This window comes from Cervus elaphus, chromosome 12 (genome assembly GCF_910594005.1).
Source record: "Cervus elaphus chromosome 12, mCerEla1.1, whole genome shotgun sequence".
Classification (NCBI taxonomy): domain Eukaryota; kingdom Metazoa; phylum Chordata; class Mammalia; order Artiodactyla; family Cervidae; genus Cervus; species Cervus elaphus.
In genome coordinates, this window is record NC_057826.1 from 52,630,520 (window position 1) to 52,918,877 (window position 288,358).

Sequence of the window (288,358 nt, forward strand, 5' to 3'; positions counted from 1 at the left end):
GTCTCTGAGCTTTAAACAAAGGAATCTTTACACAGGCAAGCAGTTATTTCCTGCACAGTCAATAATTCCAGATATATTAAAATGTCATACAGACCTTACAACTAAGTATGACTCCCTTATCTTGGCTTAAAGAAAAAAACCTACTACTTACATTCCAGATGCTGATACTTGAATGACTGGGGAGTCCAGGAAATCTTTAATGAAAAATTTAACTCTGCTAATACTCTTAATTCATGCCCCTCCCTTTTCTTCCCCACTACTTTTGAAAGTGTGAATCACCCTGAATTGAATGAAGTAAGATTTGATCAGAAGTGTCAAAGTGGGTTAAGAATCTCTAAAAGAGCTCCAGAGAGAAGGGAGATATGTCCTGTTCAAGTGTGGCTTCTTAATTTAAACCCTCAGTAAGTGCATGCTTAACTGATGTGCAGCAGCAATCGCTGGCGAAGCATAAAGTGTGTGTTCACTACTATCTCAGTGTATGCTATCACCCTTGTTATTCAGTTGCTCAGTCGTGTCTTACTCTTGGCGACACTATGGACCACAGCACACCAGGCTTCCCTGTCCTTCACTATCTCCCAGAGTTTGCTCAGACTCATGCCCACTGAGTCAGTGATGCCATCCAACCTTCTCATCTTCTTTTGCCCCCTTCTCCTCTTGCCCTATCTCCTTTATCACCCTAAAAGATCATGTCGGCTTGTTTCGTTGCCATTCTAATTATTTTTGCACTAGGGTTCAATCCTGAAAACATTTTGTTCACCAGATATTTACTTAATTAACAGAGAAAGGGACAGAAACCATAGTAATGTTTCTATCTCCTATATGATGACACCAATTACTTTGAATTCTTCACCAAAACAATTTGCCAGCAAAACTGAAATGAAACATTGACATGGTCTGAAGAGGGAAGAAAATTCTGTGGTTCTTCATGGCCTCTCCTATTGTTTTATGATGTTTCCAAAACTCAGGATGGAGCTTTAATAAACAGATAATTTTGAGGTTATACAGACCTATAATTTATCTGAAACCCTTGGGGCCAGATGTATCTCACAATACAGAATTTTTCAAATTTTGGAAAGGCAATATGTTTCATATATCACAAGAGCTGGTACACCTCCAAGGGAGTCGGGAGTGGCACCCCATAATCAAATACATTAATTTTACTCCAGGCAAACTCATTGACATAAACAGAATTAAGACCACAATAGCGTCCTATCAGTTCAGTTCAGATTTTGCTGTCAAATGTCTCTGCTATAAACTTATAAAAAAACTTTTTGGCTTTCAGAGCTTTGTGAATCTAGGTAAGGGACTGAAGGTCTGCAATATGTAAGAAACAAACAAAATGTGTTTCCAAAGGCTTTCTTAGTTCAAAAAGAAACTCAATATTGAGTATTAAATTCAAAAACAGTAAGCATAAGTTCTACTACATGCACAATTACTAAGAGAAATGGGCTGCCTCTGGCCCAGGGAGTCTCAAATTTCTTTTCAGAGCCAACACACACACACAACACAGAACCCACTTTCATCAGTATTAACTGTCATCCTTGCAGTGATTCTCAACCAAAAGGGCTTGCCCCTCAAGGATGTATCATTTTAATATGAATAATCTCCTCAGTTCAGTCGCTCAGTCATGTCTGACTCTTTGTGGCCCTATGGACTGCAGCACGGCAGGCTTCCCTGTCTATGACCAACTCCCGGAGCTTGCTCAAACTCATGTCCACTGAGTCGGTGATGCTACTCAGCCATCTCATCCTCTGTCGCCTCCCTCTCCTCCCTCCTTCAATCTTTCCCAGCATCAAGGTCTTTTACAGTGAGCCAGTGCTTCACATCTGGTGGCTAAAGTATTGGAGTTCAGCTTCAGTATCAGTCCTTTCAATGAAAATTCAGGGCTGATTTCCTTTAGTATCGACTGGTTGGATCTCCCTGCAGTCCAAGGGACTCTCAAGTGTCTTCTCCAACACCATAGTCCAAAAACATCAATTCTTCGGTGCTTAGCTTTCCAGAATAATCTCCAAATCCTTAAAAATTTCTAGAATAATCTCCTACCCCTTAAAAGCCTTTGGTTTTGGGCCTCCTTGGTGGCCCACTAGTAAAGAATTCACCTGCCAGTGCAGGAGACATGGGTACAACCCCTGATCCGGGTATATTCCACATGCCACCAAGCAACTAAGCCTGTGGGTCTCAACTACTGGGCCTGTGCTCCGGAGCCTGGGAATCGCAGCTATTGAGCCCATGTGTCACAACTATGGAAGCCCATGCTCCCTGGAGCCTGTGCTCTGTAAGAAGAGAAGCCACCGCAATGAGAAGCCTGCATGCTGCAACTAAAGAAAAGCCCAAGCAGCAACAAAGACCCAGCATAACCAAAAATAAAAATAAATAAAATTTTATATGTTAAAACCAACTTTGGTTTTCTCCCCAGTAATGAGATGATTCTTCCTGCTCTGGCAGTACCTGCAACTCTGTAATTTAACTGGCATTGATACCTGCAGAGTTCTTCAAGAGTTTGATTACTTTAAATCCACAGTATTAATTTTTTTAGTCCCATTTGTATCTTAGAAATACATATGGAGCCCTGTTAAAAATACAGATGTCCAGGCAGCACCACATCAATGCACTTAAGAGACCCATAGCACCAAAAGGGTGACAGTCCCCTCCCTTATACATAATTCAAAAAAAAAAACAATACTAAATCATGAGAAACATTGGGCTGGAGGAAGCACAAGCTGGAATCAAGACTGCCAGGAGAAATATCAATAACCTTAGATATGCAGATGACACCACCCTTATGGCAGAAAGTGAAGAAGAACTAAGGAGCCTCTTGATGAAAGTGAAAGAGAGTGAAAGAGTTGGCTTAAAGCTCAACATTCAGAAAGCTAAGATCATGGCATCCGGTCCCATCACTTCATGGCAGATAGATGGGTAAACAGTGAAAATAGTGGCTGACTTTATTTTTCTGGGCTCCAAAATCACTGCAGATGGTGACTGCAGCCATGAAATTAAAAGCCGCTTACTCCTTGGAAGGAAAGTTATGACCAACTTATAGACAGCATATTAAAAAGCAGAGACTACTTCGCCAACAAAGGTCCATCTAATCAAGGCTATGGTTTTTCCAGTGGTCATGTATGGATGTGAGTTGGACTATAAAGAAAGCTGGGCACCAAAGAATTGATGCTTTTGAACTGTGGTGTTGAAGACTCTTGAGAGTCCCTTGGACTGCAAGGAGATCCAACCAGTCCATCCTAAAGGAGATCAGTCCTGGGTGTTCATTGGAAGGACTGATGTTGAAGCTGAAACCCCAATACTTTGGCTACCTGATGCAAAGAGCTGACTCACTGGAAAAAACCCTGATGCGGGGAAAGACTGTGGGTAGGAGGAGATGGGGGCGACAGAGGATGAGACGGTTGGATGGCATCATCGACTTGATGGACATGGGTTTGGGTGGACGCTGGGAGTTGGTGATGGACAGGGAGGCCTGGCATGCTGCAGTTCATGGGGTTGCAGAGAATTGGACGCGACCGAGTGACTGAATTGAATTGAAGTGAACTAAATCATGAAACACATGTAAAGAAGTCCACCCTAGGATCATCAGTACCATGTTTCTAGATTTCATATATATGCGTTAATATCCTAGATCACATTTTTCTTATGAATCTTTGAATCTTTTGTCCTTTTTTTCATTTTGATGGCCCCAGTTTTGCTACATTCCTCAGCCGGCACCTGTTCTTCATAACCCAGTACTGCAGATTACCTGTAGTCTGAGCTCCAAGTGGGATGGGTGGAGGGTGGGAGATAAAAAAGAAAAAAACAGAGAGACAGGGACAGACTGTGTGGAAGCCTCCCAGACTGCCAAGCAGTCTAAAAAAGGTTCTGTAAAGCCACTGAGGAGTCTTCAAGCCACAATCAGCTATCAGAGGAGCTCCCTGTCTCCCAGGAGTGGGTGAGCCACAATATCCTTGCCATCCCCAGTTGGTGACTGATAGAAAGCACAGACAGAGCAAATGCAGCTATAAATTCAAAATGTGGCAGCCAGGTCCATGGTCACATCAGTTCTCCGTATTCTCTCAGCACTGAAGATCTATACCCCCAGGAAAAACCTTCTCCTGCTTAGCATCTTTGAAAGCTCTTGAGAACTATATTCAATATCCTGTGACAAACCATAATGGAAAAGAAGATGAAAAAGAAGCTGAGTCACTTTACCATACAGCAGAAATTAACGTGACATTATAATTCAACTATAATTCAATAAAAATTTTTAAAAAGCTTTCCATAACTATTACTCTAACGTGTCACAAAAAGTAAAAGCAAATATTATTGAATGTGAACACAAATCCACAAGGTTTTCACACCTGCAAACAATGCACCAAATGTTTAATTTCTCTCAATAGTTCATATCCAAGCAGTTGACTCCCAAAGCATTTAAAAAAACACAAAAGACATTATTACACTTTACTAATGAATTACTTCTCACCCAGGGGATTAAATCAAATAAAAATGGTACAAATATTTGGAAGTTTACTTCTAAGCCAACTAAGATGGTGAATTTCTGGGTTTCCGTAAATTATTTTTCTTAGTTCAATGTTTTGTACATGCCATCAATACAATATAATTATTTTAATATTCAGGATATTGTCAATAGCTGTGATTTATGAAAAATATAACTAGATATCTCAAATTCCTGATTAAGTCAGTTTTAAAGTCACAAAATATAAGTACACTTGAATAAACTGCAATTAATCACTGATACAGAAATTCTGCTTAAAGTTAAAAGTTTCTTGACAGAAAAAAACAGTGATGTTGAAAAGGCAAAGACCACAATACTGAATCAAATATTTAGGGCATTAGTTATTATACCCTTTGTTTTGGAACCTACAGTAAGTTTATAACTAGGAAAATTTTTTAAAGTTTTAAGGCCAGTCTTAAAAAATGAATAAGGATAGTAGAAATATTACCACACATATCAACAAAACAGAGCAAACCAAGTTTGTGCACAAATTCACTTCATTTCAGTGACTTTAAGTAAACATCATGTTCAAAAACATGAGTAAATGTTAGGATTCATCCACAGAAATGAAGAACTTTTGAACATTTTTAAAAAAGCTTTAATAGGCAGTGCATCTCTAACCAGCATAAACAAGATGCAGAAAGAACAAAAATGAACTGACTGCTCGCTCAAAGGACACATCAACCAATGATTTTCCCACAGTGTTGCTAGATGCCTTATTTTATTCATATATAAAGCAACTAGAGATTTTTCATTCTTCCTACAAAGTATTTAAAATACATTTCTAGGTATGCATTAAAATTAAGTGTTAAGTTATGATGCCCTTAAAAATCTTTCAACTTATAAAAAAACAAGTTCTAGGTATATAAAAAATTAAATTTTTCATGCCTGACTTGAAAAACTTAAAGTGCAATATTTTCATGCATCAGCACATTACAATTGTGCCACATAAGTTCATGTAAATAATACCCAAAACTTCCAGAGAACAGAGTACAGATATTTGAAGGTTTGATTTTCGTTTGTCTTTATATTATAGTGCAAGAAGAAAAATAAGCACCACAGCAAGACATGTTTTTATTAGGAGAAAATAATGTTTTCTGGAAAAAAAAAGAAATACGTCATTTCTCCCTTCAATGGTTTTTCTTAAGTCAACCACTCAGTTTACCAAAAATGTTAACATCAGTTCAATTACTGAACAAAATATACAACATTTTGTCCAAAGACACAATTGTCTAAAACGCTCTCAGAGAACACTAGTCATTCTAGCCTTCTTTCTTATTTTTTAGTAGGGATTTTAATTAAAAACAAGTTTATTACCCTTGTTCCACAATTTTAACATTCATGGAAAGTTCACTCTGAATTTAAAGTGGTATTTCTTTAACGGGACCATCAGGCGGCAGTGTAGACATGGACTGCTATCAAACACACAGCCTAACTGGAGCCAAAAACTAGGGGGGAAATGGAAAACGAATTACTCTAGAAAAAAATTCCAAAATTAAAGGATTCCTTGAAAAATTCTCTTTAGCAAGATAATGAAGAGTGGTTGACAGACAAGACGGTGACTGGTTTTTCTCCCAGCAGCAGCCCCTAGGATCTGTGATTAAGACAGTACTTGGGGCCTGAGAATTCTCAGTGATGATTGCTTCATCAATTTTTGCTGGTGTCTCATTGACTGTCCTTCCTCAATGGCACGACATGCTCTCTGGAAAACAAAATATTTATCACAAATGGTAAAGACAAGTACCAGCTCACATGGTGGAGAGCTCAAGGGTACGAGCTGCCCACACAGGTCCAAAGGGAAGAATACACAGTCAGTACGTGTCATGCTAAGACCAGTCTGCCCACAACATGTTATTCCAAGCTTATACATCTATCCAAAGCTTTAACTTGAAGATCTTTTGGGGAAAGTAATGACTGTTGCTAACTATAACAGATTTTTTTTTTTTTGGTCTTTCAGCTAAAAAAAGGAGGGGGCATTCTTTAAATCATTTACCTCTGCTGTGGTGGTATCCTGCAGGTAAATTTTCTGAATGTAGCCTTGATTGGCACTATCTTTCTTTTGGAACAGACCTTGTTTCTGTTTCAAAACAAATAATGACAGAAAAGAAATTATTATGTGGAAGGGAAAAAACCTATAACCTTTAATTGAGTGCTTAAATGTCAACTCTATTTTATAATCAGCAGACTAACCAAATACACATATTCAGGTCTGATAAGAAATAAATCGTTTTTGGTACAAGGATAGTGACTCCATATGTGAGTTGTTAGAATTTATGAAATTGGATGAGTGTACATCTATCTGCATAAAATGATGGCTTTCTGCAGGTGATGATAAACAGCGTACAGAAATACCACTTGATAACTCATCACATCTGACAAATCAAAAACCCTCCCTTTATTTCCTTGGCTGATAAGATAAAATTTGTACATAGTGTAAAATACACTGAGTCAATTCTCACCACTGATGTGAAAGGAAAGTGATAACTGAGAGAACTGTAATATACATGCACACTGACAGGAAAGACACAGTCTCTCAGTGCTCTGAAAACTATGCTTCATACACCAAGGCACTCTTTCAGTTTTGAAACTCTACAATGAGGTAAGGCTGAAATACAAAATGGCATGGCTTCATTAGTGGTTTCTCTTACTTGTAAACTTCTATGAAAAGAAAGGAAACACAAATTAAAGGATAATAGTACTTACATCTCTAACTCTTGACTTTTATAACTCAGTAAGCATTTTTCAGATAGTTTCAGTAATAGAGATAACATAATTATTGCTTAGGAAAATATACAGAAATTACCATCTTTGGAATAACAATTTCTACTTTTTTTTAAAAGGGTGAAAATAGAATTATATCACATATAAGAAAAACTATACATTACAAAGTAAAATGAGTTTGAGAATTAAGCAAAAGATAGGGTATCATTTTTGCTAATTACTTGCTATACAATTAAAAAGTTTTTCCACAGAAAATGGAGAGGAAAAGAAATGAAAGCATTATTACATACTTAAAATGCATTAGTCTTCTATAAATGCCAACATTACTAATTGTGAGTGTTCTAGACCTAATGTTTATAATAATCTCCTTAAATCCTAAAATGGGGAATCTTTCCAGGAGTATTTTATATTATAGCAAAATCATATCCATATGAAGTAAAACAAACAAACAAACACTTCTATTCACTTCCATTCTTCTACCAAAAAGGAACCTAACTCTTTCAGTGAACAGATTTAATATTTCACTCAGTGCAATCAAGGACTGCCAGAAAACGAAGTACAGAGCACAAATTACATTTTCCTTTACTTTTCAGCATATGATAATAATAATAATCCTTCAAATACTTTATGCAGTTAACTGTAAAACAAGAGTCAGAAAGCACTCCTGGTTTCTATTCATTTAACAAATTTGTGACTCTAAAGGTGTGTGATTCATGTTTTCTTACCTCAACTGATATTTTGAGCAGATTTCCATTGACAGTGGGAGACTGTACAAAATCTTCAAATAGATATTGCCAGTCTATGGACATATGGCCTAGGATTTCAACTTCCTTTACACACAAAACTCGCCTATTTTGCAAAAGGAAACAAAAATATACAGGTATTGATAAAGACAGTTAATTATTCTATATTTCACTCTACTAGATGCCATAGATTTTACTTGCTCAGTAAGCAATATAACCTTGCACACTAAAAAAAATGTATGATTCACATTAAAAAAAAAAAAAAGATAACTGTCAAATAAAGAGCAAACATAGCACAACTAACATAGCAGAACTTCAAAAATCCCCCTTCTGCCAATCTTGCAAAATTCAGCAAAGTGTCATTTTTAAAAAACTGAGCAGAAAACCGAAATCATTCTCTTTAAGACACATAAGGAACAGGCTGTACTTTCATCCGGGAAGTAATAAAGGCAGAAGCCCCTGAAAATGTTTTACTTGGAAAATTATTAATTGCTTTTTACTGTCAATCATGTATGCCTTCTAATCAGGAAAGAAATGTCACAAACTTCAAACGTCAGCAAAGATTCACGTTAGGCCTACTAATAAATATCAGGTTTGAACATTTTAATACTGATGTACTATATCACAGAGGGAGCAGCTCATTTTACTCAACAGCAATTAAAAAAAAAAATCACAAAATCCTTAAAGGGCATCCACATTGATTTATTTCCCAGTGTGAGATTCAGATTAGGTACTGATATAACTATACTTGATTCCAAAGCAAAACTAGGAAAGGAGAGCTGTTGAATCTACGAATGCGCATGGTGCTGGACAAAGACCCAGCTTTCTACTTGAGAGGTATTTATAGGCTAAAAGGGGAAGTGAAATTCACTCAGTCGTGTCCGACTCTTTGTGACCCCATGGATTACACAGTCCATGGAATTCTCCAGGCCAGAATACTAGAGTGGGTAGCCCTTCTCTTCTCCAGGGGATCTTCCCAACCCAGGGATCAAACCCAGGTCTCCTGCACTGCAGGCAGATTCTTTACCAGCTGAGCCACAAAGAAAGCCCAAGAATACTAATGGAGTGTGTGGAAAACTCTCTTGGCACACAGAAGGGAGGACTATTGATAAACTAGGTAGGGTAAGAGCTGATTCTTGAAAGGAGGAAGTTTTCTAGGTAGGAAAGGGAAATTATACACCAGACAAAGAGAAGAGTGTCGTAACATATATGGCAGTACAAAAAAGGAAAGATTTATCTGAGGAATGTGGAGGTCTGCAGCTGGAGTACTGGACATATACAGAGGCGAGAAAATTAGCTTGGCGCCAGCCCTTGAAGGTTTTTTTTTTCTTTTTTGGAGGGTGGGGTTGAGCGGGTAGCAGAGGTTGTTAAGAAACTTCTACTTTCATCTACAGATGACAGAAATGATAGGATAAATTTTCTTATTGAAGAGTCATGGCCAGTGGAGGAGAGATGGGGTAGACAATGAAGGTGGCAAGTGACTGTAACAGTCAACCAGGAAACAGTGAGAGCCTCATTTAAGGTGGTGGCTGTGAGAAGAAGAAAGGGATAGATTCCAGATGTTTAGAAGGAAGGGGTGAGTGAACTCGGGACTGAGGGGGTAAGGACTGACACAGACCCCGGGCACTGTAACTTTCCGCACAGGTGCTCCTGAAATGCTGGGCGTATCCGGGACTGTGTCAAGCACTGTAGGAAGTACAGCGTCCAGGGCCCCAGCCCACCAAGAGCCTGCAGTGCCTTCAGTCACTGCAACAACCTCCAACACTCCTACCCATTCCAAACAGTCTTTAGGAAGTGGACTCCAGCTCCCCTACCCCCAGCCTCCTGCCTAGGAGAGAATCAGAAGGTAGAGATAAGAGTTAAAGATAACTAATGCAAATCGCTGCATCAAACGCAATTCACCATTTTGATTGTCTTAAGACTCTACTCCTGACCATTTCGACAACACTGTTGTCCTCCTGCTGCCCTCAACCTCCTTCACTGTTTCCCTCCTGCAACATGTTTCCCGGAGTTCACATCTTGGTCTTCCGAATAACACATTCTCTCAGTTGGATCTCAACTCCAGATCTTTATACAAACTCTGAGTATCTACTCCCATACCTATTTCTACACATCTCCTTGACCTTTACTTTGGTATCTCAAAGCTATGTCAAACTCATTCAGTTCAAAATGGAAACAAGTCATCATCTTTTCCTCCAAACTACTGTAAATAGTACTCAAGCCAAAAATCCGCAAAGTCATCTGGTATTCCCTTTTCTTTCATATTCAGTCATCCAACCCAGGTCTCTAAAGGCTGCCCCTTCATACCTAAGGGAGAGTAACTCACTGCGCTAGTCAGGAATATTATTTTACTAATTGTCTCCTGAAAATCTCTACAAGTGATCCAATTTGAAATTACTATGATTTTTCTACTTATGATTTGAAATTACTATGATTTTTCAACTTACTTGAAGAAAAATAGATGTATAATGTACATGTTAATATTCCTACTAAATGCCTAAATCAAACAACTACTAAAATATTACATTCAATCCCCAAAAGACGGGTTTCCATTGCTTAGTATGGAATTACATAAAAAGTATAAAAACTACCCTTTAGATTGTTTAGTGAATATTTTGACTTAATTAATGGGCAAATCAGAGGACTAGCTAACTCTCTCTTAGAAACAGTTTGTAGATTTAAGCCTGAATTCTAAAGTTTTCCTTTCTCTCCTTCCCACCTAAATACATTTAAATGGAGCAGTAAGAAATCTAATATATAAATGTTACCTACTCTAAGTGCTTTGCTTTAGTCCTAAAAAATACATAACTTAGAATGTTTTGAAAATTATTTATCTGTAATTAGAATAAGTGATATAGGGTAGATCTCAGGAAAATAAACTTAGTAGTTTAGTCCAAGTTCTTTTATTGGGAAAAATTATCTACCACTCCCAAAATATTTAGAAAGAAAATGGAACACAAAGATATAATAACATACTTTTAAAAAGGTATGCTCAACATCCAAAATAAAACCTAGTGAGAAAACGTAAATTCATCCTCCATAACTGGATGTCCAGTTCACATATGAAAGTATCACTACTGCACTTATAAACTCTAATCGATTCTGTCTCTCAGAAGGTGTGTAACCTGGTTAAGCCTCTAAACCATCCTTAGTCTCAGTTTCAGCATCTCCAAAATGAGAAGGTCAGAACAGATGATCTCAAAGGAACCATCCAGACCTAAATTTCTGTGATTATATGACAATGAACGGGACTTCCCAGGCGGCTCAGGGGTAAAGAATCCACCCACCAACGCAGAAGATGTGGATTCAATCCCTGAATCAAGAAGATCTCCTGGAGAAGGAAATGGTAACCCATTCCAGTATTCTTGCCTAGGAAATCGCATGGACAGAGGAGCCTTGCAGGACACAGTCCATGGGGGTCACAAAGAATCAGACACAACTTAGTGACTAAACAACAACAATGACAATGAACATTTTGCAGCTGAAGCATAGTTATCTAAATCCACTGTCATTTTCATCTCCAAAATTCTTATAATATATACAGTTAGCATTTGAAAAGATGTCACTTGAAGTCAATACCTATTTGTAACCATAAGGCTTGCCTTCTTGTTCCCAGGAATAGCACAGTGGTATCGGTAAGTCTCTCCTTCTAACTTTTTGACATGATTCTGAAAAGAAAAGAAGACTCAAGATTTGTGTTGTAACATGCATCTGAACAGTATTTCCAATACTCTACATTAGTGCCAGTTAGGAAAAAATTATTAAAACCAAAAGCACAATTCTACAGATTGGCACATGAAGCTAGAAAAATGTTCACAGCGTTTTTATAAATAAACTTTCACTGAGCCTCAAAAGTCAAGTAACTATTAAATGCTTACTAAGTGATCTAATAAAATATACTTTGTTGCGTGATAATTCTGAAACTCTTAAATAGTTTTACCAGAAATAATCACAAATTTCATTTATATGAACCAACACTAGTATAAAACTGGACATTAACATTCCAGAGGTCCTTAACCTGGGGTCCTTGGAAGAACTTTGGAAGGCCTATGAAATACCATAAAAAAATTACAAAATTTTGAAAATGTGTTTCTGAACTTGTTTCCAGAGGACAGTTCATATTTTTCATCAGATTTTTAAAGGGGTCTGTTATCCTTCTCAAAGGTTAAGAACGACTGATCTACAATAATAAAAATAATAAAATTTCAAGATAACTAATATTGCTGAATATTTGGTCTTATATATTAAACACGCATGAGGAGTACATGTATGTACTAGAATTATATTCCTGGTAGAAAAGAAAACTTAATGGCAATCTTAATACAAACATGAAGAATTTCTAAGATTTCAAACAGCTGGCACAATTTATTACTGAATACAATTACAAGCATAAAATAATTCAAGTATAAATAGCACATTAAAATACATTTTTTAACTATCTCAAAACTATTGTGACCTCAATCAACAAACATTAAATATCAATAAAGTTACATTTATAATTAATGCTAATGAAATATTTACATTATAGAAATGCATAATTAAAAATTAGAAGAGAAAATATATGAAAATATAAAACATAAACATACCTAACAAATAAGATAATAACAATTTAGAACCAAGAATACAACATCAATATTATCAAAAGGATAATATAATCAATAATAATCACAAGCAGAGAACACACACTTGTTTATTATTTCAATAGTAAAACACACAATTTTTTTTAAAGATCCTTGGTTCCCAGTCATTCTTTGACCAATTACGAAAAGCCATGAACAACAAAGATGAATCCCTAAAGAATGGGGTTCTCAACCTCAAAATGGACGTCTCAACTTCAGAATGAATCTCAGAGAGAAGTGATGTTTAACAGTTACTTGTTTCACATCTTCCTCGTGTGAATTAACTAATATCTTTTAATATTTATACCTTAACTCCTTTAAAATGAATATAAATGAATATAATAACAGTATATTTATTTTCAGCCTTGAAATTTAAATATGTTAAAGTATTTAGATTTGAGATGAAATGTACAATACTATCACTTTCTATCTTCTACCATCTTGTATGCATTTTCATTAGTTATAAGCTTTGCACTTTAAAAAACTAAAGCTTTTGAAGTATATTTTACCACCATAACACACTATAGAAACCTAGTTTTCAGCACTTCTGAAACCCCTACACTCTGAGATTCAGTCTCTGTGGCAGATGAGTTTATAAAATATTCACTCTTCCTTCCCAAAAGTGCAACTGGAAGAATTAATAATATTTAACAAAAGCATTCATTGTTTTCAAGTAAATTAGAAGGAAATAATACAAGATATGAAAAAGCAATGTATATAATGATGTTTATTACATCATTATAGTATCATTAATGTAAACTATATTATACATATATATAGTATCATAGTGTCATTAATGTGAAATAATGGCAACAGCTCTAATGTCAAGAATTGGGAATAGTCAAATACACGAGGTAAAGTTAGCTCAATAGATGATAATGCAAGAATTAAAAATGAAGCATTTCTAAGAACCAGGAAAAATATGATTAAGACAAAAAAGCAAGGTATGCCATTTTAAATATTATATAATCATTAACTATGGGAAGCAAGATGAATAGTAAACAAAAACTGGCTATACATATATATATAAATTTCATATATGTCTCTGTGTAAGTATATATATGTGTGTGTGTGTAGATGGTAATTATCCTGGGAGAAGAGAGGATAAGTAGAAGAGTATAGCCTATGAAAACACAGTACATAATTCAGTAACTTTCAAAGCTCACTCTTAAAGAATGCAGAGCAATAGTCAGGAGAAAAGGGGGTATATCCAAAGATTCCAAAATTATTCCAAATTATTTAGAATGTACCCATATTATAGTAAGCACTAAGGAGGATATAATTTTACCCTCTAATGCTCTTTAATAGTTACATGTTTTGTTATATTTGGTCCCTTAAGGACAGAAGTCTCATTTCATTTGGATATCCAGCACAGTCTAGATAATCAAATACTTTGCTCCTAACTAACTGATCACAGCAAGATAGCAAGGGATGAAACACCCTAAATTTCTTAACTATCCATGCCTACCCTTGCTACCCATGGAAAAAAGTTACCAAGCTCTTTTGTTAATGTACAATCATTCTATTTCTTCCAGTTCTCGCATCTTAATGAAACCTACTGAATCACACACAATGACTATATTTAGCTAAAATAATAAAGTTTCTTGAAGTTTTGCGCTTACTGACATGCGGCTGGAAAAAAGGGAAATCATGAGAAAAAGAATAAGGTACAGAGCTACACAATCAAAAAGTAAACAATGAAGAAAAAAATTTTCCCAGAAGTCTCATTAAAATTGTATTAATAATATTTCCAGGAAAATTGAAAAATATTGCTTTTACCTAAGAAGAAAGAATAATTATTAGTGATTATTTAAGACAGAATCTTGAATTAGTTACTGTGCTTGATTCTCAAAGAAACTGTATATGAGGCACCATTTCTGCCAACCCTCAATTATCTAGGCACGAGAAGTTTGTCAGCTACAATTTTAGGCTAGTCTTTGGATGTCATTCTTCTATTTTAAAGTGCTTGTTTCAAATAGGAAGCTTCCCTGGTGGTTCAGACGGTAAAGAATCCACCTGCAATGCAGAAGACCTGGGTTCAATCCCTGGGTCAGGAAGATCCCCTGGAGAAGGAAATGGCAACCTACTCCAGTATTCTTGCCTGGGAAATCCCATGGACAGAGGAGCCTGGTGGGCTACAGTTCATGGAGCCTCAAATTTTTCTTTAAAGTGCTTGCTTCAAATATGAAGCAGTCAAAATATTTATTATTTTGATAACTATAGTTTTAAAATATATAATGCAACTGAACTGTTGTGTGTTAACAGCTTCATTCTCTTTAAATGTAAAACTCAATAAATCTTAAGTTCATAATTTGTTTTCAATTTTGGGAGGAAACATGAAAGTTGCTAGATAAGATACTACTAAATGTAACATTTTTATCAATTATAGAAAAAAGAGAAATCAAAATATAACATGTTAAAAATTTACTCTGGGGTCACTAATTTCAAAATCATAGTTTATATTTTTTAAATTTCCATTAGGATTATGCATCCTCTTGAAGGATTTAAAAGCAAAAGAGATTGCTTTTTAAATATAAAGACATCTATCAATTCAAAAGCCACATAAGTAATCTGCTTAATTACGTGTTCAACTTCTATTTTTACAACTAATAATTGTGAAATAAGCATAACCAATAAGGACACTTAATTTTTAAAAAGTATAAATACAAAGGGCTAAGACTGTACATAACATAATTAGAAAATGATTGCGATTTATCTAGCAAGAGTATAGAGAAGTTAAAACAGAAAAACAGGCAAGGGAATAAATTCTCAAAATTGATGTACCAACACTTATTTGAGGTTGAGGGACTGATCCAGAGCAACTGTTGTTTAGTCGTTCAGTTGTGTCTGACTCTTTGTGACCCCACAAACTGTGGCCTGCCAAGCTCCTCTGTCCACAGGATTTCCAAGACAAGAATACTGGAGTGGGTTGCCATTTCCTTCTCCAGGGGATCTTCCCAACCCAGGGACTGAACCTGAGCCTCCTGCACTGGCAGGCAAATTCTTTACCACGGAGCCACCAAGGAAGCCGAGAGAAAGTGATACTTCATTTCTTAAAATATATGCCCCAATCAATAGTTTCATAACTTGAGTAAATTTAATTTATGAAACACAGTTATGTAATTCTAACAGCAGGACTCATATACACAAAGAACACACAGATTGGACATAAGAATTATTCTTTTCTTTTGCAACTTTACCAGAAATGCATATGAATACCATAAGAAAAGGTGAACTTCTCAGGATGATAGTAAAAGTTCAATAAAGTATTCCTCCATTAAGTGTAAAACAAAGTTGATTTCCTGCATCTTTTCATCTTTTATATTGACCTCTTATTTCTGTACAATATTACCAGGAATATCACAGTTTTTATCTGTAGCCAAGCCACTACAATAAAAAGTTCAGAGAGAGGTAAGAAATGTAAAGATAATTTCATCAAAATGGACTCTCACTCTAAATAAATCAGGACAGTCAATTAATATCACAGTTTGTTTTGATTTTTAAGGATGAAATCAAGTAGTAGTATACAAAACATTTACTCCTGTATTTCCAGTTCTTGCTGTGTAGGCAGAAAAAGAAAGAAAATAAAGTTAGAAGCATGCAGAAAGGTAAAATGTAATAACATTCTATAAAAACCAAAGGCTAAGAACAATGAAGAGTCATTTTATTTTAAAGTCAAAGTAGAAAAATATTAAAAATTTTGGAGGAAAGCTAGTCATGAGAGAATAGCACTTTACATAAGCATATATTGTTTACTTTACAAAATTAAAACTAAAATGTAAGCCAAAAAAATTCCAAAACAGTTCCAAGGTTTTAAAAAAAGATTATAATTGTACATAATCTTTTTTTTCTCTCCTCCAGCTTCTGTTTACCTGAATAAATCTAGATTTACAATACAGGCCAAATAAATTAATTTGGTTGAGAGAAAAGGAAGCAGCAAAATTCCAATAATTAGCTATAAGCAGAAGACTGAAGTTTAACATAAATGAAAGGTGCTCAATACAAACAGTAATAAAGCCTATCACTACTTTCAACATTATCCTTTCTGCACTTTGATCCTGTGCAGAAAAGAAGAAAATGATGAGTTACTCCTATTTAATACACTATGCTAATAAAATAAAACAAATAAATAATCAAATTCTACCCTGCATACCATTGTTTCCTGTGTAATCTTTAAAGAAGTTCATGAATCAGGAACTTTAGGAACCAGCCATGAAGCTCTGACCATAGAAATCTTTAAAATTCAATTTCACTTATGATTGTAAAGAACAGAATTTATACCTCAAATATGTCATAGCCCTCAGACTCCTGTCGGTCATAAGGGCGAATGATGCCATCTTCATGGATCAGGCGAGGGGAACGGAGCCTGGACACATCCTCTGTTGATTCTGCCACCCTGTGTAAGTACATGTAAGAAAACACACGAGAATCTCTCAAAATAACATAAATGTATTAGTGCATTAATTCAACTATCATACTATGTAACACATGAACCATGAATACTGTGCTGAGTCTTGTCAGACTCTTGTGACCCAGGGACTATAGCCGGCCAGGCTCCTCTGTCCATGGGATTTCCCAGGCAAGAATACTGGAGTTGGGTTGCCATTTCCTTATCCAGGGGATCTTCCAAACCCAGGGATTGAACCTGGGTCTCCTGCGTCGCAGGCAGATTCTTTACCAACTGAGCTACCAGGGAAGCCCCACTATGTAACACTATGTATCAATATTTGATAAACAGTAATTTTAAATAACTTGCCAAAATAATGTGCCAAGTATTAAAACCAGGTCAGTTTGACTTCATGTTCCCCCACCTTTTCTTAATAATAAAGGCAGGGAGTAGGCCATCTACTGTTTGTATCCATTGTGTCTAGCACAGTGCTTGGCATATAGTAAGGACCAATAACCATTTGTCAAATAAAAGAGAAACTGAGCCATAAAAAAAAGTCTCTTCTTACACCTCTCTGGGGGAGCTCTACCTTGTGGGCCAGTAAGAGCTCTCAATCAGACTTTAAGGTCCTTAAGGGCAGGCAGGGTATTTAGCATACTTATGTACTCCTAGCAACAGTCAGCACGTAGGCACGTGGCCTGTACACGGTGTACATTTAATTACCTCTGAATCCCCTGGAAGGTGCTGCTGGCCATATCTATGATTCCACCAGTTGGACGAGCTACAGCACCCACAAGCCCTTTCCCAATCCCTTTGAAGAATCCAGCAGCTCCTTCCTTTTTGGCACCTTCATAAAACCAGACAATGAAAGTATAAAGATTTTAAAATCAGCAACTTTGAATTCAACAAAAGTCTAAGTCAAACACTGAATGGTTTTACCCAGGAAGCTCCTAGAATCTGACATTCTAAAGAGGTTAAATTTAATCCTAACCTGTGATAAAACAGTAGTTTTCAATGTATATTAAAAATGCAAAATTATTAGGCCCCACTCCCAGCCAGTAATCTGCAACTTTACAAACCCCCAAGGTAATCCTGCAGCATACTCAAGTTTTACAACTAGTTATCCAGGAGTTGAGTTAGTAACTATGACTGGAGGATCTAAGAATTGAGCAGAAAATATTATTATTATTGCTGCCAACCATCAGATTTTTCAAGAAGTGTACTTTTTAAAAAATATAAGAACTTTATAAAAATGTAATTCACATTCCATATAATTCACCCATTAAAGAATACAAATAAAATGTTTTTATAGTATATTCAGAGCTGTGCAACTATCATCATAATCAATTTTAGAATATTTGCATTATTTCAAAAAGAAAGCCCATTAGCAATCATTTCCTATTTTTCCCCAAACCCTCTTCCCAATTCTATGCAATTTACCTCCTTCCTCCCTATTCTGCAGATCTAGGCAATCACTAACCTACTTTCCCTCTGTATGGATTTGCCTACTCTAGTCAAAAAGAATCATACAATATGTGGCCTTTTGTAACTGGCTTTTTTTCACTTAGAATCATGCTTTCAAGGTTCATTCATCTTGTACTTGTATCAATACCTGACTTTTTATAAATGGATGTTAACCCATTTGTATGGCCTATACCACATTTTGTTTTTCCATGCATTAGTTGATGGACACTTGGATTGCTATTACATTCTGGTTATTATGAGTAATATTTTTTTTTGAGTAATATTTTTATAAACATTTCTGTACAAGTTTTTGAGCAAACAGAGGCTTTCAATTCCCTTGGGTATATACCTAAGAGCGGAATTGCTGGGTCACATATATAAGCTCTATCTTTATATCCAGTTGTCCCAGTACCGTTTGTTGAAAAGACTATTCTTTTTCTATGGAATTATCTTGGCACCCCTGTCAAAACTCAATCGACCATAACAATAAAGATATATTTCTGAAATCTGAATTCTACTCCATTGATCTATATGTGTATCTGTATGCCAGCAACACCTGTCATAGCTACTTTAACTTTACAGTAAGTTTTAAAATTGCATAGTGTAAGTCCTCCAACTTCATTCTTTTTTTCCCCAGATGTTTTTGGCTATTCAGGATTCCCCTGAATCCCCATACATATTTTAGAATCAGTTCATCAATCTCTGAAAAAAGAAGCTACTGGGATTTTGATAGGGATTATACTGAATAAAGAATATGCTTTTTTAACTAGGATTAAAAAAAAGTCTATTGCTATTGAGAGTCCAAGAGGATCTAGTCTAACAATAACATCGATTACTTTTACCATGTATCAACTCTTCAGACTTTGTACAGAAAGAAAACATTCTCAACCTACCTTCCACAGGCTTTGTTATTATTCCAGTCACTCCACCAACCACTCCCTAAGAGAGAAATCATAGATCAAGTCAAGCCTGAATGGAAGGTGCTTAATTTTAAACCAACCACTAGAGGTCTCTACAAACATATTATCACAGGAATAACTTTTTTTTTTTTCTTTTTAAACAAGGACTTGACAGAGAATATGTGCATATAAGTGAGTTCTCTGATTTTTAAAATATTACCTCATAGCACATATTAAATGAAGCACTTTATAGAAGCAGAACTTTATAACAGACAGAAGAGTAAAGCAGGTGAAAATTTTTTACATCTGACTGACACCAATCACCAGTTGATATGAGTGTGTGCGTGCTAAGCCGCTTCAGTCATATCCGACTCATTGTTACCCAGTGGACATTAGCCCACTAGGCTCCTCTGTCCATGGGATTCTCTAGTTGATGCAATCTCTTTAAGTCTCAGTTTCCATATCAGTAAAATGAATGAGTTGAGAAAACTAGAGATCTAATTATAAGTTCCAATGAAGTTACTCCATAATTTAGTACAAGTGTGGAAAACTGAAAATGAAGGGACCTGTCAAGGACAGCAAATAACCTGACAAATAATGTGCTTTAAAGGAGACAATACACATTACAAATCACAGGCACAAACACAGCAGTTAACAGTCTACTGAATTAATTTCTAAATTTAAAAAGTAACGTTTGTGCATTCTTTAAATAACTTTCAAGTAGTGTTAGTAACTAAAAATAGCTGCATATTACACAGAAAAAGAACTGAAGGATATATACTATAGTGAAAAGATTAGATACCTCTCAGAAGAGGAGAGGGATAATCAAAGAGTACTTTATAGCCTTACCTAGGTTCCCATGACTCACTTGAAAAAAAAAAAAAAAAACTCAGAAGTTCTTATAATTACTCATAAGGAAGACAGTCATATATCACCTGTATAATTGAATGGTATAGTCCTGAAAAGTAATAAAAGGTAGCTCCTAGTTTATAACACATAACCCGTGCACCTGCCTTCTACAGAAACAGTTGACTGGTGATGACCTGAAGACAGTGACTCTCTCCCTCCAGTTACCTCCACATGCCTCTGCTCCACTTCCCCACCTTCCACACTAGGGCTAACCTGCCATCATTACAGTTTTCACTCCAGCCCAAGTACCAAAGTCTAGGAATGGAGGGGGACAGAGGTAGACTGATGGTGATAAAGGGAAAGAAGAACAAAGGACGACACAGAAAGTGTGCAATTTATCACTACTGCTGCTCTGATACTTTTACTCACAAGCAGTGTTCCAAGTGCCACACAACCAGTACATATGCTAAAGTGTATCTGTAAGGTAGTATCTCTTGAAGATTCAGCAGGAGACTTACAAGCAGCAAGCCCTTTCCCCCTCTGGCCAGGCTGTCACCAAAATCTTTAGGCTGCCGACCCATCTCTTCTCTTCTTTTTTGCTGATATTCTTTGTCCATTGTAATTGCTGCCAAACCTTTCCCAACAGAGCCGGTGATTCGAGATACAACTCCTGCTGCACCACCTACCAAAGGGCCCAGAGAAGTAAATCACACTGGTTCTTTGAAGAGCATTATCCCAGTACATAGCACATGGCTGCTTGAAACCAACAGGTGCTTAAAATTCTGTCTCCTATACGAAAAGGTAGATATTGACTGCATTCCGTTCCCACTTAGCAAGAAGAGGAATAAAACTATTGCAAGTACACTGATTAACAAATCTATGACATATTAAAAAAAAAACCTCAGCAGGTCAGTGTCAAATTATTTTCCATTTAAGAACAAGTGAACATGTCTTTTAGAAGGATTATTATACAACGAAACCCTCTTTTCTTAAACATAGTCATTTATTTTTTATAAACAATGAATTTAATAATAACTCATAATAACATAAATAATTATATTTCTACACATACACACACACAAATATGTGATACGTACCTACTGTGTGTCCAAAGAGACTTTTTACCCCAATTACTAACCCCTCAGCAAATTCTTCAGGGCCTTGAACAGCACCCTGTTCAAAAATAAAAAAAAAAGTTTGCTACTTAAAATTTAAATATGTTTAAGATTTTGAATCTAGTATTTCAGAGTTTCCGTGAAGGTACAGAATCTGCAAAGATACATAAACACTGTGGTGACAGTTTTCACCTTCTAATCCAAAAACTGACGGAACGCCTGCTGTGTCTTGAAGATACTTTTAACCCACATGATCTTAGCAAACCCTTTAAGAGGACAAAACCTGGAGAGGAGTAAATCACTGGCTTCAATCAAAACTGGAAGTTGGCCTTCCAGGACCACGTGCTGTCAGACTGTTAAAGCAAGCCACATTGACAGCAAGACTAAGGGCCCACACAGTTTGGGCTCTCTTGTTTTTCCACTTATTCTTTTTGCTTTGTCCTTCTGAAACGCTCACCACACTGGGATCCTGGATCCTTTAAATGGAGGAGAACAGGTTAGACGAAAGCTTGACTTTGAAACAAAGTCAGCTTTCAATGCCAGTTAGTTCTTTACACAGTGGTGAGACAGTTTTGAAATGTTCTTAGTCTACTTAGCACTCTTCCTAACAACTACGTTAAATCCTAGAAAACGTAGGCATGCTTTATTACCCAGATACTAGAAGGGCTCAGTTAGTTCTAATACAATCTTTTACTGTTATCTCTAGTAATTTTAAAAATATATAAAATTGATATACTTGGTATTTGAACATTATTTAGTTCCAAGATACAATTAAAATATTAATTGTCATTAAAAGTAGAACATCCATTTTTCTATACTACGCTTAAAATAAATAAAAGACCAATACCTGGAAGGGTTCATAGAAAAGAGCTTCAAAGCCTTCAGATAGACCTCTAATTAATCCAAATGGGTTTCCAAGTACATCTAAGCCCAATACAAGGACGTACATCTGTTTCAAGAACTACAGGAAAATAAATAAATAAATGAAGTTATTTGCAACCGTTGTAAGAAAATATATCATGAACCAATGTGGAAAAAATGGGATACTGACTAAATTAGGTTGTTAAAGGAAAACTCTGCAGTGACGTTTTACTATGTTCCAGGCATTATGCTTGTACTTTACATGGGACTTTCAAATGGGATAGAATTCAGGTTTGAGGCAAAGTCAGCCGTTTGTCAGTTACATAACCTTGGATAACCAGTTACATAACCTTACATAACAAGTCATGTAGTCTCTATAGGCCCTGCTCTTTTCATCTGTAAACTGGTAGGTCTATTATACTGACCTTGCATGGCTGAGTATGCATATTAAATGAATATATATTTCAATAATTGGTACTCATTTTTGCTACATTATTATCAGTATTACTATGAACTAAATGGGTTGATAACCAAAACAAAAAGACAAATGAAAAAATATCCTTATTTGAACATGTAAAAATCAAGTTTAAACAGTATAAGAGAAAAGACCTTTCAGCAGAGGAAGGCAAGAGGAATGTCACCCAGAGCAATGGTACTTGTGCGTGCGTGCTCAGTCGCTTAACTCACGTCTGCCTCTCTGCAACCCCATGGACAGTGGCCCGCCAGGTTCCTCTGACCATGGAATTTTCCAGGCAAGGATACTGGAGTGAGCTGCCATGCCCTCCTCCAGGGAATCTTCCCGACCCAGGGATAGAACCTGTGTCTCTTATATCTACGGCATTGGCAGGTGGGTTCTTTACCACTCGCATCACCTGGGAAGCCCAATGGTACTCTAGTGTCCCCAAACAGCTACTGTGTCTCTGTGCACAGACTTCAAACCATGGAGTAACAGGCATCAGTAAGAGGAACTTGCTTTCCTCGCAATTCTACTACACTATGCTTACTATAGTCACTGAAGGAATAAAATGTAACGACCCTTAAATCACTAGTCTTTCCCAAAGTGGTAAATGTATAACTGCAAAAGGAAAACACACTAAAGGAAACTTTTAAAAAGGTTTATATAGTTGGGGGGGGGGAGGAATTAAAGAAATAGAAGTTAATTATTCCAGAAAAATACTAAGTAATGAGATTGTGAATTGCAGTAAGTCAGGTAAATGTCACACACTACAATCACACATAAATGCTTTGCTTTGATATTTTATGAAGTATCTTCCGTATGAGCTACGGTTAACATATAGGAAGTTACCTGTTCACTGTAGTGTCTAACAACACTCCACATGAGCTGATCTCTGTTGTAAAACTGATACCGAATTTCATAATAAGCAAGTCTGGGAGGAGAAAGAGTCAAAAGTACTAAGATTATTTCTTGAAAAAAAAAAGAAAGACGTAAAATTTCAGTGATAAATGAATCATTTCTAAGTCACAATTAGGTTTGTACATATAATTTGAGACCTTAAATATTAGGATGCCAAAACTATGATAAAAATAGTACATTGTCACGCAAATCTTTCATAAACACATAGAGTAAAAAGTTGACCATAATCCCACTACACAGTGAATTTTTTCTTTTAAACTTTTTTTTCCCCTCATTTTCCACTTCAAATTCTTTCTTTTCTTTTCTATGCAACTGAAAAATATTAAAACACTCTGTATGCATTTTTATATTCAACATTTTAGATAAATAGTCTTTTAGGTTTTCAAGTTTTGATGTAACCATTTTTAGTAACATAGCATTCCATCATGTCGATGGGTCAAACAATTCTTTCATGATCAGACAATTCTAAATTTTGACGTAATAATCAGAGTTGCCATGTGTATTCTGAATATAACTTTGGTTGCATTTCAAGATTATTTTCTGACCGAATTCCTACCCAAAATAATTACTGAGTGAAAGACTACAAAAACATTTATGACTCTTGATATATATCCCTTTCCACTCGTACATATGATTAAAAAAAAAAATGTTATTTCTTAGATGCACCTCTCTCTAGTACTAGGATTTCTCATATTTTGAAATCTTTGATAATTTGCTTTAATTTGCATATATTCTTTGATAAGTAATAAAGCTAAACATTTCTAATATCTATTAGCCACCATATCTTCCCTTTTATGAATTAGTTCACATTGTTCTCTGGTACCTATGGCATTTGAATTTTTAGGTTAAAAATTAAATTATTAATCTTTTGCTATACTTGTCATATCACCCCAGTTCTTTGTTTTTTAATTATTTTCATTGATTTTGTTTTAAGAGTCTAATTTTTATGTAGTCAAATTAATTTTTATTTTTCCATCAGGATTTTTTCCATTGCTTCTAAACATAGGAAGGTTTCCTTTTATTTAGAGATCTGATAGCAATTAACTTCTATTTTTCCTTAGTCTTTCTCTTTCCATTTGAATTGAATGTTTAAACCTTTGATTCCTATAAAATTTGATAGTGTACAGGGTAAAAGTAGTATTAATGAATTTTTTTCTCTAATACCACTGTTGAATATTCAATTCAATAAATATTCACTGAATTTATATGTATCTGGCACATACAAATATTCTTTAATATATTAAAGGTAGCGAGGAGCTATTTATACTTTGCCATAAAATTATACTGAAATTTAATCCTACTGCTATATATTTCTAAATATAATTTCACTTAAAACATGGCCCATTTATAACATACTACTAAAATAATTCCATGTTTATACTATATTCATGTATTATCTAGATGCTGATAACTGAAGAAAAGATTAGACTCTTTACCTTGTCTTTATGAGTAAAATAAGTATACCTAAAGAGCATAAATTAGAATGGGTCCAAACTATTAAAAGTGTAAGTAGTAAGAATTACTACTTTTCTAAGGTAACTTCTACCACAAATGAAGAGAATGACTATCCAGAAACAGCATTCTGGTATAAAAATCTCCTAACACACTTCAAGAGAACTCTTACTTGAATATAAGGTCATCCACATCAGTCAGAGTAGCACCGATGCTTTTCAACAGCAGGTTGACAGAATGAATTGGAATCATTTCCTGTTTCTCTTGGTTTGATTCCTCACCACCAGAACCCAAAGACAAACTCAAGTGCAACTAAAAGGAAAATAATGTTCAATAAATGAAAACTAAAAACAAAAATATGTACATATATGGACGCCAAATTGTCCAGACACAAACAAATCCATCTTTCAATTAGAATCCTAAAGAAAACTATTTTTTGTTACTCTATATTACACAGAACAGCTCTGATCCTCATATTTACTTTCTAATAAAATACAAATCAATCCCAAAAGCTGAACTATAATTTTATTCAAACTTTATAAATAACATTGTGTTTATATATAGAGGAAACAAAAAAAAAAAAACACTTTGCAAAAACAGCATAATCATTTTAAGAGGAAAAACATGTCAACTGGCCTACCAGCAGTCTAACTCAAAATAATGGATAATCATTTCTACAAGTTAAATAACTTTTAGTAACAATTAACAAGAACAACTGCAGTATAATTACATGATAACAAGTAACAACAGCATTACAATTATGGCAACACTTTAGCAAGTTCCAAATAAATGGTTAAAAGAATAATAAGGTTTTCAGCTTCCACAACACATTCAACTCAGGACTTAACCATGAGATTTTCACATTCCCATTTAGCTTCTTCTACTTTGTGCTGCATCAACATTAGTGCGACAGTGCCAGAAGACACAGGCAGAAGGTAATTCAATGTGTGTTAAGTAAAGCAGATAACTCTGCCTTCTCATTCTGCCAACTCTCTAGGCATTCGCCCTCATCAACAGAGAGCTCAACAGAGGGGACTTGGGGAAAAGCCAGGAAAGCCTGGTGGTTGAACTTTTTCTCCCATGCGGACTTTTGTCCATCTGCAGACTTAGAGAGGGCTGGGATCCAGGAAAGGCAATCTTCGGTGAAAAGAGATCCAGCCTTTTCCTAGGGCAAAGTCACCACAGAGTAAGAAAATGACCATGATATTCATGATTTTAATTATTCAACTTTATGGGACAATTCCCAGTGTGCCTAAAAACGTTGCTATTTAGTCGCTCAGTCTAGTCCGACTCCTTGTGACTGAAAGGACTGTATCCTGCCTCAGTCCATGGGATTCCCCAGGCAAGAACACTGGAGTGCGTTGCCATTTGCTTCTCCAGGGGACCTTCCCGACACAGGAATTGAACCCGAGTCTCCTGCTTGGCAGGAGGATTTTTACCACTGAGTCACAGTATGTATAGGTAAATTATAAATCTTTAATACCCCATGGAGATTATAAACCCCATGAAGTCATTTTATATCTTCAACAGCAACGTCAATAGCAGGTTTTCAGTTAATAATTTGTTGAAGGTACTGTCCAATCTCATAAAGAACTGATTTTCATTTAATAATGAAAAAGAAATTGTGTATAACTCACCACATAAAACAATATCAATTTTGAACCTAACACTATGGATGTTTGATATCACGAAACTAATGTATCAATTTAAAATAATAATTTCATTTTATAAATCTATTCACTTAGCTGAAAGGATTGGTGAATGTAACTGACAATAATGTGCTGCTAACAGTTTTTGAGAATGTAAAGGATCATCAATATTTGTAGAGTTACTTAATTGTAAATTTGGCCCATTACACAAGTTTAGAGCTCTATGGATGATAGCATTTGTGGATTCTCTAAGCAGTCACCTTTCCCTAGAAAAGCTAAAAAGAATAACAAAAGGAGACAAGGAAATGGGTTCATAAAGGACAAAATCAGGCAAGTGAAAGGTATCCAATTTTCCACTCCCCTAGTTACAATCAAATTTTGGAAGGGTGAAAAACACCACATCAACAGTGTAACAGCAACTTCAGCGTTTTCACATTCTGGTTAGGACACCCATTATAGCTTTCTATTCAGACAGTAAGGAGTTACAAAGTGCAACCGCAACATTAAATGTTGGTGAGCACTTCTCTGCTTAATTAAGAAATGCTTTTGTCAGCTTCTTCCTTGAAGAAAGGGGTTATTAATTCAAGACTAGAGATCATGCTCTGGTGGTTTCTCTGTGGGAATTGTGGCTGTACATATGTTACAGAGAACTGTCTTAATTATTTCAATTAATCAAACAAAATTCCCCCCAAATATTTGATACAACAAATTAAAACCCACATTTGTATACAGATCCTTTAAAAGTTCTACAATACTTCTGTCAAATTTTCAAAGTAATAATTACAACAAACCTTTATAGGAGAAATATGGAAATGTTCAAAGAAACTAAGAATGGACGTATCAGTCACTGAAGTCCCCACTAATTCTGTATTTATAGCATCAGAGTCTTCCCGGATTAACTCTGTCTGAAAAAAATTAATCAAGATTTTCTATTTTAATTTTTTTCTCCAACAATTATCGAAAAGAATGGCTGATCTTTCATAATATTCCCAAGAAGTAAAAATTATTACCCATTTTCTTTCAGCTTCAGGGTCAGCTGTTGGGGTAAACAGCGCAGTAATAGCTCCTAGAAATCCCTGATCAACTTTTAAAGCCATTTCCTGAATGAGAACCATAAAATACCTAAGGAAAAAAACAATTTTTTTTTAATAGGAAAAGCTTTTTTAAAGATGAAAAGGGCATTTTATCAAACATTGTAATTTTCCATGTTAAAACTTTGATTTTGGCCAAAAACCACTGCAAGATCTTGTTCTATGATCTCTAAAACAAGGGTTATGTTAACAAGATCAAAGTTTATTTAGACTGAGATTTTTTTTTTTTAATTAAAGTGAAAGTTTCACTAGGGGTAACACTGCTATATTAACACTTAGCATTTAAAGTTCCAAATTCTCTATTTACCATGTTATGGAAGATGTAAGAATGATGATGATGTAGCATGTATTATCTAATTTTTAAAGTCCACAGGAATTAAAGAACACACCTCACAAATATATCATTTATATTTCACTATTTTATATTCTAATGGAAGTTACAAATGGGAGAAGTGGTTGAAGGAATTTTACACTTTAAAATATACAGAGGCTATTATTAAAGTAAGTTTCAACATATAAAATCACTTGACCATAAGTAGATTGATATGTTCAGGTGGAAATAATTTTTATACAAAAGTCACTTCCAAAACATAACGTATTTTCAAAGTAGATTCTCATTTTAAATTCCTTTAGATGAACAAGGGTTTCTTTACTTACTTGAACTGTAAGACTTTACTGTACTCATTAAATCTTGTGATGACACTCACATCAATGAAAGGTTTGGGCTCTAAAAGGAAGAAAGAAAAGGGGAAAAAGGCAATCAAGCTTTCTAGTAGGTCAAAATGATATGTATTCAACTTTTATATACAGGGTATGTCTTAATTTAATTTTTTCTTACCTGAATCCAAAGCAATAGATTTTGGAGGAGCCACAGGATGAAATACAACAGGGAACACCGTGCCTGGTAACTGACTGTCAACCTAAAGAAAGGGAAGCTGACTCAGCAGTACTTAATGTAAACTTTTGATTCAGAGACGTATTATAGAATATGCCACTAATTACATCATAAATAATATCTGTATTTGTATGTGCTGCTATTAAAAGTTTCACTTTAAATCTAAATTTCTTATATATCTTCACCAAGGGCAATTTTCCACATACAGGAATATATAAACATCCTCATAATTGCACTAGAATTGCGGAGCATGAACACCATTAATGGAAATATTTGTATCAATGGATCATGTGAGAATTCAACTATCTATAATTTAAATAAACAAGTAAGTGAAGACTGCATATGAAATTACAGATTAGGTATTAAGAAAAAGAGAACAAAAATGTCCTAAAAAGTAGTAATCCATTGTTAAAAACAAGAGATGGAGGGAGGCAGAAAGGGAGAAAGCAAACGAACAGTTTGATAAAAACAGCCTCCAATAAAGCCCTAATCATTCCCATAAAGAAGAATAAAAGAAAATCTTAATTTGGGGTTCCATGAAAAATTCAAAGAAATATTAAAAATAACAATTTTTTTAAGAAAACATATGGCCAAATTAAAGTCTCAGTGGTCATTTAGCCGTGGATAAATAGTATGGTGAATCTACAGGATACGTGGAAGAAGGAGAATAAGCTTATAAACAAAAAGATATCAATTCTGATGTATGATTTTTGTTGTTGTTCAGTTGCTAAGTTGTGTCCAACTCTTTTCAATCCCATAGACAGACTTCCCTGTCCTTCACCATCTCCCAGAGCTTGCTCAAACTCATGTCCATCAACGCGGTGATGCCATCCAACCATCTTGTCCTCTGTTATCCCCTTCTCCTCCTGTCTTCAATCCTTCCCAGGATCAGGGTCTTTTCCAATGAGTCAGCTCTTCATATCAGGTAGCCAAAGTACTGGAGCTTCAGCTTCAGCATCAGTCCTTCCAATGAATATTCAGGGTTGATTTCTTTTAGGATTGACTGGTTTGATCTTGCAGTCTCTCAAGAGTCTTCTCCAATACCACAGTTCAGTACCAATAGTTCTTCAGCGCTCAGCTTCCTTTATAGTCCAACTGTCACATCCATACACAACTACTGGAAAAACCATAGCTTTGACTATATGGACCTTTGTCAGTAAAGTAATGTCTCTGCTTTTTAATATGCTGTCTCAGTTTGTCATAGTTTTTCTTCCAAGGAGCAAGCATCTTTTAATTTCATGGCTGTTGTCACCATCTATAGTGATTTTGGAGCCCAAGAAAACAAAGGCTGTTACTGTTTCCATTGTTTCCCCATCTATTTGCCATGAAGAGATGGGACCAGATGCCATGATGTGAGTTTCCTGAATGTTGACTTTTAAGCCAGCTGTTATACTCTCCTCTTTCACCTTTGTCAAGAGGCTCCTTAGTCTCTCTTTGCTTTCTGCCATAAGGGTTGTGCCATCTGCATATCTGAGGTTACTGATATTTCTCCTGGCAATCTTGATTCTGGCTTGTGCTTCATCCAGTCCAGCATTTCTCATGATATACTCTGCATATAAGTTAAATAAGCAGGGTGACAATATACAGCCTTGACATACTCCTTTTCCTATTTGGAACCAGTCTGTTGTTCCATGTCCAGTTCTAACTGTTGCTTCTTGACCTGCATACAGATTTCTCAGGAGGCAGGTAAGGTGGTCTGGTATTCCCATCTCTTTAAGATAATTTTCCACATTTTGTTGTTATCCACACAAAGGCTTTGGCATAGTCAATAAAGCAGAAGTAGATGTTTTTCTAGAATTCTCTTGCTTTTTCCATGATCCAACGGATGCTGGCAATTTAATCTCTGGTTCTCTGTCTTTTCTAAAACCAGCTTGAACATCTGGGAGTTTTGGGTTCATGTACTATTGAAGCCTGGCTTGGAGAATTTTGAGCATTATTCTGCTAGCATGTGAAATGCATGCAATTGTGTGGTAGTTTGAGCATTCTTTGGCATTTCCCTTCTTTGGGATTGGAATGAAAACTGACCTTTTCCAGTCCTGTGGCCATTGCTGAGTTTTCCAAATTTGCTGGCATACTGAGTGCAGCACTTTCACAGCATCATCTTTTAGTACTTGAAATAGCTCAACTGGAATTTCATCACCTCCACTAGCTTTGTTCATAGTGATGCTCCCTAAGATCCACTTGACTTTGGACTCCAGGATGTCTGGTTCTAGGTGAGTGATCATACCATCATGGTTATCTGGGTCATGGAGATCTTGTTTGTATAGTTTTGTGTACTCATGCCACCTCTTCTTAATATCTCCCACTTCTAATAGGTCCCTATGATTTCTGTCCTTTACTGTGCCCAACTTTGCATGAAATGTTCCCTTCAGTTCAGTTCAGTTCAGCCGCTCAGTTGTGTCCAACTCTTTGTGACCCCATGGATTGCAGCAAGCCAAGCCTCCCTGTCCATCACCAACTCCCAGAGCTTACTCAAACTCATGTCCATTGAGTTAGTGAAGCCATCCAACCATCTCATCCTCTGCCGCTCCTTTCTCCTTCTGCCTTCAATCTTTCCCAGCATCAGGGTCTTTTCAAATGAGTCAGTTCTTTGCATCAGGTAGCCAAAGTATTGGAGTTTCAGCTTCAGCATCAGACCTCCCAATGAATATTCAGGATTGATTTTCTTTAGGATGGACGGGTTTAATCTCCTTGCAGTCCAAGGGACTCTCAAGAGTCTTCTCCAACACCATGGTTCAAAAGCATCAATTCTTTGGCGCTCAGCATTCTTTACAGTCCAACTCTCACATCCATACATGACCACTAGAAAAACCATAGCCTTGACTAGATAGATCTTTGTTGGCAAAGCAATGTCTCTACTTTTTAATATGCTGTCTAGGTTGGTCATAACTTTCCTTCCAAGGAGGAAGCAGCTTTTAATTTCATGGTTGCGATCACCATCTGCAGTGATTTTGGAGCCCCCAAAAATAAAGTCAGCCACTATTTCCACTGTTTCCCCATCTATTTGCCATGAAGTGACAGCACCAGATGCCATGATCTTAGTTTTCTGAATGTTGAGCTTTAAGCCAACGTTTTCACTCTCCTCTTTCACATTCATCAAGAGGCTCTTTAGTTCTTCTTCACTTTCTGCCATAAGGGTGGTGTCATCTGCATATCTGGGGTTATTGATATTTCTCCCGGCAATCTTGATTCCAGCTTGTGTTTCTTCCAGCCCAGCGTTTCTCATGATGTACTCTGCATATAAGTTAAATAAGCAAGGTGACAATATACAGCCTTGACATACTCCTTTTCCTACTTGGAACCAGTCTGTTGTTCCATGTCCAGTGCTAACTGTTGCTTCCTGACCTCCATACAGGTTTCTTAAGAGGCAGGTCAGGTGGTCTGGTATTCCCATCTCTTTCAGAATTTTCCACAGTTTACTGTGATCCACACAGTCAAAGGCTTTGGCATAGTCAATAAAGCAGAAATAGATGTTTTTCTGGAACCCTCTTGCTTTTTCGATGATCCAGCTGATGTTGGCAATTTGATCTCTGGTTCCTCTGCCTTTTCTAAAACCAGCTTGAACATCTGGAAATTCACCATTCACGTATTGCTGAAGCCTGGCTTAGAGAATTTTAAGCATTACTTTACTAGCGTTTGAGATGAGTGCAACTGTGCGGTAGTTTGAGCATTGTTTGGCACTGTCTTTCTTTGGGATTGGAATGAAAACTGACCTTTTTCCAGTCCTGTGGCCCCTGCTGAGTTTTCCAAATTTGCTGGCATATTGAGTGCAGCACTTTCACAGTGTCATCTTTCAGGATTTGAAATAGCTCAACTGGAATTCCATCACCTCCACTAGCTTTGTTCGTAGTGATGCTTCCTAAGGCCCATGACTTCACATTCCAGGATGTCTGGCTCTAGGTAAGTGATCACACCATTGTGATTATCTGGTCATGAAGATCTTTTTTGTACAGTTCTTCTGTGTATTCTTGCCACCTCTTCTTAGTATCTTCTGCTTCTGTTAGGTCCCTACCATTTCTGTCCTTTATTGAGCCGATCTTTGCATGAAATGTTCCCTTGGTATCTCTAATTTTCTTGAAGAGATCTCTAGTCTTTCCCAATCTATTGTTTTCCTCTATTTCTTTGCATTGATTGCTGAGGAAGGCTTTCTTATATCTCCTTGCTATTCTTTGGAACTCTGCATTCAAATGGGTATATCTTCCCTTTTTTCCTTTGCCTTTCGCTTTTCTTCTCAGCTGTTTGTAAGGGCTGCTCAGACAACCATTTTGCCTTTTTGCATTTCTTTTTCTCGGGTACGGTTTTCCTGTAGCTCAGTCGGTAAAGAATCTGCCTGCAGTGCAGGAGACCCAGGTTCGATTCCTGGGTTGGGAAGATCCCCTGGAGAAGGAACTGGCAACCCACTCCAGTATCCTTGCCTGGAAAATCTCTGGACAGAGGAGCCTGATGCGCTGCAGTCCATGGGATCGGAAAGGGTGGACACAACTGAGTGACTAACACTTATTAACACTTACTTAACACTTACCTGTACAATGTTATGAACCTCCATCCATCATTCTTCAGGCACTCTGTCTATCAGATCTAATCCCTTGACAGAGCCTTGTGAAAAAAAATTCAGACCCAAGATTCCCAAACTGATTAGATATACCCATTGAACAGGATGACAGTGTTACCTGAAGCCAATACAATCTCGCCCTTAAACTTCTTTGGTGAGGAGATTGCTTATATTCAACCTGAATTCCTGATAAAAAATGTCGCCTTATAGAGCACCGAGAAGGGAGACGCATTTCCATTGGGTCCTTGCCAAAATTCACCTGGGAAAAAAGCAGATTGCTTGTGATGAAATGGTATTAGCAGTGTAGACCATTTTAAATATCCACCTAGTCACAAATTGAAAAAGAAAAATACTCATTTCTACGTCTAATCAAAAGATCTACCTTAAGATGATCTACAGCTGAGATGTTTGAAGCAGAATCATCACATAACTAAAGTTATGCAAAAAATTTTCAGTGATATAAACTGTACTTAGAGAAAATAAGTCATGCTTTTCATTTTTCTAAAAACCTCAATGAGTGAGTTTGTGATAGTCGCTCAGTTGTGTCCAACTCTTTGCAACCCCATGGACTGTAGCCTGCCAGGCTCCTGTCCATGGAATTCTCTAGGCAGGAATACTGGAGTGGGTTACCATTTCCTTCTCCAAAAAACCTCAACGGTAATGAATAATTCCAGATAACACTTATGCTTTGTTTTAACAAAGTTAAACAGTGAATAGTCAATAGCTTACATATGTCTGACACTAACTGAACAGTGTTCTTTCATTTCAGCATGACCAACATTTATAGGGATGAGGGTGGGGGTGGGGAGCAGGTATGGTGATAATGCAAATGCAACCATCAGAGACAAAGAGTAACCCACACTGCATGACTGAAACTTCAGTCAAGCTTCTGGGCTCTTGAAGCAAAAGGGACTTTCAGTTTTAATAATGTAGGGCCCTGTGTAGAGCACATGTTTATTTGTGGACATCTACTTGTGTCCTACAATCATTTACATTTAATGAATTTAATTGGGCAAATTTTACTATAGGGTTTTCATCACTGAGATATACAATTCTGCACAGCCTTTAGCAATATACTGATATCATTCAGAATAGAAGTTTCAATAAGTAATGTTGATTTCTCCATCATCTTCCTAAAAATAAGTTACATGAAACTATCTGCTTTGCAAATAGACGAAATTATAAAAATGCAGATAAGAAACATTTAAATAATGTTTTACAGTATATGATCAACAATATTTTAATTTAAAATGTGCTAATAAATTTTTTTAGTCATACTAATGCTACTAACAAATTAGTTTTTGCATACATATATTTACTTGGATAGTGATAGTTTATTTACTACCACCAATGGCAACATAATACATGAATAAGAAAAAAAACAAATTTGGTATACCTCAAAATTATCATCTAGTTTAATCCAGCCAAGGTCTCTTGATTCTAGATATTTCTTATAGGACTTTTCCAATAAAATTATTTGCTTTTGACTAAATGGCTTCCACTTCTGTTTTGGTTTCATCTCCCAAACAACACCAGAACTAAAATAATTCACAAAAAAAATAAATGCATAATTTAGGTTGTGGAATTTTCATTCAACTCCAAATTTTCCCAACTGTCAACTCCTATGAAAATCACATTTACGCAAGAGATTTTAAACACCAAAATATATCTATGTTTTATATAAAAGTGCATAAGGAAAAGAGGCAGGGGATATGTTTTTGTATCACACACTGACATCAATGAACTAAGGAATTGGCAAAATTTTTTCATATGGGGATATTTTAGGCAAAAACCCATCAAGATGGAAGACCTAAATATCAAACATAAAACTACAACATTCCTAGATAGAACATAGGAGAAAATCTAAGTGACCTTGGGTTTGGCAGTGACTTTTACAAATACATCACTAAAAAGCACAATCCATGAGAAAAAAAACAGATGTGGGACTTTCCTGAAATTGAAATTTCTGCTCTGTGAAAGACACCGTTAAAAGAATGAAAAGGCTGGGAGAAAATATTTGTAAAACATATATCTGATAAAAGACTGATATGGTAAGTCCCCTACATACAAATCTTTAAGTTTCAAACTTGCAAAGATATGAACAGGTGTTCACATGTCCAATCACATGTTAGTTTACGTGTCTGGTGTACACTGCCGCATGTACATGTCCAATCACATAAGTTAGTTTACGTGTCTGGTGTACACTGCTGCATGTACATGTCCAATCACATAAGTTAGTTTACGTGTCTGGTGTACACTGCCGCATGTACATGTCCAATCACATAAGTTGGTTTACGTGTCTGGTGTACCCTGCCGCATGTACATGTCCAATCACAAGTTAGTTGACGTGTCTGGTGTACCCTGCCGCATGTACATGTCCAATCACATGTTAGTTGACGTGTCTGGTGTACACTGCCGCATGTACACGTCCAATCACATGTTAGTTTACGTGTCTGGTGTACACTGCCGCAGGTACATGTCCAATCACATAAGTTGGTTTACGTGTCTGGTGTACACTGTCGCGTGTACATGTCCAATCACATAAGTTGGTTTACGTGTCTGGTGTACACTGTCGCGTGTACATGTCCAATCACATAAGTTGGTTTACGTGTCTGGTGTACCCTGCCGCGTGTACATGTCCAATCACATGTTAGTTTACGTGTCTGGTGTACCCTGCCGCGTGTACATGTCCAATCACATGTTAGTTTACGTGTCTGGTGTACCCTGCCGCGTGTACATGTCCAATCACATGTTAGTTTACGTGTCTGGTGTACCCTGCCGCGTGTACATGTCCAATCACATGTTAGTTTACGTGTCTGGTGTACCCTGCCGCGTGTACATGTCCAATCACATGTTAGTTTACGTGTCTGGTGTACCCTGCCGCGTGTACATGTCCAATCACATGTTAGTTTACGTGTCTGGTGTACCCTGCCGCAGGTACATGTCCAATCACATGTTAGTTTACGTGTCTGGTGTACCCTGCCGCAGGTACATGTCCAATCACATGTTAGTTTACGTGTCTGGTGTACCCTGCCGCAGGTACATGTCCAATCACATGTTAGTTTACGTGTCTGGTGTACCCTGCCGCAGGTACATGTCCAATCACATGTTAGTTTACGTGTCTGGTGTACCCTGCCGCAGGTACATGTCCAATCCACATGTTAGTTTACGTGTCTGGTGTACCCTGCCGCAGGTACATGTCCAATCACATGTTAGTTTACGTGTCTGGTGTACACTGCCGCATGTACATGTCCAATCACATGTTAGTTTACGTGTCTGGTGTACACTGCCGCATGTGTGCACCTCCTACCAGCGGCTGTGCTTTTGAGTACTTCCCTGCACAGTACTGTACAGAGGACAGTATCTCTGCTTCAAGGCCAGGATGTCCAGAAGCAAACACAAAAGCAGTGGTGATGCAGCTGGTACACAAGAAATGCCAGACGTTATACTGTACTCTGTACTTTTCAAGGTACTCTACTGTAAGATTAAAAATATTTTATTTTTTGTTTGTTTATGTATTATTTGTGTGAAAAGTATTATAAACCTATTACAGTACAGTACTATATAGTGTTAGTTGGGTACCTAAGCTAACTTTGTTGGACTTAAGAACAAATTGGATTTATGAACATGCTCTTGGAACAGAACTTGTTTGTATGCAGGGGACTTATTGTACCCAAAGTATACAGAGAACTCTTAAAACTCAACAATAGCAAAAAATATTAAATTGGGCAAAAGATCTGAACCTCATCAAATGAGGTTCAAATGACAAAAAAGCATATGAAAAGATGTTCAACATCATATGTAATTAGGTAGCTGCAAATTAAAACAGAGACCACTGCAAATCTATTAGAACGGCCAAAACCTGCAACACTGACAATACTAAATGCTGGCAAGGATGTGGAACAACAGGAATCTCTCATTCATTCATGGCAGGGTTACCAAACGGTGAGCCGCTTCTCACAAAATTCAACTGGCAGGAGCTGCACAAAGAGCTTTACATACATGACCTCTGTGTTTTGCTTAATTTTGTACTTCACCAAACACATTATTATCGATAGACCCTATACTGGTTATACCTGATAATTATTTCCCTCAACAGCCTCCAAAGAAGAATGAGTCTTTTACCACAGTCAGTGTGATTGAAAAACCAAAACAGATAAATTCAAATATTTTTCTTATATAAGTATAAACAGAATCAGAGAAAAGAACTGGTTCCACCATTATTAAAATATTCTAAACAACCACCCAATAAGATCATGTACCCAGGTTAAAATACTGCCTCCATGAAACAGTTTTCCAATTTATGTGATTCATTGTTGTTGGCTTCCCCAAACCACACCAGTTTCTCCAGCCCCTACAGCACCCACAGAACGTGTTCATACTTCTTTGTAGCTGGTTTTTTTTTTTTTTAGTGTTTTTGTAATTCATTTAAAAAATACATACAAACAACAAGGAAAGAAACAAACCTCTTCTCCCACCAGCTAATGAGTGCTGTCATGAGGGCAAAGACATTATTTCATCCTAGGGGCTTTTCAACTAGCAGTGAAAGCAGCTGTTCGGTAAGCTTCGCTGAAAGGTATGTACAGTACATCAAATTCAAAACAGGTATTTGTCTACCCTCATCAAGCTTGATATTATGAACTTGATGCCTTTTAAAGATTTCTGATACCTTATCTCTCTTCTCCCATACCTGGTTATCCCAATATATGAAACTTCCTGCTTGGTTTCATTGTTGACCAGTGAAAGCCCAAGACTATGGAGAGAAAAAGTTATCTCGTGATTGGCCTGCTCCATTTCTTCTGCCTGCCGAGCTTTGGAAACCAAGGCAACATCATCAGTGAAAAGCAAGACTCTCTGGCGCCCATCGAGAAATGATACCCAGTGTATCTGGATGTTTGCATCATAGGGAAACTGTCCACATTCATCCTGTGGGAAAGAGAGACTTCATATTAAAACCACAAACAGTAAGCTTTTATTACATAAAGTTGAACTGCTGTAGCTAAGAAAGCATGACTATAAATCAGAAAACCATCAAAATAACAAATTAATTAAAGTTATAATGTGTTTTGAAACATCCTCACCAATTCTTTCAAACAGTAACAGATCAATAGTGCTTATTTTTTTTAAAACCTTAGTTTAAGTTACCTAGTTAGGCTCAAAGGGTACTCAGCAGGAATAAGAATCTCCTTCAAAGGCACCAACGGCATAAGATGCTTACTTGTCTCTTGGAGAACAGAATGGAAATGTAATCTCAGGTAAAATTAGATTTTAATACTTTATAATGCTGCAAGTATTTATATAAATCACATTGTTAAATAGTCAACCCATGGTGATCAGTTTGTATTAACTTTCACTAAGAAGAGCCTTCTTGAATGACAGTCTTTTAAAGCATTTAAAAATGTTAGGCTTGATTTGGTGTGTGTCTTCAGAGATTTAAATAACAATTTTTTTTTCATTCTGGACTTAACATAAATAAAACAACAGTTCATTTCAACAGGCAGCATAAGTACCTAATATGTGCTTTTCATTTCATGCTTTCTTGGAAAACAAAAACCAAAAACAAAGGATGTCACCAAAAGCACAGAAATGGTTTGTATTTGCTGTTCTCTGAAACTGATCTACAGCTTTTAACATATATCAAAGTAGACTGCTCAATTTTTTTACTCAAACATGATTAAATATTATAAATGTTTCAGAGCTATCTACTAAGGAAGGTGAATTTTCTCCTTGTAAACTACAAAATTTGATATGTAGCTTTGTTCAATCTTAGTTATTATTCAAATGCTCTCTAGTCCTATTTGTTTTCAATCTATTGGATCTGTTAAAAATTAAATAAGGTATATTAAAATATCCTTAGGCAACAATGTTTCAGCTGACTTCCAACATTTTCGGTTACACATTTTGATACAATATTATTCACTGCATGAAGGTTTATGGCTATCATGCCTTCTTTGTCACATTATCATATTCTATCTAATGATTTTTGCTTTGAATCGTAGTTAAATTGTTTTTTACTTTTGTTTACTTGTTAAATCTTTATCATCTCTTTATGCTTTTAACTTTCTGTGGTAGTTCAGTTAAAGCAGATCTCATGTACACGCATCTGGTTAGAAACTACTTTTTAACTTAATCTGAATGCGATCTTTTAATAGGAGAATTTAAACCATTTTCATTTACTGACATGCTTGATGGGAAGCATGGTTTAGTGGGAAAAGTCCAGGGACTATGAAGTCAAGAAGATCTGGTTTTGAATTCTAACCAGCAGTTCTAAGTTATAAACGTCAGAATTTATAATACTATATAATAAGCATTAAGATATGATATATTCAACAAAATGTACTGACATTTGTCACTTACTATATACTTCCTTAGGCTTCCTTCTTTTACTGTAAGAGCAAATTTTGCTTTATTTTCATTTTCTCAATTGTTTTAGAATTTTTATTACTCACTTTGCTTCTATTAAATTGGTATCCTTTAAAAAAATCATCTTTGATCTATATTTCTGTAATTACAATTTAGGATTAAATGGTGTTAATATATTATGTTCAGAACATACTATTTCCCTGCTCCCCCTTTCATTTTATTTTGTTGTCTTTGTCTTTTACTTCACCAACTTTCTCTTATCATAGCTGTGGTATGTTTATAACTTTGGGAATCTCAAGCACACATTCCGAAAATTTTCTCTGGTCCTTCTTTAGTAAAAAAATTTTCAGAAGTGTGATCAGCTTCTGAATCTTTGGGAGCATGCTACAGTTTTCTCCTCAACTATTTTTTCGTAAACTCCACGTTTGTTTGTTTTTTTCCTGTTTATTCACACTTAATGAAGAAAGTGCTTTACAGTACTGTGTGGATTTTCTTTGAATTCCCTTTTCATGTACACCTGAGCCTCAGCAGAATTCCCTTCTCAGATCAGCCAGGAGACAAGGAAATGGCTAACTGTCTTGTTTCTAGCTTAATTTTCATAACCTGGCAGATTACCAGCTGACTAAGGCACAATAATCTATTTCTTACTGTCTGGTTCTCTAACACCAAATAGAATAGAAACATTTTAAAACCATAAGCCTGCGGATACACTACTGCCAGGATTCTTTATGATTTTGCCTTAATTTATAGACCGTGACATAGTCCTTCAGGATGGCGAAACCATTCTCTCTCCAGTATCTGTCTACTACCTTATGGGAGTTGTGGTTGCTGAGGAGCATGAAATGGGAGGACAAAGAAAATAACACCAGCGTAGTACAGGGCCCCCTGGTCAAGCTAGCACGTCTCTGAGCCAGAGACCTCACTGTAACAGGGAACTTAAGCTCCTCTCTACCACTTACAACCCTTGAGGGTTTCTCTGTTGTAAAAAGTAAAGCATAAGCAGGCAACGGAGCTCCATCAAATTGTCATGGCGAAAATCACTCCAAGAATCTCATAACCATCAGTCTTGATTTTTCAAAAGTCTATCTCTTTTATGGGTATTTCAGAGAGAATATAGGAAGAGGATAATTCAGTCACTCTTGGCCAATTACTATTTTAAATAACCAAGAAAGCTTTTATGACAACTGGCATTATCAGACAGTGGAATATGACACTCTATGAACTTTTCAGCACAGAATATAATCCTACAGAAACTAGGTACCACTTGTGGAGGAGCACTGTCTATACTGGAGGGAGGCTGGCAGATGAATTCTTTTACTTTTTTAAGTATTTATTTATTTGGTTGCACTGATTCTTAGTCGTGGCATGTGAGAAATCAATCTTTGTTGTGGCACATGAGATCTTTAGTTAAGGCATGTGAACTCTTACTGTAGAATGCGGGATCTAGTTCTCTGACCAGGGATGGAACCCAAGCACCCTGCATTGAAAGCATGGAGTCTTAACCACTGGACCACCAGGGAAGTTTCTGGCAGATGAATTCTTAAGCCCTTCCCAAAGTCTAAGTGTCTAGGAAATAACATGTTTAATTAATTTAGCTACCTAAATAGTATTTCAATAAGTAATTCATTATTTTTCTTATATGGATAATTTGCTACTGTCATACTCCTTTAATTAAAAAACCATATGGCTTTGATAGGGAAAATATGCTTTAAAAAATCTTACAGCTAACAATGGTATGCAAAATAAAGCTGTTATTCACTTAGCCTCAACATTCCTTCTTTATAAAAAAAAGTAAATAAAAAAGTACTGGTCTTAGGCAAGCTGAAACAGGCCTATTTTTTAAAATGCAAATATTTTGACTAATCTAAGACAAAATATTGATGTGAACTATTTACCAACTAAAGCCCCAAAGCAACTTCTTTTGAAAATACTTGCAAAACAACAGCATTGAAACATGTATATTATCTAGGGTGAAACAGATCACCAGCCCAGGCTAGATGCATGAGACAAGTGCTCGGGCCTGGTGCACTGGGAAGACACCAGAAATCGGGTGGAGAGGGAGGTGGGAGGGGGGATAGGGATGGGGAATACATGTAAATCCATGGCTGATTCATGTCAATGTATGACAAAAACCACTACAATATTGTAAAGTAATTAGCCTCCAACTAATAAAAATAAATGAAAAAAAAAAAAAGAAAATACTTGCAATTCATTTTTAGTTCAAAAAAGAAAAAGATGACAATGTGAAGCTAACTTGTCTACTTCCTGTGCTATTTAGGCACTTCCCTAGTGGCTCAAACGGTAAAGAATCTGCCGCACTGCAGGAGGCCTGGGTTCGATCCCTGGGTTGGGAAGATACCCTGGAGGAGAGCATGGCAACCCACTCCAGTTTTCTTCCCTGGAGAGTCCCCATGGACAGAGGAGCCTGGCAGGTTACAGTCAACAGGGTCGCAGAGTCGGACTCGACTGAGCGACTAAGCACAGCACACTTGATGTGATACCCATTCACATTAAATGATACCTTCAACAGATCATGTTCCCCAACATTTGCTGCATAACTCCATTTAAGCTTTCTGGTACCAGTGGGATCTTCCCAGGCAAAGAGTCGCACTTGTCTTGGCAGCAATACCATTTCTTCCTTTGACCCACTGAAACACAAGCAGCAGAGGGAAGATTAAAATACCCTGGCCTTGAGAAATGTAGACCTGTGGTTTATTGAGGAGGGGACTGGCACAAACATGTTATAAAGATGCCTTTGTTAATAAAACACAACTGCCTAAAAATAAGTACCCTAAAATGTCCAAATAACTAATGATTTTGAAGCCTGAGGGAAAAGAATATTACTCTTTCTGAAGCTGCAGCATACTCTGAACTGATCCAGGTAAGATGGCACTAACAAAAACCACGAAGGTAAACAGACTGGTACCTCAGAATTCATCTACAGCAAAGGCTGTGAACAGTAAACTTTTTAGTAGCAGAGAACTTTACTTGGTACTCAAATTTGAGATTTTAATCAAACACAATGCATAAGAAGGAAGAGTCTCAGAAGAAAAAGACAACGGGTCTGTACACTGCTACTCTAAGTACAGTCTCTGGACCAGAAGCATTAAGCATCACCTTGAGGTTTGCTGGAAAGTGCAATATTCTGGGACCCACCTAAAACCGACTAAATCAGCACCCGCATTTTTACAGGATTTCTAGGAGATCTTAATATTGATATATAAGTTTAAGGAGTACTGGTCTAGATAATACAAGAGACTTTACAGAGAACTAAAATAAAACAAAAAGTAACCCATTTGGGGTTTAATCTGTATTTTCAAATCTCTCAGCAGATTCAAGCCATGAGAGTTAAGAATACGTTAAATCTGAAAAGCATTAATTTTTAAAAATTTATTCATCTATCTTTGTGCGGGGTCTTCACTGCTGTCTGAGGGCTTTCTCCAGCTGCAGTGAGTAGTGGATACTCACTGTAGTGTGTGGACTTCTCATTGTGGTGGCTTCTCTTGCAGTGGAGTTCAGGCTCTAGAGCGCCTGGGCTTCAGCAGTGGTGGCCCTTGGTCTCACCGGTTATGGAACATGGGCTCTGTTGCTCTGAGGCATGAGGGATCTTTCCAGGCCAGGGATGGAACCCATGTTTCCTGCATTGGCAGGTGGACTCAACCTCTGGATGACCAGGGAAGTCCCAGCAAGGCATTATTTTTTATATATTTATATGCATGTGTGTGTATACATATATATAATGGGTATTATTTTATATTATATATACATACATAAAAATAATGCCCTGAAGATTTATAATAATAATTCCTTGTAAATATATTATTACATATTTTAAGAATCTAAAGCTGCCTTGTCTAATGGCATCACCCAAGCTAAACAACAGCACAGACAAGGACAACAAAATTCTTGTCAGTCTGCACTACAATACATTCAATATCACTGTTTAATCTTCCACTTAAATCTGTCTTCAGCCCTCTGCCCTCCTGTTTAATATTCTACTATCCTACAAAAAAAATACAATTTATAGAGAGAGGTTCACTGAGCATCACGAGACCACAAAAGAATGGTACTGCTTAAACAAGTTCACAGTTCCTTGTATGCAATTCTGAAATGTAAAAAGCTTCAAAATTCCAAATATTTTTCTCTTAAGTTTGGTGTCCAAACTCATGTGGCAGCAAAACTTGATCTGAACTGATGGGAAACTATTAATACTTTCATTTATCTCACTTATTATGAATGTTTACACGTTTTGCTGCAGGAACACTAATGTGTTGCTTACAGAGTACTGCCTCAGAACTTGCTAGGGCTATTAGCAATACGCATCCCTATTACCTTTCTAAAATCTGAAAACACATGGAAGGTGAAACACATCTAGATCCAAGTATTTCCTAGAAGGAACTGTGGACCAGTGGGCTTCCCTCGTGGCTCCGTTGGTAAAGAATCTGCCTGCCAATGCAGGAGACACACAAGACCCAGGTTCGATCGCTGGGTCAGGAAGATCCCCTATAGAAAGAAATGGCTATCCACTCCAGTATTCTTGCCTCAGAAATCCCAAGGTCAGAGGAGCTGGCAGGCTACAGTCCATGGGGTCGCAAGAGTTGAACACAACTTAGCAACTAAACCACTGAAAACAAATCAGGTTTTCTAAGAACCCTTTTTATTGCATACCTCTGTTTATATGTGAGGACGTCCCACGGTGTGTGGTTTATTATTAGGGTGGGTGCACACCCCTCATGGTAGTCAGAAAAGCTGATGACAGTTGAATGCGGAGCAGTATCTACATCCACCAAGATACCCCCATTCTATTGCAGGAAAAAGGAGTATGTTTGAAGTATGGTTTAAACTGACATGTTACATTTAGAATTTCAATCACTTATGCAGATATTAAAAAGTCTGTTTTCTTGAATTCCCACAGAAAATCACATTGGCTCTGATCTCTTACAGACATATGTACAGCATTATATATTGTTAGAGTTAGTATACCTTCAATTAATTATCAGGATACTTTATAGCAGGTCTTAATAAAATATTTTAAAGCAAACTTTAAAAATCAAAGATATTTTATTTTAAAAACAGGAAAACTTACCAGATCTTCTAAGCTCAATAAAGTGCCATTATCCTGTTGGTTATAAAAGAATGGCCTGGAGGATCCCTCACAGTTCACTACTCTCACACAAAGTTTGCCTGAAAATTTTTCAGGCCAAAATGGAAGGTTCTGAAAATATAAAAGTCAAATATCAGTCTTAAAACAATACTATGGTAAATAAAACAGTGGCTAATAAAGTTTTAAATTCTAATTCAAATCATAACTCAATTATCACTGTTTCTTAAAATAGCTCCTTTACATTTCATATTAAGATTATTGACAATATGATTATTTATGAAGCCAAAGAAACTCCATCAGAAGAATAGATGTATTAGTCTTTTCATACTTAAAGAATAATTACAATATGAGGAACTGAAGTGCTATTAAGAACATCTCAAATATCTTAAATATTTAAAAATTATAATCTTAGTATGTGCTTTAATGAATTGCACTATGAATTCTTTCAGAGTATCTTGTCCCAGATAAACCACAAGGCAAATGAAGGCAGAGGACCTTGCTGGAACTATCCCCCCAATAGCTGATTGATCTTAATCTTGACCTTTTTGAGCCTCAGTTTCCTTATCTGTAAAACTGAGATCTTAGTTCATAAAACAAAAGTTCCTCACCTGTGACAGAATACTGGGTAAATTCTATTTCTGAAAAGAATACTATTACTATCAAACTCACATCAAAGATAAAAAGATAAGGAACACGTATTTGCTGCCAAGTCTATGAAGATCATTCTAAGTGCCTTGGAAAGCCCATGCCTCTTAGAGGTCTAACATTGAAGTAGAGTCCCTCTGCTTAAACTTTTTGCTATGCAATTTTAAAGATAATTTTAGAATTTTTTAGATGTACAGAAAAACAGTCCTATCCTTAAGTCAGCTGGTTTGGTTGAAAACAGGCAAATTCAAGCACTAATGCTTGTCTTTGCACCTGCCCCCTCCCCCACTTTCCTTATTCTTTTCACTTCACCTCTTGTTGAGTCTGCGAAGTTTTGTTCAAATACCAGCTCTTCTATGAAACTACTTCTTTTGATCTAGACCACAATGATCTCAACCTCCAAATAACCTTACTGACCTAAAAAATACTGAGATTCAATTTCCTTCTCTGTAAAGTAAGGTGGTTGAATTTGGGGGATTTTTTTCAAGGAAACTTCCAGTTCATCTATTTAGAGATCCTATAACCACCTATCAGTCAGTTCAGTTCAGTCGCTCAGTCGTGTCAGACTCTTTGTGACCCCATGGATTGCAGCACGTCAGGCTTCCCTGTCCATCACCAACTCCCAGAGCTTGCTCAACTCATGTCCATCGAGTTGGTGATGCTATCCAACCATCTCATCCTCTGTCGTCCCCTTCACCTCCTGCCTTCAATATTTCCCAGCATCAGGGTCTTTTGAAATGAGTCAGTTCATTGCAAAAGGTAGCCAAAATATTGGAGTTTCAGCTTCAGCATCAGACCTTCCAATCAATATATAGGACTGATTCCTTTAAGATTGACTGGTTGGATCTCCCTGCAGTCCAAAGGACTCTCAAGAGTCTTCTCCAACACCACAGTTCAAAGGCATCAGTTCTTCAGTGTTCAGCTTCCTTTACAGTCCAACTCACACCCATACATGACTAGTGGAAAAACCACAGCTTTGACTAGATGAACCTTTGTTGACAAAGTAATGTCTCTGCTTTTTATTATGCTGTCTAGGCTGGTCATAGCTTTTCTTCCAATGAGCAAGAGTCTTTTAATTTCATGGCTGCAGTCATCATCTGCAGTGACTTTGTACCCCCCAAAAGTAAAGTCTGTCACTGTTTGCATTGTTTCCCCATCTATTTGCCATGAAGTGATGGGACCGGATACCATGATCTTAGTTTTTGGAATGTTGAGTTTTAAGCCAACTTTTTCACTCCTCTTTCACTTTCATCAAGAGGCTCTTTAGTTCTTCTTTGCTTTCTGACATAAGGGTGGTGTCATCTGCATATCTGAGGATATTGATATTGCTCCTGGCAATCTTGATTCCAGCTTGTGCTTCATCCAGCCTGGAATTTCACATGATGTACTCTGCATATATGTTAAATAGGCAGGGTGACAATATACAGCCTTCATATACTCCTTTCCCAATCTGAAAACAGTCTGTTGTTCCATGTCTGGTTCTAACTGCTGCTTCGTCAAGTGGGCCTTAGGAAGCATCACTAGGAACAAAGCTAGTGGAGGTGATGGAATTCTAGTTGAACTATTTCAAATCTTAAAAGACGATACTGTGAAAGTGCTGCACTCAATATGCCAGCAAATTTGGAAAACTCAGCAGTGGGCGCAGGACTGGAATAGGTCAATTTTCATTCCAACCCTAAAGAAAGGCCATGCCAAAGAATGTTCAAACTACCGTACAATTGCACTCATCTCACACGTTAGCAAAGTAATGCTAAAAATTCTCCAAGCCAAGCTTCAATAGTACATGAACCATGAACTTCCAGATGTTCGAGGTGGATTTAGAAAAGGCATAGGAACCAGAGATCAAATTGCCAACATCTGTTGGGTCATCGAAAAAGCAAGAGAGTTCCAGAAAAACATTTACTTCTGCTTTATTGACTATGCCAAAGCCTTTGACTGTGTGGATCACAACAAACTGTGGAAAATTCTTCAAGAGGTGGGAGAACCAGACCACCTAACCTGCCTCCAGTAGCTTGTCACCAGTAGCTTGCAACATATTATCTTCTTCTCTATGTATTAATTGAAGAGAGTTAAGCCTTCCAAGATTGGATGCTTCTTGACTATAAAGATGTTATCTTGACTACTGACAGAATAGTACATTATTTTTATGTACATTTTACAGTACATATCCACATTTATACACATAGGAAGAACCATAAAATGAGTGTTAACAGTTTAGACTAGGCTAGTGATAAATATTATCAACAATTTTTTCTTCTTTTTAACATATCCTTAGAGTATGAGAGGAAAGTCTTTCAAAGCTGGCTGTCATAGTTTAACACACAAATATGGTAGCAAAGTGATTATGACAGAGAGATATATAATTCTTATTTATATATCAATATTTACTTGTACATTTTAGGAGCCAGGTATATTAAATGAAAATTATTACCTCTGAAGAAGCAATATAGTTCCATTTATTAGTTGGCAGTGCACCATCAGATGCAATTTCACCAACTTCTAGTTCTAATGATGACTTGTTCTCAATGGTATAAAAGGGAGTCAAAGTAACTATTCGTGTAAGATTAAAACTGCTCATTTTGATGCTGACACCAACCTGTGGAAAGAAAACAAACAAGTTTATCATCTCCTAGTACTTTACATAGCTTGAAACACACACAGACATTTACTCACAGTCTTCTTAAAGTATTTTAAAATAGGATTTCTTAAATAAAGTAACTAAAAAGAACCATATTCCATGACTGATTATCTTCTCACTAAGAAGAAAAATTTCAGTTCCTTAGTCTGGGTCCAGCAGAAACCAATTCAAGAAATATCAATCAGTAATTTAACTAATGATGACTTGTAATAACAAACTCAATTTTTAAAAATCCTTTACTTTTTAACATTTCAAAATAGACTGTTTTAAAATCTAAGTGTACAGATTCTTTTGCTGCTATCAATAAAATGAAATAAAAATTTCAAAGAGGTAATAAAACAAGTTAACTAGTATCAGATTATTCAAATTGTTGCAGTGAAATTTAAAATTTAAGGCGTGTTGGCAGGGAGTGGTATGGTATGTGGATTCTAGTATATTCTGAATATTTACCAAATTCCTTCATTAAATGGATTCAACTCACTGTCTTAAACTTTTGACAAATTTAGGCTTTGCTTTGATACTAACTGTACTAGAAATCAGTAGACAGACATAACCTAATAGTAGACATCCTCCATGTAATACTCTGAATTCACATTTCTATACCCCTGAGGATTTCCAGCTTATTTAGTGAAGAAAATGTAAATGAAATCTGAGGTAAATAAGCAAGCAAAACCTTACCAGGTATTCCATGTTGTTGGCAGGACACTTCACACATCCATAACTTCCCACTGTATCCAATGAAAAACCACTGGACCATGAACTAGTTGAAATTTTTAATTGTACCTACACCAGAGAACACAGACAATCATATAAGAAATCTAAGGCACTGTATTCATTTTATTTGATGGACAGGTGCTAGACCACCAGAAATTTATTTAGTAACATGAGACAAAGAAAAGTATTATCAAAGGCATGCTGCAAATGCGTAAGAGAACCACAGGAACTCTAGGGGACAATACAATAAAAGCAGAGCTCTAAACTTCCCTTTGCATTCACCTCTGCGATGAGTATAATGAATTTAAAGATGTATATCAATGAGACCTTCTGTTACTTAGGAAGGAATTAAAATGTAAAGTGATATTTTCCAGTGTTAGGTTTTTTATATGGAGCTAATGAATTCTTAAACTTTTAGCACACAGGGAATTTATGCTTTTATTATTCAGCAAACAATGAAAAGTGTTGTGATAAGCAGAATGGAGACACAATACCTGTCCTCAATAGGCTTCCAACTAAACAGAGACAGGAAATACACATTAATAATTATAATGCAAGACTTAATGTGATAAGAAGGATAAAATCCTATCAAACTGACAGGATAAAAAGCTTACTTATGGCTATGGGAAAAGGTAAAGTTTTACAGAAGAGATCTAATTCTGCTCCTGTATTAACCTCCATCTGCCCAGCAGATGATAAAAACCTGAGAACAACCAAAGGTCAGACACATAAATAGGTACAATATCAAGCATTAATCAACACTTTATGACAAAGGTTCTCAAAGCACGGTCTCAGGCCCTATTCAGACCTGAACTGCACCATGGGGGCATGGCCCAGCAGTCTGTTTTCAAAGCCCTCTAGGTGACTCTGTTGCACAGAGATTGCGATTGGGAAGCACTGCTCTAAGAGAACATGCATGGGATATCTAGCTCTGCATTAGATGATCAGAAAATCTTTCACACATGTCAGGCTGGAGCAGAATGTCAAAGCATGATCAGTGATAACCAGAAAACAAGAGGCAGACAGGGAAAGTGTAGGGCAAAAGACATTCTAAGCAGGTGCAGCTACACAAAAAGCCCAGAGGTGAGCAATACCAAGATGTGAGTTTGCAAAGGAAAGAAGCGACCAAAGCAAAAAGGATCAGATCAGGCCTTAGGCTTTGTTTTTCTCTCGAAGGTCTGCCTTAATCCTTCATACATATGAGGCTCAAAACCAAATTCAACTGCTCTCTCTTTTGAAATGCCATTGCATCACTGGTAACCTACATAAAGTCAAGCTTTCCAATTGACGCTATGTCAAGAACAGAAGTAATTCTAGGGGCACTGGAGAAAAAGATACCTCAGCCTTGGGGTACTATTGTTGTTAGTTCCTAATACCCCACTTAATCATGTATTCCTTAAAAGTAGTCTTGGATCTAATGCATACCAGAGACACTGAACAATTTGTTTTATCGACAAAAACACACCTTATTTTTACTAAAAATGTTCTTCTTCTTGAAAGAGAATAAAACAATATCCCTAAAATCAGCTGGATGCTTCACATGCGTATCTTCTGCACGATACTGGAGCACCCGAGAAGTCTTGTTAATTAGCCAGTAGGGACTGAAAATGGAGAGCTCCATCTGGCTGTCAATCCGCCTGACATGTATTGACAGGTCAACTGTCAGCGTTTCTGCGGAGTCAGGAGAGAAACACACAAGGAAGAATTCGGGAAGTGTGTTGCATATACGGAAATGTCCATTCCAGTTTTTGCCCTGATATTTCACCAGAACTAATTCCATTATTTCTCCACTGATTCGCGAATGTAGAACATCAGCTGTACTGCCTTCGGTCAGCTCGTGAGTTTCTGCTGTTCCCTAAAAACAAACAAAAACGAAATTTGCTTACCAATTTTAAAAAAATCTCTGCAATAACTTCCCTATCTTATACAAATACTAAGTTACCTACCAGATTCACATTAACCGAGAAGTCTTCAAGGTACCATCTTTACATATTATGAATATCTGGCAATTACTAAGGACTAAAAAGAAAATACTGTATCATAGCCAAAGGCAGAAATTGTCATTCAGCCATCAGCAGGCCAATGGCTGTTAGTTCTGAGAAAAAGTCAGACTCATGTCAGGAATCTAAGACTGGATTCAACAACACTGGCTATTTCCATTAAGAGATATGTCATTACACAAGCCACATAACAGCTTGGGCTTCAGCTTCATCCTTTATTCACATTCTACACTTAATGGTTCTCATACAAATAAAACAAGGAAAGTGATGTCAAACTATTCTGACAAGCTATGTAAGGTGGAACTACTTTAGAAACAAGTAATGGCAATATAATAAACTAGGCTTCCTTACCGACAGCTTCTCTTGTAAAAATACTACTTGAAAATGAAAGTGAAGTAGCTCACTTGTGTCCAACTCTTTGCAACCCCATAGAGTGTAGCCTGCCAGGCTCCTCCGCCCATGGGATTTTTTTCAGGCAAGAATACTGGAGTGGGTTGCCATTTCCTTCTCCAAGGGATCTTTCTGACCCAGGGATCAAACCTGGGTCCCCTGTGCTGCAGGCAGACTCTTTTACTATTTGAGCAAGAGCTTATTAAATAAAGACTACTTAGTTCATTTAATTAATTTTAGTCTCCACAAGTCAAGGGTGGCTTCTTGTCACATAAAGAAAATTAATTTAGGTTCCAAACACTTTTCAGATTTTTGTATTTTGAAATGTTGTGGCATGAACAAATTTAAAAGCATTTACTATACTTCATTACTAGAATATATTCCCTAATACTTCTTAGGACAGACAGTAATTATTTTTTGGTTCATCATCACTTTAAAAAACTTTAAAATTAACTTCATAATAAATTAAGATGAAGTATTTTCTCACTGGTGCTTTCCTGTACTTTAGCTAAGAGAACTGTACTTAGATAATAAAGAGATTATTATAATTATTAATTTATAGCAGATGCAGCAGAATTCAGTGGTGAAGAACAAGGAATCACATTGCTTTGGTTCAAATCTCAGTTCTACCATTTATTAGATGTGGGATTATGAGTCTGTCACTTAATCCCCCTGTGCCTCAGTTTCCCCATCTGTAAAATGAGTCAAATAATAGCAACTTCTTCAGGAAGTTATTGTATGGACTAAATAATGCACGTAAAATACATGAACTAGTGGCTGGCACAAAGTAGATGCTATGCTAATTTTTGCTATTATTATTACTATTAAAACATTACAAGTATGGGATGTAAAACACTGACCTCAACAAAAATACCATTTAAAAAAAGAATTCACTCCATGCGATAATAAAAGTCAAACAAAATGCAAAACAGGGGGCATATATGCATATTTATGGATGATGCATGTAGATGTATGGCAGAAACCAATACAATATTGTAAAGCAACTATGCTTCAATTAAAAATAAATAAATTTTTTAAAAAATGCAAAACACATACCTCAAGTAAATATCTTAGAGAATATGGGAGAAAATTTCGCAAGGTGACAGTAGGGTAAAGGTGAATGATGTAAGCTGGATCCCAGTCTTCCCCCTGTGCACTTATATAGCTCAATTCATCAGGCACAGCAACTGTGTTGACTATGAGAGGTAAGAAGTTCATTTCTGTTGACGGACACTGCAGCATGCATCTGACTTCTTTGCTCCGATGAAGCTCTTCCTTCCAGGAAATATAAGTGGTGGATTCTTTGTACTGATTCTCTAAGATACCAGCTGGCTGAATGAACAACTGACATCTAAAGAAGAAAACAGAGTGGGAAAAAAATTTTTATTAAGGACTTAAGAAAAAGAATTCAATTGACTCTTCTTGATGACTCTACAAGACAAGTACTCTTATTCCTATTTCTATAGATAAGAAAAACAAAGCTAAGAAAAGTTAAGAAACTTGCCCAAAGTCACACAGCTGACTCATGGAGGCACTTTCTGAGAAAAACTACTCTGTAAAAAAAATGACAACTAAAAAAAAAGTTAATTTCAAATACAGTCTAATAAGTCTCATAAAATGCTGAAACATCAAATACACAATAAAAAAGTTTCATTTGGCAAATTCAATAATATAAATATATTTCTCTGTATGTCTTAAAATTGGATTTTACAGATCTTTAGATAGTAAGAATTATTGTTATTGTAGAATACAGATGTTTTACTTTTTTTCTAGAATATAGATGCTAATTCACAGAATTAAAAATATATATAATGAATCTTTCATAGTTTAATATATTCAAGGAAGTATCTACCTATATGAATCTAAAGGAACATGGAACTCCTCTTCAGGTCTGGCTATTCCAATGCGCTCCAACAGCTTCACATTTTTAACATATTTATAGATGATGAAAGCAATAGAAAAATGGTTTTTAATCTGTTGGACAAAAAACATACAAGTTGTTTAAAAAGATGTAGACATTCAAAAAGAAAACTGTGAGCTGCACACAATTACATTTAGATCTAAAAAATTTCAAGCCCAAAATTGGAAGATATTTTTATGGTAATTGAAAACTTTTATTTATTTAAGTGCTATCTATCTGAAACTTGCTGTTAAATGGAAGCTAAGAATTATTAGGATATTCACATGTTCACATATTACATGCTGAATTTTAGTATATATTATAATCTTTCAAATATGCATTAATCTTTGAAGACTTCAGCCATAATATTTTCTTCATTTTAACCTTTTCTCAAAGTACTATGTGACTAAACACAAAAGGATAGCAAAGGAAAAATGAGGTAAATAAATATGGTATCGTTCTTCCTTAACTTTAATGTAATATAGGCAGGACCTAATAGCAAACTTAGAGACAACAATGACCAGAAGTTGAAATCCTTTCATTTTCATATAATTTTATAGGTAAGAAATGTTCTTTTGCTGACCATATGCTGAAATCTGTTATAATGCACAGAAAAAGACAAATCAAGAGTCTTAAAAGTGAAAAAAATATTTACATAGATTAACATGCTAAATTATTTTTTCTGGGGAGGTCATTCCAATATTCCTTCACACATACTTCAAAAATGCAATACAAAGAGAATGGAATGTAATCTTATTTAACCACCAGCTATTATATTACTACAATACTCCACAGTTTTGAATCTTCCAAGGAATAGACAAAAAGTTTCATTAATTTTAAACCCAAGAGACAACAATAATCGACTTTAAACTAACAAGAGCATTTTATGAGATATTTAAAATGAAGAATGTTACAAAGTAAGCTGGACAGGAAACAGCAGCCAATATAAACTATTATTTATTTCTGAAAATCAGTAATGACCTAATGAAGTTTTATTATATTCCCATGGTCAGCCAAATAATTTAATATTTCTTGATATACTAAAAGGAACACAATTCACTTAATGCATTACCTGGAGAGGAGAACGAAGGGTGATTACTTTATTCCCTTCAGTTGCATCAATCTGTACCACGAGTGAGTCAAAATGACCGGTATTAGGATTCCATACATTATACAGCCGCCGTCCAGGTCTGGCAATTGGGACTTTGGTCACTTCTGTATATCCATGAGGTGCTAAGGCAGAGCATTCCAAATATTAATTTACGTAAACTTTAATAAGACAGAATCAACAGCAGCACCTCAAAACAACAACAAGAAGTGTATTCTTCCTCATGACTAGAAACGATGACATCACAAAATTCTTGTCTAAGACACAGGAACTAACAAAGAAAGGAAACTATTTATTGTTATAACATTTTCTGATCCAAAACAATTTCTCCTGAGGTGGAGGTTTGTATGTATTAAAACAAACAAGACCCAGTTCATTCCTTATTTTCCCAATTCTATATAACAAAATAAATCGTCTTCTTTTCTGAAATGATGACATTTACTGTCAACACTCTGGGACATCTGAATATAGTTACTTTCACTCCTCACTGAACTCCCATCCTTTCTGAAGCATACAACATACTGCACTATTTAAGCACATAGAGATAATTTAGTTCTTTAAGGTAATTTTTAAATTAATCAAGTTTAATTTTCTCAAGTTTAGAGAAAGAAAACACGTTTGTCAACTATTTGTTTCAAGCCTTTAGAAATCTGCAGCAAAATATTTTTCCATATTTTACCAAAAATAAGCTGATATCAGTACTTCTACAGATGCCCTTAAAAATAAACAGCATACCAAAGGTCAAGGAGAAGAGGGAGCTCTCTTGACGGCTGAGTATAGACAGTTTCCCTTGACGTGAAGGTTCCATAGTGGCATATTCCAATTCCAGAATCTGACCAGCATCAACATCACACACATCACTTTTCTCAGGGCAGCCCATCACTCTGAGATTATGATTGGGCTGCACCTTAATGGGAACACCTACAGAATTTGTTACTGTGAAAGGAGCCCTGTCTTTTAAAGAGTAGTCAAAAGTAGAAGCAGTGCCCTCTGAGAAACCCTGAAAAGGAACACAACATCACGATTAAATGTTTGCAAACTACAAGTTTTTTTCAAAAACTAAACTATGACTATGTGTTTTTTTAGAAACTAATGCTGATGACACACAAAAATAACACACACGTTTCAATTTAAATTCCATTTGACATATTGCAACCAAGAACTAAACATACTTTTGCTAAATTGTTGAAAACATTAAGACAGCTTTTGGATATTGTTATATTCATTGTATCTCCTGAAGAAATATCAACTTCTGTTTGTGGCTCGGGAAGTGCACTAAAATCATCTCCTGGCATCAGAGTTTTATCTTGGACTGGGTTCTTCTTTACCTACGAGGGTAGAAACATAACAAATTTATCAGCCAATGAATAATAAAATTAAAGTACTCCTGATAGAGTTAAATTCTTCTAACTTTGTCACTTAATATCAAGGCCCCTCAAAATTCTCAAACATATTCAGTGCTTCATCTTGACTCAGCACAGATCAACATTCTTTCTTTCTCTGTAATCCACACGTAGGGAAATGTTAGAAATGTGCCACAGAAGCACTCCAAGTAAGTTATGATAGTAGTCTCTTTTCTATCCTCTAAAGAAAGCTATTTACCTAGTGTTACCACACTAACTGGTCATTTTATGCTGATGAACACTCTAAAAGGACACTGAAATCTAAACTGATCTGCTCTGGAAGTAACACCTGGAATTTTTTCTACTTTTTACCAGTAATACCTATAAAAAAGTAATACAATAAGCTTCCAGTCAGTCATCAGACTCCATCATAGCTTTTATTCTAAAGGCATTGCAAAAATCTTACAAAACTTTCTTTGTTAGCCCACCTACATCAAAGAAGGCTAGGTCAGAAATATTATTTCTACTTTACTGAGAGGAAATTGGGACATAGGTTAAGTGACTGCCCATCTTTAACATAAGAAATTGCTGAACCAATTTCAATGCCTCACACTTGAGTCAGGCTGCCCCAGAGAGATGGGATGGGATCATTTGTGAAGGGTATAAAAGTATGTTCCTGTTAATCTAGAAAGACGGGCTTCAGAATCTAGGACTCTGAAGGGTTTTCAAGAAGTACCATAAAGAGGTAACATAAAGAATTCATGAACCAGAAGAGCAGTTCTTGAGTCTTTCGGTGTCTTAAAATGATTGAGGATCCTAAAGAGATTCATTTATGTGGGTTATTATCTATCAACGTGCACTCTATGAGAAACCTAAACTGTTGCTGCTACTCAGTCACTCAGTCGTGTCCGACTCTTTGGGACCCCACGGACGGCAGTACACCAGTCTTCCCTGCCCTTCACTATCTCCTGGAGTTTGCTCATACTCATGTCAACTGATTCTAAAAAACTAATAACTGAGAAATCTTTAAATATTCACTTAAAACTAACAATTACATGTTAGCAAATAATATTTGAATGAAAAATAACTGTTGAAGATACATAGTGAGAAGAGCATTTATGAATCTCTTTAGTGGAAACCTTAGGAGAAGACAGGTGGATATTCAAAATGGATAATCAACAAGGCCCTACTATATAGCACATGGAACTCTACTCAATGTTATGTGGCAGCCTGGATGGGAGGGGAGTTTGAGGGAGAATGGATACATGTATGCGTATGGCTGAGTCCCTTTGCCGCTCACCTGAGATTATCACAACACTGTTAACTGGCTATACCCCAATGCAAAATAAAAAGTTAAAAAAAAAATAGAAGACAGGTGGTCTCTCATCTCTAATTCTGTATACAATCTGTTGCAGAATTACATGTTCTTTGGAAAATTCCCCTGTTTGCTTATGAGAGAATGAGAACGAAAATGAAATACAATGACTGGATGTTATTATGAAAAGAATTTTGATCCCAGTATCCTCTAAAAGGGTCTCAAGGATCCTGGACTACATCTTAAGAATCTCTGAACCTTGTAAAAGAATATATATAAATGAATGTACACAATGACATTTTATGATCTCCTTACAGCAAGGCTTAAATTCCACGGTCTTTTCTCCTCCACTCTCTCAATCAGCGGCTCCCAAACAGCATGGGTCTCGTTGTAATAATGAACCTGGAAAGGCACAGAATTAATAGAATTATAATGAGAGTCTTCAAACTTTAACTACATATTTCTATAACCAGTATAAAAATACTAAGTAGTGTCATATGTCAATAACCATTTTAAATACATACCTAAAGACACAAAGAATATACATAAAGAGGGTGCTTTTTATTCTACTCTCTTACTTTGCTTCATAAACAAATTATTTAGCAAAAGAACCCTTTAAAAATGATGGCCAAATAAAGAGTATTATACATCAACAAACTAAATATTAGACTGTATTATCTATTCATAGGTATACTTGCTATAATCATGCACACAAAAAAAGCTCACTTCTTAATTCATCAGTTGTACTTTTAAGAAGTTGCCTCTGCAGGAAGGTAATAATTAATCTGGTCATACCTCTAATGTCATGTCAGCAGAAGCACCCATTAGGGAAGTCCAATTTTTAATATTTCCTGAAAACTTAGACTCTGCCAATAATAAAGGTACAGTTCGATGCCCAAGGCCACATTCTAAGGTAACTTGAACTGACTGGACAACAACAGCACAATTTTCCTCTATCGATTGATTTTCAACGTCTCTGAAACTTTCTGTTAATTCTGTGCCCATGTCAACACCAAGAAACCAAGAGTTGCAGTCGCTAATAGATTTGAGGTCCCAAAGATTTTCCGTTTCCTTAGATGTATCTTTGGATTCATCTTCTTTTGTCTTTGGGGACATCGCAGCCATTATTGTCATCACAGTATTAAGAATTATGGGTGAAATCTTTAAAAAAAAGAAAGCAGAAAACAATTCAGAGTAAATTCTTTCCCAGATGAGAAGAAAGAAGACATAATACAAAAACGTTAAGTAACTAATTAAAAATTTAAATGTATCAACTTTATAATTAAGGAAACACAAAAGAGAGCACACACAAAATCACACGTCCAGTCAACTGACCTCAAACCAGTGATTTCTGCTCAAGTTATTCTAGAATTAAGTAACAAACATGCATGTCAACTGTTGAAACCTAACGCTAAATCAATTAATTCAGAGGCAAAAAGTGTTATGTGAAGAGAAAAATGCAGAAGGGTAACTGAATTTTTCAACCAGCTGCATTAACTAAACCAAACTGTGTGATCCTCACCAAGATATATGCACATGGTTTTCACTGGTCTCATTGAAACAGGAAACCTGAGAATCACCATGGAACCCCTTTCACACTAAGACATGAGAATTCCACCTCCTACTATCTTTGGATAGTTTCTTTGCTCACCTCTTCATGCGAATCACTGTGCCTTAGTTCTTACGTCTTCCACGATGATGTCTTTCATGTCTGGTGAACACCATCTCAGCCCACCCTCCACATGATTTTTCTAAAACCCAAATCTGAACATGTCATTCCTATGCTTAATAAAATCTTCAACAACTCCCTCTCGCTTTCAGGATAAGATTCAAACTCTCTTTAAGTTAAGGACATAAACCTCTTTGTGACCTGATGCCTCATCAATTAGTTACCCATGACTTTCCAAAGTTTAAGCAATAAGTTAAGTGGCTTGTTTCAATGTTCACTTCTTACAATCCTTACTTATTTAATATGCTAAAGAAATATGACTACATCACCAAAAGAAGGATCCAGTATGTAGTGCTTCCCAAACTTATCTGTCAACCGAATCCTTTTTTTCCTTGCCCTATTAATGTAACCTCTAACTATTGCTCTCAGTTCCGACTCCACTATACCATTCTCCCCAGACATAATGGGATCACCCCTTCAAGACCTTAAAGGATTTTTCAAACCTGCACCTTTATATATATATGTAAAGTGATATACAAAGACATGGAAAAACAATCCCTCAGCATCTTAACCCAGTGTCTCAGACAAAGTGCATACAAATCCAAGTTTTCTCCCCATTCAGCAGTGTAAGTCTCAACAAAATACCACCTAACACAAACTACACTGAGAGAAAACTAAATTGTTATTTATGTGGTAATTCAAATGACAATTTGAACCTTGGTTTATTCACTATTCGCTATTTACCTAAATAATAAAGCTACTATCAGAACTGCTATTAATCACCTCAATTTTGTGTCCCTTGGACAGAGAGAGAAACAGATTTTAGAAAGTGTTCTGTACTGTTCATTTGTAATTGACCAAGAGGTCATACTTAGAGAATGTGAAAGGCATTGGAGAACATATTGCTTTTTCAATACTTGAAATGTAAGAGATAAAAAAATTCTAATACTTTATTTCTAGCATCCAAGTCATTAAAATATTTTATAAGACATATTAAACATTTAATCACATAAATATTAAAGTCAACCAAATAGCACCCCAAATAAAAGCCTAAAAATAACACTGCAAATAAAATAACAGCAAGTTCATTTTTCCATCCTTCCCTTCTCTTTCCACTTCATCTCTGTTCTGCCCATCTAAACCCAATCTCCAACACACAAATATACTAGATAAAAATTATCCTGACCATCTGTATACATTTAAAAGTATAGTTCACACTGAACAACATGGATCTGAACCATGAGAGTCCACTTAAATATGCCGATTTTCAATAGTAAATACTATGGGACTACACTATCTGCATCGGGTTGCATCTGCAGATTTAGAACCTCAGACATGGAAAATCTGAGGAACTGCATATACTGAGGCCTGACTGTAAGTTCAGTTCAGTTCAGTTCAGTCGCTCAGTCGTATCCGACTCTTTGCGACCCCGTGGACTGAAGCACGCCAGGCCTCCCTGTCCACCACCAACTCCCAGAGTTTGCTCAAACTCATGTCCATTGAGTCAGTGATGCCATCTAACCATCTCATCCTCTGTCATCCCCTTCTCCTCCCACCTTCAATCTTTCCAAAAATCAGGGTCTTTGTGACTATAAAGTTAAGCACTCCTAATCCCCCCATTGCTCAAGAGTCAACTGCAGTCTTTCAAAGAAAACAGAAACAAACATTTGCATTAAAGAAAAATGGATTGGGGTATTTATTGATTACTAAATATGTGACTAGCATAGTGCTCTAAACATGAGACAAATCAAAAGATAAGAAAAATAAAAATTGATTTTCACCCAAATAATATGATTGGCACTAACCTTAATTATAAATTCTTCAACTTTAATATCTATATTTTCTTTTCCTGATGTCTGTGTACATTTTTTCATAAATAGAGAACAGGGCTGTAAGACCTACAAACAGATAAATGAAATTTACTTAAGGACATGTCTTACTTAATTTGAGATCTTTAACTATAGCCTATTACTAAAAGCAAAAAGGCAAATTAAATTATCTGAAAACCTCTCATGAGGGCTCCTCCAAACTATGTCAAGTCTATGATCACAGTAAAGGACTTTCAGCAGTTGTGATGAATTCCTTTATGCCAAATTCTTAAGTAGTAATGCACATTTACTAGCAGAAGTCTAAAATATCTTTTAAATGAAAGTTGTTCAGTCATGTCCGACTCTTTGCAACCCCATGGACTATAACCACCAGACTCCTCTGTCTATGGCATTCTCCAGGCTAGAATACTGGAGTGGGCAGCTGTTCCCTTCTCCAGGGCATCTTCCCAAACCAGGAATCAAACCCAGGTATCCTGCATTGCAGGCAGATTCTTTACCATATGAGCCACCAGGGAAGCCCAAAATATCTTTAAAATGATGCCCTGCATAAAATATACTTTAAAGATATCTATAAAAATGAGCTACGCAAGATCTTACATTTGCAAAGAGGTAAATGAAAAAATGAAAAAGGTATTTCATTATAACTTTTATGACCACAAAATCACTTGAAATTGTTATTCTAAACAAATAGTTCTGTTAACATTTTTATTTAAAAAAGACTATATGGTAAGGTAGGTAAATGAACAGCTTCCCAATGATTAACAACAGGTCAGTCTTGAATTTCCTGTAATGTCCTTATTAGAATAGATTGCAAATCTTCAAATTCAATGATTTATTAAAACTATGAAGCCTATATTATTAAATATCATTAAAGAAACAAATAAAATGCATCTGAACTGAATGAGGGAATTAGTACTAAACAGCTTTCATTTTTAAAAAATTAGGATGAGCTTTAAATAGAAATGATTAATATAAACTTTCTGTGACATGTCAAGACGATCCCGCTTAAGAATGTTTCATGATAAAGTACAGATTAAGCTCAGCACTGTATTTCTTTACCCAAGTCACTTTATCCATCAATTCTTTTTTTAATTTGAAATAACACTGCAAATAAGTCACATTATATAATGATGCTCTTTAACATAAAATAATCAATTTAATATTAAAAACCAAATGGTGTGGTAGTTAATTCATTTAACCAAAATAACATTTTTCAACAATAATGTGAAAGCACCATTGAAGTTAATTTGTAATAAAGAAAAACAATCTCTTTTGGGCATGTGACTCCAGTTAATGTTTGGTTCATTCATCCATTCAGTCATTCATTGGATATATAGTGGCGAATAAAAGCAAAGTTGAAGAGGAATATTGATTTGTACTAAAATTCAAATACTGTTCAGCAAAAGATGGTATAAGGAAAATTAGTCTGGAGGTAGTCTATAGTTTTGTCACTGCAAACACGGGTAAATCATTTAACATCTTTGGAATTCAACATCTTTATCTGTATAATCTCAAGCTGGAGTAAATACAGATCTCCCATATTCTAGGATTCTATGAACCAACCATTTCTGCCATCCTTCAATTCAAGCTTAGGATATAAAGTCATTCTTACTGTGGTAATATTTTTTCCTCTCTTTTCTCTGAGAAAAGGGCAAGCAAGCACTTTAAGATCTCCCACAGAAGCTGTCATTATCTGTTCAAGTTCGGATGTTGATAGAAAGAAGTCACACTGGAACGAGGCTGTCAGAGCAGGAGCGTCAGCCTTTGTCAGGTTGGCAACAAAAACCACTTCTGGATCCGTGATCTTGGCGTTTAAAGTCATATTCGGTCTTAGAGAGTCATCTGAAGAAACATAAATGGGAACCATGAAAGTTCTAGTAAAGTAAATCTTGTCACTTGTGTATATGTATCTGTAACTTTCTATATTGCTTCTCATATCCTGCTGTTAGGGATATGGTGAAAGTAACAATATAAATAACTGATTGGTTAGGACTAACAATAAATAATTATTAACTAATGCTGATTATGTGGGATTAATGCAATCTTGATCCCTGTTATAAGACTTTGACCTAACAGAAATAATCTTGTTTTGAAGTTCTTTTTGTCAGAATTAATGTGTATATGCAATGCATATACATACATCTGAGAGTGTATTATGCTGCAAGAACAGGGAAGGGAAAACAGGTGAGGGGAACACAGGAAGAGGACAGTGTGCTAAAAGCACACAGGCCATTTTACTTGTTTCCTTTGATTTTACCCTAACTATACAGTCAGTGTCATACAATGTATAGTATAAATACATTACATGTATATATGAATACAGAGATTTCACATGACTACTGTTTAAGAAAGGTAAATGGAAAAATTAAATTCTGACCTTGCCAGTTAACAGCAGTTTTCCAATACTGCTCAACTGCACATTAGAGAGAAAAATGCATGACCTTAGACAATTACAATTTATTTTTATTTTTTTTTTAGACAATTACAATTTAACAGAGAAAAGAAATGTTAATGGCAGAGCTGGAACAAGAGCAGAGGCTTCTTGGCCCCTGATCCAATACATATTTCTATTCCTGTTGTTGTTTAGTCGCTAAGTTGTGTCTGACTCTCTTTGACACCACAGACTGTAGCCCACCAGGCTTCTCTGTCCATACAATTTCCCAGGCAGAATACTGGAGTGGGTTACCATTTTCTTCTCTAGGAGTCTACTCTCTCTTAAAAATTGATGCTTACTAAGGTTTTTCTTCTGAACATATTTAAATTTGAAAGAGTAATTTTACATTCTTAAACTCTCCATTTCTCTTTTTTCCTGTTTGCAATTCTGGTAAAATATAAGACAAGTTATCATCTGTGACAAATAAACTCTGCTAACCTTTCTCCATCTTGATTTTTGCTAAGGCAGTCTGTCTCAGTGGAATCTGTGATTCTTTAGTCATATTTTCTGGACTCTGAGGTATAGCCTTGATAAAGAAATCTGCCACAGTCATCAGAAATTCCACACTGGCACATACATACAGCTTGTCAAGAACAGCATCAATATGACTTTCATTTCTGCCTTGTTGGTAACTTATGTCAATCATAGAACTGTTGTTCTCTTGACCATTCTTCTTATCAATCATTCTGAAAAAAATTTATGTACATTCATTATTTTATTCCTGCTAAAACACTTAAAAAGATGAAAAATTTTCTAAGTATCTTATAATAGTTTCTCTTTCACCTTTCAGTTTCCAACCTGTATAGAAAACAGATAATTGTTAACTGGAGTCTAATTAGCTAATCAACAACCAAGACAGGGTCTCCTAGTCTCCACAGCCAAGGTTCATGGTAATAAGTAATCATAAGAGCATTTTATAATTATAATGCAATACTAGAAAAAAAATCAATGACCACTGAAAGAAAGTTTGGCAATTAACAAAACACATTATTGTAGCCCCATAAAATTTAAAAGACAACCTCTTTATTTTATAAAATAAAACATCCTTGAAGGAATTTATCTCCAAAGATCATCCTATACAACTGACTCCCAAGTTAGTCCATGTAACTCAAATCTCGCAGTGTTCATCAAGGGTCTGCAATGAGTTTCCACACAGCCTCAAGCACGCTGCAAAAAGCCGGCTATGAAACAGAAGCATGGTCTTTATCACCCTTGCCTAGACTGCTATGCCAAGACACAAAGTTTGCAAACTAGAAAAGTTGGATGCATGAAAGCACTCTTCCCTCATTTATTCATCTCTTAGAAAGACAAAGGGCTCAAGCAGCAGAACAATATTCTCCAAAAATAATCAAGGACAAAAACATTACGTATCTCATTATTTGTGAAAGGAATAAAAATATAATTAGGCTACTAAAGTTGCATATTTCTCACTCTGTAGTAAGGTGACATGAAGCTGTCTTTCAAAATGAGCTGATAAATGTGAAAATTAGGGATTCCATTTCTGCTAAAACTTTCTTTAATCCTGCAGGGTTTTTTCTTTCAACTTAAGTATAGTTGATCTACTAAAACTTTTAAAGAAATTTTACAGAACTGTTTTAAAACATATATACAAAAGAAAGATCCATAAATTGAAGGCTTTTTTGAAAAAAGATTCTGCCTACTGAAAACAATTTACAAAAATATACCACTAATGAACCACACCACGTGGAATTCACTATTAAAATTCTTACATTTTCTTAGTTCCCACTTTTAAGACAATATTATTAAACTTCCCTTTAATTCAAACATAAAAGCAACTGAATCTGAAATTAGCACAGTTTCTTGATGCACTTCAAAATGAAATATGACCAAAGACCTATGTTGATAATCCCAAGGAACAGAATCCCTAAAAGGATGATCAAAAGACCCCTTCTGACCATCTGAAGCCAAGCAATCAAGTTAACAATGCCAAGCACAATGTCAACCTTTTACATGTACAGCAAATTGAGAAATGACAAACCTTGATGTTGCTCTCTCAATTCCTTCTCTGAGATCATCAAGAGTGCAGGTCTTAAGTTTAATACTGACATTCAATGAGCCATCCTTAAACATCTTCCCTGAAGAGGCCATAAGATGGAGCCTGAGTTCACCGAGCCGGAAACTGTCATTATGAAATGCAAGTTTGGATTCCTGTGGTATATTTTTCAAGCAAAAGAATCAATTATCTTCAGGTGTTATGTAATTACTTTTAAACATATCTCTTAACTCAGAGATTAAAAGCAAATTTTTAAAGTATGAGTATTAAAACTGGAACAAAGAATAATATGCATGTTTGTGATTGTATATGCACATGCAAATAAATACCCAAGTGTGTATGCTGACATTCAACAAGGGTTAATACATAAAATTTTCTGATTTACAGTTCAATGCAAAAAGTAAATCAGGAAACTGTCAATTAATCACTCTAACTTATAAATATTTAATGAGCTCTTCTGTAAAACACTCTGTGATAGGAACTAAAGGCTTTATGAGAAAGGATAAAGCATGGTACGTGATCTTAGTAAGCTTATACTCTAATTGAAAAAAAAAAAACGGAAATTTATTACAAGGAACATCACAAGGAGATGCTATAATTTGTAAGCAATTAAAAAATGATATATTGTCACTTATTTATTCATACTTGCATCTCCCCATATTCCACAAAGAATATTAAGAGATTAGGTAAAGAATAAAAACAGCAAAAGCTCATAGGGTCAAAGAGATAACTGTGGGCTAGGAAAAATTCATGAAGAACATGAGAACTAACCGAACTTCAGAGATTGACTGGAATCAGGCGAAGAGGGGTAGAAGGCATTCTAGACAGACAAAGAACATGAGTAAACCGTTCAAGATGCTCTGGGGGCATAATGTACACGCAGGCATCTCAGGCTTGAATATTTCAATAAAAGAAAAGTAGGGAAAGAAGTCTGGGAAGGAATGTAGAGGCCTACCCATGGTCTCAAACCCTCAAGATTTAAACTTTAAGGAAAAACGAACTCAATATGTATTCCACCATAACACATAGAAGACTCTTGAGAGTCCCTTGGACTGCAAGGAGATCCAACCAGTCCATCCTAAAGGAGATCAGTCCTGGGTGTTCATTGGAAGGACTGATGCTGAAGCTGAAACTCCAATATTTTGACCACCTGATGGGAAGAGCTGACTCATTGGAAAAGACCCTGATGCTGGGAAAGATTGGGGGCAGGAGGAGAAGGGGACGACAGAGGATGAGACGGTTGGATGGCATCACCGACTCGATGGACATGGGTTTGGGTGGACTCTGGGAGTTGGTGATGGACAGGGAGGCCTGGCATGCTGCGGTTCATGGGGTCGCAAAGAGTCCGACGTGACTGAACTGAACTGACAACACATAGCTCAAATTTCTGTAGGTGTGCTGAGACACTAAAAGAACAAAACCCAACCAACCAAGCAAAACAACAACAACAACAAAAAAAAAAACACAGAGAGAGAAAATCTCTGGGGAAGTAGGATTTTCGGTTTAGCGGTGATTGCTCACTACAGACCAGTGTATAGATATAAGGGTGCTGCTGGTGGGCAATTCTTGGCACCATGGTTCTAAATGCCTATCTTCTCTTACTCAAAACAGTACAAGGCATGTAAATGGGTCAGAATGAAATTATTATTGGAAAGTTGCAATGCCTTTAATTTATAAAAATATAGTTCACAAACTTGTGATTTGTAACTATTAATAGAAATGACCAATGACACATCTACTAATCACAATATAACAGAGTTTCTGGTATGGTTACTGACGTAGACAATTTGGAGGCACTGCATGGTCTTTTTTAATAAGTTAAAATTCACATAATGTAAAACTGAGTGTTTTCTAAGTAGAATGGGAATCTGTAAACGGCTACATGACACTGAGGAACCTGAACTTGTGCCAATGTCTAAGCTGAATGAAAGGACAAAGAGCAACAAACAAGGAAGCCACTGCAATACTGTGTGAGCTGCTGCTGCTGCTAAGTCGCTTCAGTTTTGTCCGACTCTGTGCGACCGCGTAGAGGGCAGCCCACCAGGCTCCCCCGTCCCTGGGATTCTCCAAGCAAGAACACTGGAGTGGGTTGCCATTTCCTTCTCCAATGCATGAAAGTGGAAACGGAAAGTGAAGTTCCTCAGTCGTGTCCGACTCTTAGCGATCCCATAGACTGCAGCCTACCAGGCTCCTCCGTCCATGGGATTTTCCAGGCAAGAGTACTGGAGCGGGTTGCCATTTCCTTCTCCGATGTGTGAGCTAAGAAGCCTCAAATAATGCAGCAGTGAGAACTTCTAGGAAAGAACAGAAGTTCACTCAAAGAAAAAACTGACAGTACTTGGTGTCCAAATGAATAAAGAACATCAACAAAGAAGGAAGTAAAAGAAAACAACAAGAGTCTAAGGTTGGGCAGCCAGTAGAATAATAGTATCTTAATTGAAATGAAGAATATATTTAACTGTTCATTTTGCATTATGTCATTTTCTGATCTTTTATTAACATTAATGTTAAACATTAGAAATTAAGGCAGCCACCTCACACCAGTCAGAATGGCCATCATTAAAATGTCTGCAAATAACAAACTGCTGGAGAGGGTATGGAGAAAAGGAAACCCTTCTGCACTGTTGGTGGGAATATAAACTGGTACACCCACTATGGAAAATAGTATGGAAGTTCCTTAGAAATTTAAAAATATAGTTGCCATAGGATCTAGCAATCACACACCTAGGCATATATCCAGACAGAAATACATTTGAAAAGATACAAGCACCCCTATGTTCATACAGAACTATTCACAGTAGCCAAGATAAGGAAACAACCATTGAATGGATAAAGAAGATATGGTACATATATACAATGGAAGGTGATTCAGCCATAAAAAGGATGAAATAATGTCATTTGCAGGAACATGGATGGAACTAGAGATTATCATACTAAGTGAAGTCAGAAAGACAAATACCATATAATATCACTTATATGTGGAATCTTAAAATGTTGACACAAATGAACATATTTACAAAACAAAAACAGACTCACAGAGGTAGAGAACAGACTTGTGGCTGCCAAGGATTGGAAGTTTGGGATGAGTAGATGCAAACTATTATACATAGGATGGATAAACAGCAAGGTCCTACTGTATATCACAGGGAACTATATTCAATATCTTATGATATACCATAATGGAAAAGAATATAAAAAATGAATATATATATAACTGAATCACTTTGCTATACAGCAGAAATTAATGCAACACTGTGAATCAACTATACTTCAATAAAATTTGAAAAAAAAAATTAATGCTGTCTATTGCACAAATGACAGATACTTGCCCAAGGTCCAACAGTAATAATATATGAATACTGTATAACTCTCAGAAAACAATATGAAACATAACAAAACATATACATGGACATAAACAATAGATATAATACTTACAATAAGTGCTTATTATGGGTATTATTATATCATATGCATGAGTATTATGATGATATTAATTAACTGATATGATAAAAAACATCTATTAGAAGACACTATATAAAAAAGGTTTCTAAAAAAATATCAATGACACATTATGTGGTTCAAATCATAATGGCACTTGACTTTGGTTCCTCAATTCACTAATCAGTATCCTTACTAAATAAAAAGTTTATTCAAGAGAAACATAATCAGGGAGAGGGGATCGGGATGGGGAACACATGTAAATCCATGGCTGAGTCATGTCAATGTATGGCAAAAACCACTACAATATTGTAAAGTAATTAGCCTCCAACTAATAAAAATAAATGGAAAAAAAAAAAGAGAGAAACATAATTAACATTTATATATCATGGATAATCATAAATTTTAAAATAACCCTCTAAGGTCCCAAAGCCACTAAATTATTTTCCTTAAATAGTTAAATATGCATGTATATATAACTATGTAATAAAACTGTACATATAGCTAATTATCCACATATAAAATATTTCTCCTAAAGCTAGATCTAAATATTTTAGCGCTGATAATGCTTGGAAAAAAGTAAAAAGCTCTCCTTAGCCTAGAAAGATTAAAAACACTAACAAAGTGCAAACAGAGAGCAAGACCAGTGCATACTCCATAGGCCAAATAGAATTTAACAGACATCAATCTTGAGAGGAAAAACCACATCAAAAAAATGACAACATTCTAAAATTGAATATCAAGAGCCAAGGACCTTCTCCCAGATATAGATATTAACTACATACCTGGCTGGTATCATTGTTATAAAGTACAATAGAAAGAGATTCAAAGTGAAAGTCAAACTGGAGAGTGACACTCTGGTCCAAAGCAAGCTTTGAGTCTGTCACATCTTCTTGTTCTGATGGTTCAAACAAAAATATGAAAATTAGTAAGATTTTAAGTATGTATATGACTTTACATATATTTTGAAAGCTAGGATAATAATTTATTATTCTAAATTCATATCATACTTTCAAGAATTATTTAAATCATGATAAAACAATGAACAAAAATGGCAGTATATCCATAAATATTTAGTACAGGGCAAAATGACAGACACAGACTATCTACATTAAAAATAAAAAGACGGCCTGGCAAAGACTATTAAGACAACTTTTTTTAAAAAGTCCTACAAACGCAAGACTACTTCATTGTAGTTTATAATTATCAAAACATTTCACTTAACTGGTTACAGGCCATTCTCAAAGAGATTATGAAATTGGAGGCAGAGAAGAGTAAAATACCTTGTCCAAGAACAGACAGCTAGTCAGTAAAAGATCCTCTGCCAGTGTAGTTCATGTCTCACTATCTTTAATTACCTATGTCATCCGTTCCATTACCTTTGATAGAATAGAATATAACTTAAAAGCAGAGTTGAAGAGACCTCAAATATAATGTGGGACAGAGAGTGGGACAGGGAGTCTCTGGAATTTTGAGGTGAAAGAGACTTCAAGAAGTAATGCAGTCTTATCCCTCATCTTTAGACAGAAACTTTTTAGACAAAGAAGAATACATAATGCTTTCAATCCCGCTTACAAACTGATTCTGCGGTCTCTTTTGGAGATGGATTCTATTCCTTTGATCATTTATAGGAAACCCTATTCTTACAAGTTATTGCAAGAGCAAACACAGCGTAACTTTAACTACATAAAGGCTTCTCAGAGTTTTCCAAGTTGGAAAACTCTAGGGTTTTTCCCTTTACCTTTCCTGAAAATAAGTTACATTCCCATCTTCATTATCTCTGTAGTTTTTCCATCAGAACTTTTTTGTTTTCCCAAGTGCCACATTAACTATACAGCTTGAACCAGGGACACAAACTGACCACAGCTGAACATAGTGAGATTGTTAACCACATGAAGCTTGCCTGCTACAGTTTCTTCATCCGTACAGTACACAGTTCCTGTCTAACTACGGCAACGGCATACTTATCAACATTTGTCTGCACGGCGGCATGAACTCAGCCTGGGGAGAGATGTAGGGAGGCCTCACGAAACTCATATAGTGCTCATAACTATCCTGAACCAAAAACCTTATTTTGCACACTGCTCTAGGCATTTGTTTTATGACTTCAAAATACACCAGCCCTAACTATAGGAGAAGCACTGCTGGCTTAGTATTATTTACTGGCAGCTTAATCGCTGCCGTAACTAACAGTCTATGACTTAAGCAGGATAAAAGCACAGCAGTCTGGGGTCATTTTTAAATGGACAAGGAACACTCCATCTCACTTTAGCCATGAAGATACTAACTTATTCACAGTCTAAAATAAAACATGATATTCACGTAACAATTTTAAATGATGAAGAACAGGGAAATTATAAAATTATTCAATAAACTTGGCCAAGAAAGCAAAAAGGAACCTTATATGTTAGAAAAATTGTCTTTTAAAAATGGCTGAATTTAAAAGGTTCAGTGCCTTTGAAAGATAACAGTTTTAATAATCTGGAAAATTCCAATATGTATCTGACTATATCACTCCCCAGTGAAGACAGATAAGCAAAGCTGTTACTGAACAAGAATACCTTCCTATTTCACGGACCAGTCATCTGAGTATGACAGCAGTTCCTTTTTTCTCTTTTTTATTTTGGGATCTTATTATGCTGCATCCCCACTTTGCTTTTTCTCTCAAAGTGTACTACCTCAGTTCAGTGCAGTTCACTGCAGTTGCTGAGTCGTGTCCGACTCTTTGCGACCTCATGAACCATAGCACACAAGACCTCCCTGTCCATCACCAACTCCCGGAGTTTACCCAAACTCATCTCCACTGAGTCGGTGATGCCATCCAGCCATCTCATCCTCTGTTGTCCGCTTCTCCTCCTGCCCTCAATCTTTCCCAGCATCAGGGTCTTTTCCAATGAGTCAGCTCTTCGCATCAGGTGGCCAAAATATTGGAGTTTCAGCGTCAACATCAGTCCTTCCAATGAACATCCAGGACTCATCTCCTTTAGGATGGACTGGTTGGATCTCCTTGCAGTCCAAGGGACTCTCAAGAGTCTTCTCCAACACCATGGTTCAAAAGCATCAATTCTCCGACACTCATCTTTCTCTACAATCCAACTCCCACATCCATACATGACCACCGGAAAAACCACAGCCTTGACTAGACGGATCTTTGTTGACAAAGTAATGTCTCTGCTTTTTAATATGCTGTCTAGGTTGGTCATAACCTTCCTCCCAAGGAGTAAGTGTCTTTTAATTCCATGGCTGCAATCACCATCTGCAGTGGTTTTGGAGTCCAAAAAATAAAGTCAGCCACTATTTCCACTGTTCCCCCATCAATTTGCTATGAAGTGATGGGACCAGATGCCATGATCTTAGTTTTCTGAATGTTGAGCTTTAAGCCAACTTTTTCACTCTCCTCTTTCACTTTCATCAAGAGGCTCTTTAGTTCCTCTTCACTTTCTGCCATAAGGGTGGTGTCATCTGCATAGCTGAGGTTATTGATATATCTCCCAGCAATCTTGATTTCAGCTTGTGCTTCCTCCAGCCCAGCGTTTCTCATCATGTACTCTGCATATAAGTTAAATAAGCAGGGTGACAATATACAGCCTTGATGTACTCCTTTGCCTATCTGGAACCAGTCTGTTGTTCCATGTCCAGTGCTAACTGTTGCCTTCTGACCTGCATACAGGTTTCTCAAGAGGCAGATCAGGTGGTCTGGTATTCCCAACTCTTTCAGAATTTTCCAGTTTACTGTGATCCACACAGTCAAAGGCTTTGGCATAGTCAATAAAGCAGAAATAGATGTTTTTCTGGAACTCTCTTGCTTTTTTGATGATTCAGCTAATGTTGGCAATTTGATCTCTGGTTCCTCTGCCTTTTCTAAAACCAGCTTGAACATCTGGGAGTTCACAGTTCATGTACTGTTGAAGCCTGGCTTGGAGAATTTTGAGCATTACTTTACTAGTGTGTGAGATGAGTGCAATTGTGCGGTCCTTTGCACATTCTTTGGCATTGCCTTTTTTAGGACTGAAATGAAAACTGACCTGTTTCAGTCCTGTGGCCCCTGCTGAGTTTTCCAAATTTGCTGACATATTGAGTGCAGCACTTTCACAGCATCATCTTTTAGGATTTGAAATAGCTCAAATGGAAGTCCATCACCTCCACTAGCTTTGTTCATAGTGATACTACCTCAATGTCTCTTGCATTGGGCAAATTCAACTTTCACAAATAAAAGGGTAAGCATGCATCATGCAGGTAACAAGAGGTGGGCCCTCCCTTTAGAGCAATGAGCCCACTTCCTTCCCCTGGGAGCTTCAAGGCAGTCTCAGCCCCTTCAGACCTTCCACAGTAAATAATACAGCATTGGGTCAGTTCACACCATATCACACTGGACAATTAAAAAAAAAACAGTAAATATAAATGTGGCATTAACATCTAATTCTTCTGAACAATCAAAGCAAAAATCTCCATCAATTTATACCTATGAAGTGGTCAGGTCTGCTGGAAACGTCTTGTCTGACTCTCACAGCCTCCTGGGTAGACTGCGTAGGGCTTGGCTGTGAAGAAGCTTCTCCAAGATTCTCTAGCAAAATTTTCATTAAAACTGTTAAGTCGTCTCTACTGAGAGCAACCTAGAAACCAACAATAGGTTACTGTTAATATGAAGTAATAAATGATGCAAAATATCTATGTCTTAGCTTATGGTCTGTCAAATTAACTGTGCATCTAACAAAAAAAAAACAAGTAAGTTGGGACCATAAATAGCAGGATGAAAGTATTTTATCTTGTACAGTATTAGACATTACTCCTGTGTGTAAACGTGCTTTTCCTCCACTCATATCCAAGTCCCTGCATCCGGTACTCCCCTCCTCCTGCCGTTACTGTTACTGTGTAACTCATTCTGTTCTGGACCTGTGCTCCTCTCCCCTCTCCCTAGCTCCTCATCTCCATTCTGCTTCTCTCTCTTCTCGTCCAGTACCAGCATCCTCCTCTACCTTGTTTAGTCTCCCCCAAACTCAAACTGAATAGAATGCTGTTCAGTTTCCAGTCTCCATCAAGAAGGAAAAAGACGTGCTCCTGCAAAGTAGTCTCATTCTCCGTACATGCATGTCTGCATATACTTAAATCATTTAACCTATCAAGTAATGCCTCCTAGAACAGTAACAAATGCATCTACATAGAACTGTTAAAAGCCACAACACAGGCCAAGATGAGCATCTTACTAATCTTCAACCTTTATAAAAAGGGGATATGTGACAAAAAAGAAAAAAAAAAAAGCAAGAGATTTTGAGTCAGGTAGATATGTGTCAACTATACCACTCTCAAGGTGTGCTGTTGGCTAAGTTTCTTAGCCTCGTTAACTTATTTCTTAATCTTTAAAATGGGAATATCATCATCTTCCTCATCGGTGGCTGCAGAGCAACATGAAGCTGCTAGGATAAACTAAGATGCTACTGGCTGCTAAGACCCATGAAACCTTTCCATCCTCCCTCCTTTTGTGCATCCCCTGCACATATGGGGGCTTCCCTAGTGGCTCAGAGGCAAAGAATTTGCCTGCCAATGCAGGCAATTCAGGTTCGATCCCTGGGTCAGGAAGATCCCAGGAGAAGGAAACGGCAACCCACTCCAGTATTCTGGCCCGGGAAATCCCATGGACAGAGGAGCCAGGGGGGCTACAGTCCATGGGGTTGTAAGAGTCAGACACGACTTAGCGACTAAATAACAGTAATAACCTACACATATAGAGGTCCCAAAGGCCTTCTTGAAGGACCTGAACCCAAAACCGAACGGGTGCATTCACATCTTTTCTTCTGAACACTGCAGTACCCTGTGCCCCTCAAATTGTGCCCTATCACCAAGGGCAACACCTGATTCCCAGCCTAAATCAAAGTGCGGCAATATTTTAGCATGAGATGATGACCAGGGATTTCTTATTTGCTCCAAGTCCCAGTCCTTAGAAAACAGACATCACTTTAACTCCCCAGAACTTCTTTTTATATTCATTCCCACTTGTGCTACCAACTGAGATATCACAGCCTCCTGAAAAACAGCTAACTTCACCACCTCCTAGTATTTGAAAAGGATCCAATATTAGTTCTGGGATCTAATATGAGCAAGGGAGAATTTAAGAGAACAGTACTATATCCTGGAATAGAACAGTCAATACTCTCAATAAACACATGCTCTTCTTTATATATTTACTCATACTACGGACAGGGATCTCTCATTCCTACAACAAGCCTCAATTTTAACATCTTCACTAGTAGAACTCGGCTCCTTTGACCCTTCTTGTTTTATCTTAGAACTAACTCTGAAATAGTCACAGATATCAAAACCCACTACACTACTGAATTTTCACTCCTCTTTCACACATTCTGTTTAGTCACTCCCTCTTTCCCTATCCCTTACTGCTTGGCTTCAGCAATTTCAAACACAGGCACACAAGAATCCTAAGGTTCCTACACTTTGGTGACCTTCTTTGACCAGTATCATCTCTTCCTGTGAGGCTACCTATGACCTGCTAACTACAATATTAAAAAATACTGCTGTTTATATGCTTATCAACTAAACATATTCACCTACTGAAAATGTCTGCTTTTCTAATTAAAAGTGTTTCTATACATTAAAAATACTATTTAAGGTGCTTTAGATGTGCTATCTAAATATCACTTTACAGGGACTTGCCTGGATGTTCTGTACTTAAGATTCTATACTTCCAATGCAGGGGGCACAGATTCAGTCCTTGGTTGGGGAACTAGGATCCCGCATGCCATGTAGCACGGTCAAAAAACATTTTTAAATAAAACTTAAATATCACTTTTCTTTTATCATTTGTCTTAAAACTTGAACAGAATCTTCTAAAATTACTAATAATAATCTCAGTAGACTTCCTAGCTTTCAACCTCAGAGTTCTTGCTGGCATCACCAAATATCCCAACTAATAAGAAATAAAGGAAAGTGTGAAAAACTGCAACACCTTCATTTTCAGTTAACAAAGCATTCCCTTTCAAACATTTTATCACTTTCTGATGTACATTAGAACTACGCTGTGATCAATGATAAAAGTCTAGCTAGTGAGCAATTATTTTATACATATACTTACTTGCATAGGTTTTAGTCTTCCTTTTACCTCCATTCCTGGAATTTCCACATACCATGATGCTGCTAAATTCCGCTGTATGTATAAAAGCATGTTGACTGGTTTTAAAATTTCAATGTCATGCTGTGGTAAGTCAGCCTGCAAAATTGTCCTGAAAGATAATTAAGAATTTATTTTATATTTCTAAAATCTACATTTTAAAATGAAGACTATCATCATGTATACCAGTTTCCACACAGCAATTTTCCAAACACTAAAGGTTGCTATCAGAATTCTTTTAGAACATGCTTCTTTCCACAAATCAATCAGAGTAAGTTTATAAAGCAGAGCTACATAACACAAAGCCCATGCAATGCTGATTTCAAAGAAACAAACTGCATGAGTATGACTACTGCTCTATTCACTATCTTTCCCAAAGACTAATAATAGCTACTAACCAATGTCATACAAACAAATGTTACATCCTCCTAACACTTCTCCGAAGGACAAAGAAAGTGATGCTGTACTAAGCCCTGAGGTTTATGCTATTAGTATGTCTCCAAACTCAAAGGGAAAAGCTCACCAAACCTAGAAGTTAAACAAGCATATTGTAATAGTCATTTCTAGCCTGCCAGCCAACAAATATTTGAACCACCAAATAATTCACTCTTGTCATCCAACAGAGCCAACACATTCCCATTTTGATTTGATAATCCATTAGATATCTTACTGAGAAGTCCTAAATGTGACATGCTTTGGAAATGAGAAATAAATCTTAAATTTTATTATATTTTTAAGAAGACTTTGTCTATATACAGCTATGTGCAAAGCAAATAAATAAATATCTAAATTAAGTATTAACCATAATCTTATAATAGGAAATTTTTATAGAGTAAAAAAACACATCACAAATTTAGTAAGACAAAGTATAGATTTTATGAGGTCCATCACTATCAACCACTAACCAAAAACCAATGGTCAAAGTTTAATGATTAGAAGAAATAAGGACTATGAACCATGAACCACTAGAGTGTTTTACCCTGACAATGATTCTATGAAAATTCTATTTCTAGTAAGTAATACGCAGTTGGGGCTTCACTGGTGGCTCAGTGGTAAAGAATCCACCTAAAATGCAGGAGATGCAGGTATCTCCTGGGTAGGGAAGATTCCCTGGAGAAAGAAATGGCAACCCACTCCAGTATTCTTGCCTGGGAAATCCCATGGAGACAGGAGCCTGGTGGGCTATAGCCATGAGATGGAAAAAGAGTCAGACAAAACTTAGCGACTAAACAACAAAATGCAATTGGATTATATATTTATACCTGGACAGCTTTAGCTGAGTGAGTTGGATGTCCATTTTATCAATGACAGGGGGTAGAGAATGATGTCCCCTAGAAACTACATTAAATCGGTTTTCAACTGTTATTAAACCCAGATCTGCTATAATAGCATTAGGTGATACTGAAGACTGAGGAATGATAATAACTGGTGCTTTCAAGTTGATATCCATTAAAAGGCGGAAACTCTTTTCGGCCAAGTCTTTCATGCTGGAAGCAGCTCTTTCTGCAGCCTGGGCCGTAGCTGAGCTCAAAGCTTCTTTGGCAGTTTGAAAATTGTTGAGGAAGTTCTGTGGGAAAATACTGGTATTTAGAGTTCCCCTCAAAACAGGGATTTATTTTTTAAAGGAAAAACTTTAAAAAAGAGAAGCTAAATAAAAGAGGTGATGTAAAAGAGATGTTATTTATGACCGTGTACATGAAATAAAGTTTAGAAAGATACACTCTGAGATAATTAACATGAACAAGAGTCCCTTCACTTTATGTATTTCAGAGTTATTTGTTTATTGACAAATTTTGGTAGCAATTCTTTTGTGTGTGTGTGAAAATAACAATGTTTATTGAGGACTTGCTAAATGCTTTACATGTTTTTGTTTGTTTCATATTTTTAAAAGTTATTTATTTAAATTGGAGGCTAATTACTTTACAATATTGTGGTGGGTTTTGCCATACATCGACATGAAACCTCCCTTTCACTCATTTAAAACCTCCCTTTTACTCATGAATGTTGGCCTTTTTAACCTAAATTTACATAAAAAGATGGGAGGAGAAAGCTTTACAGCTCCCAAAGTAGCTTTGAATCTGTACCCTCTAGGTCATATGAATAAAGTCTAGTTTTAGAAACTAAGGTTTTGCCTGCTTATTTCTGAAGATTTTTTTCTTAAGTGTACTTCAACATGAGCAAAGGTGCTTAAGTGTTTATAATCTTGTTACCACTAATAATAGTCAAAAATTATTTATTTAGAGTAAGATACCATTCATCTCAATTTCAACTAAAAACAGAAAGACTTTTCCCAATAGAGAAAAGAACTGGAAGCAATATTCTTGATGCACATCCATTAATAACACAGATGGCTTATTTAGTTGTTATTTTAACTAAGCCCCCTCCAAATAAATTACTTTTCTGAAAAATAAAACATAGAAATGTGTGATTTGAAAGCTTTGATTAACAGTCCTACTAAAAGAAAGGCATAGGCAAATTAAACTCTTCACTCCATGAAACTTACATGGAAATAAATAATTTAAAGAATTTTATGGCCTTGTTGATGGTAATTATAATCAAAGCTGTAAGTTCCAGTATTAGCCCTTCCAATGCCTGATCATCTCCTTAAAGGATTCTTATAGCTAAACATCTTTTAAGGGTATCTCTCAAAACAACTAACACTGAAAAGCCTTAACTGAAACATCAGAAAGTATTTTCGAACTATGTAACTATGTTAAAGTTAAAGAATGATCCTTCATAGTTGGTTCAAACCAATGATAACAAAAACTCATTTAGTTATCCATCATGTAAAGGATTTCCTTAACTGTAATAATCTGTTCAGCATTTGGGAGTTTATCACACAACCTTATTTAGTAAAGATTTTGACTATCTAGATTCAGATACACAGGCAAAGATATTTAGGCTTCAGTGAGAAATAAATATATTTTTAAAATAAACTTACCAAAAGAGACATGAAGAATTTATGAACATATACAATCTGAATACAACCCACTTTGAGACTAAGTTTGCCATCTACTTTAGACATATCAGCATAGGCCTTTCCTTCTGTGGCATCTGGATAAAGAGTCATTTCAAACCTAAAGACTTCATCTCCCAAAATAGAGACAGCCTAAAAGTATTAAATTAACTCGTTATTACATCAAAAGAGTTGTATCACTGTATTACAAGGTTTCTTATTACAGAGTCCTTGACATATATAGAAGCATCATTTATATCTAAGCTTCAACAAAATACTAGTTAAAAGCATTTAACTTGACAATAACATTTTCCTATTAAAAAACATTTTCTATTAAACATTTAATAGAAATTTTAATAGAAATTATAACATTTTCTATTAAAAAAAGGTTTATCAATGGAGATATCAATCACTTAATTGGTCAAAAATAACTTTAACACATCATCTAGTCTATACACAATGTGAAAGCAGACAATGACCATATTCATGGACAATTCCCAACAAACTGCCTGACACATGACAGATACTACATATGCACTGAACAAATGATTAAAGACATCTCCAGACACAAAAAAACAAAAATGAATTTCAATATTGAAACATATTTTTTTAATTACCTTTTTGTGAATGGATGTTAAATCAACATTCGTAACTATGATATCCTTAAGTCTGGCAAACATGTCGGTCTGCTTTGGCCTCACAGAGACAGAGGCATCCATTCCTGTGGGAAACACAACACTTTTAATCTAAGCCAAATGAACTAATTCAGAGTTATTTAAATTCAATAATATACTACCAAGATAGAGAACAGATAAAATTACCATTAGACATATGTAAAGTAACAACTTAGTTTTTAATAGTTTTTAAAAAATTTTTGGCTGCTGCCATGTGGCATGTCAGACCTCAGTTCTCCAGCCAGGGATCAAACCAGCTCCCCCTGCGCTGGAAGCACAGAATCTTAACCACTGGACCACCAGGGACGTTCCAAAGGTGACAACTACTTTGTATGAGATACCTAATAAATATTATAATATCTTTAAGTGCTAGAAGCATCTCACCCATAAAATTTGTGAAAATTTTAAAACAGAAGTAATCGAATTTCAAAGACAATTAATCACAGGTCTTCAAACACAAGTATCCTGGGCGTTGGCATGATCAGAATCGGTCATTTAGGACAACAGCTAACATATGTTGAACATTTTATAAACATTATATAATGAAAACTATTAATCTGAAAACTAAGAATAGATATCATTTGATGAATAAATACTATTCGTTCTACAATAAACTGTAGCCAAAACACAACTTCTCTCCAAAAATGTTTGTCATTTTCATGATTTCTAAAGGCATGATTTTTAAATACTTCTCAAAGTGAATCCGAGAATGGCTACAGCTCAGCCCCAATAATGAACCTAGATCTTTACCACGCTACCCATAAACAGATCCTTAGTAGTATTTGCTGAATGGAACTGATTTTCTAACCCCTGTTAACTGCTTATTACATACATGACAGGCATTTTTCTTAATATATGCAAATATGCAAACTTAATCCTCACAACAATCCCACGAGCAATTATTATAACAGTGTCCATTTTATAGAAGAGGAAACTCAGGCATGGAAACATAAATTAACTTGCTCAAGGTCAACCAGTCAGTTTTAGGGCAAAATTTGAACGCTGACAGCCTGTTCCAGAATCCATGGTAAAATCTGAACTCCTCTTTCTATCAGGCTGATGATGAGTAAAGCTTATAAAATCTCTTTTAGAAACCTCTTTTAATGATGTTATATATGCACAAAAGGCAAGGGCAACAGGACAATGACATTTTCTTTACTTGGTGAGATGTTACGCTATTCATTTCTCAATTTAAAATCATATTATTCTGCAAATGCAAACAGAACATGAGACTAAATCTTAGACTTATTCTGAAAAAAATTTTTAAATATAAGAAATGTCTTGTATCAGTCATGAATCATAACAAATTTACTTCTAACATTTCAAAGCATATCTCTGAAAAGTTTGCAGGCGTCTTCAATATAAATAAACCCAAAGATGACTCATGATGACCTAGAGGGGTGGGAAGGTGGGGGGGGAGGTTCAAGAGGGAGGGGATATATGTATACATATGGCTCAGATGGTAAAGAATCTGCCTGCCAATGCAAGAGACCCAGATTCAATCCCTGAGCTGGGAAGATCCTCTGGAGAAGGAAATGGCAACCCACTCCAGTACTGTTGCCTGGGAAATCCCATGGACACAGGAGACTGCCAGGCTACAGTCCAGGGGGTCACAAAGAGTCCAATGTAACTAAGCAACTAACACACTCACTTTTTATAGCTCATTCACTTTTTTTTTTTTTAAATGACTGTGCTGGGTCTTCACTGCTGCACGCAGGCTTTTTTCTAGTTGCGTTGACTAGGGGCTACTCTTCTTTGTGATGCTAGGGCTTCTCGTTGTAGTGGCTTCTCTTGTTGCGACGCATGGGCTCGACAGTGCACGGGTTTCAGTAGTTCTGGTGCAAGGGCTCAGTAGCTGTGGTTCCCGTGCTCCAGAGTACAGGCTCAACAGTTGTGGTACATGATTAGTTGCTCCACAGCATGTGCTATCTTCCTGGAACAGGGGTAGAACCCATGTCTCTTGCACTGGCAGGCTAATTCTTTACCACTGAGTCACCAGGGAAGCCTACTGATTCACTTTTTTGTACAGCAGAAATTAACACAACATTGTAAAGCAACTATACTCCAATAAAATATTTTAAAAATAAATAAATAGGGCTTCCCTGGTGGTTCAGCAGTAAAGAATCTGCCTGCAATGCAGGAGATGCGCACGGGAAACGGGTTTGATCCCTGGTTCGGGAAGATCCCCTAGAGAAAGAAATGGCAACCCACTCTAGTATTCTTGCCTGGGTAATCCCATGGACAGAGGAGCCTGGCAGGCTACAGTCCATGAGGTCCCAAAAGAGTCAGATGCAACTAAGCAACTAAACAACAAATACATAATAAAGTTTACCATTTAAAAAATAAATAAATGGAAAGTCATACCATGCTAATGAATGAGAAAACTCAATATCGTTAAGATATCAATTCGCCCTAAATTGGTCTATAGATGCAATGCAATCCCAAGTAAAATACTACAAGGCTAAGAAGAAAAAAAAAAATACTACAAAGCTTTTTGTTGAAATTGGCTGCTGTCCTTGAAGTCGCTAAGTCATGTTCAAATCTTTGTGACCCCATCAACTGCTGCAAACCAGACTCCTCTGTCCTACACTATCTCCTGGAATTTGCTCAAATTCATGTCCATTGAGTCTATCTAACCATCTCATCCTCTGCCGTCTCCTATTCTTTTTGCCTTCAATCTTTCCCAGCATCAGGGTCTTTTCCATGAGTCAGCTCTTCACATCAGGTGGTCAAAATATTGGAGCTTCAGCTTCAGCATCAGTCCTTCCAATGAATATTCAGAGTTGATTTCCTTTAGAATGAACTGGTTTGATCTCCTTGCAATCCAAGGAACTCTCAAGAGTCTTCTTCAACATCACAGTTCAAAAGCATCAATTCTTCAGCACTCAGCTTTCTTCATGGTCCAACTCTCACAACTGTGAAGTTGGAAAGCTAATGGTAAAATTTACATGGAAATACAAAGAATGTGGAATAGCCAATCAGATGAGAGGAAAAATATAATTTTACTGTTACTGAAATCTTAGGGGAAAAAAAAAAAAGACAAGCCATGAGAAATGTACCATGCAACAAGCTCATTCTTCCTGAAGGTCTACGTAAAGAAACAAAAATACCTACACCAAGGAAGAACTACTTACCATGTATTCTAATATCAGCAATGTTACACTTCTGATCACAGATAAAAACATTAAATGCATTTAATTTAGCGGTGACCTTTAAATCAAACACATCGTCTTGAGAAGAGGTGCTGGATACTGAAAAGTAACAAAATCCTTGTGATCAGGATCAAAATGTAAAGATGATATAGCACATAAACTAATCTCAAATTCACTAGAAGTACAATATGAACTGTGAAGAACCAAAAAGGTGTCCATTAAGACTATACATAATTAATATTATTTTTAAATCAATTTTCAAATGCCAATCAGACAAAAACTGGCATTTTTCCATCCAAATTAAAAATAAAGGCAACCTTTATTAGCACCTGGTAAGTTCAATTTTGTTAGATGGAAAACTTTACTATAACTTTTCTTCTAGGAAAAAAAGAAAAATCCCTATAATAGAATCTAGGATCCCATTAGAAATAAATTTTGATTTGGAACTTCTTTTCACATCATATATTAGATCAAAGAAAAATATTTCATGAAAAACTGAAATGGTAAATTAGTAAAAATATGTATTATTAACTGTGACACATACATGTTATTAACTATACAGCCAATTTCTCTAGATTGCATTCTGTTTCTCCATGAAGAATCCTAAGATAAAATGTGTTAAGAAATGAACATAAAGAGCTAAAGTTAAGGAACAAAAAGTTACTTTATAACATGTATTGGTGTCTGTGTACATGTGTCTAAGAATAACAATCAAATGGATTCCCTTAATCTATTTTAGTTCAAGTCCTGATTGATAAATATAAGATATAATTTCCTAGAGATGTGTCTTGACTGAAGGAAACAACGTTTCTTATAAAACTGTAAAAGTATGGGGACATCAATCCTTAATCACCAAGATGATAAAAGAGTTTGTTTTTTTTTTTTCCCTTAAAATTTAAAGTAGCATAATCAAAGCATAAAAAACAGCTACACAGCATAACTAGAATATTGTTTCTTTGGATTAGGATTTTTTTTATAGTTTATTGTGAGCTTAAATATTCCCTGTATCAGATCTAATATTACTAACAGCTTTATACTTTAAAGATGCCAGTAATATAGATATAATGCAAACAGATAATGGTTTGAAAATTAAATGACCAGATGTTAGATACTCACATCATATGATATGAAAGAAAAATAATTAAAATAATATTTGACTTAAAAATAAGCACATGTTCACTCAGGCTACACTACATCTAACATTTTCAGGGCACAAGTCACGGCATGTGCCCATACCTCTATGTGACTTAAATACAGTTTTGGTTAGAAACCAAAGTGAGCATGTCTCTTCCACGAGATTATTCCTTTTGTGTCTTGCGAAGCCTAAACCTGTTGAGTACCAGGTAGTTTTACCTGACTGAAATGGGCCTTTGTTACTAAGCATGACAGTGATCATACTTTAATTTCTTCCTTTCTCACTTTCACTAGAATGAAGGCTATGGGTACATCAATACAAAGTATATACGACTTTATTTTATGAAAAAGCAAGGCAGTGAAATCAAATATAAATACATGATTAATATTAAACACTTATTTAAAATCTCTCACTAAATTTATATCAATACCATAAGAGTAAAATCCACTTTCTTTTGAAACCAACATAATCTGTTAAAGCACTGGAAACATTAAGGTGCTAAATGGTCATCTTATCTTAAAAATACAAGTTATTCAGTTCAGTTCAGTTATTACATATGATTATTAAAGTTCAGGTAGAAAGTATGAGACCATGACTCAAAAGTTAATACCAGTTTTGGCAATGATACTTCTGGACTCCCCCATAAGTGGTTTCAGCTCCGAGTCCTTCTTAGAAGGTTCAGAGGATGGAACGGCAGAGGACAAAAAATCCATGAAGGACAGTAAAGCTTCCAAATGAAGAACTAAGTCTAAAGATGAAAATGAAACCTAAGATAATGAACAATTAGAGAGGCAAATTTCAGATATAGAAACATTTTTATGTCAAACTTCAACATATACAAGTAGCCCAAGAATAGTTCAACCAAGGACCTTTTTTATTTGAGAAAAAATTCACTATTACTTTGTTAATCCTTTACCAGACAATAAACTAACACTGCTAACTTCCACACATGACCATACTTCTAACCTCAACAGAACTTAAAAGGTTTTAAGTAAAGATTTAGGAAGTATTATCAGCCTTAGCTCAGTCCCCTTACAGATGGTTCCAAGAGCAATGTCTGTACTGAGCCATACTTTCTGCCTGACCCTTAATTTTTTTCTAATCCTAAAGTCGTTAACAATTTAAGTGCTTAATGCTTCCATTAATAGGACGTCAAATAAGAGTTGTGAATAAAATTCCCTTAAAAATGTATTATTTTGTCCTCAACAAGGAATCATTAATTTTTACCTGGGAAACAAATAGTCTTTTAGGAAATCAAATAAACTTTTGTAATAATTTTATCTCAGCTCTATATTCATTTCTCCCATCTACAAGATTAGATCTATTATTATTACCACTCTTACTCTAATTTTAGAACTCACAATCTTATAGCTAAAGATGGCTTTGAAGCTATATTCAATCATTAACATATACCCCAACCTTACAGTGAGTTAGAAAAGACATACCTCAAGTGTTTGTTTGGTATTGTCATGAATAGTTTTAAATTCTGGTCCATCAATGTCTGCCTACAAATAATGGAGGATGAAATCACCAGGTTGGAAACAATAAAAATTCACACATTGCAATATATACATTGCAATACACATAGTCTTTACTTTTCAAAGCATGCTATGAAAACACTATAAAAATATTTTTAAAAGCAAAGAAGAATATGCCAAAAACACAAACACATAAGTAATTCTCACATTCTGGAAAAGCAAAAACCCAAACTAGGAGGAAATGCTAAAGGTAGGGAAAATGCTAGTGCATCTGGATTATATTTTGCTTCAAATTACAATGGAAGTTTGTGTACTTCCACTTATTCAAAAACATACAATTAACTCTGAAGGTTATTGAAATGATCCAAGACCGTCAGATGCTTGCATAATGCACTATAATCAACCAGTTTTAGAATAAAAAAATTTAGGGGAAAAAACTGAGATATTAAATATGAGGGATAACTTCATACATTCAAATAGTAAAGAATTTTAGAAATGAAACTAGGTACCTTTGTCAATAACATTTTCAGAAGGGGTTCATCTGTTACATTGGAAGAGTTAATAATGTGAAGAGGTCCTCCTTTAGAGTCTAAAAGAGAAAGAGAGATCATTAAGTCTTTCGGATGTTTCAAATATATTAAAAACAGATCAGCCAGATACACAACATACACATTTCTCAAACCTCAAGAGTTGGGTGGTGTGGTGGGTAAGAATCCACCTGCCAGTGTAGAGGACACAGGTTCCATCTCTGGTCCGGGAAGATTTCACAACGCTACGGAGCAACTAAAGCCTGTGTGCCCTAGGGCACTTGAGTTACAACTACTGAGCCTATGTGAGGCAACTACTGAAGCCTGTGTGCGCGAGAGCCCGCACCCCACAACTACTGAGCCTGCGGGCTGCGATTACTGAAGCCCTTGAACCTAGAGGCTGTGCTCTGCAACAAGAGAAGCCACCACAAGAAGTCCCACGCACCAGAAGAAAGAGGAGGCCCAGCCCACCCCAACCAGAGAAAGCACATGCAAAGCAATGCAGACCCAGCACAGACAAAAATAAATACTGAAAATTAATTTTTAAAGAACTCAAGAGTTGTATGCTAAAAATGGTGACTTTTACTATATGTAATCATATCTCAGTAAAACTGACTTTGAAATAAAATCCAAGATACTCCACAAAGACAAAAAACCCAGCACTGGCCAATTACAAATGATATATTTGGTACTACTGGTATTACTTATTTCAACAAATAAGAATACATTAAAGAACAAAACTATAAAATACTTAAACTAGGGATTATTCTCAATACAAGTCTGCTTTACTTAAAGTGACCCCATAGAATTCCAATGAACTTTAAACACCCGTATTCACTTTAAAAGTTACTTTGGTGCAATTTAGAAAGTGAATTTGAAAGGCTGAAAAGACTACAGAAGAATGCTAAATTTTTTCCTCTATATATTTCTGTATTGCTTGTTATTTTTTACAAGTATATATTAATATTATTAAACACAAAATATACTGCTGTAATTTAAAAATACATTTAAAAATCAAACAAAAAATTTACTTTCTAGTAAACTAACTCACCTTTCAAAAAGGGTCCCTGGGCTCTATACCTGAGTATTGTACTTGGGTTGTGATTTCCTAATATGTCAGTTCACAGAGAACAGTTATAATGTTGCCTTTTACAAGTTCTGAAGTGTTTTGTATAGACACTGGAGACATAGGCCTCATTCTCTTTTAGATATACTCTACTTTGTGCTAAATATTTAGATATAGATTTACTTTATAATCAATTACTACACAGATAATGAATTTTTAATTTTTAAATATAAAATTACTTTCTATTAAATGTAATAAATTTAAACTAATTAAATAATTACAGTGACACTAATAGATATGCTTAAAGTTTATAAAAAGGTAGGGACCTCTGCCTATTACATGTACAATTTACAGAGACTATACTTCATACTTACCAGTGAACTCAAAGCATCGCATACTAATCTTTTTTAGATAAGCTTCAGCAGTCAGGTCATAGGCTTTAATTCTAGCTTCCAGTCCAAGCTGCAGGACATTTAGTTCATGTAAAGGTCTTCCTTTCTTTTCTGCTTTTTCCATCAAAGTAATCACAACCTAGAAAAAGATATCAGTATTACCACAAACTATTTCACTAATATACAATGAAGATAAGTTAACAATTTAATAACCATCCAGAGTGACATAATAAAAAATTCACACAATGTGCACTTCTATTTGTGTCTGGAAATTGCCTAGGATTATTTACTTTGGAAGGCACACTTACCTGTTCAGACTTTTAAAGCACAGCCAATATATTCTAGTGGATTTCAAGACAGCTATGAAAAAAAAAAAGTGGTTCTGCCTAATTCCCAGTAGTCCTAGTCTGATGGATGGTGTCAGACTAAATCTCAAAGTCTGGGATATACAGTCAATTTCTAAACTACTCCTAAGGCAAGGTTTCTCAGCCTTGGCACCAATGACATGTGGGGCTGATCATCCTTTCCAGGGAGGAGCAGTCCCAAGCACTAGAGACTGTTCAGTGGCCTCACCAGCCTCTGCCCACTGGCTGCCAGTAGGCTCCTCTCTCTGGATGGCAACAACCCAAAATCTCTCCAGATGATGCCTATTATCGGCAAACTGCTTCCTCCCACCCTAATCACTGTCCTCTCAAAGACAACTGTAATTACAAGTATCACAAGTGATATTAAAAAGGATTTATGGGTTTTTCTATGTACATATGTTAATGAAGCCCATTTGCAAACAGAATGATTCATCTATCAATGTTTCAACTATCAAAGCTTAAAAATCTTCAATAACTCTTAACATCACCAGAAAAACAGCAGAGGTTTAACATTAAGGAAGTTTGTTTCAAAGCATATATTTCAGATTTTAAAAGTAGCATTCATTTGTTTAAAATTTTATTATGCTTAACTCAGAGACAGAATATAACCTCTACACAAGTCTTTAACGATGAAAGGATTTTCAGAGGAAATGTTTTTCTTCCAAGTCCCTCTATGTGTGACGCTTTCGCACATATAAACATGTTTACATCTGGTTCCTCTCTCTACCCTGTCCCAGTCCCCTTCCTGAATCCTGTTTCTCAGACTCCATTTTATTATTCTTTAAAAACGCAACCCAAATCTCACTTCCTCCAGGATATCTTCCCTGATGTTCTCAGACTGCTTAGATGCCCTCTTCCCACTATGGGGGCACCAAGGATGGAAACCACCTGCCTTGGCTGGGCATGACGGTAACCGCGTGCCTGGACTGTCTCACAACAGAAGGTCTAATAAGGAAAACAGAGCTTCCCCCGGAAACGAATGGAGAGAATTTGGGATAAAAGGAGGGAGGAGATGCCAGTGAACAAACCCGCAAGAATTCAGGCAGGGCCAAAAGGCAGAGAGGGGAGACAAAACATCCAGCCAACTTCCCAGAAGCCCTCACATTGCTATCGACATCGGCCGAGTCACGTGTGCACCATCAGGAAGGACCCTGAGTCACCAAACATCTTTGGTGAGCAAGATGACTGGCCAGAGATAACCCGGAAACTAACCCCATTACCATAAATCCGAGACTGGGAACCATGTGACGAACAGTTCTTCTAGGTTCCCTTATCCTACTGCTCTTGGTCCAGGCATCCTTTCCCAATAGTCTCTTGTGTTGTCAGGATATGTATCTCCTCAGACAATATATTACTGTTAGACAAGAGCCCACTCTGGAACCCTGGAAAGGGTCCCCCATCCTGTAACACTACCATCATTGTCATAAGCTCCCTAGGTACATTTTTAGTGGGAATTTAAAAAATGTAATTAGTGGGAATGTAATTTAATGGGGATATTACAAAAATGTTAACGGTTTTCTTGTTTGAGTTGAGTCTATGCCTTTTACCTTTGTTTCCTTAGCACTTAGCACATGCAATGAGTATTTGTTACATGTGTGAATACAGAAGAGGAAAATTCATTTACTCTTTCCTTAAGAATCTGCAGATGGACAGCAGATTAAAAATAAGATAACATATTTTAAATTTATACACATTTTATTGTATGTATTAATGGTTTCTAAAATTTGCAAAGAATTTTCTCAGTCCTCTTCCTGTCTTTCCTATACAAAACCCAAAGCAAGCCACATTCCATCGGTCCTAAAATCACTTGAAAAGCGTGTTAGAGGGCATACTACCATGTTCTCTGTGAAATATTATATCCTCCAAATATAACTCATCTTTAACAAACTCTCAAATTTATAAACATTACATCTATATACAAATTACAAATAGCCTATATAACATTTTTTTAGTAGAGTAATTCCAAATATCCATTATTTATTCACCTCATTTTATAAAAACAGATGAAAATTACATACCTCTTTAACTTCAAAATTCAACAGCATATTAATGATGTCTACAGATTTTATTTCTTCCACTCCAGCTGTTGAAGTATCTTGAGAAACATGCACATCTTGTTTTAACGTAGAGATTTCAAGTGGCTCTTTACTTTCACCTAAAGATGTTTAAAAGAAATTCATTTACCTCTATTCACACATTTCCTACATGAATACTCAGTGAGAACTTAGACAAGTACTCCAGACTTGGTGCAAGCATTCAAAATCTACAAATCAGAATTATACAGCCCCAGCCCTTAGGGAGCTCAGTTTAGTAGAAGATACATATAAACACACACATATATAGTACAAACAAAATAAGCAGGCTTCAACTGCTTATTAAATAGACACATTAAACAGACAAATGTTGATAGACTCTATGTAAATGGATAGAAACCACATAACTAGGCAAGACACTGCCATGAGGAGGTCAAGAAAGTCTTAACTGGAGAGTTATCATTCAAGCGGAACTGGAGGATCTCCTCAAACAGAGGAAACATTCTAAGAATAAAATAAGAGGTAGCAGAAAATCACAGAGAAAGAACACATCGGGACAGGTTTTGCAAACAGAATGGAGTTTGATATGGTTAAATCATGAGGTGAATAACAAGAATGCAGCTTTGATAAGAAAAAAAGAAGGGGAAAGTTGAAGCTTCTTGTGCCATACCAAAACCAAAAGTAAAACCAAATGACTATGGGCTTGTTGTCCTGAAATTCATACCCTGAAACACAACAAAATTTGCTTTCCAAATTATAACACACAACACTAATAACAGCTATCACTTGCTAAGTACTCACCTCTGTGTAGGATGCTGTGCTAACAGATGTACATGGACTAGCGCAGTTAACTCTCGTAACAATACTTTGAAGTAAAAACTTTATTGTTCTCACTTCCCAGATGAGCAAACTGAGGTCCCAACAGACTCAGTACCTTGCTTAGTGTTTTCCATGTGGAAAGCCACTGCTGTTAATTATTACCTTTGAGAAAGCAATACACAGGCCAAGGTTTCTTAACTATCACCTTATTTTAGCACTGTTTCAGGCATAATGAGATCCAGGGGAAATAATTCTAGCAAATATTTTGCTTTTAGAAAACAATTCCTAGAATAGGCAAAGATTTCTTAAATAGAAAACAAAAGCCCTGATCATTTAAAAAATATGTATTAAAGTTCATTCTATTAAACAGAAGGCCCATTAAGAGTGAAAAGGTAAACCACAGATAGAGAGAAATTTCTACACATATACTAACATGTATACATATAGCAAACGTAACCAGCAAAGGGCTGCTATCCAGAATGAATAAATAATTCCCATACACCAATTAGAAAAAAAGACCACACCTTAATAAAAACGGTCAACAGACTTGAATGTGTGCTTAGTCGCTCAGTCGTATTTGACTCTTTGCAACCCTATGGACTGTAGCCTGCCAGGCTCGCCTGTCCATAGAATTTTCCAGGCAACAATTCTGGAGTGGGTTTGCCATTTCCTTCTCCAGGGGATCTTCCCGACCCAGGGATTCAACCTGCATCTCTTTCGTCTCCTGCATTAGCAGGTGGATTCTTTACCACTGAGCCACCTAGGAAGCCCCCATACTACACTTGATCTTAGTCAAAAGGCTGAGAAGACTTGAATGATCATGTCGAAAAAGAGAATATCCAAATAACCAATAAGCATATGAAAAGATCCTCAATTTCATTAGTTACCAAGGAATAAATAAAAACCACAGAGATACCACTATATAACCAACAGAACAGCTAAAATTTACAAGACTGACAATGGCCTTCCTGGTGAGAATGTGAAAAAACTGGAACTCTCATACATAGCTGGTAGCAAAGTAAATTGATTCAACCACTTGGAAAACTGGTCAGTATAACCTGGCATAAGTTACTGAAGCTAAATGTAAGCTAACATGTAACCCGGTAATTCTACTCTTAGTTGTATATTCAAAACAAAAAAAGTAATGTAACTGTACCAAAAGATTGAGCAATAACTTTCATAGCAGCTTTACTCATGATAGTCAAAAACTGGAAACAGGAATAAAAGGAACAAACTAGTACTAGATATTCCAACAGATGAATCCCACAAACAAAATGTTGAACGAAAGAAGCCAAAAAAGAATAAGTAATGTTTGTATGATTCCATTTATATGAAATTCAAAAAGAGAGAAAACTGCTCTATCTATGGTATTACAAACTAGAATGGCAGTAAATTCTGGGTAGATCTTAGGGCAGGGTGGGAGTTTGGTACTGACCAGAAAAGAGTGGAGGGCTCTAGGGTGCAGTACTGGAAATGTTTTATATCTTAATCATGGTGATTACACCGGTGTAGCCATATATAAATAAGTTCACTGAATTGTACACTTTACTGTATGTATTAACACACTTGTTAAAAAAAAAGACGCCCCCCTAGTTTTTTCGTTGTGTGTCTGTGTTTGTTGTTATCATTACTGCTGTTTTTGAGATACAACTGACTTAAATTATTGAACCCAAACCCAAAGCTGGTGCCCTGTGACAACCTGGAGGGACACGGTGGGAGGGGGTGCAGGAGGGAGGGACACATGTATGCCTACGGCCAATTCATGTTGATGTATGGCAATAAGCATCACAATATTGTAAAGTAACTATCCTCCAATTAAAATTTTAAAATACTGTATTAGTTTTAGGTAAAAAAAAAAAAAACCAAAAACTTTAAAATCGAAAAAAAAATACAGTGATATACCATTTTTCACTCAGCGAATTGGCAAAAATTTTAAAATCTGATAATATGCTGTGTTAGAAAAGGCACAGAAAAACAACCTGACGGGAGTACAAAACACTCACACTCATTTTGCATATAAGCTCTACGAGGTTCAACTGTCAAAACAATAAGTGAAATTAAATGTTATTACATGTACTAATTAAATTATTATTTTAACAAAACTAAACACTCTCTTATCCAGTAGTCCTGGTATTTTACCAACAGATAAACATGTACGTGTAAAAGTGTATGCACTAGAATAATGCAACATAATAAATGTGAAAGACTGAAATAAATCTGACATGTCCATTAATAGGGACTTCATAAATTATGATACTTCAACAGAATTTAATACCAAGCCTCCATTAAAAAGAATGAGTTAGGTCTATACATAGAATATATACAGATATGAACACCAAGATACACTATGTATGTGTTTATGCTGCTAAGTCATGTCAGTTGTGTCCTACTCTTTGCACCCCCATGAACTGCCTGCCAGGCTCCTCCATCATGGGATTCTCCAGGCATGAATACTGGAGTGGGTTACCATGCCCTCTTTTAGGCTATGTGTATACACATACATATAAAACAGCTTAGAAAATAAGTCTGGTCATTACTTTGCCTCAAGTGAAAGGACCACTATATCTAATCATTTAAATTCTCTTGCATTTATATTGCAGTACAATATTTTCAGTATCTTTGTCTAGTGGTAATTTATCAACCACCTCAGTTTTTACACCTATATTACTAGTGTGTGCATGCTCAGTTATGTCCAACTCTTTGAGACCCCATGGAGTACAGCCTACAAGGTTCCTCTGTCCATGGGATTTTCCAAGCAAGAATACTGGATTGGGATGCTATTTCCTTCTCCAGGGAATCTCCCCAATCCAGGGATCGAACCTACATCTCCTGCATTGTCACGTGGATTCTTTACCACTGAGCCTCAAGGGAAGCCCCAGGTATATTACTACTAAATCTTATTTAAAAGTCAGATCGAGTATGCTACACAGCATACTGTCAACTTAAATTTTTTTCTTTCCTATATGTGCAAATTCAAAACTTATTCCAGCAATTCACCACTGATCTGAAACCCTTCTTTCTGGCCTCCTCCTAACTCATGCAACTTAGAAATAACTGACAGTTTGTTTAACTTAAAAGCAAATTGTTGTTTTATTCAATAGCATCTTATTTATTTTCTTGGTAATACAAATCACAGTTGTAAATATGTGTTCATTTACTTCATTTTTATTGTCCATCTCCCCTACTAAATTGTAAATAACATATATTATGCCACCTATCGTCAGCCTCTTACCTGTCTCCTGTATTCTTGGTTTTACTTTATTCAAATCTTCAGGAGCCTCACCAAGATTTTCTGCTAGTATTCCAAATAAAAGATTAAGATCTTCTTGATTTAGATTAACCTGTGAAATACAATGTTCCAAGAAAAGATAATTTCATTTTTAATGAAACAATTCTAATACAGAAAATAAATCCTTAGTAACAAAACACTAAGAACCAAATAATCTTAATGCTGACTAAAAAATTATATACTCACTATACACTCAAGTATTTCACTACTTATTTCATGTTAAAAATCTCATTTTCAAAGATAAGACAGTGTCTGAGAAAAACAGTATGATTTATGAGTCAGTATTAGTTTCATCTACTTAATCAATATGATTCTCAGTGAAAGTTAATAATGATTAAAGAAATCAGATCACCTTTTTTTAAGAAGTTAATTTTGGAACATAAGTGCTACTAAGCACACATAAGTGCTATTTTTTAAACAATAACAATTTCAATGTAATAGAAAGGCCATCTTCAATATAAAAATATGGTTCATTCAATGCTATAATTATCTTATGGGTACTTAGATATCCCTAAAATAAAAAGTTGTGTATATAATATATAGAAGAAATAGAATTATAATATACTGATACTAATAATTTACAAGTAGATCTCTGCTAATGTGTATATATAACAAATTTAAAAGCTAAAGAACACTTAACTAAAGATTAAATTCTACTAAAAACAATGAAGATACTGTTGGACAATATCACACTGAAATTATTCTTACAATAATCAGTAAAAAAAAAAAAAGTTCACATTTCATTTGGATTTATAATGAGAAAATCTTCAGAGTCTCAACTTTCAATAACAAGGTTTTTTCCACTCATATACTCACATTCATTGACTCAAGATGTCCTTTAATTTCCACAACAGGCACCTTGTGGTACCAAGATGCAGCTAGATTCCGATTTACAAAAAACTCCAAGTTAATTGGGTGCAACAGCTGAATATCAGGATGGGAGATTCCTGGCTGGATCACTGTCCTAATGAGAAATATAATTGATATATATGCATAAACATAGGGGCAAATGCAACATATCATTTAAAAAAACATAAAGTCCAAAGTTGTTGCTCTAAATGCAGATTTGAAACACAATGCTGTTTTAGTGTTTTCTAAACTTGATTTATAGTTAATTTAATCTACAATGCACCAGCACGAACAGATTAAAATACAGCTGACCTTTGGACAACACGGTCCATGGGGTCTAAAGAGTCGGACATGACTGAGCGACTTCACTTTCATTTTCACTTTTGAACAACACAGGGCAGCGGCCGGGGGGCTAGTGGTGACAACCCTCCATGCAATCATGTAACTTATACTTTGCCCTCCATATTTTGGTTCCTCTGTATATGCATTTCCTCCACAACTGTGGCTCCAAACAACCATGGACTGTTATTTACCATTATTTACCACTGGGAAAAAAAAATCTGCTTATAAGCAGAATCATGCAGTTCAAACCCATGTTGTTCAAGGGTCAACTGTATATGATATACAATTAGCCTTTAAGAAAACATTTTCTTTAAACAGAAGATAGATGACAGTAATTTTTAAAAAGAAACTGATATCACTGACAATATGGGGGAATTATCAGTATAGTTGTTCAAGGACTCATACATACTCTGGTACAGAGACTAGAGAAAAAAATGGCAAGATGAAAAGCAAGCTGTTTCTAAGTTTATAAAGCTCTTCACCAGGATTCTTTTCTTGCCTTATAATCATTGCTTTTTTACTCAAGACAATTAAATATCCTTGGATGGGGTAGAAAGTGATTTTAAAATGAATGGACACACTCAAACAAAAAAAAATGTATGGACACACTTTCAAATGTCCTCTGGTGTGAGCCCAAGAGCTACATCATAACTTACATAGCATTCCTGCCAAAAATGTATAAGCTCAATTAAATCATGAGAAATCACTCAGACAAAATTGAGACTCATTCCATGAAACAACTAGACTATACTCTTCAAAACTGTCATCATCACGAAAAACAAAGAAAAGCTAAAGAACTATTACAGAATAAATATCTACCAGTACAGAAATCCCCCTCACTAGTACAAAATACAATTTGATGCCACATGTTACCAGGGACTGAAGGGCAAATTCTTGGCCCAACTGGTAAAATCTGAATATTGAATGCATGTGCTCTGTGCTCTGCCCATGGGATTTCCCAGGCAAGAATACTGGAGTGGGCTGTCATGCCCTCCCTCCAGGGCATCTTCCTGACCCAACCTGCAACTCCTGCCTGCACTGCAGGTGCATTCCTTACTGCTGAGACAGTGGGGAAGCCCTATTGTACCCATATTGGATAATATATTACACCAATGTTAAACTTCCAGAATTTGCTAACTGTGTGATTATGTAAGAAGATTAAAGTCCTTGCTCTCAGGAGACACATGCTAAAGCGGGGCAAAGGGTAAGATATCTATTCTCAAATAGTTTAGCAAAAAATGTTTTAACTTCCAGTTATGAAACAAACCTTGGGGATGTAATGTATAGGATGGTGACTATAGTTAATATTACTATATTATGTATTTGAAAGTTGCTAAGAGAGCAGATCTTGAAAGTTCTCATAACAACAAAAAATTTCTGGTATATGTGTGTTGACAAATGTTAACCAGACTTACTGTGGTGACCATTTTGCAATACATACAAATATCAAATTGCTATGCTGCATATCTGAAACTAATATAATATTACTGCCAATTGTATCTCAATAAAAATAAAATTTTTAACTTTAAAATATTTTAAATAATAATAAGTATATACACAGAATTAAAGCAAAGGTAAACAATTGGTGAATCCAGGCAAAGGATTACATGTGAACTCACAGTACTACTTTTGCAATCTGTCTGAAGGCTTGAGATTTTTCAAAATAAAAAGCTGATTTAAAAGATTTCCCCTGTGGTCCAGTGGTTAAGAATGCAGATTCACTGCATGAACCCATGCAATGGGACATGGGTTCAATCCCTGGTCAGGGATCGAGGATCCCACATGCCTTGGAGCAACTAAGCCTGTGCACCACAATCAGAGAGCCTACGCACTTCAAAGAAAATCCCGTGTGACGCAACAAAGAACCTGCGTGACACAACTAAGACACAACACAGCCAAAAGATAAATAAATATTTTAAAATAACTGATTTAAGATACTGCTCTGTGCAACACAAGTATGTTGAGTGTGAATTTCAACAGTCATAAAACTTCACAGACAATATTAAATAACACTTGAATACATAATTATTGAAAGAGCATTACCTAGAAAGTTTCAGTTCTGTTAGTTGCACATCCATTCTATCAATCACTGGAGGGTCTGCGTAGTTTTCACCAGATATCAGACTGAACTGATTCTGAACTCTGATTAACCCAAGATCAACCACTACTGCATTGGTGGAAATGGAAGACTGTGGGATGACTATAACTGGTGCTTTCAAATCAATATTAATGGAAACACGAAAGCTCCTCTGGGCAAAATCTTTCACACTTGTGGCGGCCTTTTCTGCAGCCTGAGCAGTAGCTGCGCTCAGAGCCTCTTTCGCTGTCTGGAAATTGTTCAGGAAGTTCTGGAGACACAAAGTAAAAGGAGAAATTCAAACAGGAGGACAAGCACATCATTTCTAACACCATCTTCTTTTTATTTTTGTGCTAATGTTTTCCCAATAAGTAACTTTCAGTTGAGTTCTATTTTCTTAACATTAGGAAAGAATTACTGACTACCCATCCATATGCATGAGCTACCTGAAAACGGCTAATTATAAATAGAGTTATATGGCTGAGAAACCGAGAAAAAAAATTTGAATAGTTTTTACACTAGAGAATTTAGATTCATTATGTTCCAGCAAAAACAATTTCAGTTGTAGACAATGCTAGACAAAAATCATTAAATGATTTCAACTGTTAAAGAGAGGTTTTGACCTCTACATTAATCCATAAATAACATCAATAATCAAATCAATGCACATCCTAAAATTCAAAGTTTTAAGATTTCAATCATAATTATCAGACTTGTTTAAGTACTTCTAAGTAAAAAAATCTATACATAAATGGTGATTTTACCAGAAGTGACATGAGGAATTTATGGAGATAGACAATCTGAATACAGCCAACATTCAGTGATACCACACCATCCACCTTGGACATGTCAGTATAGGAATCCCCCTCAGTAGCATCTGGATACAAATCCAGGTTAAAATGAAAGACTTCATTTCCCATTATTGACACAGCCTGAAAAGCAGAAATGTGGATGAATAATGACAATGACAAAATAAAATCCCTATTGAAAAGGGTTTATAATCATTATAGAAACATTTTTCTATCAAAATATATTTCATTAGCATTTTAAAAATATATATATTTTTTAAAATAAAATCTCTCATTCACCAAAAAACATTAATGATTTACTGTCACCTACTTTTTTATGAACTGTCTTAGGATCAACATCTGTGACAATAATATTTTCCAATCTGGCAAATAGTGACTGCTTTCTTGACTGAAGAGAAAGGGAAGAATCGAGTCCTGAAAAGAAGCGTATTATTTTAATTTCTACAGACACCATAATAAGATCTTAAGATTTTTCTTCTATTGCATACCTTTATTTTATAGGTGCTATTTTTATAAATTTAGCAATGTCTGAACTCCCAATTGATAAGGGCAATATTAGATATTTTTGGTTTTATAAACAATGAAGCATATAAATTCATTAAAAAATAATTATTTGAACTTTCAACCTTGTGAAGAAACTACATCTAGTGCGAATAGATCATCTTAGGATTTTAGTAAATTCTTTATACCTTATATCCAGTCATTTACATGGAGACTATAAAAGTTTCATGAATCAACTTCAGATTAGTAGATGCACTGCCAGTTCAGAAAGAACAAAGAAAAAGCCTAGTTTTCTGGGTTTTAAGATCTTCAAGAATTGTATTACACATATTTTTTACCTTTACCAGATCCCAAAGAGCTTGTAAAGACAGAGTCAGAGAAAAAAGCTAGACTCATTTAGCAGCTTTTGCCTAAAAGAACATAATGGGCCTTTAGGATTTGTTCTTCATAAGGCTGCTTTGTATTTGCACCAAGATAAAGCATATTCACAGACCTTAAACTGAATTCTGGGTTGACACTTAGCTCAACTCATCAAGAGCATCCCTACATTGATATTAGTATTCCTTTCACCTCTGAGACAACTCTCGTGTGTGCGTGCTCAGTGACTCAGTTGTGTCTGACTCGTTGTGACCCCATGGACTGCAGTGCACCGGGCTCCTCTGTCCATGGGATTCTCCAGGCAAGAATACTGGAGAAAGTTGCCATTTTCTTCTCCAGAGACAACTCTCAAAAAGGTCCAAATCACCAGTATATGTGGTTCAGCTCTTTAAGAGTTAAAAAGAAAGTATGCAGTCCAATTATGTCATAAAACAAGCCAGCTTTCAAAGCTCAGAGGCTTCCATTTGTGTATATGCTTTAGCACTGCAAAAGAAAGCTTATCTTTTCAACAATTTTTAAGATCATGAGAACTTTTACCTTGAATCTTGATTTCAGCAATATTGTTCTTCTCATCACAAACAACAACACAGAAAGCATTCAACTTGGCAAACAGCCTGAAGTGAATAATGTCACTGTCTTTAGAGGATACAATCACTGCAAACAGACAAAGCAACTCTATCACAGTGGGAATCTAGGATTGCATATTCTGTGCAGGTCTCTTCCCTATATTAAGTGTTCTGCTTAAAATAATCACAGAATTCTCAAGTTCTTAAAGATTTCAAACACTTTTTCACTTTATATATTCTGTAGTTTGCATTTGCAATAGTGAGGTGTTACTTTTATAATGAAAAAGCAAGAAAACATTTAAATAAATATAAAGACACTGAAACTCAAAGAAGCTAAATAATGTGCCTATGGTCCCATAGTTTAAGTAGCAGGGTCAGGATTTGAACTGAGTTCTTTCTGATTCAAAAGATGGGCTCTGTTCCAATTCAATGATATCCTTGTACCCTGGCCCTCATGTCTCTGGGTCCTGATTTCCTTATCTGCAAATATTAGATATGATTAATCCTCTATGGAGCCCATTCAAGAGCCACTAAGAGAGGAGGAAGAGCTCAAAATCAACACAGGTCTTCTTCCCTTAGTAACTTCATAAAGGCATCGCCCATCAACAACAAAATAAGTACAGAAACAGACATTTTTAAAAAAAACAGTATTAATCACATTTATTTAACATATCAGGCACCCACGTATGACTTAGTTTGAAGAAAAGAACAAAAGGAGGGGAAATATAAATGACTAACTAGATGGTCTCTAAGATTCCCCATTTGGCTCTACAATTCTACAACCCTTTCTAGCAAGAAACAAACCGTGTTTTTCATACCCTTCTGCAGAGCTGAATTTTTTTGCTGCTTTTCAGGAGAAACCTGTATGTCCTTGGTATCACTCATGTTTTGGCCATCTGATGGAATAATGGTTGTCAGGTAGTTAATAGAAGAGAGAAGAGCTTGTGTATGCAGCAACAGATTTAAAGATGAAAAAGCCACCTAGAAATATTTTAGAAAGAAAATTACTTTCCCAGGCCAGCTGTACCAACAGTCTCTATATGATGAATGCAAAAGGCTCCTAACTAGGTTTGCATCACTGCCTTATACTGCTTGGAAGGAAGAAAGAAGAAAGGAAGACTTACAACCCACAGTCCTTAAATAGGGACTATATGCAGAATAAATTACACTTAATACATTCTGGGGATCAAGGTAACCTAATTACTCCACTCCCCAAGCCTAATTATCATAGAGCGTATAATCTGCCAGTAATGGTCATTCTAATATTCCATATATACATGGCTTTTTGAATCTTCAATGACTGTTTATTATTATTATATAAAATATGTTAGCACATGAAACTCCAGAATCACCATGTGTTACCCCTATGTCAAGAAATTATTTCAAATGTGATATGCATGAGATTTAAATATAAAAAATGCAATTAAGAGTGACTCAGTCACTGATCTTCTACCACAATTATGATCTTATCATTAAAAAAATACATAATTCATAGGAAAAAATATATTTTTTAAAACAAGAACTCCAGAAAGCTAAAATAGAACACAAACTGCCTCAAAGAATATAAGATTTTCTAAAAGCAAATTGATTGTTTTTTAATTTATTTGGCTCTACCAGGTCTTAGTTGCGGCATGCAGGCTATCTAGCTCCCTGACCAGGGATCAAACCCAATACCCTGCGTTGGGAGCAGGGAGTCTTAACCACTGGACCATCAGGGAAACCCCAAAGTGAAATTTTTTTTTTAAAACTCACTTTTTACTCAAAAGAATTTGTTTTCATTGCTTCAAAACACTAAGTGGACATAACAATTATTAAAAGGAAGAATCAATATTTAATAGATTCTCCCATGTCTCCAAGATATAATCTGAAGTCATTTCTCTCATTTTCTTTTTAATGTTTCCTAAAACTACATTTTGCCTCTTCTTCCCCTATTTGAGTACCTTAGTGTCGCTCCAGAGTACTCAACCTCTCTCCTTGTATTTCACATTCTTTCTGAGCCCTGCATTAAATGATAGCATCTGGTTTGTTCAGAATCCTGTTGATTCTTTGTCAGTTAAAGTTCCCTCAGCTACAGCATTCCCTCCTTTAGAAATAATCTGGATGTGATACAGTGAGTTAAAATAAGAGCATTATTATCCTGAATCATAAACAGAATATGAAAGACATTTATGAGGTTAATTTATAACTTTTAATGTTTCCTCAAAGGATGCTTAAGACTTCCAGAATAGGTTATTTCCAAATAGAATGTATTCTTTTAATAGAATTTCTTACCTTAAATGTTTGTTCAGTTTTTTCAAAGGTAGTTTGAAAACTGGGTCCATTCTTATCAGCCTAAAAAAAAAAAAAGTTCTAAGGAAGGAATTTAAGACCAAAGTAAACAAATCACTTACTTATAATCATCAATTTATTTATATTCAGTTGCAACTGTATTTTTAATACATTATAATTTAATTATTATTATTTTAAAGTTACATCCAAATCTACTTATTTTAAAAGTACAAATTTGTCCTCCTCCTTCAAACAGAGGAAAGCATGGTATCACTCACTTTTGGGAAACGGCTAGGATCAGAATGATAAACTACGAAGGCTAGAAGGTTTCAAGGTAGTCTAGCCAATCTATCAGAAAGTGAAACAAAGTAAAAGTCGCTCAGTCATGTCCGACTCTTTGCAACCCCATGGACTATATAGTCCATGGAATTCTCCAGACCAGAATACTGGAGTGCTTAGCCTTTCCTTTCTCCAAGGGATCTTCCCAACCCAGGGATGGAACCCAGGTCTCCCTCATTGCAGGTGGATTCTTTACCAGCTGAGCCACAAGGGAAGCCCAAGAATACTGGAGTGGCTAGCCTATCCCTTCTCCAGGGGATCTTCCCAACCCAGGGATTAAACCCAGGTCTTCTGCACTGCAGGAGGATTCTTTACCAACTGAGCCACAAGGGAAGCCCAGCCCATCTATTACCTAATGTTTAAATCCCATTAGAAAGTCTTCAACAAAAGTCCTAAAGTTCTAAAGTCTATTTTAGGATATCTCCAGGAAAAGAAATCTCATTTTCTTAGAAATCGAAACCTTAAAGAACTTTGATTTAATGAGGTCTTCACACCGAATCAAAAACCCATCTCCCATCATAATTACCAACTGGTTCAAGTTCTGTCCCTCGGGAATATATAAATTCAAAGTTTTACCTCCTATGAGAAGCCTTCTGGCTAGATCAGTATCTCTGCCTCCCCACTCCCACAGCGCTTTGTGCTCTTCCTTATTAAAGAATCAAACACATTATATTTTAATTGTTGTTTACCTATCTCCCTACTGGTCTACATATTCCTTAAGAATAGAGAATGTTTTTCATCTCTGTATCCCAAATACATAACAAAATCTGATACAAAAGACATTCAATAGATAGTTATTGAATGATCAAACAAATCAACTCATCTTGAATGAAACTAAATGCCATCAGTTCCTGCAGCATTCTTCATATAACATACTTTTGAGTCCCTTCCAAACCCTGGTAGTTCTCTACTCAATCAAATCCAATTTGACTGCATCCCTTCTGAGGTAGGATACCCAGCCAAATGTCACCACACAAGCAATGAATGCAGGTAGATGACTGTGCCCCAGAAGATAGCAGAACTTATTTCATCCCAGGCTTCCATCTTTGTAGACAAGAAGTCTGGCTTTGTAAAATCCTAGTCCTGTACTTCAGTGAAAGAGAAAGAAGGTGTACAAAAGGGAAGAGAAACAGTGGATATCCCTGTGATTCAAAGCTATGACACAAAACAACAGCCTTTAATAATCTACTCTCATCTTTTCCCTCCCAGAGGATAGTTTAGAATATTAAAATAAATATATAAACATTGTATGACCCTTACCTTAATGTACTCCACTTTTAAAAGATCTAACCCAGGTTTGTCAGAAGAGCTAATCAAATGAAGTGGCTTCTTTTTAGATCCTGGATTAAAGAAAAAAAAAAAAAGAAAAGTATTTCAAATAAACTGGTAACAGGTACTATCAGATGTCCTCTATACCCTCATGGAGATATACCAGTCACTGCCTCCAGAAGCCAGGGAAGGAGACGTGATTTATCCACTGTTTTATCCATCTTTTATTATTTGCAGTCTTATAACTCCTGTTTATGAGATAGCTCAGAATTTTCCACTGGAATAATCTTCTCTAAGGGAAATAATAGCCTAGGAAATTACTGTGGATTCATTCCTTCATTCCTCAAACATCCAATGAGTACACAAGATGTACCCTGGAACGAATAAACCATAAAAGCTACTGAGAGAATTAATTTTATGTCCCATCATTTTAATTTTTATAACCTAACGCTGTTTCTGATATACAAACACTACTGAATTGAAAGAACAAGGGTTTCAATATTGTAAGACCAGAAAAAAATTCTAAGTTTTGCCATTTATAAAATGCATAATCTTGAGTAAGCCACTTAATCTCTATTTAACCTTCCTTTGTTTGTAAAATGGGAGTAATATGCCCTATATAATGGGAATTTATATGGACTCTCTGAGACAGAAGATCATAGGAGTTAAGAATCCAGACCCCCAGACCAGATTTCTAGGGTTTTAATCATGGTTCAGCCACTAACTGTCAGTGTAATCTTGGGTAAATTATGTAAGCAATTTACAACTTCATTTTCTCTTGTGTAAGCTAGAGATAATACCATTGCCTATCTCATAGCATTGTTATAAGGGTTAAATGTGTTAATATTTATAAGATGCTTAGAACAGTTCTATTATTTATTATAATTATTACTAAGTAAATATAAGTGTTTCATATACTCAAAAGTGATACTAAAGCTGTCATTGTCTATTATTTCTATTTTTATGGCTATTACCTTGAATTTCATGGTAATCCAAGCTGATTTTCTTTAAATAAGATACCGCAGTTAAATCAAATGTTCTCATTGTAGCCTCTGTTCCTAATTGAGTAACATTAAACACTAGAATTGTATCTTCTTCCTTCTGTTGTTTGGTAAATTCCAGAATTACCTAAAACAATCAGGACAGCCAAAGAAAGTACTTTGAATCATACTTAAAAAAAAAAACACAAATTCTTCCTTTATATATATCATCAAGATAATAGTAGAAACTTTGCTTACACTCTTCTATTACCATCAAACTACTTACCATAATTGGATGCTATCATCTTAAGCTATATAATTGAGAATATAACTACATCTATCTAGAAATTGTGACGAAATTTTATAACCTTATTGATTTACTCTTTTAATTTAGTAAAAATAGAACTACATGAATTATTCCTTAATATGATTTTCTAAAACCTATACCTCAAAACTAAGTCATATTTGGTGATAAAAGAATCATCTCCATTAATGTAAAAAGGATGTTTACTATTACACTGCTATTCAGATTTACTGCAGAAATGACAGTATATTTAGCCAACAAAAATAAAACATATATGTTATCAAAAACATGCAAGCTCTTTGATCTCCATCAAGAGATGGAGGTCTTTGTGCCCTCCCTTAGAATTTAGGCAGGGTTATAACCACTTCAATCAATAGAGTACAGAGTACTCTAAGGATTTCCAAAGTCAAAAAGGCCATGAAACATCAACCTAGGCTTTCTCATTCTGGGGGAAGCTAGTTGCCAGATAAAAAGTTCAACTACCCTGAAGCTGCCATGCTCAGGAGGCCAAGAGTTGGCACTGCGGTCAACAATCCCAGCTGAGCCCCTAGTCAAGATCCAGGATCGACAGCCAGCCTCATGAATGAGCCCTCTCTGAGGCCCTCTCAGTGTTCATTCAGGTCACTGCTACTCCAGTCAAATCTGACTAAAGCACACAAAAGACCACATGCAAAAATTACCAAATGGGCTCTTCCAGAATTCCCAACACACAAAATTGTTAGCAAGATAAAATATAAACATATATCTAAGAAAAATCAAGAGTGTCAACTGAAAAACAGAAACAGTAAAACAGTCCTGTAAGATAATTCAATACACAATTGAGATACAAAAATAAATTTCAAATAAATCAGCAATTTAAATGAGAGCATTCAAATCATAGAACAATAAATAAAGTCATGGGTAAATACTTTTGTTATTGTTCAGCTGCTCAGTCGTGTCCAATTCTGTGTGACCCCATGGACTGCAACACACCAGGCTTCCCCTTCTTACACCATCTCCCAGAGTCTGCTCAAACTCATGTCTATTGAGGCAATGATGCCATCCAACCATCTCATCCTCTGTCTCCCCCTTCTCCTCCTACACTAAATCTTTACAGCATCAGGATCTTTTCCAATGAGTCAGCTCTTTACATCAAGTGGCCAAAGGACTGGAGCTCCAGTTTCAGCATCAGTCCTTCAAATGAATATTCCAATGAATATTCAGGAAATGAATATTTCTTTGAAGATTGAAGGGTTTGCTCTCCTTGCTGTCCAAAGGACTCTCAAGAGTGTTCTCAAGCACAACAATTCAAAAGCATCAATTCTGTGGCACTTAGCCTTCCTTATGGTCCAACTCTCACATCCATACATGGCTACTGGAAAAACCACAGCTTTGACTAGATGGACCTTCATCGACAAAGTGTTATTTCTGATTGTTTAATACACTGTCAAGGTTTGTCATAGCTTCTCTTCCAAGGAGCAAGCGTCTTTTAATTTCATGGTTACATTCACTGTCCACACTGATTTTGGAACCTAGGAACATGGGCTGATTCCATTGTTCCACCATCCATTTGTCATGAAGTGATGGGACCAGATGCCATGATCTTAGTTTTCTGAACGTTGAGGTTTAAGCCAGGTTTTTTACTTTCCTCTCACCTTCATCAGGAAGGTCTTTAGTTCCTCTTTACTTCCTGTCATTAGGGTAATGTCATCTGCATATCTGAGGTTATTAATATCTCTCCCAGCAATCTTGATCCCAGCTTCTGCTTCATCCAGCCCAGCATTTCTCACGATGTACTCTGCATATAAGTTAAATAAGCAGGGTGACAACATACAGCCTTGACATCCTCCTTTCCCAATTTGGAACCAACCCTTTGTTCCATGTTCATGTTGCTTCTTGACCTGAATACAGGTTTCTCAGGAGCCAGGTAAGGTGATCTGGTATTCCCATCTCTTGAAGAATTTTCCAGTTTGTTGTGATCCACACAGTCAAAGGCTTTAGCATAGTCAATGAAGCAAAAAAAGATGTTTTTCTGGAATTCCCTTGCTTTTTCTATGACCCAACAAATGTTGGCAATTTGATCTCTGGTTCCTCTGCATTTTCTAAATCTAGCTTGTACATCTGGAAGTTCTTGGTTCACATACTATTGAAGCCTAGCTTGAAGGATTTTGAGCATTACCCTGCTAGCATGTGAAATGAGCACAACTATGCAGCAGTTTGGACATTCTTTGGCGTTGCCCTTCTTTGGGACTAAAATGCTAAACACACCCTAAAGCTAGAATATAAAGAAAAAAATTAGATAAATTTCACTAGATAAATATTTAAAAATTTGGAATGGCAAAAAAAAAGGTCAAGTTGGGAAAAATATTTCAAATAGCACTACTATTTTTTCTTAGATGTTTTTGATTGCTTATCACTTTAGTTCATTAATTCAATACTTTAAAAAATATTTATTGAGCTTCATCTTCCATGTATAAGAGAGTGCCAGCCAATTAGAACATCAAGATAACCGGACAGACAAGGTCCTTGTCTTCAAGACGCTTACATTCTAGGGACATTAGCGGAAAGCAGAGGTTACTCTCCTGTGTTGGGTGGTCAGGCCTTTCTAGCAAGTCAGCATTTTTGAAGGAAGTAAAGAATCAAGTCATATAGGAAAAGAGTTTTCCAGGCAAAGGAAGCAGCAAGCACAGAGAATATGTGCTGGTGTATATAAGAAAGAAAAAAAGCAAGCATAAGCTCCACATGGCAAGAAAATTTGCTCACTGCTGTAGCTCTATTATTTAAAATGATGCCTGGTACTTGATGATATTGATAAATATTTATGGAAGGAATGAATGAAATGTGGCTGGAGCAGAATGAGCAAGGCAGAAGAGAACTGCAGATGAGCAGTTCTCTCAGGCAGATGAGTGAGCCAAAGAAGTCACATGGTGTGACTTGTATCATGTAAAACACTGTAGCCATGGAAGAATTTAACCCTTTACTGTGAGTGAGATGGAAAGCCTATATAGGGTATGAGCAAAGCAATGGCATGATCTGACTTTCCCTATCAAAGGATCATGCCAGGTAATGTGCAAAGAACAGAGTACATGGTAGAAGCAGAGAGACAGTTAACAGCCTTCTGCAATAGTCCAAGCAGGAGATGATGATGACTTGGGCTTTGCAAAAGCAATGGAACAGATGGGAAGTCATTTGACAATCTTTTGAAGTAAAGTCAAGGGGTTGTCTAATATGTTCGATGGAAATATGAGAGACAGGTAAGTCAAAAGAAGGTTAAACATGGAGAACACATCTTTCTTTAAACAAATCCCCATAGTACTCAGGTATAAAGCAGTCACTAAGAAACATCTCCTTTTTATATCTTTTCTGTTTTATTCCAAAGCAATAAATTTTCATCTAAAATTTCTTAGTACATATAAAAGCAAAGAAGCAAAAACGAAAAACCATAATCTCACTGTGCAGAGAGGAACACTGTCATTTATTTTAAAAAGGTGTGTTTGCATGTGTTTAATTTCTAAATGGAATTATATCCTTGGAACTGTAACCTCTTTTTTTTCCCCCAAATAAAAATATGCTGTGAACATCGCTCCATGTCAATATTTCCTTTTATTATGACATGATTTAATGACTGTAAAGACAATGCTGCAAATTTAGGGTGCTTGCATTTTTCTAAATTATAAGAATGAAAATAAACTATATTATTAGATTAAAAGTTGAAAAAACTGAAGTAAATATGTCACAGAAATTTTCTACAGAAAAGAAAATCCTAATTGAGTCTCAAGCTTTTACAGAATTGATCAGATATACTGCAGATCACACATATCAAACATTTTATTTTCTTAGAACTGTGTGTGTGTGTGTGTGTATGTGTGTACACACACATGCATGCGTGTGTGGCAGGAGGGAAGATAGAATACCATATTTTAAATATATTTAATGTTTGGGTCTAGCATGAGACAGTTTATAAGGACAGCAATAACAAGAATATACTTATGGATGAACAGATATACATACCTCTTTAACTTCAAACTTTAGTAGAAGATTAATGAGCTCCTCATTTGGGGCCTCAGGAACTTTTTTTACATCTGACGCTTTCATACTTTTACTAGGCTGTATGTCTCCATCCTCAGCATCAAAATACTCATCATCAGATTCTAAAGGAAGAAAACTGACTTGAGAGAATGTCCATCGAAAACTGCATAAAACACTCAAACTGAAATAGCTCAAAAGTAAACTTCATTTATTAGATACAACCTTCATATTCAGAATCATAATATAGCTTCTTTCTAAGTCCCACAGAATAACTCAACCTGGCATGGGATAATCATATATAAAATCAAATCACCCTTCTATTTCCTTCCTCAACATTTCTGATTGCTTTTCACTTCACCTTATTCATTCACTTTTCAATAAAATATTTATTGGGTATCATCTATCACGTATCACTCTATACCAGCCACTATGGATACCAGAGTGACCAGGACAGACACTATCCTTGCCTTCATAAAGTTTACATTCCAGTTCTATATCAAAAAAGATCAGTTAGACCAGAAATAAAGAAAAGACTCAAGTACAGATCAGGGCCAAATAAAAGGAGCTTATTTAGAATCTTTAGTTCACTTCAGTTGCTCAGTCGTGTCCAACTCTTTGCGACCCCGTGAATCGCAGCACACCAGGTCTCCCTGTTCAATACAAACTCCCGGAGTTTACTCAAACGCATGCCCATCGAGTCGGTGATGCCATCCAGCCATCTCATCCTCTGTCATCTCCTTCTCCTCCAGCCCCCAATCCCTCCCAGCATCAGGGTCTTTTCCAATGAGTCAACTCTTCGCATGAGGTGGCCAAAGTACTAGAGTTTCAGCTTCAGCATCAGTCCTTCCAATGAACACCCAGGACTTATCTCCTTCAGGATGGACTGGTTGGATCTCCTTGCAGTCCAAGGGACTCTCAAGAGTCATCTCCAACACCACGGTTCAAAAGCATCAATTTTTCGGTGCTCAGCTTTCTTCACAGTCCAACTCTCACATCCATACATGATCACTGGAAAAACCATAGCCTTGACCAGACGGACCTTTGTTGGCAAAGTAATGTCTCTGCTTTTTAATATGCTGTCTAGGTTGGTCATCACTTTCCTTCCAAGGAGGAAGCATCTTTTAATTTCATGGCAGCAGTCACCATCTGCAGTGATTTTGGAGCCCAAAAAAATAAAGTCTGACACTGTTTCCACTGTCTCCCCATCTATTTCCCATGAGGGGATGGAACCAGATGCCATGATCTTAGTTTTCTGAATGTTGAGCTTTAAGCCAACTTTTTCACTCTCCTCTTTCACTTTCATCAAGAGGCTTTTTGGTTCCTCTTCACTTTCTGCCATAAGGGTGGTGTCATCTGCATATCTGAGGTTATTGATATTTCTCCCAGCAATCTTAATTCCAGCTTGTGATTCTTCCAGAATCTTACATACTATCAACCACAAAAACACTTTCATACAAACAAAGAAACTCAGCCATAAATAAAAATAAATGATTTAATATCTGTTGGTTCGTAGCACAACTAGAAATAAAACCAGTCAATTACTACAAGACTTTCACAATTCTTTTATTTTGTCAAAATTGTATTTCAGTATACTAATTTATAGATTTTATTTAATAAAGAACATTTTACTCTCCTTACCTGATTCAATGCCATCCAGTAACAAGGGCGTACCAAGTAGGCCTTTTGTTCTAGTTGATATAATAGGAACTGAGGATACCTAGCAAATAACACAAAAAGTTTTTTAAACATACTAATTTGCAAACATACATAAATCAGATAAATACTTAAAAAGTAACAGAAGTGAGTGACAGCTGGAAAGACACATATACAGCACACAAATCTTCCAACAAAGTACACTTTACAATCAACTAACTAATGGTTGGCTGGAGTTTACTTATTATTAAGACTACCACTTGCATTTAAAAGGGCAGAATCATGTATAACTAGTAGATAAGTTTGCCTATTATTGCATCATTCACTTGCTGTCTGTTACAATATTAACCCTACATCTTTTTCAAGGTTTCTGGGAAATAGTATCAATATTAGTTGGCTATCTCAAATTTCATTTCAAAATATATGGAAGCCCAACATATATTTTATGTTATAAAGATCAATTCCAAGTAAAGTGATCTAGGACTTTTAAGTCTAACACATATGAAAATTTTATAATGATCATTATGTTTTGCAACATTTTAAAGACGATTTCTATGTCTCTAGTTCAGTTCAGTCTCTCAGTCCTGTCTGACTCTTTGTGACCCCATGGACTGCAGTACACCAGGCTTCCCTGTCTATCACCAACTCCTGGAGCTTCCTCAAACTCATGTCCATCGAGTCAGTCATGCCATCCTCTGTCGTCCCCTTCTCTTGCCCTCAATCTTTCCCAGAATCAGGGTCTATTCCAATGAGTCAGTTCTTCTCATCAGGTGGCCAAAGTATTGGAGTTTCAAATTCAGCATCAGTCCTTCTAATGAATATTCATGACTGATTTCCTTTAGGATGGACTGGTTGGATCTCCTTGCAGTCCAAGGGACTCCCAAGAGTCTTCTCCAACACCACAGTTCAAAAGCATCAATTCTCCAGTGCTCAGCTTTCCTCATAGTCCAACTCTCACATCCATACATGACCACTGGAAAAACCACAGCTTTGACTAGAAGGACCTTTGCTGGCAAAGTAATGTCTCTGCTTTTTAATATGTGTCTAGGTTGTTCATAACTTTTCTTCCAAGGAGCAAGCTCCTTTTAATTTTAGGGCTGCAATCAATCATCTGCAGTGATTTTGAAGCCCAAAAAAATAAAGTCTGTCACTCTTTCCATTGTTTCCCCATCTATTTGCCATGAACTCATGGGACCAGATGCCATGATCTTAGTTTTCTGAATGCTGAGTTTTAAGCCAACTTTTTCACTCTCCTCTTTCACTTTCATCAAGAGGCTCTTTAGTTCTTCTTCACTTTCTGCCATAAGGGTGGTGTCATCTGCATATCTGAGGTTACTGATATTTCTCCCAGCAATCTTGATTCCAGCTTGTGCTTCATCCAGTCTAGCATTTCTCATGATGTACTCTGCGTATAAGTTAAACAAGCACAGTGACAATATACAGCCTTGATGTACTCCTTTCCCAATTTGGAAACAGTCTGTTGTTCCATGTCCAGTTCTAACTGTTGCTTCTTCACCTGCATACAGATTTCTCAGGAGGCAGGTCAGGTGGTCTGGTATTCCCATCTCTTTAAGAATTTTCCATAGTTTGTTGTGATCCACACGGTCAAAGGCTGGCATAGTCAATAAAGCAGAAGTAGATGTTTTTCTGGAACTCTCTTGCTTTTTCGATGACCCAACAGATGCTGACAATTTGATCTCTGGTTCCTCTGCCTTTTCTAAATCTAGCTTGAACATCTGGAAGTTCACAGATCACGTACTGTTGAATCCTGGCTTGGAGAACTTTGAGTTTTACTTTGCTAGCATGTGAGATGAGTCTAACTGTGCAGTAGTTTGAGCATTCTTTGGCATTACCTTTCTTTGGGATTGGAATGAAAACAGACCTTTACCAGTCCTGTGGCCCCTGATGAGTTTTCCAAATTTACTGGCATATTGAGTGCAGCACTTTTACAGCATCATCTTTTATAATGCCAGTCAGGATGGCTGCTATCCAAAAGTCTACAAGCAATAAATGCTGGAGAGGGTGTGGAGAAAAGGGAACCCTCTTACACTGTTGGTGGGAATGCAAACTAGTACAGCCACTATGGAAACAGTGTGGAGATTTCTTAAACAACTGGAAATAGAACTGCCATATGACCCAGCAATCCCACTTCTGGGCATACACACCAAGGAAACCAGATCTGAAAGAGACACGTGCACCCCAATGTTCATTGCAGCACTGTTTATAATAGCTAGGACATGGAAGCAACCTAGATGCCCATCAGCAGACGAATGGATAAGGAAGCTGTGGTACATATACACCATGGAATATTACTCAGCCATTAAAAAGAATTCATTTGAATCAGTTCTAATGAGATGGATGAAACTGGAGCCCATTATACAGAGTGAAGTAAGCCAGAAAGATAAAGAACATTACAGCATACTAACACATATATATGGAATTTAGAAAGATGGTAACGATAACCCTATATGCAAAACAGAAAAAGAGACACAGAAGTACAGAACAGACTTTTGAACTCTGTGGGAGAAGGTGAGGGTGGGATGTTTCGAAAGAACAGCATGTATATTATCTATGGTGAAACAGGTCACCAGCCCAGGTGGGATGCATGAGACAAGTGCTCGGGCCTGGTGCACTGGGAAGACCCAGAGGAATCGGTGGAGAGGGAGGTGGGAGGGGGGATCGGGATGGGGAATACGTGTAACTCTATGGCTGATTCATATCAATGTATGACAAAACCCACTGAAATGTTGTGAAGTAATTAGCCTCCAACTAATAAAAAAAATAAAATAAAAAAATAAAAAAAAATAGCTCAACTGGAAGTCCATCACCTCCACTAGCTTTGTTCCGAGTGATGCTTCCTAAGGCCCACTTGACTTCACATTCCAAGATGTGCAGCTCTAGGTGAGTGATCACACCATCGTGGTTATCTGGGTCATGAAGATCTTTTTTATATAGTTCTTCCATGTATTCTTCCCACCTCTTCTTAATATCTTCTGTTTCTCTTAGGTTCATACCATTTCTGTCCTTTATTGCGCCCATCTTTGCATGAAATTTTCCCTTGGTATCTCTGATTTTCCTGAAGCGATCTCTAGCCTTTCCCATTCTATTGTTTTCCTCTACTTCTTTGCACTGATCACTGAGAAAAGCTCTCTTATCTCTCCCTGCTATTCTTTGGAACGCTCCATTCAAATGGGTATATCTTTCCTTTTCTCCTTTGCCTTCCACGTCTTTTCTTCTCTCAGCAATCTGTAAGGCCTCCTCAGACAACCATGTCTGGTTTCTATGTCTACTTTTACTTAAAACACATTTCCTAAAAGTGAAAAGCATTTTTCCTTTATGTATTTTTGTTTCTGTTATTCCCTACAAAAGACTTTATACCAGCACTCCAAAACAGTAGCAACCATAGGCTAGTCTTTATTTATTTACTCAGTGTACAGAATCAACTACAGTAAACCTCAAAAATGTATCACATAAATGAAACTGGCCATAAACGATACTGAAAAACAAAACAGGTCACAAAAAGATGAAAAAACTCTCCATATATAAAGATGTAAATATATTTATAATTTTTATTATCTCTATTTACCTGTTTCTCTGGAGACGGTGCAGATGATTTCTGTGGCAAGGGTATACTGTTAATCAAACATAGCACATCTTTCATCTTCTGGTCAGAAATTCTCACATGCATCAGAGGAAGCCCTCCGGATACTTTAAATCTAAAAACATAATTAATTAAACTCTAAGGTTTCAAGGTCCAGCTTTTCTCTACTATGGAAGAGGGAAGGGAGTGGAGAGATTACCTTATGGGGTCAAAGTTACCTTGGATATGTTTTAATCTAATTACATTAATGTCTCAACACTGTCAGGGAATAGAAGTTCTATGTAAGCCAAGTTTTGTATCCTTCTTAACCAGCCAAACTATCTTAAGGAAAATTTATTTTTTAGGAAGATACTGTAAACACAAATTATCTATGTTTTAGAACCCAAAACCCTGTATATAACTTATTTGCTGGTGTTAAAGATTTGTCATTTTAACATCAAAGAGTACCCACCCCATCATTCTCTTCCTCCTCACCTCCCTTTAATTAATTTTACAGCATTTGTCAGCACCTGACAGTGTTAAACTTTCCCACAGAAAGAAAACTCCAGGCCCAAGAGGTTTCACTGGCAAATTTTACCGAATGTTTAAGGAGGAAAAAAACACCAGTTCTACACAATTTCCCTCCCTGAGGCCTGATACACTGATGTCGAAACAAGAAACTAAAAGCACAGGTCAACAGCCCTCATAAACAGAGATGTAAGGTTTTAACACTTCATGACAAAATTTTAGCAAGCAATTTCAACATTTTAAAAGAAAAATACATTACTACTAAAACAGGTTTATCTAGTAATGCATGGCTGGTTTAACATTCAACTGACAAAGAGTACCAGTGAACTAGTGATACACTCAACACAAATAAATCTCAAATTAATTATAATGAAAGAAGTCAAACAAAAAAAGAACTGAAATTGTATGATTTTATATATATAAAACTCTTGAAAACTCCAACGAACTGGGAGCGTCAGAAAGCAGATCAGTGTTTCCTGGAGACCGAGGGGAGAGAAGTTGGCAGGAAAGGATGTGAGGGAGAGACTATAAAGCAGCACAAAGACTTCTGAGGATGAGGGATGTGTTCATGAGCTTGACTGTGGAGATGGTTTCACAGAAAAACACTTACATCAAAACTTATCAAAATGTACATTTCAAACAGATGCAGCTTACTGAATGTCGATAATACTTCAATAAGACTGTTCTTAAAAAGGCAACAAAAATATCTCATAATTATTTACTTAAATTCAAAATTCAGTTTCTACTTTCCATTCCCTTAGATTATTCTCAAGATGTCTATGGCTTCATAATCAAAAGAGCTTGCAATTTTTACAGATTTTCTTTTTTAATAGAGAACTTTGAATTTGATCCATCCAAAAACACAGAGTATACACAATGTTGATTCACTTAGCCCCAGAGTAGAAATTAACATAACATTGTAAAGCATCTATATTCTTTAAAATTAATAAAATTAATTTAAAAATTAATAAAATAAAATTATTTATAAAATTAATAAAATAAATAAAAATTAAAAAAATAAAAATTAAAATCAATAATTTAATTTAATGAATAAAAATTAATAAAAAACAGGGATAACCAACTTTTACAGGATGTGAAAGCCCAAATGCTTCTGAAATAAGAGAGGTGATATATAATTCAAATAAACATTTTCTTAAAAATGTATTTCTGCTATAAGACAATCATTATTTTTTGTGCCCTTTAGAAACCTAGCTATGGTTTCTTAAAAATCAGTCACTGATGCAGAACTATTTCACCTTGTTGATTTTATAATATAAAGGAAACTCATACATTACCTTGCCATTCTAATGTCTTTTTCCACCATTGCTTTGGCCAACTCAACATGAATATCCATGGGTTGCAATATATGCATAGTAGATGGATGCTGAAATCGACACTCCTTCCAGTTTTCATCTTAAAAAAATGTTTACTTAAATGACTATTTTTATTTATTAAATAATTATTTTTAGATTATCAGATGTTCTATGGAAAACTGATCAGAAATAATTTACAAATATATTCAATGATACTGACTTTTACTTCTTTCAACATACAAGCTAAATGACCTATATTTCTTAACTGACGAAAGTCAAAGACTATGATATAAAAATAATTCTAAGTATTTATTTGAAGAATTTTTTTTATAACATCTTACATTTTAAAGCTAACAGAGAAAAAAATCTAGGAATGTACTGCCTTTGACTCCAGAATTAGAGAGCAAGACTGGGGAGCTGCAGGAAAAGAAAAAGGAGAAGACAGGGGGGGAAAAAAGCAAAAAGAGGCTTCTGGCAGTTATTCTACAGGAAAAATGAGTTTTATCAAGCAAGATTTTAGGACAAGAAAAGTATAATAGTCACTTCTCTTCCAAATAAGAAGGTTCTAAAGACAAACTTCCAATGATTAACAGAACCCTACACATATCTTAATTGATGGCAATAAATTTCTTTTATTGCTTATAATTCAAACAATTATTATTAAGTACATACAAAATAAAAGTCAACTTTAATGGTCTGTAAAGGTACTTCTCTTCAAGAAATTAATATTCAGGCTCAATCTATAAGACTAAGTACAGCATTATGTATTTATATTTTAATAAATCTCAGCACTCCCACTATAGTATATACTCTGCACATAGAAGCCATATCTTTCCTCCAATGATCTTCCACAGAGTGATATATACTCAAGGATATTTTGCAAATATTTATTGCTTCTAGATACTAAAGAAGTATAGAGAACCAGCAATCTTCATTTAAGCAGTAAGAAAACACCAAAGCTTTTGGAAAATAAGTTCACTACCTTTAAAGATTATATCCATACTTCTCAAGTATCAAATGTAATACTACTCAGATAAAGACTAGGCTGATAGTAAAATATTTTAGAAATGAAGGCAGCAAGAGAAAACAACCCTGAGACATCCCAAACACACTGGGATAGAGGAACGTGAGCTAAGTGCAACTTCTATTTCGTGTTTATGGGAGTTTTACGTCACACTTAAAAAAAAAAAAAAAGGCAGTGACTGGACTTAGATACAAACAGTACTAAGGACCCAAAGATGAACAGCCATGTCTCTATTTGGAATTGTGACAAAGATTTTCACTGAGGGGCTCCTATTTGGTTAAGTGACCAACAGCATACATGTTCAAAATGTCATCAGGGATGACATACATGCGAACATACATATCTATTTACTAAAGCTATTCAACATACGGAGGAGGCAATGGTGCCCACTCCAGTACTCTTGCCTGGAAAATCCCATGGATGGAGGAGCCTGGTGGGCTGCAGTCCGTGGGGTCGCTAGGAGTCGGACACGACTGAGTGACTTCACTTTCACTTTTCACTTCCATGCACTGGAGAAGGAAATGGCAACCCACTCCAGTGTTCTTGCCTGGAGAATCCCAGGGACGGGGGAGCCTGGTGGGCTGCCGTCTACTGGGTCGCACAGAGTCAGACACGACTGAAGTGACTTAGCATAGCATAGCATTCAACATAACTTCAAGATCCTGAAAACTGAGCCACAGTTTACCTGCTCTTGCAAAGAGTAGCTGCACACTTTTTATTTCAACATCAAACTTGTCATATGCCTTATCCATTATTTCTTCCAGAGATGAATTACTAGTCTTCTGCAAACCTTGATTTTTACTGTTAAGCTAAAATGGAGAGAAAACTTAATTTTTTAACAGAAAAATCTATATATCAACATAAGTTGTTTTCTTTAAAGCCTAAATAAAATTAAAATATTGCTCTTCATGAATTCATATTATGCTTCAGTTTCTGACAGTTATTAGCAAATATTTTATTCAGAATATACCATATCAGCATACATCTCTATTATGTTTGGATAACAGGTACTCAGCATGCTGACATTAATTAGAAGATGAGTTACAACAACTCTGTATCTCAATCTGTCTAAACATGCAACAATTTCTGGCTCTCAGGAGTTGTCACCACTTGTGGTTCAAGTTCCCCTACAATTCATCTTAAACTCTCCACCATAAAACAGAAGGTTTTATTCCTTCCTTTCCCCACTATGTAAATGAATAATTAGGCCATTAGAATTCAGCTCCAATCAATCTCAACTTCCTTTTCCCTCTTCCCAAAGAAATCAAGCATCAATTCAGGACAACAGTTTTTGAAATTTTCACTTTTTCTCAGAAGACTGGAATGCTGGGAGGTTCAACATCCAAGCCCTTGGAGTTCTCTTATTCTAATAGTTGTTGTCAGTGATTTAACAAATATATAATCATATTTGCATAATTTTCTATTCTCAAGATATATAAATGAACAAAGAAAACTATGTAATTAGATTTTAGAAACCTAGGAAACGCTTAAAAACTATAAGTCCATCTTTCTAATTAGGAAAAGACAGCAGTAACCCAGCCTTCAATATCAAATCATCCACCATTTCAGAAAATGTAAGGTTTTTTTTTTGAATAGCCATAAAATACATATAAACTACACAATCTATGTTAAGCATGACAAAATGCTTAACAAGAGGTAAGTCTAGGTTAAGTGAACTCTGAGAGAAAAACAGCAAACTCTCAGACAGCTAGGTACTAAGCTGAGCAAATATGGGCAGGCAGAAATGTATACACACCTACCCGAAAGGTACCAAAATCTAAGATGAGAAGATCTGACTTTTCATGGTGGAAACCGGTCTGTGGAACTATTAGATAAGAAGGCTTCAGATTTATCCTTAAATCAAGAACTTTTCGGGTTTCAATAATATGTGTAAGTCCTACAGGAAGAAAAAGAAATGACTAAAAACAGCCAAATACATTAATATAATCATATTATTAATGAGAAAAAGAATATCACTTTAAAATTATGTTGGTGAAGTTCTTTTCACAGATAAGGTCCTCCACTTGGCATGTTAGTTTAAATCACATGTCATCAATGGGAAACAATCACACTGCATGATACAATAAACCCAACACACCTAGTATTTTAGTCAGAGATTGAAAAATTTGTTATTTCTTTAGTTAAGTGGGTTTCCCTGATAGCTCAATTAGTAAAGAATCTGACTGCAATGCAGGAGACCCGGGTTCAATTCCTGGGTTGGGAAGATCCGCTGGAGAAGGGATAGGCTACCCACTCCTTGAGAAGGGATAGGTTACCCACTCCAGTATTCTTGGGTTTCCCTTGTGGCTCAGCTGGTAAAGAATCTGCCTGTAATGCAAGAGACCTGGGTTCAATCCCTAGGTTGGGAGGATCCCTTGGAGAAGGGAAAGGCTACCCACTGCAGTATCCTGGACTGGAGAATTCCATGGACTGTGTAGTTCACAGGGTCACAAAGAGTGAGATACGACTAAACGACTTTCACTTTTCACTTTAGTTAAGTAACCAGATATAGTAGGTAACTTGAATATAGAGGCCATGATGCACAAAAGTATGTATCTTTAAAACTTGATTCACATACAGCACGGTGAACAGTTGCTTAAGAACTGAGACAGGAAGCTTTTACATTTCAAATTTACTCTGCAGCACAGGTTCCTAAATTGAACAGCTGACAGAATCATCTATGCCCCGTATCATTCTCTTTCTCATCCAGTCTGGCATGTATAGTCAAGAAAAAGCTACCTACACTGTTTCAAATGTAGTGTTTACATTAGAAAAGAAAAAAATTTTTGAGAGTTGAGATGTTGCTTCTGCATCAAATTCTTTACCTATAGCAGTTCTCTCTTTAATTTCCTCCAGCTTCATCAATGTAGCTGATGTTATTTGCTCAAGATCCAATCCCCTATTTGACTGAAAGAATTCAACCACTGCATTGATGGTTTTCTGTAAAATCATTGAAAATATAGGCAAGTTATACACAGTATTTTCCATATTATAAATTTTAAAGTTACAGTTTAATTCTAATCAAATCTGGCTCTGAACTGAGAAGGCACTTCCAAAGATAAGCTACCCTTCCTACATCTCGTTCTGGAGGGAAAGAGAATCTGAAAAAAGGTATAGGCCATTTAAGCTTATTGAGAAGGCAACAAAGGTGTCTATATCATTAAGGTGACCTTGAGAATGTTTGGTGGTATCATGTTGATGTAGCAATGGGGTACTACTTCTAGTCTTAGCCACCAGAATGTATACCACAATTGGATTCCCTGTGCTCTGAAGTTTAGAAAGGAAATAAGAGAACTGTTCTGCCCTTACCTACATCTAAAACTTCAACTTAAAAATCAGACATTTTGCAAGAAAGAATGAGTATTGGGGACTGAATGTACAACAGTGCAAATGTACTTAACACTTCTGAACTATACACTTAAAAAATGACTAAGATGGTAAATTATATATATTTTACCACAATTTAAATTTTTTTAAAAATCAGAGAAAACACTAAGTTCTGCCTCTTACCCACACTGTGAATTTATTTCCATAACTGTACAGTAAAAATGAGTCAGAGATCTTAAAAAACAAAGTGGGCCAACCAACAAGTGATGGAATAATGAACCACAACCTTCCACGTCTTGGCTAGCCCAAGATGAATTAAGAGAGTCTGAATAAAGATGGAACTACAGACACTGGAGTCAGCCTTTTCAATAACAGAGAAATGACAACGCTTTTTTCTCATGTGATCAGTATCTAAAATTCTTTTATTTGCTCCTAAAGTTCCTTAAATTGGTTACAAACACTGAGAAGAAAGGGAGAATAAGCAAAAAGAAACTGGAATAGAAAGTATATAATTATTTGTGAGTAGTTAGTTGGTATAAAAGGCATAGACTTCTTTAAGAATATAATCACCATTTTAAAAAAATTTAACACAAGCATAGGTAGTATACCTTAGAGTAGGAAAAAAAAATCTGTAGTATGTTAAAAATCAAATATAACTGCTGGGACTTCCCTGGTGGTCCAGTGGTTAAGACTCCACCTTCCAATGCAGGGACTCTGGTTTGATTCCTTGTCAGGAAACTAAGGTCCTACATGCCACGGAGCAGATAGGCTCACATGTCACAATGAAGATTCCACATGCCGCAACTAAGATCCAACGCAGCCAAATAAATAAATATAAAAAACTAAACACGTACTGTCCTTTAAACAAAAAAAAAGTATCACTAAACGGAGCTGCTAGGTAAATAAAGGTTAAATATGAAAAAGAAAAAATAAGAAACCATTTGTCAGAAGCTTAAGATGTGTTTGATTAATATTCACTTTCTCCTTGTACTCACAGCATCGTAGATGACCTCCACAGGCTGAGACTGAACCACCAGAGTCTGGTCAGCAGTACTACTTTCTGGATTGGTTTCAAATTCAATTTTAAGCAAGGATGATGCAGTATCGCCAATTGAAGCCACAAGTGATGGTATAATATCTTGTTGTCTCAGACCTGTTATATACCAGTGTTCTAATTTTGCTTCCACTCTACAATCCAATGAGGAAAAAAGATTACAAATAAGATCCTTTGTAACATAACAGTTTGAAGTACAAATTTCCATTTAAAAAAAACTCCTTTGAGAATCAGCACCATGTCTATCACCCAGAGTTGAAGTCCAAACTCCTTAGCCTGGCATTTAACTACCCACGGAATCTGGGACTCTTTTTTTTCCTGATTTGGTTTATTTTTTTGTTCTCCTAATCCTCATGAAAAACCCACTTTGGCTAGCTTCACAACACTGCAGAACTGTCACATGAATACATGCTATACTCAACTCATGGAATTCACCTCCCTATTTCACATAACCCTAAAGCTGTTCTCCTTCATCCCTGCTTCTGCTGGTCCTTCCAATCAGTTAAGCTAAGTCCCAGTTCTTTGGGACCAGTTATTCCCTTCCACAACTGAGTTTGCATAGCATTAATCCTAAGGTATTTAACATTATAGCTCCTTATTATTTCGGAGCTCTGAAATACCGAGTTGGCCAAAAACTTCGTTTGGAGTTTTCCATAATGCGTGCATGCTAAGTCACTTCAGTCATGTCTGACTCTATGCAACCCTATGGACAGTAGCCTGCCAGGCTCCTCTGTCCATGCAATTCTCCAGGCAAGAATACTGGAGTGGGTTGCCTTGCCCTCTTCCAGGGGATCTTCCCCATCCAGGGATCAAACCCACATCTCTTATGTCTCCTGCATTGGCAGGCAGGCTCTTTACCACTTTCCCAGCACCACCTGGGAAGCCCAAAATATCTTAAGGAAAAACCCAAACAAACTTTTTGGCCAATCCAATTATTGTAAGATCTTAAGTTAAATTTCTGTGTTTCTTCTCTTATCCGACTATACCATAAACACCTTGAAAACAAAAAGTTACTGTTCTTATGCATAGCCTTCATAGTAACAAATCTATGAACTAAACACTATACAAGAAATATTTGTGAAGGAAAGAAGCAAGAGGAGAACAAATAATGAGCTTCTCACATAGTTTCATAACAAAACAAACTCAAATAAAATGACCATATTCACATGCTAAAGGAAAAAAACTGAGAGGAATTACTATTAATCAATTTTTTATGCTAACTACACTATATTTTTTTGGCCTGAAGTCAACCTAGAAATAAAAATTGAAATAATATATTTTAAAAACTTACTTAAGTGCTTGTGCTCCTGGTCGCTGAGACACTTGGGTGCCAAGACCAATTATCTGAATTTTCAGTATTTCTGGAATATTTCTATTTTCTCTTATTGTAATTGAGGTGCTTACTAACTTCAGTGCCACTAGATAAGCAACATACTAAATGAAAAAAATGAATGAAAATGGTTACATTTTAAGAAATTACTTTAATAATTTCTTCATATTTAAAATTGTTAAATTATAAAATGATCTAAAAAACAACATGGTTGGTCTTTGCATCACTATGTTCACCAAAAAAAAAATAAAAAAGAAGAACATTAAAAAACCCAATAATACAAAATTACCTGCTTAAACAGGGCATTTACAAAAGATTCAAAATTAATTTCTCTTAGTTTTTAAGGTAATAAAAAATGAAACGATAAAATATTTTGTGACCTAAATATTCAATTCAGCAGCTTTCACTAAAGTAAATTAATTCAGACCAATCATCTAGCTCAAAAACTGAACAAAATTCAAAGAATATCTGCTTGATGACTTTGGAGAGTTAATAAGACATGGAGAAAAAAAACAATCCTGCTCACAAAATTGATAGGTCAAGACTAAAGGTAGGACAGATAACCAGAAAGATGATTCTCATCAAACCACACAAGAAGAGAAGAAGGAACACAGAATCTATAAAAGAGCCAGAAAACAACTGACAAAATGTAAAGAGTAAATCTTTATCTATCAGTAGTTACTTTAAAAGTAAATGAATTAAATTTTCCAATCAAAAGACAGAAACTGGCAAAATGGATTAAAAAAAAAAAAGATACAATGGTATGCTGCCTACAAGAGACTCACTTTAGCTTTAAGGCCACACACAGACTGAGAGTGAAGAGATGGAGAAAGATATTTCAAGCAAACATTAACCAAAAAAACAGGATAACTATACCCATACCATTAAAAAAAATAGACTTGAAGTTAAAACTGGTCAGAAAAGACAAAGAAGATCATTATATAATGATAAAGGGGTCAAACTATCAAGAAGAGGTAACAATTACAAATATATCATGTACCCACTGGAGCACCTAAATATATAAATCATATACCAACAGAACCAAAAGAAATAGACAGCAATTAACTGGGGACTTCAATACTCCATTCTCAACAAGGGAGAGATCATCTAGACAGAAACAATGAGGAAACAATGGATATGAATAACACTACAAGCCAAATGGACTTCTCAGACATACATAGAACATTCCACCAAGTAGCAACACAATATTCTTCTGGAATACACTGAATATTTTCTAGGATAGATCATACATTCAACCACACACACACACACACACAAACCCTCAAAATATTCAAGAAAGTACACATTATATCAAGTATCTTTTTCAACCACAGTGAAATGAAACTAAAAATCAATAATAAGAACACTACAAAATTCACAAATACATGGAAATTAAACAACACACTCCTGGATACACTCCTGGGTCAAGAAAGAAATCAAAATGGAAAACAAAAACTATTATGAGACAACAAAAATGGGAATACAACATACCAAACTTACTGGATGCAGCAAAAGCAGTTTTAAGAGGAAAGTTTATAGTGATGAATGCCTACATCAAGAAAAAAGAAAGATCTCAAGTAAACAACCTAGCTTCATACCTTAAAGAATTATGAAAGAACAAACTAGGCCCAAAGTTAGAAGAATAAAGGAAATCATAAAGATTACAGCAAAAATAAATGAAACAGAGGATACAGTAGAAAAATAAAAACACAATGGAGATGAACAAAACTCAGAATTGGTTCTTGGAAAAGAAAAGCAGGACTGACAAACTTTAGATAGACTAACAACAACAAAAAAGACAACACATAAATAAAATGATAAATTAAGAGACATAACAACTGATATCACAAAAATACCAAAGATCATAAGTGATTACTATGAACAGCTATCCTCCAGCAAATTGGAAAATCTAGAAGAAACTGATAAATACTGAGAAACATATAATCTACCAAGAATGAATCATGAAGAAACAGAAAATCTGAATAAACCAATAGTGAAGGAGACTGAATGAATAATCAAAGAAAGAAAGGAAGTGAAGTCGCTCAGTCATATCTGACTCTTTGCTACCCCATGGACTGTAGCCTACCAGGCTCCTCTGTCCATGGAATTTTCCAGGCAAGAGTACTGGAGTGGATAAAAAGACCATACACCATAATCATTTAGGATTCCTCTCAAGGATGTGAGGTTGGTTCAACAAATGAAAATAACTTATGTAACACATCACATGAATAAAAGGATAAAAATCACATGACTACTTCAATAGATTTTTTTTTTAAAAATAAAGCATTTGACACAATTCTACACCCATTCAAAATAAGAACTCTCAAGAAATTTGGTATAGAAATAATGAACATCAGCATGACAACCCACAGCTAATATTATACTCAATGTTGAAAGGTAAAAAGTTCTTCCTCTAAGATTATGAACAAGACAAGGGTACCCAAGCTCACCACTCCTATTAAACATAGTATCTGATATGATAACAAGAGCAATCAGGCAAGAAAAGGAAACAAAATGTATCCAAATTAGAAAGGAAGAAGGAAAAATTCCTGTCTTTGCACATGGTATCATCTTACATAGAGAAAATCCTTGATTCCATCAAAAAAAGAACTAATGAAAAAATTCAGTAAAGTTGCAGGATACAAAATTAACAAATGAAAATCAGGTGTATTTCTATACACTAATGAGTTATTTGAGAAAAAAATTTTAAGTGATCCCATGTACAACAGCAAAAAAAACAATAAAATACTTAGGAATAAACTTAACCAAAGAGGTGAAAGATCTCTACACTGAAAACTAAAAGATAGTCATGAACGAAACTAAAGAAAACATAAACAGAGAAGCTATGTCTTATTTATGGATTCTTAAAATGTACATACTACCCAAAGTAATCTATAGTTTCAACACAATCTCTACAAGGCTGCAATGGCATTTTGCATGGAACTACAAAAGACCCTGAATAGCAAAAGCAATCTTGAGGGGAAAAAAAAAACCCAAAGCTAGAGGCATGACATGTCCTAATTTCAAACTATATCACAAAGCTACAGAACTCAAAACAGGTTGGTGCTAGCATTAGAACAGGCACACAGACCAACAGAACTGAATCAAGAGCAGAGACATAAATTCATACACATCTATTAATATTTTACAAAATAATCAAAAATATTCAATAGGGCAAAGATTTTATTAAATGGTGCTAAAAAAAACTGGACATTCATGTGCAAGAGAATGAAATTGGTCCCCCATCTTACACCACTCACAAAAAATAACTAGAAATGGATTAATGACTTAAATGTAAGACCTGAAACTATAACTCCTAGAAGAAAACATAGAGAAAAAGCTCCTTGGCGGCAATCTTGACAATGATTCAATGGCTATGACACTGAGCAGAAGGAAGAGAAGCAAAAATAAACAAGCAGGACAACATCAAACTAAAAAGCTTCTTTCTGCACAGAGAAAAAAAAAAATCACAAAATGAAAATGCAATCAATAGAATGGGAGAAAATATTTGCATACCACATACCTGATAAGAGGTTAATAAGAAAAATACAAAAGGAACTCATATAACTCAACATCAAAGGAACAAATAATCCAATTAAAGGTACAAACTAATATATATAAAATAATAAGCAAGAGGGATACATTATATGTCACAGGGAAATGGAGTCAGTATTTTCTAAGAACTTTAAATGGAGGCTAACCTATAAAAATATTAAATCACTATGATGTACACCTGAAACTAACGTAATAGTATAAATCAACTATACTTCAATTTTAAAAGATTAAGCAGGAAAATACAGTCAATGTACTTTAGAAAAAAAAAAAACACAATGAGGTATCCCTTCATACCTCTTAGAATGGCTATCATTCTATGCCAATTTGCATTCCCACCCTTGTACACTGTGGGTGGGAATGTAAACTGGTATTGTTGTTTAGTCACTAAATCGTGTCCATCTCTTTTGTGACCTCACAAAAGGGAGCCCACCAGGCTCCTCTGTCCATGGGATTTCCCAGGCAAGAACACTAGTGTGGGTTGCCATTTCCTTCTCCAGGGGATCTTCCCAACCCAAGGATCAAATCTGAGTCTCCTGCACTGGTAGGAGGATTCCTTACCACTAAGCCACCTGGGAAGCCCATAAATTGGTATCATCAGTATATAAACCAGTGAGGAGATTTCTCAAAAATTAAACAGAGAAGTACTATATGATCCAGCAATTCCACATCTGGATATAAAATCAATATCCCAAAGAGAAATGTGCACGCCCACATTCACTGCAGCATTATTCACAACAGCCAAGACACTGCAACAGCCTAAGTTTCCAAGGACAGTTGAAAAAATAAAGAAAATGTGGTGTGGATATACATGATGGAATATTATTTAGCCATAAAAAGGAAGGAAATCCTGCAACAATATGTATGTAGCTTGAGGACATTATGCTAAGTGAAGTAAGTCACTTATTATGTGGAACCTAAAAAGATAAGATTCACAGGAACAGAGAATAGACTGGTGGGTACCAGGAACAGGGAGCAGGGTTTGGGGGAAATACGTGGAGGCAGTCAAAGCTACAAACTTCCAGTTATAAGATGAATAATTTCTAAGGATGTCATGTAATTTAATGTAACAAATATATAAAAGGCTTCTACAAATCAACAAGAAAAAGCCAACCCAGTAAGAAACAAGAGACTCAAAACTCACTTCACAAAAAAGGATATACAAAAAAAGTGAAAAACCTCTTCAGTTATCCAAGAAATATAAATTAAAATCACAATGAAATACTACATATTCACCATTTAGAATGGATAAATTTAAAGGACTGATAATGATAACAGTTGGTAAAGAAGTGGAATAATGAGAATCCTCATATACTACTGATAGAAATGTTTTTCACATTGGAAAAGTATTTAGCAGAATCTATTGAAGTTAAATATACTCATACCCTATGATACAGCAATTCCATTTCAAAGGATATAATGAGCAGAAAACCTCATATGCCCACTAAAAGACATTTACAAGCAGTTAACAGTATAACAACCAAAAACAGGAACAACCCAAATGCCAATCAACAAAAGTATAAATAAAGTGGTATTTCCAAATGCAAATACCTACAGAGCAAGGAAAAGGAGCAAAATACAACTAGTTAAAGAACAGAGATAGATCTCATAATAATGCCCTATCTATTGCAAGGTCCATAAATTAACCTTGATGGTAATTACATAGTTGTGCTTTATGACAAATCCAATGAGCAACACATTTTGATTTTGCTCACTCTTTCATACAGGAGTTATATTTCACACACACAAGAAAGATAACATTTTAAAAGACTTAATTACCTCTGCAATAAGTGCTTTTTATCAGGTTATTCTCACACTCATTAAAGCAAGTAAATCAAAAGTTGGAGACAGTTTTAAATGGTAAGGTCTGACTGAAACATTTAACAAACAGTAAAGCAAAACTTTCACACTGTGGTGCTGGAATAGCATCACCAACTCAATGGACATGAATTGGAGCAAATTCCGGGAAGTAGAGGACAGAGGAGCCTGGTGTGCTGCAGACCATGAGGAGGCAAAGAGTTGGACATGACTGAGCAACTGAACAGCAAAAACAAAGCAAAAACAAACTGCAACATACTTTTACTAGCTACTTTAAAAATCAATAACTTGTTTAATCCAGTTCAAGATAATACAGAAAAATGAAACCACCTGAATAATTACCACCTAAATAATTACCTGCTTGGGTAAAGTTAGGTTGTGAGTGCTCTCACTATAACCAATAGCCGTGAAAAGCTTAGCTTTTTCCTCTGGTGTCATGAGGTCATCAATAGCTATAAAAAGACAATATTTTAAGAAATCAACTGCTTCAGTCTTACAGAGACTGTGAATAAAATCAAACCAAATTAACAAGTAGCCAATACTTATACATACAAATGCTGAAGCAAAAGCAGCAATGTAATTTCCTCTAGTATACTATGTTGATTTGTTAAACATCATGTATTTTGCTTATTTAGGCCAAGAAAATGCAGACATAACATCAAGGCAACTCATGTGTCACACAGCAATTTTACAATCCCCTAAGTATTTTAAAAATTAAGTGAAACATCTAATTAAATATCCATGTAAAAAATAACAATCAAGAATGCTACATGTAAAAAAAAAAAAAAAAGAATGCTACATGTGAGATTTCTGAATTTCAACTTTCAAATTTTTACACAAATGACTTTTCTCAAAAATTCAAAGTCTCCTTTTAAATAAACATGGAAGTGTTCCATCCTGATATATCTGCTTATATGTTTACTATACTGAGCTACTTTTACTTCAAAATTATTACAAAGTAAAATTCAACTAACTAGCTAAAGCATAATTTATATATTTTTTCCTTACCAGCATGCAATAAGTCATATGACTTGGAACTTACTTTCAGGAATCAAAGATTCTTCATCTTTTTTCTTAGATTCCTTCTTACCCCAAAACCCACTAAACCAGCCTCCACGTTTCTCGGCTGTGTCAGTAGACTTTTTCTTCAATTTTTGCCCTGATCGAATCACCTAAAAATTAAAAATCAAAAAATTTAATTAAAGAATAAATGCCCTCTTCACTTTCAGGTCCAGGCAGGTAAGAACAGTGGTTACATTTTTTTTTAACACTACCTTAAATTAAAAGTAGTCAATACAGCTAGTTCCTTCTGAACTGATTCTCGGCATTATCTGGTTAATACAATCTCACTATTAATTACTTTCTACATGTACTGACAGCTTTCTGATGAAGTTGCATTTTGTGAGTGATTCAGAAAAGGTTTCAAGTAAAATCCTTCTGAGCAATGTGTCTTCTAAATTTATAAGGTAAGAAATCAAGAGGACAGCAAGTTTTTAAAATGAAAAGTTCCCTGAAAGGAAGATACTCCCATTCTCGAAAATAAACTTTAACAATCTTATTACATAATTCATACACACTGTTGACTTGCTAACTATGAACACAGTTTGGGAACAGAATATAAATAAAATTAGAAAGTGCTCAAATCTCATTTCATCCTCTTTCTCAACAAACCTTGGCTTATCTGCTGCTCCTTGTCTTCACCCCTTTTTAGTAAAATACAGATGAATAACTCAAGAGTAGAAAACGAAAGGATAAAAAGAATAAAGGGTTTAAGTAATTTAGACTCTATCTTTTCATTCCCTGAATAAGTAAATAATTTTCCCACTTTAAATTTAAAATATTTTAAATTGGTAGTGAATTGGTAACATACTGCAAGCTTCAGTGTATACCAAAAAGTGAAATAATTCAAAAGAGAAGTTAAAGAAAGCTGAATTATACAGTAAAGAGAACAGTTTGATTAACAACTCAATTTAAACTAAGCTATCTTTGACAAGTAGATATTATACAGGGAAACAGGTCTATATCTGTCCACAAAATCACTGACGGTCTCAGTTATACCTCAGCTGTAACTATCTTTTGTCAAGCTTAATCCATCTTCAAGAATCAGAAATGTAATGGGTAAAAAAAATACATAGTTGGCTGGTCTGTATTCTATATGAAATAATATTTAACTTCTTTGTTCTCCTAGCACAGATTAGTATGCATTTTTATTTTTCACAGTAAAATATATCTATATGAGACCAAAAAGAACTTTAACAATGTGTATAAAACTAATACGAACAGGGATGCAGATCCCTTTCACTTTTTCCTAAATACCACCTCTATTGCCTTCACTTCCCTTCCTTATCTAGCTAAGGGGCCAAGGTAAATAACTTCAGCCAATCCTCAACCTACATTCTAAATTCTCTGGTCCTGCAGATTTTCTATTATAACAAAAAAGCATCAATTTTGGATGAATCTAATCATCATCTCTTCATCTACACCCCGCCTTTCTTTAGCTAAAACAACTAATAATTTATCTTCTTCCTTCAATTTTCAAGCAACTGGTAAGTGTTATTAAGAATACCTAATTAAATTGAAGCCACTTAATTTAAGGAGGATTGGAATTAACTGTTTCTTCTGGAAAACTACTCCTCTAATTCATAGGAACAATCCACAGCAGTAGCAAATACCTTTTAAAATACTCAGACACTCTCTGACCCACCTTGAGGAATTTGTCCTTAAAAAAATAAGAAATGCTTCAGAAAATGTAACGACAAGGCTACTCACTATAGTGTCATTTATAATTAAATATAACTGGGAGGAAATTGTGAAGCAAATTCTAGTACACAAACAGAATGGAATATTAGTCAGTTATTCAAAATTATGTTGGATTAAACAATTCTATGGAATACTATATAAAACAGAACACAGTATTTTTTTTAAAAGAAACAAAAGTGTTAGTCACTCAGTCATGTCCAACTCTCTGCAATTCCATAGACTATAGCTCATCAGGCTCCTCTGTCCATCGAATTCTCTAGGCAAGAATACTGGAGTGGGTTGCCCATTCCCTTCTTCAGGGGATCTTCCCTACCCAGGGATTGAACCCGGGTCTCCTGCATTGCAGTTTCTCTACCATCTGAGCCACAGAAGTAACTTAGAAAACCTTTCCTTGACTCCACAATGCCCACCAGTTGCCACCCTTTATCTTGTTTTCCACTACAATGAAGTATCAGGACTGCCTGCGCTTACTCTCTCCAATTCCTCATCTTCCACTTTCTCTCATTCCTATCAAGTTTCTACCTATAATATCCTATAAAATTTGCTCTTTAAATTATTTCTTTATGGCTAAATCCAATGACAAACTTTCAGTTCAGTATGAAACTGATCTAAATGAAAGCAGCAAAAGTTTAGAGACCTGAAGCAGGATATAAATCATCTGCATGAGTCTCAAACTCCTGTATTACTCATGTGCAAAACTGACTCAAACCATCACACCAAAGGCTGAAAGAACTGAACTGAGATTTAAACCACTATCCACAGAAGGCAAAACACAACTTAAAATCAAAACCGAACCAGACTGTGTGTTAAAACAAAATATCATTTTCCAAAGGACATATAGTATAATAATCACATCATCCAGAGTACAATCCAAAATTATTTGACATAGAAAAACAAAACAGACAAAGAAAAATATGACCATTTCTCAAGGGAAAAAGTCTACATATGCCAATAGTCATAATCAAGACGTTTAAACTATCAGAGAGTCACTGTATCCATGTTACATGAGATAAACAGAAATACATTAGAAATTACTAAAAAGACTGAAATTTTCAGAGAGAAATGGAAACTATAAAAAGGAATTCAATAAGAATTCTAGACCTGGAAGATAGAATATCTGAAATAAAAAAATGAAGATGGGTTCAATAGTAAAATGGAGATGACAGAGGGAAAAGTAAGCTTGAAAACAGATGAAGAGAAACTATCCAATCAGAAGAACAGAGAGGAAAAAAAGATTAAAGGAAAAAAATGAATAAGACCTCAAGAACCTGTGGTCACATACATGTGTGTGGTGTGTGTATGTGTGTGTGTGTATATATATATATGTGTGTGTGTGTGTGTATATGTGCGTGTGTGTGTATTATATATATATACACATAGACACATTTGAAATTTGGAGACCAAGAAGGAAAGAAGGAAGAAATAGGAACTAAAAAATTATTTGAAGAAATATGGCTGAAACATCCCAAATTTGATAAATCCTCAGTCCTCATTTCAGTTAACCAATGAGATGCATCTGTCACAGCTGATCACTCCCTGTTCCCTGACATCCTTTCCTCACTTGACTTTGAGGTTATTAAAGTCATAGAGCTTTCAGCCTACCTCTCTGGCAACTCCTCCATGGTAACCACGACTCTCACTTCTCTGACCTATAAACAATACAAATACTTTGGGTCTTTGGGCTCCAGGTACTCTAACTTCTTAGGTGATCTCATCCAATGCCATGGCTTTTTAAATAACATCTATGTGCTGACCCCTTCTAAATGTGTATATATATCCAGCACAGACCTCTCTTCCAAACTCCACATTCACGCATCCAACTGCATACTCCCTATCTCCAAATTAATATATGATAGCTTAAACTATCAGTCCCAGAAAGAACTTCTGATCTCCCATCTCACCCAAGCATGTTCCATCCAGTCGTCCCCATCCCATTTCACAGCAACTCCATCCTTCCCAACTGCTCCAAGCCAAAATCCCTATAGTCACTTCCAACTTCTCGTTCATAAAACCTATATCTAATCAGATGGGAAATACTGGCTCTATCTTCAAAGTACTTCCAGAATCTGACCCTTTCTCATCACCTCCACTGCCACTATTCTCAGCCAAGCTTCTATTATCTTTCACCTCAAATATTTCAATAGCATCCTAATTGTCCTCCCCATTTTCATCCTTGTTGTCCCTCTATGGGCTTTTGTTTTCAAAGGAGCAGCCAGAGTAACTTTTAAAAACCTACATTGGACTGTATCATTCTGTTCTTAAAATAGCTCCTCAACTCAGAATATAAGCCCAAATCCACACAACTGCTTGTAACACTTTACACAATCTGACATCCTCCCCAATACTGACAAGCACCTCTCCCACTCCTCTACCACCTGACTTCTCTGACCTCATTAACCACAGCCACCGGTGTCTCCTCTCTTTCACCACTCTACTTAGTTCCCTGAATGAGTCAGATGTGCTCCTAGCCCGAAACCTTTCAGCTTGCTCTGCTACTTCTGCCTGGTGTACTTTTTCCTCAGGTATCTTTCTGGTTGACTCCCTCATGATCTTCAGCGCTTTGCTGAAATGCACCTTACAAGAGCCAACTCATTGGAAAAGGCCCTGATGCTGGGAAAGATTGAAGGCGGGAGGAGAAGGGGGTGACAGAGGGTGAGATGGTTGGATGGCATCACCAATGAAAATCAGACAAACTCTGGGAGGAGGTGAGGGAAAGGGAGCCCTGGTATGCTACAATACACGCGGTCGCAGAGTCAGACGCCACTGGGAGACTGGACAACGACAAAGTCGATGAACAGTGTTGTGACAGATTCAGGTCAACAGCAAGGGACTCAGCCATACACACACATGCATACATTCTCCCCCAAGCTTCCCTCGCATCCAGGCTGCTACATAACATTGAGCAGAATTCCATCTGCTATACAGTAGGTCCTTATTGGTGATCCATTTTAAATACAGCAGTGTGAATATGTTCATCACAATCTCCCTAACTATCTCTTAATTTCCAAAAAAGTTACGTTACAGAATAATAGAAATGACAAGGAACAATGAGAAGTTACCAAGTAACGTAAGTCAGTAATTATTACTACAAAGAGATTGTAAGTACTCAAAATATTACAAAGAGACTGAATCCAATTTTAGAAAAACAGAAAAGGAAGGAAGGAAGAGAAGAAGAGAGAAGGAGGGGGAAAAGAAGATGGGTGAAGGAAGGGAAGGAAGAGGAAATAAAGGGAAAGATATAGGGGCTAAAAAGCATAAGTAACTAGATACATATGCATGAGAGAAAAACTGGAAGCCTACATATCAAAATGTTAACACCAGCATTCTGTGTTGCTAGGACTATGTTTGACTTTTACTTACTTTCTTTTGGGAGATTAACAAAAATTTTGTTATAAAATTACAAATTTTTCCCCTTCATACTACTGAGGTTTTTTTCCCCCAATATTCCAATTTTATTTTTTCCTGAGACTGAGCCATGAAAATTCAACCTTTATTTTCATTTGAGTAAATCTAAACAACTCTCTATGCAACTTAACTTCTTGATTCCAGGTTTAAAGGAGTAGTAATAACCCACTTAAAACATAAAGTCAGCTAATAAAAATGATTACCTCAACTTGTGCTTGTTGCCGTGCTAAAATTATGTTAAAAACATCTAGTGTCTTCTCCAAGTCCTATAAAACAAAGGGACACTTGTAAACAAAGAATATGGTTATTAAACAAAATTTTTTCATCTCTATTTCTAGGCTTATTCCTGTCCATGAACAAACAGTATCTGTGATCTAATGAAAGTGTAAGTATAAATCTGAACAGATATTTGGCTTTTACATTCTTACATTTTGCAATGTGAGAACAGTTTTTCAAAAAAGTTAACTCATTAACCATGAAACAAAGAATTTAATGAAACCACAATACAGAGACAGCCATACATGCAAATGGAAACAAAAATATTTAAGAGGGGGACCTGCTTTAGGTATTAGCCTTATGGTTGTTACTTTGGACTCCCTCTTCTCTGTGCTACTTTAAAATCATTATACTAAAGGCACCTTAATAAAATACAAAATTTAAGCATGTAAAATTCTTCAAATCAAGTATGCTAAAGCAGAAACTGACTTGGGGAATTTATGTAAGGGGAATCTAACATGACCTGGGTGACCTGTTTGTCAGATGTTCTACCTGTTATTTCATGCAATTCCCACAAACTGTGTAAGATACATACTATCTCCATTTTATACATGAGAATAACAGATCTAAGATGTTGAGAAAATTGACACTTTTTCTAATATATAATACTAGTGATTGTCATATATTTCAGAATAACAATTAATTCTTTACATTATGAATTTGTGGCAAAAATAGTGATATAATCAAGACCAGATGATATTCAGCAAATTATATATTTAGTACAGTGTTTTTCTGTATTTCAAAAGAGGGTAGATAAGACTCCTATCTTAAGGAATAAGAACTATTTTTTACAAATACTTTGACCTCTTTAAAAAAAAAGCCCCTAAAAAAACAAACAATACATATTTAGCTAATAATAATTACATATTTAAACAGCTCTGACACTGATTTTCTAAATATTATTATTATAAAAACTAACTACATTTCTCCAAATAGTTTATAGTAGGCTGATATTAGGAAGGTATTTTTAAAAGGAAAAAAACAGATAAAAACACTGCATTTTCCATACAGTTCTCTCAAAAAGAACTCCATATTATTCCTCCTAAAATTGTCTTTTAATTTAAATCTAGAAAAATTAACACTTAAGGGTGATTTAACAAATGACAGCTTCCCAATACATGCAAGATATACCTGAATTTGTTTCTGTGTTTCTTCTGGGACTTTAGTCTGGGTTAGCTTATTTTTATAGGCACTTTTATAACTCTTGAGCAACTGTCTGTGTTTTTTTATATTACTCCATGACCACATCCGTGTATACCTTCTTATATGAACTTCAAGAACAGAATCGATTGCGTATTTCCACCTGCAAATCAAATTTTGTTAATGCACGTTGGAATATGAAGGTTTAAAAAAGCAGGAAAATAGCATTGACATTTTACAGCTACACTGTTACTGTTTCTGTTCTTATTAACTCTATTCTTACAAAGGTTCAGCCATAACATTTCAGTTCCCCAATACTTCAATTCTCTGACTTAAATGCATTATAAAGTAAGCAAATCATTCCAGGAAGAGGGTATGCCAAAGCAAAATAATAAAGACAAATGACATGCTGTATGAAATTAATAATACCCCAATATATTTGTGACAATGAGTTCACATGCATGACTGAAGGGCAATATGATCAAAAAAACGTTGAAAGTCTTGAATGCTAAGTTAAGAATTTAATCTAGGAGCATGAGTACGAGAGAATGTCTTTACAAAAAAAAGGAACAAGGACATAATATAAAAGACAGCCCTCTAATGTCTGTTGAAAAAAAGTGGCTTCGTTACATGTCTTTAAAGGTCTGTTAGCTCTGAGAGTTCCTAATCATATGATTACATAAAATATTTTTTAAAAACTCTAACTCACCATTGTCGACCATTGGTATGAAGTGGTAAATAAGGCTTATATTTTCGGTAAGGAGCATTTCTAACCATGTAATCCACTGACTCCAAAAGGTCGATCATACTTAAGTACTATTAAAACAAAAACCAAGTTACATCTGTTACATCACAACATGGATAAACACCAAATTTTATTATATTTTCTGCCTAGTGAGACTTGAACAATGAATACCATAGTTGCTTGGTGATTCAATAATATATTTCATCAAATTTAAGAAACCACCAATTATAAGATAATATTAAGCACTGCCGATTAAACATCATACCACCAGTAATAATGTGCATCCTATTTTCACGTATATTAAAGTGTGAAATAAATGTAAATCTTAGAACCAATGAAATATGGTGTCTGTTACTATTGACATGAAACTCGCTTAGTGCTAAAACTAAACATACTTTCCTCTGGACCGTCATTTCAAGTAGTGGCAACCTATAAGCTAAGTTTCCAAATTGCTCCAGGGAATTATTGCATAACTAAAGCAAGATAAAATTACTTAACCACCAATACAAAACAGCTCAAATGGAGGAAAACACACACACACAGCAAGAAGATAGATGAAGAAAAAAGAGGTTTAACCTAAGAGTTACTAGTACTTAACATGTGGACAGCAGGAACTTAAATGTATTTCTAAGTGTAAAACATACCCCAAATTTTGAAGACTTAAGAAAAAACAAAAGGATATAAAATATTGTAACAATTTTTAATTTTGATTACATGTTGAAATGTAATCACTTCCCTGGGGGCTCAGATGGTAAAGCCTACAATGCAGGAGACACGGGTTCGATCCCTGAGTCGGGAAGATCCTATGGAGAAGGAAGGGGCACCCCACTCCAGTACTCTTGCCTGGAAAATCCCATGGACAGAGGAGCCTGGTAGTCTACAGTCCGTGGGGTTGCAAAGGGTTGGACACGACTGAGGGACTTCACTTTCACTTTTCACATGTTGAAATGATTATATTTGGGGTACATTAAGTTAAATAAAATGTTATTAATTTTAGTAATTAATTCCCTCTTTTCTTACTTTGCTAATGTAGTTACTAAAAATTTAAAATAACACATATGACTTGCATTATATGTGTACTGGACTGCACTGGGCTAAAAGTTCAATTAACTATAAACCCCTCATTCTCCTTTCACTTCCAGTTCTCCAGATTAGTTACTGAAACTCCTTAGGCACATAACCAAACTTGAGAAACAAGTAAGGGGAAAAAAAATGCCAACACAGCTGTTCTAAAAATTAACTAAACAATATTTAATGTAAGAGTGTTTGCTATTAAAATCTGAGGAAGGAAAATAAAACTATTAAAACCTTGCATCAAGAACTGGGAATTAAATGGAACCATGTCATGCACTATAATTTGGTAGGATTCTCCACCAATAAGGTGAAAATCAGAAAAAAAAGAAAGAAAACTATCTCTTATATTTGGTATTTATTTTATTTTAAAAATATACATATAATCTATTTCTAGGAGTCAAAACTCAACAATAACAAACCAAAAGAACCCCCAGAGCAGTGAAGTAGGAACAGTCACAGAGGACAAAAGCTGTTGAGATTCAAGGCTAGCCAAAGCTGTAAGTACTTAAATGAATCTTACCTGAGGTTTGGTCAGTTCAATAGCAATATTTTGTACTTCTATGTTCCAATCAAGTTTAGGTGTTTTGAGCTCTGTTTCTGCATAAGGATTCATGTAAAGTTTTGCAGAGGCTGATATTGGCTGAAAAACTTACACAACATGGGAAGACATAAGATAAGTTTAAATGCCCTTACCTATGAATAACTGTAAATAGTTATGAGAACACTGTTACCCTGAAAGTAAAGAAAAATGATCAAAAATACATTTTAAAAAAATGTTAAAAAAAAAAAAATCACCACCAAAAACTATTTAAGCATCTATTTATCTACATAATAAGAATTCCCAAACTCAATGGTAAAAGGGGAATCTCCAAGGAGGAAGATGGTGTTCTATGCTTCTAAGTAAGAAATGCACAAAATATACACAATCTAATCTTGATTATTTACATCTGTGTAAAACTATGTTTCTCTTCCTTGCTGCAAGATATTTAATGATTTTATTATTTATTAAAAATACTAATACAGGGGTATGGATAAATTGGGAGATTGGGACTGACATACACACGTTACTATAATATATAAAACAGATAACTAACAAGGACCTACTGTATAGCACAGGGAACTCTGCTCAATACTCTGTAATGGCTTAAATGGGAAAAGAATCTAAAAAAAGTGGAGATATATATATATATATATATATATATATATAACTGATTCACTTTGCTGCACACACGAAACTAACAAAACATTGTAAATCAACTCTACTCCAATAAAAATTTTTCAAAAATAATCATTATTGCCTGAGATGCCCCCACAAAAAATAACAATACAAGATAGGAAATAAAACTTGATTAACTTTAATCTTATTTAATCATAATTAGAATTTAGAAACAGAATCATGAATGAAATTCATATTACCCAGAAAAAATTGCCTACTACTTTATAATTTTCAAAATGATTATTACATATATAGTTTTAGACTCAAAAGAAGATAGTATTCTTGAAGTTAAGTAGAATAAAAAAAAGAGTATCAGGGAATATGACAGAGCAAACTAATGTAATAAATTATAATTGTGAACAGTATTAAAATTATATAAATTGTGATATCTTTTAGTATTTATAATATGCATAAGATTGTATAAAATTTTTTAACTTATTTAGAGGTTATTTATAATTGAAACATGCCCAAGAATAAAGTTGCAGATTTTTCTGAACAAGTTCTTTCATGAATGAAACTAAATGCTCTCACAAATTAATAGCATCTGAAAGCTTTACCATCATTAAATAGACATGCTTGTGGACATAAAGAGAAAGTGCCAACTCTATTCATATAAAGGCAGTTAGCTATAAAAGAATAAAAAGAAAACAATAGTGAACCATAGTAGTATGGAATATAGAAGAACATGGGCATAAAAACTGAGAAGAAACATAAAGAGGTACACTAAATATATACAAAAGAATAGCAGAGAAAATGTATGGGATAAATAATTTACAGGCAGCTTTGTTAGAGATCTACTTAAAAATAAATAAAGGTAAGGCTTCCAAGAAACAGAAAAGATCTCTGGAGAAATTCAAATCAAAGCAACAGTGAGTTTACCCCCCACATCTGTCAGAATGGCTACCATCAAAAAGTTTACAAATAACAAATGCTGGGAGAGAATGTGAAGAAAAGGGAACCCCTGTGCATTGTCAGTGGGAAATGTAAACTGGTGCAGTCACTACTGAAAACAGAATGGAAGTTCCTCAAAAAACTAGACAGAACTACCGTATGACCCAGCAATTCCACTTCTGGGTATATATCCTGAAAAAATAAAAACACTAATTTGAAAAGACACATGCACCCCAGTATTCACAGCAGCACTATTTACAACAGCCAAGACATTCCAGCTACCCAGATGCCACCAAGAGAGGCAAGGATTAAAATATGGTACGTATATACAATGGAATATTACTCAGCCATAAAAAAGAATGAAATACTGCCATATGTAGCAATATGGATGAACTCAGAGAATATTATGCTTAGTGAAATAAGACAAAGACAAATATTACATGATATCATTTATATATGGAATCTAAAGAAAACACAGATGACTGAATATGCAAAACAGACACAGACTCACAGATGTAGAAAATAAACTTGTGGCTACCAAAGAGGACAGCAAAGAGGAAGGGACAAATTAGGGTATGTGATTAATATGTACAACCTACAACACATAAAACAGATAAGCAATGAGGGTTTACTGTATAGCACAGGGAATTAGACCCAGTATCTTATAATAATCCACAATGAAGTATAATCTGTAAAAACACATTATCTGTACTTTGTATACCTGAAATTAACGTAATACTATAAATCAACTATGTGCATGCATGCATGCATGCTCAGTCAAGCCAACTCTTTGCAACCCCATGGACTACAGTCCACCAAACTCCTCTGTCCATGGAATTTTCCAGGCAAGAGCACGGGAGGGAGTTGCCATTTCCTGCTCCAAGGGATCTTCCTGATCCAGGGATTGAACCTGCAACTCCTGCATCTCTTGCACTGGCAGGCAGATTTTTTACCACTGCGCCATCTGGGAAGCTATACTATAATCATCTATACTTCATTTTTTTTTTTTTTATACTTCATTTTTTAAAAACCTCTGGAGTAGTTTGTCTTAACACTACAATACTGACATGTTCAAGGTAACCTGAATATCAAGACCTCAGAGATTTCATTATTAAACAAAGAAAAGAAAAGAAAATCTAATTCCTAAAACAAAGCAGACGATAACAAGATAGGGAAAAACATGGAGGTCAAGGGGGTTAGCTGGGAGGGAAGGAAGTGTAGCCACACTGCCCTTCTCTCTCCAGTGGTGTAAGTGTTACAATCTATTTCTAAATACCAAAATATATACCGAATATGTGGTATCATGACACTAACATAGAAAATTAATACTTTCTCTTTGTCAAAATAACTTCATCAGAAAACATATATTAAAATAAAGTACTTAATTCCATGTTTCCTATAACATAAAATAAACTTTTACCATTACTTACTGTATTGATGGTTTGGGGGTATGTTGTTACTTGTAAGAATTTCACTTTTCAGCTGATCCTAAATAAAAAATTTGAATGATATAAGAATGAAAAAGAAAATGTATTTTTTAATTTTATTTTTATTTTATGTATTTTTATTATTGTATTTTATTCTCAGCACCCCTGACACATACACGCACATAAAATTTGGTTCTAAATCAGTATCTTTATTCCCAACTTTATAATTATTAGTCCATAAGAAAAACACACTGAGCACTATTTACAGATATATTTCTTTAGAATATTACTTCAGTAGATAATTTTTATAAATTCTAAATATCTAGAAACAACATAAGACTGTTCCACTCTGACTTAAAATGTATATAATGTATACATACACACGTTCACAAATTAGGATCTCAATCACCTTCTAGACAAAGGCAAATTAACCATTACAGTATCTTTCTGAGAAATAAAAGACAGAATCTTGGAATTAATTCAGTTCAGAAAATTCAACTGTTCTTCTTTTCTCTTCTTAGTAAATAAAATGACTAAGACTGCTTAGCTTTAAGACATGACTTAGCATGCTTAGTTTTGAATCAATCATTCACTACAATGCATCACTGTAAATGCTTAAAATATATGCTACAGATACATTTTTTAAAATCTAACAGGTATCTTTCTTTACAATCCTCTTCAAGTAATCATTCTCATATGAAACTCCACAATGCAACCAGAATGCTATCAAAATGAGAGTGTGAAAAACCATAAATCCAGTTTTAATTTGATAGTATACGTTCTCATCTCACTGTCAAGTGAAAGATGTCACGAAGATCTTCAAAAACAAAAGTGCTATTCTTAAGATAGAGTCAATTCCAAAAACTGTGTTGCACACTTCTGACTTAGTTACAACTTAAGCAAAAGACCAGTATCTTGCCCTCATTAGAGACCTCGTACGTAAAATAAATCTCAGGAGTACAGTCAGCTATTCAGGGGACAAACTGAAATTACCAAGATCTCTTCCCTTGATGCCTGGTAAGACATGCTGCAGTTAACATTCCAGTAGGCGCTGAGACTATCAAGTCGTATCAGCTATAAAAGAAAAATTGGAAAAATCAGGCAACTAACAAATTGAAGTTATGTATCAATATTAAAAGAATATTCTCATGCTCACTATACCAAATTAATCCAATTGTCATTTTGAACTTTTAAAGGGAAGAAGATAATGCAAAAGTGGAGGAAAATGAATATATGTTATTCAGAGACTTTACTATTAATCTGGGCTTCCTTAGTGGCTCAGATGGTAAAAAAAACAATCTGCCTGCAACCCAGGAGACCTAGGTTCGATCTGAGAGTCAGGAAGATCCCCTGGAGAAGGAAATGGCTATCTACCCCAGTATTTTTGCCTGGACAATTCCATGGACAGAGGAGCCTGGAGGGCTACAGTCCATAGGGTCCAGAGAGTCGGACATGACTGAGCAACTAATACTTATTAATCCAGCATTTGCTGAATTGTGCTCGCAGGAACACTGTTCCCAAGGGGATTTACTCATTCAATAATCAAATATTTATTGAGAATTTAGTATTTAACAGACTCTGTAAGTATTTCAGTGAATAAGAAAGACATGATTCCTCCAATGAATACAAATGGCTGTTTCAAAAGAAGGGTGAAGGGAAGAGGATTCTATGATCAACAAAGGTGGAGAAAGGTACATACAAAATATCCCTTTGGAAGATTCAAAGTGTTTATTAGCATATTTAAAGTGTTGTGAAATCCCGGAGTTTAAAACAAAATAAAATATACCTGTCTAACTATGAACAGCTTTCTGTTTTAGTCAGTAATCTTACTTGACCAGAGATTATTTTTTCAACAAATTTAATATTATCTCAATTATCTAATGCCCCATCAAATACAATTTGGGAAATATTAATTTCATCCAGTTTCTTTATATTCTAGGTAAAGAATCTAAACCTCAGAATAGGTAATTTTAGAAGGTAACATAGTAAGTAGCTGAGCCAAAACTAAACCCTAAACTTTCAACTCCCATTCCAATGGTATATTCTGCTCTATCAAGGTTTCTTGAAGAAAATACATTAAATGTTTGCACTTAGGAAAATAAGTAGATTAAAAAGTCTAGTCTAGTACCTTGTATATAATTTTTTCTGCTTCATTTAATATGCACGGTGTCCAGTGTTTGTTTGCAGTCTAAAACAAAAAAAGAATAACTGTGAAATGAAGTATATGTATCACAAAACAGTGCTCTAATAACTGTAACAAAATAACTCAGAAATAACAAGACATCTAGTTAATACTGGCTAATGTGAGTTACCTATTTTTCACATACATATATTACAAAATCAAAGGAACAGTGAAAAAGAGAATTGAGGAGGTTCTAATTTAATTGAGTTCATTCATCCAGAAAATAATTACTGAGCTATTCTGTGTCTGAGAGTGGGTATGAATAAAAAAAAAAAAGGAGCTAGCTAGGCAGTAGTTAGATGTCGCTGAGTGGAGTAAGAGGAGCTTAAGGAGAGGCTTTTTAATTTTAATATAAAGGAGAGACTTAAATGCGCTTAAATGGTTAGAAGACAGTGGTGGGCAGGGAAGAAGAGTTGAAGATTTAGGAAAGAAAAGGAAATTGACAGAAATAAGGAAGAAAGGACAAAAGGTAGAAGAGAATGAGACAAAGTCAGGGAAAGGCTCCTAAGGATGCGATCCAGTCAGAGGTGGGGAGATTATCTAAGACTTAAGAGTTAGTTTGCATTTGAAAAGATGAAAAAAAGGAACGGTACAGATACAGCAAGAGGTGAGTCTGCTATTATTGTTGTTATAATAGTCAATGTAGTAGTTGAAGCAGAAATTGAGCCAATGTGCCAAATACTTTATTCAAACTCTTTATTTAAATCATCACAAAAACACTAAAATACAGGTACTCTTGAATTAATGAATGGCGGCTGGACAGAAGGAAACCAACATAGTAACCAGAACAGTAAGGTGTCACGGGTGCTTTGATAAAATACAAAGGGGAGTATTAAAAAAAAGAAAAGGAAGAGTAAATTCTAAAAGTTAAAAAAAAAGAGAGAGAAAAACAGTACTATCTCAAGGAAATATTAAAACCTGAATAGAATCACCAGGCAGTTTAAGGGAAAAGAGTAACACAGGCAAAGAAAACTGAATGAAAACTCTGAGGAAAGATAGAGGGGATCAGACGACAGCACACAGTGAGGAAACTACACCTCATCCTCTGCCCTTGTATTCCTGTGATCGGTCAACACAAAGTAAGCCACACGACTATTCTGTGTTTTTCATTTGGTCTGCTAGAAGCTCAATATTAAATACTGACCTTTCTTATGACTAATATTGTTAGTCTCATTTCTCTGGAACAATTACGCCTCTACCTTTCAGAACACAGATTCTAGTTCTTCCAAAGTATTATACTATTATTTTTTATTGAAAGCTACTTCAAATTTATTTTGGAGACAAGCAGAGGATAAACAGTGTATTAAACACTAGCTTCCTTGACTCCCTTTCCTTTATTTCTCCAATACCTGTTAATTTTGTTTGCTTTGATCTTCAACTGATGTATATCTCTACTTCTCTGTATGCATGTATCATTCTTAAGGAGTCCATGGAACAGAGACCTTTTCCTGTTTAATAGACTACTTCTCTTTCCTTTTTCCTTCGTCTTCTTTCCCTCCTAAGGCCCTCTTCACATAATTAATCAAAAAGCAAAAATATACCCAACGTGATTTACTGCTCACTGTCCTTAACTTTAAAACATGTTTCCTACCACTCAGTTGTCCAGAATAGAAAAAAAAAAAAATGTCCAACCAGGATATACCCACTCTATATACTAAGGACCATAAAAGAAAAAACAAACTGCAATGTAAAACACTTAATCGAAATAAATTATCTTATGTACATTTCAATATAATAAACACATACATATAACATATAAACATATATAGATAAACATATAAAGATACATACATATAAACAGATATACATGTACAAGTTATTTGGAAATTATACTGTGGATAAGAACTTGACTCTGTGGAAATCTATCTTCCCCTAATTTACTATGCATTTAAGATACCACTTTTAAGACTTTCAAAACACTTGTTCTTAATATTTTTATATTTGTTAAATACAAAGATAAATCAAAGTAATTAGAGAATATAATAAAAGTATCGCTAAAATTGTAAATTTCTAGAAAAGCTGTAGAAAAGTTACGGTATAGATGACCATCCCCTCAGAGTGCGGGAATCAACAGACTGCACTCCTTTTGCTGATTTTGCCTGAGCTTCGTCTTGCAATGTTATGTTAAACGGGTTCCATGATTCTCTTTGGAGCTTAATCTCCCAACCCTTACTGTGACTGCAGAGTGGTTTACCAGGTATTTCATGAGGTGCTATGTTTGTGAAAAAATATGTAACTCAAAAACACTATTGAATACCAGATTGCTCTGTGTAGTACTAAGTGCTTTAGGATAATTTTAATTGTGGTCATTTTCTGATTCTCACTGTTGGAGTTCTTAAGTCTTAGCAAGCATCACCAATATTAAATGTCAAAAGTCCATTTAAACTTTCTTTAAAGTTGGAGCAACTGTTTGAACAGGTGAAATAAAGACAGTTTTGAGTGCCCAGAAAGGAAAACTACCAGTTACTAGTTTGCCTTGTTTGAGGAGCCACCATATTTTTTTCTTGTGATAATAATGAAGATAATTAAATTAGAATGTGGCCATTTTGTTAAACTTAAGAGACTGCACTTCTGAATTTTTGGTTAAAGGTTTTGGCTGCTATAGAAATTTTATTTTAAATATAAGAACAAAAATCTTTTGTACTTTGATTTAATTGGAATGATTTTCAAATTATTTCTGCAAGTAAGGTAATTGTAAATTTAAAGCATTAAGCATTTATTGATGAATAATGTGTATATTCCCATTCTGAGAAATATAAGTGGGTCAAGTCAAATAAATTCTTTAAAGTTTATATTACATTGCCAGTGGTTTCATAGACATTCTCTTGTATTTGTCAAGTAAGGCAAATAAAAATGATTAAGACTAAAAAAAAAAATAAAATAAAATAAAACAGCTATTTGCAGCAATAGCTGACTTAGGAAATTCACCCTGAGAATAATATTTTACAGATTCCACAGAAATTTTAAATAAAGTCAACTTTACCAATAGACTAAGTTCTCCCAGTGTGACACCAAATGAAAGAGGCCGCTCTGGATCTGATATCTGTCAAAGAAAAAAAGTGACATTAAAATACACTCATAGTGAGGGTAAATCCATTTCACACTCTACAACAGGCAACAAAGGACAATGAATTTACAGGTAAGCTACACAACACAAATGGATCTGTGGAGAAGAAAGGGAAGGAAGACACTAACATGGCTGAGATTCTCCATATTTTGTAGGCATGACAGAAACATGACACTTTCCCAGTGGAACTATTTTTCTCCTAGAAGTGAGAACACGCACTAACCGGGACTAAACAGATTCTTGTCCAGATAGTTTAAAAGAGACAGCCTCTTTATGTATAGCACTAAAGATGTTCTCCATAGATAAATAAAACAAGGAGTTGTAGATAAAACAGTGCCACTAAATTATTTTTAAAAGATTTTCACATTTAGAAATATGAACTGTCTCTCTACACCTTTAATTTCCAATGACACTTTAAAAAACTGTTAGAAGATGCTCAAGATCCTTAATATTTAATTCCCTCAATCCCTTAACCCAAAATCTGCTATTATTAAACTGATCTATTTCTCATTTCAATATCTAAGTAATATTTATACACAGTGCTTAAACTGTGCCATTTTGTGTATGATGACTTTGTTTTTGACATCTCACAGAATGTACAAAAATTAGTGCTTTTTGGTCATGAAAGAAAATAGGGAAACTAGAGACAAGAGAAAAATCACATAATGTTCTAAATCATCCATCAGAAACTTGAGTCACATACATCCTTCTCAAACAGGAAAACCATTATCTGGTATAGCTGTAAAGCATGAGCTTTGTGAGCTTTGTTTTTAATATCAGATATATTACGGTTTGTGGCAAAATATATTTCCTTCATTCCCATATTCATCTTTTTAGGCCTATGGATATCAAGCTCAAAATAATTTGCAGCTATTTCAGAAGGAACTCTAATAAAACACAACTCCTCAGCTGCTAATGCACTCCCCATAAATTACTGCTCTCATACAGTGAGCATCTTTATGATAAATTAAACTCCCCCTACCCTCATTTCTATATTTTTAACTATCTTCCCACACACAAAAATTAAGGTAATCACACTGAAAGAGGCAAGATACAAGGAAGATGCCTTTGTGCTTTTAATTTTTTCTGTAGATTATTTTAATATATTTTGTCACTGACACCAACTTAAATTTAATTGATATTACTTGTCCCACTCCTGTGCATCTGTATTTTTTCATTAAAGAGAAAGAAATAACGTACCTTTCAAATTGTACTTGCTCAGTTGAAAAGTTTAGTTTAAGTTTAAACTGAAAGTGGGAGGGAGGGTCAAGAGGGAGGGGACATAGGTATACCTATAGCTGATTCATGTTGATGTTTGGCAGAAACTAACACAATACTGTAAAGCAATTATCCTTCAATTAAAAATAAAAAAATTTTTTAAAGCTGAGATTATTATTCATCAACATACCACTGGCTTTAAGAATAATTCTTTTACTTCCATGACAAGTTGAGTTCTAAGTTTGTTTTAAACAAGGCAATTAATGTGTTAGGCTTTTTAGACACTGGTTTGTAAAATTCTGTCTACTGGACTTTCCAGGTGCCTCAGCAGTAAAGAATCCACCTGCCAATGCAGGAGACATCTGAGTTTGATCCCTGATCCAGGAAGATCCCACATGCTATGGAGCAGCTAAGCCTATGTGCCACAACTATTGAGCCTGTGCTCTACAGCCAGGGGCCCCAGCTACTGAGCCCATGTGGGGCAACTACTGAAGCCTGCACACCCCAGAGCCCCTGCTCCACAACAAGAGATGCCACCGCAATGAGAAGCCCAAGCACGCAACTAGAGAGTAGCCTCTGCTCACCACAACTAGAGAAAAGCCCACACAGCAATGAAGACTCAATACAGCCAAAAAAAAAAAAATTTCAGTCTAATGATAAGCTAGGTTTTTCAGACATTTGTTTGTTAGCAAAATTCAGTCTAATGACTATAGAAAACCAAAACACAAAGTTGGTATAAGACAGAGATTGTATATCTTGAAAAACTACAAGTGTATCTTACCGAATATGAACTGAAAAAAGGGACTTCTCAGGAAAGTAAAATAAATTCTCTATATGGCAGTATGACTTTACATGTAATCTAAACTTAAAGCAAACTAAAAACAAAAAAGAAAGCAAACTCATTTTTGGAAAAGATGAAAAAGCATTTCCAATTCGTTACGTAAATGAAAAAATTCAAGGCTTTTCATTTACGCTTCAAACTTTAAGACAAAGCACCTATTAAGTTCAAAATATTGATTATGTTTTAATTAAAGTTAATCAATCATATAGTTCTTAATCAACTAACATTAAGCTCTCAGTTATCAGAAAAGTGGTTTCTAAACATTGCTCCACATGTGTGTGAGTAGCTGTGTGTGCTAAAATCCCGTGTGGTAGAATGTAAAGTACGAGACTAGCAGCCAAGTGACCTGGGTTTTAGTCCCCTTTCTACCAACCACCATTGTAACTGATTACTTCATTACCTCTGGGAACCAATTTTTTTGTCTTTGTAAAAAAAAAAAAATTAGTTCCTTAAAGCTTTATTAGTCTAAGTCTTTAAACAAAATTCAAAATAAATAATAAAGGAAAATCCAAAAATCTCTTAAATTAGCTTTAGAAAGAAACATATGGTGGTTTATGATATATTTACACAGTTAATGAAAAAAGCTTAATGCTAGTAAGGAGATATGGTAGTGTACTAACCAGGAAAAACTTAATCTTGGATTTAAAACTGCCATGTATGGGCAAATCAATAATTAATAATAATTAATGTCATAAAACACACAATTACTAACCTAGACCAAGTAAACTACTTACATCATCTTCATACTTAATGTGAATGTCTGTGATTTTTACTTGTACATTTTTAATTACTTGAGTTGCCAATTTTTCCAAAAATGTATCCTTTTTGGCTTCTTTTGGTTTATCTATAAAAAATAGAAAAATACAAGTTCAAGAGTTGAAAGTATCACATAATTCATAATCAATGATTGAAGGATAACTAAAGTACTACTCAACAGGAATTACAACCTATTCCTTGCTTTATTTTAGATTTTAATATGCATTTCCAACTTAAAACTTATTTTTCAGCCACTATATCAACAGGGAAATCCCTAAAACTTATTTTGAAGTTACATCATAATCTAACATTTATTTTACCTTTGAAGACAGAAATCAAGTGGCAATGTGTATAAATAACACACGGCATAAAAACCACTTTTACCTACCTTTTGAGCGATCAAGACCTTTAAAAGGTTTCTTAAAATGTTTTTTGTGCTTTTTACGTTTACGTCCTTCTCAGTGGAAGCATTTTAGTGAGAAAAGGATAAAATTCAAGTTAGCAGACTAGAGGACAGAAAAGAAAACAAGAGACTTCTTCCTGACTGCAAATTCTGGTACAATTCACCTTATTTTATTCTAAACTGACCTGTTACTTCAATACAGGCAGAAATTCACAAACTTTTTTTAGTCTAGAATAACCTTCTGTAATAAAGAAAATAACTTGGCAGGTGTAATTACACAAAAATTGAGTAAAATATCTGTACACAGTGCCCTTTAGAATATTTATGACTGCTTATAATATAAACTTTAATTTTTAATTTCAATATTGCCAAAATATTGGAAATGTAATAATGACAGAATATGTATGGTAGGAGCACAAATGAAATGAAAGGGTAGGTTGCTGAGAGATGACTTCCTCTGAATGATACACCTCACAAAAACAGAATTCTTTACAGTCTTGAGGCTATAAAGAATACAAAAAGGGCAAAAAAAAAAAATGTACACAGAATTTTACATTTGGCTTAATAATTCCTTTAGTATCTCTTTTATTTGGCACTGACTTGTTCCAAGGCATTAACCCAAACCTATCTAACCCAACTTACAAATCTTTACATTCAACTGCCTGCTACATGTCAAGTCCAGTCTTCACTCTTGGGGCAGCCTCTGTATGGTCTCCCCTTCCTCCGATCTCCACTCTTTGTTGAGTTGCTCAGTTGTGTCTGATTCTTTGAAAGTGTATATTTACTCATTAAAATTTTTTTTCTGGAGCAATGATTTTCAAAAAGTCAAAACTATTTTCATAATAATTCTAAGACATTATTTTTTTTTCCCACTGTTTTGACATTGGTACTGATGGTGCAAAAGCAGTGTTGAGTTAGATTGCTGGAAAAGAGTGGATATCGGGATTGGGAATACATCTAAATCTTTTTCATTTACAAATTAAACATTCAGCAAAGTTCTCATAGAAACACTATTTGAAAAGAAATAGCAAAGAAAGCCAGAGAAGCCCTGAAAACCATCCCACTTAGGTAGAAAGCTTTCAGAGACAGGATTCAACTGCCTGGGTTTAGAGTCTAGAATAACTCACTCTTCTCATCTGACCTTCTATTATCCTTCTGGTTTCACATTTGTCCTAGCACCGTGTTCTGTCTTTGATCTCAATGTTAGATGTGTCCTCTGTCTGTTTTGTTTTGTAAGCACTGCTTGCTGCCCAATGATTTTTTTACATATTTAAATAGGCCACTAGAACTCATTTGTATCCTGGAGGCAGGTTGCACCTAGTAAGATCAGATCACACTTCCCCTGGCAGACTATAGAAAGTTGGTTCAATTAAAAACCCACAAAATTGGACAGTGAAGCATGAGTTATCTTTTATATCAAACAAAGTGACTCTAAGACAAAGAGTCAGTCACTCTTACTCAAGGGGCAGATTTGTTCAGAGAAACTCCTTTCAGGGTAATTTCATTCATGCTATGAAATTTGCCATGCAACTCATTCTTCCATTTGTCATAATGAACCCAAAAATTAAAGAAGTTTCTAGCAGCAAAAGTAATTCTATCATAATGCTTATCGTTGCTTATATCTTGAGATAGAGATGCCACTTGCTTGTCATTTAATCAAAACAAATTTTAAGTGTGACTAAGTTAATATAACAAGTTCCTAGAAAGTTATAGAAAATAAAGTTAAATAAAATTACTGTTTAAAATATTAGAAATTATTATTATTTTAATGTGTTTGGTAAACTTCCTAAGATACAAAACAATCCTACTGTGAATCCTAAAGCAGTCAGCCTTGAGATCTGCCTTTTTTGTGAGGCTGTCCAGGACAGTAGTCTGCACATGCTGCCAAAGCTACTACACAGGTGAAGCAAATCAGGGAGGATAGGAGAAGAAAGGCAGGGAAACATCTTTTATCAAGATCCTAAATAAAGTCTCACTCAAAAAAAAAAGGTTCCATTTTATTGCTTTTTACAAGTTTGAAAACCACTGCTACAGAAGAGAAACCGTTTAATTGAAAAACTACTATACTATAGAACAAAGGCAAAAAGGTAGTCCTGATTTGGAAGTTATCCACAGATCAAACTGTAAACTGCATAAGGGCAGTGGACTGGGTCTGTTTCACCCCATGAACACTGAGCATCCAGCATAGTCTTCCTACTAGAAGACATTAAGCGTTTGGTGAGTGAATAAACGGATGCAGAAGGTGGAAGAAAGAAAATGACAGTGAAGGGGAAAACCATGAATTACATTTCCATATTTTATAAAAGGATGACATGACATATAAACTCCATTAAAAGCACAAGCATGGATAAGAATATAATTTTGTATGTAGCTCAGTATAATTAACCATGCATACCCACCAGGCTTGATGTCCTTGTAAACAAAGCTTTCCAAGCCATATATGAACTCCCCTGAATGTGCGCCTGCATCCGCACGGCAGCAATAACCAAAATGCAAAGCATTTTAAGACATCCTTAATTTCACATGTAAAATATGTCTGAACTTAGTTCAAAGAATTAGACATCATGTAACAGAATAAGTAAAATGCAGTGACACTAAAACAACTTACTTCTACAGAAATATTCTCAAGTGACACCATTTCCATTCTTTCAACACACAAGCTTTGTTTTCATATATTAAAACAAAAACTCTTAATAATTAAAATTATAACAATTAATACTTTCAAGTTAAGCAAAACAGACAAACACCAATTATGGCTAATGTCTCACTGATTTACCCAATTTTGAAAGAGAGCAAAAATCTGCTATTTTGGTTCCCTTTCTGCCCACCATTTGTTCATTTTCAGAATGAAACATTGCTGCAATATTTATGCTAATTTTAGGGTTAGCTGAAATGAATTCATCTTATTTTAGTATCATGTTCCCTTCAAGACACACTGCCTGAATCCTTTCTATTCATTCTTGTTAGTTATGGTTAGGAAGCACCATCTTCCATTTTGCTCCCCAAATCCAGCTTAGGTACCACTACCTAAAACACAGCCATGATCAATCACATTGCTCTCCAGATTTTTAAAGAAAAAGTAACTTACTAACTTTCTCACTGACTATCAAAGTCCACTATAACGTAGAGTCAAAAACCAGACTGAGTTCAAATTCTAGCTCTATCATTTTCTAACAGCATAACCTAGAACAAGCTTTTAACTTCCAGCTTTCTCAACTATAAAATGGGAACAATAAAAGCCTTTATATCATAGAATTATGACTATTAAATGAGTCAGTTGATATTAACCACTTTGAAGAGTGACCCATAAACAGTAAATTCTCAATAAATGTTAGCTGCTATCATTATCACCATCACCATCATGGTATTCAAATTTCTCAAAACTGATATAAACTTAGCTTTCCAACTCCTCTCCAGCTACACTATCAAAGTCCCAAATTCTTAGCAGCTCCCCACACATACTCTACACTTCTTCATTTCACTATTGCCTTAACCTAGAATGCCCTCTCTCCCTTCTGCACACTCAGCTGAAATACAGACCTTCAGAGTGTCTGCCCTGATCTCTTGATTGAACATGATAAGCCCTTTATGAACTTCTGCAATACTCTAACTATATCTCACTAATGAGACTCAACAGCCTCTCCTGCCTATTACTATACATGAGGTCTCTGACAGCAGGCTACAGGAATTTTCTAATTTTTGTGCTTCCAACAATGTGTTGAACGGACTGGCAGCAGACTTCTCAAAAGTACCTGGAAGTTGAAAGATTTTTACCCTTAAAATTCTCACTTTAAACTCAATATTCTATCCCCAGCCAAATCAAACAAGTGTGGAAGTAAATTACAAAACTTTCAGACTTGCAAGGATCTTAAAAATTATATCCAGTACATCCTTTCTTAAAAGCTATCAGAAATGCTTCAGCTAAACAAAGGAACAAACTAACAACAAAAGGCAAGGGACTCAATGAATTAAAAACAGAAGAGCAGTGAAGATCAGTTCTAGGATGACAATTATACAGCAGAACTAAAACAAAACAAAACAAAACAAAACAAAACACAACCAAAAAAACTGCTCTTCAAGAGGGAAAGGGGGAGAGGGAAAGGAAAACAGATGTGTTTGGGCAATTGGAAAATAACACTGATAGCCATATGATTGATAGATTTCATGTAGCACACAAAAGAATTTAAGGTAAATTTAAATAGAAGGAAAGAAGCATTTACAAATTTAAGAAAGAAAAACAAAAGGCTGGTGCAAAGGAAATAAAATCACAGTATATTATCTGACCCATCCAGCAAACAGTAATTATTTTGTCACAGTAATGTAAATTTTGACTCATAATTGGCCAAAAATTATGATATGGCCGTATTACGAGAATATAGAAAGAGGAATTAAGGATGAAGGAAGATGATAAGAGAGGTAAATTCCTTGACTACTGTCACAGGAAATACAAGACAGTGCCTTACATTAATAAATTAGACAATCACAGAATGTTAATATTTCTAAAATGATGGCTCTGTCTAAGGAGTGAGTGAGTCAAAAGGGTAGAGAAGGGTGAAACAAGAAACTGACATTTTTCATAAGTCTTTTGGGAAAAAATGTTTGATTTCAGAGTCAACGTTAACTCTAAAATTTTAAGAGTGTTTGATAAATTAATATTTAATATTTTAAAATATAGAATCTATATATATAGCATTTGAAAATCTTTTGACTTTACTATTACCCTTTACTTTACAATTGCCTTTCCAAGAAAATAAATTTACTAAAATGAAATAAAAGAAGAAAAATATCAAGAAGCTTATTTTTACAGTTAACCAAACTCTCTAGAAATGAACTTATATTTCAATTTTCTTTTTTTCCCACATAATAGTGGGCAGGCACTCTATTTTATCAAATGAAACAAACTGAGTAAAAAAGTACTTCTTTAAAGCAGAGCAGACTAAAGACTCTATTTTCATTTTTATCAACTGCTGCTTATAGTTAAATCATTTCCTCTCCTTACCTGAGTCTCCATACATAAGCGATAATGCTTTTGTGCTTTCAAAATCAAGAAATAAGTGGGAAAATAAGAAGTATAAAAAATAAAGTCTAGTAATCAAGTCAAAACTGTTAATTAAAAATGGTGAAATGGAAAGCACATCAAGGCCAGGGTTGTCTTTAATCATTCACATGAACAACATTATATGAAGACAGGGTCTATATTTATATAAACTAGAGAAAGTACTTACATGCAGTCAAAATGACTAAACGTATTTCTTAATAATTGAGAAAAAAAATCTCTGTCAACATATTTCCCAACTTCTGAATTTATCTCTTTTATACTTAGAGCATTTTGTTGACAAACCTAATATAATAATGTTAATGAAACTGAGTTTCAATTTCTGAATCTTAGTTCTATCCTAACAAAAACTAAACTTATTATCCAAGAAGCTGCAATATAATGATTATTTATAAGCCTAACAGCCCCATTAATACAAGTTTAGTACTACAGATGTTGATCCTCTATAGATTTATCAAATCATCCTTAACAGTCTCTCTGTGAGACCCAAAAATAAGTTTCCTAAGTATTAACAATCTAGTAGTCAAAATTCACAAGCACTTAATACAAAATGTATGGCAAATTATCATTTTGCTGATTAAGCTGTCAACTGCTAAAACGGAGAGAGTATATACTATGCTTTCTCTTATAGTTCACTGGAAACACTAAAATATTTTGAAAGCAATCACAGTTATTGCTACGCCAAAAAAAAGAAAAAAATGAGTTTGGGGTTTGTTTCTCAAGAGGGAAAATATAACTTAATTATATATATTATAAATTAAAAGTATATAATTACATGAAACAGCAATATATCCAAGCATATATAAATATACCAATTGATGACTACATATAACTATATGTATGTGTATTAACAGATTTAATCTGAACTGATTTAAGAAAGAACTTAAATTCTAGTGCTCTCTAAGCCTTTTTCCTCATTTTGATAAAACTATTTCTAATTAACCAATATTGAATAAAAAGAAATATTCACACTGAATTGGCATAAAACAAAACCACAACCACTTTGCTTTGTTTGGCACATAAAAGTGACGGAAATTAAGAAAACTGTTTTCACGGAAATACAGATCCTTGAGTTTCAGCAGAAACATAAGATATGGTTAAATATGAAAAGAGAAAGGAAAAAATGTTTAGACTTTTAAAATTTTCTACCATTAAAACAGCCTCTGTATCTGAAATATTTTAGTACTTTTCTGTAAAAGAATCAGTAATTCTGAATAAGGAAAAAACACGCAAGGAAAAAAGAATTAGAATCATTGACAAAGAATTTTAATAAACAAGCTATTTTTAAGAGAGATTTCTCTCTTGATTTAATTAAATATCAGCAGCTTAAGCATCTTATTATAATATCTAAATATAATTTCTATCGTTTCTAACATTGGCCATATCTTTTAAGAGAGACCAAAGAGAAATGCCTTAGGCATTTCTAGTACTATCTTCTTCCATCATAGAAATACATAAACATGCTACCAAATGATGCAAAAATGATGTAAAATGCTATTAATTCTCATACCCCAATTGGCAATCAGAGTATGATTTGACTTGAAAGAGAAAAACAAACTTGGAAAGGCTTGGAAATGCCTTCAACTCACCATCCTACAGACCATTCTGTTTTATCCTACCCTTATTCTTGCTCCATAAACCAAATTAAAATAGTAACCAGACTTATTTTTAGATAAAAACAAAGTATTAAAACTTAAAGATGTTAAAATGTTGAAATCTGGAAAACCAATTTTTAAAAAATATCCTGTACAATATGAAAAGATACAGCAAGGAAAAGAATTACAGCACCATTTCCTCTAAACATTACTTCACTATATTAATATGCTGAACTTTATTATCTTTCAACAACACAGGTGAAAATGCAGACAAAGAAACCATTAACCTTTGGCAAAAACAAAGAGGACTACAAGAACTCAAAGAATTTGGGAAGTCACCATAAAGTAGCATAGTAGAAATGACTGCTTAAGAAAAGTAAGAAAATTTAACTGGCAGGGAGATAAAATAATCACAAAGGCAATGATTCCTAAACGTGAGTCATTAAAATCTTTACAATCGATATTATGAGATATGATGTTAAAAGAAGATTCTTTGGAACAACAGCTTATGAAGGCTTATGAAAGAATCCTCTTTACAGAGTATTAAATGTATCTAAAACATAGGTGTATGTACATTTACCTAAAACATAAACATATTGTACCTTTCTCTGCTGCTTTTTGAAGGGCTTCTTCAATTCGGGATAACTCTCTCTGTTTAATATCTTGCAAGGATTTTTCTTCCTTTTCAGCATCATATTTAATACCTAAAAACATATGTAGTTAATTCACACATCAAGAAAGGCAATAATAAATAAATAAGAGAAGTTCAGCCTCATTATAATATTGTGTGTATGTGTAACAGGTAACTTTTTAAGCAAAAAACATTTATATTTTTTGGACTGGTTTCACAAAAAGTTTACATAAATGATTCTTATCTACTTACAAAGTTCACATCAAAAGGAAAAGGAAGGAAGGAAAGGAACTAAAGGGAGAAAGAATACAGGAAAAAGGATGATTGGGGGAAAGGGTGAGTAGGAAGGGAAAAGGGAAAAACAAAGAGAAGGCAGAAAATACATCAAAAAATTTCCAGTTATTATATCTGAGTGGTAAAATTTTGAGTACAAAAAACATGTAATATCCAATATCAGCTGGTATCAATGTAAGATTGATTTAAAAAAAGACTCTGAGAAAGAAATTCAAGTCTATGTATCAACAATCATAAAATACATAAAATCATATCCTTTTAATTTAGTAATCTCATTTCTGATCATGTACCTAAGGAAAAAACACAAAATGAGAAAGATATCTATAAGAAGGATGAGTTTATAATGTTCACTGTAACAGCAAAAACCAGTTGGCAGTCCATAATAAAATATCATATAGCCTTTCAAAATTGTCACTATCACCATGGAAACTGTGGTTTCCATATTTCATCAAAAATAACCCTTTTGCACTGTTGGTGGGAATGTAAACTGATACAGCCACTATGGAAGACACTAGGAGATGCCTCAAAAAAACTGGGAGTAGAACTACAATATAACCCAGCAAACCCACTGCTTGGCATATAAACTGAGGAAAACAAAACTGGAAAAGGCACATGTACCCCAGTGTTCACTACAGCACTATTTAGCTAGGACAGGAAAGCAACCTAGATGTCCATCATCAGATGAATGGATAAAGAAGCTATGGTACATAAATACAGCTGAATATTACTCAGCCATAAAAAGGAACACATTTGAGTTGGTTCTACTGAGATGGATGAACCTAGAGCCTATTATACAGAGGGAAGTAAGTCAGAAAGAGAAAAACAAATACCTTATATTAATACATATATATGGAATCTAGAAAGATGGTACTGATGAACCTATTTTCAGAGCAACCGTGGGTATGCAGACACAGAGAACAGACCTATAGACGAGGGTAGGGGAAAGCAGAGGGTGGGATGAATGGAGAGAGTAACATGGAAGCAGACACACCACCATGTGTGAAACAGATGGCCAATGGGAATCTGCTGCGTGGCTCAGGGAACGCAAACCAGCACTCTGTGACAACCAGAGGGGCGGGAGGTGGCAGAGGGGCTGACAAGGGAGCGGACTCAGGTATACCGACGGCGGACTCGCGCTCACGCATGGCAGGGCCAACCCAACCTTGTGAAGCCATTTTCCTTCAATTAGAAAAAAGTAAAGTTTGGAAAAAATATATATACACACACTAAGTAAAGAAGCCGGACCCACGTTACATATATAATGTGATAAATGCTATGTTAAATCAAGTATGATTTTATACAGTAAAGACTGGAAAACAAAATATAAAAATAAAAATTGTCTTTTATGATTGATACAACAAGTAACTTTTCCCTAAAATATCTAAACTTTTCTTAACACTATATTGATCTCAAACTGAAAAAATACTAATAATGAAAGATATTACTTTTAAAAACATCACTACTTTAAAAGTCATTAAAAATTAAAATACTATAGTGTACAATGAGAAAATTACCTACTTTATACATGCTTTTGAAAGAACATTCACTCAAAATCAGAAGCAACAAAATGGGAAAAAATATTTTCCAATCTGTAGATTAACATCACAGTACATTTTTAAAAATTTATTTACTTTCATTCTCAAAAGTAAATCTGTCTAATGCATCACAGAAGACTTAGTTGTAAAATAATTATTCACAGAGAATAGAATAAATTTCACAAATGGCTGAACTTACTCTTTCCAACAACAGTATAAAATATTTCATATAAAATGTGGCTATATATGTACATGTAAAATGCATGTATGTGTGTACATATATGAATATGATTAGTTTATTTAAATTATGTTCTGTTTTACTAAACATATTAAAATATTTAACCAAAGTAACAATTTAATTTTACTATGACTTTACTGAATGGTTATAATCTAAAATAACTTACTTGCTCCTGGGACAACAAGCAGGTATAATCCCTCTAGAGTTGCAACAACAGCTTCGCCATAAAGGTTCTTCCAAGGAATCTTCAAAGTTAATTTATCTAAACAAACATGATTTCAACTTTCTTATTTGGATGCTCAAAAAGATATACATTTGTCACTTTCCATTAAGAGAGAAAGTATACAAAACCCTTCAGATCTAGAATATGAACATCACTCAGAAAAAAAAAAACTAACACAGTTTAAAACATCTTTTCCATATTATATTACTATTAGAAATAACTATTTACATTGTGCTTTATACTTTTCAAACTTTTTGATAACTATTATTTCATTTAATATTCCCAAACTGAAAGAAAAATGAGGCAACTATTACTTTGGTTTTGAAAAAAGGAAAACTCGGTCCCAGGCAGGTTTAATTATTTGCTTAAGTCCACTCAAGTCATCAATGGAACTAGAACCAATGGTCTAAATACGGTACATGCTGTTCCTAGTCACACCTGCAACCTCATCTCTACAGCATCAGTGTAAAAGAGTATCTGTTCAAGATCCCAGGAATTGAACCAGCAACACATATCAGAGCACCCAAGGAAAAGACCTTTGACAGTATGCTAAATTGCTACAATCAGAAGAGGCCAACCCTAAAGGCAAGGTATACTGTTTTATGATTACCAGTATTATAAAGTGACAGGCAGTTCAGACTAGCTATATTCCAAATATCTACTTATAAATCACATGAAAGGCAGAACACATCTTCTTCGTTAGAAACAATGGTATTAATATCAAGTCCTTCAGAGGCTGGCCTACAGAAACTTTCTCACCCATAACGTAGATGAACTCCCCTGTGTCACTAAGCCAAGTTTGGAGTCTTATGGGAAAAAGCTATGCAAAGCAGGAGACAGAAGACAAAAAGGGCGTATTTTCAGCTAAAGTTTGAAATGGGCAAAAACCTGTCTTTGGTATCTTTCCAAGCTATTTCTTTCCTCTCTTCCCAATCACTAGTATGCCCTCTTTTCAGGTCTCCAGGCAGCAAATGTCCCAATCTACCCTCAAATGTATCAGAGCAATTCTACCCAAACCTTTTTACCCCTACAGTTTTCCGTGTTCCAAAAGTAAATACCTTCTCTCATCACAATTTAAAAAAATAATGACCCTATAAAAGCTATAGTTCTCTCAGTACTGCTGATCAGATTCTTAAGACAAAAGAATCTGATTCAACTAAGTCATGCTAATATATGAGTGACTTAGTTTAGTTTACACCATCAGAATCACTGGCACTTTTAAATCAAGATGCTGAAAGCTCAAAGAATTGCTGAACCGGATAAGAAGCTGAAGAGGAAATAAAATAATGTAAGGGAAGATATTTTGCTTCACCTGGATGGCTATGGAGGCAAGCCAGTTTGGGCTGGGAATCTCTTACCGAGGTTAAAATCCAGAATTATTTCTCCATCTAGATTTTTACTTTTCTCCAGTTTGTAACCCTGATGAGGTCCTTAAACGGCTCCTACTTCAGAGGAGCCTACAGCTAAGGGCAGTACATTTCTGGGTCATTTCTAAGTCTGTTGATTTTACAGTGAGCACCACTTACATTCATAATAGATAGTGTTTTATTTGTAATTGTCTCATCAACTCCTAAAAATTGATTTGATTGCCTTCGTGGTGAGCATGAGATTGAAAAAGTGGGAAATGCTTCTTTAATATACCAAAAATAAATTATCTGTTCTCTAAGCCTTTTTTCTCTTCTTTTACCATAACTCATTATCCTCCCATCCTTGACTATTCTATATTCCACTGAAATTTCCACTGCCTTCCTTTTATAAATCAGGAAATTTTTTAAATTTTTAAGTAAAAGCAGTATCCACAAACATATCTAGCTCTTAGAAAATCAAAACATCCTTGGTGTACTTAGCCACACTAACTCTACAGGTTAGGTGTAACATTTTAGGCTAACAGTAATTTAATAACTGTTAATTTTAAGCTAACAGTAATATAAGGGCCTGATAAACCTTAAACAGAGATAAGTATAACGAAAATATGCTTTGCATCCTTACATGCAAAGTATCTCTCATAACAGTGAGTAACCTGGAAGAAAGCCATTAAATTCTTATAATACTTTAAAGGCAAAGAAAATAAATTCAGAACCATTGAAAACCTCTTCCAAAATATAAATTTTGTTGTATTAATACAATGAATAACATGTAAGCTATTTAGGCAAATGTAACTCACCCATTAACCTGGATATGAGGCTGCAATATTTTGTGCTAATTTTAGATCTCTCTAGTATCTTTGAGGACAAAGATACCATATTTACCCTTGCTTCTCCCACAGCTACGTATCTCAAAGATAGAAGATTGAATGAATAGCTATAACTTCACTGGAGGATTTCAATTAAGCATACAGGGCTACAACAATACATCCACAACACTGCTAAACAAGGCTCTGTGTAACAGACAAACAAAAAATATAATGCATGCCCTACTGATATTTTCAATCCAAGGGAGTATCTCCTGTTTCAAGAGGAAAAAAAGAAAATTTACATTAAAATGTTTTAATTTATATAAAAGGAACACATATTTATGAAGTAATGCAGATTCACAGAAGTATTCAAGTAATTACTAAAGATGCTAGGACGGTAAAAGACAAAGCCTTCCCTGGATACAAAATAATCAATGAAGAAGGAAAGCGATGTGGTGAAGTAGCAGGGTGACAGGGATGAAAGGAAGGATGGTGGCATAAGTAAAAATTCTAAAGTAAGAACAACTCATCTAGGGTTGCAATTTACAGTTTTTAAAAAGTAAAAACCAGGCAGCATGGACAAGTTGAAAGGACTTGCTATATTAAACTTCCTATTGAAAAATTCCTCCAAGAAAGATGTATGCTTAGTTATGGATGATCTTAGTGTAAGAGTTTGGCTACACAGACTTTCAACTTAACAGAACATATCCTTTATACCACATTGCTGCACAATTTATCAAGTGAAATGGCTGAATAAAACATAAGGGAAATTAGCTATACTTAAATTCTCTTTAGTCAATCCTAAAGAAAATCAACCCTGACTATTCACTGAAAGGACTGATGCTGAAGCTGAAGCTCCAGTACTTTGGCCACCTGATGCAAAGAGCCGACTTGGTAGACCCTGATGCTGGGAAAAACTGAAGGCAAAAGGAGAAGAGGGCGGCAGAGAATGAGATGGTTAGACAGCATCACCAACTCAACAGCCATGATTCTGAGCACACTCTGACAGATAGTGAAGCAAGGGAAGCTTGGGGTCCTGCAGTCCACAGGGTTGCAAAGAATTGGACACAACTCAGCAACTGAACAACAACAAATTCTCCTTACTAGAGTCTGCAAATTATACTACTTTGAAATTAAAAAAAAAAAAATTTGCATATCAACTTTGAAAATGAAGATACTTTTCTTCATTTTGTGGTGGAACCAAAGCCTGAAAAATATCATTGCAGTTCAAATGTCCTTCTAGTTTAGATGGTAGTTTTCTACACTTTGCTCAAAAACTTTCATACATGTACTAGGTATAGTATACATTAGGCTCAGAACTCGGAAAGCTCTAATCAACATAAGCCAAAAACCTATCACATTTTGTTCAGGCTCAGCAAGATGTCTGAGATTAAATAACAGGAAAAATAAAAAACTAAAAGGATGAAGAATAATTCAAATGAAGAGTGAAGTACTTACCAATTTGGCCAGCCTTGACTTTAAAAGGAACATCCAATTCACTCTTCAGAAGGAAGGGAAAAAAAATTAAACAACATCTTAAACTATTAAGTGCCCCCAAATCATCTTTCTAATAATTATTTAAATACATAATTACCTCTAAGGAAAAATAAAGTTTTTACATCTGAGAAACTCATAAAGGATATGTTTCATAGGTGAAAAAATGTTTTTAGTAACTTAAACTTGACTTTAAAGACAGAATTCATAAGAGAAGCAAAATATAAATAAGATCAATAGAAAAAGAGTTTATAGTTAAAGAACATTTCATTTTCTAAGAGATAATATTTCAATCATATGGAAAAAATTTTTTTTCTAAATCTTCAATCTCAGATTTTCCTAGAATAAATCATTAAACGAACAATCACTTCATCAGGTACCCAGTAACCAGGGTTTCAAAGAGCTTATCGAATTAACTGGGTTGTCAACATAGTAAAGAATCCACCTGGAATACAGGATACTCCGGGTTCAATCCCTGGTTTGGAAAGATCCCCTGGAGAAGGGAATGGCTATCCATTCCAGTATTCTTGACTGGAGAATTCCATGGAAAGAAGAGCCTGGTGGGCCACAGTTTATGGTGTTGCAAAGAGTCAGACAAGACTAAGCAACTAACATTTTTACTTTCAACATAGTTTATATTAAAAAAAAAAACTTACCAGAGCATTTTCTTTTATCTGTAGATTATCCAAGGCCACATTACCTTTAAAAAAAAAAAAGACAAAAAATATAAAGTTAATACACCAATTAGTATTAGAATACCCTGTCTTAATGCAATATCAACACTCTGCTAAATGTTAAGAAGTAAGCAAAGCAAACTTCAAGAATTTAAGAAGCTAAGGCACAAAAGAGCTGTTCTATATAGACAAGAAGTATTCGTTATGGCATACTTTAGGTGAGCCCGATGCAAAAGAAATTATAAAATATTTAAACTGGCTAACATTTAAATAGACAATGAGAAAGAAACTGATGCCTTTCAGACTAAAGAACGCAGAACTGAAAATATCTATATATCCATCATTTTGAATGATTAAGCCAAAATCTTAAAAGAAGCAAAGAGGTTACTATTAGAACATATCAATTATCCTGTAACCCAGGATCTTTTCCTTAATCATAGTGTCAGTGAATAATTTCTATAAGAATACAGTGCTGCTCTTTTAAACTTTTAAAACTTCAACACCCTACTTTCCCAGTAATTGTTTATGGTTCTACTAGTCTCTCATTAGCCCAACTTTTTAAAAGTTTATTCAGATATTAAGTTATAAAAATGAAAGCCATAATGACACTATTGCATGACTCAAATTTTTAAACACTGCATCTATATGTTCACACAGAATAAGTAAATATTCTTGTTTACATAAAAATATAAGCCAAAAAAGTTTTCATTTCATGTAAATTCTCTAGAGGTTACTAAAATGCAAGTTCCAACATGAAATACAAGTATAAATTATTCAATCATGCATTTTCTTAATCACTCATGACACTTTTTTTTTTTTTTTCCAAAAAATACTATGCTTCCTACGCTCTCTCGAAACACTTTTCAATCAAGTAGTTTCTTCCTGTTGGTATTCTAAAAAGAATTAAAAAGTATATTCAACTCTATTATGCCACTGTTAAGACAGTCGGTTTCCCCCAGATCTCAGATTTAGTCAAGCAAACATTTATTAAGCACCTACTCTGAGTCAGGTGCTGGAAAGAAAGAGAACAACAGTCCTGCTGGTGAGAAGTTCACAGCCTAGCAGAGGAGAGCAAATTTCTAAAATTTGGGAAATATTCTATTTACATCCCAACAGAATAGTGCATAAAATGCAAGGGAGGAACCACCTAGTTCTGCCAAGGGAGATTAAGAACTTCACACAAAATTTTAGGCTAGAAGACTGAAGAAATATTTACTGGGTAGATAAGAAGAGAGAACAAAGGGCTTCCCTGGTGGTTCCGCGGTAAAGAATCTGCCTGCCAATGTAGGAGACACAGGTTTGATTCCTGGGTCAGGAAGGTCCCCCAGAGTAGGAAAGAGCAATCCACTCCAGTATTCTTGCCTAGGAAATACCATGGACAGAGAAGCCTGGTGGGCTACAGTCCACAGGGCCACATGAGTCGGGCAGACATGACTTAACAACTAAACCACCAAGAAAAGAAGGCAACAGACATCTCTGAGTAAGATATATTTTAGAATGCACATGTGGTTTTTCGCAGCTGGTTGTGGGGATAGGAGATAAAGCCAGAAAGGTTGGCAGCTAAACCACCAAGAAAAGAAGGCAACAGACATCTCTGAGTAAGATATATTTTAGAATGCACATGTGGTTTTTCGCAGCTGGTTGTGGGGATAGGAGATAAAGCCAGAAAGGTTGGCAGGAACTAGGCTAACCAAGAGTCTTCGGAATGAAAACTTCAGACTGGCTACGAGAGAGAGATGAAATATGTACAACAGGGATGACAAAATCTGAGCTAGACCCATTATTCTTTTGTCGTAAGAAGTGAATCTGTCCAAATAATTTAGCCAAAGATACTGCAATATTAGTTATAAAAGCAGAAAGGACTGATGGGAGGGAGGGAAGTTAGAAGGGAGGCCCTAAAGAACTACAAGTCCAGGAAGACAGCATACATCATCATAACCTATAACAGAGCAACAAAACATAGACAGACATGGGAACACGCTCATAAAACAGGTTTAAAATAAGGGTAAAGAATGCCCAGATTGATCTATATATTTACAATTATATATATGCACATATACATAGATAACAACTGTAACACTAGATACCGGAATAATCACAGCTGTTATTGCCATATAATAAAGTTCGTCTTCTTTATAAATGCGTATTGTAAATTTTCTATAATAAACTTAAAAGCTGTAAGAAAAGGAAAGTAGGACGTAAAAGCCTCACAAATGAGAAGAAAATACTACAGCATAATAACAGGAGGAAAATCTCTACAATATACTGAAGAGAAATTGAAACCTGAAGTAGGCAATAACTTCAGGGTCAAAGAGACAGATGAAAAAGTTGTTTTGGGGCTAGAACTGACAAGATGTCATCACTGACCAAACATGACTAATATAGTAGTCATGGAAAACTGACATGTGTTTGAGAATTATGAAAAAAAAATCTTTAAAAAGTATTATATGCATAAAAATTAAATAAAGTGGGAGAATATTCCTGGACTTAATTCTGTCAGATGGCGAATTACAAAAAATTACAATTGGGAATTCTATTTGAGTCAAAAAAAGTGATGTGCACAGAAGCTAGTGCACATGTGAAGCTGTACATACCAGTTTAACAAGACCTAAGACCTCAAGGGAGGCCTGTAAACTTGCTCGTGAATTTTGCTGGTTCCTCCCCTTGATTTTCAACTAGAGAGTCAAGGGTCACCAGGAATGCTCTCAAGTAACCTGCAGTAGATATAAAGCATCTTCTAACAATTGTTAAGGCACTAACATAATATATGTAAAAATATAAGTGCTCTCATAAAAAGAGCACTTTCTACCATAGTGCCACTGTGGTTCTTTAATAAGTGATAGATGCTATTTAAGATGTGAAATAGTAAAGCTGCCAATATGGCTAACAGCGCTGAACAAGTACATTTAGAAAGGCAGATTAGAGAAAGGTAATAGTGTTTATTGCTAGGAGGTAGAATTAAGGATTTTTTAATTCATGTTCTTCAGTATTTTCTAGTTTTTACAATAAACAGATATTACTTTTAAGTTAATACTATTAAATTACAATATGAAATGGGGAAACAAGGTGTAAACTCTAACGTCAATATGACCTTAATACGTTTTATATAAATTCCTCCTATATTTACCATTTACTATCTACAGAAACATTAAAAAAAAGATCTATTTCTACTACTTAAGAGTCTAGCAATCAAATGCATACTTCCTCTCTGGAAAAAAATGTAAATGTTATCTAACAAATAGTAACCATAACAGTGATAATAAGAATGATACACTCTATAAATTATTTGCACTGAAGGAGGAGTCACTACTCCTAACACAAAGAAAAGGGGAGGAACAGCAGCATATTTCTGATTATCACCAGGATGAAAGTGCACTCATTCATTCAGCCGGTAGATGAGTGCCTTATCTAACTAAGGCACTGTGCTCAGAGTGTACTCTTCCACTAAAACGCATGTTTTCTGCAGATACAGAAAGCACACTCCCGCCTAAATATCAGCCACTTTATATTTAACTGACTGCTGAGGAAAAAGTTAAGATTTAGTTTTCCATTTCTATTCAAGATAATATAATTCTATACACATGCAAGTAACTTTAATAGCTATAATCAGATCACCCCGGGCTAAGAACACAGAGGTCACAGGAAGTTCCTGAAAACCTAGAGGAAGGGTAAATATTTGTGTCTAATCTTAACAACACCCCCCCCAAAAAAGGGAGGAAAGAAAGACTAATAATTGGAGATGGATAAACTTAACTCTGCCAGCGAGGAAGGCACTAAAGCCAATCCCACAATCAAGTGTCTTGAATCCCACAAATTTCTAAGGAGACCAAGGTAGAAAGAAGAAAAGAGGTTCTGTGAAATGATTTCCTTCCATGATGGACTGCCAAGTCTGAAGGATGAGAGCAAAAGTTAGTCTGGCTTCAGAAGACAAGGTTTCTGATTTTGACCCTACATGATGAAAGTAAATGATGGCCCACCAGCTACCCAGGCCTCTCAATGCACTCACTATATGATGAAAGAAATGTATGCACTATACGATGAAAGAAATGAAAGTAAATCATGAATAAACAGAAACATTCTGGCTGAGCACACATGACTAGAGTGTCACATATAAACTTTCAAAGCTAATCCTGAAGGATATTTCAAAGAAGCATCTTAAAAGAGTAAATCCTCAATCAAAATTTAACTTAATAATCTTTAAGAATGAACCAGAGGAGAGAAATGAAAGTAAACCCATTAAATTAGCAAATGAAACCAAGCAGGCAGAGTTGGAGCCAGCTCAGAAAAATTTCAAAAGAAAAAGACAAGACTGCTAAATTATAGAAAATAACAAAGTTGGTACATTTGTGAATAAAAATCCAATGCCACTGATAAAATGTGGAGCAAGTTCGCCTCAGTCCAAGAATAGCTTTTAAAACACATGATGGCCTACAAAATAAATGTAAGAAATACAGTGCTGATGGTTAAATACCTCCAGTCAGAAATAATCTGAACTTTCACAGAAGTTTCACTACACTATTCTTCTGGCACTTAACACTCAGGTATATAAATCCCCAACCTGACTTCAAACTCATTGATCCTCCTCATGGCACTCAGCAAACACACTCCGTTAATTAGAATGCCTGTGTGTGTGTTAGTCACTCAGGTGTGTCCGACTCTTTGCAACCCCATGGACTGCAGCCCACCAGGCTCCTCTCTCCATGGGATTTCCCAGGCAAGAACACTGGAGTGGTTGCCATTTGTACTGAAACAGAAATGACTACATTAAGAACATAAATCTTTCTATGTTATTGACAGAAAACACTCTCAGATCTACCACATTACTTGATCCTCACAGCCTCCTGGGTGTAAAAGGAGGCAGGATGTAAAAACAAACCGGGGCTTAGAGGTTAAATGATTGGCCTAAGAACACTATATGAACATAGTAAGTGGTGGAGCCAGGGCTCAAATCTCCTGATGCCCCATGCTGTATTAAAAACATTACACTATCTCCCAAATAGCACAGATACATTAGAGAATCTGATGATAATTCTATCTTCCTTGAAGAAAAAAAAAAAATGCCATATAAGAACTGGACCCCACATTGAGAGGCCTGGATAGCTGGGGGCCATTTTTGGTTTTTGCTTTTTAAAAGAATTTCTTTAGAAACCCAAAACCAAAAAGTGTAACTAAAATCAGTATTACTAGCAAAGACATAACCAGAAAGTAAAGGAAAGTCAAGCTTTATGGTAAGAAAAAGAAATGTGTCTCTGTGGAAAACACAGAAGCAGGAGATAGCATTGCAAAGGGTCATTTCAGTACTTTTTAAAAATCTACATTTTCCCAAAAACAAAAGAAATTCATAAGTTATGATTTAGAGCTTTTTAGGACCATGAAGACCTTAAAACCTAATCTGCTTTCACTTTCTACATGAAGAAATCTTTTAAAGAGACTGGGTGGTTTATGCAAGGTTATACAATTAATACATAGTAGTTTCCCAGGTGGCTCAGTGGTAAAGAACCTGCCCACCAATGCAGGAGATGCCTGCCAAGCAGGAACTGCAGGTTCGATCCCTGGGTCGGGAAGATCCCCTGAAAAGGAAATGGCAACCCACTCCAATATTCCTGCCTGGGAAATACCATGGACAGAGGAGCCTGGCGGGCTACAGTCCAAGGGGTGGCAAAGAGTCGGACATGACTTAGCAACTAAACAGCAACAGTGCTCAGAATAGAATCTATGTCTCCCGACTCCCTGGTCAATGTTCTTAATATAAAACACACAGACGAATACAAAACTGGGATTAAAAACAAAAAATCAACCAATAAATAAAAATGCCCTCAGCCATGAAACTAGCTTTGCATGTTATAAAATGGTGAAAAAAGAATATGTGGTGCTATTCACTTTTTATTTAAGATTCCCTTTGCTTATCTGTAACATAAACTGTCATTATTTATTTGAAAGTATGTATAAATATTCAAACACATTCACTTCCCAAGGACGTGAGCTAAAGTAAGTGAAAGTGTTAGTCACTTATTCAAGTTCAACTCTTTACAATCACAGGGCTCCTCTATCCACAGAATTCTCCAGGCAAGAATACTGGAATGGGTAGCCATTCCCTTCTCCAGGAGATCTTCCCAACCCAGGGATCAAACCTGGGTCTTCTGCATTGCAGGTAGATTGTTTACCATCTGAGCCACCAGGGAAGCCCTAAGCTAAAGTAAATGAATGAACATTTCTAAAATAAATCAAATTATTTTGATAACTATTGCTTTAGTAAAAATACTTTAAAATATTATATCAACTCATTTCAGTTGAATCTAGCTATTTAACCCAAATTACTTCATCTAGAGTCCTTTTAATAGGAGTTCACAGTAACTTTGTCTTGAGAGGGTAAGCTGGGGGAAGGAGAGGAAACAACTGACTCTCACTCTCCCATTTCCCTATTGAAACAGGAAGTCTCAGCAAAGAAAGCTGGAAAGCTGCCATGTCACCACTGAACTTTCTCCTTTTCAAATACATTCCAGGGCTCTCATAAGAGTAAGTAGTGTGGCAGAGCCCCTTCGCAGAATGGTTACCCAAGTACCAACTTCCAGCTCTATTTGTAGAAAGGGGTGAAGTTTTAATTTACCATACTATTCAAATTTGTGGAAAGTTGTTTCAATAAAATTTTAAAGCATTGTTTTTAAATAATGATATTTAAATGCTTAAGTATGTAACGATATTGAACTTTTTTCACATGTAAACACATGTGACAGGGCAAGCTAATGAGAAGTGTGGCTTTCACTAGGCTAAGTGTTGGCTGGGAGGAGAGAAATAAAAAAAATTCCTCAACAGGTTTAGAAATACTGAGATATTGCTATGCTTTATGGGTTAAGGTTAGAAAGAAGCAAAGAGGCCTGTTTTTTCAGGCTGCCCTTCAGCTACCTGTTAAGACAATGTAATATATAGATTTGGATTTGTAAATATCAGCATGAAGCTGGAACTTCATTCTTCCTGTCATACTTCATGACTGTGACTCTGCTCACCAGTAGTGAGTGAAGAACAAAAAGGTAAACATGATTTGACTATCATTTCTCACCATGAACGCAGAACAGGTGGGAGTACTTAACGAAGGAGCACACATGGATCTGGCCTTGTTTAAGTCACGAAAGTTCAAAGCCAGAAGAAACGACCTTGCCTCGCCTTCTCATTTACAGATAAGAAGCTAGTAGTCACTGGGCAGTGACTTGCTAAAAATCAATGAACCAGGCAGTACTGGACATGTAATTAGATCCCACGTTTCCTCCTCCCTTATGCTGCTCAGCTCCAAGAACATCTGGCAGCTGATGGGAAAGGGTCAAGGGTGGAATGAAGGACAATAGCGTAATCAGCACAGGCTTGGCCTTGTTTGCAGAATTAAAACTCTGAGGGCGCTCCACCTGGCTCCTACTTCTGCTGGTGGCCAGAAGGTCACCACAGCCACCTCCTGCATCCAACTCTTCACAGCCTCTATGTATGGTCTACCTATCAAATGGAAGCGAGAGCAGCAGAGTTCTGAATGGAGATTTTCTGATGACTTTTCATGGCAAGTCACCTTGAAAAATCAAACTGAAAAAGGTTCTACATTGCCACAATCCTGCCTAAACCAAATTGCAAAAGATCCAGTGTTTCAACATATCTTCTCAAACATGTTACTCTTAAAAACAATTAAACCCTGGACCTGCCTCAAATAGCTAAAGGCTGTGCAACTTATCTGCTGGTACCAGTGTATGGGGAACAAAAACCTAGATAAGCCTTTCTGCCTGCATAGGCAGCAACATGCCCACCAGGCACTTTTCTGAACCTTTGAAAATCTGACTTACAAAATACACGGCAAGTAGTATAAGTACTATAAGTGTAAGCTCAAATGCAAATAGTTTTTTTTTCTTTTAAGAACAATCTTTGGAAATGTGGTATTAGCTCTACACAAAATTATTACACTGAAGAATGTGAAAACCTTAGAGGTCATACTTATGAAAATATAGGCATAGCTCATTTTACTGCACTTCACTTTACTGAGCTTCATAGATACTGTTTTTTACAAAATTTTTTACAAATTGAAGGTTTGTGGCAACCCTGTCAAGCAAGCCTACCGGTGCCATTTTTCCAACAGTATTTACTCACATTTTGGTAATTTTGGCAATATATCAAATTTTTCAAAAAAAAAATATCAAATTTTTCATTATTATTATATTTGCTATAGTGATCAGTGATTTTTGATGTACCTACTGCAAAAAGATCATGACTCACTGAAAGCTCAGATAATGGGTAGCATTTTTTAGCAATAAAGTATTTTAAATTAAGTATGTACATTTTTTGACATACTGCTATTGTACACTTGAAAGACTACTAATCTTTGTTCCAAACATTAACTTTAATAAGCACTAGAAAACGAGAAAGTTCATGTAACTTGCTTTGATATTCACTTTATTGCAGTGGTCTGGAACCAAACTCTCAATATTTCTCAGGGTATTCGTATAAAATAAAACAAGCAGGCTGGTTTCCATCACTCGGCTGGGTTTGTGTATCATCACCATTACTATCAGTATTAACAATTTAACAATTGTAATTACAAAAACTTTTCACATGATTTACCTTACAAACACAGTGTTATTTCCCCATTTTAAAAGGGAGATAAGAAAACTAAGGCTTAAATAATTAAAATGTTTCTCCTATATCCCACAGCTAGTAAATAAGTTTTCATTTTTCTACCACAACAAGAATTTTTAAAAAATCAGTATGTGTAAATCACTTTTAAAAATATAGAGAACTGCTTGGCATTAAAAAAAAAATCTTTATATGAATAAAAACAGAAGGAGATGACAAAGCTTTCGTGTGTGTGTGTGTGTGTGTGTGTGTGTGTGTGTGTGTGTGTTGCAATTTAAGGCAATATTCAAAATAAACTTTCAGATTCTAGGCCTTCCAATAATTCTCCCCATCCTTCTCACTCTAATTTTTTGTTTATTGTGGATTTCATTGGGAATGCCTATATATGTATGAATATATGCACAGCAAATTTTTCAAATTATATCAACACATCACTTTGATTTCTAAAACTCCTTCCTGATACCATCCAAGCAAAGATTATGCATTTTTACCTACATGATACCAAGTCACTTCTTAAAACTTCTGTTTCTTTCTTAAGTTAAAAATTTCATGAAGCATATAATTCCTCTAAGTACCTTTTAACTTCCTACTAAAACCTATTCAGCACCAGAAGGTCTACTATAAATGCAAAATACAACCTCAATATTCCCCTTAGACTAGGGTTTCTCAACCAACATTTTGGGCTGAGTACAACAGTCCATGGGGTCACAAAGTGTCAGACATGACTTGGCAACTAAACAACAACTTTTTGCTGTGGGGAGCTGTCCTGAGCATTGTAGAACATAACAGTCTTTAGGGGTTCACCCAGGAAATACCAAAAGCACACATCTCCCCACAGCATGACAATCAAAAGTGTCTCAGATATGCAAATATTCTTTTGGAAGCAAAGTCATTCCTGGTTGAAAACCACTGCCATAGATTAATCAAAGAAGTATCAATTTATTCCTTGTTTGGAAAGAATAGTAATCAGCTGTGTGAAATGTTTGCAGATGAAATTATTCCCTTTCTCAACATATGAAAATTTAAGAAAAAAACTGAAAAGGTCAAACTCTATGACTCATAAACCTTATCTGCTAAACCATTTTCAAGTAATTATTATATAAAATTTTAAATTCTTTATAAAGCTTGTCAATGTCAAAGATGTCATAAATATCAGCTGTTTTCTTAATAATAACTTAATAATAATCTCATTTGTTTTACTATAAAAAGTGTAAGATAAATTTATTCAAAGAACAGAAATCACCAACTCACATTTTTGCCTATTTTAATGAGAATTAGCATTATAAACAAAATACTTGAGCAATCGCTGTAAAAGCTCATAACTTATTTCTTTCTTTATGCTTATCACAAAAATAAAAGGCAGCAAAACTTTATACAAGTTTAGCTGTGGTCTGATAAACGTGAATGGACTTCCATCGGGGGCATTTCCTAAAAGAAATGGGTTTATTTCTCAGGGCCTACTATAAAGTGGATGCTGGCCATGGGCATAACGCCCTGAGTACCAAGTCACTTCAGTTGTGTCTGACTCTGTGTGACTCTATGGACTGTAGCCTGCAAGGCTCCTCTGTCCATGGGGTTCTCCAGGCAACAATACTGGCGTGGGTAGCCATTCCTTTCTCCAAAGGATCTTCCCCACCCAGGGATGGAACCTGGGTCTCCCACATCATAGGCCAACTCTTTACCATCTGAGCCACCATGGAAGCTCAAAAAGAAATGGAATAAATTCTAACGGTATATTTTATTTAACCCAATATATTCAAATATTATTCCACGACGTGATCAATATAAAAAACTGCTGCGATATTACACTTTCTCCTACTGAGTATTTTCAAAACTTGCTGTGTACTTTATACATTTGGCACACCTTATTTTGCACTAACTACATTGCAAGTGTTCTCATAGTGGCTACACTATAGGACAGCTGGAACGACTTACTGACTGAATTAAAAGCAGATACATTCATTCGGCATCACCGACTCAATGTACATGAGTCTGAGTAAACTCCGGGAGTTGGTGATGGACAGGGAGGCCTGACGTGCTGCAGTCCACGGGGTCGCAGAGTCAGACATGACTGAGCGTCTGAACTGAACATCCATTTGAGTACTACTTTAGATATCCCTTCAAAGCTGACAAAATTCCCAAAACTCTTCTGTAGAGTAAGGAAGTATCCCCAGTGTCCCCAGAGCTTTTCAGGTAATTGGTGCAAATAAGCTTTCTGAAGATGGAGAAGCACACTCATCTACTTCTATACACGACCTCTAGGCTAGAAGCGCTGGTGTCAAATCAGTGTGCAACCAAGCAGCACCTAATTAACGATGATGTAGGTCGTGGCTTGAATTTCTCTGTTGCTCCAAAAACAAAATTGAAACTCCTCTTCTTAAGAGGAAAATCAATCCTAAGGGAAGTAGTCACTTTCTCAGTAGCTGAGAGTATTACGAGTTAAGAATTTCTACCGACGAGCCTCTCCTAACGATCTTCCCCTACTTGCCAATCGTTTCCCAAACCCTTTAGAGAAAAGCCAGTTCCTGACAGCTATCAATTGCCAGAAAAGATAACTGCGAAACACAATTTCCTGTTTCTCCTTCCTTGATGCCACTTTGGGCGTGTTGGGACCACGCAGCCAGCCTCGCTCCACCTGGAGTGAGAACAGGGAGGGTTCTGTGGAGTCCAAGGGGCCAGGCCGAGGGCAGGCTGAGGTCCCCCAACGTGGGCAGGTGGGACCGGGCAGGGACTTCGGACTCAGGGACAGGGAAGCTGGGAATCTCCGCGGGGCGGGCGCGATCCAACCGAGCCTCTCCAGCCCCTGCGAGCGCCCAGGACCCGGTGGCGGTGGAGGCGGGCACAGGCCTCCCCACGCCCCGCACCTGCGGCCCCGGGAGGGGGCCCCACCGAGCGCCCTCCCCCGAGGCGGAGCCTCAGACGGCAAAAGGAACTCGGCCCGGGCTGGAACCAGGAGGGGAGCAGCCTGAGCTGGGGCCCCTCTGCCAGTTTCTGCAACCCCCAGCAACTCGCGGCCGCGCCCTCTCGCTTACCGCCCCAGATCCCCAGCTTCAGCTGGGACTTGTTCAGGTTCTCAACGTAGTCCCCCAGAAAGCGGTTCAGCAGGTCCGCGACCACCGATTCCAGCACCATGGTGGGAGCCAGGCGCAGAAGAGGGAGGAGCCGGAACCGACCGGCGCAGCTGAGGGCGGCGACCAGAGCTGCGAATGACAGCCCCCCTGGGCGCCGACCCGCCCCGGCGCCGCGCTGCACCGCGCGTGATCCGGATGTGCGCAGGCGCGCCACAGCCGCCGCCGCTGTTGTTGCCGCCGCCCGGAGCTGGAGCTTCGGGGGCGCGGCGCAAACTCGTGATCCCCTGGCCGCAGGCAGCCAGGGCACCTGACAGCGGGCGGAGCGGCGGAGAAGCTGCTTTGGGGCTTGGCTCAGCGGCCAGCACCAGAGCAAAGAAATGTTAGAGAAAGAAAAGGGAGGCAGGAGTTACTGAGCACGGGGACATCTTTGGGGTCCCTCTGCTTCCTCTGAGTCGCCTTCTTTTGCCTTGAGGACCGTAGGACCCCGTCGTCCGGGTGGGAAGCAGCTGTGCGGCGCCGGAGCCGACCGAATGGCTACCCGGCGCTTCCCAGGCCTGCAGTCCACACTGAGCAGCCTCATAAGTAACCATCCGTTCAGGAGGGGAAACGAGGAGACCCTGCACCCTCGTCCTGCTACACATCAGCCGCACCTGGCACCAGCTCTCTGCCTCCTTTTGATTCCGGAAAACACACTTCAGTAATTTACAAGTGGGAGGAGGGGAAACCGAACTGCACGTAAGATGGCAGAATGGGAACTCAGTATGCATTTCGTTAACTCTTTCTTTTACTCCCTTCTGTGCCTGATGGGCATTTAGTTAATTCCGGAGTCACTTCTTAATTACATGCTAACTTAAGGAAATAAAGAACAAAACGACGTAGTACTTCCTTTTTTCCCCCCCTTTAAGTGTAGGTTAGCTGTTAACTTCATCTCTTTCAATCATTGAACTATTTCGGAAACTGAGGCTTTTATAATTCAAGGACTTTTAGTAAAATTTAGCCACTCATTGACAAGCCAATTCTCTTTAGAGAACAGGACATTTTTAAAAATTTATTTCAAAAAAACTGTTGGGATAGTTTACAAACATAAACCTGAGCGATAATAAGATTATTTGTGGTCACATGTTTATTAAATGCATTGCTGCACATGTCTGAAAAACTATGTGAGAATTGCTCTTAAACAACTTATATAGACATTGTGTAACCCCCAGATTCAAATGTTGAAATTCTTTTTATTTAATTGAAGGATAATTGCTTCACAGAATTTTGTTGTTTTCTGTCAAACATCAACATGCAAATGTTGAAATTCTAACCTCTACTGTCATAGTATTAGGAAGTGGGGCCTTTGGGAGATAATTAGGTCATTAGGTAATTAAGTAGAGCCCTCATGGATGGGATTAGTACCTCTATGAAAGAGACCCCAGAGAGCTCCCTCACCCCTTCTGCCATGTGAAGATACAGCAAGAAGACTGACATCTATGAATCAGGAAGTGGGCCCTCACTAGAGGGAATCAACTGGCACCTTGATCTTGAACTTCCTAACTTCAATAACTGTGAAAATTGTATTATTTTTAAACTACCCAGCCTGTGGTATCCTGTAATAGTAGCCCAAATAGACTAACAAGAGAATCAAAAAGAAAAATTATTCCTTAAATACAAAGTTCACTGGAGAAGAAAGTCAAAATATCTAGAATTGGTGTTATGTAAAATGGATGTAAAAGAATCAACACTAAACAGTACTAATGCTATCAATAACCACCATCCTTCACTCCAGCCCACGGAAAATAAAACCTTAACCACTTGTTTTTCCTAGCTTAGTCACCCTGACAAAATACCTAGGATGTATTTTGAAGCACTTCATACTTCATTCCTTGACCATCCACAACCAATTAACAGCCAATCGTGTCTCTTCTGCTTTTGCATATTTCCTAAATTCTCTCTATATCTCATCCAAACTACACAATCACCCGCTAACCTGTTCCAAACTTGTTTCTAATCTGCTCCCAACCACCCCTCTCCCCTTGTACATGCTCACCAACTATGCACTGGGAAGAATGAAAAAAAAGATGTATAGATAGATCCATATAGACACCTATACATTCTTACTGAGATAGGTGTGCACCAGAAAGAGTTGAGAAACAAACAATGCAAGGATATATGAATAACTGTACAAGAGGATAAGAGGTGTCACAAGCCGAAGAGTGTGGTCAAGGAAATGGAACAGAAGGGGAAATTTGCTGGGAGAAGTGGGCAATACTAATGCTTGCATAACAGTAACTTCTTGTACTTGTATGGTACTTTACACTTTTTAAAGAATGTAACATAATGCATAAGCCTACCTTTATAAGCATGATTCCATTTTATTAATATGTCTGCAGTTGTACCACATGAGCTATCATTCCAGTATTACGCCAAGGTATACATTTTCACATAATCCTCACAAAAGATCTGCGAGACAAGTAATGCAGATAATAGTACTGTCTTCATTTATAGGAAAATTAAAGTCAGTGATTTACATAAAATTAAATGATTTACATAAAACTACACAGCAGGTATTTCTTTCCCTTAGCTCCCTGAGCACTGCCACTTTTTCTCTTTTAATAAGTTGAGTCAAATCACCACTAGGCTAGTAATAATTCTCAGAGATCTTGTTTTGAAAGGGTACTGACAGAATGGAAAATCTCAGAGTAGAAAAATTCAGCTCAAAATTGTCAGTACAAATAATGCTATTACCATATAGGATAAAAAGTTTTTAAGTTTTAATATTTTACCTTTTAAGTATATTTTGAGGAATTGGTTATTATGTGTACAGAGTAATGCTCCAAATTTCATATACTTCTTGAAAAGATCCTAATGCAAAACAAACCATAACTAATGAAAGAAGCATCATTAGCCCTGTAACACACTATACCAAAAGGAATTTGGACACACAGGTTAACTAAAAAACATAAGCATTCTATTAATTATAGTTCCTATATTCATTCCAGCTTCAGGACAATGAGAAATTTAACAAAGGCAATTGCAAAGCTACACTGCAAGGAGGGATTGAGCAATAAAAACTGATTAGCAAAGTATTATTTATGTTTTTTTTAAAGTCAAAATTAGGGACACTTTAGAAATTGATGACTTTTGCTTAAAGACTGAAAAATAAGAAATTGTAGTGTCACACTACTACCTCCCACCCACACCCCATTCCTCCTAGTCCTCGACTTTGTTTAGAAAAACAAAGGGATTTGGCGGAAAAAGGAAACGGAGGAGAAAGCTAGAGAATGAGAATGGACTGTGGTTTTTCAGAAAAGTTAGAAGTTTAACTGGGAGAAGGCTTGTGAGAGGATTGCAGAATGTCAGAGAAGAGATCAAATATCATCTGGTTAATCCAACCCCCTCCTTTGGCAGATGGGGACACTTGAGTGCGAGAGAGAATTAAGGGACTAGCCAGAGTCCCTCAGGAAGTTACTATCAGAGCTAAAATCCAAGTGTCCTAATTCCCTGGTCTGTGTACTTTGCATTACTTCACACTCTAATTCTGTTGAACGAGATGAGTAAATCAGAACACCAGTATTTTATTTGGTTATAAACTTTCTTCTTCTTGCTTTCCTTGACATCTATATGTTATCTTGCAAGCCTGCTTTATTTTTTAAGATTTATTTATTTGGCTGAGCCGAGTCTTAACTGTGGCACACAGAATCATTGATTTTCATGGCAATATGTGGGATATTTAGCTGTGGCATGCAGAATCTAGTTCCCTGACCAGGGATTGAACCTGGGCCCAGTGCATTGGGAGCATGGAGTCTTAGTCACTGGACCACCAGTTCAAAGTTTGCTTTAAATGGTCTGTCTTCTACTCCAAGAGCACCTGTGACCTCAATGGTGAGTGATCTGTTTATGCTTGTTTGCAGAATTGTTTTCCAGCTCCATCACTGAATGTTCCCATAGCTGTGAGTTCGGATAATGACAGTCTTCCTCTGAATAGATTTGGGTGTTCCATGAACAGAGCCTCATCCTGTTAGACAAACCACCTGAATACTGCATGGATGATGCTTCCGAGGTAAGTAAAACATTAGGCTTAATGTGGTCACAGGGGACCAGCCATGCAAGGGCATGTTTCTGCTGTTTTCAAGACATCTTATATAGGAAATGTTGCCAAAGTGTTATTGAAGAAGGTGATTTATCAATAAAAACAAAGCAAATCTACTTGGCTTGGTCAGAAAGAGAAATGTTTTTATGGGAATCCATGTGTGAATCACCTAATCCTTAACCAAGCAGACTCATATAATAATAACTGCTAAGTGATAGCCAACACTTACTATGTATCAGGTGTTTCATGCATTTAACCCTCACAATGATCATGTGTGGTAGGCCTTGTAACCACCATTATACAACTTCAACTCAGAGAAGTTCATTAACTTGCCTACAGTTCCATAGTTAAAAAGCTGCATAATATTTGAACCGAGGATGGATAACTCCAAAGTCTATGTTTCTTTATCCCTAATTCATCTCTCCCTCCACAACACAGCTTTGCTTAACCACTTCTCAGACAGCTTCTCAGATTGTAAGCCTCACTATTTTAATCCAGGGCTCTCTGGGCTCTCATTTGCAGAGCTAACGGCATCTTGCCTCCTGAGAAAAGATGAGTCAAAACACAATCACGTGACCCTTGAGTGTATAATTGGTAAACGTTCTCCCATAGGTTTAACAGTGACCTAAGGCAAAAAAAAAAAGATACCCCACATCCAAGGACAAAGGAGAAGCTGTAACGTGACAGTAGAGTGGGAGCTGCTGCTGCTAAGTTGCTTCAGTCATGTCCGACTCTGTGCAACCCCACAGACAGCAGCCCACCAGGCTCCGCCGTCCCTGGGATGCTCCAGGCAGGAACACTGGATTGGGTTGCCATTTCCTTCTCCAATGCATGAAAGGGAAAAGTGAAAGTGAAGTCGCTCAGTAGTGTCTGATTCTTCGCGACCCCATGGACTGCAGCCTACCAGGCTCCTCCGTCCATGGGATTTTCCAGGCAAGAATACTGGAGTGGGGTGCCATTGCCTTCTCCAGAAGGGGAGCAATCATGTTAAAATCAAACCTCATACCCTCCAGAGACACTTGAAGTGCACAAGCAAACCTGGTATGCACCAGGAAACAGGAGAAAGGAGCAGTGACCCCTTTTGAGTGTTGGAGGGTCTCCTGCAGAGGTGTGGGTCAACAATAGCCTGCCACAGGGCCAGACGGGCAGAAGGTCTAAGAGGCATGGCCTAAGTCCTCTTGGAGGAGGTCGTCATTAGCCCTACCATAGAGACTGCATGCAATGTGGGAGACCTGGGTTCAATCCCCGGGTTGGGAAGATCCCCTGGAGTAGGGCATGGCAACCCACTCCAGTATTCTTGCCTACATAATACACATGGACAGAGGAGGCTGGCAGGCTACATAGGATCCATGGGGTGGAAAAGAGGCGGACACAGCTGAGCGACTAAGCACACAGAGACTGCATGCTCAAGTTCTGGGCCACCTCAGGTCAGACTATAGTGAGGGAGCACAGTGCCACCCATCAGCAGGAAGTTAAGAATTACTGAGAATGGCCTTGTCTACCAGAGCAAGATCCAGCTTTCCCCAGCCAATCTCTCCCATCAGGAAGCTTGCATTAGCTTCTTATTCTCATTCATCAGAGGGCAGACAGAAGAAGCAAGAACTACAATCGGATGGCCTCCAGAGTGAAAACCACAATCAAGGAAAACTAACCAAAATGATCACATGGATCACAGCTTTGTGTAACTCAATGAAGCTATAAGTCACACTGTGCAGGGTCACCCAAGACAGATGGGACATGGTGGAGAGGTCCGACAAAACGTGGTCCGTTGGAAGGGAATGGCAAACCACTTCAGAATTCTTGCCTTGAGAACCCCATGAACAGTATGAAAAGGCAAAAAGATATGAAACTGAAAGATAAGCCCACCAGGTCAGTAGGTACCCAGTGTGCTAATGGGAAAGAGTGGAGAAACAGCTCCAAAAAGAATGAAGAGGCTGAGCCACAGTGGAAAGGACACCCAGTTGTGGATGTGTCTGGTGGTGAAGGGCTTCCCTGAGAGCTCAGCTGGTAAAGAATCTGCCTGTGGTGCGGGACACCTGGGTTCAATCCTGGGTTGGGAAGATCCCCTGGAAAAGGGAAAGTCTACCCATTCCAATATTCTAGCCTGGAGAATTCCATGGACTGTGTAGTCCATTGGGTCACAAAGAGTCAGACATGACTGAGAGACTTTCACTTTCACTGGTGGTGAAAGTATATTCTGATGCTGTAAAGAACAATATTGCATAGGAACCTGGAATGTTAGTTCCATGAATCAAGGTAAGTTGGATGTGGTCAACAGGAAGTGGCACAGGTGAATACGTACATTTTAGGAATCAGTGAACTAAAATGGACGGAATGGGTGAATTGAACTCAGATGACCACTGTATCTACTACTGTGGGCAAGAATCACTTAGAAGGAATGGAGTAGCCCTCATACTCAACAAAAGAGTCTGAAATGCAGTACTTGAGTGCAATCTCAAAAATAACGGGATGATCTCTGTTCGTTTCCAAGGCAAACTATTCAATATCACAGTAATCCAAGGCTATGCCCCAACCACTGATGCTGAAGACGCTGAAGTCCAACAGTTGTATGAAGAACTACAAGACCTTCTAAAACTAACACCCAAAACAAATGTCCTTTTCCTTATAGGGCACTGGAATGCAAAAGTAGGAAGTCAAGAAATACCTGGAGTAACAGATAAGTTTGGCCTTGAAGTACAAAATGAAACAGGGCAAAGGCTAACAGACTTTTGCCAAGAGAATGCACTGGTCATAGCAAACACCCACTTCCAACAACACAAAAGGGGAATCTACACATGGACATCACCAGATGGTCAATACTGAAATCAGACTAATTATATTCTTTGAAGTCAAATATGGAAAACTCTATACAGTCAGCAAAAACAAGACTGGGAGCAGAGTGTGGCTCAGATCATGAGCTCATTATTATAAAATTCAGACTTAAATTGAAGAAAGTAGGGAAAACCACTAGACCATTGAGGTATTTGACCTACATCAAATCCCTTATAATTATACAGTAGCAGTGACAAATAGATTCAAGAACAGAAGAACTATGCAAAAAAAGATCTTAATGACCCAGATAACCACGATGGTGTGATCACTCACCTAGAGCCAGTCATCCTGGAGTGCGAAGTCAAGTGAGTCTGAGGAAGCATCACTACAAACAAAGCTAGTGGAGGTGATGGAATTCCAGTTGAGCTATTTCAAATCCTAAACAATGATGCTGTGAAAGTGCTGCACTCAATATGCCAGCAAATTTGGAAAACTCAGCAGTGGCCACAGGACTTAAAAAGCTGTTTTCATTAAAATCTCAAAGAAGGGCAATGCCAAAGAATGTTCAAACTACCACACAATTGCACACATTTCATACGCTAGCAAAGTAATGCTCAAAATTCTCCAAACCAGGCTTCAGTAGTACATGAACTAAGAACTTCCAGATGTTCAAGCTGGATTTAGAAAAGGCAGAGGAGCCAGAGATCAAATTGCCAACATCTGCTGCATCATAGAAAAAGCAAGAGAATTCCAGAAGAACATCTATTTCTGCTTCATTGACTATGCTAAAGCCTTTGACTGTGTGGATCACAAACCACTGTAGGAAATTCAAGCGATGGGAATTCCAGATCACCTTATCTGCCTCCTGCAAAACCTGTATGCAGGTCAAGAAGCAACAGTCACAACTGGACATGGGACAATGGACCTGTTCCGAATTGGGAAAAGAATATGTCAAGGGAGTATATTGTCACCCTGCTTATTTAACTTATGTGCAGAGTACGTCATGAGAAATGCCATGCTGGATGAAGCAGAAGCTGGAATCAAGATTGCTTGGAGAAATATCAATAATGTCAGATATGCAGATGACATCACCCTTATGGCAGAAAATGAAGAGGAACTAAAGAGTCTCTTGATGAAGGTAAAAGAGGAGAGTGAAAAACCTGGCTTAAAACTCAACATTCAGAAAACTAAGATCACGGCATCTGGTCCCATCACTTCATGTCAAATAGATGGGGAAACAATGGAAACAGTGACAGACTTTATTTTCTTGGGTTCCAAAATCACTGCAGATAGTGACTTCAGCCACAAAAATAAAAGGCATTTGCTCCTTGGAAGAAAAACTATGACAAACCTAGACAAATATTAAAAAGTAGAGACATTATTTTGCCAACAAAGGTCTATATAGTCAAAGCTATGGTTTTTCCAGTAGTCATGTATGGAAGTGAGAGTTGGACCATAAACAAGGCTGAGCACTAAAAAATTGATGCTTTTAAACTGTGGTGTTGGAGAAGACTCTTGAGAGACCCCTGGACTGCAAGGAGATCCAACCAGTCCATCCTGAAGGAAATCAGTCCTGAATGTTCATTGAAAGAACTGATGCTGAGCTGAAGCTCCAGTTCTTTGGCCACCTGATGTGAAGTGCTGACTCATTAGGAAAGCCCCTGATGCTGGGAAAGATTGAGGTCAGGAGCAAAAGGGGATGATAGAGGATGAGATAGTTGAATGGCATCAGCAACTCAACGGACATGAGTTTGATCAAGCTCTGGGAGACAGTGAAGTACAGGGAAGCCTGGCATGCTGCAGTCCATGTGGTCACAAAGAGTCAGACATTACTAAGTGCATGATCAACAACAGTGGACCAAAAAAAAAAAAAAAACCAACAGTGGATGGAGGTTCATAACATTCTACAGAAGGCGGTGATCAAAACCATTCCCAAGAAAAAGAAATGCAAGAAGGCACAATGGTTGTCTGAGGAGGCCTTACAAATAAGCAAACTCGGGGAGATAGTGAAGGACAGGGAAGCCTGGCGTGCTGCAGTCTATGGGGTTGCAAAGAGTCAGACATGACCTAGCAACTGAACAACAACAAGAAGAAATTTGGCCAGGAGTGGAGCTCATGTAAAGACAAAGAAGTAGGTAGTCAAAGGCATGGCAAACTCAAGGATGTACCAACCCTGCCCCCAGGCTAGATATATAAACAGTGTTCAATAGTCTCGTCTCATTTCTGCCTCAGCCAGGCAAAGTTCAAATATGCCACCCTCATTATTTCATTCCTCTTCTTACAGATGTACAAAGCTAATATGATCTTGTACAACAGGATTTACCTGCCTAGCATAGTGGCTGGAAGCCAGGATGCATCCAGTCAACATAACTTTGAATGAATAAATGGACTAATGGACATTTGCTCTCCTCTGTACTAACAATAAATACCTGACAATGTGTATATCAGGCTCTATGCTAAACTTTTCATCTGCATTATCTTATTGTATGGGCTTCCCTGGTGTCTCAGTGGTAGAGTCCTCCTGCAATGCAGGAGACACAGGAGATGCCGGTTTGATCCCTGGGTAGGGAAGTTCCCTGGGAGAAGGAAATGGCAACCCACTCCAGTATTCTTGCCTGGGAAATCCCATGGACAGAGGAGCCTTGGAGTTACTGTCCATGGCATTGCAGAAAGTTGGCCACAACTTAGGGAATAAACAAGAACAAGAACAATAGATAGATGGGTATTATTACTACCAGAAGGGGCAAGGGAGTTCTCCTGGGTCTCTTTTTTAAGGTCACTAATCCCCTTACCCTCTGAAGAGAAGAATAAGAGGCTTATGGAAGCTTCCTGATGGGAGAGACTGACTGAGGGGGAAACTGCGTCTTGTTCTGATGGGAGGGACCATGCTCAGTAAATCCTTAATTTTCTGTCAATGGGCGGGGCTGTCTTCCCTCCCTGTTATTTGACCTGAGGCCAGACTATGGTGGAAATAATAAAGATAATGGTGACCTCCTTAGAAAGGTCCCGCTACACTCAGTGCCCCCAACCCTGCAGCAGGCCACTGCCGACCCATGCCTCTGCTGGAGACTCCTGAACACTCACGGGCAAGTCTGGGTCAGTCTCTTGTGGGGTCACTGCTCCTTTCTCCTGGGTCCTGGCATGCACAAGATTTTATTTGTGCCCTCCAAGAGTCTGTTTCCCAGTCCTGTGTAAATTCTGATGGCTCTATGGTGGGGTTATTGGTGACCTCTTCCAAGAGGGCTAAGACATACCAAGGTTTACGGCACCCAGAGCCCCTGCCCCTGCAGCAATCCAATGCTGACCTGTACCTCTGCAGGAGACACTCAAACACAGTTCTGTCTCAGTCTCTGCGGGGTCTCTGGGTCCTGGTGCACACAAGGTTTGTTTGAGCCCTCTGAATGTCTCTGGTGGATATGGGGTTTGATTCTAAATGCTATTTCGCCCCTCCTACTGTCTTGCTGGGGCTTCTCCTTTGCCCTTGGACATGGGGTATCTCCTCAAAATCACTCCAGTGCCACACAGCCACCTTGTCTAACTCAGTGGAACTATGAGCCATGCCGTGTAGGGCCACCCAAGATGGACAGGTCATGGTGAAGAGTCCTGACAAAACATGGTCCACGAGAGAAGGGAATGGCAAACCACTTCAGTATTCTTGCCTTGAGAACCCCATAAACTACTATGAAAAGGCAAAAAGATAGGACACTGAAAGATGAACTCCCCAGGTTGGTAGGTCCCCAATATGCTACTGGAGATCAGTGGAGAAATAACTCCAGAAAGTATGAAGAGATGGAGCCAAAGCAAAAACAACACACAGCTGTGGATGTGACTGGTGATGGAAGTAAAGTCCAGTGCTGTAAAAAGCAATATTGCATAGGAACCTGCAATGTTAGGTCCATGAATCAAGGCAAATTGGAAGTGGTCAAACAGGAGATGGCAAGAGTGAACATCAACATTCTAGGAATCAGCAAACTAAAATGGAGTGGAATGGGTGAATTTAACTCAGATGACCATTATATCTACTACTATGGGCAAGGATCCCTTAGAAGAAATGGAGTAGCCATTATAGTCAACAAGAGTCTGAAATGCAGTATTTGGATGCAGTCTCAAAAGTGAAAGGATGATCACTGTTGGAGTTGGTGATGGACAGGGTAGCCTGGCATGCTGCAGTCCATGGGGTCACAAAGAGTCAGACACAACCGAGAGACTGAACTGAATCTTAAGCATAAATAGCATGTTGCTGTTTAGTTGTTAAGGCTGACTCTCTTGCTTTGTCTGACTCTTTTGTGAATTGTCTGATTCTTTTCTTAGTTGTCTTAGACAACTAACTCAGTTAGTTGTCTGACTCTTTTGAGACCCTATGAACTGTAGTCCATCAGACTCCTCTGTCCATGGGATTTCCAGGCAAGAATACTGGAGTGGGTTGCCATTTCCTTCTCCAGGAGACCTTCCTGACCTAAGGATGGTACCTACATCTGCTTTGCAGGCAGACTCTTTACCACTGAGCCACCAAGGAAGCCCAGAAATAACACACCCAAACAAAATGCCTCAGATCTCTTTCAACCTAAGCTAGTTGGAAGAAGGTCACTTAGAATGTGAACTTAGGTCAGTTTTCAAAAGGAAGGAAAAGATCTCTCAGGTGAGCACTGTCTACAAAGGCCAGATGTGGTTAGGGTGCCTCCAAAAGATGGGTCCAACAGCCCAGCTGTGTGCAGGAATATAATTTCCAAATTTAAAAATCAGCACACAAGGTTTAAGAAGCGGGTTGTTATTGTTTAAATTGAGGTATAAGATACATAATCTTATATCTAATCTTAAATGCATGCTAGAATATCTTTTTCATATGAATACAATCCAGTAACCCCACCCAGATCAAGATGCAGAATATTTCCAGCAACCTATAAGGTTCCCTGTACACACAGTGGTTTGTAGTCAACAAAGGAAAATGATTTAAAATCAGAACAGAAAGCCAGAAGGCAGGTAGGGAACTTTGAAACCTAGGAAGACTAAAGGCTGGATTGGGGGGAGGATATTAACTAAGAATGAGACAAACTGGAGTTTTGTATCCTCTTCATGGTGGGTATAGAGAGCTTCTGTGATTCAATTCAGTATGCCCATTGATCCTCACAATGACTTTGCCATATAGTAAAGACTGAGCCCTATTTTGCACATAAGTAAACAGAAGCACTCACATTCAGAACTGAATGCCTAGAATTTGCACTGTGGATCCAGCCACGTGGCAGAGCGAAAGTTGGAAGGCTTGGCGTCAGGTTACCTAGCAGTACCAATCCGGCCCGCCCATTGGCAGGCTTCCCAGGCCTCAGGTATAAAGGTTCAGGCCGACGGCCTTTAAACTTTACTGAACCCCGCAGGAGGAACTTTGATCTCCCCAGAGGCCGTGCACCTCTACAGTTTGGTGCCCCAGGCAGAACGGTGCGGAGACCTGTATGACGCTGGACCCCAGGTATATTAGGTGAGGCCATAGCCTTGCTTAACTCTCCCCGGGACTCGTCTGAGGCTCTTTGAGCTTAAAAGCGGGGAGCAAGCCGAATATCCTAGAAAGAATAATAGTTATTTTAAATCTCTCTGAGGATTAGAATGCAATAATCCAAGGATTCAGGAAACTATTGCACAAGCATAGTGCCTCTTGGCACCAAGGACAACGCGAGGCAAACATGTTGAAAAGCTCTGACTTACGACAGCGAGGGCAGGTCTAGATTAAGGCAACAAACCCAAAGTGTACAGCCCTGAGGAATAGAGAAGACATCAGAGAAACACGGAAACATCTGCGATAGCAGCGTGAGGGGCAGTTTGCAGGGTTCCAAGGAAGGCAGGAGGAGAAGAAGAAGAGACCGGAGAGCGGAGCTCCTGCGCCCTGCAGATCCGTGTGAGCTTGTGCGTTGCAGGATGACCAGCTCCAGTGGAGCTTCCTCAGGAACCGGCACCTGCTGCCTGATGTGGTGCCTGGAGCGGCTCCGCCTGGGACCCGAGCGCCTCCTGCGGGGCAGAAACCGGCTTTACCAGGATGCAGCACGCCGAACCACGGCCCTCACGCCCGCCCGGTGCGCAAACGTGCTCACCCCGGACCGCATCCCCGAGTTCTGCATCCCCCCGCGACTCGTGCCCTGCCCGACTCTGACTGCAATCCGAGACTCCTGGGGAGAACAAGCAGGGACTGACGACGGCGCGGGCTGCACGGACTGGGACCCGCGCTCGCAGGCCGCACTCTCACTGCCGCACCTGCCCTGGGCGCGCACCGCCTACGGCTTCTGCGCGCTGCTCGAGAGCCCGCACACCCGCCGCAGGGAGTCGCTCTTCCTCGGGGGCCCGGGCGCCGCCGCGCTCCCGCCCGCGCCCCGTCCCCGGGCCCACACCTACGGGGGCGGCGGCGGAGACTACCCCCTCACGCCCCGGGCGAAAGCGCCCATTGCGCCCCGCGAGGCCCGCAGTGGCTCCCTCCTGGACGCGCTCAGCCCCGGGCCCCGCTGCCGCCGCTTCCTGCACGCCTCCGAGGAGCTGCTGCGCCGCGTGCTGCGGGCCCAGAGGAACCGAGACCTGGCCCGCGCCTGCTCTGTTTCCAGCACGGACGGAGACGACGAGGACGAGAACGAGGGCCCCCCCGGCTCTGGCTCCCCGGAGCGGGCCCCCGGCTCGTCCCCCTCGCCAACTCCCAACTCGCGTCCCGAGCGCCTGGAGGCCGAGGGCACCGTAACTCTGGGCCGCGCCGGGGGCGCCCTGCGCCTGGCCGCTGAGTACAGTAGGGCCAGCGGGCGCCTCCGCGTCCGGTTGCTTCGTGCTGAGGGCCCGACTGGAGGAGCAGCCGAGCCCCGCGCCCCCGTCGGCTGCAGAGTCAGCTTCATCCTGAAGCCGCGGGGCGCCGTGGTCCGGCGGAGTCGCAGGGCCGTCTTGGAGCAGGACTTGTGCGTGGACGGGCTCTCGGAGGACGAGGTGCGCCGCCTGGCCGTGCGCGTCAAGGCCGAGAACCGGGGCCGCGGGCTGGAGCGGGGCCGCCTGCTGGGCCAGGGCGAACTGCTGCTGGGCCCCCTCCTGCTCCTCTGAGGGCGCGCTCTGCCGCGGGGCCTCTCGGACACTGATAGCCGCTTTGTACAAAATAAATGTGTTTTCATTCTTCTCCTCAGGCCTTTGTTTACTCAGGTCCAGTATTGCCAGAGATGATAGTGGATTAATTACCATGATAAAGGATGCTATATTTTGTGTTGTTGTTCAGTCGCTCAATAGTGTCGCAGTCTTTGAGACCTCACGGACTGTAGCACTCCAGGCTTTCCTGTCCTTCATTATCTCCCGGAGTTTGCTCAAACTCATGTCCATTGAGTCAATGATGCCATCCAACCATCTCATCCTCTGTCAGCCCCTTCTCCTTCTGTCCTCAATCTTTCCCAGCATCAGGGTTTTTCCCACTGAGTTGGCTCTTTGCATCATGTGGCCAAAGTATTAGAGTTTTGGCTTCAGCATTGGTGTTTTAAATGAATATTCAGGATTGATTTCCTTTGGGATTGCCTGGTTTGATCTCCTTGCTGTCCAAGGGACTGTCAAGAGCCTTCTCCAGCACCACAAATCAAAAGTCTCAACTTTTTGGCGCTCAGCCTTTAAGATCCAACTCTCACATCCATACATGACTATTGGAAAAAACCATAGCTTTGGCTATGAGGGGGCGTCCCTGGTAGCTCAGACTGTAAAGAATCTGCCTGCAATGGATCGGGAAGATCCCCTGAAGAAGGTAATGGCACCCCCCAGTATCCTTGCCTGGGGAATTCCACAGACAAAAGAGCCTGCAGGCTATAGTCCAAGGGGTGTTGCAGAGTCAGACACAACTGTTACTAACATACACACACTTGTCTATGTGGATATCTTGTGTAGATACTGTCAACATTCTTTTTTAGTAAACAGTATGGAGTTTTGCAGTGGTGTTTCCCAATGTGGATAACCAATGGCATTTCCTGTGTTACCCAGGGTCTTATTGAGCAGTAATGAATCACAAGAAGTATTAAAGTTAGAGGGTTTCCTGCTGGTCTCTTTGCTCCAATATCCTCATTTTGAAGTTTGTTCATTCCACAACATCCATTGAGACCATCTTCGAACATGAATTACTTTTGAAGCATTGTTTTAGACCTTGATCGAGAAAATGAGATGGAGAGAAACTGACCTGTTAAAGGTCAACAGTGAACTGTTAGTAGGAACTCCAATCTCGTACTCTTGGCTACATCTTGGAAAAACATAGGAAGAATTGAAACCATTTTAATATTCTGAGCTTAAATAATAATTGTAATAGTTTTACAAATATCAACTTATTTAATTCTTAAAACAACCTTAAAAACTGGTATGGCTATATCCCCATTTTACAGATGAGAGTATGGAGGTACAGAATAAAGACAAGCAGAATTTGCACCTAAGTTATCAGTATTTTCCTCATTATGCTGTATAAGTAATACTACAATGTCTGAAAGGCTTATCTTACTAGTGTTGTGAAACTGCAACTTATATCTGAAATTGTTGACTCTGAGGCTGAGGTCTCCTCACATTTCTCACCCTCCAGTAGAAAAGCAAATACATTAAAATGACTGATTTATCATCTCAAGCTGCTGACATCAGGCATTGAGATGAGCTGGGTCTACGATTGTCTGAAGTGGAAGCTAAGGACCTCAGAGTCATAGAAAAAAGGGGTACCAGACTTACTGACACCAGGTGAGCTAATGTGCTAGGGCAGAGTCAAGAGTACCTATACTGTTATTCTCCCTCCTCTGGCTTCTGATGGTAGTAATAGGTTTGTGTGGTGGTTTAGTCACTTGGGCTTCCCTGGTGGCTTAGCTGGTAAAAGAATCTACCTGCAATGTGGGAGACCTGCGCTCAGTCCCTGAGTTGCGAGGATCCCCTGGAGAAGGAAATGGTTACCCACTCCAGTATTCTGGCCTGGCGAATTCCATGGACTGTGTAGGCCATGGGGTCACAAGGAGTTGGACATGACTGAGCGACCTTCACTTTTTTTTAAGTCACTAAGTTGTGTCTGACTCTTGCGACCCCATGGACTGTAGCCCACCAGGCTCCTCTGTCCATGAAATTTTCCAGGCAAGAATCTTGAAGTGGATTGCCACTTCTCTCTCCAAGGGACCTTCCCAATCCAGGGATCAAACCCACATCTCCTGCATTATGCGCAGATTCTTTACCACTGAGACACCAGGGAAGCTCAATAATAAGTTTACTATGTTTTAAAGGATGTTTTCCTTCATCCCTCAAATTCATTGCCAGCCAGGCATATTCCTTCCTTTCTTATGCATATAGGAGGAAAACGTATCCTAAATGAGGGCTGAAAATATTTAAACATGTGGTGTACTGATAAATATGACTACATTATCAGTCTGGGTTTGGAAATGGTTTCCGCTTTTACTAAACTGCTGACAGTTTTATCCATTGGTGCCCATGAAAAATGCTATTTAGAAAAGAGTTTCGGTTTTAATAATAGCTCAGGCATAAACTGAAGATGGGTTATTATTATGGATATTTATAATGACATTCACTGAACAAATGTGAAGAGTGTGAATTCGTTGACTGTCAAAATCAGTCACATCTGGAAGCTCAAAGTGATTGATTGACTAAATGATTGATGACATCACGGTAGTTCATATTTTTAACACATTCTTTTATCTACTCACAGTCACTGTTTCCTTGGTCTTCAAATCAATGCTTTAAGAAAAAAAAATATATGTATATAGCTTCCTTGGTGGCTCAGACAGTGAAGAATCCACCTGCAATGAAGGAGACCTGGGTATATAATATATACAAAACCTTCTTAATCATTTAGAATTTTGGTACAGTGACTAATACCGAGTTCACACATGCAGTACTTTAAAAGGAAAATATTAATAAATGGAAACTAAGAACAACCTGGGTATTTACAATACCATTATGTTTTTATCTTTTTTAAAATACAAACAGATTGCCTTGATGGCTCAAATCATAAAATTTATTCCAGAAAACACTATAACCACGATTGTCACTAGATTATATACAAGTGACAATTTGGGGACAGAAGTGTAATTTTATTAAGAAGGTAAATCAGTGCAAATCAGGGACCTAAGTTTTCCATGAAATAACAGTTTGGGAATACTCAAACACAATCCCCATTAATGTTAAGTCACAGTTGATTAAATAATATAATAGCCTAATCAAAAAGATTTTAAATGACTTAAATAGAATCATTAATCATAAAACCATGTAATTTTAGAGTTGAAAAGAATGCTGAGAATCATTTTGTACAAATCCATGTATCATAGAAAAGGACCAGAGAGGCATATTGTCGATTGCCCCACAGACAATTAGTTAAAGAGCTCTTCACACAATTCTGTCTTCATTTTGCTCTTGGACCAGTGTTTCCAAGAAAGGAAAAATACTTGTGCATAAATTATTTTACGACTGATCTAATGTGAATTTTCTGCGTTTAAGGAATCTTATTTAGAGTGCATTTTTGTGAGGACATGTCGCTCTAGGGGCAAATTTGGTTTGTATTTTGCTGCCCTCTAGTGGATCCCTCGAGTTCTGGCAGTAGGTCTGTCTGCTTCCTATTGGACCATTTCAACCAACCCAATGCCAGAACACAATGACCTTGAAAATGTGTGCTAATACCAGATGACAGCAAGAGTCACATCACAAAAATAACTAAATACAGCTATCTGAGCATAAAAGGTGCCAAGATATTTTAGATTAAAAAAAAAACTTTCCCAGTAATAATGAAGCTGGGTGTGTATGGCAACAGTTTGTTGGTTGCAGAAAACTGCTTTAAGAGTTCTCATGTTTCCGGCTGAGCTTTAGCTACCCGTTATCTTTCCCGTGAATGACACAGCACAATCCTGCCTCTTTGTGGTTTAATATCTGAACATATTTTTTTTAAAAAAAACTGTACAACAATGGGAAATACGTCGATTTAAATAGCATTAAGTGCAAATTTAAAATAAAATCAACATTTTGGTCACTTAGCCTTGCTAAGACAATACATTCTACATCTAAAATATTAGCTTTAATATGACTGAAACATGCCTAGAATATTGTTTCTTTAGAATCTAATTTTCTTTTACCCAGACTTCAACAATTCTCCCTAAATCCATCCCCAGGACCTAGGTAAAAATTACTCTGTTAGTCAAAGATATTTGAGAGACAGAACAAGAAGTGGGTACTATGTGATCCCTATGACATTAAAGTAATAAAAATATATAAGCGGATAAAAAGGTACCAAAGAGGTTCATTTAGAACATCTATCATGTTCAAGATGCTACATTTGTAGATGTAAATAAGACATAAAAGGTCCTTGCTCATAGGGAATTAACTTTCCAAAGCCAGGGTAAGAGATAGACAATAATCAAATAATTTTAGTAGTGTTTAAAAAAATTAAATGTGCTAATGGTGAAGACTGTGACTTGGATGAAGCGGTACCTTAGATTGAATGGTTAAGAAAGGCCTGTATACTGACGCTGAGCCTCTTATGGTCACATACATATTACTGTCATATTTTAATACAATGTCCTGATCTGAGGACTTCCTGGCCTCCCAGGGGATCTGACAAGTGTTTTCCTAGGAATTCTGCTAGTAAGTTATCACTAGTGAGAAATACTTCGTGTGGGGTTCAGCATTGCTATGTAGATCTGCCTCCAAGCTTATTAGTTCAACAGATGAAATTGACTTGAGGCAGCCAATAGGGTTTATAAACCCACTTTTCACTACAGTGCATAATTTAGCATGGCAAAATCCCATAGCTAAGAATTTATTATGGTGCCATGAATAGTCTGGCATTAATTTGGGAGAAATACAAACTCTGGTCAGATTAGGCCTTCAGGATATTAGGAAGCAAATAGCAATATGATTTTTTTCTGCAATGTTATAATTTTCAAACAAAAATTTTAAAATATTTACTTATTTTTATTTATTTGGCTACATGAGTCTTAGCTGCTGCATGTGGGATTTAGTTCCCTGACCAGGAATTTAACCCAGGCTCCCTTGCATTGGAAGCATGGCGTCAGCCACTGGACCACCAGGGAAGTTGGAGTCTTGGCCACTGGACCACCAAGGAAGTACTTCAAGCAAATTTTTATCCTTGTATGCTTAAATCTTCTCATAGACAGTTTGAGCTAGTTACTCGTAGTGTACCTGGGGTAGACGCTGTAGTCTGGCTCCTTCAACACACAATCCAAACCCTTATTGCTTTAATTTCTGTGCTCTAGAGGCTAGAGAACAAAAAGTTGCCTTCCCAGGCCCCTTTTCAGCTAAGGAGAGCCAAGCAACTCACTATGGCCAATGAAAGATGGGGAGAAGTCAGCAGATGGTGTCTCTGCCCTTTCCCTCTCCCTCCCGGGACACAAGGTACCTGAGAAATGGCAGATATCGTGAAGGACAGTAAAATAATCTTTGTTGTTGCTGTTCAGTCAGTAGTGTCTGACTTTTTAAGACCCCATAGACTGCAGCATGCCAGGCTTCCCTGTCCTTCATCATCTCCCAGAGCTTGCTCAAACTCATATCCACTGAGTTCCTGATGCCATCCAACCATCTCATCCTCGGTCATCCCCTTCTCCTCCTGCCTTCAATCTTTCCCAGCATCGGGGTCTTTCCAAAGAGTCAGTTCTTTGCATCAGGTGGCCAAAGTATTGGAGCTTCAGCTTCAGCATCAGGCCGTCCAATGAATATTCAGGATTTATTTCCTTAGGAATGACTGGCTTGATCTCCTTGTAGTGCAAGGGACTCTCAAGAGTCTTCTCCAACACCACATCTCAAAAGCATCAATTCTTTGGCGTTCAGCTTTCTTTACGGTCCAATTCTCACATTCATACATGACTGCTGGAAAAACTACAGCTTTGACTAGACAGGCCTTTGTTGGCAAAGTAGTGTCTCTGCTTTTTAATATGCTGTCTAGGTTGGTCATAACTTTCCTTCTAAGGAGTAATTGTCTTTTAATTTCATGGCTGCAGTCACCATCTTCAGGGATTTTGGAGCCCAAAAAAACAAAGTCTGTCCCTGTTTCCATTGTTTCCCCATCTATTTACCATGAAGTGATGGGACCAGATGCCATGATCTTTGTTTTTTGAATGCTGAGTTTTAAGCCAACTTTTTCACTCTCCTCTTTCACTTTCATCAGGAGGCTCTTTAGTTCTTCACTTTCTGCCATAAGGGTGGTGTCATCTGTCTATCTGAGGTTACTGATATTTCTCCCAGCAATCTTGATTCCAGCTTGTGCTTCCTCCAGCCCAGCATTTCACATGATGTACTCTGTATAGAAGTTAAATAAACAGGGTGACAAAATACAGCCTTGACGTACTCCTTTCCCAATTTGGAACCAGTCTGTTTTTTCATGTTTGGTTCTAACTGTTGCTTCTTGACCTTTTTTGTACAGTTCTCCTCTGTTTTCTTGCCACCTCTTCTTAATATCTTCTGCTTTTGTTAGGTTCATACCATTTCTGTCCTTTATTGTGTCTATCTTTTCATGAAATGTTCCGCTGGTATCTCTAATGTTCTTGAAGAGATATCTAGTCTTTCCCAAATGATCTTGGTTCCCCAATAACATCACCAATCCTCCAGGCTAGCTCTGGACAGCCTAAACCCAAAGTTCCTGTTTATGAGACAAATACATCCTTTACCTGTTTCAGCCATTGTCAAGTATTCAGATCTATGTGAACACAATCTTAACTGATACAGACAATATCCATTTTACAGAGAAGGACATTTTTACTCAGAAGAATTTAAAAAGTTTCATGAGGTCTTACACTAACTAAATCATGAATTTAATTACAGACCTCTCAGACCTCCATGCTCACTGCTTTTTTCACATCTCATCATCTTTCCTCATGTAAGCTATTAAAAAAAATTTTAAGTACAATTGGCATACAATAAATGACACTTGTTTCAAGCATACAATTTCATGAGTTTTGACATACACATGCACCCATGAAACCAGCACCAAAATCAAGATAATGAACACATTCCTGATTCCCAAGAGCTTCTTTATGCTCCTTTGTAATCCCTTTCTCCTGCCCTCTTCACCTCCCCTCTCTGGTCCTCAGGGAACCATCTGCTTTCTTCACTACAGATTAGTTTATAAAATTTTATGTAAATAGAAAAATTATATATTTGGAGTCAGTGGGACGATTACCTTCTTTCACGTAGCATTAGTATTTTGAGGTATATCCATATTTTTTCCATATCAATAGTGTGTTTCTTTATATTGCTAAATGAAGAGCTATTGAATGGATAAACCACAACTCTTTTATTTATTCACCTGTTTGTAACTATTTTCTATTCCTCGTACTTGTTATTTGTTTTTTTTTTTACCCCTCTTTCCTTCTTTTTCTGCATTGTTTGCTTTTAACTGAGCATTTTATAGGATTTCATTTTCTCTTCTCCCTCTTCATATCAATTATATTTCTTTGAAAAATTTTCTTTAGCGGTTGCCTTGTTGCTTGCAGTATACATTTACAAATATTTGTGTGTGTGTGAGTCACTTAGCTGTGTCTGATTCCTTGCAACCCCATGGACTGTAGCCCACCAGGATCCTCTGTCCGTGATATTTCCCAGGCAAGAATACTGGAGTGAGTTGCCAGTTGTGTCTCCAGGGGATCTTCCCAACCCAGGGATCACACCTGGGTCTCCTGTATTGCAGGCAGATTCTTTACCATCTGAGCCACCAGGGAAGCAGCTAGAGAAAAGTTGACCCCCAGATGGATAAACAGCAAGGCCCTACTGTAGAGCACAGGGAACTATATTCAATATCCTGTGAAAAACCATAAGGGAAAATGAATATATATATATACATATATATATATATAATCACTTTACTGTAAAGCAGAAATTATCATAGCCTTGTAAATCAACTATACTTCAATAGAATAAATTTTTAAAAAAAAAGAAAATCTGACCCCATTTAGGAAGCTAGACTTCCAGAATCAGCATTCACCTATTAATGGAGATTTAGATTGTTTCTAGTTTTTAACTATTCCAAATAAAGCTACTGTGACTAATCATGTACAAGATTTTGTGTGAGCATGCACTTTCATTTCTCTTGCATAAATACCTAGAGTGGATCATCACATAAGAAAGTGACAAAATGATTATACCATTTAAATTTCCCACTAACATGTCAGAGTTCTGTTTGCCCTACATCCTCACCAAAGCTTGCACATATAAAGATCTTTTGAAGGAAACACATATTCAAAGTTTCTATATATATATTTTTACATTTTACAAAGTTTCTATTCTGTTGCTTATGTGTTGTTATAACCATGTACCTCAGTCCCCTCAAGAATTTTGATGACAGTTTTACTTTAATAATTAAAATGTAGCATTAATAATTAGGCAAAGGTCTCAATTAGGGCAGAATTTCAAAGTAATGTAACCATTATTATATTGGTATAACATATCTATAAAATATCTGGGTGCATTAAAAGAATCCTAGAATATCAGAATTTTTAAAATATTCAGTGGCAATTCCTTTCAAGTTTCATGAATCTTTGAACTTCTTTCCCAAAGCCAGTAATTTAGTCACTTACAGCAATTCAGATAAAAGAGATTTATCATAGATCAGGATCAAATTCTGTGAGAGTCAGTTAAAGGAAATAATTATATCACTAGAGAAAAGTCTGAATAGATGGAGCTTAGAGACACTCTTACTTTTCTGGTTGGTAGGTTAATAGAAATCATCTTTGTCAAGGGATCAACAATCTCTTCTTTCCTTTCTATATCACCCTGAAGTTGGGGGAGCAGAAATATGAGCTATCTGATGCCACCAGAGCTAGAACACAGCTGCAGAGCCAGTTTCTGACAGTCATTAGTCCTAGGTGCCACTCCACATACAAATCTGGGCCTGGAGACTGCAGCAACTCTCCAAGTGTTGGTCACTCACAGTAAATCCATTTTTTAAAAGAGGAGTTCATATTCAAAGTCAGAGGGACATGGATTCCAGATCTCAGCTGATGTTTACTAGCCATGTCTCTTGGTCACATCAATTAGCTTTTCTAAATGTCATTTCTTCGTTAGAAGAGACGTAATAAAGTTGCCTACCACATAGGGTTTGTGTAAAGATTAAAGAAGATAATGAATTCAATGTCCTCTGCACAGGGCCTATTATGTAGAACCACTCAGTAAATAGTACTTCTATTTTTGGTTTCTTCATAATCAATGATGTTTCTGGACTTTTCCCCCAAGCTTCTGGAATGTTCAATAGTTGCTTATCCTGTAGCTAGAACCTGACATCTAAGGGATTTAGTAGATAAGTTATACTCATATGACTCATTTGAGGAACGATACAAATTGCCAAAGCAAATGTTACAGATAATAGTGCTCTAGACAAGAATTCTTAAAAGGGGGAATTGAGAAATAAGAAAGGCTCTGACCTTTATTTAATACTGATGTTCCAGACATTATACTAGAGGTACAATCAGTATTAGATATCTTTGTGCCACTGCAAAGTGATAAAAAGACCTTTTAACAGCCGGGACATGGAAGCACCCTAGATGTCCATTGACAGATGAATGGATAAAATGTGGTACCATATATGCAATGGAATATTAGTCAACCAGAAAAGGAATGAAACTGGATCATTTGCAGTGATGTGGATGAATTAGACTCCGTCATACAGAGTGAAGTAAGTCAGAAAGAGACAAATATTGTCTATTAATGCATACATGTGGAGTATAGAAAAAATGCTACTGATGAACCTATTTGCAGGACAGGAATAGATATGGAGACGCAGAGAATAGACGTGTGGACATGGGGCCGTGGGAGGAAGGAGAGGCTGGTATGAAGTGAGAGAGTGGCGCTGCTGCTGCTGCTAAGTCGCCTCAGTTGTGTCCGACTCTGTGCGACCCCATAGACGGCAGCCCACCAGGCTCCCCCGTCCCTGGGATTCTCCAGGCAAGAACACTGGAGTGGTTGCCATTGCCTTCTCCGAGAGCAGCACTAACATGTGTACAATACCACGTGTAAAATAAAGAGCCAGTGGGGAGCTGCTCTATAGCACAGGGAGCTCAGTACTCTGTGACAACCTAGGGAGGTGGGAAGGGCGGGGTGGGAGGGAGGCTCGAGAGAGAGAGGAGACATGTATACTTACAACTGATTCACATTGTTGTACAACAGAATATAACACAACCTTGTAAAACAATTATACTCCATTTAAAAAAAAAATAGATTCTGATGCCCAGAAAAGATGCATTTCATACGGCTGGTAAAAGGAAAAACACTGATTTGGAACTGAGTACATATGACCACTTCACGGGTCACAAAGCATCGGATGCGACAGAGCGACTAAACAACAACAACAACATATGACCATACGGCCTCTACTAGACTCTGGGTACCCAAGAGGAGGATTGGACTTGGGCTTAAAGAGAAAAGGGAGAAGAGCAACCTTAAAAAGGAGCTAAGTTTTGAATCCATGCTAAGTGAACTGCGTTCTGGAAACACTGCTTCTTAAATCCCCAACAGCCCCTGGGAACATCTTTGGTGACCATGTCCCACCTGTGGAGAACTTTGGCTTGCTGACGTCCTGGCACATAAATTAACTAAAACATAGATACCACTCTGCCTTGCAACAATTAGCAGAGAGCAGCTCATCCTATGTTAGCAGTCAAGATTTATTCACTCATAATATCATGTCACGCATAGACAACATTATTTCTCCATCTTTTAAAGATATTTTATTGCACGGTTAACTAGGTATCCAGCTGTAGGTTCTAAGTATGAACTTTTCTGGAAAAAAAAAAAAGGGACAAATCAAAGGTTTTTCACTTAAGAAAAAAAATGACTGATTTTGAACCAAGACAGATATATTACTTTTTACGTTATATAACTCATTTCTCTAAACTTGGGATTGAGGCTTGAGGGTTCTTTTTTGGACCAAGGCCCTGAAATGTGACAAGTATTTACCATCCTTAAACATTTTAAAATATTTGACTTTTTTGTTTTATTTTGTATTGGAGTATACTGATTTACAAAGTTGTGTTACTTTCTGCTGTGCCACAAAGTATGTCAATTATACATATACATATATCTACTCTTTTTAAGATTCTTTTCCCATATAGGTCATTGCAAAGTAGAGTTCCATGCTATACTATAGGTCCTCATTAGTTATCTATTTTATACATAGTAGTAAAACACTTTCAAATGTCAATTTAGATAAAGAAGAATGTAAGTCTGTGAAGATAATAGAATTTAGATCAACAGAAAAATGCTGCTGAGTGTCCTCATTTTATAGATGAAAAAAGTGAGATCAAACAGTGAAAGGATTTTGCAGAATCATATTGTCAGGTAGTGACATATCTTGACTCCCAATTTAGAACCCTTTTTCCCTTCATCTGCCATAATACTAACCACACTGGTAGACTGTTAAGGTTTTGTATTATTAAAGAACATTTTAACAAATGGTCACCATCAAAATACAACCACAGTTCTGCTGACCACTGCCAAGGACAGACCCTCTAGTCATCTGTTGCAATCCAAGGAGGCCAGTCCACACGGCAGGCAATACCGAGTTTCCACTGAGTCAGGGATCTCCGCTGTGTTCTTCTGCACTGGCTTTTGGAACTCAAGTAAAGGCCCTTTCATTTCGGATGAAATTCATCTTGATAGATTGGACCTAGGCTAGTCCTTGGAGAGAGATTAAGCCCTGAGCCTTTGGAGTGGGAGCACTGACTCCAAGACCCTAGACCATCAGAGAACTAACCGTAGGGAGTATCAAATAGTGAGAACTCACACAAAGGAAACCACTTGAATACAAGACCTGGCATCACGCAACCACCAGTAGCACCTTGGGTGGGATACCTCATCTAAACAATAAACAAAACAAAAATACACACCCAATAATCAGCAGACAGGATTACCACCTCACTCAGCCTTGTCCATCAGAGGAAAAACAAACAAACAATAATTCAGCACAAATTTCACCCTACACAAAGCTTACACAAACCACTGGACCAACCTTAGGAGGGCAGAAACCAAAAGGAAGAAAGAATTCAACCTTGAAGCCTGGGAAAGTTTGGGAGACCTCAAACACAATAAGTTAAAAAAAAAAAATAATGAACAGGCAGAGAAATACTACATAAGTAAAGGAACAGACTAGAAACACAGAAGTCCAAATAAATGAAGAGGAAACAGGCAAAATCCCTGAAAAAGAATTCAGAGTAATGATAATAAAGATGATCAAAACCTTGAAATCAAAATGGAGAAAATGCAAGAATCAATTAACAAAGACCTAGAAGAACTAAAGAATAAACATGCAGAGACAAGCAACACAATTACTGAAATTAAAAATACTCTAGAAGGAATCAACAGCAGAATATCTGAAGCAGAGCAATGAATCAGTGAGCTGGAAGATAAAATGGTGGAAATAACTTTTGAAGATCAGAATAAAGTAAAAAGAATGAAAAGACCTGAGGATAGTCTCAGAGACCTCTGGGACAATATCAAACACACCAACATTTGAATTATAGGGGTCCCATAAGAAGAAGAGAAAAAGAAAGGGTATGAGAAAATTTTTGAAGAGATTATAGTTGAAAATTTCCCCAACATGAAAAAGTAAATAGTCGATCAAGTCCAAGAGGCACAAAGAGTCCCATACAGAATAAACCCAAGGGGAAACATGCCAAGACACATACTAATCAAACTAAAAAAGACTAAACACAAAGATAGAATATTTAAAGCAGCAAGGGAAAAGTAACAAGTAACATACAAGGGAAACCCCATACACTTAACAGCTGATCTTTCAACAGAAACTCTGCAGGCCAGAAGGGAATGGCAGGATATAGTTAAAGTACTGAAAGGGAAAAATCTACAACCAAGATTACAGTACCCAGCAAGGATCTCATTCAAAATTGAAGGAGAAATAAAAAGCTTTTCACACAAGCAAAAGTTAAGAGAATTCAGTACCACCAAACCAGCTTTACAACAAATGTTAAAGGGACTTATATAGTCAAGAAATATAAGAAAAGAAAAAAGATCTACAAAATCAACCCCAAACATTTAAGAAAATGGCAATAGGAATATATGTATCAATAATTACTTTTAATGTAAATGGATTAAGTGCTTCAACCAAAAGACACAGACTGGTTAAATGGATACAAAAACAAGACCCCATATATATGCTGTCTACAAGAAACCCACTTCAGACCTCAAGACACATATAGACTGAAGGCAAGAGGATGGAAAAATAAATTCCATGCAAATAGGAAGCAAAAGAAAGCTGGAATAGCAATCCTCATATCAGATAAAACAGACCTTAAAATAAAGATTACAAGAGCTAAGAAAGGACACTACATAATGATCAAGGGATCAATCCAAGACGAAGACATAACAATTGTAAATATCTATGCACCCAACATTGGAGCATCTCAACACATTAAAAAAACACTGTAACAAACATAAAAGGAGAAATTGACAGTAACACAATAATAGTAGGAGACTTTAACACCCCACTCACACCATGGACAGATCATCAAAACAGAAAATTAATAGGGAAACAGAAGTCTTAAATGATACATTAGATGAGATGAATCTCATTGATATCTTCAGGACATTCCATCCAAATGCAGAAGAATACACCTTCTTCTCAAGTGCACATGGAACATTCTCCAGGGTAGACCACATCTTGGGTCACAAATCAAACCTCAGTAAGTTTAAGAAAATTGAAATCTTTCAAGCATCTTCTCCAACCACAACACTATAAGACTGGGTATCAATTACAAGAAAAAAAACTGTAAGAAACACAAACACATGGAGATTAAACAACACATTTCTAAATAACAAACAGGTTACTGAAAAAATCAAAAGGGAGATCAGAACATTTCTGGAAACAAATGACAATGAAAACATGACAACTCAAAAGCTGTGGGATGCAGAGAAAGCAGTTCTAAGAGAGACGTTTATAGCAATACAATCCTACCTCAAGAAACAAGAAAAATATCAAATAGACAACCTAACTTTACACCTAAAACAACTGGAAAAAAGAAAAACAGAAAGCCCCAGAATTAGTAGAAGGAAAGAAATCATAAAGATCCGAGAAGAAATAAATGAAAAAGAAATGAAAGAAACAATAGTAAAGATAAATAAAACTAAAAGCTGGTTCTTTGAGAAGATAAAATTGACAAGCCTTTAGCCAGACTAAAGGCTTATCAAGAAAAAAAGAGAGAAGAATTAAATCAACAAAATTAGAAATGAAAAAGGAGAGGTTACAATAGACAGTGCAGAAATACAAAGGATTATAAGAGACTATTTTGAACAACTATATGGCAATAAAATGGATAACCTGGAAGAAATGGATAGATCCTTAGAAAAGTTCATTTTCCAAGACTGAACCGGCAAGAAATAGAAACTATGAACAACCCAATTACAAGCACTGAAATTGAAGCTGTGATCAAAAATCTCCCCAAATACAAAAGCCCAGGACCAGATGGCTTCACAGGAGAATTTTATCAAACATTTAGAGAAGAGCTAATGCCTATCCTTCTAAAACTCTTTCAAAAAATTGCAGAGGAAGGAAGATTTCTAAACTCATTCTACAAGGCCACCATCACCCTGATACCAGAACCAGACAAAGACAACACAAAAAAAGAAATACACAGGCCAGTCTCACTGATGAACTTAGATGCAAAAATCCTCAACAGAATTTTAGCAAACAGAGTTCAGCAACACGTCAAAAAGCTCATACACCATGATCAAGTTGGGTTTATTCCAGGAATGCAAAAATTCTTCAATATATGCAAATCAATCAATATGATACACTGTATTAACAAACTTAAAGATAAAAACCATATGATCATCTCATTAGAGGCAGAAAAAGCCTTTGACAAAATTGAGTACCCATTTATGATTAAAACTCTTCAAAAAATGAGCACAGAAGGAACCTACCTCAACATAGTAAAGGCCATATATGATAAGCCTACAGCAAACGTTATTCTCAATGGTGAAAAACTGAAAGCATTCCCCCTAAGATCAGGAACAAGACAAGGGTGTCCACTTTCACCACTATTATTCAACATAGTTCTGGATGTCCTAGCTACAGCAATCAGAGAAGAAAAAGAAATAAAAGGAATCCAGATTGGAAAAGAAAAAGTAAAGCTCTCACTGTTTGCGATGACATGATACTGTACATAGAAAACCCTGAAGATAGTATCAGAAAGTTACTAGAGCTAATCATTGAATTTGGCAAAGTTGCAGGATACAAAATCAATACACAGATATCACTTGCATTTCTATATACTAACAATAAAAAATCAGAAAGAGAAATTAAGGAATCAATCTCACTCACCATTGCAACAAAAAGAATTAAATATCTAGGAATAAACTTACCCAAGGAGACAAAAGAACTGTACACAGAAAATTATAAGACACTAATGAAAGAAATCAAAGACGACATAAACAGATGGAGAGATATTCCATGTTCCTGGGTAGGAAGAATCAATATTGTGAAAATGACTATATTACCAATCACAATCTACAGATTCAATGCAACCCCTATCAAATTATTAATGGCATTTTTCACAGAACAAGAACAAAAAATTTCACAATTCATATGGAAACACAAAAGACCCCAATAGCCAAAGCAGTCTTGAGAAAGAAGAATGGAGTTGGAGGAATCAATCTTCCTGACTTAAGATTATACTACAAGGCTATGGTCATCAAGACAGTATGGCATTGGCACAAAACAGAAATATAGACCAATGGAACAAGATAGAAAGCCCAAAAATAAACACATGCACCTATGGGAAACTTATTTTTGACAAAGGAGGCAAGAATATACAATGGGGCAAAGACAGCATGTTCAATAAATAGTGCTGGGAAAACTGGGCAGTGACATGTAAAAGAATGAAATTAGAATACTTCCTAACACCATAAACAAAGATAAACTCAAAATGAATTAAAGACCTAAATGTAAGACCAGAAACTATAAAACTCTTAGAGGAAAACATAGGCAGAACACTCGATGACATAAATCAAAGTAAGATCCTCTATGACCCACCTCCTAGAGTAATGGAAATAAAAACAAAGTGAGACATGATTAAACTGAAAAGTTTTTGCACAGCAAAGGAAACTCTAAGCAAGGTGGAAAGACAACCCTCAGAATGGGAGAAAATAATGGCAAATGAAACAACTGACAAAGGATTAATTTTCAAAATATACAAGCAGCTCATACAACTCAATACCAGAAAAACAAACAACCCAATCAAAAAGTGGGGAAAAGACCTAAACAGACATCTCTCCAAAGAAGACATACAGATGGCTAATAAACATATGGAAAAATGCTCAATACTGCTCATTATTAGGGAAATGCAAATCAAAACTATGATGAGATATCACTTTACACCAGTCAGAATGGCCATCAATAAAAAGTCTACAAACAATAAATCCTGGAGTGGTTGTGGAGAAAAGGGAACGCTCTTGCACTGTTGATGGGAATGTAAATTGATGCAGCTGCTATGGAAGATGGTAAGGAGATTCCTTAAAAAACTATGAATAAAACCACCATATGACCTAGCATCCCACTCCTAGGCATATACCCTGAGGAAACCAAAATTGAAAAAGACACATTTATCCCACTGTTCATTGCAGCACTATTTACAATAGCTAAAACATGGAAGCAAACTAGATGTCCATGACAGATGAATGGATAAAGAAGTTGTGGTACATATAAACAATGGAATATTACTCAGTCACAAAAAGGAAAGCATTTGTGTCAGTTCTGATGAGCTGGATGAACCTAGAACCTATTATACAGAGTAAAGTGAGTCAGAAAGAGAAAGATAAATATCATATTCTAATGCATATATACAGAATCTAGAAAAATGGTACTGAAGAATTTATTTTCAAGGCAGCAATGGAGAAACAGACATAGAGAATAGACTTGTGGACATGGGGAGAGGGGAGGAGAGGGTGAGATATACGGAAAGAGTAATATGGAACTTACACTACCATATGTGAAATAGACAGCCAATGGGAATTTGCTGTATGGCTCAGGAAACTCAAACAGGGGCTCTGTTTCAATCTAGAGGGGTGGGATGGGGTGGGATAGGGTGGGATATGGGAGGGAGGTTCAAAAGGGAGGGGATATATGTATACCTATGGCTGACTCATGTTGAGGTTTGACGGAAAACAACAAAATTTTGTAAAGCAATTATCCTTCAATAAAAAAATAAATTAAAAAAAAAACACAACCACTTTTCTGCCACTCTGATCTATTTAAATAATTTTTGTCTTTATTCATTACTTGCCAGTCTTTGTTGGTAAGTATATCAGTACTTACACAGTTTCAAGAATAGTTTATGTACACATAGAATTTTTTTCTATTTTTAATTTACTTTATTTTTCATTTAATTATTTTTTGGCCATGCCTTAAAGCATGTAGGTATTAGTTCTCTGACCAGGCATCTAACCCATGCCCCCTGCATTGGGAACATGAAGTCTTAACCACTGGACCACCAGGGAAGTCCCTATTTTTTCTTTATGATTATAATTTGAGTTGTTCACGTTGCCATTGGTTTTTGGTATTAAAGCTCCTGAAGTAGGCATATAATAATTAATACACATTATCCCTATTGTTGAACATTTTTCACTCTTCCCAATCTTTTTCTCTAATTTTTTTTTTCTTGAATAAATTCTAAGTGATGTGATTGCAGGATTAAAGGCTATGAACAAGGTAATCTCTCCTGTGTGTGCTCAGTTGCTCAGTCATGTCAGACTCTTTGAGATCCCATGGACTGTAGCCTGCCAGGCTCCTCTGTCCATGGGGATTCTCCAGGCAAGAGTACTGGAGTGGGTTGCCATGACCTCCTCCAAGGGATCTTCCTAACACAGGGATCAAACCCAGATCTCCCATATTGCAGATGGATTCTTTACCAACCATCTGAGCCACCAGGGAATCCTAATACACCTTAATAAGCCGTCTTTTCCAGTTTGCTATATTTTCTTTTACAAAGTGAAATGGGGAAGAGAAGTATTGTAAGGAGAAAAACTCTGAGTTTTTAATAGGCTTGTAACTAAAGAACTGAACACATTTGTAGAAGGCACAGTGTTTTCAGAGATAACACAGCAAGTGAAAAGGAATGAATATGGCTTGATTACTAGGGTAGGTAAAACTACTGCCATATGTTAATGGATAGTAAGGATTTTCTCAAAGGATTTGCTGGTCTGAACTGCTTGTGAGCATGGAAACCTTCCTCTCCAATCTCCTTTTTCCCATGTCAGGGTCTAGTTTACAAGAGGCCCCAAAGAGCAAAAATGCTATTTCCTGTGGGATTTTGAAAACCCTATTGTCTTTAATTGCATTTTGTTAAGCACCTTTCTAAGCGCCTGGAAAAAGAACTGGGAAGAACAATTTGCTCATAAGCAACAAACTCAGTCTTAAATCATTTGGAGGAGAATAAACTGATTTTAGGCAAATATATTTTTAGATCTAAGCTTTTAAAATCTAATGTTCATTATGAATGCAGTTGATATACTTTTCATACTTAACCAAGAAGGTTTTGTACAACTATAGACTCCATTTGCATGACTGATATAAGACTGTTGCAAGTGGTGAAAGGGGTTATGTATTTAATAGATCTGGGATATCTTTTGTAGATCTCATTATAGGGGGAAAAGAGTTTGAAAACTACAAATTTGAATTGAGATGTCAGATAATTCACAATCATGAATTAAGCTGCCACCCCAAGCAGAGCCAATGATATTAAATTACAGTGTCAATAACATTGTGAAATACTCTGCTTTTCAAACACCTGAGTAAACTCAACCCTGAGAAAGATGGTCATAAGTGTTTGTTGAGCACCCAGTATGAACTTAGCAACTGTGTCAGGCACCCTTGGGGATATTAACAACAGTGAAGAAAGAAGATGACAAGAAATAGGAGACTCTAGTTCTAGTTCTAGCTATGCGTGCCATGAGCAAGTCACTTCCTCTTTGGGTCCTAATTTCCTCATTTGGAAAATGAGAAGCTTGGAGTAGATACAGGATGGCAAGTAGGTTTTATCTCAGGCATAAGCTCCACTGAACTTATAGTGGTGGCCTGGAGTGTTATGGTGAAATGATTGTTAAGACAACATCGGACTCAGCAGCAAAGAGTGCTATTGATTGATTAGCTACGTCTGTGTAGGTTCACATAGAAGTATGGATACTTGTGCTACTACTTATTGACCCTGGTCTCAAGAGCACTCCAACTCTGCTATTCTTTGATGTTAATGAAGATAAGATGTGTGCCTTAAGTAACTTAAAATCTGCTTGAGGAAATAAGACCAAGCACGAGAAATTAAATAAATTGAATAAATCGAGGTGGAAAAATTATAAGGGCTAATTTGTGTGGTATAGATGATAAATGTCAAAACTGAGAGAATACAAAGATCAATTTATTAATTCAACCTTGGGTTGCTGTTGTTGTTTAGTTAAGTCATGTCTGACTCTGTGACTCTGTGGTCCTGTCAGGCTTCTCTGCTTGTGGGATTTCCTAGGCAAGAATACTGGAGTTGGTTGCCATTTCCTTCTCCAGACCTGGGTAATCAGGGATATTTCTTGGACTTGATTTGAGTCTTAAAGAACAGGGCAAGATAATAATAATATAAATACTAAAAAAGATGATATATTTTTTACTATAGCACTTCAGAATTTACACATCATCTTGGAATACATTATCAAATTTTGAGAAGATTTCAGAGTTTTGAGAAGTTTACAGAGTTTTCACAACCATTATAACATTTAATCTTCACAATAGCCCTAGAAGTAGGTATCATTCAGTTCAGTTCAGTTCAGTCGCTCAGTTGTGTCTGACTCTTTGCAACCCCATGAATTGCAGCCCGCCAGGCCTCCCTGTCCATCACCAACTCCCGGAGTTTACTCAAACTCATGCCCATCGAGTCGGTGATGCCATCCAGCCATCTCATCCTCTGTTGTCCCCTTCTCCTCCTGCCCCCAATCCCTCCAAGCATCAGGGTCTTTTCCAATGAGTCAACTCTTCACATGAGGTGGCCAAAGTATTGGAGTTTCAGCTTCAGCATCAGTCCTTCCAATGAACACCCAGGACTGATCTCCATTAGGATGGACTTGTTGGATCTCCTTGCAGTCCAAGGGACTCTCAAGAGTCTTCTCCAACACCACAGTTCAAAAGCATCAATTTTTCAGCGCTCAGCTTTCTTCACAGTCCAATTCTCACATCCATACATGACCACTGGAAAAACCATAGCCTTGACTAGACAGACCTTTGTTGGCAAAGTAACGTCTCTGCTTTTTAATATGCTGTCTAGGTTGGTCATCACTTTCCTTCCAAGGAGTAAGAAATGTCACAACATTAATAAGGGGCATAATGGGAAACAGACCTAGAATTCAGAACTAGACTAAGGTGAGTGTACTGATTAGGGCTGAGCCTTACAGTAAGTTCCCATTAACTTTAGGAAAAGACTGGTATATAACTATGGTAATGAGAAGTCACAAAAACGTATTAAACCTGTTTCATTGATCAACAACTTGCCGCACTGAACATACTTCTAAAACCAACCAATCAGTATCAACCACCACTTCTGGAGGCTAGCCAATCAGAGATGAACTCACTTCCGCAAGTCTGCCTCTGAGTGACTGCTGCTGCTGCCGCTGCTAAGTCGCTTCAGTCGTGTCCGTCTCTGTGCGGCCCCAAAGACGGCAGCCCACCAGGCTCCTCCAGGCTCCTCCATCCTTGGGATTCTCCAGGCAAGAACACTGGAGTGGGTTGCCATTTCCTTTTCCAATGCATGAAAATGAAAAGTGAAAGTGAAGTCGCTCAGTCGTGTCCGACTCTTAGTGACCCCATGGACTGTAGCCTACCAGGCTCCTCCGTCCATGGGATTCTCCAGGCAAGAGTACGGGAGTGGATGCCATTGCCTTCTCCTCTGAGTGACTACCAGTCAACAACTATCTCTGCTGTATCAGCCAGCGGCTGCAGAGAACATCATCAGTTTTGCCTCAAAACGTCCTCTAATCCCTGACCTCCATGCTTTCCCCAATACCCCTAAAAGATATTAGCAGCCTTCTCTGCTCAAAACGGATGTGCCTGACCAACTCAGCCCTCTACCTATAGTGGGCAATAATCTCACTTTTGTTTTTCATTTCAGATATTGAGTGGTGGTCTCATCACTTGTTGACAGGTCCAATCATGAAAATAAAACCGATTTGGGTATTTCAAACAAAGATAAGAAAATATAGTGAATTGCTTCCACAGGGTGGGAAGGACTGTGTCTGCAAAAAAAAGATGTTTAGGTGACCCAGAGATGAACAACTCTAAATGAGGTACAAGCTTCTAAAACATGGTTATATGGAAGTATGCGACTCATGCCAAACCTTCTTCCAGGCACTGGAGTACAGAAAGGAACAAGAAAGAGGGGTCCTGGATCCAGGGGATTGGAGACAGATAGTAAATGAGTTTTTAAAAATAGCTAAACAAGGTATGGGATGTAACGTGAAATGACGCAAGAGTGATGTGATAGACTGGCGACAGGGAAGCCCTGTCTCAGGTGACGGTGATGATACGGAGACCGAGGTAGGCCAACCGTGGTAGGCCTGGGCGCGAGGCATCTCAGACTGAGGGAAGAGCCCCTGCAACCGCCATGACCACCCATCATAGAAGGAGGGGTACCCTTACAATGCTCTGTCATCAGCAGCATAATATGGTCCTTCTGGTCAAATTGTTCACTCCAGAACATCAAAATCTCACTGAGATAAGCATTAGCAATCCTTTTGTAGATTTTTTTTCTTTTTATTTAAAGTTGGAAACAGGATAAAGCCCAGGAAGGGTTTATAACTCCGGCTGACTGATTAACCAACTGTTTTCCTCATAAGATACCATAAAAAAGAAGGGAAGGAAAAAAACCCAAAAAAAAAAATCCTGGGAAGGAAAATACAGAACAGATGGTGATGTTTATCACTTCATTAACCTTTGCATATGTAAGAAATGCTTGCGAAATTTCTAGGAACTTGGCATAGCCAGAAGAATATAGATATTTATGTAAGCTAATTGCTGATAATAACAGCATCAATAAGCCTACTCACACCTGAGGTGGTTGAGCTGGAAACAGAAAACCCAGCTTATCACATACTTATAAACCTGTCACTTATGGTAACCAGAGCTTAAAAAAGCAGCAGAGGAGGAGGATTTTCAGAGAGTAACTCCTGCTACTATTTCTCAGCAGCGGAACTATTGATTGAAATAATTGTGAAATGCTTCTTCTTTAAAAGCAGGTGTAAAGAGATAAGGAAGAAGTAGGGAAGGCATTAGGCGGGCGTGATGAGAGTGAAAGACTGAAGAAGGGTAAGATTATAAATCAGAGAGATGGTTCCTCTTCCGGTTCTGCTGTAACCAGACCAGTGACTCCCCTGGGTGCTGTCTCCCTAATATATGTAAAGGGAGCCTTGGACCAGGGTGGTGGTTTCTAAATGGACTTTTTCAAATGAAATTTTATGAAGAGACTCTGCAAATGAAATCTTACAGAGAGATCTAACATCAATGCTCATTTTAAAGATGAAGTTGCTCTGGTTGATGAAGAGGTGAGGGACCCAAAAATCCATTCATTTATTCATACACTAATTCAGCAAATATTTTTTTGAAATCCTATTATGTGTCGGGCAGTGTTTTAACTGCCTGGAAAACATCAGTGAGCAAAACAGATAAATATCCCTGCCCTTATGAAACTTCCTTCTTAGCGAGAGGGCAGATAAACAATAAACAGAGTAAATGAACATATAGTAAATATATGTAGTATGTTGGTAAATCGTGGTGAAACAATGGTATAAATGGTGATAAATAAAACAGGAAAGAGAAAAGTAAACTAGAGGAAGGAGAATCCAGAGTGCCCAGCTGATGTGGGGGAAAATTGCAATAGAGAAGGAAGTCAGAGATGTTCTCATAGAGAAAGTGAGGTTTGAACAAATTTTTGAGAAGGAAATGAAGAACCACCAAGTAGGTTTCTGGGAGAAGAGCACCCAGGAGAGAATAGCCTGAGCAAAGGCTCTGCATGATAGCACACCTGCACAATGGAGCAACAGCAAAAATACCAGGGTGGCAGGAAGGCAGTGAGTGAGGAGGAGAGGAAGAGGAGAAGAGATTGGAGAGGTAAAGGGGGGCTAGACTGTGCAAGGCCTTGAAGAGTCTGGGCCAGGAATCTGGCCTTTATGTTGAGTAAAATGGGGAAACCACTGTAGGGTTTTGAGTCAAGGAGTTGCCTAATGTGACTTCTATTTTAACAGACTCATTGTAGCTGCTGCATTGAAAATAAACTAGATGGCAGTGAGGATGAAAGCACAGACATAAATTCAGGGCAGAAGCACTAGAAATGTGTCAAGGATCTGGACACAGTTTCAAGCCCTACCTCTCAGTCTCCTATTCACTCCCATAACTGCTTCCAGCATCCTCCTGGAATCCCTCAGGCTTCAAGAGTACGCTTTGCAAATCCATGGCCGTTCTGACCTGCTGGTTTCCCTACTGGCTCTGGTCCCCATCTCCAGTAAAGCCAGAGCACTAATCACTAATGTTAAAGGAGCTACCTAGGGGATGGTATGAACCACTGGACCTAAATTTTCCTCCAAGCTAAACATTTAAATTTTGGATAATGAGAAATAATTTGGCTTCTAAGTCAGCATCAGAGTCTATCGCAAGCCTCCACACCATTAGTTCTGGCTTGGAGAATAACCTCGTGTGCCTTGCTGTAGGCAAGAGCTCCAGTGAGGGCCTCCAGCATGCGGTGGGCTCTCGGGTGCAGGTTCCATCCATCCTTCCTGCTCCTCTGATGACAGAAAGGGAACAGCATGCCCTTGGCACCACAACCCCCAGATCCCTCTACAGACTGCTTCTGTGCTTTTTGCGTTGTCATATTGGCGATAACTCCAGGTATTACACACAGCAAGGTCTCAAAGGAAACGTGTATTGATTCAAATCCATACCAGTAGTTCCACATAAAAACTACTTTACAGGACTTCCCTGTTAGTCCAGTGGCTAAGACTCTGTACTCCCAATTCAGGGTCTTGAGTTCAATCACTGATCAGGGAACTAGATCCCACTTGCCACAACTAAGAGTTTGCATGTCGCAACTAAGATCTGGTGCAGCCAAGTAAATAAATTAATCAAATGGTTAAAAACAATCCCCTCCCCCCCACTATACTATAAGCAGCAAAATCAGAGTCATAAAGAAGGATGGATTTTTGGTTTTGTTCACTTGAGTTGAACCAGATAGACAGTTGCTTGTGATTTTATTTGAGGGGCACATAGGATCCACTCAGCTAAATTATTTATCCTATAGGCTTCTATTATTTCTACAATTATCCCAATTTAAGCAAGGATGACAAATAGAATTTATTTCAAATATCAAATATGATCAATTAGAAAAGTCTATTTGGAGCAATGTGTTGAAAAAGATAGAGAAACCACATCTGGGTTCAGCAACAAGGAAAAGAAAAACTGTGATTGATCAATAATGTCTGCCATGAATGTGGTAAGAAGGCATTGTCACACATTTTATTCCTATTTTAAACCTTTTTCTTATACTCAAAAGCCCTATATTTCAAGGTGCCAGTTAAAATACAAAGACAAACAGAGAAACTTATCAGTAATGAGGCCAGTTGAACATCCATTCAAATGTTAGGTATGTTTTAAAGAGGTAAACTCCATTTTTAAAGTATGTAAATCTGGTGGCAGTAGTGGTAAAGAACTTGCCTGCCAATATAGGAGAGATAAGAGATGTGACTTCAGTCCCTGGGTTGGGAAGATCCCTTGGAGGAGGGCATGGCAATCCACTCCTGTATTCTTGCCTAGAGAATCCCATGGACAGAGGAGCCTGGCAGATTATAGTCCAGAGCATGGCACAGAGTCGGAAAAGACTGAAGCAACTTAGCTAGCATGCACACATGCATCTGAATCTTTAAGTTGGATATAGCCTGGTCCAACTCTGTTTAATTAGGAAGTAACTGTTGAATGAAAATCTGGTTAACATTCAACCCAGCCATTTTGTCCATTTCCTTTTGACATCATCTCTTTCATGAAAGTTATTTTTTGAGCACCAAATGTTTTCAAGGCACGGTTTAGGTACTTGCCATATGTTATCTCAAATTCTCACCACAACCCACCCATTATATCTCTTTTACATAGAGGAACTGGATTGTCACACAGGTACAGGCAGAAGATCCAGGTTCTGAATCCACCTCCAATTCTTTGTCCTTTCTTTCAAATTTGAAATTGGCGCTTTAAGCTCATGCACATAATTTGCAGAGATAAATTACCTACTAATGGATGTCACCAGCTGACAAATAATGAAGTTGTTCATCTCCAAGATGACTCTAGTAACATAAGCCTGGTGATCTTTGTGATTTCACTAAGTAAAGCCCCAAGGGCTATTAACCCTGATTCAATAAATGCTGAAGCCCTTACCCAACGCTTTGTTTGCATCTCTTCAATAAAATGAAAATGTCAGCTGGATGTGACGCGCCTCATTCTGCTGGTGATATTTTGAAAGAGATGACTGTTTTTTCAGAGCTCATATTTCCTCTCCAGTTCCCTCCCTTCCCTGGTCCTCCCCAAGCCACCAACTGTTGGATGGTTGCTGGGAAGGTCAGGCTTTCATATGCTGACCAGAACTGGGGAACTTCCCAGAAAGTGTGCCTGATTTTCAGGTCTGATTTTATAGGGCAGAAACATAAGGCTTCCCTGGTGGCTCAAATGGTGAAGAATCTGCCTGCAAAGCATGACACCCAGGTTTGATGCCTGGGTCAGGAAGATCCCCTGGAGAAGGAAATGGCTTCCCACTCCAGCATTCTTGCCTGGGAAACCCCATGGACAGAGGAGCCTGGCAAGCTGCAGTCCATGGGGTCACAAAGAGTTGGACACAACTGAACGACTAACACAACAACATTTAATGTAGGTTTCCACTGTCACAGATAATGTGAATATAGGGCATGAAAAGCAAAATTCCAAATGAGCATTTTTGCCTTGAAAGTGAAAGTCATTTAGTTGTGTCCGACTCTTTTTGATCCCATGGACTATGTAGTCCATGGCATTCTCCAGGCCAGAATAATGGAGTGGGTAGCCTTTCCGTTCTCCAGGGGGTTTTCCCAACCCAGGGATAAAACTCAGGTCTCCCACATTGCAAGCAGATTCTTTACCAGCTGAGCCACAAGGGAAGCCCAAGCGTACTGGAGTGGGTAGCCTATCCCTTCTCCAGGGGATCTTCCCTACCCAGGAATCTAACTGGGGTCTCCTGCATTGCAGGTGGATTCTTTACCAACTGAGCTATTAGGGAAGCCCCCACCTTTTTTTTTTTTTTGCCTTATGCATCTTTAATAATGCTTATGAGACAGGACACTGAGTCAAAAAATAGAAGGCTTCACCCACAGGCATTTAATCCATAAGTTCCTACTCAGTGTTCCTCCTCACACACTGTGTGATGTATCGTCAGCCTTTTTGGAGGATTCTAGAGGGACAAGGGATTCAGGGTTCACAGACCTTAAACTCTACACAGAGAGGCAACATGGACATCAAAAACATTTGGAGAACATTAGGATGATAACAACTAATACTTACATACTAAGAGACAGATCCTTCTCTAAATGCCTTACATATATTACCATGTTAATGCATGCAACAATGTCAAGAGTGAGGTACTATATTTTTATCCCCATTTTACAAATGAGGAAACTAAAGTTGAGGTCACTAGAAGAGGTCAAGCTAGAATTTGAACCCAGACTCTTAACCACACTCTGTGTTGCTTCTTGTGTTAACCACTTGGAGAAGTGGCTACAAGGGTAAATAAAGCTGAGATAATAGGGAGTTTAATAACACCTCTGTGATGCAGGAGGGCTTCAAGGAGGAGTCATGAATTGCTGTGTCTGCATCTCTCATATTGGAATCTTGGAAACCCCACTGAGGCTGTGGGGTGCAACTTCCTAACTTGGAATGTCACCTGTCTCTAGAAAATGTAGTCTTGGACACATTTCTTAACTTCTCTGTGTCTGTTTTCTCAACTTTAAACTAGAGGCAGTATTTCTGTTAGGCTATAATAATTCTTTTGTTGACTATGATGGATACTCCATTTCTTCTAAGGGATTCCTGCCCACAGTAGTAGATATAATGGTCATCTGCATTAAACTCACCCATTCCAGTCCATTTTAGTTTGCTGATTCCTAGAATGTTGACATTCACTCTTGCCATCTCCTGTTTGACCACTTCCAATTTGCCTTGATTCATGGACCTAACATTCCAGGTTCCTATGCAATATTGCTCTTTACAGCATCAGACCTTGCTTCTATAACCAGTCCCATCCACAACTGGGTGTTGTTTTTGCTTTGGCTCCATCCCTTCATTCTTTCTGGAGTTATTTCTCTACTGATCTCCAGTAGCATATTGGGCACCTAACGACCTGGGGGAGTTTCTCTTTCAGTATCCTATTATTTTGCCTTCTCATACTGTTCATGGGGTTCTCAAGGCAAGAATACTGAAGTGGTTTGCCATTTCCTTCTCCAGTGGACCACATTCTGTCAGACCTCTCCACCATGACCTGACCGTCTTGGGTGGTCCCACACGGCATGACTTAGATTCATTGAATTATACAAGACTGTGGCCCTGTGATCAAGTTGGCTAGTTGGCAGAATGATCTCTGTTCATTTCCAAGGCAAACCATTCAATATCAAGTAATCCAAGCCTATGCTCCAACCAGTAACGCTGAAGAAGCCGAAGTTGAACAGTTCTATGAAGACCTACAAGACCTTTTAGAACTAACACCCAAAAAAGATGTCCTTTTCATTATAGGGGACTGGAATGCAAAATTAGGAAGTCAAGAAACACCTGGAGTAACAGGCAAATTTGGCCTTGGAGTACGGAATGAAGCAGGGCAAAGGCTAATAGAGTTTTGCCAAGAGAACGCACTGGTCATAGCAAACACCCTCTTCCAACAACACAACAACACATGTCTACACATGGACATCACCAGATGGCCAACACTGAAATCAGATTGATTATATTCTTTGCAGCCAAAGATGGAGAAGCTCTATACAGCCAGCAAAAACAAGACCTGGAGCTGACTGTGGCTCAGATCATGAACTCCTTATTGCCAAATTCAGACTTAAACTGAAGAGAGTAGGGATAACCACTAGACCATTTAGGTATGACCTAAATCAAATCCCTTATGACTATACAGTGGAAGTGACAAATAGATTTAAGGGACTAGATCTGACAGACAGAGAGCCTGATGAACTATGGGTGGAGGTTCATGACTTTGTACAGGAGACAGGGATAAAGACCATCCCCATGGAAAAGAAATGCAAAAAGGCAAAATGGTTGTCTGAGGAGGCCTTACAAATAGCTGTGAAAAGAAGAGAAGCAAAAAGCAAAGGAGAAAAGGAAAGATATTCCCATTTGAATGCAGAGTTCCAAAGAATAGCCAGGAGAGATAAGAAAGCCTTCCTCAGTGATCAATGCAAAGAAATAGAAGAAAACAACAGAATGGGAAAGACTTGAGATCTCTTCAAGAAAATTAGAGATACCAAGGGAACATTTCATGCAAAGATGGGCTCAATAAAGGACAGAAATGGTATGGACCTAACAGAAGCAGAAGATATTAAGAAGAGAATACACAGAAGAACTGTACAAAAAAGATCTTCATGACCCAGATAATCACAATGGTGTGATCACTCACCTAGAGGCAGACATCCTGGAATGTGAAGTCAAGTGGGCTTTAGAAAGCATCACTATGAACAAAGCTAGTGGATGTGATGGAATTCCAGTTGAGCTATTTCAAATCCTAAAAGATGATGCTCTGAAAGTGCTGCACTCAATATGCCAGCAAATTTGGAAAACTCAGCAGTGGCCAAAGGACTGGAAAAGGTCCATTTTCATTCCAATCCCCAAGAAAGGCAATGCCAAAGAATGCTCAAACTACCACAAAATTGCGCTCATCTCACACACTAGTAAAGTAATGCTCAAAATTCTCCAAGCCAGGCTTCAGCAACACGTGAACTGAGAACTTCCAGATGTTCAAGCTGGTTTTAGAAAAGGCAGAGGAACCAGAGATCAAATTGCCAATATCCGCTGGATCATCGAAAAAGCAAGAGAGTTCCAGAAAAAGATTTATTTCTGCTTTATTGACTATGCCAAAACCTTCGACTGTGTGGATCACAATAAACTGTGGAAAATTCTGAAGGAGATGGGAATACCAGACCACCTGACCTGCCTCTTGAGAAACCTGTATGCAGGTCAGGAAGCAACAGTTAGAACTGGACATGGAACAACAGACTGGTTCCAAATAGGAAAAGGAATACATCATGGCTGCATATTGTCACCCTGCTTATTTAACTTATATGCAGAGTACATCATGAGAAACACTGGGCTGGAAGAAGCACAAGCTGGAATCAAGATTGCCGGGAGAAATATCAATAACCTCAGATATGCAGATGGCACCACTCTTATGGTAGAAAGTGAAGAGGAACTAAAAAGCCTCTTGATGAAAGTGAAAGAGGAGAGTGAAAAAGTTGGCTTAAAGCTTAACATTCAGAGAACTAAGATCATGGCATCTGGTCTCATCACCTCATGGGAAATAGATGGGGAGACAGTGGAAACAGTGTCAGACTTTTTTGGGGGGTGCTCCAAAATCACTGCAGATGGTGACTGCAGCCATGAAATTAAAAGACGCTTCCTCCTTGGAAGGAAAGTTATGACCAACCTAGATAGCATATTAAAAAGCAGAGACATTACTTTACCAACAAAGGTCCATCTGGTCAAGGCTATGGTTTTTCCAGTGGTCATGTAAGGATATGAGAGTTGAACTGTGAAGAAAGCTGAGTGCCAAAAAATTGATGCTTTTGAACTGTGGTGTTGGAGAAGACTCTTGAGAGTCCCTTGGACTGCAAGGAGATCCAACAAGTCCATCTTGAAGGAGATAAGTCCTGGGTGTTCATTGGAAGGACTGATGCTGAAGCTGAAACTCCAATACTTTGACCACCTCATGCGAAGAGTTGACTCATTGGAAAAGACCCTGATGCTTGGAGGGATTGGGGGCAGGAAGAGAAGGGGACAGAGGATGAGATGGCTGGATGGCATCACTGACTCGATGGGCATGAGTTTGAGTAAACTCCGGGAGTTGGTGATGGACAGGGAGGCCTGGCGTGCTGCGATTCATGGGGTCGCAAAGAGTCGGACATGACTGAGTGACTGAACTGAACTGATAATAATTCTGGAGTGGTTGTAAGAACCAAATAAGACACTGGGACTACAGAGCTTAGCACAGCTTAAACAAACAAGCTCAGTAAGTATTCACTGTTATTCCTATTACTATTACTGTTTACAGTTGGGAACAAGGTTGAGCTAATGATTGCTATATGCTGGCAATAAGGGTGCACAGGGTATTGTCAAGCAGGATGGGAACTTGGATCATCAAAAGATACTTAACCACAGCAACCCATCTATGGTCCTCTCTGTCTCTCACTCCATCTCCAGTTCTCCTACAGTGATCAGGTTTCTTCCATGGAGTGGAGAAAATCATGAGTGGAGGCCATGGCTGCCAACATCTTCAGCATGTATTAAACTAACCTAATAACCTCAAAGGAAAGAAGAGCAATACCATTCCCAGGGAAGCCTCTGACTGGCATAGCCTAGTCACAGGACGCTCCCTGGGCCAATCACCATGGCCCAGGGTCCCACTGTTGACAGTGGGACCAAAACCTCATGGAGCGATGGAGGGCCAGTTACTCCAAGGAAGGGGTGCTATCCCAGGACAGAGAGCACAGGGATGCCAGGCAAAAACAACAGATATTTGTCCTCCAATACCCACCCCTAGTACATAAAAATAGGCTTACTTTGCTACACATGGGAACATAACTTTATTAATAACCAAATACCATTATTTCTTCTGAAGGAAAAATTACTATGTTTATCAACTTGGAAATTTGAAACCACCAGAAACAAAAAGTAAAGAAGGTATTCTGTCAATACAAAACAAACTTTAAAATGTGAATCATATCACTGATAATTTTATAACTTCATTTTTATTCTGCTTTTTTGTTGTTTAGTTGCTAAGTCATGGCCAACTCTTTGCGACCCCATGGACTGTAGCCTGCCAGACTCCTCTGTCCGTGGGATTTCCCAGGCAAGAATACTGGAGTGGGTTGCCATTTTCTTCTCCAGGGGACCTTTCCAGCCCAGGGGTCTAACCTGCATCTTCTGCATTGGCGGGCAGATTCTTTACCACTGAGCCACCTGGGAAGCACTTTTAATTCTAAGTTGTGGTAACCTGTTAAATTTTCTTTTCCTCCAGAGTTCCTTAAAGAGTTTTTATTTGGGAAGAGAGAAGCTGTTCTGCTAGTAATGTAAGTTGTCAAAAACAAGACTTGCAAAGAATATGCTTCAAAAAACCTTGCCCTCATTTCATCGTATGTAATGCTATGGTAGCACGTTTACAGAAAATTTCAATTTCTCTTTTTGATGATCTTGGGCAAATGATAATGATGTGCAAGTTATTTGAAATACATCTCTTGTATCTTTTGTCAAATTTGTATTGCTTGATTCAATACATTTTTTTTGAAGTTATGGTATTTTTTTCACCAATTTATTCCCCCCCCTTTTTCACCAATTTAAATGACATCATTTAGAGCCTGGAATGTGAACAAGTCAGTACTGTTCTAGTCCTTGAACTCTTATAACTTGCTGAGTGGTCCTTTGACTTTATTAGTGCACTTTAATCATGAGAGCAGAATTGAAGTGCTCCTAAAGGAAAACACGATTTTTGTATTTATGTCAAAGAACTAATTAAAGGCATATAATTTTTTTAGCTTGCAGTTTTTCCCTGGGAAGGTCACATCCAATGTGCATTGTCAGCTGAAAAATAAAAGCAGCTCACCAGAAATCACTAGAAAAAACTGCTCAGCAGACTCTAAAAAGTGACTCTTCCAACTGGCCTCAAGATAAAACTGAATCTCTTACGAGGCAAGAGGTTACAGTTTCCAGCAAGATGCAGATTCCAAAGCAATTATGTTTATATGGGAGAAAGTCATGTACGCCCCAATTTTTAAAATGTCTAAGGTATTGATTCTTTCTCCCAGTCCTCATATCTCATACAATTACTATTATATTGGTAGGAGACCAGTTGAATTCCTATTGGAAAACCATCTGCAATAAACTTCAGCAAGTTATCTACCTCAAGTTACTAATCCAAAAGCAGCAGCCAGGGAAATACGCAGCACACTTTCTTTTCACAAACTTAAATTATGAGTTCCTCAAGAGGCCCTATCTTAATAATCCCTTTTATGTTTCCCTCTCAGGGCTGAGCACAGAGCCTTACATGTAGTAGGAGATTAATAGGCGTTTGCTGAGTTAATTCAGAGTCAGAATGATTACAATCAGCAGTGACCAGGAGGGAGCCATGGCCTGATTCATACAGACTGAAAAATCCAGGGCTGCCCAAAGGTTTGAGCCGGCTGAGTACTGAGGGTTGGGGAGGGGGACATTCACGCTGTAGACTGTACAGATCTGTGGATTTATTACAACAAAATCAGCATATTATGGCATTTTTCTACTGAAGTGTCTTGAGGGTGTCTTTTAGTACTTTATGGGATGGCATCACCATCACCATCACGTGGGCTAGCAAGGACCTGGACAGAGGAACTGATGAATCAGCATTCAACCCTCCAGAGATCTTGAATCTTTCGATCACTGGAAGTGGGAGGAGCAGCAAGAGGAATCCTGCTGAATAAGCTGTTGTTATGTTCATGGTAAAAGTTTAGGAGTCAAGACGTATCCTCTGGTGGGGTACGTGATAGAAACCTCTCCCTCTCCCTCTCCCTGGCTCACATTCCAGTTGGTGGACTACGCGCTGTTCGCCCTGTGCGCAGTACCACACAGCAGCTGGGTCCTGTCCCAGGAAAGCCACTTCAGCTGTTCACTGGACAACGGGCCTCAGCTCAGCCCCTGTGGTCACCCCCGCATCGGAGTGGGGAGGGGAGGCTAGAACAGCTGGGGAAGAGTCAGATAAGCTCATTTCATGACTTAAGCAGTGGTTCTTAATGGGATGATAGCATATCTCAGGAGGTATTTTGGTAATTTGAAGAAGGGATTTTGGCCAGCACAGTGACATAGGAACACTGTCCACCTGTGGTGGATATACTGGGAATCCTAAGTGGCCTGCAATTTGATAGTTTCAGATAAGGAAGAATTTTTCCAAGTCTGGCATGACTATTAAATGTTCCAACAGGTATCCCATAATGGAAAAACCTCTTTATCATTATATGAGCCTGGGGTTTCCTAGGTGGCTCAGGTGTCGCCTGCAATGCAGGAGACACAGGAGATGTGGGTTCGATTCCTAGGTTGGGAAGATCCCAGGATCTCCCAACCTGGGAGGAGGAAATGGCTACCCATTCCAGTATTCCTGCCTGAAAAATCCCATGGACAAAGGAGCCTGGTCCATGGAGTCGCAAAAGTCAGACATGACTGAATAACTAAGCATTCACAGAACCTGCCTCTATCTTTACATGTAACTTGAAGTCAGCTTGGATTTGTCTCAACAGAAACTGATTTCTTTTTTCATGAGCATAAATACTATGGAAATCAGTAATTTGTTTTGTTCAGAAATATATCAAAAGTTGTTTATCATTGTGGAGAATCACTCTACTTGCTGATTTGGTACTGCACACACCTGTGTTAGTCTGTATTTATAACTATCTCATGTAAAAATGTAGCTAAACACATTTGAGACTCCCTTCAGCAGATTCTTAAACAGATTTAGATCCAAATGTTATTAAAACATGCTCAGTCGCTCAGTCCTGTCTCCATGGACTGTAGTCTGCCAGGCTCCTCTGTCCATGGGATTTCCCAGGCAAGATTACCGGAGTGGGTTGCCATTTCCTACTCTGTATTAAAATATGGCTATATGGTAACATATGTTTATATATAAACATCATGAATTTCCTTAAAACTTTTTCTTAATATTCACCATTTTGCTATCACTTATTTATAATTTTTTAGAAGTGATAAGAAACCTAGTATTGCAATTAAACATTTAGTATTGCCTGGGTTCTTCTCCATCTTACTCTACTAATAACCTTCAATGTCTACTCCTGAATGACAGTTCTTCTTCAAGTCTGTCTTTTACCCTTCATCACCTACTGAAGTTTACGGTCTCCAAAGCTGTTCTCATGTACTAGAGATGGAATTAAAAAAAACTCAACATGTGGCAGAATTTAAAAATAGGACATTTTCCATAAAATCCAGTTCCTTCTCAGTTAATCTCATAACAAAACCAACGACTGATACTATATTGATAAATAAGTCTGAGCCTGCTAGGGAGATGATGTCATACTTCCTCTTTTTCTGCACTATGTTAGTATGTAGTTTATCTTGGCATGTTATCCCTACTTCAACTAAGGTTACTTCCCAGTTTCTCTTATCACAGATAAATGACTCTGGTCTGCTAATATGTATCCTCATACTAGCTCCTCCTGCAGTGACTTCCCCAGATACTATTGCTCTTTTATTCTCCCTTGTATCTTGTATTTTGGATGATATCTTATCTGTTTTTATTCTATTAAAGCCTGACTCATTTATTAGGCATACATACAACCATCTGATCAATTCACTGTCTTTTAGTGAAGTGTTTCCTTACCATTTAAATGATGAAATAAATTTTATCATTGTTACATTTCTTTTATTTCTCCATTATAGTTGTGGTGGGCTTCCCAGGTGGTGCTAAAGGTAAAGAACCCACCTGCCAATGCAGGAGACATAAGAGATGAGGATTTGATCCCTGGGTTGGGAAGATCCCCTGGAGGAGGAAATGGCAACCCATTCCAGTATTCTTGCTTGGAGAATCCCATGGTCAGAGGAGCCTAGTGGGCTACAGTCCATAGGGTCACAAAGAGTCAGACACGACTGAAATGACTTAGCATGCACACATAGTTGTGGTATCATATTACTTTTATAAAGTTATGGACTTACCTGGGGTCGTCCAGTAGTTAAGACTCTGTGCTTCCAACACAGGGAGTGCAGGCTCAATTCCTGGTCTGGAAATCAAGATCCCACATGCCACATGGTGCCGTCAAAAAAAATAAAAATATAGTTATAAGTATAGGTAAGTTTTTATTATTTATGAGTTTTATCTCAGGATCCATTTTATTTGCCATAAAATCTAAAGATACAAACTGCCAAGGCCAGGTGAAGAATATACTTTAGCTGGAAACCCCTGAGTATCTTGGATCTTTGTCCTTTTTACAACCAGGCAAGGCCTTTATTTGCTGTACAGTCATTAGACAGGAATTAAGTATATGGCAGTGGAGGTGGTAGGGGAGCACTTCCTTCCTTCCTTCCTTCCCCTGCTTAGCAAGGTCCGCTAGTTCTGTGCTCCAGGAGGTGATGGGGGTCAACCATCAAAGGTTCAGACCTGGAGAGCAGTCATGATACTGCTTTACAGCCAGGACACCTGCGATCCAGAGCCCACATTCTCAATCTCACCTGCATGTAGGTAATTTCTTAGACACTTTATTATTTACCCACTCACTTGGCCATACTTATCTTCGGGTAAACATGTAGCCGACTCACTAGTGAAGAAGCTTCCTGCCAATGCAGTAGATGCAGGAGACTCAGGTTCGATCTCGGGGTCAGCAAGATCCCCAGAGTAGGAGGAAGTGGCAACCCACTCCAGTATTCTTGTCAGGAAAATTCAGTGGACAGAGGAGTTGGTGGACTGCAGTCCATGGGGTTTCAAAGAGTTAGATATGACTGAGCAACTGAACACATATGTACACAGACACGTGGCAAGGCATTCCAGCTGAATATAACTGGGATTCAGAGAATGGTGACTCCGTCAGGGTCTAACCTGGAAAACAGAAATGACCCTGAGTACTTAAAATCATGGATCTTTAAGGCAAGGAATACATTGCCCAGGAGTTGGGAAAGCAGGGAGCCAATAGAAGGAAGTGTTTTAAGAGCAAGAAAGCCCAGGAGAGGCAAACCCACCCTGAGATCTCTTTGCTCGTGTTGGCAAGCACTGAATGAAGATCTGGGAGGAGGAGGAGGAGAGGACATTAGAAGCTGCTGCTGCTGCTGCTAAATCACTTCAGTCCTGTCCGACTCTGTGCGACCCCATAGACGGCAGCCCACCAGGCTCCCCGTCCCTGGGATTCTCCGGGCAAGAACACGGGAGTGGGTTGCCATTTCCTTCTCCAATGCGTGAAAGTGAAGTCGCTCAGTCCTGTCCGACTCTTCGAGACCGCATGGACTGCAGCCTACCAGGCTCCTCCATCCATGGGATTTTCCAGGCAAGAGTACTGGAGTGGGCTGCCATTGCCTTTTCCGGATTAGAGGTAGAGATGGCAGTTTATCAACCCTCCAAATTAAGGCTATCTGAGCCGGGGACTGGGGAGGCTACTAGGATTTTCCATGACTTAGTACTACTTCCTCAGTAAACAGAGCTGTGATTCAGTCCTGGGTGATTACATGTGACAGCAGTTCCTCCAAGCTGGTCATGTAGAGGATACTTTCTCTGGCTTCAGAGTTGATGCCGGGTGTCTTCTATTTTTATCTTCCTTAGATCATTTGAGTCAGTTTCAAGGAAGCGTGGGCAGTTGGCTATCCATTCTTTTGCCTCTATCTTGCCCAGTATTATCCCAGATCTTTGTGTGTGCAAGGCAAATTCTCCAACAACCATGTCCAAAGAGTTCAAATCTCTTCTAAACCCAAATTAACAGATTTTTAGAGCACTTTATCCTTTTATCATTTTTTCATTAAAATGCTGTGCACAAGGAAAAGAAGGTGACTCTTAAAGTGAGATATTTGCAGTTGGTATGATGGTAGGCACACCAAATGAACAGATTTATTTTTTTAAATTTTTGAAAATCACCTATTTGGTTGGCTGTACCTGGTCTTAGCTGCAGCATGCTAGATCTCCCATCTTTGTTTCTAGCATGAGAAATCATAGCTATGGCATAGGGGATCTAGGACCCTGACCAGGGATCAAACCTGGGCTCCTGTACTGGGAGTGCAGAGTCTTAGCCACTGGACCACCAGAGAAGGCCCCAATGATCAGCTTTAAACCTTAGATTCTTAAGTGCTGAAAGAGGAATATTAAAACTTAGCTTGCAAATGAGTTATGGGAAGCAACTTCCACAATGTCAGGAATGTAGTGGGTATCCAACAAATAGTGGATGTTATTACCAAAATGACTGTGACAGTATTTAATTTTCATTGAAAGACTTGTAGTAATAGATGAAAACAAATAAAGATAGTAAAGTCATCCATGGTGATGATAAAGTCATCTTAAAAACAAGAGTCCTGGGACTTCCCTGATGGTCCAGTGGTGAAGACTCCATGCTTCCACTGCAAGGGGTCTAGGTTTGATCCTTGGTTGGAAAACAAAGATCCTGTATTCTCAAATCCAGTAGCTTTCCATTTTTTTCTTATGACCCACCATAAGTAACACATTTACATAAAAATACATTTCATACATGAAACTAAGACATACATAAAACACTCCTACTCTTACTACTGTGAAAGATGCTGAGGTTTTCTATTCTACAGGATTCTATTCCATTTACTAAAAAAAAAAAAAATTCTGGCCATGACTCAGTATGCTTCAAGTGAATGGAAAATTCTAACTCATTAGATTCTTTTATTTTTTTAATGTGTTTAGAAGGAAGTCTGCCTAATTCATTGACGTCAGAGGAAGTGAAGCAGCTATGGACAACTCAAAAGGCAGTTATTGCTCTCCAGGAGCTTAACATGAATGTAAATCCCAACCTTAGCTACACACTCACTCTGTTTTACCACCAGAATACAAGTTCTAAATCATGCTTTACAGCTGCTTGTCATGTAACGTTTGGGCAACCTCGGAGAAGTCCCATTGACAGGGCCTTGTCTCAGGTTGAGTCATTAAAAAATGGCATATGTCCCAACATCTCTATTTGTATCCATCAGGAGAGGGTTAGTGATTTTTCTATTTTAAGCAGTGAAGGATGTGCCTTTGCATTCAAGGAGATTCTGAGCCCTCTAACTGCCAATAGATCTGGTGTGATAAGTATGCACTTAGTGAAGTCACATTATAAAATGAGTTGCTCAAATATTTAATCAGCTGTGCATAAAGCCCAGCCACATGGTTCCTTTGGTATAGCATCCTATCCACCATGGCAAGGAGTCACTATGGGTTACAGTTCCCCTATCAAACATGAAAAACCTGGATTTGGGAAATGAGTTCCATCAATGGCTTTCTCTTAGCTGAAGAAAGATTTGCAAGTAAGATGCTTGGGCGAAGCGTGCAAAAGTCATGGATTCTTATCACACATATTCTTAATGGTTTCCTGGGAATCATCATTTTTTTCCCTCAGCCTCATTCACTCAGAGGGAAGAGCATATATTCTGCATGAAGCATGTGCTGAGACCTTTCATAAAGGTTAAAATAATTTGTCCAAGGATATTTAGTCAGCCAGGGAAAGAACTGAGACTTCAAATCTGGCCAGGCATTGTTGGGGAAAATGCAATATAAGCAAGAGCTTTTGAAGGAGCTTGAAGTCTAGCAGAAGAGAGAGATCCATAAACACATTGACATAGACTAAAAAAAGGGCTCTCATGATCGGAATGAGTCAAGTTGCATGGGAGATCAAATGGGTGAATGACTAATTCTGTCAAAAGTTCTTTCTATCTATCTATCTATATATGGGGATTCCTGGTGTCATTGGAGCTTTGAGAAACAAGATTAATAAAAAATAACAAGCCAAGCTCCCACTGAGTATGAACTTTATTTTTTATTCTAATATTTGAAATCCTATTATTTCTAAGCCCTGCCTTTTAAGAAGGGTTCTCCCAACTCAAACACTCTATACACTAAATGTTACTCAAAATAAATAGGTCACTGGGTTAAGGTTTATGAAACTTTTTGGCCATAAAGAGATTAGTTTGTCTTGCCCTTGGCTGGGCTCATTATTTATTCTTAACTTTTAAGAATCTCGATGTCTTCCTCTACTTAAGAGAATCAAATTCAGTCTTTTGCTCATTCTCCTCAGTTCCCTTTTTGGTGTCTTCTTCCTTTTGGTAGTAACCATGATATCCATCAGTCTAACAAAGGACCATGTTAGATTGTAATATTTTCCCAAATATTACAAAGGAGCAAAAAAGGCTAAATTTAGCCCAGCTTTCTTCATTTCTCCAAACTAGTTCACACAGTACTGCAGTTATTTGGACACTTTTAATACTTTAACCTAAAACTTTCTTCAGTTCAGTTCAGTCACTCAGTCATGTCCAACTCTTTGTGACCCCATGAATCACAGCATGCCAGGCCTCCCTGTCCCTCACCAACTCCCGGAGTTTACTCAAACTCATGCCCATCGAGTCGGTGATGCCATCCAGCCATCTCATTCTCTGTCGTCCCCTTCTCCTGCCCCCAATCCCTCCCAGCATCAGGGTCTTTTCCAGTGAGTCAACTCTTCACATGAGGTGGCCAAAGTATTGGAGTTTCAGCATCAGCATCAGTCCTTCCAATGAACACCCAGGACTGATCATCTGCAGCAAACATCTCTTTCCCAATAGTTTCAACAAAAGACTCACTAAATATAATAAATTCTGACTGAGCCTTATGCCCATTCTAGAACCAAAGGTGGTGGCCAGAAGGCTTTATATATAGGACAAGTACTCCAAACCTGGAAAATCCCATGGACAGAGGGGCCTGGCAGGCTACAGTCTATGGGATCTCAGAAGAGTTGGACATGACTTAGTGACAACACAACAACAACCCATTTCACCATGTAGACTAATACAGAGGGAAGAAGAGAAATACCAAAAATACTGTTACTAGAAACAGGGAGAATAGATGTTGGACTACCCTAAAATCACTACCATGAGTATATAAGACCCTACTCAGAAATTGTAGAAGTCTTGGGAACGGCACTTTACTTTTTAACAAAGCCTGGAATAGAAATTTGAGCTAAGTCTTATAGAGATCTTAAGAGGCAGGAAGACATCATCTAATAAGTAGTTTGTGTTGGGGAAAAGAGGTCTAGGGACCTCCCTCTTGCTCCAGCAGCTAACAGTCTGTGCTCCCAAAGCAGGAGGCCTGGGTTTGATCTTCAGTCAGGGAATTGAACTAGATCCCACATGCTGCAACTAAGAGTTTGCGTGCTGTAGCAAATATCCTGAGTGCTACAACTAAGACCCAGAGCAGCCAAATAAATAAAATTTTAAAAAAGAGGTAGGTCTACCATGAAGCTAGTGAAGCTTAAGCTTTCCATATTTGACAGCAATCCTAGAAACTTTCCACGACACTACCATTGATGAATTATAATGCTGAAACAAAGTTTTCTAAGCCATCAATAGTAAAATATTTAAACAATTCATACTAAAGGGAAGAGTACCTATTTTTCCTCTCTATAAAAATGTTATTATTAAATTAATGTAATATGAAGGGGTGATCAAATATTATGCAGCCTAAAACTTGACAAAGGTACTTTCAAGGTGTGTCAAATATTCATTCATAATAATGTCATGCTGTTTATCAGGATTTTGTTATGTTTGTGGTATTTTTCAAATCTCTCTAGCTTGTAATTTGTCTTTTTTCTCATTCAAATTAAATATTCACATAGGTACTTATGCATTTGTAATTATTGTTCATTTTCTTAAAGAGATCACCAAAACTATATAAGCTGCAGACCTCATAGAACCTGTATTTATCCCTGGATTCATCCTTTTAGAAGGACCCAAAGAGTGGCCCAGAGCTTCATGGTTACTTTCAGTGTTAATTACTCAGTCGTGTTTGACTCTTTTTGACCCCATGGACTGTAATCCATCAGGTTCCTACTGGAGTGGGGTAGCCATTTCCTTCTCCACAGGATCTTCCCAACCCAGGGATCAAACTCAGGTCTCCCGCATTGCAGGCAGATTTTTTATCATCTGAGCCACCAGGGAAGCTCCTTTCCCAGCAATCTCTGACCAGAAGTCCTTATACCGTAAACCTAAGGAGGGGAAGGTATCTGTGGCTCTGCATTCCCAGCTTAATTTCCAAGGTCACTCCTCTTGGGTAAGTCTTTTTTTAATATTAAAAAAATATATATGTATATATTTTTGGCCCTGTGGCATGCAGCATCTTAGTTCCCCAATCAGGGATCAAACTTAACCAGGGAAGTCCCTGGACAAGCATAATTGCCTTCCCTTTGAACCAACCAGCCTATGAGAAAGGGATATATTGACTGGTTTCAGTCAATCACAGCCCAATCCTGGATTAGGGGTGGGGTCAATCCCATCCAAACCAGGTAAGTGAGAACAGAGACAGAGGGGTAATTTTCCAAAGAAACTAGATGCCCTGGAATCAAGGAGGAGGAGATGATGTACAGAAAGCAGTAGGTATCTCAAAGCTGAGACTTGCCTTGGGTGTGAAATTTAAGAGGGCACCAAAAATTCAGCAAGTTAAATAATATTTTAATGCACTTAAAAAAAAAAAACTGAACCAGAGAACTACAGCATGCAGGCTGGCTGCTTTTTTAAAAAAAATATATATGAAACACTTCAGGAATTTGCATGTCATCCTTTCAGGGACCAGGCTAGTCTTCTCTGTATCGTTCCAATCTTACTATATGTGCTGCCAAAGTGAGCACCTGCTTGCATTTTGTTTTTATTAATAAGTAACTTTTTTAACAGCAGCGAGGCTACCTCCCTGGGGAGTTAGACTCTGCCTCACCACTGACTGAGAAATTTTCGATGTTCTAGAAGAAACTTTCTGGGTCCTAGGGCTTCTTGGAACTCAGGAATTGTGAGATGTTCTTATCCTATGTGCGTGCATGCTCAGACGCTAAGTCACATCTGACTGTGACCCCATGGACTGTAGCCTGCTAGGCTCCTCTGTCCATAGGATTTCCTAGGCCAGAATACTGGAGTGTGTTGCCATTTCCTTCTCCAAAGGATCTTCCCAACCCAGGGATCGAACTCATGTCTCCTGCACTGCCAGATGGATTCTTTACCACTGAGTCACCAGGGAAGCCCTTCTTATCCTATACCTGTTCCAGAGTTAGTCGCTCAGTTGTGTCTGACTCTTTATGACCCCATGGACACCAGGCTCCTCTACTAATGGAATTCCCCAGGCAAGAATAATGGAGTGGGTTGGAGAAGATTCCCTTGTCCATGGGATTTTCCCTATCCCAGGGATCAAACCTGGATCTCTTCATTGCAGGCAGACTCCTTACCGTCTGAGCCACCAGGCTGTAAGTCAGCCCTAAATTGGCCTCCTGATTCAGAGAGGTGTGGGAAAGCAGAGGATGCTCCATTTCCCTAATGATTAGGATCATCCCTTGTTGCTCAGCTGGTAAGGAATCCACCTGCAGTGCAGGAGAGCTGGGTTCAATCCCTGGGTTGAGAAGATCCCCTGGAGAAGGGAAAGGCTACCCTCTCCAGTATTCTGGCCTGGAGAATTCCATGGACACAGTCCATGGGGTCACAAAGAGTTGGACATGACTGAGCAACTTGGGCTTCCCTTATAGCTCAGTTGGTAAAGAATCTGCCTGCAATACAGGAGAGCCTAGTTTGATTCCTGGGTCAGGAAGATCGGCTGGAGAAGCGATAGGCTACTCACTCCAGTATTGTTGGGCTTCTCTTGTGGCTCATCTAGTAAAGAATCTGCCTGCAGTGTGGGAGATCTGGGTTGGGAAGATCCCCTGGAGAAAGGAAAGGCTACCCACTCCAGTATTCTGGCCTGGAGAATTCCATGGACTGTATAGTCCCTGGGGTTGCAAAGAGTTGGACGTGACTGAGCGACTTTCACTCACTCCCATATTAAAAGCACAAGCCTTTCACTTGATTTTGAAGAAAGAAGAATGGTGGGAGGCCTTGTATTCAAGCAGAGCCTCTGCCCTACATCTCTAGCTGCACACTCACCATCCTCAACCCCAAGCTGACAAGGGCAGGCTCAGCCAGCTTGCTGGCGATGCCACATGAGATCTGCTGGGGACAGATGGAGGAAGAGGCAGGCAGACACTATCCAGCTTGCTTCCAGCCCAAGGCAGGCCTTGTTATTTGATGTGGGTGCACTGTGGGCTTCACTTACTGAGCTAGGCTTTATGTTTTCTGACAGCTCATAAAAAATCAACCCCATTGCATGCTGCCAGAAGCTTGTGCCTAGAAACAGCCCCAGGTGTTGGTAAAAGGGAAAAGTGCATCCTTCCTTCTGACTGCATGTGAGACTAGAGAGCCAGAATTTCATCAACAGGACCACAGGTAACCAATAGAAGTGACTAGTAACTCATAGGTGATCCAAACATGTCATTTTAAATAACAGTATCTATTTACTTCTAAAAAACACATTCTTGGAAATGTCAATAAGAGCCATTTGTCAGCTCTGTGACCCTGGTGAGTCATCAGGACACTTAACCATGTGGGTTCTCAGTCTCTCCAAATGGAGGTAAGGGGCAGAAATTGAGTCATCATCTCTGAGGTCCTTTCCAGCTCTGGCAGCTATAGTCTTACAGGATGGGGGTCACTTCCCTCCCTTCCCTTCCCAAGCAGAAGTAGGCAGCCCCAAGACAGCTGTATTCTCTAGAGGACCATGGCAGAAAATATGGTCAGAGCATTAAAAAGCTGTCTATACTGGCAAGGGAGACTGATGTGTAAAATATATAGATATATATTTTTTTTTCCCCCAAAATCTGTCACTTACTATTAGAACTTATTTTAAAATAACCTCAGGACTTCCCTGGTGATCCAGTGGCTAAGACTCAGTACTCCCAATAGCAGGGGGCTCAGGTTCAATCCCTGGTCAGGGAACTAGATGCCACATGTTGGAACAGAGGGGTCATGTGCAGTAACTAAAGACCCTGAATGCTGCATAGAAGATTGAAGAAACTGCAACTAAGACTCAGTGCAGCCAAACAAATAAATAAAAATTAATATTTTAAAAATTTAGGGACTTCCCTGGTGGCTCAGTGGTAAAGAATCCAACTGTCAAGGCAGGAGACACGGGTTTGAACCCTGATCCAGGAAGATCCCACATGCTGCAGAGCAACTAAGCTCGTGTGCCACAAGTACTGAGCCTGTGCTCTAAAACCCAGGAGCCACAACTACTGAGCCCATGTGCTGCAACTACTGAAGCCTGCACGCTCTAGAGCTCATGCTCTGCCCCAAGAGAAGCCACCGCAGTGAGAAGCCCATGCGCCGTAACTAGAGAGTAGTCCCTGCTCGCTGCAACTACAGAAAAGCCTACTCAGCAAGAAGACCCAGCACAGTCAAAAATAAATAAATAATAATTTTTTTTTAAGTCTAGAAATAATCTCAGGAATATGTTACATATCACATTTGTGATCACTCAGTTCCTTTGAGAAGCGGATGCCAAGAGGGGCCTAGACATATAGGAGATTTACTGAGGAAACATCTGTGAGGGAAAAGCACAGAGGGAGCCAGCGGAGGTGGGAGAGAGATCCAGGCCCCGAAGCAGGTCTGTCACTTATGAGACGGGGGAGGAGGCGGGGAGGCGGGGGAGGAAAGGTCTCAGGCTGTAGGTGCTCTAAGAACATTTCGGATCCACTGAAATCAGTTTCCGAGGACTGCTACAACAAAGGACCATGGACTGCGTGGCCTAAAGAATGGAAACTTTCCTATAGTTCTGGAGGCTACATTTCTGAGATCAAGGTGTTAGCAGGATTGGTTTTATTCCAAGGGCTTTCTTCTTGACTTGTAGACACCTGTCCTCTCCCTGTGTCTGTACTTCATTTTCCCTCTGTATAGGTCTATATCATAACATCTTCTTCTTGTGTTTTAGGATTTATTTGTTTGTTTGTTTGCACCGGGTCTTAGATGGAGCATGCAGGATGTTTTATCTGTGGCATGTGGGATCTAGTTCGTGACCAGGGATCGAACCTAGGCCCCTTGTTTTGGGAAAATAGAGTCTTAGCCACTGGACCACCAGGGAAATCCCCCTAATCTCCCCTTCTGATAAGGAAACCAGTCATATTGGATTAAGGTCCACCATCATGACCTCATTTTAACTTGTTTTTGTTTAGTCACAAAGTCATGTCTGACTCTTTTGACCCCATGGACTGTAGCCCACCAGGCTCCTCTATCCATGAGATTTCCCAGGCAAGAATACTGGAGTGGGTTGCCACTTCCTTCTCCAGGGATCTTCCAAACCCAGAGATAAAACCCACATCTTCTGCATTGGCAGGCTGATTATTTACCACTGAGCCACCTGGGGAGCCCCCATTTTAACTTAATTACCTCTTAAAAGTCATATTCTGAGGTACTAGGGTTAGGACTTCAACATAGGAACTTTGGGGGAATGCAATTCACTCCGTAACAGGCAAGAAGGATGTCCTCAAGCCAGTTGCCCATCAGAGGAACCATGTGTCTCATAGCAATGGGACACCTTGAGTATACTCGCTATGTTCTGTTCTTGGCTGGAAGCCAGCCCACAGGACACATGGCCTTGTGCAAACACTGTGGTGCATTCAAAGGGGCCAGATCTGGGGCCCTCAGTTAATTATCCCACTGCTGGCAGGAGACCTATGGTGCATTTTCATGGTCACTGTGACATTCAGTCTTCATTTACTAAATTGTTCAAGAAAAATAAAGTAACCACCTATTAGGTACTAGGTGAGTCTCAGCCCTGATTGTCTGACATCAAAACTACTCATAGAAATTTTGTTTTCCAGTGCATTTTTCTGGGCCCATCTCTGCAGGGGGTCACTGTCCTTGAGAGTTGGTGTGCCAGGTGCTGGGGTGGGGAGGGTACTGAATGGGACAGCCTCTGCCCACCAGAGCTCCAAGCCAGCAGATGGAATTAACAGCTTCAAAAGCCTCGTGCACAGAATTGCAGCCACATTACAATGCCTGGTTAAATCAGTAACTAGAATCAGCTGGCTGCAAGAAGGACTTGTTATGACTGTTGTCAATCAGTAACAAATAATAAAGTTCCATAAGGATAGGCTCAGAGGTTCTCATTCATCCTGTTTTCCCCCTCAGTTCTTCCTTGCTAGGAGCTTCATCTGCACATCTTCCAGCTAAAACCAGGAGGAATGACTCAACTCATACTGCTGCGAGACCCCCTGCAAAGGGCAAACCCCAGTGCCAACATGCTCACTCCCACAGTGCATCCTCCAGCTTCATCTGGTGGCTATCATCTTGGCTGCATTCACAAACCTCCAATGCCATGGAAGCACATTCCCCTCCTAGTTCCAGCAAAGGGAAAAAGGGCTACAGGTTTGATCCTCTACCCTGATGTGGAATGTGAAGGAAAGACCAGGCTTTTCAATCCTGTCTTGCCTTTTACCAGGCATCTCAATTTCCTTACCTGTTCTTTGGAAGTAATAGTAACTACCCTGCAAAGTTGTTGTGAGGATTAAGACATTGAAGGTAAGAATGTCTGCTATGACTATGAGCTCATAGTTGGTATGTTATAAATACTGAGCCTTCCCACCCCAATCATCAACAAATTATTTTCTCTAGAGTTAGAACAAAAATTCTCTTGTCAAAACCATTGAGGAAATACAAAAACTCCAGCTTCCATTTTCCTTGAAATTCCCCACTTTTACCTCCTTTATGTACCTGGGAGCTGCCACAGCAGCTGAAACCCACTCTCTGGAAAGGCTCTGACGTCAATCTTTGCCACCTTAGGTGAATTTCTACTTCTCTGAACATTCCATCCAGAAGCTTGCTATGATAACTATTCAGCCCCACCAGGGAAAAAAGAGGCTTGGTAAAGAAAACCACATCAATAGCAAGGACCTTTCTGGTGGCCTCAATCACACCAGATAGGTGTCCTCCTCTTACGGGGTGGCCTTGGTTGGAAGGGCAGTGTAAGGTAAGAAGGATCATCCCCCCAGGAGAGTGCAGACATTTATAGTAGAAACTATCTCTCTTCTATCAAGCTAAATCTTACCCTGGATCCTGATATTTATAAAACAGGAACATATCCTATTTCATCAATATAAAAATTTTCAGTGCAATTGTATAACCTCTGCTCATTATAACCCAAAAACGTATGAACAAGAAGATTGTGTTGAAATTAGGACATTATATGACAGTTACATTTTCTATCATCTTCAATAACTTGTTTGAATTGTTCAGGATCTAGGAAACTGGGCTGCATGTTGTTAATGGTCCCAGTCTTTTAACAGCTCTTCTGTCAATCTTGGGAGACACTTTGAGAAAAACATCCCTAAAGCTTGTATAGGTCCATCTAGTCAAAGCTATGGTATTTCCAGTAGTCATATATGGATGTGAGAGTTGCACCACAAATAAAACTGAGTGCCAAAGAATTGATGCTTTTGAACTGTGGTGTTCAATAGACCCTTGAGAAGACTTCTGAGAGTCCCTTGGACTGCAAGGAGATCAAACCTGTCAATTCTAAAGGAAATCAGTCCTGAATATTCATTGGAAGGACTGATGCTGAAGCTGAAGCTTCAATACTTTGGCCACCTGATGTGAAGAACTGACTTACTGGAAAAACCCTAATGCTGGGAAAGATTAAAGGCAGGAGTAGAAGGGGAGAACAGAGGATGAGATGGTTGGATGGCATCACTGGCTCGATGGACATGAGTTTGAGTAAACTCCAGGTGTTGGTGATGGACAGGGAAGCCTGGCATGCTGCAGTCCATAGGGTCGCAAAGAGCTGGACATGACTGAGCAACTGAACTGAACTGAACTGAAAACTTGAAGATATATATGTGTACATGTATATATCCATGTGTAGATATATATATGTATATATCCATGTGTGTGTATATATATATATATATATGTATATATCCACCAGCACCAAGAATGGACAACCGTTGCTTATTATCTATAACATATTTTCATGTTGTAACACGTTCCTAATTCACTAGTTATCAAGTTACCACCTAGGTGAGAATAACTCTGTAATGACGCATCTGCACTTGGCCCAGCCTTCAATCCAGTGAGGTCCACGCGGCTGTGCTAAGACACATGCATAGCCTTGACCTTCACACAAGACCAGCAAGGAGTGGCAAGCTTCCAGATCAATATACATCTACAAGAGATTTCAATATATGCACAGCTGAGATGTTTCAACAAGATTTTTCCCAGGGCTACAGAAAAAGTTCACATGTAAATATATATTCATATGCTCATACTTCCTATGGTTAAAATTACACTGGATCTGTTCGATTACTCTTACCGTCTTTTACTCTTGTTTAAAGTCACTTTCACTTTATGGGAAATAGACGGGGAAACGGTGGAAACAGTGTCAGACTTTATTTTTTGGGCTCCAAAATCACTGCAGATGGTGACTGCAGCCATGAAATTAAAAGACGCTTACTCCTTCGAAGGAAAGTTATGACCAACCTAGACAGCATATTAAAAGGCAGAGACATTACTTTGCCAACAAAGGTCCATCTGGTCAAGGCTATGGTTTTTTCAGTGGTCATGTATGGATGTGAGTTGGACTGTGAAGAAAGCTGAGCGCCGAAAAATTGATGTTTTTGAACAGTGGTGTTGGAGAAGACTCTTGAGAGTCCCTTGGACTGCAAGGAGATCCAACCAGTCCATCCTAAAGGAGATCAGTCCTGGGTGTTCATTGGAAGGACTGATGCTGAAGCTGAAACTCGAGTACTTTGGCCACATCATGCGAAGAGTTGACTCATTGGAAAAGACCCTGATGCTGGGAGAGATTGGGGGCAGGAGAAGAAGGGGACGACAGAGGATGAGATGGCTGGATGGCATCACCAACTTGATGGACATGAGTTTGAGTAAACTCCGGGAGTTGGTGATGGACAGGGAGGCCTGGCGTGCTGCGATTCATGGGGTCGCAAAGAGTCGGACACGACTGAGCGACTGAACTGACTGACTGAAAGCTGCTTTCATTTTTTAACGAAATTTGACTCAAGAGTTTGCAGAGTCCCTGAATCATTGAAAAAGCAAGAGAGTTCCAGAAAAACATCTATTTCTGCTTTATTGACTATGCCAAAGCCTTTGACTGTGTGGATCACAATAAACTCCGGGAGTTGGTGATGGACAGGGAGGCCTGGTGTGCTGCAGTTCATGGGGTCACAAAGAGTCGAACACGACTGAGCAACTGAACTGAACTGAACTGAAGCATCTCTGCAGGACCCCGATCCCTGCCCAAATTGAGCCCAATATAGTTGGAGGAATAAGGCCCAGAGAAATGTGGGGTCCTGCCTGGTTCACACAGCCCATTCAAGGCACCACTACAATGAGAACCTTTAACTTCAGCCTCCTTGGTCAGTGCTCTTAACAAGACACCAGAGTTCCAGGAGGTTCCTAGTGCCCCCACAGTAAGGGCAGTGACAGATGTCAGCACATAGCCAAGCCTGAAATCCTTTCCCAAAGGAGGGAGAAAATTCTCAAAATGACTGGTGGCCTTTATGACTCAGACTGTGCTGTGGAGCATGGAAAAATAATGGTTTGTTTGGCTTGGTTTACTTTCTGAGAAAGAGAGGCCAAGCTACATCACCCCAAGGTATGGTGACACTGAGTCTGAGCTGTGACCTTCAGTGAATGTGGGGAAGGGATTCGGCACCCGTGGGCTGGGGCTGAAGATAGAGGGTTGGGGACCGGGTTTGAGTCTGGGCCAACAGAAGGGCAAGCCCAGGAGGCCTGAGGCAACACTCTCTCCATCTGCCAGACAGTTGCAACAGCTATTTTAAGCCCTGGCTGGAGGCCAGCCTTGATTGATTTCAGCAATAAAATTACATGTTCCAAAACTCATCTCTTTTGGACCATCAATGACAAAGAGAGCTATTACAGAATGTCAAATCTGTCCCTGTGTTTGGGACACATCTCTGTATTAATACTTGTTTGGCCTCTACAAATGATTCATGTGGGGCAGCGGAATGACTGAGTCACTGTCAGAATAATTTACTCACATCTCTCTCATCATTATTGTGCATTCTTTCCTAGAGCCAAACATTACTCACATGTCTCTTTGACCCACGTTAATATGAATGTCACCGATGGGCTGTTTTCTCTCTGCTGAGCTGAGATGTGGTAAACAGGAAAATAAGATGAAAAGCATTTCCCATGATAGTTATGGAACCCTGTGGTTAAAAGGCCAACCCACATTTTCTAATCATGGAACAAAAGAATGATGATCAAACTTGGAATTAACAAATTCTACCTCTGTCCACACCTCAGCTACTTCAAAGGGTTTTCTAGTGCTGCTTCAGTGAGGTCAATTTCCCCCTCCTACCCACAGGCATCCTTTTGCTGCCCCAGGCTCAAGAAGCAACTGTGCACCATCCTCTTTGTTCAGACTCCCCTTCCTTTAGGCAAAAAGAACAGAAATCCTCTCCAACTAGCTCAGCAAAAAGCAGGGACTATATGGACTTCCTTGGTGGTCTAGTGGCTAAGACTCTGCGTTCCTAATGCAGGGGGTTAGGTTTGATCCCTGATCAGGGAACTAGATCCTACATTTGCAACTAAAAATTCTGCATGCCATAAATAAGACCCAAATGCAGCCAAATAAATAAACATTGAAAAAAAAAACAAAAAAACAGAGACTATGTTGGAAGGAAAGTGGGGTTTCTCTCAGGAAGCTAAGCTAGTGAGGAGATAGGACATACTTGGGAGAGCTAGAGTTCTCTAAAGAGATACATTTTTAACAATTTAAGGAGACATGTGGGTAGCAGGGTCACTGAGCTCCTGTTGCCAGGTTAGGAGAAGTATGATGTCAAGAGGTTTGACAGTAAGTCCAGCCCACCTGACACTGCACCATGGGGAGGAACAACTGTAATTACACAACACAAGAAACCAACGCGTCATCTACTTCTACCTGTGCCAAGTGGCCATTCTTCTGTTCAAATCTGGTTCAAAGCATGGCCTGTGCTCCACACACCCTGTGATCCATCAGAACACAAGGACTGCAGGCTAAATTCCAAATACCCAAGACCGAAATCTTCAGTTTGGCCTAAGAGAATGGCTCGATCTTTGAAATTTTATTGTGTTATCCTGTACAGGACATTCTCTGTACTAGTTTGTTGTAGTTATAAAGCAGTTAGCAAGACAGCTTACATTTGCACTTAATCAACATTTTATATCCTATACATCTCTGCCCCCAATTTTTTTTCTGTTCAAAATCCATTCTTTAAGAGAAAAAAAAAATCATTGGAGAAATGTGTGTTAAAAAACAACAACAAAAACCATCTAACAACTGATGTGCCAATAGTCAAATCTGTGACTTGTAGAGAAGGTGGTCAAACAGTGGCACATGATATACCTATATCATATCCACCCACCAGCACTTCAAGGCCTGCCCTCAACCAGGACTCAGACTCACCATCAGACACTCAGGGTCAGGCTGACTAGTGCTCCCCAGGGCTAGAGTGACTATGCTCTGGCTCCCAGAAACCTGCAAAGTGCCTAGAATCTAGTTAGCTTCTCTCTTTGCTTTTCTCCATTGTTTCTAAAGAGCGTGCCACACCCTCCTCATTTTGCAGGGGGCAGTTTTCTAACTTCATGTATAAGTAGTCTTGCCCTATGAGTGCCACGAAAATGGAAGACATAAGGCTTGTATAGGCTGTAAAGCAAGCTCTCCATCATTAATTGCAGCACATACCAGTGCTGTGGTGATGTGTTTTCTCACACTGCGAAGGTTGACTCCCATGCGTCCATTTGGATTTAAGGTTTTGTTTCTTCAAAACATGGGTGTATTTTTTCCAAGATACTCCTAAAAATATTGAGTTGGCCTAAAGATTTGTTTGGGTATTCCATAATATCTTATGTAACAAACATTTTGGCCAACTCAATATAAACAGAGAATATTCATGAGTGGAGGAAAGCAGAGTAGTTGCCCTGCTGTCCACTGGGCAAGGAATACAGGGATAGTCTGAGAAGACAGAAGACATGGAAGGGCAAGAAATTTGGCCTAAATGGCTGCTGCCACAAGGAAGATGGTTAGTGTCTAAGCATGACTTGCCATGTGAATATGTGCATGTTCAGTCACTCAGTCATGCTCAAATCTTTGTGACTTCATGGACTGTAGCCCACCAGGTTCCTCTGTCCATGGAATTCTCCAGACAAGAATACCAGAGTGGGTTGCCATTTCCTACTCCAGGGGACCTTTTCTACTCCAGGGATCAAACTTGTATCTCATGTATTGGCAAGCGAATTCTTTACTACTGTGCCACCTGGGAAGCCCATGTGAATAGGAAACACAGACCAATTTCATTTGAACTAACACCCCTGGAGCTCCAGGCAGTTTCCCTGAGGGGTAGGGGGCTTGTTAGGTACAACCACCATTTTGCTGAAGATGATATTTCATCTCTTGCACAAGGACATATTCTATTAAATTAATGGCCCTGGAAGGACAACTAGTGGTCTTGATCTGCCAGTCATGGAACTGTCAACCATGGACCCACCCACCATCCTTGTCAGGTTTTCCTATGGGAGTGTTTGCCCCAACCCTGCTTAGAAATAGGGCACTGGCTTTGGCCAGTCTATCACAGTTGAGAAAATAAATGAAAAATAAAAAAGGAGAACACAGAAGCCAGGGAAGGGAGAAGAGCCCAGATGAAATTCCTTTCAAGATTCCCTCTGTGGAATGCAAGGATTCTTTAATATTCACAAATGAATCAATGTAATACACCACATTAACAAATTGAAAGAAAAAAACCATATGATTATCTCAATAGAAGCAGAAAAAGCCTTTGACAAAAATCAACATCCATTTATGATAAAAACTCTCCAGAAAGCAGGAATAGAAGGAACATACCTCAACATAATAAAAGCTATATATGACAAACCCACAGCAAACATTATCCTCAATGGTGAAAAATTGAAAACATTTCCCCTAAAGTCAGGAACAAGGCAAGGGTGCCCACTCTCACCACTACTATTCAACATAATTTTGGGAGTTTTGGCCACAGCAATCAGAGCAGAAAAAGAAGTAAAAGGAATCCAAATAGGAAAAGAGAAGTAAAACTCCCACTGCTTGCAGATGACACGATCCTCTACATAGAAAACCCTAAAGACTCTACCAGAAAATTACTAGAGCTAATCAATGAATATAGTAAAGTTGCAGGATATAAGATTAACAGAGAAATCCCTTGCATCCCTATGTACTAACAATGAGAAAACAGAAAGAGAAATTAAGGAAACAATACCATTCACCATTGCAACGAAAAGAATAAAATACTCAGCAATATATCTATCTAAAGAACCAAAAGACCTATATATAGAAAACTATAAAACACTGATGAAAGAAATCAAAGAGGACACAAATAGATGGCGAAATATACCGTGTTCATTGATTGGAAGAATCAATATTGTGAAAATGACTATACTACCCAAAGCAATCTATAGATTCATTGCAATCCCTATCAAGCTACCAATGGTATTTTTCACAGAACTAGAACAAATAATTTCACAATTTGTATGGAAGTACAAAAAAAATCGAATAGCCAAAGCAAGCTTGAGAAAGAAGAATGGAACTGGAGGAATCAACCTGCCTGACTTCAGGCTCTACTACAAAGCCACAGTCATCAAGACAGTATGGTACTGGCACAAAGACAGAAATATAGATCAATGGAACAAAATAGAAAGCCCAGAGATAAATTCACATACCTATGGACACCTTATCTTCGACAAAGGAGGCAAGAATATACAATGGAGAAAAGACAATCTCTTTAACAAGTGGTGCTGGGAAAACTGGTCAACCACTTGTAAAAGAATGAAACTAGAACACTTTCTAACACCATACACAAAAATAAACTCAAAATGGATTAAAGATCTAAATGTAAGACCAGAAACTATAAAACTCTTAGAGGAGGACATAGGCAAAACACTCTGTGACATAAATCACAGCAAGATCCTCTATGACCCACCTCCCAGAATATTGGAAATAAAAGCAAAAATAAACAAATGGGACCTAATTAAACTTAAAAGCTTTTGCAAAACAAAGGAAACTATAAGCAAGGTGAAAAGACAGCCTTCAGAATGGGAGAAAATAATAGCAAAGGAAGCAACAAAGAATTAATCTCAAAAATATACAAGCAACTCCTGCAGCTCAATTCCAGAAAAATAAACGACCCAATCAAAAAATGGGCCAAAGAACTAAACAGACATTTCTCCAAAGAAGACATACAGATGGCTAACAAACACATGAAAAGATGCTCAACATCACTCATTATTAGAGAAATACAAATCAAAACCACAATGATGTACCATTTCATGCCAATCAGAATGGCTGCTCTCCAAAAGTCTACAAGCAATAAATGCTGGAGAGGGTGTGGAGAAAAGGGAACCCTCTTACACTGTTGGTGGGAATGCAAACTAGTACACCACTATGGAGAACAATATGGATATTCCTTAAAAAACTGGAAATAGAACTGCCATATGACCCAGCAATCCCACTCCTGGGCATACACACTGAGGAAACCAGAACTGAAAGAAACACATGTACCCCAGTGTTCATCGCAGCACTGTTTATAATATCCAGGACATGAAAGCAACCTAGATGCCCATCAGCAGATGAATGAATAAGAAAGCTGTGGTACATATACACAATGGAATATTACTCAGCCATTAAAAAGAATACATTTGAATCAGCTCTAATGAGGTGGATGAAACTGGAGCCCATTATACAGAGTGAAGTAAGCCAGAAAGAAAAACACCAATACAGTATACTAAAGCATATATATGGAATTTAGAAAGATGGTAACGATAACCCTATATGCAAGACAGCAAAAGAGACACAGATGTATAGAACAGACTTTTGGACTCTGTGGGAGAAGGTGAGGGTGGGATGATCTGAGAGAATACATTGAAACATGTATATTATCAAGTGTGAAACAGATCGCCAGTCCAGGTTTGATGCATGAGACAAATGCTCAGGGCTGGTGCACTAGGATGACCCAGAGGGATGGGATGAGGAGGGAGGTGGGAGGGGGGTTCAGGATGGGGAACACATGTAAATCCATGGCTGATTCATATCAATGTATGGCAAAAACCACTACAACATTGTAAAGTAATTAGCCTCCAACTAATATAAATAAATGAAAAAAAAAAAGATTCCCTCTGTGGACTTCCCTGATGGCCCAGTGGATAGGACTCCATGCTTCCTTGCAAGGGGCACAGGCTTGATCCCTGGTTGGGAAACTAAGATTCCACATGCTGTAGGACAAGGTCAGAAAACAAAACAAAACCAAAAGACTCCCTCCATGCCAGGCACATGCTTTCCATCAGGCCTGAGAATCCACTATTCTTTCTGACAGCACAAGAGCTGGTATACTGTGCCCTTCAGACTAGAGAGGAAAGAGGCTCAAGGGGTTAAGTGACCTGCCCATGGACACACAGTTGACTAGTGGCAGTGCCAAGATTCAACCCCGAGGCTCTCTGCCTCTAAAGCTCGTGAGCACTCATCGCTGTCCCCACTGCTGGGGATTATCTCATTTTCCTTATCAGGCTGTCAAGGAGTAATTACCTCGCAATTCCCTCCTGTCTCATTCTTTCCATTACCATCATCCTCACACGTTAACATAGATCAGGCTCTGTCAGCACGTGGTCAGCCGTCACCCCTGCCGATGGCTGTCCCATATTGGTCCCTTAGGCCAACACACTACCTGTGCACCCCACTCACTCTGCCCATATGGTGGCCCCAGCTGTCCCATGACCTCCTGCTCCCACTCACTTTTGCTCTGGTCCCAATTCCATTGGTGTCCTAATGGTCAAAGAAGACAGCTACAGGGACAAGAAATACACAGTGACCAAAACTGTCAGAACAGTCTGCCCTGAAATTCATGCGCACTCAGGGGCAATCCCACAGTGGGCTGGAGGACAGAACGTGCAGCAAGGAGAGGGCCTGGAACCCTGGGAAGTCCGCCCTTCCCACAGGGCCTGGCCCTGGCGCCCCCTAGAGGCCACTGAGTGCAACAATGCTTATTCAGTCCAGGAAATCACTGTCTGTAAGGGGTTCTTCAGCCTGATTGCTGTCATAGCTCCAGTGACAGGGAGCGTACCACCTCTTTCCACTGCCAGACAGCCCTCATCATCAGAAAGACCACACCGATGTTCTCATGCATCTCTTCTGATCTTCTTACCCAGATTTATGAAAACGACTCTTCATTTTCCCATAGGTCTTCTCCTTTATTTCATTTTGTTAAGCAAAAGCAGTCTTTTTTAAAAATTTACTTAGCTGGGTGGAGTCTTAATAGTGGCATGTGGGAGCTGGTTCCCTGATCAGGGATCGAACCCAGGCCCCCTGCCTTGGGAGCACGGAGCCTTAACCACTGGACCACCAGGGGAGCCCCAGATCTTCTCCTTTAGAAGCTGAGCATTCCCAGGACCTTCAATAACCCCCTGCTGGTTTGATTCCTGGATCAGAAAGATCCCCTGGGGAAGGGCATGGCAATCCTCTCCAGTATTCTTGGCTGGAGAATCCCATGGACAGAGGTGCCTGGTGGGCTACAGTCCACAGAGTTGCAAAGAGTTGGACACGACTGACGTGTCCTAGCACGCATGCATGTAGGGTGTTTTCAGGGCTCTAGGACATTCCAGTGTCTGTTCTGGGATGTCCTCCTCTGTATCAAAGTCCCTTTTAACCTGAGCACCCAAAACTGAACTCTGAGCAGACATTGTCTGCTCTGCAAATGAAAGACTATTTTTCATCCAAATACCATACTCTGATTCTTTTAACATCATTAATGATTTTCTGGTTATTGGATACAAATGCTTCCAACAAGATTCTTAGGTTTAAATTCAGTTTTCTGATAGCCAGACATACCATTCTCTCATACCATTGTCTCCTATACACATCAATCAAGGCAAGACTGTACATTTCCATCCATGACATTCCACCTTGATGGCATCAGGCAGCTGTACCACCTTGCTGAAATTGTTTTGGGCCCTAATTGTAGAATTACATCAAATTCACTATCATTTGTCTTTCTATAAATCTCAAATTTGATTAAGACATATAGTGTGAGTCTGAGTCACTGATATGAACCCTGAACATGACTGTTAAAGATCAAAGCTTCTCAGAAGGTATTTAGAAGCTTTCTTCCAGTCTGTCACCCATTCTTCAATCAATAATGTTTTAGATTCCGTCTTTTAAGAAGTCACAGATTAATCTCTCTCCTAACTCAATCAGCATTTCTTCATTTTATAACTTTAATGGCTCTTACAGTCCAGATACACCATACCTGCTACATACATACCCCCAATCTGATCGACCAGTAGTCCCATTGGGAAGGGAAATAAAAGATCTGGGTGTGATTTACAGTGAGTCACTGCTGGCTCCAGGTGAATTTCTACTTGCTTGACTAAGAATTCACAAAACATTCACTTGATAATTCCCTAGAGACTTTCCAGATTCCACCTTCTTTCCTTTTTTAAAAGAAGTCTTTATTTATTACAATATTGCTTTTGTTATATGTTTTGGTTTTTTGGCCAAAAGGAATGTAGGCTCTCAGCTCCCTGACCCAGGATCTAATCCAACCCCCCTGCAATAAAAGATGAAGTATTAACCACTGGGCTGCTGGGTTAAGTCCTGATTCTACCTTCTTTCCTTTTTTGACAATTAGGGCAGTGTTTTCTTTCTTTCTTTTCTTTTCTTTTCTTTTTTGAGGTTGGAATTGCTTTTATTGGGGCGAGCATGGCAGGCCCACCATGGTCAGCTTAGTGTTCTGCCCTCCAAAGCAGTCAAAGCCGGGCACCTCCCCCCGCCACCTACATGGGTTAGTGGAACATGCAGAGCTCATTCAGAGGGTGGAGGTGGGGGAGGAGGTGGGGTTCAGCGGGGAGCTGCCAGGGCCTGGGGCCGATGGAACAGGAGCAGATGGCACCGGCTGGCTGCCTTGGTCAGCATGGACTGCCCAGGCAGTGTCCCAGGCCAACAGGGGGGCGGAGAAGCTCGCTGGGGGAGGCAGGCAGCACCTGGGGGGCCCACAGGCCTCAGGATGCCAGCATGCCTGAGAGCTGGGCAGTGGCAAGACTTTCACCAGGAGGGAGGCAGCTGCCACCCCAGGTCTGGGTCCTTGGGGCCTGGGGTGTGAAGGGGGTCACAGAAGGCACTTGTTAGGGAGCTGAGGCTGGAAAGCCGAAGCCTGAGGCCTGGGGGTGGGGGGCCTGGCCCGGGACGGCTGGGTCTAGACCAGTGTTTTCTTATCTTCAGCCTTTCCATACCTTCCTGTTTTTCATAATTCCTCAGAGATGACTGACAGGCATTCTAGTCCATTTACCTGCAATTTGACTGAACCAGGATATGAACTTATTCAAAACAGGTGTTTTTTTTTCCCCCATTCCTTCCCCTACCTTGGGCTTCCATTTCCTGGTCCCCATGTTTTGCATTGTGTCGATCATTAACCTTGATAGAAGGGCAAAGTTAAAAAACAGGTGCATTTTCTCTTTGTCACTTTAAACATGATATCATCTACCCCAAACAGGCTCACGCCTTTGTAGTTCTTCCTGCCCTGAACCAAATAAAAGCAGTCATTATTCTTGTTCTTCAAACCTAAGTTCACCCTGCCCTTTATTCATCCTGTTTCTATCTTTACAAATTTATTCATTCATTCACCCACCGGATGAACTTTTGTTAGGAAATCTGTATCTTGTTCCCCAAATAAGATAAGTAATTACATCCTATTGATGCATTCTTCTTTTGCCAAGTTTTGGTATTTGCATGCGTTGTTTCTTTACACACCTCCTCAGCACCCAGATTATCAGATGTCACTTCTTTGTGGTGACATCTAATATAATTGAGTTGGGAGGAAGGGTCAGAGAGAAAAAAAGAATTATAGTCCATATAGCAGTTAGGAGTAAAGGTATTTACAATGCATCCTGGGGAGAGATTAAAAATGACAAGGTGTTCTCTGGTGGTCAGTGGTTAAGAATCTGTCAGCCATTGCAGAGGACACGGGTTCAATCCCTGCTCTGGGAATATTCCACATGCCATGGGGCAACTAAGCCAGTATGCCACAACAACTGAAGCCCGCACACCCTAGAGCCTGTGCTTTGCAAGAAGAGAAGCCACCACAATGAGAAGCCTGCACACCACAAGTAGAGAGGAGGCCCCGCTCGCCACAACTAGTGAAAACCTGCATGCAGTGACAGAGACCCAGTGTGACCAAAAATAATAAATAAATAAAATTTTAAAAACTAAAACAAGACAAGGAATGTAAACCCTGGTATTTTAACCACATCCCCCATTTGTGAGAAGGAGGAGAGTTAAGGCCTGCATTTAAGTGGGTTTCTTTGGGGACAAGGTGGGAGCTGATAACAAGAACCACCAGGTTCGAGTCATAAAATCAGACAAGGAAAACAAAATACCTCTAGGCATGCATATAAATGTACACACAAGCTTCTCATTTAAACTGCAAGGGAGGCAGATTCTGAAATATTTCTAAGGAATTATTACTTAATACGTATAAAAATATTACCAATGGTTTAGTAGTGGTATAGTTCCTGTTATTTTAGTTAGTTAAGCATAAAAATTAAAATAAGGGTTTTTGGTGGATGTGTGACCTCAGTGTCTCCAATTCTATGTTTCACTTAAGGCCTTAAGTTATTTATTTAAATTGGTTAAATATATAATAAACAGAATAGAAAAAAATTAGTTTTCCTTTCTAAAGAGCAAGAAAAATTTCCTTTTTTGTATTAAAAAGATACATTTTGCTATCCAAATATTTGTATATCTTGCCAGGGAAATGAAATCTGGCAAGATTTATGCCTTCGATATAATGAAGATCATAATATTTAAGAAGTGCATTTACTATGAATGTAAGTAACTTTCTCAGTTAGTGTCCCAACAGAGACAATTGTGTCAATTGAGACAATAGTGTCCCAATTTCTCAATTAGTGTCTCGATTGTCTCAAAAGTGCAATAGGGATGCACTTTCACAATCCAATATAGAACTCAAAATGTTTTACAGCCCAATAGTAAATATAAGTTTCTAATGTGAATGAAGTCTAAAATATACAAGTCAGGACTCTGATCATACAAAAGGATAATACTCAGACAGAGCTCACAGTTCAGAATCATCCCACTAGTTTTAGATCCACAGGAACTTTGGGGGGTAGTAATTAGATTTAACAGTATTATAATTCTAATGAACAAGTTAAATCAGAGACCTCTCAATTTTGGAATTCTAGTATTAATCAACTATAAGTGTTAGTCCGTATGTATCACCAATGACTGAGATGTTTCTTTCTAATGAATTGACTATTACATTTCCTAAGTTCTGAAAGTCCAACAGACCAAAGATAGAGACTTCTCTAGACTCCTTCTTGAAACCAACAGCTTCAGCAAACTGCTAGCCTTGATTCAGGACCCAAGGCTTTAAGATATTTAACTGTAAGATTCTCTCATCTCATCTCATCTCATCTCATCCCATCCCATCCATGGGGTTTCAGACAGTGAGTCCTTGGGCGTAAGGAGTCACCCATGTGTGAAACCATAGTGAAGTGAAGCCTAGTGAGTGAAGAAGCTTCTCGGGGCAGCAGCAATTGAAATAGACCTTCAAGGTTGAGTGGGAGATGAAAGGGTGTTCTGGACAGAGGCTCTGACCTGTGCTAAGGCATGGAGGGAGACCCATATGGCACAGACGCACCAAGAACAGACTGAAGGAAGAAGGATCAGGAGGGAAGTCTTGGCAGCAGAATTGGGCCCTTGTCTGAAGGGCCTGAAACGTCCCAGCAGCAAGCCCAGAATTTCTCCTGAAAGGAAAGGGGAATTAACATGACTTGTGTCATGATCTGACATGTGATTTCAAAAGACAAGGCAGGGGACTTCCCTGATGGTCCAGGAGCTAGGACTCCCAACGCAAGGGGTCCAGGTTCAATCCCCCATCAGAGAACTAGATCCCTCATGCCACAACTAAAGATTCCACATGCAGCAACCAAGATCCCATATGCCACAACCAAGCTCCCATGTGCTGCAACTAAGAATCAATACAGTCTCTCTCTCTCTCTCTCACACACACACACACACACACACACACACACACAAAGAGAAGGCAGGAGACAGTTTGCAACATGAGTTCTCTGGGGAGTGACTCTGTGAGGCTCCATATTCTGTTTTGCCTCTTTTAATTCTTTTGTATGTTATCTTTAAGATAACATTGGCAGTTTGTTAGGCTAGGCCATGAAACAGGAGTTTATTCAGTTCTGTCTCTGGAAGGCCATGAATCACTCTTTCTGGCTGCAGTTCCTCTGTTTGTTAAATCAGACCACAGCACCTCCCTGACTACCTCCTGGCCAAAAAGAGCTACCATATTTTTAACATCTTAGTTGTATGCAGGCAGGGTACACAGGCAGTATCCCATTTAACCCTTCTATCGACCTTACCAAGGATGAACTGTTACTATGCCCACTATACAGATGAAGAAACTGAGGCTCAGGAAGGCCATGTGACATCCTTAGATCTTATAGGTGGAAGTGGCCTAAGCAGGAGAGTTCTCTGTTGATCTTCCCAGTAAGTCAAGGGGTGATGGTTGTAATGCTTCCCACCTCCACTGGATTCAAGGTGTTACTGTGGTTATAGGAAGCAAGGGGAAGACTACTTTCTCCCTCCAAAGCTTCCATCTTCTGCACAATATGCTTCCTTTCTCTCTCCTATCAAGGTGGTGCTGTCATTATGGGTTTAGGGTGTGGGGTTACTGATTTTAATTGCAGACCTCCCCCCCACCCACCGCCTGATTTTAATTGCAGGGCCAGACTGAGCTGGCCCTGACTGCTGGCATGGTTCTCTGCCAGCCAGCCGTGCTCAACAGATGGATTCTCCAGCACCCATTAGGCCAGTCTCAGGGATTAGGAACACAGCAGCCCCCCTTGCCTAGGCCTCTCTAGAATTCAACAGTTTGGGAGACATAACTCAGCTCGGGCCTTCAGCAATACCGTGACCCTGTTTGGCTTCTTCTCTCTTACTCATCACACCAATGATTCAGAAACGTGCTGTTCTTATGGGAATTCATGTTTGTGCTGTTGTGTACAGGTGTGGGCCGTGACTTCCTGTTAGTACACTGCTTTTATTTTTGCCTGAGCTGGGATTAAATGACTTCGCTTATAAACAAAATTAGAACCGCAAGTCCCTGGGCACCCTGAAGCAGAACTGGTCAGATGGTTTTGAATTTATGATGTTCTCCTTTGATGAAAAATAAGGTAACATAATAACATAATTAAGAGGTGGCTGTGGTGAGATGGGAAGAATATTAAGAGTTGAGGTCAGGAAATCAAGTCTCCTCCCCTGTTTCTGCTGAATTTGAAGTTATTTGTGTTAATTACCACTTCACATTATATGTCCCACTCCAGTACTCTTGCCTGGAAAATCCCATGGATGGAGGAGCCTGGTGGGCTGCAGTCCATGGGGTCGCTAGGAGTCGGATTCGACTGAGTGACTTCACTTTCATTTTTCACTTTCATGCCTTGGAGAAGGAAATGGCAACCCACTCCAGTGTTCCTGCCTGGAGAATCCCAGGGGTGGGGGAGCCTGGTGGGCTGCCATCTATGGGGTCGCACAGAGTCAGACACGACTGAAGCAACTTAGCAGCAGCAGCAGCACATTATATGTGTAACTGAATCACTTTGCCGTACACCTAAGACTAATGCAACCTTATAAATCAACTATACTCCAGTAAAATTTTAAAAATAAGTGTAAACAAGATAAAGTTCATATACCATAAAATTCACCCGATAAAAGGGTACAATTCAGTGGTTTTTAGTATATCCTTAAACTTGTGGAGCCATCACCCCTCTCTAATTCTAAACCATTTTTCTCATCCCAGAATGTAACTGCACACCCACTCGCTGTCACTCTCCATGCCCTTTACTGTGTGGCAACACCACCTAGACTTGTTTGACCCCTCACCTTCTCTTTCCGGCCCCCTGCTAAATCAGAGTCCCCAAATCCCCCAGTCATCACCAGGCAGGTCACCAGAGATGAAGTGCCTCTGGCTGAGAGCAAGGCCAGGGTCACTGTCTTTTCACTAAACATCAGGATGGCTCTGCTGTCCAACATAATGTCATCTCTAATGGCAGAGACCCCCCACCTTCCACTTTGCTACAACTGATATCCAGGTGATAAGATAAATAAGCTGTCAGAGTGGGATAGGAGGAGCCTGAGCTGACCCTGACGGCTGGCATGGTTCTCTGCCAGCCAGCCGTGCTCAACAGATGGATTCTCCAGCATCCGTCAGGCCAGGCTCAAGGATTAGGAAGACAGCAGCCCCCCTTGCCCAGGGCAAGAAGTATTGCTTGAGGAACTCACCCACATTTCCTGCCTCCTGTGTTACTCATATTGAAGGGAAAACTTATTTCCCAGTCCAGATTTTCATCCACAGAAGGGAATTCATGCTCTAAGCCAGAGAAGGTGTAATATGTAAGAGACACCTCTCTGACCCCACCTTCTCTCCTCCCTTAGGGAGGAGACTCAGCATCACTTTAAAAAAAAAAAAGTATGTATGAGGGAATGTATGCCTCGTGGTCCAGTGGTTAAGACTTCACCTTCCAGTGCAGGGGATATAGGTTCGATCCCTGATCAGGGAGCTAGGATCCCACATGCTTCGTGGCCAAAACAGCAAACATAAAACAGAAACAACATTGTAAAAAATTCAATAAAGACTTTAAAAATGGTTCACTTCAAAAAAATATATGTATGTGTGATGTGATATGGTATGGTATGATGTGATACGGTGTAATATATATCAGTTCAGTTCAGTCACTCAGTCATGTCCGACTCTTTGCAACCCCATGGACTGTAGCACGCCAAGCTTCCCTGTCCATCAGCAACCCCCAGAGCTTGCTCAAACTCAGGTCCATCGAGTTGGTGATGTCACCCAACCATCTCATATAACATGTATTTATGTAGTATATACTTATGTCTTTGTTTCTGTCTGTTTCTCCAGTAAAACATAGTATCCAAGAAAACAGAGAGCTAGTCCTACCTCCAGTGCCTAGAACTGTACGTCAACAATAAGATGCTGTATGAATATGTTTTAAGTAAAGAGAGGAGATTCATGAAAATAGAAAAGTGGCATGAGGTCAAAGGCCAAAATTGAACACAGAAACGTTTGCCACTAATATGAGAGGCTCTGAATACTGAGACTCAACATTTCTTTTAAAATTATATTTTTATCATGTTTTAGGATTTAGCACAACCAGACCATTGTTTGGTGAGCCCAGCCCTGTAGCCAGAGTTGGCTGCTTCAGCCTCCGGGCTGCTCTTCTATTCTCAGGACTTAGCTTTCAGTCCTGCCCATCCATGCTCAGCTGGACAAAGGACCACTCAAAGAACCCCCTCTCTGGCAGCTATGCCAGCGTGTGGGCTCAGAGCAGGCATCTTGAGTTTTCTTCCCAGCACTACTTGTTTTCTCCAGCAGGGATCACTGCCCAGTCATTCCCCTAGAGCAGCCCTCTATATAAGGCACGGAAGACCCACCGGAAATGCAGAAATTCGGAGAACATCATAGTTACTGCAACATGGTACTGTATGCTGTTATATACTGATGCAGCATCTAGATCCCCAAGAGGTGTGCTCTGGGGCAGTAAAGGGGAGTAAATACCTTGGCTGCCTTCAGACGTTTGCTTTGCTGAGTTACTGTTCAGTCACAAAGTGGTGTCTGACTCTGCGACCCCCATGGATTGCAACGCACCAGGCTTCCCTGTCCTTCACCATCTCCTGGAGTGTGCTCACTCATGTCCATTGAGTCAGTGATGCTATTCAATCATCTTGCCTTCTGTTAGGAGTCTACAAATTTGGATCCAGAGCTGAGTAGATCAGACCAGCAAGGAGAGGCTCTTGGTGGCGACAGACTTACCTCATTTCTCTTCCTTCCAGGCAGAGCACTCCTCCAACATAACATCAAACAATCTTTGAAGGGGCTCTAGACTATTATCTTGCCCACAGTACCCATGCGTCTCCATTCACTCCTGTACCCCCGCATACTGTTCCCTGCAGTGCGCCATTTCTCCTAATTCCAACCTTACTCCTGACTCCATGGTGGCCTGAAGCATTAACAGCTATTAATACCACTGGGTAAAATATATTGACATTTGTTTTAACCAAATTTCCTCTGTAAGAGTCCAGTCTACATTTGATATAATCCAAGGGCATCTCAGGCTCAGCCTCAAATTTCATTTCAGGGGCTCCTAGAGGAGTGATTGCACAATTCACACCAAGTCTTTGACCCAAAGAAACCTTTGTTTCTTGGCATCCGTAGTAACTTAAATCCAAACATAAAAAGAGAAAAATAAAGGCCATATGGAAAGAAACTGGGTCAGCATCCCTTATTGGTGTTCATTCAACACAGGATTTGGGTCAATGATATTTTGCCATGGTCCACATTGGAACAGAGCCTTTCATTAGCCGCAAAGCTCCAGGCAAACTTGATTTTCTTGACCTCTCTGAGTGCATTTCCTCTTATCCCTGGCAAAGAAAGTGGAAAAACACTTTTAGAAGTCAGTCCACCAATTTTAGCCTTAACAGGTTGAGCGACCTACTTGACCCTAGGTTTCATTGTCCACCAGTTGCTCAAGGGCATCTGGATGGCAGGTTTGCAGCCACCATGAGTTTTTTTATAGCCTAGAATTTTAGAGCCTCTTTATCTTTTTTCCTTAAGGAAACAGCAGAACAATAACCAGAGTGTGTTTAACAATGAAAGAATGAGGGTAAGCAAATTTGATTTTAAGTCTATGACGTCAAACAGGGTAGAGCATCAGTTTGGCCTTGCAGGTTTGAGCCTACAGAGTTCACATAGATTTGAACCTACAGGGTTCCCAGTGTCAGTGAACTCCTTGACATTCACTGTTCAGACACACAAGGAGAGGCTGGTAGACTAGGAAGTGTATTTAGCCCTCAGGTAAATATGCAAAGCAATCTGTTCCTGAGATGTGGTCGTGGCAAACATTGCTTTGTGACATTAGTCTTATGGCAGGCAGCCACATTCACTGTGGCCTCCCCTTAACAAAATCATATGATTATTCATGCTAAGTTGCTTTAGTCATGTCTAACTCTGTGATACCACGGACTGCAGTCTGCCAAGCTCCTCTGTCCATAGGAGGATACTGGAGTGGGTTGCCATGCCCTCCTCCAGGGGAATCTTCCCAACCCAGGGATCCAACCTATGTCTCTTATGTCTCCTGCATTTGCAGGCAGGTTCTTTATCACTAGTGCCACCTGGGAAGCCCATATGACTATTAGTAATTTATAACAGTAAATTTAAGTCCACATATATCTCATCACCCCCAAAATGCAACTTCTAGCCTGCCAGTATGGTTACTAACATTTTTCAGAATCTCTGGGTTGTTGAGGTGAGAGAGTATTTTCTGCCATATGAATAAACATTGATGTCAATTTTTTCTGCCCTCCAAATATGAACTTCTGAGCCTGGAGGGTGCATAGGAAGAACAATGCCCGCTCTCTGGCGACCATCAAGTTGCCTGCACTCCCTACCACAGGCAGTGAGACCCAGGATACTGGGTCTGCCCAGGATACTGGCCCCAGATAGCTGAGATGCATATGAAAGGAATGATTTCAGTAAGCCCAAACTCTTCCCATACATAGAAAAGTGCTAAATTCCTTAAGTCTAAGATATCTGGTTTTCCTTAATTAACAATAATCTTTTGATGTTCAGACTACCTGCCTCTTGTTGCAAACTTCTATATAACCTGACTGCTCCCACCTCCCACCACCACCACCTCCTCGGAAAAGTTCTCTCACTGTCGCTTGAGACGCTGTCTCCTGGGCTTGAAGTCCTAAAAACTCTCAATAATTAAAACACAAACTCTCAACTTTTAGGTTGTGACTATTTCTTTAGTTGACAGAGGTTACTTTTTCCTTGAAGATTCAGGTCAAGCAGTCTTTCTGATTTCCATTCCCTATGTAGAATTGACCACTTGTTCCCCATGGTACCCTGAACATGTCTTTACTGAAATGAAATTACTGATGCACCCAGTTTTGTCCATGTCTTTCTTGTAGGAATTCTCTCTCTTTCTCTCTGCCCCAGGGTAGAGAGGAATCTCTTCCTCCATACAATCTCATTTCTACCAAATATAATGTTTGTTGAATTCGTAAACAAAGTTTTTTGGAATGGTGTGGAATGTATGATTTCTGCAGTCACCTTAAGTTTTTCCATCATCCAAACCATGACTAATGGCCAATATTGAAAAGAGTTCAAGTGTAGACAATAATAACTTCCCATTTCTCATTTTCTTCAGCCCCAAATTTACTTCCAGCTACCCTTTTCCTTCCAAGAGCATGTATTTTTTAGATCCTCTTTTTGTATTCTATAAGGCTATAAAACATACAGTGATGGATACAGTCAACAATGCAACAAGAGACTGTTTTTGTCCAAGCTCTGATCCTAATCACCTGGGTCACACTAGGAAGGTCACTCCCACAGCTAAGAGTGGCAAATGGGTTTCATTTCAAGGATCTACACCAGTCCGTTGGTAATGATCACATAAGATACCTTGTTGGAGGACTCAGACTCCTAACTGAGTTCTGTGGGAAAGAATTTCAGGATTATCAGAATTTCAGTGATTATCTGCTGTGGTGGGAAATAGGCTAGGTATTTACCATCCTCACAGAAATGATTTCAAGCATCTCTTTTAAGCTCTAAACTTCTGATTTATTTTTTAGTCATTCGTAGACTACCCAGGATTTTTTAACATTCCTAATATACATGTTATATACAATCAGGATGCATTCAGTGTTTACTGGATCCTGGTACTGCGCAAGGCACTTTGCCTAGATTATGTCATTATAGTCCCACGACAATGCTAGGGGGCCCATTCTACTATTATTCACATTATGTAGAATGAGGAAACAGACCCAAAGAAATTGAGCAGCTTGCAAAATCACAGGGCCATAATACCGAAATCAGGATTCACACACCGAGAGCCTCTCTCCAGAGACTGTTCTTAATCACTATGTTGAGATGGCCTTTCTACTTTAGCTTCTTTCTCAACAAAAGACTAAAAGTCTTCAATAGGAAAAAATACAATAAGCCTGTTCAGAGATTAGGAAACTGCTTGTATTTTACTGACAGGTAATCATTTGCAACCTCAAGTAACACAAGGCTGTACAAATATTGACTGCTCCTGAATCACTGATATTATAGGCAAGCTGTTTGAAATCCATTAGTCCTTGGAAAAATTCAGACCCATAACTATTTGCAGGGCTTCATCATTGGCTCAGATGGTAAAGAATCTGCCCCCAATGCAGGAGACCTGGGTTCGATCCCCAGGTTGGGAAGATCCTCTGGAGAAGAGAATGGTTACCCACTCCAGTATTCTGGCCTGGAGAATTCCATGGACAGAGGAGCCTGGTGGGCTACAGGCCATGGGGTTTCATGACTGAGCAACTTTCACATTCATGCAATCATTTTGCAGTAGCACTAGTGAGTAAAAGAAGTTGTGATATTTTAGGTAAAATGAAACAGGAAATCACTACTTATCTCACCTTTCTACCTGGAGAGCAGGTTACAAACTTCACCTGGGGCCTGGATGTGTGTTCTCAGACACTCAGTCATGTCTGACCCTTTGCAACTCCATGGACTCTAGCCTACCCAGCTCCTCTGTTCTTAGGGTTCTCCTAGCAAGAATACTAGAGTGGGTTGCCATTTCCTTCTCCAGGGGTCTTCCTGACCCATGGGGTCTTGATGCTCATTGACAAATCTTTCAGCAGCTTCCTTGACACACTATCCTCAGCCTTTCTCTGTTCCACACTTCCTGATGGTCAGCAGCTGATCTCTCTAATTTGCTCACTTTGTTCCTAGTCCTTTAGCCCAAGTAGACCCACCCATACATTACGACCCTGTCAGTCAATTCACCAAGGCAAGCCTCACCTGTCAGCAGCTTCTCTTGGCTCAGGTCAGAAGAGGATTCACACAATTTAGCATAATGAGTTACCAGGATGGGTATAAAGGAACAGTTCCCTCAAATTCAATGAACCAATAGATGGGATGTGGGACCTGGTCACATTTCCTTTCATTGAAACCTGAGAAGCACCCTCCCCCAACCTGTCCAAGTTTAGGAAAAGGCTAACCACTGGTACCCAGTTTGTGAAAGGATGTGTGTACCACTTCCTAGAGAAAGATGCTATCTTTTGTTGTATTTTGCAAATTTTCTCCTGTTTTTATTCATTATTACTATATTCACTCCTCTCTATCCAAGTCTAAACTTTATGTCACCTATGCCCTGGACCACATCCTTTTTTTTCCAATGGTTTTTTATAGTGGTGAAAGTTCCATAATATAGAACATTCTATTTGAACCATCTTTAACGGTACAGTTCAGCAGCACTAAGTACATTCACACTGTTGTACACTGTTATCCATCTCCTGGATTTTTCACCTTCCTAATCTGAAACTCTGTTCCCATTAAACACTAACTCCCCATTCCCCCTCCCCACCCCACTCCCACCCTCCAGACACAAAACCTACCAATGTACTTTCTGATTCCATGAATCTGACTATTCTAGGTACCTTGTATAAGTGGAATCAAACAGTATTTGTCTGCACCTAAGTTAGGGGCTTCCCAGGTGACACAGTAATAAAGAATCTGTCTGCCAATACAGGAGACACAGGAGACGTGGGTTTGATCCCTGGGTCAAATCCCTGGGTTTGATTCCAAGGGATCTTCCCTTGGAATAGGAAATGGCAACCACTCCAGTATTCTCGCCTGGGAAATTCCATGGACAGAGGAGCCTGGTGGGCTCTAGTCCATGAAGCATGCATATTAAACAAGTATATTGGAGTGTATTTTTAAGGTTAACTTAATATACTGGACCTCATTCTTTAAAACAACTTGCCTCCCTCCTGATTTGGGGGTTTTAAATTAATTACCAATTATTCATTAATGACATGAATGGATTTTTCATTTAAGAAATTATGATATTACAGATAAGGCTAAAGTCAGGTAGATAGTTGAGAATAGGAATTTTAAAGGAGAGGACTAGGAATGACAGCTTATGTGGTCACTGAAGCTGTGACCATTGATGAGATTCTGGAGACAATTTTCTCCACTATCTTCAGTTCAGTTCAGTTCAGTCACTCAGTCATGTCCGACTCTTCGCGACCCCATGGACCACAGCACACCAGGCTCCCTGTCCATCACCAACTCCCGGAGTCTATTCAACCTCATCTCCATTGAGTTGCTGATGCCATCCAACCATCTCATCCTCTGTCATCCCCTTCTCCTCCTGCCTTCAATCTTTCCCAGCATCAGGGTCTTTTCAAATGAGTCAGCTCTTCACATCAGGTGGCCAAAGTATTGGAGGTTCAGCTTCAACATCAGTCCTTCCAATGAACACCCAGGACTCATCTCCTTTAGGATGGATTTGTTGGATCTCCTTGCAGTCCAAGGGACTCTCAAGAGTCTTCCCCAACACCACAGTTCAAAAGCATCAATTCTTCAGTGCTCAGTTTTCTTTATAGTCCAACTCTCACATCCATACCTGACTACTGGAAAAAATATAGCCTTGATGAGATGGACCTTTGTTGGTAAAGTAATGTCTCTGCTTTTTAATATGCTGTCTAGGTTGGTCATAACTTTCCTTCCAAGGAGTGTCTTTTAATTTCACGGCTGCAGTCACCATCTGCAGTGATTTTGGAGCCCAAAAAAATAAACTCAGCAGCTGCTTCCACTGTTTCCCCATCTATTTGCCATGAAGTGGTGGGACCAGATGCCATGATCTTAGTTTTTTTAATGTTGAGCGTTAAGCCAACTTTTTCACTCTCCTCTTTCACTTTCATCAAGAGGCTCTTTAGTTCTTCTTCATATTCTGCCATAAGGGTGGTGTCATCTGCATATCTGAGGTTATATTGATATTTGTCCCAGCAATCTTGATTCCAGTGTGTGCTTCATCTAGCCTAGCATTTCTCATGATGTACTCTGCATATAAGTTAAATAAGCAGGGTGACAATATACAGCCTTGACATACTCCTTCCCCTATTTGAAACCAGTCTGTTGTTCCATGTCCAGTTCTAACTGTTGCCTCCTGACCTACATACAGATTTCTCAAGAGGTAGGTCAGGTGGTCTGGTATTCCCATCTTTCTCAGAACTTTCCACAGTTTGTTGTGATCCACACAGTCAAAGGTTTTGGCATAGTCAATAAAGCAGAAATAGATGTTTTTCTGGAACTTTCTTTTTTGATGATCCAACAGATGTTGGCAATTTGATCTCTGGTTCCTCTGCGTTTTTTATTTTTTATTTCTTTTATTTTTTTTTCAGTTTTAAATTGACTTTTATTTATTTATTTTAATTAATGTATTTTTTTCATTTATTTTTATTAGTTGGAGGCTAATTACTTTACAATATTGTAGTGGGTTTTGTCATACATTGACATGAATCAGCCATAGAGTTACGTGTATTCCCCATCCCGATCCCCCCTCCCACCTCCCTCTCCACCCGATTCCTCTGGGTCTTCCCAGTGCACCAGGCCTGAGCACTTGTCTCATGCATCCCACCTGGGCTGGTGATCTGTTTCACCATAGATAATATACATGCTGTTCTCTCGAAACATCCCACCCTCGCCTTCTCCCACAGAGTCCAAAAGTCTGTTCTATACATCTGTGTCTCTTTTTCTGTTTTGCATATAGGATTATCATTACCATCTTTCTAAATTCCATATATATGTGTTAGTATGCTGTAATGTTCTTCATCTTTCTGGCTTACTTCACTCAGTATAATGGGCTCCAGTTTCATCCATCTCATTAGAACTGATTCAAATGAATTCTTAATGGCTGAGTAATATTCCATGGTGTATATGTACCACAGCTTCCTTATCCATTCATCTGCTGATGGGCATCTAGGTTGCTTCCAGGTCCTGGCTTTTATAAACAGTGCTGCGATGAACATTGGGGTGCACATGTCTCTTTCAGATCTGGTTTCCTCAGTGTGTATGCCCAGAAGTGGTATTGCTGGGTCATATGGCAGTTTTATTTCCAGTTTTTTTAAGAAATCTCCACACTGTTCTCCATAGTGGCTGTACTAGTTTGCATTTCCACCAACAGTGTAAGAGGGTTCCCTTTTCTCCACACACTCTCCAGCATTTATCTCTGCCTTTTTTAAAACCAGCTTGAACATCTGGAAGTTCACGGTTCACATATTGCTGAAGCCTGGCTTGGAGAATTTCGAGCATTACTTTACCAGCGTGTGAGATGAGTGTAATTGTGCGGTAGTTTGAGCATTCTTTGGTATTGCCTTTCTTTGAGATTGTAATGAAAACTAACATTTTCCAGTCCTGTGGCCCCTGCCAAGTTTTCCAAATTTGCTGGCATATTGGGTGCAGCACTTTCACAGCATCATCTTTCAGGATTTGAAATAGCTCAACTGGAATTCCATCACTTCCGCTAGCTTTGTTTGCAGTGATGCTTCCTAAGGCCCACTTGACTTCACATTCCAGGATGTCTGGCTCTAGGTGAGTGATCACACCATTGTGATTATCTGGGTCATGAAGATCTTTTTTGTATAGTTCTGTGTATTCTTGCCACCTCTTCTTAACATCTGCTTCTGTTAGGTCCATACCATTTCTTTCCTTTATTGAGCCCATCTTTGCATGAAATGTTCCCTTGGTATCTCGAATTTTCTTGAAGAGATCTCTAGTCTTTCCCATTCTGTTGTTTTCCTCTATGTCTTTGCACTGATCACTGAGGAAGGCTTTTTTATCTCTCCTTGCTATTCTTTGGAACTCTGCATTCAAATGGGTATATCTTTCCCTTTCTCCTTTGCTTTTTGCTTCTCTTCTTTTCTCAGCTATTTGTAAGGCCTCCTCAGACAGCCATTTTGCTTTTTTGCATTTCTTTTTCTTGGAGATGGTCTTGATCCCTGTCTCCTGTACAATGTCACAAACTTCCATCCATAGTTCTTCAGGCACTCAATCTATCACATTTAATCCCTTGAATCTATTTTTCACTTCCATTGTATAATCATAAGGGATTTGATTTAGGTCATACCTGAATAGTCTAGTGGTTTTCCTCACTTTCTTCAATTTAAGTCTGAATTTGGCAATAAGGAGTTCATGATCTGAGCCACAGTCATCTCCTGGTCTTTTTTTTTTGCTGACTGTATAGAGCTTCTCCATCTTTGGCTGCAAAGAATATAATCAATCTGATTTTGATGTTGACCATCTAGTGATGTCCATGTGTAGAATTTTCTCTTGTGTTGTTGGAAGAGGGTGTTTGCTATGACCAGTGCGTTCTCTTGGCAAAACTCTATTAGCCTTTGCCTGCTTCATTCCATACTCCAAGGCCAAAAGTGCCTGTTACTCCAGGTGTTTCTTGACTTCCTACTTTTGCATTCCAGTCCCCTATAATGAAAAGGACATCTTTTTTGGATGTTAGTTCTAAGAGGTCTTGTAGGTCTTCATAGAACCGTTCAACTTCAGCTTCTTCAGCATTACTTGTCGGGGCATAGACTTGGATTACTGTGATATTGAATGGTTTGCCTTGGAAACAAACAGAGATCATTCTGTCGTTTTTGAGATTACATTCAAGTACTGCATTTTAGACTCTTTTGTTGTCTATAATGGCTACTCCATTTCTTCTAAGGGATTCTTGCCCATAGTAGTAGATATAATGGTCATCTGAGTTAAATTCACCCATTTCAGTCCATTTTAGTTCACTGATTCCTAAAATGTCGATGTTCACTCTTGCCATCTCCTGTTTGACCACTTCCAATTTGCCTTGATTCATGGACCTAACATTCCACGTTCCTATGCTATATTGCTCTTTACAACATCGGACTTTACTTCCATCACCAGTCACATCCACAGCTGGGTGTTGTTTTTGCTTTGGTTCCGTCTCTTCATTCTTTCTGGAGTTATTTCTCCACCGATCTCCAGCAGTATATTGGGTACTTACTGATCGGGAGAGTTCATCTTTCAGGGTCCTATCTTTTTGCCTTTTCACACTATTCATGGGGTTCTCAAGGCAAGAATACTGAAGTGGTTTGCCATTCCCTTCTCCAGTGGACCATATTTTGTCAGAACTCCCTTATCCTAAGCCTTTTAAAAAAGTTTCTTCCCCTCAGCATAAATAGTCTCAAATCACTCTCATCTTCAGAAACAAACACCAAGGAAACAAGTAAAAAAATCTCTTTTCCTAAGCCTTTCTCCAGTTATCATTGGCCTCTTTCCTTCCTCTCCTCCCATTTACTCCTTTCAAGGTTTTCTCTGTATCCTCTAACTTTTTCAGTTTCACTACAGTGTGTCTAGCTTTTGTTTCTGTGGGTTAGACCTAGTACAAAGAGCACATATTTACAGGAAGAGTTTCAATAAAACTCAAACGTATTTTATGGCTGCCTTCTCCTGCCCTTGACCCAGAGAGCTAGGAGTAGGAATCGGGAAGTGAGAAGGTACCTGTACAGTTATACTCACCCAGCTGTGTTCCCAGCCAGACCAATGGCAGGCCCCCTAAAGCTAAGGGGTACGGACTTCCCTGGTAGTCCTGTGGCTAAGACTCTGCTCTTCCAAAGCAAGAGGCCACGGTTTGATCCCTGGTCCAAGAACTAGACCCCACACACTGCAACAAAGAGTTCACCTGCCACAACTGAAAAAGATCCCACATGTCACCATGAACGGTGAAAGATTCCACATGCTTCAACTAAGGTCTGGCACAGCCAAATAAATAAATAAATTTAAGCATAAAATAAAGGTAAGGAGTACCCTTCCTTCCAGGGGACACAGAGCACTTGTGTCTGGAGTTCCTGGGTTGGGCAGTGCTCCCTTGAGCACTTAGCACAGGTAGAGAGCTGGTCATTGCCAAGGTAAGCAGTTGTTTTGTCAAGAGCTTATCAGGGTGTAACTGTGATTACTACCAGATATGCCCAGGAAGCTCATTCTCTACTCCCTTCTGGTCAATCAATCATAGTTATGTGTTCACTCTTACATCGTGTATCATCATCAAAAAATTGTTTATATTGTAAGCCTAAGATACTTCTAATTTATTCTAGTGACCCTCTAAAAGGAGTCTCAATATATATCTTAAACCGGTAAGTCTCTGGACCAAAAACAAAAGCCCCAAATTGCCTCTGACTCTATTGTTATATATGTTGTTGTTGTTGTTCAGTCACTAGGTTGTGTCCAACTTTTTGCAACCCCATGGACTGCAGCATCCCAGACCTCCCTGTCCCTCACTATCTCCCGAAGTTTCCCCAAGTTCATGTGCACACACACACACAAAAAAAAAAATCAGGAAGAAATTTTCTATATAAATGTTACCCATCCTTCTCTCAAACATTTAAAATATTACCTTCCTCAAGGTTGTATAAACGTGAACCCAAAACAACAAAGTAAATGGCAACGGGACCACACCTATCAATAATTACCCTAAATGTAAATGGGTTGAATGCCCCAACCAAAAGACAAAGATTGGCTGAATGGATACAAAAATAAGACCCCTATATATGCTGTCTACAAGAGACCCACCTCAAAACAAGAGACACATACAGACTAAAAGTGAAGGGCTGGAAAAAAATATTTCATGCAAACGGAGACCAAAAGAAAGCAGGAGTCGCAATACTCATATCAGATAAAATAGACTTTCAAATAAAGGATGTGAAAAGAGACAAAGAAGGACACTACATAATGATCAAAGGATCAATCCAAGAAGAAGATATAACAATTATAAATATATATGCACCCAACATAGGAGCACCGCAATATGTACGGCAAACGCTAACGAGTATGAAAGAGGAAATTAATAGTAACACAATAATAGTGGGAGACTTTAATACCCCACTCACAACTATGGATAGATCAACTAAACAGAAAATTAACAAGGAAACACAAACCTTAAATGACACAATGGACCAGCTAGACCTAATTGATATCTATAGGACATTTCACCCCAAAACAATCAACTTCACCTTTTTCTCAAGTGCACACGGAACCTTCTCCAGAATAGATCACATCCTGGGCCATAAATCTGGTCTTGGAAAATTCAAAAAAATTGAAATCATTCCAGTCATCTTTTCTGACCACAGTGCAGTAAGATTAGATCTCAATTACAGGGAAAAAATTGTTAAAACTTCAAACATATGGAGGCTAAATAACACACTTCTGAATAACCAACAAATCATAGAAGAAATCAAAAAAGAAATCAAAATATGTATAGAAATGAATGAAAATGAAAACACAACAACCCAAAACCTATGGGACACTGTAAAAGCAGTGCTAAGGGGAAGGTTCATAGCATTACAGGCTTACATCAAGAAACAAGAAAAAAACCAAATAAATAACCTAACTCTACACCTAAAGCAATTAGAGAAGGAAGAAATGAAGAACCCCAGAGTTAGCAGAAGGAAAGAAATCTTAAAAATCAGGGCAGAAATAAATGCAAAAGAAACTAAAGAGACCATAGCAAAAATCAACAAAGCTAAAAGCTGGTTTTTTGAAAAAATAAACAAAATTGACAAACCATTAGCAAGACTCATTAAGAAACAAAGAGAGAAAAACCAAATTAACAAAATTAGAAATGAAAATGGAGAGATCACAACAGACAACACTGAAATACAAAGGATCATAAGAGACTACTACCAGCAGCTCTATGCCAATAAAATGGACAACTTGGATGAAATGGACAAATTCTTAGAAAAGTATAACTTTCCAAAACTGAACCAGGAAGAAATAGAAGATCTTAACAGACCCATCACAAGCAAGGAAATCGAAACTGTCATCAAAAATCTTCCAGCAAACAAAAGCCCAGGACCAGATGGCTTCACAGCTGAATTCTACCAAAAATTTAGAGAGGAGCTAACACCTATCTTACTCAAACTCTTCCAGAAAATTGCAGATGAAGGTAAGCTTCCAAACTCATTCTATGAGGCCACCATCACCCTAATTCCAAAACCAGACAAAGATGCCACAAAAAAAGAAAACTACAGGCCAGTGTCACTGATGAACACAGATGCAAAAATCCTTAACAAAATTCTAGCAAACAGAATCCAACAACATATTAAAAAAATCATACACCATGACCAAGTGGGCTTTATCCCAGGAATGCAAGGATTCTTTAATATCCACAAATCAATCAATGTAATACACCACATTAACAAATTGAAAGATAAAAACCATATGATTATCTCAATAGATGCAGAGAAAGCCTTTGACAAAATTCAACACTCATTTATGATTAAAACTCTCCAAAAAGCAGGAATAGAAGGAACATATCTCAACATAATAAAAGCTATATATGACAAACCCACAGCAAGCATCACCCTCAATGGTGAAAAATTGAAGGCATTTCCCCTGAAATCAGGAACAAGACAAGGGTGCCCACTCTCACCACTACTATTCAACATAGTGTTGGAAGTTCTGGCCACAGCAATCAGAGCAGAAAAAGAAGTAAAAGGAATCCAGATAGGAAAAGAAGAAGTAAAACTCTCACTGTTTGCAGATGACATGATCCTCTATATAGAAAACCCTAAAGACTCTACCAGAAAATTACTAGAGCTAATCAACGAATATAGTAAAGTTGCAGGATATAAAATTAACACACAGAAATCCCTTGCATTCCTATATACTAACAATGAAAAAACAGAAAGAGAAATTAAGGAAACAATACCATTCACCATTGCAACAAAAAGAATAAAATACTTAGGAGTATATCTACCTAAAGAAACAAAGGACCTATACATAGAAAACTATAAAACACTGATGAAAGAAATCAAAGAGGACACAAACAGATGGAGAAACATACCGTGTTCATGGATTGGAAGAATCAATATTGTCAAAATGGCTATTCTACCCAAAGCAGTCTATAGATTCAATGCAATCCCTATCAAGCTACCAACGGTATTTTTCACAGAACTAGACCAAAGAATTTCACAATTTGTATGGAAATACAAAAAACCTCGAATAGCCAAAGTAATCTTGAGAAAGAAGAATGGAACTGGAGGAATCAACCTGCCTGACTTCAGACTCTACTACAAAGCCACAGTCATCAAGACAGTATGGTACTGGCACAAAGACAGAAATATAGATCAATGGAACAGAATAGAAAGCCCAGAGATAAATCCACGAACCTATGGACACCTTATCTTTGACAAAGGAGGCAAGGATATACAATGGAAAAAAGACAACCTCTTTAACAAGTGGTGCTGGGAAAACTGGTCAACCACTTGTAAAAGAATGAAACTAGAACACTTTCTAACACCATACACAAAAATAAACTCAAAATGGATTAAAGATCTAAATGTAAGACCAGAAACTATAAAACTCCTAGAGGAGAACATAGGCAAAACACTCTGTGACATAAATCACAGCAAGATCCTCTATGACCCACCTCCCAGAATATTGGAAATAAAAGCAAAAATAAACAAATGGGACCTAATGAAACTTAAAAGCTTTTGCGCTACAAAGGAAACTATAAGCAAGGTGAAAAGACAGCCCTCAGATTGGGAGAAAATAATAGCAAATGAAGCAATAGACAAAGGATTAATCTCAAAAATATACAAGCAACTCCTGCAGCTCAATTCCAGAAAAATAAATGACCCAATCAAAAAATGGGCCAAAGAACTAAACAGACATTTCTCCAAAGAAGACATACAGATGGCTAACAAACACATGAAAAGATGCTCAACATCACTCATTTTTAGAGAAATGCAAATCAAAACCACAATGAGGTACCATTACACACCAGTCAGGATGGCTGCTATCCAAAAGTCTACAAGCAATAAATGCTGGAGAGGGTGTGGAGAAAAGGGAACCCTCTTACACTGTTGGTGGGAATGCAAACTAGTACAGCCGCTATGGAAAACAGTGTGGAGATTTCTTAAAAAACTGGAAATAGAACTGCCATATGACCCAGCAATCCCACTTCTGGGCATACACACTGAGGAAACCAGATCTGAAAGAGACACATGCACCCCAATGTTCATCGCAGCACTGTTTATAATAGCCAGGACATGGAAGCAACCTAGATGCCCATCAGCAGATGAATGGATAAGGAAGCTGTGGTACATATACACCATGGAATATTACTCAGCCGTTAAAAAGAATTCATTTGAACCAGTCCTAATGAGATGGATGAAGCTGGAGCCCATTATACAGAGTGAAGTAAGCCAGAAAGATAAAGAACATTACAGCATACTAACACATATATATGGAATTTAGAAAGGTGATAACGATAACCCTATATGCAAAACAGAAAAAGAGACACAGAAATACAGAACAGACTTTTGAACTTTGTGGGAGAATGTGAGGGTGGGATATTTCAAAAGAACAGCATGTATACTATCTATGGTGAAACAGATCACCAGCCCAGGTGGGATGCATGAGACAAGTGCTCAGGCCTGGTGCACTGGGAAGACCCAGAGGAATCGGGTGGAGAGGGAGGTGGGAGGGGGGATAGGGATTGGGAATACATGTAAATCCATGGCTGATTCATATCAATGTATGACAAAACCCACTGGAAAAAAAAAAAATAAAAAATAAAGAACCTAATTTTCAACTATGCAGGGCTGTTTTTGTTTGTTTTTAGGTTCTTTGATCTCTAGTTCTTGGGCAATATCAGTATCATATGGTTTTCACATGCTGTAATTTTTCATTTCATGTTGATATTTAGTAAGTCCTCCTTTGATGTTCTTTATTGGCAAAAATGCTTGGGACAGGAAAACTAGCCTACACATTTTCCCCTCCACATAGATAGTAGAATCAGTTTGCTAATTAAATATCCTTTTATAATACCAAATAGGTAAAGGAGTACGTCAAGGCTGTATATTGTCACCCTGCTTATTTAACTTACATGTAGCGTACATCATGAGAAACGCTAGGCTGGAGGAAGCACAAGCTGGAATCAAGATTGCTGGGACAAATATCAATAACCTCAGATATGCGGATGACACCACCCTTACGGCAGAATCTGAAGAACTGAAAAACTCCTGATGAAAGCGAAAGAGGAGAGTGAAAAAGTTGGCTTACAGCTCAACATTCAGAAAACTTAGATCATGGCATCTGGTCCCATCACTTCATGGGAAATAGATGGGGAAACAGTGGAAACAGTGTCTCACTTTATTTTTCTGGGCTCCAAAATCACTGCAGATTGTGACTGCAGCCATGAAATTAAAAGACACTTACACCTTGGAAGGAAAGTTGTGACCAACCTAGACAGCATATTAAAAAGCAGAGACATTACTTTGCCAACAAAGGTCCATCTAGTCAAGGCTATATTTTTTCCAGTAGTCAGGTATGGATGTGAGAGTTGGACTATAAAGAAAACTGAGCACCGAAGAATTGATGCTTTTGAACTGTGGTGTTGGAGATGACTCTTGAGAGTCCCTTGGACTGCAAGGAGATCCAACCAGTCCATCCTAAAGGAGATCAGTCCTGAGTGTTCACTGGAAGGACTGATGTTGAAGCTGAACCTCCAATACTTTGGCCACCTGATGTGAAGAGCTGACTCATTTGAAAACACCCTGATGCTGGGAAAGATTGAAGGCAGGAGGAGAAGGGGATGACAGAGGATGAGATGGTTGGACGGCATCACCGACTCAGTGGACATGGGTTTGGGTGGACTCCAGGAGTTGGTGATGGACAGGGAGGCCTGGCTGCGGTTCATGGGGTCGCAAAGAGTTGGACATGACTGAGTGACAGAACTGACTGAACTGAATGAGTAGAGGGATATGCCAAATCAATGAGGATGAGCTGGACTTGTGAATTTCTGGTTTTGGGGAGAATTGGCTAGCCATATAGAAAAAAAGATAAAAGTCTATCCGTATGTCTCACTGTTTATCAGGATTCTCGTTATTGTTGTTTAGTCACTAAGTTGTGTTCAGCTCTTTGCAACCCATGAACTGCAGTTCACCAGGCTTCCCTGTCTTTCACTATCTCCCAGAGTTCACTCAAACTCATGTCCATTGAATCAGTGATGTCTTCCAACTGTCTCATCCTCTGCTGCCTCCTTCTCCTCTTGCCCTCAATCTTTCCCAGAATCAGGGGCTTTTCCAATGAGTTGGCTCTTCACATCAGGTGGCCAAAGTGTTGGAGCTTCAGGATACTTCAGAGGTTTAATGTGTCAAGAATTTAATTTATTTAATTTATCAGAGATTTCCCTGGAGAAGGAATGGCAACCCACCCCAGCATTCTTGCCTGGAAAATCCCATGGACATAGGAGCCTGGCAGGCTACAGTACTTGGGGTCACAAAGAGTTGGCCATGACTGAGCAATTGAGCACATCGGCACATCAGAGATTTAATTTATTGGAGATATAAGGAAAACCAAGGGGACACAGGGTTTGCCTTCAGCCTCACCAGGGGAGACAGATGCCTAGATGTGGGTTGCAGCAAAGGTTATTAAGCAGGTTTGTACCAGGATAAGCCCCAGGAAACCCAAGAAGGAGTATCAGCTCCACCTGAGAGTACTGAGAAGATGCTGTATCCCCCGCCCCACCCCCGGGTCACAAATAAGAAAGGCAATGGGTTTGGGCTGGGAGAGAGGGGATGTCAAGCAGGGGCAAAGTTACAGGGAGACAGAAGGGCACCTGCAAGATCAGGGAATTTCAAAAAGTGAAGGGTATGTAGCCAAGAGGGCTGATGTGAGGTTGAGGGAGGGCTAGACTGCATCAGCTCACAGAGGGCTTTGACCCTGGCCTGCAGAACTAGGCAGCACGGGGTTACAGAGCCTGTGTCTAGGAATTCACCCTTGGGGCCATGAGAAATTCTTGCCTGGTCCCCTGAGTAGGTATTGCAGCTTGTTCACTGCTCCCCCTAGCTCCTGGTTTTATCTTAGCACAAGCCCAACACCCAGTCCCAGGGTCTTGGCAGCATCTCTGTGACCTCCGCGAAGGCTCTAAGCTGGCCTGAGTGTTGGTCCATTCTGCAGACTTTAGCACTATAGCAATAATCAGGAGCCTTCGGGATTTTCCTCTGGGTTCAAAACACTTCAGTTTCGCCTAGTGCCAGCACCTGCCAGCTCTGCAGCCTGGAGCCATCACAAACAAATTCTGTTCAGATAACTGCTATGAGCCCCCTGCCTCTCTTAAACTAACAAAAACACCCTTATCTCCCAACCAAAAAAAAATCCCCATTATTGTTCAAATGTGCCAACTTCCTATTTTCCCTGGCACGCTGCCCCTTCTTCTTCATTTAGGTTTCCCAGCAGCAGCCAACATTCCTGGCAACTTGAGCAGCAAAGCAGGTAGGTTCTGCCCAGGTGTGTACAGGACACAGGGTGTGGGAGGAGACGCCATGGCAGGCACAGCGGGGCTCTTCCCAGCTCTCCAAGAGCCCGAGGCATTTACAAGTCCAGCTCTGGGAGCCAGCCTGCAGCCTACTCTAAACAAACACCCCCAAACTTGGCTGGGGTCACTGCAAGTCCTGTGTGTTCCATTTGTCATATACATTAACTCTTGATCCTCACAACAGCCCCGCAAGGCAAGATCCAATTTTGGTTTCAAGGGTGAGGAAACTGAAACTCAGAGTATTTAAATGGCTTTCCCCAGGCCACCTGGTCGAGATGGGACCTAGGCTTATGATTCTACCTAAATCCTGTGGGTGTGACCCTATCCTTGGCATCTCAGAGAAGATGGAACGCTTGGAGAAGCCCCAGGAGATGGGTGGTGACTGTGCGCACATACACACATACACAGTCATAACCATCATGGTACCTGTTCCACTTTAAGAACCTCACATTGAATGAGCCAAAGAACTGAGCAGAGTGCCTTCTGGGTAGGAAACCACCCTAAGATCATCATCAATTTTTACAAATGAACTTGACAGTATTTTATCACACTGACGGCAGTCATCTGTTGCAAGTCTGCCCCCCTCACCAAGCTGTGAGTACTCAGGTCTCCACAGGGCTCAACACACCACTGATCCTAAAAGCACCTTAAAAAAAAAAAAAAAAGGTAACGAGAATGAGAGGCATGAGGACAGATAAGGTGTCACTTCGGTTACCTTGCTCGGGCTATTATGCTAATGCTAATGCTGCTAGTGACTAGCTGGCTCACAGACCCGTAGGTCAGGACAGGGTGCCGAGTGGTGGGTCTTGGGGGACACAGCCAGTAGTGAGACAGGAAATTCAACAGGAGACATGGAGAGCACAGGGGAGAAGCCCAGCCTGGAAGACGGCAGTGCTGATGGGAAATGCTTAGAGGGGAGTGGTGTGACAGCCTTGGCCTGGAAAAGAACACGGTACCCACATTAACGAAGTCACCAGTGGGTGACCCTGCCTCCAGGGGAGGGTTCCCTCTGGCCTCCTCTTACTGTACATCATCCTGAAGGTGCCCTGCTGCCTCCAGCCCACAGCTCTAAGAGCAAAGGTGTGGGTGCAATGAAGCTCTTAGGTCACCTAAGGGAAGTGGAGGCATTGATGACAACACCTCCCTTTGTCCGGCTCCAGGAGAGATGAAAGTCTAAACACAACTACAGTGAGTAAAGAAGCTCAGGTGCTTTTACTCCACGATGTCCAGTTATGACTCCCAGCCTCGTACCCGACTTGTGGGTCGAGATGTGACCGTGGAGTGATATCAGTCTCAATTCTGGCTGACATGAGACAATGTCCAAGATGATAGGTGCCCACTGTGTAGGCTGCATGGACAGCCCATGTGGATTTGAGAAGAGAAGATTCAGAGACAAAAACATTTAGGAAAGAAAAGAAGTTTCATTTCTGAATCTTTGCAATCCCATGAACTGTAGCCTGCCAGGTTCCTCTGTCCATGGAATTCTTCAGGCCATAACGCTGGAGTGAGCAGCTATTCCCTTCTCTAGGGGATCTTCCTGACCCAGAAATCAAACCGGGGTCTCCTGTATTGGAGGTGGATTCTTTACCAGCTGAGCTACTGGGGAAGCCCAGAAAAGAAGTTTACTTTAAAAAGGATTCAAGGGAATCTATCTTCAGAAGGACAGGTTGGCAAAAATTAAAATAAAATCCATAGAGATATTTAAAGAGGGAAAACACTCAATATTAGAAAAAAGCTGCCTAGTTTCAATTAGCTGTTGTGGTAGAAAAGCAGCATGTGATTGTCATAACCCCAAAGTCATAACTTGTGGTCAGATGTCAGCAGGGTAAAGTTTTTGTTCAAGTCAGGTAAGAATCAAATGACAGCTCTACCCCTGAGGAAGCAGTTACAGTGGCTAGAAACCTATCATTACTGGACAAGGTCAAGGCTTCATTTATTTAGGGAAGGAGAACCAGACATAGTGATCTATTTATTTTAATCTCCCATTGCAACCTGATTTGACTTTTTTGTCCTCCTTGGTTGTGAAAAAATGATGTACACATTACTTAAAATGGCAGCAGGGCAAAGTATCAATTTTGCTTTCAAATTTCCAGGTAGCTAGAACTCTTGCTACCACTTACAAACCCCAAAAGTTAACAGTCAGAGAGCTGAAGAGAACTCGAAGATTGGAGCATCTCTTTGGAAACTGCCAGGGCGCTGTCAGTCCAGTCAGAGAGCTGGAGAGAACCTGGAGATTGGAGTATTTCTTTAGAGAACTGCCAGGGCGCTGTGAGTCCCAGTCCTCACGCCAAAGAGAAAGATGTTTGTGTGTGATGTGGACGGGAAGGACGGGGCGGGAGAGCCATGATGCTTGCTCAGAGGACTGCATTTGTCAGTGAAACAGACGGTTCGAGAGGAGAGGCAGCAGATGCAGCGTGGGGCAGTAGAAGGGGATGCTGTTATGGTGTCAGTGCACTCCTGGAGATCCAAGGATGTGCTGGTGACTGCCCAGGTCCAGATGGGAGCCCTAGTAGAAAGACCTTGCCTGGAGACCTTGGGGTCCCACCCCAAGGAAGAACAAGGGCCTTGGAAGAACAAGGGCCAAAGTTGCACCGAGCGTCAGAGAGGTAGATGGAGGAGTTACTAAATGACCAGCCAGACGATACACATCTACCACCAACAAGGGAATGGCTCCTCTGTCCTCTGTCCATGGGGATTCTCCAGGCAAGAATATTGAAGTGGATTGGTTGCCCTTCTCCAGGGGACCTTCCCAACTCAGAGATTGAACCCAGGTCTCCTGCATTTACTATCTGAGCCACCAGGGAAACCCAATGTATCCATAGGTTCTGGGAACTGGGATATGGATCTCTCTGGGGGATCATTATCCAACCTACCACAATCCTCCAGGCAGGATTTTCAGCCTGGAAGAAAGAAATTCATCTTTCTTTCTTCATCTCCAAGAAAACCACCAAAGAGAAAATCATCCTTAGACATTTGCCAGGTCAGACGAAACTGAAATCAGACGAGGGCTGGTCAAATAAGACCCTTCCTGTCTTTTCCTTTCCTTCCTCTCACCACTGCAACTTTGGAGTCATCTGAATTTAGAGCAAGTCTGATGTGGAAAGAAGCAGTGATGTCAGGAGAGCCAGTGCCCAAGGCAGCTTTGCTCCCACCAGAGGTCCTGGCTGGGGAGACAGAGAAGATTCATGTTTAAAGTTTAGGGTTTGTTTGTGTTTTAAAAATGAAATTACATAGGGCTTCCCTAGAGGCTCAGTGGTAAAGAATCCCCCTGCTAATGCAGGAGACACAGGTTTGACCCCTGGTCTGGGAAGATCCCACATGCTGTGGAGCAACTAAGCCCATGCACCACAACTACTAGCCTGTGCTCTAGAGTCCAGGGACCACAAGTCCTGAGCCCACGTGCGGCAACTACTGAAGCCCGCAAGTTCTAGAGCCTGTTCTACACCAGGGAAGCCGCTGCAATGAGAAACTGTGCACCACAATAAAGAGTATCCCCCACTCTCCACAGCTAGAGAAAAGCCAAGCAGCAACAAAGACCCAGAACAGCTAAAAATTAAAAAATTACACTGTAATTGACATTTTAGTTATTATTGGAGATGATTTAAAGGGCTAAGGTGACTGGGGACTTTTATTACATAGGAGAAGCTATGGCACCGGCATGAGATTTCATCTCAGGCCAAAGAACCAGTCCCACAGCAGGAGTGGGGTGAGAAAAGATGAGGTCTCTGTAATATTGCTGTTATGAGCCCTGCCCCCTTGATGACCAGTTAGAGCAGCGTACTAGCTTCCTACAAGTGCTGTAACATAGGACTGCAAACACAGTGTATTAAAACATCACAAATGTATAATCTTACCATTCTGAACATTAGAAGTCCAAAGTGGGTTTTACAAGCCAAAATCAAGCCTGTGTTCCTTCTGCAGGTTCCAGGGGAGGATCTGTTTGCTTACCCTTCACCGCTTCTAGAGGCTGCTCACGTTCCTTGGCTCACAGTCTCAAATCACATCACGGGTTCTAGTTCTCCCTCAGCTTCCATCATTATGTTGCCTTCCACCTAGCTGACTCTTCTGCCTCCCTCTTTAAGGACCCTTGTGATTCATTGACCACTCCTCTCCTAATAATCCAGGGTAATCTTCCATTTCAATATGCTTCACATAATACTTCTGCAAAGTCTCCTTTACCAGGTAAGGCAATGTCTTCATGTTTGCTTAGTCGCTCAGTCGTGTCCGACTCTTTGCAACCCCATGGACTGTAGCCTGCCAGGCTCCTCTGTCCTCTGTCCATGGGGATTCTCCAGGCAAGAATATTGAAGTGGATTGGTTGCCCTCCTCCAGGGACCTTCCCAACTCAGAGATCGAACCCAGGTCTCCCACATTTACTATCTGAGCCACCAGGGAAACCCAATGTATCCACAGGCTCTGGGAACTGGGATATGGATCTCTCTGGGGGACCATTATCCAACCTACCACAAGTGGACAAGTGAACTTAAAAAAAAAGTCACTTTATTCTCTGAATCTTTCTTTTTTCCTCTGTAAATGGGGATAATAATACCTACTCTGCAAGATTATAGGATTTAAAGAAGGTCTGATGTGAAACACTCCATAGCATCTCAATAAGTGCTTTATAAGAATTCATACTTTACATTCACTCGCTTAATAAATTTGTTAAATCCCTATTATGTACTAGGCAGTGTTCCAAGTGCTGAAATATACATTGCTAAAAAGAGAGGAAAGTGGGAGAAAGTGAGAGCTTTGGATGTTCTAAAAGAGTAGGTTCTGAAATTGGGAAAATAATTCAGTAAAGAGAAGCAATCACCTGGTTGATTTTATCAAATACTGATGATAATTAATCTAAGTGGTGGGGGATCTCATTAAAATACTTGGCTCATATCTGCTTTTCAAGAAATATTGACCTAGGTATATGTGCTGTGTGCATGCTTAGTCGTTTCAGTCGTGTCCGACTCTTTGCGACCCTACGGACTGTAGCCCGCCAGGCTGCTCTGTCCATGGGATCCTCCAGGCAAGAATACTGGAGTGGGTTGCCTTGCCCTCCTCCAGGGGATCTTCCCAACCCAGGGATAGGGCCCACGTCTCTTAAATCTCTTGTATTGGCAGCCGTGTTCTTTACCACTAGCTCTACCTGGGAAGCCCCCAAGTATATATATTAATAGGATACAAAATTAAAGTGTAAAATATTCTCATGCCCTAGATGTTTGTAGAGATTAATTCTGAGGCTTAAAAGAACTCTAAGGCAGAGCAATGACTGCAGTCTGGAAGCAAATTTGTTTGTAAATCCACAGTATTAAGGCCAAGTCCTGCCTCAGGTCTAAGGGGTTTATATCAAACCTTCCTGGGGTCCTCTAAATGGTGTTAAACTAATTAAATAGGGAGATCATCAGACTGAGGTGGCTCTAATGCCATGGCAGCCTATGTAAGCAAACCACACTTTATGCCTGCGAATGTCTCAAGATTACAAAATTGAAACACAAGGACAACCAATCACAAACAGCCACCGAGGCTTGCAGTTAGAACCCGTCAATAATTTCATTACCTTGCTTCTGCCTTTCCTCTATAAAATTCTCCCCCTAAGTTCCTGTCCACAGAGGGCTCCTAACAACTTGCACTCTGGCACCACCCAACTGAAATTGATCTTTGTTCAAATAAACTCTTAAGGTTTTTAATATGCTTCAGTTTATCTTTAAACAATGGGTACCTAACAGAGGTTGAATCATAAAGTTGAGGCAGTGACTTTATAGGTTTGGCTCCCCAGATAGAATATGGAAATAACATTAAATTAAGAAGCAAATGGGAAAGATAAGGATTGTAGGGGAATGAGAAAGCTGCCCAGGAATTGCTAAACAGAGCACAAAACCTTTGCTGTTGGTAGAATTATAACCCTTCCTATCTAGAGGAGTCTCAAAATCCTATACTGGCTATAATCAAAGTGGATGTTTTACTTCTAAGGAGCAAGGAGCATTCCATACACATTTTTTTCCTGAGCTTGACTTTTTTCCACTTGGCAATATATATATATATTGAATTTTTCTATTTAAAATAAAGAGATGAGGAATACTTTTTTGTGATGAAGAAATCTGAGGCTAGCACAGGGAGCAATATTTAATATCCTGTAATAAACCATAACGGAAAACAATAAGAAAAAGAATATATATATTTGTATAACTAAATCACTTTGCTGTATACATAGAAACTAACACAACATTGTAAGTCAACTATATTTCAATTAAAAGAAATCTGAATATATTTGTAAGACAAGGAAAAGAAATCAGTGAAAGAAACAAAACAAGCAAAACATGCCTATGAAAACCATAACTATGAAGACTGTAAAATGTGGAAATGTACAACATTGTAGGAAGTGTACAACCGTAATTTTGAAAAGTTAGCAAATGGGGAAGGAAATATGAAAATATTCTAGCTGCTGTGATAAGGTGGTAGAATTGTGGTTGATATATCCTCTTTGTTTCCTAACTTTCAGAAATGTTTGCACAGTATTCAAATTAAAATAATTTCAATAAGTTACTTTTGATAAAACAGTACAGACAAAGGCATATTATTTACTACTGAGGACCTTGAGACTTCTGATCCCATTTTGCAAGCTTTTCTGTTGGGCATTATTTCCACTCTTACTCTTAAATCTTCAAATTTTTACTCTCATTCCTTGTGTTTTTATCAGATCTTCCCCTAGTTTCACATTAAAATTGTTTCTCATTAGGGTTAAGCCAGCTCTTTAAGAACAAAAAAAATATTTTAAAAAGAATACTTTATTTTGGCTGTGCTGGGTTCTCATTGCTTGGGCTTTTTTCTAGTTGTGGTAAACAGGGGTTACTCTGTAGTTGCAGTGTGCAGGCTTATTCCAGTGGTTTCTCTTGTGAAGCACAGGCTCTAGGGCACAGCCTCAATAATCGCAGCGCATGGGCTTAGTTGCTCTGAGGCATGTGAGATCTTCCTGGATCAGGGATTGAACCAGTGTCTCCTGCGTTGGCAGGCAGATTCTTTACCACTGAGCCACCAGGGAAGCCCAACAGACGATTTCTTTCACTGTCTCTAGCATTTTGACAATTTATCACTAAGCCCTTGAACTCCGTATTGCATCACAAATCCTCATTTTGATACAGGTCCACATTGTAAACACTGGCTGCACAGCAATGTCATCAGAATTCTTGAAATATTCTTCCTTGAAATACACCATTAAGATACTGTTTACAAAATATTAAAAGAGGTGAAATTGTAACAGGATTATCAACATAGCAAAAAATCAATACTAACCAACAGCAAGAGAGACCTTGTTCCTCTGGGTAAGCAAAAATATGGCTGGCTAAGAAATATGGTTCAGGTAGACTGTTATCAAGACCTGCAAAAAACCTTTTTTTTTCCTGTTAAAACACATGTCCATTAATATCTAGTGGAAATGTAAATATCTTATCAGGAGACTGGGCTCTGCTTACAGGATATCAAAATTTCACTGATGTCTTTCTTTACCTTTTAAAATTTGGTCTCAGAGGCCCCTATTCATCTGGTACAAAAGAGAAAAACCAAATAACATGGGAAATAAATTTAAAACGCTAGTATTTTGCCCACACCCTCCACACATAACCACCTCTCCAAATCCACATCTTTCCATAGCTGGGATAGTAAATAATTAAAACTCTTTCTCTTATAATGGTATTGGCCATTGGGCTTCTTAAGAAATAGCTTTAATTACCTCCAATTCCGTCAGCACATTGAGAGTATTAGTACTGTCCCATTTTACGGATAAGAAGACTGAGGCTCAGAGAGATAAGTGGCTTTCTATTGAAGAGACTAGACCCCAGAAACCTGACTAGGACTCTTTCCATATTACTACACTGGGCATAAATGGGCATTATCATGGCAATAACATGGTAATTACAAACATTAAAAGAATTGATGCAGGTATAAATCTAAACAATTCCTTTATATTCTCCACTGGACCTTTCATATAGTTTGTTTCTACTTTTCAAGGACAGAGCTATTTCAAAAGTCAACCATGATCTTGTCAGAGCTTCAGTGTCTCTTTGGACCTTTTGCCTTTGAATCAAGCCACCCCACCTGACCAACTCCACCCTCCTTCCCAACGCTCATCCTAATTTTAGTCTTACCTCAGGCTCTCCCTAAAACCAACATCCAATCCCTGATTCCTTTTGCCTCCAGAACTTCAGTCCCCATCAGCTTCTCTTGACCTCCCTGACCCTGCTCTGAAATTTCTGGCTCTGGTCCCTTCAAGAAGCTTCAGAGCAGAGGCCAGCACAAAATTCTCCGGCCTTCCTGGGCCTGAAGAGAGAATCTTTCCTTCTCCCCCATCATCTCTGACTCATACCAAGCCCAAGTCTACAAGGACAATCATAGGGAATCAAGGACACCTGGGCCCTGCTCTATGCACACAGATTGGTGGGATTCAGATGTTCCAAGGAAGGGGAGAGTCCTCGAACATGAGGATTCTGGGAGACAGAGGACATGGAAGTATTTGGTGAGCAAAACCTAAAATGAAAGGCATACATGCTAAGACTGTAACTGTTGGAGCCTTGAGATATGGGGCGGAGCCTGGAGCCCAGCGATGCCTTTAGCTCCATCTTCCAGAGGAATGCGGCTGTGGGAGTTTACGGCAGGGAAAGGTGAGAGGATCTCCAGAGTGTCCCTCTTGATCCTGACTTGACCACGAGCCACCCTGCCTCATAAACTTCCCCTCCTCCAGAGAGGCTTCCTAGACCCTGCTTCCAGCTCCATGATTATTCTCTCATCATTTTCCATGCAGGAAACCAGGAAAACAACTTCTTTGAACATAGCCAGACTACCTAGGAGATGATTTTTCAGTCTTTTTTTGTAACTTGAAGGAACAAAGACCCATCAATCCAGAGCATACATTCACTGAATATCAACAAGAAGGTGAATGATGTGCTTAATGCAAAGTGTGCCGTGTGGTCCCTGCCTTCTGGTCTAGCTGGGACGACAGGACACAGGCCTATGGGAGTCTTATCACACTGTTATACTGTGATTCAAGGCTGCAGATGCTGGGACAGACTCTTGGACCCAGCTTGTTTCCTGGCCAAAGCTGGAGAATCTGCACCAGCTGGGTCATTCTTGTTCCCAGTTCCCGGGCCCTACCATGATCTGATGCAAAAAGGTGTAATCAGATACATTGTGGAGTTTAGCACCAAGTCTTCTTAGCAACTAATTTAGCCCCATATTTGATAACTGTTGGTGTCAACTAGTCCTCTTTTGGAACACCTCACTCAGTTCTCACTCAGCTCTCATTTCTTGTGTATTTCCCATTCTACTCAGAGGCCTGGAAGTTTCCTCCATTCCCAGCCTCCTGTTCATGCCATCCACTTGTCCTCATGACTTCCTGAGTGCGCCCCCAACCCAGATTCCCAGTCCATATGTTCTGTCTACAGCTAAACAACGAATCTTGTGGGGCTCTTGTGGAAAAGCGAGAGTGACAAACGGGTAAGACACAGTAGCTATCAAGACCCCAGGGTCTCACGTTACCCGCGTGAGCATCATAGCAACTGTGGCCACTACAGAGCATTGCCCTCAAAGTCATAATATCCCATTGAAAGTAAAGCCAGTCACCAAAAGTCTACAAGCAATAAATGCTGGGGAGGGTGTGGAGAGAAAGGAACTCTCCTACACTGTTGGTGGGAATTTAAACTGGTGCAGTCACTACGGAAAATAGCGTGGAGGTTCCTTAGAAAACTGAAATACAACTGCCATAGGATGCAGCAATCCCATTCCTAGGTGTATATGCAGAGAAAACCATGGTTCAAAAGGATACATGCCCCCCAACATTCATTGCAGTGCTGTTTACAATAGACAAGACATGAAAGCAGCCTAATGTCTATTGACAGATGAACGGATAAAGAAGACGTGATACATATATACAATGGAATATTGTTCAGCCATTAAAAAGTAATGAAATAATGCCATTTGCAGCCACATGAATGAACCTAGAGACTGTCATACAAATTAAGTCAGAGAAAGACAAATATATGATATCACTTATATGTGGAATCTAAAATATAGTACAAATGAATCTATATACTAAACAGAAACAGACTCACAGACATGAAAATAAATATAGGTACCAAAGGGGAAAGGGAGAGGGGAGGGATAAATTAAGAGTATGGGTTTAACAGATACAAACCACTATACACAAAATTAATAAGCAACAAAGTTTTATTGTATGGCATAGGGAATTAGCACAGGAAACTATATTCAATATTTTGAAATAACCTATAATGGGAAATAATCTGAATATATATATATATATATATATATATATATATATATATATATATCTCACAAAGGAATAGCTGAATCACTTTGCTGAAACTAACACAATATTGTAAATCAACTATACTTCAATTAAAAAAAGAGAAAGAGTGAAGCCAGACTCTGGCTTGTGTAACCCAATCCTAGTTTTTCACCTCAGCCACCTGTTTCTTTAGAAACTGTCAACTTAGACCAAAGTTCAAACAAGTTATAATTCCCACAAGCAGCTGCATTTCCAATAAACAATTTACTTATCAGGTTAACTTTGACCCTGACACCTGCCAGGCCAAACCAATTTGCAAGGATTTTAGAGAGCCCATGTTTCGAGGTTTTGTTACACATGTTATTTTTTGCAATCACTTAATTTTAAACACTTGACTTTAGATATCATGAAAGCTTTTTGCCTGGAGGGATTCCTGCATTGTGCGTGTATGTGTGTATTGGGTTTAAAGTAACTCCGTAATTCCCATATTTAAACATGGTGAATTCAGAGTTTAAACTCCATCAGTTCAAGATTTCCCACCTTTCTCTACCTTTCATTCCTCCTTTCAGCAGGGAGGTGTATGTACAGAGAACCACTGTCAGAGGTGCCTGGCTGTGCTGACTGGTGGTCTCCTGCTCCTCAGCTGGTCATCATTCCTATGAACTGGTCTCACTATAGTTGCTCACGTCTCATCATGGCCTCTGCTCAAATGGGCCCACACACTCTACTTCTTGGTTCTGACCCCAGGCCCTTCTGGGTGGACCAGCTGGCTCTCAGTCACTGCTGAGTGCCTCTTGGGGTGCCCTGGGGGATTCTATATGCTTTCTGGGGCCTTATCACACAATGTGAGCTTACCCCAACTCCACAGGTTGGCCTTCTTCCCTCAGCCACTGCCGTCCTCCCATGCAGGCCCCACGACAAGGCATTCATCTAGTAGCATTTAAAAAGTGATGACCAGGGCTTCCCTAGTGGCTCAGTGGTGGAGAGTCTGCCTGCCAACGCAGGAGACACGAGTTCTGGTCTGGAACTCTGGTCTGATCCCTGGTCCGGGAGGATCCCACATGCAGAGGAGCAACTAAGCCCATGCATCACAAATATGGAGCCTGTGCTGGGAGCTGCTATGGAGCCTGGGAGCTGCAGCTTCTGAGCCCAAGTGCCACAACCACTGAAGCCCGTGCTCTGCAACAAGAGAAGGCACCGCAATGAGAAGCCTCCCTGCTAAAACTAGAGAATAGCCCTGCTCGCCAAAATGAGAGAAAAGCCTCTGCAGCAACGAAGACCCAGCACAGCCAAAAATAAATAGATAAATAAAACTATAAAAGAATAAAGTGATGACCAATGTTGTCAGAGATCTAAAAAGAAAATATATAAATAAACACACACACATACGAAACATAGACATGTCCTCTTATTTTCCTAAACAGTTTACTGGAAATAATCTGACATGTGTTTATCAGATAATATTGATCGAGTGCCTACTATGTGCCAAGTACTATTCTAGGTATTGGTGATCTAGTAATAATCAAGACAAAACAAAAATCCTGATCTCATGGAAGTTAGAGTCTAATGTTTCAAGGTAGACAATAAGCAGGTTTCCCCTGTGGTGCTAGTGGTAAAGAACCTACCCGCCAATGCAGGAGACATAAGAGATGAGGGTTCAATCTCTAGGTCGGGAGGATACCCTGGCAGAAGGCATGGCAACCCACTGCTGTATTCTTTCTTGGAGAATCCCGTGGACAGAGGAGCCTGGAGGGCTACAGTTCATAGGGTTGCAAAGAATGGGATACAACTGAAGCAACTTAGCAAGCATGTATGCACATTTCACAGTGAAAACAGCTTATTTTAATCCTTACCTCCACAACCCATGAAATATTAAACTTTCCCTGAAACAGGACACAGCTCAAAGCTTCTGAGCAATTCTCACGGTGTCTGAGTTACAAATTCCCAGGATTGTGCATGCTGTGGCTTATTTGTCAAAGTACTAAAAGCACTGAAATGACCTCTTTTACAACAATATAACTAGTTATCCATTACCAAGTGCTTGTTATGTGCCAGGTCTTTGCATGTATTATCTCTAATTCTTAGTACAATCCTAAATTAGATGGATACTGCTATTCTCAGTAACAAACTTGAGGCTGATACAAGTTTACTAAATTACTTGAGGTCACTAGGTAAATTACCTGAGGTATTAGGTGGCCGAGCCTTAATGGAACTCAGATGGTCTCACATCACTCTGCCTCTGCACAAATAGTAGGGGAATGCATAGAAAGAAAAGCAAAATTCTAAATAGGAATTCTTGGAGTACTCCTTTAAACAAAACCATTCCTTTTTATTTAAGAGTGTGTACATGTGAGCTGGAAGAATTAGGGAGAAGTTTGCCTTGAAGAGGAGAGGATGAAACAGAACACCTGTTAAATCTGAAGTGTGTGGAAACTGACAATTGAGGACCAAACAGAAATGGTAAAACATCTTAGGAAGTACAATACAGGAAGGCGTAAAAATAGAACCCATTTTGCAAATGTTCAGGTCCCATACAAGCTTCTGGGAACAGATCTTGAGGAGGTGGGGGAGCAGGTAAGGAAGCTGACCCAGCGCAACTGTCGTATGGGCATGTGCTGTGCTGTGCTTAGTCGTTTAGTTGTGTCTGACTCATTGAAACCCCATGGACTGTAGCCCTCCAGGTTCCTCTGTCCATGGGAATTCTCCAGGCAAGAATACTGGAGTCGGTTGCCCTGCCCCCCTCCAGGGGAACTTCCCAACCCAGGATCAAACCCAGGTTTCCCGCATTGCACGCGGTTCTTTACTGAATGAGACACCAGGGAAGCTTGGTGTGTGTAGGCATAGTGTGTAGGTATAGATAATGCCATAGTCCTTACCCCCAACCCAAATCCTCACTATGCCCTCCTCCTTTGTTCCTCACACCTAGAAACTGAGCAAGCCCTCTCCAGCCCCCAAGAAGCCAGCCTTCCAACAAGATGTCCTCTGTCCCTGCATCCTCTGTCTTGGCCCTGGACCCAGCCTCCCAGGTACAGGCAGGTTATCCCAGGCTGTTCCACCAGTCCATGCCTCCCCATGCTCTGGGTGAGGCTCCATGAAAATCAAACTCTCCACCTGTGTCCCCTCCCTTCATGGTGCCTTCCAGTGTGTGCTAGAAAAGTACCTCGGGAACTGAGTTAATCTCCATCAGAATCAGTCCTGGGTGCAGTGTTCCCACTCAGGAAGCCACAAGAGAGAAAGCAGAAGGAAGAGCACAGATCGGTCCTGCCCGGGAGGGGGCCTTGGAGCTAATCAGCCCTTTTCAGCATGTCAGCTTCTGCCCCTATTGGACTCATTCACTTTGTCTTGTCTTGTAGACATGCCTTCTCTTCCACAAGATTATAAGTTCCTTGAAGGCAGCCCAGAGGAAATGCTTCATAAACCTTCTCTGAAGTGAACTGAAAGTCGTTCAGTTGTGTCTGACTCTTTGTGACCCCATGGACTGTAGCCCACCAGGCTCCTCTGTCCATGGACTTCTCCAGGCAAGAATACTGGAGTGGGTTGCCATTCCCTTCTCCAGGGCTCGAAGCTGGGTCTCCTGCATTGCAGGCTATCATTTACCATCTGAGTGACCAGTGAAGCCCAAGCCTTCTCTAAGTTTCCATAATCACACTCTCCTCTTTAGAAGAGGATGAACCCATGGGGGCCCTTCGGCAAAGGAAAACTCAGTCCAGACTAACACACTTTGGAGTGAGCTCAGGGTATCAGGAAATCTCTCTGCTCTCACCCTCTCTTTTCCTCACCTGGCCCTTTCCCTTTCTGGATTTCTACTCCTAGGAACAAAAATGACATTGTAACCATGACCACGTTACAGTGAATGGAAACACAAAGAACAGAACTGATTAAACTGTTTGGGGTTTCTTGTCACGTGATGTACCTGGAACCAAACCTACATCAAATGTTCTATTCACATCTCTTTAAGTTTTTTAGCCTTTTCTGTGCATTAGTTATTTTACTAATTATTTTTATTTGCCCCCTTTCAAAGAATGTATCTCAGTTCAGTTCAGTCGCTCAGTCGTGTCCGACTCTTTGCAACCCCGTGAACCACAGCACGCCAGGCCTCCCTGTCCATCACCAACTCCTGGAGTCCACCCATGTCCATCGAGTCGGTGATGCCATCCACCTTTTTTGTTTTTTTAAGTGTCCTTAAAATATCCATTTTTAGAAAAGCTTTCTGAAAGGTAGATATATATTTGCTTCCTGGGATAGTTATAGTATTAATATCCCAGGGTAAAGTACATGTGGACATTCTCTCTAAGCCTTATTTCCATAGGATTTACTTTTTAAGGTTGTGTCTGTGCTTGGTCACTCAGTCATGTCTGACTCTTTGCAATCCCATGGACTGTAGCCCACCAGGCTCCTCTGTCCATGGGATTTCCCAGGCAAGAATACTGGAGTGGGTTGCCATTCCCTTCTCCAGGGATCTTCCCAACCCAGGAATCAAATCCAGGTATTCTGTATTACAGGTGGATTCTTTACCGTCTCAGCTACCAGTGAAGCCCAAGCCTTCTCTACGTTCCATAATCATGCTCTCCTCTTTAGAAGAGGGCAAACCAATGGTGGCCCATCGGCAAGGAAAACTCAGTCCAGACCAACGCACTTTGGAGTGAGCTCAGGGTATCAGGAAACCTCTCTGCTCTCACACGCTCCTCTTTCTCTCACCTGATTCTTTCTCTTTCAGGAATTCTGTTCCTGGGAACAAAAATGACATTGTAACCATGACCACATTACAGTGAATGAAAACACAAAGAACAGAACTGATTAAACAGTTTGGGGTTTAATTTGCTCAGGTCTCCTGGCATTAGCATGTAGATGATTTTTTACCACCAAGCCACCAGGGAAGCCCTTTTTAAGGTCAGTTCCTGTAAAAAGGTTGGGAGAGGGGTGAAGTTTGTTTTCAAATTCTCCCTCCTTTGCCAACCCAATGTCCCTACCTGCAGCAGGCTCCTTAGCTCATGTCTAGTGTCTTCCAAAGAGAGGAATTAGGGTTAAAAGCTTGACCTCTCCTGCCACCTGCCTGGGTTCAAATCCAAGCTCTAACCCTTCCTAATCATGTGACCTTGAGCAAGACACTAGATTCCACTGTCGCTCATTCTGCTCGTTTGCAAAGTAGGAACAATAACGCCACGAGCAGCAGTCTCCAACTTTTTGGCACCAGGGATCAGTCTCATGGAAAACAGTTTTTTTTCCATGGACACTGGGGGCTGGGGAAGAGGCAGTGGTTTGGGGATGATTCAAGTGTGTTACATTTACTTTGCACTTTATTTCTGTCATTGTCACATCAGCTCCACTTCAGATCATCAGGCATTAGATCCCAGAGGTTGGGGGCCCCTGGCCATGAGCATGAAATATCTGAATAAATTTCAAGCACTTAGAACAGTGCCTTGCACTCAGACTGAGACGATAAATAATAATACTTTAAAAAATTGTGACCTTCTGCCCAAATAAAACCTCCAAAAGCAGGGTCAAGAATTGTTCCTCTCAATAGGGTCCTGATCACCCACCCCATCACAATTTCCTTTCCTTCTTGTTCTCACCCTTCCTCCAATCACACATTGCTTGGCAGTTGCAGGAAGACACAGCTCCAGGACTGCTGTATGTACCCATCAGCCCTCCCCTTATCACATCCCTGAGTGCTGGCAGCACCCACTCCTGTCCTAACACCCTTGGCTTCCTTGCTCACTAGTCTTTCTTTGCCCCTAGGCAGCTCTGGGTGAGGGCTACATTCACCAACCACAGCTTGGCCTTCCTGCCAAGCTCACCAGTAAACTAGCAGCCCCATCCCAAAAGGTACCCACCACAGAATGCTTTCAGCCCCAAGCAGCTTGAAAAGATCTTGGGACAGGCTTCCTTCTTAGAAGCCTGATCCTCTGTGACCAAGGTTGATTCTGCTCTGGGAGTCAAGAGATTGCGCAGCCCTTCTCCTCCTACTCAGAAAACCTCACTTCCAGAGGCAAAAGCATTGCCTTTTGCCACATGGGACAGAGTCCAAGCTCTCCTTGCTGAGATTCAGGCTAGAGACCAGCTCATTTTCGTGCACAAGTCCCTCATTGCTGATTTTTTTCCCCTTTGTTTTGAGGAGGGGCCCAGCCCAGGACACCCTAAAGAGGTAAATATTCTTTTATCTCTTCATCACACCCCTCCATAGATGAACCTCTGCCCTGCACCTAACTCAGGCGTTTTCTCCAGAAACAACGTCCCTTTTCCCAGCATTGCTTCCCAGCCCCACCCAATGTCTGAGGTCCTGATGCAGACAGCGTGGGGAGCACACAAAGGTTCTCTTCTCACACTCCATTCTCCCAAAGGTGGGCACGCACACACACATGTGATTGACACCGGGTGATCACTCCAGAGTCAGGGACTTGACAGGATCTACAGAGTCAGCCTCAGCATCTCCACCACAGGCTGGGAGTAGGGTGAGTGGGCCCAGAGGTACCAGAGTCAGAGGATGGAGGGATAGAGCGGGACAAGGCTGGGGGCTGAAACACAAGTCCACCCTGTGCAAAGTCAGCCAGGAGAGCTGAACTTCTAGACTTCCAGCTAAGAAGGTGGTCCCACGAGTTCCTTGGTGGTCCAGTGGCTAGGATTCCACACTCCCAATGAAGGGGACCCGGGTTCGATCCATGGTCAGGGAACTAGACCCCACATGCTGCAACTGAAAGTTCACATGCTGTGACTGAAAGATTCTGCATGGTGCAACGAAGGTCGAAGATCCCCTGTGCCACAACTAAGACCTTGTGCAGCCAAATACATAAACAAATAATTTTTTTTAAAAGGAGATCTCACTGTGACTCTGCGTCTGTAAACATCCTTTCATTTCAGCCCTGGTCTAAAGGGAACAACCTGACAGGTGCCTGGAATAGGCTAGTAATTAACATATTGATTGATTTAATCCTCCTGAGAACTCTCCAGGGTAGGTGGTGTTACACCTTGATTTCAGACAGGTAAAAAAGCAAATCTCTGAAGGTCACATGGCTCTTAAGTGGAAGAGAGATGGTTAAAATCCAAAATCCATGCTCTTAACCACTACCTTGTTTATCCTGGCTCAGAGGCCCCACTGCTCTGTAATCACCTGGCTTGAAAATCTAGACTTTTATTTCTGAGCCTTAGTTTTCTCTTCATACGCATACTTTATAGTTCATTCTGAGAATTAAATCTATGCATGCAGAGTCCTCAGCATGGTGCCTCACTAGTAAACACAAGCAATGTGAGTTATCAACAACATCGTCATCATTACTAAGTACAAAATGCCCACAGATCCACGTTTCCAGGTTTGCCTGCCCCTCACACTCTCCCTCACCTGTAGGTCTCTGACAGCTCACAGCTACTCCCAGGCTGTCTCCACCTTAGTTTTCAGGCTACTATGTAAGCTCAGTGGGCTTCCCTTGTGGCTTAGCTGGTAAAGAATCTGCCTGCAATGCAGGAGACCTGAGTTCGATCCCTGGGTTGGGAAGATCCCCTGGAGATGGGAAAGGCTACCCACCCCCGTATTCTTGCCTGGAGAATCCCATGGACAGAGGAGCCTGCCTGGCTACAATCCAGGGGGTCACAAGAGTCGGACATGAGTTAGTGACTAAACCATCACCATGAATGTAAATAGAGCTGAGGCTTAGAAAGATTAAGTTCTGCACTCAAGGATCATTCTTTCAGGTTCTAAGACAGATCTCTGTAAAATTGAGTGGGGTGTTTTAATTGTTTTTTAAATTATAAACTCAGCTTGGAAAAAATGGTTATCAATAAAGAAATTCATGACCACAATCACACACTCCTAATAGCAGTAATATTCATGATATGTATTACTCGCTGAGTTTTGTCTATCTCTGCAAAGACTGACTTTTCTCCCGATTTACTGCCTCTGTGGAGCAGTTGGGAGTGCTCCTCACCACAGCATTGAGGGGGCCCAGAAATACTCACTGTGGGATTCTATAGTGACCCTGGAATAAATCCAGAGTAACTCCAATTTGACCCTGGGAGAAAAATAACATAATCAAGCATGGATATAAAATTAAGTCAAGCAAGTGCCCCTTTAGAGACAAATCTGTCTCTTTGAGCCATATAGTTTTTAAAATATTTTAATTAATGCATTTTTGACAATTAAAAACTGCATATATCTAAGGTGTTTAAGGTAATGTTTTGATACATGTATGCACTGTGCAGTGATTATCACAATCTAGTTAACACACCCATCACCTCCCA

General features: G+C 38.3%; 2 protein-coding genes, 1 long non-coding RNA gene and 2 other non-coding genes across 6 annotated transcripts; 2 read left to right on the forward strand and 3 right to left on the reverse strand.

Moving 5' to 3' along the window:
• Positions 1–4,348: 4,348 nt before the first annotated feature.
• Positions 4,349–174,119, reverse strand: VPS13C (vacuolar protein sorting 13 homolog C). Of its 2 annotated transcripts, XM_043919267.1 has the most exons (83): positions 173,900–174,119; positions 162,246–162,289; positions 161,554–161,596; positions 157,866–157,961; positions 155,604–155,705; positions 147,926–148,035; positions 145,049–145,108; positions 142,012–142,071; positions 140,877–140,957; positions 139,887–139,944; positions 136,870–136,997; positions 135,240–135,346; positions 134,522–134,693; positions 133,318–133,380; positions 127,992–128,121; positions 127,307–127,401; positions 121,541–121,683; positions 120,191–120,383; positions 118,694–118,808; positions 117,629–117,765; positions 116,554–116,677; positions 114,827–114,944; positions 113,010–113,139; positions 109,409–109,487; positions 107,753–107,892; positions 103,453–103,606; positions 102,470–102,549; positions 100,874–100,933; positions 99,421–99,583; positions 98,574–98,690; positions 97,468–97,571; positions 97,113–97,280; positions 96,315–96,619; positions 93,897–94,044; positions 93,024–93,132; positions 88,958–89,094; positions 86,557–86,713; positions 85,099–85,178; positions 84,557–84,616; positions 83,722–83,878; positions 81,959–82,075; positions 78,768–78,871; positions 78,136–78,303; positions 76,457–76,761; positions 75,159–75,306; positions 72,537–72,687; positions 68,860–68,972; positions 64,622–64,791; positions 63,061–63,308; positions 61,801–62,030; positions 60,165–60,257; positions 57,486–57,851; positions 57,006–57,092; positions 55,205–55,360; positions 54,768–55,032; positions 53,997–54,157; positions 52,877–52,998; positions 52,081–52,375; positions 50,100–50,489; positions 48,599–48,703; positions 47,714–47,878; positions 44,620–44,748; positions 44,202–44,335; positions 42,055–42,181; positions 37,861–38,096; positions 34,567–34,708; positions 33,289–33,429; positions 28,562–28,643; positions 28,381–28,450; positions 27,643–27,754; positions 27,424–27,537; positions 25,156–25,295; positions 23,463–23,544; positions 22,143–22,256; positions 21,278–21,353; positions 20,699–20,862; positions 19,326–19,371; positions 17,692–17,815; positions 16,863–16,977; positions 11,542–11,630; positions 7,945–8,068; positions 6,492–6,575; positions 4,349–6,200 (listed from the first exon to the last, which is right to left on the reverse strand). In XM_043919267.1, the coding sequence occupies exons 1-83, from the start codon at positions 173,997–173,999 to the stop codon at positions 6,099–6,101; spliced, it is 11,133 nt and encodes a 3,710-aa protein (XP_043775202.1). In that variant the 5' UTR covers positions 174,000–174,119; the 3' UTR covers positions 4,349–6,098. The 2 variants fall into 2 exon arrangements, with proteins under 2 accessions (XP_043775202.1, XP_043775203.1); XM_043919268.1 differs by lacking the exons at positions 4,349–6,200; positions 6,492–6,575; positions 7,945–8,068; positions 11,542–11,630 and adding an exon at positions 15,538–16,140.
• Positions 174,120–174,225: 106 nt separating this feature from the next.
• LOC122704498 lies at positions 174,226–180,603 on the forward strand. The gene is made up of 3 exons (XR_006343869.1): positions 174,226–174,673; positions 177,835–177,983; positions 180,505–180,603. It is a non-coding gene; the product is annotated as an uncharacterized LOC122704498 (long non-coding RNA).
• Positions 180,604–185,803: 5,200 nt separating this feature from the next.
• On the forward strand, positions 185,804–187,916 carry LOC122705115 (C2 calcium-dependent domain-containing protein 4A-like). The gene has a single exon (XM_043920321.1). It carries the CDS (start codon positions 186,693–186,695, stop codon positions 187,842–187,844), a length of 1,152 nt encoding a protein of 383 aa, XP_043776256.1. The 5' UTR covers positions 185,804–186,692; the 3' UTR covers positions 187,845–187,916.
• Positions 187,917–229,265: 41,349 nt separating this feature from the next.
• LOC122705994 lies at positions 229,266–229,370 on the reverse strand. Its single transcript, XR_006344260.1, has one exon. It is a non-coding gene; the product is annotated as a U6 spliceosomal RNA (small nuclear RNA).
• An 18,494-nt stretch (positions 229,371–247,864) lies between these two features.
• LOC122706037 lies at positions 247,865–248,000 on the reverse strand. Its single transcript, XR_006344292.1, has one exon. It is a non-coding gene; the product is annotated as a small nucleolar RNA SNORA2/SNORA34 family (small nucleolar RNA).
• Positions 248,001–288,358: the final 40,358 nt, after the last annotated feature.

Excerpts from the sequence above, each read along its gene's own strand:
- VPS13C (XM_043919267.1), bottom strand. The coding sequence starts at position 173,999 with ATGGTGCTGGAATCGGTGGTCGCGGACCTGCTGAACCGCTTTCTGGGG. Across the intron at positions 161,597-162,245 it reads AGATAAAAGAAAATGCTCTG|AGTGAATTGGATGTTCCTTT; the intron begins GTAAGTTTTTTT and ends TTCCTTCTGAAG. Across the intron at positions 100,934-102,469 it reads TAAAAGTGGAGTACATTAAG|GCTGATAAGAATGGACCCAG; the intron begins GTAAGGGTCATA and ends TTTTTTTTTTAG.
- LOC122705115 (XM_043920321.1), top strand. The coding sequence starts at position 186,693 with ATGACCAGCTCCAGTGGAGCTTCCTCAGGAACCGGCACCTGCTGCCTG.